This window comes from Polyodon spathula, chromosome 5, assembly GCF_017654505.1.
Source record: "Polyodon spathula isolate WHYD16114869_AA chromosome 5, ASM1765450v1, whole genome shotgun sequence".
Lineage (NCBI taxonomy): Eukaryota > Metazoa > Chordata > Actinopteri > Acipenseriformes > Polyodontidae > Polyodon > Polyodon spathula.
The window spans coordinates 60,075,684-60,335,683 of NC_054538.1; the positions used below are offsets into that span (position 1 = coordinate 60,075,684).

Genomic DNA, 260,000 nt, shown 5'->3' on the forward strand with positions numbered 1-260,000 from the left:
GACTTCCTAGAGGGAGGGCTAGAACTGGGTTATGTGATTGGACATCTTTAAGTGGCCCCATTTGAGGTCAAGTGCATGATTTCTATCTCGGTTTGAACGTGTTTGTTCTGAAACCATGCTTTTTTCTTCATACCATCACCTTCTCTTCAAAAGTAGAGAACTGTTCCTTGTACATACAAGGAATGTTTTTAATGTGTCAGTTCCATCTTTCTGTTATTTTCAACACTTTTGTCCGTTACTAAAATAGTCAAAATAATCCCTAATCGAACATTTTCTGCCTCTTGATGCTCTTCAAGGTTGTTTCTACCTGTTTTACATGAATTAATTGTTTTGCGTTACCACTAGCCTTTGAATAGGGAGTTACAGTTAAACTGTACACTGTGCCTGCCAGAAAGCTGATGAGTGTAATTTCCCTTAAAACAATAATCCAGACCAAATATTACAGTTTTTTGTGTTTTATTTTTCGTTTCAATTTTATTTTATGTTTTAAACATTGTTTCGTTTCTATTTCATTAACTGTGTGTTATTTTCTCTCTCGTTAATTTTAGCAATTTTATGCAATTTAATTGCATTAACTGAAAAAAAAAACTGCAGGGAAGTAAGGACTTTAAGTAAGCTGTACAATGGTATGTGGTGTATGAATACAGAACTGTGATTTTCCTGATTGGAATGAAATTAGATTTGAAACATTTCTTGTGCTCTTTTAGTCTCATGGGATTGGAATGATGGCAGCCAATCAGAATGCAAGCAGTTTTATTATTCACCAGATTAATTAATTGCTTAAATTGGCTTTGATTTGCTAATCCTGTAAACATATGTCCTGTTTAAATAGCAGTTATGTGAAGGTGCCAAATTAAATCCAAGGGCTGATATAATCAACTTGTATACAGGGATGGTGTGGCCCACTCCTGAATTCTATTAGAGCATTTGTCATCACTAGATTGCAACAACCACCCATTTATATAGGCTGCCGAAATCATCTAAACTTTTCCGTCTAAACAGCAGCGATTACACTGAAGTGAGCTGCAGTGCTTTCATTTGATTTGAACACTGATAAAACAGAAGTTGTGCTTGGTTGGCTAGATGATGGTGATGAACTTTTCTTCTCATGCACACACCATCGAATTATGAACAATTCTCTTGAACGAGAAATAATCACCCTCAAATAACCTTCAAATGGTGCTTTTAACAAAAGTGTCATAATCATCACATCTCATCAGAAAATGTAATTAATTAGTGAAAGCAAAGAATGAGATGAGACACAAAACGTCAATGTTAATAAAAGCTTTTGGTAATAACAGAGGTTGCTCTAATGGTTTGAATATTGCTTTTCAGTAATAACATTATTTACACTTTACACTATGTTATTGACATCACACAGGTTAAACTAGCCCAATAAAGAATGATCATTAGTGTAACCATAGATAACTTTTAAAAATATATACATATATTGCTTAAAATTAATAAATGAATTATACATTCCCTAAAAATAACTGAAAGGGATGGTAATTATGAAATGTTATGATGTACTAATGTAATTGAATACCGAGCATTCTGTACCATTCAAAAGACAAAAGAAATGACATCTCTCCACTGAGCTTTCGAAGTACTGTATACCACAGTCTACAATACATCAGGTACAAAACAGAGTGGCACTTTGCCTGTAATACATTTATAAAGATTAACGATTTCCCTTAATTTTGTGTTCTTGTTATAAATGCATACAGGCACGAGTAGAATTGTACTAGGCAGATATTCCTGATGGGGTTTAATATAAAAAGAGAAGCTCATTTAACAAAGTTATTCCAATATAGATCACTTGTAATACAATTGCAATGCAAGTGTGATACCATTTTGTTTATAGTGTATTAATATTCAATGTTTAATATATTTTGAAATATATTAACAATGTGATTACTGAAATTAAAATGCATTGACAGCCTAATAAAATTGTAATGCAAGTATGAAGCCAATTTGTTTATAATGTATTTTGAAATATAATAATAATGTGATGAGTAAATGGTCTAAGGATGTATTTTAATATAATATAAATTGCAATTAAAACATGTACATTTCTAGAAGGGTACTGTGGTTCTACAAACCATAACTAGATTCAACCCAGAACTGAGCATGCTGACTGTTTTATTTCTAATTAAGTCTGGAATTGTCTCTTGCTTCTTTGTGCCTATTTGTTAAAGGGAGACAGCACAAAGGAAGGCATGCATGGTGACCATAATTCTGCTGACTTTTCCTGATAGCTTGAGGCCTCGCAGACACAACAGATGCCAACAAGTTGCAACCAACTTGTAAGAAAAAACACATCACTAAGGTGTAGTAAAAAACGTGTATTTTATTGTAGTAATGGAACACAAACAGAGCAGCGAGCTCTGGTCTCAGTAGAATGGACACCAGAGCACAGAACGCTGGGTTACGTCATCCTTTATACATTTCCATATTATTGTTAATAAGTAGTTTAATTAATTTCTACATGTGTAGCTCTCAGAAATATATTATTATTAAACAGATAATATGCAGAAAAGAAGCAGATATGTCATGAGAATGGAAGACAGGGCGGCAAGGTTCCAGTTGTTTTCATCCTTGCATGATATGTTTTTGCTGGTGTAATCAGTTTCTGTGAGATTCTGTGGAATTCTGTCTCTGCTTATCTCATGCCCGACAGTAAGCTTGGAATAGACATTAACTGGAATAAACACTAGAATAAAAAAAGACAAAAATTGATACAAAAATCCTACACTCTTAAGGGTTTTTATATAAACCCTTTATTCTGCAGTATATGATTTAATAAAGATTATAAAATCATCTTACATTGTTAATAGCAATGTAATGTGACATACCAATCTTGTAAAGTTGGAGACCTGCAGTAAGAAACCACTGAAATTCAAAGATTCCTTTCTGTGCAGAAACCTACAGCGTATCCAGCCAGAAATTTCAGAAATGCATCAGTTGGTACATGTCTCTTAGGGTTGCTGCCCTTTGTACACCATGGGATTTACTTTTGTACATAGTCCACCACAGAGCTTACAGTGTGTGTCCTCGAACAGCTTGATAGGCTTTCCCTTTGTCTTTGTGTTTGCTGCATACACTCCAGAACCTGACCACAGGTCATCTAGCCCAGTGCTCGCCATGTGTTGGCCGATTGCGTTCAGAAAGTTGAAGCTTATATGTTATCTCCCCATTCGAAAGATTACATTCACATACTCTGGATGGGCCCATATTATCTCCATCCCTCTGCAAAAGCTGGTCAGCTGTGATGATTATATGTCTCTGTCCTACATGTTTGGAAATGCTGACAAATCGGTTGACGGCATTTGTCATGGTATCATAGTCATCAGCTGGTGCCTGGAGAATTGGCAACATACCGGCTGTTGTTACTGGTGGATCAGTGGTACTGGTTGCTTCGTTGGAAGCAGCCCATGCGGGCACCGCCCACTGTTTTTCAACATCAGGCATTCTGGATAGGATCCAAGGCAAATCTTTGGACTTCGCCTTTGATCTTTTATTATTCTGGCTAAACCACTCGTCAGCATCAATCTCAGTCTTACCAATAAAGGTAGGTGATGGCCATAGGCCAGATGGAAGTCTAGCATTGTCAATCATTTGAAATGTCTGTAGATTAAACTGTCAGGAATCACCCTTTCAACATGCTCTTGATCAATACCTCACCATGCAGCAGAATGACCTGGGGTGTTAGCTGGGAGAATATGGAATCATTATCAGTAGACTCTTCTGTGGCTTTTGTGAGGGTTTTGGAGACGATGAAATCTTACTTTTCCACTGGGTAAATAAGAAGAGATGCCTTGGAATCCAAAGGCCGGACATAGTTGCCCCTATGTCCAATGTGTTTATGAACAGCTTTATAGAATGTCTCTTCGATTGGTATCTCTGAGACAAATCAGCACAGCTGTCTTTACACCTCATATCTCTGCCAGACATTGCTGATGGCATACTCATGACCAAGAAACAAACCTGATGTTGATGCCATTGTCTTCTGATTATTTCATCTCTTTTTTTTTTTTTTTTTTTTTAGTCCTTGTCAATTTGGTGTTATTAAATTCAGGTTGACTGCTGCAACCCCCTGGCGACTCAGAAAATGGGAGGCTGAAACCAGATTTGAACCTGCGATCTCCAAGCTACAGGGTGCATCCTGTACTCCACTCAGAGCGCCTTTACTGGATGCGCCACTCGGGAGCCCCTTATTTCATCTTTCAAATGCTACCTAGCATAGCAGATGATAACAACCCTTGGCTGCTATCAGATAATGGACACCAGCCAGTCTTATTCTCATCACCAAATAATTCTTGGCAACCTCAATCACTTCTTCTGACTTCTGCATTGTAGTTACTCTGTAAACCTTCCTTTTGTCGGTCTTCTGGCAAAACATGCATGCCTTCCAATTGATCGGACAGGTGCCTAATGAAGTCCTATGGTGAGGATTGCTAACAGAGCTGGCACGTGATTCAAGTCGCTTCCTAAGTCTAGATAAATGTACTGTAGTATGCCATGTGCCATTTTATTACCTGTGCTTGAAAATCTGCTAGTTTCCTTCTCTGTGCTCCAACAATCAGAATTCTGTTTTTCTCCCGTCATTGCTGTTCGCAGTTCACTAGAAGTTGCTGCATTTTCTTGGCAGAAAAAACAACGTGTATAGTCAGTTTGTCTACAGTGACTTTTACACTTGATGATGGCTATTGGATCCATGGTCATAGGGAACAACTTTGTGGTGAAACTGAAGTTCCCCTTGTAAATGCTTTGCCTAAAGGAACAGGAACTTCGCGTAAAAGAACACCTTTTTGGCACTTTTAGCGATTCATTGCCAACTGATTAAAAACTGATACAATACTGTTTTGTAACTTCATAATTCATCATCATCATCAAACTCAAATTCAAATGGTTTATGCAATCTTTTCAAAACATCGCGAGAGTAATCTAGAGCTGCTAAATTTTTTAACGTGTGTAGGGCGGTTAATATCCACTGTGTTAAAATAAATTTTCATATTAATTCATAATTACTGTTAGTGCCTGTGGCAAAGAGGTTTGCAATACTTAGGTGTAGTGGTGATGCAGGTGCTCCAGATAACAACAAACACAGAGTTTAACAGTAGTGGTATTAAGTACAGGTCCAGTGCAATCCGGAATGGCAGCTCCCAGGATCGTATTAGCCATCTGGCAAAGCCAAATATACAGACAGTTACAAACAAACAAAACACTTCACTCACGAGTACTAATAGGTTGTTTCTTTTTTCGGTCCTAGTGGTAACCACATCAAAAGGAACAGATTGCTGGGCCCACTTCCCCTAAATACCTTCCGTCATGCCCTCTTTCGGTGGCGCGGCCAATCACGTCTCCACCAAACTGTGACCTACACATCGCCTACCGCATTAAGGCAATGACTTCTGGTATCGTGGCCCTGCCCCCTTCCTGGATGGCCAGCTTCCGACTGACCCTGGAATGAACTGCCTAACCATCCATTACGGAGCACTCTGCTCCCGTTATACAATGCCCTCACAGATTGGGAGGGAGATTGTTGACTAGGATTCATTTGCTCTCTGTCACAGTGCAGCAACTGCATTTTTACTGTATGTAGGGGTGTTTTGTAAATTTTGTTTGCCAGTTAGTTTATTAACATTAGTTTGTCAGTTTGTTTATTATTTATTAGCATATGCTTGCCTATTGCTTTTCTTACTTATTCTGATAATTTCATATGTTAAAGCACGTACGTCATGGCATAAGTAATAAATACATTTGTATTTATTGATTCATATCATGACTGGCCTTGGCATATAGACCCATTTTTAAGATACTATTCCAAACTGTAGAGGGGACATTTAGCTTTCTGTGATCTGTGATTCAAATATAATATTACCAGGGTTAGAAACTCACGCTCACCATGTCGTCCAAGGCGAATAAAAATTTGATGTCTGTGTCTCAGTAGTCCTCTGGGCAAGTACTTAAAAGAAATGTACAGATATACTCTCACGTTCAGCCTTGCATTAAAATATTGCAGGAAAAGTACATTTTCTAACGGGGTGTAGCAGTGGTGAATAAGCATTCATAATGTTTACAAAACAGTCTCTAGGAAGTGAAACCTTCTTTCATCTGCCCTGCAATGTCAGCCACTATATAACGTTTAATGTTTGTGTTCTCCCTCTGCACGGGATGCAAAGTTTATTGGGCGTTTGATTTTACTGAAACACATTGCATCTTTGAAGCCAGTGTAAAGTCATTTTACAAAAATGTGGAGATACCGGGTTGAGACCCCCCCACCACAAAAGAAAAAAAAAAAGACTGAAGATGTGATTAGAAAAGGGGCCTTTACTGATGTTTTTCATTGGCGTTTTAAAAATAAAAAGATGATCTTTTATTAATAACTTAAAAGTTTCTAAATAAAACAAAGCATTCATATATATATATATATATATGCTGGTTATATGTAGGGCTGTGTTCAAAGGGTTGAAGGTTTGTTCGCTAGCCAGGAATTCAAAGGTAGTTTCATACACAAAGGTGTATGGTTTTCTTTGGTTGCTGTTTTTTTTTCTTCTGTGTTAACAAAACCATTTGACAATGTGTGAATACTATAAATCAAACATTAAATGCCACTCACATGCAAAATTCAATCTTTTTATTTGTAGAATGCATATTACTAAAACAATAGTTGTTGTATTAAAATCCACTACCAAATTATTATACATAGGAACTCTATATGGCACCACTGCTGTGCATTGAGCAGGGTATATTATGCCAAAGCACTGGGGGTATACTATACCAAAGTACTGAATACTTAGTGTACAAGACATTGTAAGAGAAGGGCTATGGTAGCATAAGTATGAAACACTAATAATTTTAACTTAGAAAACCGAGCACTGTCCTCATCCACCCACCCGTCACTCGCCTTCTCGACAGCAAATCGTTGTATAGCGTAATCTGTATTTAAAGAAATGTCTCGAATGTCCATACGACCAAAAAAAAGTTGAATGTAAACTGTGCAAGCGAATCTTTATGGTCATGGAGGCACAATCAATCTCCGGAGTCATCTGACAAGTGTAAGTTCATATTATTATTATTATTTATTATTATTATTATTATTATTATTATTAGTAGTATTATTAGTAGTAGTAGTAGTAGTAGTTGTAGTCATAGCAGTATTAAAGTAGTAAAATGTGGCAGTGACTGATAACCTGCTTGAAACGGTGACTGTTAAATAAAGCTTGGTTTTGCCTAAGTCAGCTGCAGTTCTTTTAATTGGCAGCAGTAAGGTGCTGCTGCAATGCAAGCTAACTGTATATATCGCAAGCAGCATCAATTACGTGTACACAAACAACATGCATTTTTATTTAAATTATAAAAACATGATTACTATTCTATATAACATATTGTAGCGATGTCAAGGAGACAAAACAAAGCTTCTCAAAGTACAACACTTGGCTTTATTTTGCACACAAAACATTGACCAAAATAACAAGTTTAAACAATTTCCAGGTCTCAGCCGCTTTTCTCCAGATTAACCCCGTTGTCCAGCTCCCAGCCCCTTTTATATGGGAGTCGGAGAGAGGCAGTGCCCGCTTCAGACAATCTAGAGTGGACACTTCACCAGCCAGGAAACTCCCCAGCCCAGGGATCCAGGAAAGTCCCAGCCCGGCAGCTGTGGGAAAACTCCCCAGCCCAGGGATCCGGGAAAGTCCCTGTCTGGCAGCTGTTGGCGGAATTCCCCTAGCCCAGGGATCTGGGGAAAGTCCCTGCCTGGCAGCTGTGGCACCCACCGTTACAATATTTTTAAACTACATGTGAATGTTTTATTCAATTTATTTGTAAGATAATAGGATTTTCATTCAAATATAAACTAGTAGCTAGGGTGACATCACCAGTAAATTATGCAAATTAGTACCATCGAAGGTTTGAACTTTCATTCAGTAATGTGTTCAGAACCTTCGAAAGTCAAAATGTACCCTTTGTTACAGCCCTAGTTATATTATCATACTTAGCTTAATTCATGGACTTGCAGCGATCCTGGATTTCTAAAAGTGTACTCTGTTGAAACTGGTGGGTTTCATTTGTTGTTGTGTTGTTGTTAGTGTAGCAGAGTTGAAACTCAGGAGGAGAAAAAATGATTGAAGTTCAACAAAATGTATCAGTTTGGTTCCATTATATGCTAATGGAGTTGTTATTTAAGAGGGAGACCTCTTGTGGCTGAAGCAGGCAATTACCTATTTACGGCACGAAGTGCATGACTAGCAGTGTTGCCAGGTCCGCGGTTTTCCCGTCACTGGTTGCTACTTTTTGGGCTACTTTCAAGAGGCCTCGTGTTTTTTTGGGCTAGTTTTATATATATATAAAATATATAAAATAATAACTTTATTGAAATTAATAAAGTAAAAATTTATAACTTTTGCAGCCTACCCGCTGCAGTGCACACAACCATGGTAAAACTGTAAAATAACAAGTTGCGCATGACCACAACCACCACTGCGCATGGCCATGCACGTGGACAGGAGAGACGAATGATTGTGTTAATCGACAGTTAAAAAGCAGCCATTTTAAGAAATGGTAGAAATATCCAAACCGCTAAAAAGCAGGAAAAGTAAAGATGTTTAAGAAAAGTAAAGAACCAGTGATGCCACTGGGTAAGTGTGCTAAATACGGACAAAAATACTGCAAAGACTGGGAGAAAGAAAAAGGGTTAAAAGAGTGGATTAGCAGTGTACCTGGCGATGACTCAAAAACAGCATGTAGGTACTGTTAATGTGAAGTCCGAGCACATCGCATCGTTCTGTTAGCTCACTGTAAGACAGAGAAACTAGAAACGCGGCTCCATTTTCAAATGCAAGACACGGGATTTAAGAAAAAAGTTGACAATTCCGTTAAAATATGAGTTGAAGCTGGCAGCCCATATTGCTTGCCATTCCAGCATCCTCACAGTAGATCATTTGGGATGCAGAGTCAGGGAAGTTGCACAGAAGGATATTAGTCTTAATAGAACAAAATGTTCAGCACTTACAAAATCTGTCATCGGGCCCGTTGTTCATCAGGAGATGCTTGAAGACATCAACAAAGAGCCATACTCTCTAATTGTAGACGAAAGCGCAGACATCAGTGCAAACAAGCAACTCTGTGTGGTGTTAAGATACTTCAGCAGAAAACTTGAACGTCTCGTGACATCGTTTGCCGGGATTGTTAGCTTGCCAGCCGGTGATTCTCACAGCACTGAAACAGCCTTATTCAAATTGGAAGTGGAAAGATGCATTGGTCTGGCAACAGACAGTTGCAGTACAATGTGTGGGAAAAATAATTCGGTACTAACAAAGTTAAGGGAGGTGAATCCAAAAATTGTGTACATTAAGTGTGTTTGTCATTCACTGCAGCTCTGTGCATCTAAAACAATGGATGTACTTCCTCAAAACATTGAGTACATTGTATCACAAACGTACTCGTGGTTTTCCCACAGCACTCAGCATCAAAATAAGTACCGCGATCTCTATTCCACCATTAATGTTAGAGAAGCCCCGCTGAAGATTTTGCAGCTTTCTGACATGATAGCTCGCAATTAGCCAGTGTGTTGATTAAGTGCTTTCTCAGCACTTCCAGCTTTCAAAGGACACTGAAAGGCACTACAATGCTGAACTACTGTACCAGATGTATTCAGACAGCATAAACAGAATGTATCTGTTTTTTCTTCAGCCCGTTGTCAGTGAGGTCAACAGAATAAACAAGCTGTTTCAGCTTGACAGCGCCAATAGCAAAACTTCTTGCTGATTTAATGACATTTTACCGCAACTTGATCCAACGAATCATGAAACCTCATGATTTTCCAACATGGTCATCTGTAATGGATTTTGACATAACGTCCGACAGAAACAGCTTGCCACTTTCAGCAGTGGACTTCGGGATCAAGTTCCAGTTAGAACTGTCAGAATCAAAGATCGAACCTCAGAAAGCAGAGGATGTCAAACGCAGATGCAGAGATGACATGTTCGAGTTTCTAAAAGAGATAAAACAAAGATTGCCTTCCAATATACAGCAACTTGAGTCACTTACCGTTCTCAGCCCAACTGTTGTACTCATTTCCAAAAGGCCACAGCTGGCAAATTTATAATTTTTGCCACTATACAATGGAGAGTTTGGCAAACTCGAACAGCAATGGCGAGCTTTAAACAGTGTACACTGGGTGCACACTGAAGAAGACAGCCAAATTGAATAGATCTGGGTTGAAGTGGCGAAACACACTGACTCAGCTGGTGATAAAGATTTCACTAAACTTGGTCTTTTTGCCTTATCTCTTTTAGTCCTACCATTTAGCAATGCATCAGTGGAACGAGCTAATTTTCACAAATGGCCCTAATCAAAACCAAACTACGAAACCAAACACAAGAGAAATCGTTGGAAAACATTCTTAGGGTCAGAGCATATATGCAGTGTAATAAGATGTGCAGCCATCCAAAGCAATGCTGTCACTGTTTACAGGCGACATCTGTGAAGCAAATTACGCAGAAGATGGTGCCGACTCAGAGGAGCTTTTTTGAAACTAAAACAAATATAAGAAAAAAAACAAAAACAAAGTAAAAATGCTTTATTTTGTACATACTTTTTTTCTTTGTACATATTTAAAATGGACTTGAGATACACCTGTATGGTGATAACAGCTGGCCCTTGCACGAGGAGATTGAAGGTAAGAAGTTAAACATGTTTTTATGTGTTATATTTCAATGCATGGAGCATACTTTCAATTAACTGTTAACTTTTTTCTGTTTATTTAAAAAAAAGGCAAGCTGTTGGCTCTATTTTTGCAATTTGTTAAGGTCATATTAATTAGATTGGTGGTATAACTTTAAAAGATTGAAGTGTTTCTTCTTTGGGAAACAGTAGCAGCAATAAAGGAATCACACTGTAATCCAGTTGCTGGTATGAATGTTGATTGTGCCTTCAGAGTTTTGTATGATTTTTTTTTTTTTTTTAATAACCTGTGGATGAGCTGTGCTGGGGCCTGTCATTTTTATCATATCTATACTAGGTATCTTTTGTTACAAAAACTTTTGATTTTTTATGCATAGGGCTACATGTTAATAGCAATAAACTTGGTTTCCGTAAGAAAATAAATGGGCTAGTTTTAAAGTGACTTTGCGCTATAAACACTGTAGAAATCTGGCAACCCTGTGATTAGCTTTAGGGCTTTAGTTGGAAATCTGCTGTTGCCTAACACAGTGCCTTGTTTTTCTCTCTGCTTCTATAATTATTTTTATTTCTGGAAATATTGTTCATAATGCCTCAAAAACCATCTGTAAACATCAATAGGAATGATGTTAACATGAGTTGAGTCATTGTTGTGAATTTGAAACATTTAATAATTATTATTATAAAATACATGCACGTGTACGTGGCCTGTGACTAGCAATACGTTCGGGTCTTGACACAGGGGTGGTACCGACAGACTGGAAAATTGCAAACGTAATACCGATCCACAAAAAGGGAAACAAAACTGAACCAGGTAACTACAGACCAGTAAGCCTGACTTCTATTATATGCAAACTTATGGAAACTATAATAAGAGCCAAAATGGAAAATTACCTATATGGTAACAGGGTACTGGGAGACAGTCAACATGGTTTTAGGAAAGGGAGATCGTGCCTAACTAACTTGCTTGATTTTTTTGAGGATGCAACATCGATAATGGATAATTGCAAAGCATATGATATGGTTTATTTAGATTTCCAGAAAGCTTTTGACAAAGTCCCGCACAAAAGATTAATTCTCAAACTGAACGCAGTTGGGATTCAAGGAAACACATGTACATGGATTAGGGAGTGGTTAACATGTAGAAAACAGAAAGTACTGATTAGAGGAAAAACCTCAGAATGGAGTGTGGTAACCAGCGGTGTACCACAGGGATCAGTATTAGGTCCTCTGCTATTCCTAATCTACATTAATGATTTAGATTCTGGTATAGTAAGCAAACTTGTTAAATTTGCAGACGACACAAAAGTAGGAGGAGTGGCAAACACTGTTGCAGCAGCAAAGGTCATTCAAAATGATCTAGACAAGATTCAGAACTGGGCAGATACATGGCAAATGACATTTAATAGAGAAAAGTGTAAGGTACTGCACGCAGGAAATAAAAATGTACATTATAAATATCATATGGGAGATATTGAAATTGGAGAAGGAATCTATGAAAAAGACCTAGGAGTTTTTGTTGACTCAGAAATGTCTTCATCTAGACAATGTGGGGAAGCTATAAAAAAGGCTAACAAGATACTCGGATACATTGTGAAAAGTGTTGAATTTAAATCAAGGGAAGTAATGTTAAAACTGTACAATGCACTTGTAAGACCTCATCTTGAATATTGTGTGCAGTTCTGGTCACCTCGCTATAAAAAAGATATTGCTGCTCTAGAAAGAGTGCAAAGAAGAGCGACCAGAATTATTCCGGGCTTAAAAGGCATGTCATATGCAGACAGGCTAAAAGAATTGAATCTGTTCAGTCTTGAACAAAGAAGACTACGTGGCGACCTAATTCAAGCATTCAAAATTCTAAAAGGTATTGACAGTGTGGACGCAAGGGACTTTTTCAGCCTGAAAAAAGAAACAAGGACCAGGGGTCACAAATGGAGTTTAGAAAAAGGGGCATTCAGAACAGAAAATAGGAGACACTTTTTTACACAGAGAATTGTGAGGGTCTGGAATCAACTCCCCAGTAATGTTGTTGAAGCTGACACCCTGGGATCCTTCAAGAAGCTGCTTGATGAGATTTTGGGATCAATAAGCTACTAACAACCAAACGAGCAAGATGGGCCGAATGGCCTCCTCTCGTTTGTAAACTTTCTTATAGACAAAAACTAATATGATCCCAAGACACTTCAAAATTAATAACATAAAAGGCCACGAAGAAAATAGATAAAAGCTAAAAATAAAAAGGAGTTTTATTTAAATCTTTTTTTTTTTTTTTTCCCCGGGGCTTTCGTTTTTTATATACTGTTTGAAATTAGTGTTTTCGGTTACTTTCCAAAATGCTTGAGCGTTTTTTTTTCTTGTCAAAATTTGTACAGTAGTAACTCGACAGTACTTGCACACTTGTACCTTCTTCCTTTGCTGTCTTCCACAGCGAAATCCCTCTGGTCACGGGCACATTCTTCTGGGGGTTTTGCATGGAGGCATTTTTGTACATTTCACCACAATTCTGTTTTAAGTCCTCCATATTTTAACTGTAATACCGCTTTAAATCCCGCTACAAGCCTCCATCTGATTGTAATCTCGCAAGCATAGTCTCCAATAGAAATGTAGGAATGCGCTGTCATTCACTAGTTAGGTTTAAAGTATTCAGAAAGAATCAATCAGTGCGTTTACATGAGCATAAGAATTCGGATATCAAATCACGTAAACACATTGTTCAGAAAATGTATCGGAATATTCCAAAAGTCAGTTTTCAGAAAAAAGCACCTAGAAATTCCCGAATAAATTCAGAAAACTAACATCATAAACACACTTTTCGGAACACTTACTGAAATAGCATACTGCGCATATGCAGACTTTGATCTTTTTCTCCTGCACGTGGTTTTAGAAAACAGAAAATAATTATAATCTGCAATCAGTCTGCATGCATCTATTTGTCTAGTCAGGGATGAAGTAAGTCTGTATGTATTTGTTAATAGCCCATAGTGAAGTAGCAAGTATTTTCCAGCTTTAAAATTACGTGATCATTTAAAATAATGTCTGAAAGAAACTGGTAATATAGAACATGATGAGCTGTTGGAAAGGCTGATTGCACATTGTGCGGAATCTGAAAAGAGGTATATAATCTTTGAATTTAAGACCTGACACTTCGATAAAGCGCTTGAGTTATTGGATTGGTCTCCGTTCTATTGCAGAAATGTCCGCTCTGGAAATTGTACTTCGGCTACTACAGTACTTTGCGTGGAAAAAATATCCTGTTTGCGAAAACTTCAAATCCATTTATACAGTTGAATTCTAAAGAGATTTTCTGTCGTTAATCATGTAAACACAGAAAAGTGAACCCCGATTTAAGTTGATATTGGATATTTGGGTGGATATTTGATAGTCACACAAAACATCAATATTTCACCGCATTAAAGATGTCATGCTAAGGAGTAATTTTAGCCATGTCTCGTTGATTTGCGAGTTAACAATCTCTAGTCTGAACACAGAAAATAAGCGTACACATTTACTTTACATTGTACAGTCGGTTACGTGATAAAATGGTTCATAGCTCCTACATAAAAACGCGCAATACAATGTCATTTCACCTCATGAAAGATGGCATGTTAAGGAGTAATCTTTCATTGGGTGAAATATCAGTGTTTTACGTGAATATCGAAAATCCACCCGTATATCCAATATCAACCTAACTTCACCGGGGTGAAAAGTGACGTTTTAAGAAAATCAGTTTTCTGATTCAGTTTTCAGAAAACATTAGTTTTCGAGAAACGCTTTGTCATGTAAATGTACTGAATGATAGATGTAAGTCATGGAGGTGGAACATTGCCCAGCAGCACTGGGAAATGTATTTATTATTTTGGTAGTAGGTTTGTATTTTTTAATGGGAAAAAAATAAAGTCAACGTGAATTGATTAACCATTTCCACTGTTTTTCCGGTGTTTATTGGCTGTCCACTGATTTTTTTTTTTTTTTTTTTTTTTTGGTGTGTCGGGGGTGTTTGATCGGTTAAAACTGAAACTCAGAAGCCCTGATTATATTGATTGTATTGAAATTGGAGAAGGAATCTATGAAAAAGACCTAGGAGTTTTTGTTGACTCAGAAATGTCTTCATCTAGACAATGTGGGGAAGCTATAAAAAAGGCTAACAAGATGCTCGGATACATTGTGAAAAGTGTTGAATTTAAATCAAGGGAAGTAATGTTAAAACTGTACAATGCACTAGTAAGACCTCATCTTGAATATTGTGTTCAGTTCTGGTCACCTCGCTATAAAAAAGATATTGCTGCTCTAGAAAGAGTGCAAAGAAGAGCGACCAGAATTATTCCGGGCTTAAAAGGCATGTCATATGCAGACAGGCTAAAAGAATTGAATCTGTTCAGTCTTGAACAAAGAAGACTACGTGGTGACCTAATTCAAGCATTCAAAATTCTAAAAGGTATTGACAGTGTCGACCCAAGGGACTTTTTCAGCCTGAAAAAAGAAACAAGGACCAGGGGTCACAAATGGAGTTTAGAAAAAGGGGCATTCAGAACAGAAAATAGGAGACACTTTTTTACACAGAGAATTGTGAGGGTCTGGAATCAACTCCCCAGTAATGTTGTTGAAGCTGACACCCTGGGATCCTTCAAGAAGCTGCTTGATGAGATTTTGGGATCAATAAGCTACTAACAACCAAACGAGCAAGATGGGCCGAATGGCCTCCTCTCGTTTGTAAACTTTCTTATGTTCTTATGTTCTTATAACACACATGGCAAAAGTACACTGAACTACAGTATGATAAGTACTTATGAGACAGTATACTATGCTAATCGCCTTACTTTCGATAAAAAGGAGAGGGAAATAACTGTATGGTGTGCCTGTCCCAACCACAGTTTTTTGTTTATTAGGCGTTTTATTTATATGTATTTTGTATTTTATGTTAATGATGAACGGGTCTCCCTAACAATGTTTGTAATTTATGTTGGAAATGTGGGTCTCAGTTACGTTTATTGTATCCCAGTGTTCTGTATGGGTAATCATGATACTGAATGATTTTGTTTGTAAAAAAAAATATAGGAGAAAAAGAAAGGGTTTGTGTAATGTTATCTTCTAATGTAAAATTATACGATCACACTGTATTTTACTGAAGTATGATCAGTGTAATGTACTGTATTTCGAGTTGGAAATCTGCTATTGCCTAAGATGGAAAGAAAATGGTGCAATGTATATTATAAAATGCTGATGCAGAGTTACGTTATGCTAAGAGGGTCAAAACAGAAGACTGCAATTAACGCACGTTACAAAAAATAATCTCCAAAGAAATTAACACGTTAAATCGCAGAAGTTTACTGTGATTAATTGACAGCTCTAATTGCAATCAAACATACCAAATTAAGCCTTGGGACATGCAGTATTTTGAATCAACTTTGATCGACAATTAATCAAGTGAAATCAAGTAACACCCTCTCCTTGGATTGTGGTTGGTGTATTGAGTTAACTCTAACCTAGTCTACTAATACAGACTATGATCTTACTTCCTCAAAACAATCATCATTTTATAGTAGGTTTAGTAAATGTAATCTACCATAATTTTTACTACAGTACTTATGTATATTTTACAATGTAATATTAATACTATTATTATTATTACAGGTAATGTATTTTAAATGTCAAACATAAATCATAGTGGAGCTTTCATTTTATTTGTTTTATTTAAACTCTATGACTAAGATATTGCTCTCATGCCTAGGTCTCATTTTCACTGAGGTCCATCTATCTATAGACTCCATAAAAGTGTGTAGTTGTAGTTCATATAAAACCTTGCAGGTTGAGGCACTGAGAAAGTCTAAAGTGGTCCCTAAATTAAATTTCAGATACAGTAGATCTTGGCAGGTTATGAGGGTATTGGATATATGGAGAGAGGTAAAAATAAAGTCAGATATCTGCAGCTAATTTCAAACTGGCAGACACTTAAATCTCCTGAAGCTTTTTAATACTAAAGACATAGAGCTTCAATATTTATAGGCTACTGCAGGACTTTATAGCCCTGAACATAATTCCATATACAGTGCCTATAGGAAGTATTCACCCCCCACCCCCCTGTTGGACGTTTTCACAGTTTGTTGTTTGTTACATTACAACCTGAATTTTTTTTTTCTATCCTCCCAGCACCAACTGAAAATGTCCCGATTTTTTACTCTTGCTATCTGGGCACCATAAATGCATCAAGATTTCAGGTTGTAAGATTTCGGGGGGGGGGGGGGATACTTACTATAGGCACTGTAGTTGTTCTGCACTCCAGCTAAATGACTGAAAATTGAGGGTTAAAATGACACACGTGATCAAATAAATCAAGATAATGAATCTTAAAAAAAAGGTTTATGACCCATTAATGTCTGACACAGAGGTTATTATTACCTGCAAGAAAACTGACTGGGGTGACAGTTAAGGGTTCCCAAGCTGAAGGCAAGGACACTTAACAAAAGACAAGGTCAATTATTTAGGTAAAGACTTTGGACGTTAGCGCTGTTATTAACCAAAGGATCACTTAGGTTGCTTGGAAATTACTTTGCTAAAATCGAGTTTCAGGATTCTAAAGTCTTGTTCACTTTTAGAAGGCATTTCCTGTGGGAGAATAACAGTTTTACTATGAAGCTGGTTAACTGAGACGATCCGTGAGGTTTATAATTCAGTACTGAATGACCCTCACCTGATTCCCAGCACCTGATTTCTATGGAGAGCTCAGTACAAATAATTGGTTTGTGCAGCACTTCCATAGTATCTGAGCAACGGCCATAACAACACCATCTTGCTCTTAGGAAAAAAAAAAAAAAAACGCTATTCCTACATATATTCTTTACACACAACTTCCTTCATAATTCTTATTTATAAATAATATATATTATTGAAATGACTTGCACTGCTGACATGGAGAACCTTTGGCACGAAGCACAATATATAAGAATTGTTTTTGAAATACCTAGGGTCTGAAGGTTGCAAAGTAATTACTTCCAGGACCTGACATACCCTCTAAACTGTAATCTCAAAGACTAACACAGTCATGTGCAATGCTTATTAAAATTATTAATATAAACACACCCCTGTATTAATATAAACATATATGAAATAAGATTTTTTTGCAAAAGGGCTTCTTTTTCTCTGTTTTCATATGCCTACTATATTTTTAAATAATGTATTACATTAATGAAAATGTGCCTGTAAGAAACATGTAATTTTGAAAAGGTGCATGTTTGTATTCGTTCTCATCTACACATTAAACGTTCAAATAATTGTATTATTGTAATAACTGTTTTCTTCAGTCATCTAAAACTAAAAACACAGATAGACAATTTGAAACAGTTGTGTTTATTATGTGTCATAATCTTCACTTGTATCAAAAGAGGGTGGGAGAAGAAAGGCATTTTGATATTTTTTCAGAAATTAGCAGTCTTTGGAGAAAAATAATAATAATAGTCAAAAAAGAAAACATTGAAAGGTTCAGGAAGGTGAACATTTTTCTAACTATATCCCACTGCACTCCTGAAGATGAGTTTTCTATTACAGTGGAATGGTTATTTATCTAGACATACGGTGTTATACATTTCAGTAAGTGCTTTGTAAGTACAGAGCTTCATCTATTATGTCAGATTGATGTTTTCTACAATTAAGCCTCACATTTCGCAATATCTTCCGCAGAGTTCTAAGGGTGATGATGATTCCAGCTATGTGTGCCATTGTGGCAAAGTGGTGAGTGAATACAGGTGAGTGCAGTGCAGAGCAGATTAATCACGCAGACAATTGCTTTCAGGTGCAAGGGTGTTTTATTTAATGAATGGTAATGTCCAGAACCTGAAGGCAAACATCAGTAAATAATAAATGTTGGAGAGATACAGCGAAGTGTATCACTCGTAACTTTAATCTTTAAATCTTTAAAACTTTAAAGTGTCCAGTTTTTACACAAAACCACCACTAAACACAAAACCCCAAACAGTGAAGTGATATTGCATGCTAGTAGTGCAATTTACAGTTCTCCGTGAAATGCTGGGGTGAAAGTGATGTCCGGGTTGATGCTGGCTTGCGCTGTAGCTCCGGATCGTGTTACTGGGAGTCTAATGAGACAAACAACAGTTACAGCTGACACCAACAAATAGTCATGGTTTTTAGCATATGCGGTATTTCTTTCAAGGTCAAATCCAACCATTTGCAAATAAACAGATTACTTTACTACGCTCCTGTTTTATACTCTCCCTCAAGACCGCTTGGTTAACGAGTGCACCCACTTCTCCAATCTGCAGATGCCACGCGGTTTCCATTCCGGGTCATTGAGTTCGGGTACCGTAGCGCCATCACTTTTCTAGCCGGCCCACTTCCAGCTACCCACGGGAATAAAGTTTTATGCCTTTTAGTCCAGTGTACTCTGTTCCCTTTACCTAGTGCCCCTTATGGCTCAAAATAGAACTGCATAGCTCACAACCTCTATATTTACTCCACGCTGTTTGTGTTACTCACTTTGTTTCCTATGCAGACTAAACATGGCAGATATTGTCTACATCAGTGTTCCTCAAGGGGCGTTCTGAAGACAAAGGGGGTGTTTACATCCAAGAGGGTGGGACAGGGCGGGGAGCATTTTAGCGAAAAAAGGGGGTGTTGTGCTTCCTTCTGATTTAAAATGTTATGGGAACTTTTATTTCAAAAACTACTTGCACACAATGTGCCAGTGAAGTACTCGCTGGCTTGTGCACCATAAGATTGAATAAAGATCAAATCACAATCTTTTTTTGCTACGCAGCAAAGTCACTGCCAGTTGTGCTATCTGGTTTGTTATACAAATTTAATATGGTCCAATCAGAACAAAGCAGCCATTCTATTTGTTCCTGTTGCCGTGTTACACTACACGTATTTTTTCAGTTTATTCTTATTGTTATCCACACAATGGCGCAATATTCCGTTGAATATTTGAAATATGTTTGGTGTTTGTTATGCGAGCAAGTTTTCTCAAACAAAGCAATGAAACCGTCGTGTTTGAAGGAACACATCTTGAAGATTCATCCAGATAAAGCAAGCAATGGATTACCATTTTTTTAAAGTTCTGCAAGGAAAGTTTAACAAGCTGGGTTCCTTCAATGATATTTTAAAAAGGAAACAAAACCAAAATGCCAGTGGACTTACTGCATCGTAGAAAATGTCCTTGCTGATCGCAGCCATTTACTGTTGGGGAAAAAAAAGCTCATCATTCCGGCAATAAAAGAAGTCGTATCCACAATAGTGGAGCTCGATACAACCGGAATTGTTTAATCAATTCCTCTAAGCAATGATTTGTTGTTTTCATTGCAACTAAACGAGAGCACAGTAAGTGACAACAATGCCCTTCTCACGGTCTATGTCCGTTTTAACCATTGTGGTCAAACGAGAATTTCTTCTATGTGACATTTTTGGAAACAGACAGGGGAATTCTATTTTCAAAACATTGAAAGAATACTCTGAGAAAAATATTCCTCTCACAAAGAGAGTTGCTTGCACCACAGATGGTTCGATGGTTGGTTGATATCGTGGGTTCACTGCATTGTTGAAGGCAGACGAACCTCAGATGCTTACTGTTCACTGTGTTGCACCGACACAATTTGGTAGCCAAACAGCTGGGTCCTCAACTAAACCAGTCCTTACACTTTGCAACAAAGGCCATTAGCAAGGTCAAAGCGCACAACTTTGTTATGACAACGACGAAGAATTTGAGCGTCTGCTGCTTCACACAGAAGTACATTGGCTATCAAAGGGAAATTGTCTTGCACATTTTTGTGAACTGTATGACGATGTTAGAGTTTCTCGACAAGGTTGAGCCATCTTTGAAAATGGATGTGCAATCATGTGTCGCAGCCCAACACAGTGAGCCTCAAACTTCAAGGAAATGGCATCACACTCATCTACACACGGAGTGTAAATCTAAGCTTTATTGACACACTGGAGCTCTACAAGCAAAATATTGTCCGCTGACAACTTTTGCAGTTTCCTTCCTTGTTCAAGGTGAGTCAAACTCTTACTTACTTTTTTGATTATCAAATTACGTTTGAACATAGCAATAATGTTTTGAATTCACACATAATGTATGTGTTCAAGGATTTTTTTCTCCAAAATAATGTATTTTAAGATTTTTTTTATAGGAGTAAAAACATAGCGCAAAATATGATGAGCATGTTACACATTTTCAGTAATGTTGTAGCCTCAGGCATAAACAAAAGTAAAATAATAATAATTAAAAAAAAAAAAAAATTCTATGAATGATCAACGTTGCCAGTGCCAATCTAAGTTTTACACATAACATGGTTGAAAAACATAATTGTAGAAATAAACTAAATTTTGTTGAAATAGTATCGAATCAAGATATCAAAGCAAAAATTAATTACAAAATTAAATGAAAAAATAAGTCAGAGCTTTTTGAAAGAGGAAGATGACCTGTGCAATATATTACTATTTATTACTTTCTATCAGTTATTAAAACTTGTGAGCTAATATTGTTACTTTTTTAGGTCTCCAATTCACTTAGTGATGATTGACTTCTCACATACATCAGTCACATCATTCAAATGAAAGAAGTTCTTAGCCTGCTCAATATTCCTGAATGGATATTGCAGCCGTTTTCCCTAACAGCCTAGGACTGTGATCCTGATTGGCAGGAAGATATAGTGGACCTACAAAATGATGTTGAAGCTAGAGCCACATTCAATCGGTTCTGCTTCAGTGTTTTGTAGTCTGAATATGGTCATCGAGGATCAGGCATTATGGAAAAAGACAAAGCTTCCATGATTGCTTTTCCTACCTCATACTTAGTGGAAGAAGGCTTCAGTCAAGTGACGCACATTTTGTCAAAGAAAATAAATCGTCTCAACATTATCAGATGTGATGCGCTTCAGTTTAAACTCACCAACTTCACTCCTGATATTGATAAATTTGCAGCTAGGCACCAAGGTCAAGGTTCACATTAGATCAATGCAGACATTTTATTGGTTGATTATAGCAGTGACTGGGGTTTAATTTTTTTTCGGTTTATAAATTATTTCAATGTGATTCTTGCAACTAGTGGAATTAAATATAATTAATAATTTATGTTAATTAAACGGCATTGTTAATCGGCAATAATTCTCTTTTTTTATTTTCTCTGGCAAGAGGGTAATGACTAAGCTGAGCTGATCCTTAGGGTGCTTTGTTACCATAAAAGGTTGAGAAACACTGGTGTACATTGTACACTGGTTTCTGGCTGATATCTGCTACACATGTAATATTGTTTGCAGACACTGCCTTGAATATTGAAGAAGTAAAGTGAAAATTAACGACTTGAGATTTTGCTTGTTGCAGCTCTCACCTTGGTCTGGTACTCTGTGGTAGTAGCAATCAAATCATACTTTCTGTCCTGAGGTAACCTATAGTTGCTGTATAACATTTGTTTCTGCTCGTTCTCTGTGATATTTTTCATGCAACTGTACTTGCATGAATTCTCACAATATTTTGTGAGAAGCTGTGTGTTTTTTGAAGCTGTATGCTTTCCTACATATGTATGCCTTTCCTTCCTGGAAGAGTTTATAATTTTTAACTGCATTCCATTCTTGTGGGTTTGCTATGGTCTTTTTTTTTACCTTTTCTTATTAATCCTTGCATCTAAACTGCTCTGTGGCTGCATAGACCCTGCGCTGGGTACTGGCTGTGGGGACCCTTGCTGTGAGATATTGTCTAACTGTGTCTGCTCTCTGATTTGACTGAAATATAAATTGCATGTATCACAATGTTTTAACAATTCAAATTATAACAATATCTTCAATAATCTATGAACTACATATACCTTGTCATTTAAAACTTACGTGACATCCAAAAACTGAGACGAAAGCACATTTTAGTTAAAAAAATCTAGTTATACTGTTTTCATAATTAGAGGCTACTGTATGTGAATGTGTAATACCGTTATTCCAGAATTAACGACTTTGTATAATAAGTTAGTTTTGTTAAACACACTTGGGAATAGTTAAAATAGTATTCACAGGCTATCTTACTCATGCTGCCACTTTCTGCCTTGACAAAATTAAAACTCTGCCCAACCATCTCTATATGTATTAACTTATTTTTTAGAATATACCTTTAATCTATTAAACTGTTTTTCTATTAAGAGCACCTGACATATCTAAAGAGAGGCTCAATGAAAATAACATTGCATTCACTGAAAGGATCAAAGACACCATTTTTAAAGTGAGCACTGGGAACTGTCACCACAAAATGCATTTCATTTGGTTAAATAATGTTATATAATTAGTATTACGTCTATTAATTCTTAATTTTGGTTTAATGAAGCTATTTGCAGGGCATAGTCAAAGATTGCCTCTGGTGTCTAGTGGCCATTTTATGTACAAGTCCTGTATGTTTTTTTTTTTTTCAATTATTTTGTACAAGCTAATCTTTGTAAATACAGTATTGATCATCATCTACTCAGCACCCCCAAGGGCGTGCTTTTTCTTCTGAATCAATTTCAATGTAGAAGTGTTCCATAAAGCCCATGATTACAGAGATCATTCAATTCCTTCATGACTCAGAAGAATTTAACTGCTTACTGTGGTTAGCTCTTATATACGGTTTGATTAAAGTTGTACTGATTACAGTATTTTGCTGTAATTGCTATTATTTTATTCACAGCATTGCTGCCAAAGGAATCTCACAATCCCATCACTCATATTGTCTCCAGTCTCCCTTCAAAACTACAACGGAATAGAATTGTCTTTCTACCCGTGTTATATTATTCATGTAGTCGTCTAAAACTATATGAATGAGTAGTGATTCGCCTAGTTATTGGAGGTCTTATGCTGCCATCTAGTGTAGAAATAATGTAATGTGTTGTGTGGTAAGCGGAAGCTGGGTGTTGAGTTGCGCCGAGAAGAATGTTTTCACCATTGTTAATTTCACCTCGCAAGCCTGTCTGTCTTTTTTTTCGTTTTATTCTGTCAGGAAGTTACTTGTCTGTTCGAACGCTACACTCATAAGGGTTATTTTGCAAACAAAATTCTACTATACTGATATCTATTTTTATTATCTGAGGGAGATAAATAGACAAATTAGCTTGTCATGCAATCAAAAGTAAGACAAAGTAATGGTTGTTTTATAGAGACAGTCTAATGAAAGGACTATGTTGTAGTAATATAACTGTAGTGAAGGATTTACGGTTCTATACAACAAGTTAACATGCCAGTACTCATATATTAAAATTATTTTGAATCAAGTAAAACATGCAAGCTTAAATATACATGTTGATTAATGCAGTGGTTAAAAAAACCACAAAGAAGCATATAAATTTGAAGATTTTTTTAATAGATTTTTTTTTTTTTTTAATATTCTGAGAATATTTTATACAGTACACTCCGTTTATAAGAATTACTGATCAACTGCATATGCTGATCAAAAACATTGGGACCAGATCATTCCTATACTAACCATACTAAAATACTCCACTTGTAAGAATCAAGTAATCTGCTTAGAAGAATCATTTTGGGGCAAATTGATTGCATAGAATACGATACTGCATTAAGTGCAATGACTTTGAATTTGATTGCGTGATTAGGCATCTACACAGCGTGCGCAGTATAATCCCTGGTCTGCATCGACTTCCCTCCCAGTAGAAAAAAAGCAAGTTGTGCAGTTCATGTGTGTCGGCATAGCAGGAAAAAGAAAGACGCGCGACTGCATTGTACAGATGTTTTTGGTGTTCTCTGGTGTCCACTTAATTCTCCCAAACGTGCACGTGCATCGCCATTTCACGTGTAAATTGACCCACATGGAAACCCCGTGATTGACTGTATTTAAACCGCTGATGCGTGGAGGTAAGCTTTTGCTAATTGTAGTCATGCCGGTCCGCTTTTAAGAATCGACCGCTTATAAAAATCGAATCATCTGGGACAGATGTGATCCTTATAAATAGAGCGCACTGTAAGATATCTTCCACTCCCGCTTAGGAATGTCTACATAAGGTTTCATGACACTTGAACGAGCAGTTATCAAGACACCTTGAGTATGTATATTCTTTCAGCAAGAATATGCTTTTTGCACACTGGGTTCATTAGCATATGAAGTGTAATGTCTTACTGCACCCTATGTGTACCAATTCAACTGTATGTAAATAAGAGAAGACGGAAAACAAACCACCAGTCTGCAGTTTTTGTTCATCTTATCCTCCCCCAAATCTAATCAGCACACCATTAAAAACAGGGTTATCCCTTAAGTGATTGATCCAGAAGCAGCTATGAAGAGGGATCCATGGGTATGAAGATTAATTCAAATCTTGTCATGCTCACGTCTACATAGTGCTTTTTATTTTTGTTTTAATATATACACATAGACCAACAAAAAAAAAAAAAAGACAAATATAACAGCTATAATACCACATGCACAAGGAATGTGTACCTTTTGAGTGTTAATGTTTTTGCTGTCAGTTGAGATGACCCTGAATATGTATTTGTCTGGTAGCAAAGAAAAAAGGTTTGCTCTGTATAGAGATTGTCACTTATTTGTCTCTGGGCTGAGGGGTGTCTTCACATGAGGATTGATAGAAGCATGGCTTTAAATGGGTCTACATTGAAAGTAAAAAAGGGAAATTGCATTAATACATCTTCTCCAGTTTAACATACCCATTGACTCAAGATACAACAAAGCAATTCTGCATTTTTTTTTTTTTTATAAAAGAAGGATTATAGAGTAGTTGTCTGTTTTCTTTGGATGAATCAATGGCAACTTTCACATGAGTCATTACAGTCATTGGTAACTTGATTAGCGAGCAAATAGTTGCTTCCAGCAACTTTGCTTCAAGCTGCCTATTTAATAATAGCTAGAAGCACATCAATTATTTGAAAAATCACACACAGAGCAAACTGCAATCATAAAAAGAGAAAAAAGGACAGTTAAAATAATATTTTAAGTTATTTGCTCTTTAAGATGATGTGCTGTGCATTGTAATGCAAGCCAGCAACATTGTTCATATCTTGTTTGTGACCGGTTGGTCATTATCATATACAGGTAAAAACAATGTACTTATGTCTTAAATAATTACTCACGATACCAAAACACATACATGTATTGACCTCTATAATCTTGATCACTGTATACCCACTACTTTAATTGAATGTCACAAACCTCAATCTCACAAAGTAATATGAAATTTAGCTGAAATCTCTTGCATATTCATAGAGGTAATTTTCTCAGCATTTTGTGAGGCAATTCGTTAAGGAGCTATAAAGATACAGCTTGACTTTTTTGTCTAACGGACAAGGATTGTGTATTATGATTTGTTCTGTGGTCACAGGACTAAATTATAATGTTATTGTTAGATTAAATTCTGACTTGCAATCATTCTTTTGATCAGAACTGTTAATAATGATTGAATGATTATTACATGCACGTTGTCATTTTTCTTTTTCAAATATGATACATATTCTTTCTTTTTTTTTCATGACAACATCTAGAATATCTGACCATATTGGGAGAATCTGCTTTTTGATAAGTGCATAGGGACTTCAATGTATGCTTTTAGTTTCAAGCAATGAGCTGACTTCCTGTAATACTGGGGCAAATTAACAGAATTGACTACCTACATCAAAGGAAAATTAAGAATAAGAGAAAAGAGCACACAAACAGAAAACAGGACAATATTATATTATCCCTATGAGAAATTTGAGTAAGGATCTTGAGAAATTAATGTTAGAATGCTCACTTTGAGCATAACATTTCAAGATCATCTCAATTGCTGCTGTGTGATTAAGTTTAATTTGAAAATAATGTATTTTTTAAACAATTGGCTATTCTTAACCAAAGGGCCAAAGTTTTGTTTTGTTTTTTTCCCCAGAAGTATATTCAAATATTAGTAATAATATTATGACTCCCCATCTGATCCCCAAGATGGAATTACGGTGGTAAACTATACATTTTATAAAAAATAAAATATTATTTTAACAAACTATACTGAATATCCAAATTCTATTTATTGGCTTAAACCTAAAATCATAAACCATCTGTGGCAGGCAATGGCAGAGCGGTGACGCCAGGCCAGAATGAGGAACTGGAAACACAGAGCACAGCAAGTACGGTGCAATGGCCCTTGCAACGTTTTATTTTCAAATTTAAAAAAAAAATAAAATAATTTAAACAAAAACAGGGCAAAAATAAATATTTAAACAAAATCATGAACACAAAAACACAGGTCAGGTTGGGCAATCACCTTCACTGATCCTATACTTCTGTTTTAGTTTCGTTTCGTTTAGTTTCTCTTCGTTTCTCTCCTCTCCTCTCCTGTTCCTCCTCTGAACACCCAACCAGAGAGCTGCAGGTATTTATACAGATGACCGTCTCCCAATTAGCAACAAATTTATCACTTATTAATTCGGGAGATGGCCACCGTTTGCACAGGTTTTAAATAACGTGGATGGGCTTCCCATCCATGCTGCAAAAACAAAAACAAAGCATACAGTCCTGCCGTCATTTACAATAAATACATTTCCAAAACAATAAAAAAACAAAACACAGGGCTACGCCATCATATATACAAATACACATAAATACAATAAATAAATCATAATGCACAAACACAAAACAACACAGAGGCGGAGGGGAGACCCCATTCCAAAAATAACTGTACAGGGCTGCTCGCCCTGTTACACCATCATAATCATGAAAGTAATGCATAAACTTGTGCATCTTTTATAGCTTTAGTCCTAAGCGTCAGTATGATGATATAGATTGCAATGTCTATAGTCATGCAAATAATTTTGGGAGAGTATTTGTGAATACCCTGAAAGAACAAGTGTGTTGTTTCAAAAGTGCAGATCTGAAGTTAAGACTTAAGTGTGTTAATCTCTCTGTCTTTTAGTCATGTGACTGTTAGATCAAAGCCTTTCAAACATACTTTGATTTTTCTTTCAGAAATCTAAAACAATTTTAAATGTGCAATGATCTAAAATAATGCGTTTTAATATGGCGCTGTTATTGCTGGCAGCTGGAGCACCCTTGAGCTAATGGGTTCTGACCCATGCATTGTTGGGTAATGACCACCTGCTGCCCTCTGACATCAACAGAAGAACAATCTCTGCATGTTATTATTAAAGATACTTCAAGGTGCCCTTCGCAGCAACAAAAAAGCTACTAAAGGGGTTTCTGCAGCATATTTTTTTCACACGTTTTAGGATAAATATGAGGTTCGGTCACCTGAGGTGTTACAATAGTGGTAATAATTTGTACAGTTTTTGTATAATTAATGAAACCTGCAGAGAAAAATAAGATTGTCAAAAATTTAGAGAAAAAAATGGCTGAAAAATATTAAACAAGTTCAATTTAAAAAATTGTGATAGTCATAGAGTAGAGTATAATGGCACTCTCGTGAAAATCCTGCAGTAGTGTTCGCGAAAAAAAAAAAGCTAAAATAACTAAAAAATGGCTGTGTGTTTAAACACCATACCTGACAGGTGGACAGTACTCATTGATAAGAGTGCCCTTTTTTGGAACTGAAAAAATGGATAAAGTATTTAGTGACTTATTTAAATTTTTCTAGTGCATGCACGGTTTATTTTTGCTAACTCATAAGTAGGGCTCCACCACCAAGAATAAGTTAGTGCTTTAATTATCTGTGGGTAATTTAATTTGAATTCCTTAGGTCACTTATGTCTTGTGGATCCTGACTTTATCCATTTCATTTTTTATGACTTATTTTAATTTGTTTTGTCTTGTGAAGCTAAACCCTGGATGCAGTACCATGATTGACAGTGCTATCTTCAATGGAGACTCTACAGATTGATGCAACAAATTATATTGTACCTCTTTTATATATTTACAGTCAAGATATTAGTCAGTATATATTTTGTTTATATGCATTATATACACTTTAAAACTTAATTGTTCTTAAGATAAGGTAAATCATGATAAAACTGCAAAATGTACCACAGTAAACTAACTTTTATGCTGAACATGGGATGGTATAGATCTGCACTGGGAATTCAGTTTGAATAGTGAATGATTGAAGGTGAATGTTTTTTATAAACTTTTGTAGTTGGCGAAACTGAAATTATCACCTTCTCTGAAAACCCAAAATGACTCCTAGCATAAATTTGGGAATATTTAGGGATTTATACTTTTCTGTTTTTATTTTCCCATCTCTCTACCTCCCTTAGTTAATTGTGCTTTTGTTATTTTCCCCACCAGTTATAGGTACCCTGAGAAATGTTATTTTCAGCATAAATAGTCAATATTAGGGGTGTGCCAATTCATCAAGTCACATGGTGAACTGCGATATTTTTCTTGATGATAGTGTTTTTTTTGTTTTTTTTATTTAAGTAAAATTTGATCTGTTAAGGCAAACATGAGCATGCACTTATTCATGTCTGCACTGATAATAAGAGAATATTATTCATTATGTAATCTAGGTGCCTTAGCTGCCAATCACTGTGTTCAGGGTGTTTCTGTCAAGTCCGTCAGCAGCTGAGCAATACGGAAGCTGAGCGAAGGCGGGTTATTAATGTTGACAATCTCATCAGGGTGACAGTGAAATTCGACCTGTTCCAGCCACTTTTTGTGAACCAGAACATGTAGATCACTTTGTCTTCCTCAAGAAAAAACTCAAAATATAAATTAAATTGTTTATAAAAGAATCTGCATTTAGAGAACTGTTTTTTTTTTTTTTTTTTTTGTCAGTATTTAATATTTAATATCATAAATAGTAGAACCAGCTTACTGCAATTTAAACTTGTTTTTACTGAAAAATAAATGATAACATGTGTTACCAGTGACAAATTCTATCAGTAGGGATTTAAATAATTTGCCCTTGTCAAATTAATTGAATTATTGCACTTTAGTGTAAAATGTGTTGTATGTTCACTTATTATTTGTATTTTAGATTTGTTTTGGTTCTCTGGAATGTGTTATTTTTTAGATAGCTGATCATGCTGCACGGAAGTATAATTGTCTGGGTGAATTGTGTTTACATGCGACTTTGGGAAGTGATAGAATAGCTCTCCTGGACATCCAAGGAGCCGAGTTACATCATTAGCCACCGGGTTATATACATCATTAGCCTTAAGCAATCTCATTTACGTCCAGCCTATAAATAGAGCAGACAAGAAGCAGGAACGTGAAAGAAACAATGGGGAGGATGGGATCAGAGACAAAGAAACGCTGGGGACGACAGGATCAGAAGAGAGAAACGCAGGAAGGACAGGATCAGAGACAGAAACGCTGGGGAGGACGGGATCAAAGAAAGAGAAACACTGCGGAGGACAGAATCAGAAGAGAGAAACACAGAAAGGACATGATCAGAGACAGAGAAACACTTGGGAGGACGGGATCAAAGATTGGGTGTTAATGTATGTTATTTTAGGAGGGGGGCTGGTAGTAAAGATATTGCTGTAAAAGAGTAGTACATTGGGTCATCGAGATATTGCTTGCTAATTGGGATGGCTAGGTTTAGAGGGTGTCTGGTTGTATTGTTGTATTTTAAGCAGTTGAATATGATTGCAACCAACTAGCTCCTGAAGTTGCACCTAGCAATTGGATTTGGCGACCATTTATCTTGTTTTTTGGCCTATGATCAATTTGCTCCTAAGGCTGAATGCAGTCAAGATTCAAGAAAATACATGCACGTGGATCAGGCAGTAGTTAACATGTAGAAAACAGAAAGTACTGATTAGAGGAGAAACCTCAAAATGGAGCAAGGTAACCAGTGGAGTACCACAGGGATCAGTATTAGGTCCTCTGCTGGTCCTTCTTAATCTACATTAATGACTTAGATTGTAGTATAGTAAGCAAACTTGTTAAATTTGCAGACACAAAAATAGGAGGAGTGGCAAACACTAGTGCATCAGCAAAGGTCATCCAAAATGATCTAGACAGCATTCAGAATTGGGCAGACACATTGCAAATGGCATTTAATAGAGAAAAGTGTAAGGTACTGCATGCAGGCAATACAAATATGCATACTGGGAGATACTGAAATTGAAGAAGGAATCTATGAAAAAGACCTAAGAGTTTATGTTGACTCAGAATGTCTTCATCTGCACAATGTGGGGAAGCTATAAATAAAAAGGCCAACAAGATTCTCAGATATATAGGGAAAATTGTTGAATTTAAATCAAGGGAAGTAATGTTAAAACTTTACAATGCATTAGTAAGACCTCATCTAGAATACTGTGTTCAGTTCTGGTCACCTCGCTACAAAAAGAATATTGCTGCTCTAGAAAGATTGCAAAGAAGAGCGACCAGAATTATTCTGGGTTTAAAAGGCTTGTCCTTTGCAGACAGGTTAAAAGAATTGAATCTATTCAGTCTTGAACAAAGAAGACTACACAGCGATCTGATTCAATCATTCAAATTTCTAAAAGGTATTGACAGTGTCGACCCAAGGTCTCAAAAGGCAAATAAGACGGACGGCTTTGTCCGCCTGCATAAAAATACAAAATAATAATAATAATAATAATAATAAATAATAATAATAATAATAATAATGACAAATGACCACATACAGAAATGATAACACACAAAGGGGTGGGCACCCCATCACACTGCTATTTGGCAAAATTATTTTACCTATTCCTTGTAGACAGGAGTGAAAGCAGACAAAAATCCAATTTTTTATCAGCAAAAGTCCTCTGCTCGCCCCATAAGTGACAAATACATGGATAATTAATTGAATGTTCCAGGGGCATCTTACTCGCTTCAGAGGTCAAGCTTCATCTGCAAAAATGACACACATTCTATTTAGTTTAGTTCACGTCATTACACCATGTCTCATCTGCAAATAAACCATTCTGGCAGCAAAGAGATCAAAGAGAATTCGGACAGAGGAGAGAGAGGCAGCACGGGCAGAGTTTAGCAAGTTAGTGACAGACAGGAGAGCAGTTTCACTGGAGTGAGCAGAGCGGAAACCAGATTGGAGAGGGTCGAGCAGAGAGTGGTTAGACAGGAAAGCAGAGAGCTGGCAGTGTACTGCCCACTCAAGGGTTTTAGAGAGGAAGGGTAAGAGGGAGACAGGATGGTAGTTCTGGAGGGAGGTGTGCTCGAGGGGAGGTTTAGGAGTTAGGAGATGAAGGAGAGTAGAGCAGGAGCAGCAGCTTGATAGAGGTGATGGGGGGGGGTTCAGGGCGCACGTGGTTGGTTTGTGGTCCTGGAGGAGGAAGGAGAGGTCAGTCTGAGAGGGGAGAAAGGAGGAGAAGGAGGGTGAGTAAGTAGTGGAGACAGGGTGTTGGGGTTGGAGGGGGAGGTCAGTGAAGGACAGGAGACTAAATTGAAAACTAACAATTGCCACACATGCTAGTTTAAACTAGCACAATACTTGTTTGTTTTGTCCACCGTTTGCCTATTTATTTTGGTCAACGCACCATTTGTTTTGTTCAGTGTTTTAAATGTTTTATTTGTTCATTTAATAAAAAATCATTTATTTTCAGGGTTTCTAAAATGGTTAGGTGATGAGGGGCTGGTGTTTGTAATAACCTTTGTTTATCCAGTTTATTTAAATTTTTTTTAATCAATATAATTTTATTGACTGTGCATGTACTGAAAGTAGCTTTGTTTGTCCGATTACGTTGTTGCTGTGCTATATCAGTACTGTACATCGGTACTGCACTGCCATCATCAGGTAAGATGTAGAACATGCAACTCTTTACAGATGACACAAAAGACATCCATCATCATGGTCCACCAGTGCTGAGGCAATGGATATACATGTGCACTTCAACACATACTAACCCATGTCAGGCTGCAGAACCTTATCAGCTTTACAAAAATAGAACTATATTTTCAGACCGCGCCTGATATGAAGAGATGGCTGCCAAGTGCACTTTTAGGGTCAATATCCTACTGGGAGGGACCAGAGGTAACCCAGGATGTTTGCCATGGGGCACCACAGAGGGTCTAGCTCCGTTCCCTGACACCAAACTGCATTACGCTGCATTAAGTTTGGCATTATTGGCTGTCCATAAAGTGTTGCTGGTGTCATGTTGAATTTTGCATTATTTTGAGATATGCGCATGTGTCAGCATTTCATTGGATTTTGTCCGTGTGATTACTATGTAATTATTAACTTATTCATCGTTGTGTTTTAAATGGGAACTTTCGGAATTATAAACGAGATGTACTTTTTAGACATCAAAACCGTATAAAAAAAACTTCAAAATACATTCAAAATAATGCAAAATTCTGCATGACATCATACTTACTACTTTTAGAGGTGTCGTAAGCCAGCGTTTATACGCAGAGCAGTTTCAGATTCAATTACTTCCAGAATGGCTAGAAAATGAACAAGCCTGAAGTCTGTTCACAGTGAAGTACAGTAATCCAGCATATGAAATCGAGAATTAGTTTGTTTTTTGGGGGTCTGTACAAGCTTTCATTTTATGCTGACATAAATCTTGGTGATGTTTTAGGCTAGAAGTGCTTCCTTTCTCCTTGCTTACATTTATTTAATCAGAAACTATTTTAAAATGGTGTAAACTATCTGTTCTGTGTCGCTTTGAAGCTGACATATTGTTTTAAATAACTTCAATTTAGAAAACTATGAGCTTCAGTTCTATTCAGACGTGAGTCTCAGGAGCTGATCAACAGTTATGGTTGTCTGCTATAGATATATGTAATGTAGGCAAGATCACTGTATTTAAAAAGCTGTAGCGTCTAATAATGCATTTACAAAAGGGCTTCTGCCGCCACCTCCATCTGTTCTTCACATGACTGATTAATTGGTTATAAAATGTCAAAATAGGAAGAATCACAGAAAATAATCTGATAGAAGAATAAAAGAAGGTGCTTCCGTATTCAAGACTGCATCAATTACTGAAGTTTTATGAGTAACTTAAAATGGCAAAACTCACAATAAGGGTTCTCAAATATTAAAACTTCCTGTAAAGCAATTCTACTTGACAGCCATCACAGAAGAATGGTCACTTATCCCTCTCCAAAATTGCTAAATGAATGTGAAATTAATTCCAACTGTGGAAATGGGCACAAAAAAAACCATCAGTGATGTGCTGTGTAATTTACAGGATACAAATAACAGAAACAAAAAGTATAATCAATTAGTGTGGGAAAGGGTATAATTTTGTAAGATAGGTAAATTAACATGATAGTAATTAACAATCATCAAGTTTTAATAGGGCATGAGCCCAGCACTTACAATCCATTTATCATCTTGTACGCTTCCAATTTAACACGTAATAAAATTACTGCAGTAGACAATGGTAATTCTTGAGGTCCTTACATTGTCTTTTCTAACATATTCTTTTTGTACTGCATAGAGTTACAGCAGCTAATATATTAACTGATGGAACTGGTTTTAAATGAATTCTATCCGCTGGTAAAGTCTTGGTATCCCTCTCCTGTTTTCAGTTTGAGTAAACATGTACAGTACCTAATGAGATGTAGTTTCTGTTGCCCCTACTGGAAAATAATAGTGTAGCTGACCTATTAATAATGTATATGCATAAAAACATAATTCCATTCTGCAGGCAACATGAGAGCTCAAGGTCCCATGATGTAAGATACCTTCGGTATAGTAGTCAGAGTATGTGGATTGCTTTAACAAGTCAGGTAAGCAGATTTCACATTTTGTGTGCAGCTACAAACAGATTTGTTGTACATGTATATTAAATAACAGTTGTACTGTACTACAATTATTTTCATCAATGTCTTTTAGTCAACAATATAGTGTAGGAGATGATGTTCTGCATAAAGTATTAATTATGTACTTGATTATACGTTTCTTTACTTCTATGTTAAAGTTTTCATATTTGTATGAATTTTTGTATTTTGATACAGCTTAAAGCACATGTAACTAGCTAAGCAAGACGGTTTTTCTGTCTCTCTCTAAAAAAACTAGACCTGTTCAGCTTCTCATACCTTGGCGTCTGGGCAGAGAGCCAAAGTTAGCAGGTGTCTAACCAAGATGCGTAGAGAAGTTATATATGTATCACAGTGTGAAAAAAGATCACTGCAAACAAGTAACTAGTTTGAACCTGTTTCTAACAGCAATAAAAATTGGGTATTAGGTTAAGGTAGTCTGTAACGTGCTTAAATGAGACGCACTATAGAGTGTTCTATAGATTTGGGTGAGTCCCCCGTCACCCCCTTACCAGAAGGTGTGTTGAAAGTGTGTGATAGCACGGTGGATCCATACTGATTGGAAGAGAGTATAAGAAATGGGGATGGAAAGGCTAATATATTCATAGTATTTAATGTAATGTTTCTGTTCTAATTGTCAGTCAATTCTGTGATTTGTGTCTCTTTCTTTGGTTGTATCCAATGATTGTACGATTGTTTTAACAATATTTTGTCCATATAAAGTATTTATGATCAAAAAATCATTAGTTATTGTACTAGTGTTGTTGGAAAACATGGATTGAGAATTGATTAGGGGTTTGCTACGCATGTGGACTAGCAGAGCTATACTGGTGTTCTTTTCTGAAAAGAGACTAATATTGCAGATAGCAGACTGTTTGGTTCAAATTGCATGTACTGCTAACCACTGATAGAGACGATGCGTCTACAAACTGCCCAACAATGACTGCAAGCTAATGAGATAACAATGCTGTGGACTAGAAGGGAACAGGCTCTAGACTTCAGAGAGATCAAAAGAGATAATCCCACTGGCATCAATGGGGGTCGCAAGGAGATAACAAAAGGCAGATGTATGGACCTTTTGTCTCCAGGAGTGTGAAGAATGCACTGAGTTCAGAGGTTGTCACACTAGACTACACACACAGACACACACACATTAACACTCACACAATAAATTAAATTACCTTGACCATTGGTTAATGTCAGAGAAAGGGGAGGTGGACCATCTATACAAAAGGGTATTTAATGTCATGCAAGCATTGCAATTTTGAGTGTTGTTTGTCCTGTACCTGGGACCAGACTCCCTGCATATTTCAATAAACCTGGCAACTGATTGAAGAAAAGGACTCTGTGCATTTTCTTGAATCTACTTACTCACCATCTATTTTTTGTAAGTTACTTCAAGTGTCTTTTAGAGTTTCCACTGGATTCCAGTTAACACAAAATGTTTTACTGAACCAATTAACCCTCCATCCAGAAACTGCAGTGTTTCTACTCACGAGTAGAAACCAATTTATTCTACACTTGACAGATAATAATGCATATAACAGCGATACACACCCATACCTGAAACTTTATGAAGATATATGACATGCTTTATATGTACCTGATTTATATGTACCAGATAAAGACATTAGCATTGAGTTTGATGACATACAAAGGGCGTCTGGGAATGGAAACAGTATATCGGTCTAGAAAGAGCCAGATTTGGAGTGAAATTCTTTGTTATCTGAGGCAAAATCTGGGTACATCTGTAATTTCATTACTGACACTGAACAAGTACTGCTTACAATGAGAAATACAGTGAACATCCAATCCCCACAAAAGTGGTTTTGCATCTGACGGAAAGTGATATGACTGCACAATGGCTTTTTGTCGCACTGTTGTTGTTATTATAATGCTGCAATTGTAAACAAATGTTATGTATACTTCTATAAAGCTGCCTTTGCATACAAAATATATATATATATATATATATATATATATATATATATATATATATATATGATATAGATATATATATATATATGCTGTTATTTATTGTTATAATGCTATTTTGTTATTTAGTTTTCTATTGAAATAATATAGCTATTTATATTGTTATAATGCTATTTTGTTATTTAAGTTATATTGAAATAATATAGCTCCGTTTTTTTTTTTATAACAATAAAATGTATTTTAGAAAATAAAGTCTGCACAAAAAAAGCCAATTTTTGACATGGAAAAGGCCAAAATGAATGGGCTTGAAAGCAGATCAAGAAACTGAAGATTTAGATGTTGCTATATTCCTGTGAAGTGTGGTCATGGCCTTTGAGGAGATTTATTGAAAAAATCAATAGTTTTTTTTCAATTAAATCTTGATGGTTGCCATGATTTATAAATTTACAGCCTACATCTTGATTAGCTACAAGCACTTCCTTCAAAAAGATTTCTTTAAACACTTGCTGATGAGCTCTAAACAGCAGTAAGACACAAGAGAACATTAAAAGGCAAAGACAGCTTGTGACTTTAAAAATGAGATTCTAAAGTAAGCAAACATCAAGTATAATTTGTCTATGCAACAGTACTTATGATTAAGCCTATATTACTCAGTACATATAGCCTAAACACCCTAGGCATATCAATATAATATTCACTTGTAGGTGTGCAGTGTTGTCATTTAAGGTAGGGCTAAGAAAAGGTCACGTGTGTGTGACGATCCATTACCGTTTTGCTAATTTGCATACGTTTTGCGTCGTATCATTTACGGCTGTTCTGACAGCGTGCGTGAAGATGTCAGCACCCAGGGTGAAAGGAAAGTTTGTTAAATGTTAAAAAAACGTCTTCGATCACACGTGTGCCAGCGGAGGACGACGAAGTGATCATAACGAGCGATCATACACCTTATATGCAGAAATCTGCACAATCTGCTCTACAAATGTGCTGCATGTAAATTTAGAAAGTGGTCAAAAATAATGGACTGAATGGCTAACACTGCTTCTAAAACACAGAGTAACTATGAGGCACAAAGTTATAGAGAACATTTTTTGATTCCTAAAAACGGATTTCTTGTAGGACATCTGTATGCAGACTGACCCTTACTCATGAGTGCTTTTTACTGCATATAATTCATTATATCTTCAAACAAGCTGTGTCTTTGGTTTTGTTTCAAAGAACAGATGTATAAAAATGTTTTAAATTCGAAATGTCACCATATTCGTTTTTTGTCTGCATGCCATACAAGACTAAAAAAGCAGGCATTTATGTATTTATTTTTTTAATTATTTGTGTTTTTCTTGGATGTGTATGAAAAAACAAATGAGGTACGTCTTTCCAAAAATCCACAAAGTCATATTTTTCAGACCGCAAATCCTGGTTAAGAACACGTATTATAATATACATTGGTTTTCTTAAAATGCATTGTCCTGAATCTTAAAATGCATTGACCTCTGACCTTTTTTGGTTCCAGAATGCATATAAAATGACCCAAACTTAAATGAATTGTTGGTAATTTACTTTAAACATTTTAAATAAGGATTGGTGAGATCTATCTGTTAATTATTTGTAAAGCCTTTCCTTATCCCTACATTAGACAAAATCCAGAAGGGAAAGATTAAGGAGATTACATACAGGGTTGATTCGGAGTTGAGCTTTAATAACTTCTAGTAGGCTGTGATTTGTAGATAGCTGTTTATCATTTAATATTATAATAATAATAATAATAATAATATCTGTTAATCATATCATTTTATAGATAATCCGCCAGTTAATTTTACAAAAGTGGAACGAAACAACTAAGTAATATAATGAATGTTCTCTTCAGCACTCTCCTGTGTTTATTTCTCATTTTGTAACACTAAGATTTTTTTATCCCGAAGAAAAAGAAAATAGGAGTTAATTAGAGACTGGAGGAAATGCTTTAAAATATGGCCCTTGGTATTTTGTTTGAATCTTAATCTTTTTGCTTCTCACAGTAGCAGCATTTTTAGAGCGAGAGAAATACAATTGCTCCTGCTGGGACAGAGGGAAGGGCAACAAAAATATCTTTAGCTTGTGCTCATTGTGTAGGCCAGAAATCAAAATGATGCCGGTGCCCAAACTTTTTCTGGTTTTAAAAATATCCTGAAACAAAAGATTAAGTGACAGTCCCAAAGAAACGTCTGCATAAAGAAAAAGTGCAAGTATCTCAAAATATAAGAGATACAGTATGACTAAGTTCATAGTCTGTACTTTCAACAGATAGGGGAATGTTTACAGTAGTCCCTATAAAAATGTAAGACAGCAGAACAGATATATCTACTGCCTTTTAGTGTGAAATTGCCAGAGGTTACCAGAATTGTAGTGGTAGTTTTGTGTTGCACTGGTTTGCTCAACTCCAACAAGAGGGGTGTTTGAGTAGTGTAGCATGTTTATGTATCTTACTATGGTTTAGGTACTACTTATTAACCAGGACAATAACCTCTTCATGTTTACTTGGAGGACCACAGCAGCATACATCCTCACAGCAGGCCTTAATCTTTACAGCACGTGTAAATCAATACAACACGCACACATCCTCCAAGCATAAATAAATGTTCTAAAAGCTAACCAGTAACAGTACATGTGGCTACTAGGTACCTGTGTTTATATATGGTAGTTCTGGGCAACATCATCAGCTTTTTACCACAAATCGTCATTAGCATGTTTTTTTCAGACAGTAAAATGCACCAAATAAAGTTACCAAACCACAAATAAACAACTAAATTAAATTTAGGGGCTAGTAAGCAGTCTAAAGTGGAGTCTCTCATTCATTTTAGTAAGTGGTGTTTTGTTTGTGCTTGTTATGATTTGGAGTAAATTTGAAAATAAAGCCAACTATGTTTTAGACTTAAACTGTACAGTACACATACTGCACTGACATCAATATTTATGGCATTATTTTAAAAAAAATCTTTCAATAATGGTTAATCTTTTAAAAAAAAAATGTAATATGTTTATGTGGTAGGGCAAGAGCCCTGCCTGTGTGTTTACTGGGTATTCATTGTGTGTGTGTGTTCTAATTTTGTAGTCAACAGAAGGGGTGTCATGGCCAAAGGCCTAAAAAACACATATCCCATAAGCCTCTAGGGCTGAACGGGAAACACCTGGGTGCATGTGAGGGGATTGTTTAACTTAATTATTGTAATTAGTGTCTTGTGTAGGTCGGTTGTTGAGAGAGGGTTGGAAAAAGACAGAGATCGAGTGAGCTAAGGAGGTAAAGGATTTAAAACAATTGCTATGCGTGCTGGGTTAAGACCAGCACGATATTTGTTTTTGTTTTTGTTTGAACCAGTGGGTCTGTTTATTTTGGCCACGTGCCGTTTTCTTTGTGTTTGTGACTTGTTTTGTTTAAACATTTTATTTTAAATAAAAGAAAGAGCGCATTGATGACTCACCCACAGTGCTTGTGTCAACTTCCTTGTCTGTGACATCACCCACTTAGTCATCCTGTCACAGTTTAGCATATGATTAACATTTGATTAACATTTAAACAGTGAAGATTATGAAACTACAGAATTTATAAAGAAATGGCAAACATAGATGTAACAGTTAAATTTTCACAGTGCAAACACAATTAAAAGGGCATCATAACACAGCAAGTATTGGATTCAGGTGGAATTTAAAACCCATTTTTAAGCACCCCAACTCTTTCCCATTACATTATACAACATAAACAAATACAATAGTTCAGATTAATTATTTTAAAAGAAACCTCAGAGGCAGCATACAGTCCTGTTTACAAGAAGGGTGTTAAGCTCATTAAATAGCACTTTCTGGTGGCAGACTCAGTAAAAAGGAAATTATATGCTAAAATGAGGCAGTCTTAATACTACGGGTCCAGGAATAAGTCATAATACTTTAGCTTGGAAGTTCATAAGAACATAAGAACATAAGAACATAAGAAAGTTTACAAACGAGAGGAGGCCATTCGGCCCATCTTGCTCGTTTGGTTGTTAGTAGCTTATTGATCCCAAAATCTCATCAAGCAGCTTCTTGAAGGATCCCAGGGTGTCAGCTTCAACAACATTACTGGGGAGTTGATTCCAGAAGTTCAGAGAATTCAAAAGGGATTCAGAGTGTTACAGGTAAATGTTACATTAGCCACCTTAGCTGTGTAACTGCAACCTTGCACTGGATTGTGAGAGGGTTCATCCATAGTATATAGCCCACCTGACATTACATTATTTTTATTTTCCATTTTAAACATAACCCAGATCTTTCAAACCCCAGTTCCCATCTAGAATACATACATAATACATTAGAAGCAATGATCTGTGGCTTCCATGACAAGGTTACCACTGAATTAATTATAAATAATTCTCACTACAATATGCATGCAGCAAGCTTTCCTGCTAAAATTATTACTTTAAAAATTAAACTTGCTACAAATAGGAAGATTTTTTTAATAATGTTTTAGGCTCCTGTGTGTTAGGAAAACAACATGTGACGCTACCAATGTGAGGACCCTGTCGCTATTTCTTGCATGGATGTGTGCAGCTGGGATGCGTAATAGGAGACACGTTGCTGGGCAACCAATTGAGCAGGAGCTGATCGGGAGGTCCTGAGCCTGGGGAGCATGCTCGCAGCTCAAAAAACAAGGAGGAGATCATCCACTCCACAGGAAAATGACTACTGCACAAAACCTTTCCACTCCAAGACGATGCTCATGAAGACATTGCCCAGCCAGGGCCATCGGAAGAAGCTGGAGTCGCCACAATGACGCTGGGACGTAGTGGGTCAGTTTAGAGGATTTTATCCCAAACCAGTATAATGAGGGTTAGTTCATGCAGAAGGTTCCTGGAGCAGGACATCCCTTTTAGTGGGACTAGTGCTCACTTTGTGTGGCAAACTTTTATTTTTAGCGTTTTTGTTTTTTTTTCTTTGTTAGAATTTTTGGTACCCAGGCATCGGCACTTGTGTTAATTAAATCTGCGCTCCTGTGCGACTTGTCAACCACCACTGCTCTATGTCTGACTCCTTATTATTCAACGATGACCCATGCAGGTATCATCCGCCTGTTACAGGGACATACAACAAATGTACAAAAAACTAAATAAACCACTGTGAAAACAAAACTACAAACAAAAGTTGCCGTCAATATGGTGAGCGCTACTTCACGGTAGAGGAGGTCCCGCTTATACATCTTGTTTCTATACTTTCACGTGGGACCTAAAATCTCTAAACTGATCCCTATTCCTTGTAACAATCCATACCCTGACCCAGGTCGCTCACACAGCAGTTGGCAGTTTTGGCTTCCTTACTTTTCGAGCTCCAATCCTGTTTAAACACTATAAAAAAATATTAACAAATGTTGTTAATACATGTTTTTGCTGTGTTTCTGTAAGAGACAACATTGTTTGGTTTGGTTTTTCAATACAACATTACACATAATAACACAGCTATGCGTACATATGTAAAGCATAATATAAATATACACACACGCATATCTATGGTTAAATTACAATAATTACACAATAGAACCTGAAGAAGAGTCCATATCAGCACATTAAAAACTGGAAATGGCACAGTTGAAGTCATGAACAGGGTTTCTCAGTGAGAGGTAGCGGAATACAGAAAGTAAAACGTGTGCTTTGACTGGCTGAAAGATCCTGATCCTTATTGTTTTACAGCCTGGATGGGATTAACATGCCCCTTCCAGATAAAATCATGAGAATGCGTGGTCAACAGCAAGTGATTATTGACAAACTGACTGTTTACCACGCGTATGAAAAATCCTGTGCCGAATGTGGTCGAGGGATACACCAGGTAATTAAAAGCCAGTTAATCCCTCGGCCACAATATAAAAACGTGCAGCTTTGGTTGAATGGGGTGGTTGGATGAGAGATGAGAGAGAAACGGAGACGGTGTTTGAGAGATCTATTAATGAAATACAGAAAGCAACTGCTACTTATCTAATTGCTGTATTTGTTTTGTGTTCTGTTTATAGTGTTTGTTTATTTTGGCCCTCATGCCGTTTTGTTTGTTTCGTTATTGAAAGTGTGTATGATTTAATTACTAAAACCAGTATCAGCACAATAGCATCTCATTCCCCCCAGTACTTGTGTTGATATCCATTGATTTCCTGGCTTTACATCATCCGCAAGCCATCCGGGTCACAGTTGGTCATGGTGGTCGACCTTTCAAAGTACTGAAACCTTATTGCGTCCAACTTAATGAAGGTTATAATTCTGGAACCTGTTTTATGTTTTTCATGAAACTATTTGTTTGAGTTTGGTCAATTGTGGAAAACACTGCACCATCAAAACTTCAGGGAACACAAGGCCATCAAACTGAAAAATGTGGTCAACCATAAATCAAGAGAAGAATGCCGTTTCACTAAATAAGCATACTGTACAAAATAATGCAATTATAAAATGGCCATGCTTTCTTAAAAGCAATGCTATTTGGAGCCTAGCAAAACAGAATTCTGGTTTAATTTGCTGCAATGATTTTTAAATGTCAGTTCAACTTAAAATGTCAGCAAAGACAGCTAGAGCACTTGTTGGGAAAGGTTCTGTGGCATTTTTAATTGAACAAGGATGCACAATGTATTATGGAATTGTCTGATAATAGGCATAATCACTGCTCAATGTAGTAGCTATTAGGACACTTTGTTCAGAACCAGCAGTAGACAAACCATGAAGATGAATCAGTGCCCTTTCATAATAAAATCGGTATAGGAAATAACAGACTTTTTAAAAAATGTACTGCATTTTTTATATCTACACTGTAACAGTCAAAGTTTTCTCTAGCAATTTCTACCTGTGCAAACCAATCTTATTTGTTACATCGTGCATACCAATATAGGTGTTCTGTTTATACTTACAGAACAGTAAGCTACTGTGTTTTATACAGTATTGTACAGGTGGAATTTCTGCAATTCACTTTCATTTGGATTCTTCAAATCCTAAATGAACATATTAGAGGCTCCCATTCCTAGCAAACCTCTGATAAAACCTCCCTGGATACTTCAGGCATCCTCTAATTTTGTCTTTTGCTTACTTTTAAAAGATTCTGTTGAAGGCACCATTTCTTTTACTCGCACACTTTCTTCAATTTCTGTGAATATTCCCCAAAGTAAAAGAGCCTAATTAAAATCCTTATTGGCTTTTCTTTACCTTTCATTCTTGATATGGGTCATTCCATGTGAATCAACCCTCCAGAGTGCAATTTTTTAAGTCAACACATTTCAGATTTAGACGAAACTGTGGAGTAGGTCTATAGAGAAAACAAAACTCCCCAAATAATGCTCTTTATTGCTCAACAATAAAACAATACCTGTTGATATTCAGACTTATGTATATTTAGATGCACCATCATGGAATACATTTTAATGTTTTCTTTGCTTATGTTGTTGCAATCATGAGAATCTGACCTTTAATACTCTTGGTTCTGTCTGCTCTGTGTAGTTGAAAGGTAATGGCCTCACATTGCTTTCTGGAATTAAGAAATCCAAAATGTTTAGTTAGGATTCACACCAGCTGTTATTTAGTTGAAAGACAGTTTCATGCAGCTATTAAATATTCAATCTCAGTTTTGGAGTCAAATATCACAGCAAAAAAAAAAAGAAGAAAAAAAAAGCAATTTACGCATTTTGTTTTGCAATTAAATTACTATATTGCTGGATATTTTAGATGAATCAATGAGTTTATTGGTTGGTATATCACATGAGATTTGTTTAAAAGTATTTAAAAAAAAACTGTACAACCTTCAAGAGATGATTCTAGGAATCTTTGAACTTTCACTGGTACTGGCTTGGGTCAATTTCTAAACACCATCAACATGTAATTCAACTGTTTTGTTTGAAATCTCAAAATTTTCTTTGGTTCTATTTTGCTAAAATGTTTGCTACATGGCAAATATCGCTTTATTCTGTCTTCCCATAAGAAAGTGGTTACTTATTGGTTGACCTACTGTATCTCTACTAATATTCAAAAATTGAGAAGTGGTTGTAAAGTGGAAAAATACGAAGGGTGTATTGTCAGCAGTTCTTGAGGTTAAAACTAGTGACCACAAAACAATCCTATTAACTCTCATAAGGACACGTCGGAAAACTGACTTTCCTGGTAACCTGGGGTCCAACCGGACCCCAGCAATAAAACAACATATACAGTGGCTTGCGAAAGTATTGACCCCCTTTGGCATTTTTCCTATTTTGTTGCCTTACAACCTGGAATTAAAATGGATTTTTATTTGGATTTCATGTAATGGACATACACAAAATAGTCCAAATTGGTGAAGTGAAATGAAAAAAATTACTTGTTTCAAAAAATTCTAAAAAATAAATAACGGAAAAGTGGTTTGCTATTAAGCCTCTAAATAAGATTTGGTGCAACCAATTACCTTCAGAAGTCACCTAATTAGTTAAACAAAGTCCACCTGTGTGCAATCTAAGTGTCACATGATCTCAGTATATATACACCTGTTCTGAAAGGCCCCAGAGTCTGCAACACCACTAAGGGGCACCACCAAGCAAGCGGCACCATGAAGACCAAGGAGCTCTCCAAACAGGTCAGAGACAAAGTTGTGGAGAAGTACAGATCAGGGTTGGGTTATAAAAAAAAATCCGAAACTTTGAACATCCCATGGAGCACCATTAAAGCCATTATTAAAAAATGGAAAGAATATGGCACCACAACAAACCTGGCAAGAGAGGGCCGCCCACCAAAACTCACGGACCAGGCAAGGAGGGCATTAATCAGAGAGGCAACAAAGAGACCAAAGATAACCCTGAAGGAGCTGCAAAGCTCCACAGCGGAGATTGGAGTATCTGTCCATAGGACCGCTTTAAGCCATACATTCCACAGAGCTGGGCTTTACGGAAGAGTGGCCAGAAAAAAGCCATTGCTTAAAGAAAAAAATAAGCAAACACGTTTGGTGTTCACCAAAAGTAATGTGGGAGACTCCCAAAACATATGGAAGAAGGTACTCTGGTCAGATGAGACTAAAATTGAGCTTTTTGGCCATCAAGGAAAACTCTGTCTGTCGCAAACCCAACACCTCTCATCACCCCGAGAACACCATCCCCACAGTGAAGCATGGTGGTGGCAGCATCATGCTGTGGGGATGTTTTTCATTGGCAGGGACTGGGAAACTGGTCAGAATTGAAGGAATGATGGATGGTGCTAAATACAGGGAAATTCTTGAGGGAAACCTGTTTCAGTCTTCCAGAGATTTGAGACTGGGATGGAGGTTCACCTTCCAGCAGGACAATGACCCTAAGCATACTGCTAAAGCAACACTCGAGTGGTTTAAGGGGAAACATTTAAATGTCTTGGAATGGCCTAGTCAAAGCCCAGACCTCAATCCAATTGAGAATCTGTGGTATGACTTAAAGATTGCTGTACACCAGTGGAACCCATCCAACTTGAAGGAGCTGGAGCAGTTTTGCCTTGAAGAATGGCCAAAAATCCCAGTGGCTAGATGTGCCAAGCTTATAGATACATACCCCAAGAGACTTGCAGCTGTAATTGCTGCAAAAGGTGGCTCTACAAAGTATTGACTTTGGGGGGGTGAATATTTGTGCACGCTCAAGTTTTCTGTTTTTTTGTCTTATTTCTTGTTTGTTTCACAATAAAAAATATTTTGCATCTTCAAAGTGGTAGGCATGTTGTGTAAATCAAATGATACAAACCCCCAAAAAATCCATTTTAATTCCAGGTTGTAAGGCAACAAAACAGGAAAAATGCCAAGGGGGGGGTCAATACTTTCGCAAGCCACTGTAACTAACAACTGGAGTAAATGAATGAATGAAAATGTGTATGAAGACTTTATTTTACTGTTCCTTTACTTCTAGCCATCGTTTGGTATAATGTGTTGTTTATGCTATGCAAAATGGATAAGAGGCCCAGTGCACACAACTGTCTCCTAGTAAGTGAAGACACCACTGTATTCCGGACACTGTAGTTTATTCTAGGAAAATGTCGCAGGCATGTGAGATATCATTGGAAAGCCCTATGTCTCCTCTTTCGTTTGGTGTATTGACTGGATTCCTTTCCATTTTCAAGTTGCAGGCACTTGAACACACCTGTCAATTTGCTGTGTATCACAGCACTGGAGCACTGAATGAAGGCTTGGTAGAAAGTATGCATACAGGCATGCCTGACATCAACGGAAAGCGCAAAATTGAAACTGTTGAAGCAACCAAGTAATAGACAATAAACTAAACTTAACTTAGGAACTAAACTTAGGAGCTAACTCATGTCATGACTCAAGCTTTAGTTTCAGTTTGCTGTAGTTTCACTTAGGAACGTCTGTTCAGGACATATGATAAATCATTGTAAAGCTCTACTTATGTAACACAGGAAGCTAGCGATTACGGTGCATGAGATTGTCAGGCCCGCCGACGCATTTTAGTGGGTTAGATGTATCAACTTTGGAAGCTGCTGTGGTGTTCATTTTCTAAAAGATAACACGATTCTTTAAATTTATCTTCCGTTAAAGTTGACCCAGAAATATTAATTTAAAAAAATCACTCTAGGGTTGCTCGAAAGTTTGCAGATTTGTGTCAACGCCCAGCCATTTGCAGGCTGCTGATACATTAATTAACCTGCTGATTAAGCTGTTGGCACTACTCTGGCAGGAATGCAATTTATGTGTCTGCTTATGTTATAGATCAGCTAGTGTTTGCTACATCATTAAAACAATTTGTGACTTCAATCAATAAAATAGTACATCATCAATTGTCAAACTACATTTGAAGGCAAAAGCCAACCTAGTTCTCATAAGCAGTTTACGTTTGACCAAGGTTGATTGATTAGCTCTGCACCCTAGTAATATGCTTCAATAATTATTTTATCTATCTTGTTACACCAGGCTTGTTGCCTACAAGGGGAAGTGATGGTACTGTATATATTTTTCTAGGAAAACGTATGCTATTGTACATGTTTATAAACTGAATAGAAATGTCAGATTTTCTGAACAAGAACTGTTGAGCAATTCCCAGTAGAAAAATCTATGGGGCTTGTCATCTGTTATTTTTTGTTAACCATTTATTTGATTGGGACCATGTGCAATAAAAACATTCATGATTAAAACATGCGATGCATCACACCCACGTTAGCTACAGCTAATTTACATTGGCAGTCCCACAAACTAACAACATAGTTTCAAATCGAATGGTTTGTGAACATGAAGTAAAATGGAATGTGAAAAGAACATATTGATACAGTAGTTCCTCGCTAATAGACATTGTACATATGCCCCAATAACATTCAATTAAGTGTGATGCTAGACACACTGAAAACAAAACTATTATATTATATAGCAGTTATATTGACACCAAAGAAAATAAATGGAAGAACAAATAAATGTAGCCTACTAATCCCTAAAATTAAACAGTATACAGTATATGATTAAAGCAGAGCATATAAACGCATATGCTACAGAGTTTAAACCAGTGTTGCCAGATCTGAAAAATGAAAATATCATATTGGAGCCTCAAAATTATTGTATTTCACAAAAAAATGATGGTACGTCCCAAAAATGAAAGAACACATGAATGTAAACATTTTTTCGTCCTTAATATACAATCATATTGCTGTAAATAGATGTTAACCTTGAGTTTATGTATGATAAACTAATATTGTGCAAAGTAATGCATGTAATACACATATAGGCTAAAAAAAAAAAACATGTTTGTTTTTTTTGTATATTTAGTCATTGCCAATTATTATTTTTATTATTTTCTCCCAAATTTAGTCATGTCCAATTATTTTTAGGCTCAGCTCACCGCTACCACCCCAGCGCTGACTTGGGAGGGGTGAAGATGAACACACGCTTGTCCTCTGAAGTGTGTGTCATTAGCCACCCACAACTTTACACATTAGAGACTCACCTTGCAGCCACCGAGAGCTACAGCATCGGAGGACAATGCAGCTCTGGGCAGCTTACAGGCAAGCCCGCAGGCGCCTAGGCCAGACCAGGCCGAGGACATCATGGCTGACTAGCCCTCCCTCCCCCCGGGCGGCGGGAACTCCCTGTCACAGTCAGCAGTAACATAGCCTGGACTCGAACTTGCGATCTCCAGGCTATAGGACACATCCACACAGAGCGCCTTTACTGGATGCACCACTCGGGAGCCCTCGGTGTCAACATGTTTGCATCAATAGTATACGTGTTTGCAGCAACAGTATACTTTGGGAGAAGATACAAGAAAGATTTGACCCAAAGAGAATGATGCTGCCCCTCTTTCTAGCTCCCAAACATAATATCTCTCTGTAAACTTTATTTATGTTGCATCCACCAGTCAATCTGGGTGTCAATACTGTATCCTAATATAACTATCTCCTAAATACAACCTGGATAATCCACCTCACTCTCAGAGTTCTCCTCACTGACCATGATTCCACCCTTTAAACTTTAATTGTCTTAAAATAATGGAGACAATACTGTCCAATTGTCACACGCATCTATTAGAAGCACAGTCATGCTCAGGTATAAATATGTTTCCATCAACAAGTGACGACAACCAACGAATCACTGACACCCTGCTGTTGTCTCCTCCCAGTGACAGAACATGAAAAAAATGATCGAATATGAATTTATTTTTTCAAATGCGAGTACTCTACAGACCTTCCTGAATTATTGTACATTTTGGCAACTATGTAATACCATAATTATCATAGGTCTGGCAACACTGGTTTAAACTAACTGCAATTGATCGGATCGAAAAGGACGAGGAGTTTTCAGAAATCGCCTCCAGCAGTTCAAAACTCTCAATATGGCAACCAGATTTAATGTAGCATGAAGGGTTTATGTTGTACAGTATAACGCTGCCAATGTGAAGCCACTACCACAAGTGGTTTCTGAGATACAATGTTTTGAGGCTGTGGTGAGGTCAGCTTTAGGAAGAAACTGGCAGAAAAGTGTTTTCAAACAAAATTTGAAAAAGCTTTTATTATTAATTTTATTATTTTATTTTAAAGTGCAACAGAAACCAATTTGCTATACTTTTTCAGACAGGTTATTATTCACCATGTAGAGTGTCAGGCATTATTTAACATTATGAACAAGGACCCCTAAATTGGTTTCAAGAATATTCTTTCATAAGATGTTATCAGTGTGCTAACATTTGTAACCATACCTTGCATGACAGTGCCACCTACAGTCGCAGACAAAACTATTGGCACCCTACACTTTATTATACCACAATTCAAGGTAGATTAACAAGAATTTTGTAAACTTTAACCACTTTTTAAGAAAACAAAAAGCAAAATGCACAATGAATAATTGCATTCAAAATTCAAAATTTAAATTTTTAAATGAAAATGTAGATCTTGTCAATTTCAATGAAATAGTCACCCAAAGCAATTGGATTTCAGTCTGAAGCCCAAGTCAGTTAAAAGTCTGAAAGGTGTATAAAGCGGTGTTAGAACACTGGCCTAAGTATAAAAGTGTCTTTGTTGGATGTTCTCTGAGTTAACTAGCATGTTACCTAATTAACTTTGTCACCAATTATTGTGAACAGGTGAGGGACCATGATTACTAGAAATATAGGTAGCATAGGCACAAGTTTGTCATTCCTGAATGTAAGGGAGCAGACAATGGCAAAATATGCTCTTAAGCAAAGAAAAAAAAGACAGTCTGCAATTACTTTAAGAAATGAAGGTCAATCTTTAAGACAAATCGCAAGAACTTTGCAAGTGTCTGTAACTGCTGTGGCCAAGACCATCAAACGATTTGAAGAAACTGGCACTCATGAGGGCTGAACAAAGTCAAGCAGGCCAAGGGTGACCTCAGAATCAGAGAACAAGTTTATTCGAGTTACAAGTCTGCGAAACTGGCGATTAACTGCCCCTGAAGTACAAACTCAGCTAAATGCTACTAGAAGTACAGATGTTTCAACATCAGCTGTTCAGAGGAGATTGTGTGAAGCTGGTCTAACTAGAAAAATTGCTACAAAGAAACCACTGTTAAGAGTGCAGAATAAGAGAAAGAGACATGCCTCTGCCAAAAAACACAGAAGCTGGACATTTGAGGAGTGGAAGTCAATCTTATGGTCCGATGAGTCAAAATTTGAAATATTTGGGTCCAACCGCCGAGTATTTGTAAGACGCAGAGAGGGTGAGCGCATGAGTTCTGCATGTGTGGTTCCCACTGTCAAGCATGGAGGAGGCAGTGTCATGGTCTGGGGTTGCTTTGCTGGTGACAGAGTTGGTGATCTTTACCAAGTCCATGGCAAGCTCAACCAGCATGGCTATCATAGCATACTTCAGAGGCAGTCCATTCTTCAGCAAGATAATGACCCGAAACACACCTCAAAGTTGTGCAAGAACTATCTGGCGAAGAAGGAAAGTGAAGGACAACTCAATCTAATGACCTGGCCTGTCCAGTCTCCAGATCTCAATCCCATAGAACCTGTATGGGACGAACTGGACAGAAGAGTCAAAGGAAAGCTACCCACAAGTGCCCTGCATCTCTGGGAATTGCTGCAGAAGAGCTGGGAAGACATGTCGGGTGATTTCCTGCTGAAACTTGTTAACCGAGTGCCTCGTGTTTGTGAAACTGTTATTAAGGCAAAGGGTGGCTATTTTGAGGAATCCAAGCTTTAGAGACAATTTTCAATTTACTTGAACATTGCTTTGATACTCTTCATGTTTTGTTTTGTATATTGTAACATGTGTTTTCATTTTCCAGTATTTACAGAAACATATACGACGTAAAACATTGTTAATTATGAAAAAAACCTAGTTTCCAGCAAGTGTACTCAAAACTTTTGACTGGTACTGTGTGTGTGTGTGTGTGTGTGTGTGTGTGTGTGTGTGTGTGTGTGTATATATATATATATATATATATATATATATATATATATATATATATACACACACACATATATATGTATGTTACATGTTTACAGACCTTTAATGTAAAGGTGCCAATAATTTTGTCATGAACAAATATGGTCTTTGTCAAATTAATTCGTGGCTAATGTTCACTAAATACTTGTATTTAAGATGTTTGCTTGAATTATCTTACATTGTGTGTAGGATGCTATTTTTGTTTGCGACTATTGAAGTATAAAAATGGGGCTACACCCAAGAGTCTAAAAACAGACACTCAGGTTAGTACAACAATTTTAACCTTGTGCCATTATAACGCTCATACATGTGGATTATGAAAAGCCAAATCATTCAAGGTTTTTTTTGGTATACATTATGTAGAACAGATTTTTTAATTCAAAGCATTCAAAATTATTAAGTTTATATTTAATTTTGAAATACTGTTATTAAATATAAGACCCTTTTGTTCTTGTTGTAAATTAGGTACCAACTAGACACCAGTAAACCACCCGGCGGTTACAACAGATACTCTTTCTCTACAAACAAATCTTATAAACTAAGAGAGATTTTGTTTAGGATAAACCTGTTACAGCTTCAACACTTGATATAACACAGCAGCGCACACCTTTGTTTATTTTTTCTTTCTTTCTTTCTTTTTTAAGCAGCACACATCTGTTTCTTCTTCCTAACAGTGTCGCTAACGTTGCTGTCAAGATACCACGTGTGTAGCATTCAGTAACTTGTTTTTGCCCGAACTTAATGGTCTAGGGAAATGTAGTCTGTAGCTTTCTCCATTCTCAGTTGTAGTAATGGGCTTTTTCGTTTCAATGAACTACACCTCCCAAGCTTCCAGTGAGCAACACAATTCTAGGCATGCGCCCTGTTCGAGTGGGGGTAATGACATCACAGTAAACAAACAAGAATTTGAACTCGGCATTTAAACTGTAAACTTGCATAGTGGAAGGTAAGGTGACTTTCTAAATGTTCAACTGCAAGGTTTATTTATAAATAGGTGTCATTTGTTTAACACGTAAATATGTTTGCATTGCTAAAAGTATACCTGTGTATGGATGGATTTCAGTTTAAATCGTCTATTTTCATTCAGTACAAATTATAAAAATAGCGTTATATTATTCCTGTCCATGCAGCTTAGTGGAATCTAGTTCCAGTTTGTGTGTTGGTTTTATTTTGATTACATTACGTTTGCCAATCGGCATTATTTGACAACAAAGATTTGCCCTGTAAACGCAAATCATTGGGCGTGGTTAACTTTTTAATATACAAGTTATAGGTATATGTGTAGTATGGTTGGCAAATTCAAAACTGCAAGCAATTTCATAATACTAGATATCGCAGTGTTGTAAAACGTTAATTGTATTTTAAAATCTTTGGCCGTGACAGACTGTACAGCCAGCGCCGTATTGTACATTTAACAATTCAGATAGGGTAAACAACCTAAGCGGAAACTCCCATTTTAGCAGGAAGTTATTTTTTAAACGATTCTGCTGAATACTATTCATTTCCCTTGCTCAATCTGATCACACTTGTATGCTGTGCTAGCAGAATCGTGACCAACAATATATGGAAATTGGTACTTGAAGCAGTTCCGCCAGTCCTATTCAGAATTAGCTTAGTATGATTTCTGCTTGAAAGTACTACATTCTTCAATATATTTTTGACCGAGCCTGTGGTTAGTACGGAGCTACGTATTAAACTAGTACGCAAGTTAATACCAATTGCAACGAACTTGACAGCTCAAGATAGTCCCCAGCTGGGTATTTAAATGATCTCAACTGCAACGAGCCCAAAATAACTACTGCTGACCTCTGGGATATTAAGTACGAGACTAAATTAATATAAACCTTTCTGTATTGTAGACTAACAATTTATAGTACCGTACTAAGTGAAAGAAAAAATGTGGAAAACGTGAAAAAATGGGGGAAAACCCAAAATGTATTGACAACTTTTGTAACTGCATAATTCATAATCACAAATCCATACCGTGTACCTGTATTTTACATATAAAAGACATATTTACTTGCATATTTTAAGGTATATATATATATATATAAGGGATAGCATTGCTGGCATTGCAATATATTCGTGTAGCGTTGGAATGAGTTTCGTGACATTATAACAATACGGAAAACGATACTCCTGAATTACGTCCACAGCAGAAAAATGAGCAATTCTACCATCTACTTAAATGGAGATTATAAAATGGCTTGGATAAATTAAACGCGGTGATTGGCTGAACAAGATCACATGACCTTTTAGGACGGGTGACTCATCTCTCAAGATCAAAGCACGTCTGGGTCAACAATTTTCAAAAAACCTTCTCGCCGCCGCGGACTTCAGTTCACGCAGCAAGAAAATAAACGGCAATCTTAACATAGTACACTTACACAGTAGTTCACCAAATTATTTGCCACTGATTATCCATAAAATAAGTGTTATGTTGCTGTCCACCGCTACTGTGCGTTAGCAAATCTTCTCGTGATCTACAGCACTGGTATCAAAAAACAAGAAACAGTAAAACATTGATGAAATGGTTATAAATAACACGTATTTTCTGTGTACCCATATAGAACTCTTTCTTCTGGAACTACCTGGACTAATGTTTACAATATTGTTTTTTGTTCTTATACCTTAACTGATTGATGTAAACATGAAATGAATTACAGGATCTTGATTACATTTACCTAATTTTATCAAGTTAATATGGTATTATTTGGTACAGCATAAAAGTAGTTATATCGTGCTGAAGTTGTTTTAAATAAACTGACTAAACCGATTCTCAAAAATGAGTAACACCCTTGAGGACTTAAGTTGTGCATCACTATAATGACTACAGAATTTATTCTGTGAATAAAGTTGGTAGAAAGGATTAGTCACTAGTGACTACAAAATTATTAGATCTGGAAAGAAAAAAAAAGATATCGCCCAGAAAGAAACTAGACTATAGTAACAAGTTATGTAGCCTGCTTTATAATCACAAATACATTATCTGTACTATTTACTATATACACATTGTATATTTAAAGTGTGTTGTTTATAATACATGTTTACCATTTTGAATAGTGATGCTTCGGAACTTGAAATTATGAAGAAGATTTATAAAAGGAACAAAAACACCTGGAATTTTTTTGAAGAGAGTACCAACTTTTCAGACGTCAAAAACAGGAGATACGACTTTGTTGAGATTTTACCTCCAGAAATAAGCCTTCAGATTTTTTGTCAACTGGACCTTAAAAGTTTGTGTAATGCTGCAGTAACTTGTCAAGCTTGGAACCATATTATTGAGAACTGCGACCAACTGTGGATGAATCACTGTATGACAGTGAGAGCCATCTGTCAAAAAGAGATTGATGGTGACAGAGGAGTTGGATATTCATGGAAGGTAATTAATTAATGTAATGGACATTGTCTTCCCATAATTTGCTTCAGTCCCATGTTCATTATCCCCACAGGGCTCAAAAATAACGGCAACCACGCGCCAAATAGTGGTGGGCGATATACCCAAAGATATATAACAATATTTTCAATGTTTAAGGCGATATACGATATATAGCATGGTGTATTTAACATTCTGATCATTCTTTTTTTGTGTGTGTGCAATTGTACGTTAAAATGTAGCACTAGAAGTACTATTAAAGGCTGCTTTTATAATACTACAGGCCCAAAATGCTTCTGATACTGTACATGTAAGTCATTTTCAAAACAGAACATACTTTTTCCTTTCTAAGGCTTTTCACATATTAAGATCATGAGTGAAGGTGGAAAAAAAACATACATCTGTTTTATCACAGTAAGTTACTTACTCTTGTGCCATGGACTGTATGTAAATACACAAAGTACGTTTATTAACATACAACAATAGAAACGTCAGGCAAGTAAATATAGTTTAAAAAGTAAAATCAGTTTTAATATAGCTAGTGTAATGCAGCTCAAAAACATTGGAGTCTATATCAGGTACATCAAACATCATTTAAATGACCATTTTTAAAAGTGAGTGACTTGACATTCCATAAAACAGGAGTTCTGTATATATATATATATATATATATATATATATATATTATATATATATATATATATAATATATATATATATATATATATATATATATATATATATATATATATATGACACACACACCAGCGTTCCCTCTAAGCTTATTAGACACTGATAAACTTGCCATTTTGACTGAGAAATAGTAAATCTATCAGAGAGAAACCTTTGGCCAAGCATTAGCCATTTTAATATGTTTTGTTGCAAATACAATTTTGAAACAATTCCAACACAAGTATCTCAACAATCTTACAATTTACTTTAAATTTAAATAAGACATTTATTGTGTCTCTGCCTCTGATTTTGAAGCATCCTCTGATCCTATGCAGCCCTGTCAGTTGTTATCATAGATATAGACTGCATGCTTTACTGGTGTTCTGCATAAAGTTGCTATATACTGCTGCATAAAACACTGGAGTATGAACTGCCTTCAATTGTAACTATCTTTAGGACTGCTCATTGTTCCATTCTTGGGAATACCAAAGTCTGTTTTTCAAAAATGGCCAATTCTATTTGTTCTCACTTTTTATCAATGCATTAATAATTAAATATAGCATTTGAACATAAATATAATGTTGCTAATTAAAATAAATAAATTTTATAAATATTACCACAATTCTTTTTTTTTTTTCAATCAGACCCTTGTTGCTGTAATAGTAAGTAAGCACCTGAAACAGTTCAGTATAGTCCAGCAATGTCATGTAAGAGTAATCCTATATACAGTATTCCACAAATTAAGTTTAGGGTTTACTGGCATTGTAATAATAACCAGGATAAAATATGAAACACTGATAAAGGCGTGTTGACTGACTCGTTGTTCTAAAACAGGTTATGTATTACCCGTTTGTAATTTAAGTAGCACCCCTTTTAATGTAAATGTATAATTAATCCTCTCAATTGTTTCTTTCTTAATTCGGCAGTGTTATTTGCAAGATTTAAAAAGAGGCGTGTCTCCAGACAGAATGTCTTTATGAAACCAACAGTGTGAAGTGTAGTGACTACATCCTTTACACAGTAAAGCGATCCATTTCCTTTAAGAATTTATAGCTAAAAAAATAAAGAATTATAGCAAAACTTTAAGAATACTATCGCACCATCCTTGTGTAGATAATCAGATTTCTTTTAGCTCTGTCTTACTGAAATACTGCTTTTTTTTTCTTCATTGGTGCAGCCGCCATGTTGAGTTTCAGCAGAGATATGGAGTAAAGTCACAAGATGAATAAACTCGCAATTTTTTTTTTTTTAAATAATGGATATGGTATGTCTAATTCAATTATTATACACTTAAATGTGTATTTTCGACTAATGTGCTGATTTACATTTTTACCAGTTTCAAAACACTTTGAGTTCTGAAATGGTCGCTTTTTAAAAGGGAAATAAAACAAAAACATCAAAGTGTGAGTGTTGTGATTTTTTATTTATGTTTACCGGGGTATTTATACTGTAGCGTTCTCGGTTAACGCAGGCAGGCGCATCACACAGGGCGAGGCAGTCCACACAGGCGGAGGGCGGGCATGAACCCAGGATCTCTCGCACTAAAGCATAGCGCCGATACTGCTGACAAAAGACCCGGCTCCTTTGCAAGGATGACAGAGGGCTGAGGCTCAGAGACAATGTATAGTCAAAAATAAAGTTCTTTATTAAACAAAAATAATCAAATAAACAGGCATAAGGGCCAACAGAAAGAGGTTCAAACACAAATAATCAAAGTGAACTTACAAAATAAACAGTCAGGATCCAAGTCTTTTAAAACAAGACACTCCTTTCTTCTAAGCACAAAACTCTCCAACACAAAGCAAACTCCCAAACAGAAAAAACCACACTTCCCAACCAGGCCCTCTCCCCTGGCTTTTATCCCCTGTGGCTGGAGCCCAATTAATCAATAATTACTAATCATTCAATTAGAGCTCCAGCTGCATTCTCACATTTTTTCCTGGCAGGGAGAAATTTAACCCCCTCCCTGCCAGTTCGAAACACATTCATATAGACGGGGCAGTTCCCCGTCACAAGCATATATTGAGCTTATAATGCTATTAAAATGTAACAATTTTATTTGACCCCAGTTTGAAATAGCCAATTATTTTAGGCTCAGCTCACTGCTTTTTTTCACTCTGCAGGCCCACCATGCAGCAACCTCAGAGCTACAGCGTCGGAGGACAACGCAGCTCTGAGCAGCCTTGCTTGGAAGCCTAATAAATAAACAATATGGGGGCAAGAGGATATCAGCTCATCTGGATGAAAATGCCAGGCTATAGAAATGGGTTTTTAGTCTATACTAAAGATGCAGCTCTCCTTTCTTGTAAAGGTAAATAAAGTAAACGGTTCTGTATTTTGATGTTTCTGTTGAACTGAAATCTTATTCAGGGGTATATTTCAATTCAGTAATAAAATACTATTATCTAAAAGGCTCACAACTATAGATTGTGCCCATCCCTTGTTAGTAGCTGCCAGTCTGGTTTTTATTCAGCAGTTTCCTTCAGTTTTTTTGACAGTGTTTAGAGTCAGTGTTTGGTTCACTATTCGGCTGAATCTTTTGAGATGGATTCAGTATTCGGCTGAATCCCAAAAACTTGGATTCGGTGCTTCCCTAGTTTAGACATACAGTACTTCTGAGTATTTAAAATAACACTGAGTTAATTTCTTTTTTTAACATTAAAACATTTTATAACTGCAGACCTTCATTAACATGTACAGTGGAGACCCCCATAAGTACGAATGTATCACACTAGAATTTTACATAGGTCTATTATATAGCTAAAGTAACAATTATCCAATTTGTAGCTATTGAGATTGTAAGAATCTGGGGATGCATGGAGTTGCCTGTTTATCTTCAAGTGTAAGGCATGACACATTTTTTTTGTTTTGTTTTGAAACTCAAGTCCGTTTCAGATTTTGTCTAGGCAGGCGGCTATTATCTCCTCATAAACTCTGTCCTCCCTGTCGTTAACAGCTTTACAGAGCAATGTGTTTATATGTATGACGAGTTTTAATTAATCAACCGCATATAGTGATCAAAGCCGCTGGGACAAGATCATTCCTGTACTAACCATGCTAAAATACTCCGCTTGTAAGAATCAAGCAATCCGCTTAGAAAGATAATTTCAGGGCAAACTAACTACATGTAATACCGTACTGTATCAAGTGCAATAACCATCAAGCCACAATGTTGGCAAGTCACATGTTGTGTGATAAGGCACGTATGCAATGTGGATCATGCAACGATGCAGAAAACACTGGACAAGTTTGTAATCAGACAGTGACTGCACGCTACTGCATTGTGCAGGAATGTTTATTTGTGTTCTCTGTTGGTGAAAACGTGTTTCAATAAAGTGAATAGCATTTATTGAATACATATTGAGTACAGCAGTATTATTGTGTGGCGGGGGGGGGGGGCAGGGTTGCTGCACGGTAAGGAGGAGGATTTTAGAGCTTTGCATCTCCGCTTAATGAAAAACTGTGAGATTTGCATCACAACTGAAAATAAGTAAGCCACAGGTGCTTAAATGCAGTGGTAGTCCTGACAGTAAAATGCTGTACTGTAATATCATTTTAATTCAAAAGCCATTACACGTAACACCACACAGCAGTTAAACTAGGCACCCACACGTATACTGTAGTAAAATAGGATTCTGCAGCCTTGAGTAAAAAATAAAAATAAATAATCGTGATCATATAACAAGCTGCTACCCACAAGGACTTGTTTTAATTTATCTGTATCCTATATTTATATCTTTATACTATACTTAAACTGCTGATGTCATGCTTGTGCTAATTGTAATGTGACAGAGTGGCTGAGGTCAATGTAAATGATCAGTCTGGAGTCTTGATTTACAATTTAAAACCGATGTTTTATTTTTTTTACAGTGCAATGGAAAAACAACCACTAATAAAACAAACAAACAAAATACACCTAGCTCTCGGCTGGAACACTAACTAAACAATACTTTGTGTAGTCCCTATCTGACGTCAGGACGGATAAGCTGTTTACCCAACCAAACAAATACAAATGAAAACATTTTGTACGTTGATATACTGTGACTAATTTACTTTGCACAATACTGAAACAAACACTAGATCTCTTACTCGCTCTTTGGTTTGGTTTGCTTTTGGTTTATTTCTTTTTCTTTATTTTTGTTTTTGTTTCTTTTCCTTACTCCTCTATACCCCCAACACAAAGCTATTGGCTAAGCCCTTTTTTTATTGAGGTGTTATTAACTTTAACAAGCAGTTATTGCCCATTATCCATAATGGATTTTTGTGGCCGTGCATACATGCAGTAGAGACTTGCGAGGGTCTGAATTTTACGACCTGCTTCCGACCTGGACCCTGTACTACAAGACCCGACCCAAATCCGCAACCCACTGCAACACCATCTTCTTACCCGCGACCCAACCAGACCTGCTTTAATAAGACCTGCAACCCGACCCAAACCTAAAGTGTTTATCCTTTACCTACTGCCTGCATCAACTGACTCTCTCACATTCACACACAGATATCGCTCCACAGATTTAGTTTATACAATAGGCTATACAGTGTGGTAACTTTCTCTAGTGACCTGGATATATTTTAACATTGTAGTATAATAATTATCTCTACTTACTTTACTATAAAATACCTGTCTATGCCTTTCATGTCACCAATTGAAAGGGAGCTACACCTGTGCTTTCGCAGAGATGATGTACCACTTTTGTGGCTGTTGTTCACAAAAACATAATGACTGGTTTTACAAGCAACGGATCCAGTCACATGTTTATTATTTTTATTCGCTATGATTCCAAAATAATTCCACACTTTTGATTTACCTCTTGAACTACATGATTTAAGCCCTGCGTTATCTTTTATTTCATGCTGTTCACAAACATTTTTAATATCACCAAGCAGATGTGATAAAAAGATCTTCCAACATATCAAACAAGCGAGAACAACACTGCTTAGTCAGCTGACTCATCCTTAATCGCCTCTTGCTTTTCGTGCAGGAAATACTGGTACATTCAAATTCTAATACGTTATTTGGGATAGGGTTACATAGTGTGCTGAAAGGACAGAAAACGTTTTTGGTGGTTCAAAGTCAAATTTAATTTTTTGACCTGAACCGCAAACCACGAAAAAGTTCACATTCTGACCCGAACCCAACCCGCTTTAGCGGGTCACCTGTGCATACCCAACCCAATGCAGGACTCTAACATGCGGTAACTTATGACATCTAGTGGTCAAGCCATTACACTGCAGGGAACGAGCTCTTATTATTCTCAAACTAACATACTGATTCTGCACCACTTCACCACAGTAATCATATCGTTCCGCTTTTAAGAATCAACCACTTGTAAGAATCAAAACATCCGGGACAGATGTGATTCTTATAAACGGAATGCACTGTACTGCAACAAAGTCATCTAAGCTTCAACCAGTAGGTAGCAGAAGCATAACACACGATTAGATGGCTGATTTCTGGGGTTTTGTAAATGCTTTTACAAAAAAACATTCCTACAATACAGCATTATTTTGTTTTTTTGTTTCCTTAAAGGTCACCTTAGAGAGAAACTATCGCAAAGGGTATGTGAAAAAACAATGGCTGAGTGGGCGCTACAGCAACATTCTTTCTTCTACTGAACTACCAGACAAGAGCATGTATCCTTTGGATGCTGAAACCTGGGGAGAAATTTTAGAGGCAGAGCTGGAAAGATAACAAACCAGGCTAAAAGTACAGTGCTTTCTTTTAACATATCATGTACATTTAAACAAATACTAAGAGTGTAGTTACCATGGCATCAAAAGCACCACTGTTTGTTTTTCAAACAGAATTACCCTTGACAAAGGTATGTTAATGTTTGGAAGTTGGCTCTTTTGATCAAAAATGTTTTTTTAAGTAACATAATTTGATATTTTGTGTTACTGTTTTTGTACATCTTTATGTTTTTGTAAGTCAAATATTGTATTTTCTTAAATTTAAACTTTTGGTGGCTGTATTAGAAGAAAAAGAAAAATGTATGTTTTATTTATTATTACAAACTATATTATAATGAAATTCTTTCCTAGAATAACTGCTTTAAATAAACAGTTATGATTAGAAATGTATTTTTTATTATGGCTGCACTATTTATATAGGATACACTGGTTTTTTTTTTTTTTTTTTTTTTACATTCAACTTAGTAATCTAAAACTAAAATACTACATACAAAATTTATGTCACTAAAACCCCCAGTTTGGCACAACTGCAGACACCTTAACCAGCCTACAAATCTAGTATTTTTGACAGGTAACTAGTCAAGCCTTTTTTAATAGCAAAGTATGAAAAATACATGTTTAAGGCATATAGGAAATTTATTGTGGTCCTCTACAATTTTACAGTGAAGTCCAGTGGTATAGCTCCAGCAGGGGGTGATAGCACATAACAGCCTGATACAGTTATTTTATTTGATACAGTATAAGAAAACAGATAAAAAGTAGCCAGATTGTGGCCAAAAACCAGCACGTATTTCAAGTATAATAGAAAAATAACGCAGGTAAGTGATGTTATAAACAATTTTTAGTTTATGTATCACAATAAAAGTAGCCAAATTGACAAAGACAATATTTTCCCACTAAATGCTGTCAAAACAAGCCAACATTGTCTGGAAAACTGACAATCTTGCAGCACTGCAAATGACCGTCACTGCTGACAATGACTGAGTAGCTTTGAAGTGTTCTTAATTCTTACTCTGATTGGCTGTAAAGGTAAGCCAGAGATTGGGTAATGTTTTGTTGGGTGGATTTTTCCTAGTAACTGAAGATGTGGTATTCTGGGGGATGTAGTTTTTAGTGAAAATTTTAGGGGTGACCCTGTCTCCCCATGGTATCGCCACTGCTTTCTCTTCAAACTGCAGAAGTACAATACCCACTTTTTAAAGGTGAGATAACGAACTTTAATTGTTATAGACTTTGCCCCAAAATTAGGACGAGGCTGGTTAATACTCAACTTATTCACCATTTGAATATAAATGATATTTTCTTGAACAGTCAGTTTTGGGGCTGTCATGGCACAGTCACAGCTACTTTAAATTTAATGAATTACATAATTAATGCTTTTGATAAAAAAAAAAAAAAAAATGCAGTTATTTTTTACAGATTTATCTAAAGCCTCAAGTTACTGTAAATAGATTGGGGTCAGTTCAAATTCATTGGCTTGGTTTCAGAGTTATCTTCATAACTGTATATAGTGTATCAAATCTGGTGGCTTGATACAGTTTTGTACTCTGTAGGTACTTGTATGTCTTCGGTCATCAAGAAACTGCAAAAGAGCTTTGTTGGCATACAGCAAAAAAAAAATTAGACTGACAATTGTTGCTGAATGGTAATAAAACAAAATGTATTGATCTTTAATAAAAACATTACCTCTACAGTTGATTCAAGCTTATTTAATATAACAAATATAAACCAAGTGACACTGGAACATATGATATAGAGTACAAATACATGGGCATTTGCCTGGATAGTGCTTTAACTTACAAAACACATTCATTCTGTTCAACAAAGTCTAATTTGGGTTTGTTGTATCATAAGTTACTACTAGGAATTTACTAATTCAAATTGCTTTACTACCAATTTTGGACTTCGGTGATGTGTTTTATAGATTGTCCCCGAAGATTGTGTTGAAGAAATTGGATACTTTATATCCAGGGTTCTCAACCAGGGATACGCATATTATATTATGCTGTTACATCAGTCTTTGCTGCAGTTTCAGCTTTCTTGGTCAAGTCACCATTGTAAAGGAGAACTTGTTCTCAACCGCGTTTTGATTTTATTTATTTATTTATTTATTTATTTATTTATTTTTAACCTGGTTAGATAATGGAATTAATTAATTGATAGAGCAACACATTTTATGTTTTTATCTGTCTCAGTATGGGTTTCCACTCATTCCAGCATCGGTATGTTTTTGTAATGTTATTTGAAAACTGTTTTTTAACCAATTATTTGTTATGAATGTATGTGTCAGTTTTTGTGTGGACTCATTATTTTGTTTCAACTAGAAGGTAGCTCTGACAGCTTTTCTTTATGTATGGCAGCTGTGGTAGAACACTCCTAGTGATAGGTAGTGGACAGTGCTCTACTTGGACCATGTCATGCTTTTTATAGAGATTGGTAAAAAGGATGGTGAAAACTTGGTGGTGGTGGTGAAGCACTGTGTGGTGCACATTTGTTAAACTAGGGCTCTGGCTCTATGTCACGGATAGGCTTGTGGGTGATTTCAGAACAGCAAATGAGTGGCAGAACAGGCAGTACTGAGAGGTATGTTGCACGTTTTAATAATAAATAAAAAGGTTGAAAAAAACAAACCACTTCTGAAAGTAAACGGCACATTGGCCAAAATCGACAGATACAAAAACTGAATACACAACAAACAGTGGAGAAACCCCAAACAAGTATTGTACTGGTCCTTCCAGCACAATTAGCAATTATTTTATATTTTCAACTTTCCTCGCCTCTCCTCTCCTTCGTCTCTTCCCCATTCTCCACTGTGAACACACCAACCTCGAGTGAGTGATCTGTGCTTCTAATAAGGGGAGCTAATCTCATTTCCTCAGGGAAAAACAAAAAAGCCTGTACCAAAAATACAAGTTAAGCACCTTAGCTTCTGCAATAATAATCACAGCCTCTTGTGGTCTCTCAACTCAAGGCATTATAGAGACCCACCTTTTAAGCAGGGTTATTTCAGGGAGTTTGATCGGTAGACAACGGCCCATAGGTGTAAACCCTTCATTGAACAATTAAGGTCCGTCTAACTTTACCAAGATGGCATCCAAGCTCTGACAACCTCTCTTATATTAGTTAAGGTCAGCCAACCCTCTTGCCAGCTCTCACTGTGCGGTTGTTCACATACACCGTCTTCCAACTTATTTTCTTTATGCTGTGCTCTAAGGCTCTCTTCTTGTTACAGGCCCTTCCTAAATTCTGACCAAAATATGGCTCAAGAGAGCTGACAAGAGCTCCAGTACATCAGCATTCTGACCACACTGTGTAGAAATACCACCACTGACAAGCTGATTAATCTTCTGCTAATTTGAGATAAAGCGCTTTTAAAATACAAATGTCACCCTAAGTTGCTATAAATAGTGTTGTGAAAGGTCGTCTAATCTAAAGGAAGGTTCTTAGCAAGGCATATTTGTTTGTCAGCAACAGGAACTTGTTGCAGCAAATAGATTTTATGAAGTAAATTAAGCTGTAGTGATTAAGTTATTTTTGGTGAGCCTTGTCACTGTGAATTCATACACCCATATATTTTTTTCAGTCAGGCTGCTTCCTAATGATATATGTTTACACTTGCTTTTACCATGACATCAAAGTGGTTTCTGAGCCCTGTGCCATTAACTGTATTGCATTAAAACTGTATTTTAAAGAAAGCTATATTGTTGTCAATATTAACTTTTACCATAAGTGGTTGTGGTTAAAACAGATCCGGTGTTTCAATTCCTGTTAAAACTGAAGCTTTTTTTATAGCTATTTGAAATAGCAAAACAAAGTTAGTCAGAAACCACAAAATACCCCGGTTTTAACACTGTTCTGTGTTATAGGCAGCCCTTCTTAAGCTGCGTACTGGGTGCTTTACACATTGAAAAAATATGAATTACGTATGATAGTCAAGTGTAATACATAAAGAATACACAGCCATTTTGCTGAATTTGCATGTTATCAAACTTCATATACTTCATGCACCTCTCAATGGTCAATTGTGAATACCCTGCATGCGGTAGCTAGAGGATGGATCACAGAAATGCCGGGACTGGGACAGCACATTGAAGCTTGCCTGGGAATTTCTAGAAACATTTGACCAATAAGTTGGGTTTTCATAAAAAATAATAAGGTTGAATCCACTCACTTGTAATGCGTGTTTGTGACTGGTGAATAAACAACAAGACTGTTCATCCTTAGTCCCCCTCAACCTAACATACCAATTTACCTCTCTGTCAACCAAATTTTTGGAAGGTAAATCTATATAATCAATGCAATATTCTGTGTTTGGAGAGAGTCAGGATGCTTTATATTGCTATGTAGGAAAATGTTATTGTTTCTTTTTTTTTTGCGTTAATGCATTACGATTATTTAACTTAAATAAAAATATGTTGTATGAACAGTGTTTGTTGACTATTTCACAAACATGGGTAATTCATCTTCTCTGTTTCTAAAACTTGAAAAATAAATATATACATTAGTAAATGTCTTTTTTGTTTATATACTATATATATATATATATATATATATATATATATATATATATATATATACACACACATACACACACACACACACACACACACAGTGAGTGTACAAAACATTAGGAATTAGGAACACCTGCTCATTCCAGGAAATAGACTGACGGGTTGAATCCAGGTGAAAGCTATGATCCCTTATTGATGTAACCTGTTAAATCCACTTCAATCAGTGTAAATGAAGGGGAGGCAGGTTAAAGAAGGATTTTTAAGCCTTGACACAATTGAGACATGGATTGTGTTTGTGTGCCATTTAGAGGGTGAATGAGCAAGACAAAAGATTTAAGTGCCTTTGAACGGGGTATGGTAGTAGGTGCCAGGCGGGCCCGGGTTTGAATGTGTCAAGAATATATATAAGATAATGCCCCATGCCACAAGGCTAGGATTCTCCAGGAATGGTTCCACAAACTTGACAGTGGATTCAGCTTACTGCAGTGGCCTGCTCAGTCACGAGATCTCAATCCAATTGAGTATCTGTGGGATGAGATGGAACAAGCTATTCGGAGTAGAGATCCACTACCAGCCAACTTGACACAACAACGAGAAGCATTGGAGTCAACATGGGCCAGCATCCCTGTGGAACGCTTTCGACACCTTGTAAAGTCCATGACCCGACGAATTGAGGCTGTTCTGAGGACAAAAGGGGGTGCAACTCAATATTAGAAAGGTGTTCCTAATGTTTTGTACAAAACATTAGGAACGTATTCCTAATGTTTTGTGAGTGTGTGTGTATATATACACACACACACACACACACACACACACACACACACACACACACACACACACACACACACACACACACAGTGCCTTGTAAAAGTATTCAGACCCCTGACCAATTCTCTAATATTACTGAATTACAAATGGTACATTGAAATTTCATTCTGTTTGATATTTTATTTTTAAACACTGAAACTCAGAATCAATTATTGTATGGTGACATTGGTTTTATGTTGGGAAATATTTTTAACGAAAAAAAAAAAACTGAAATATCTTGCTTGCATAAGTATTCAACCCCTGTGCTGTGGAAGTTTCCAGTTTGCACCGATGAAAGAAATTGTGCTAACGAGGACAAAATTACCTTACCATTGGCCTTCACCTGTGAACCATTAAAGTTGCTGTCACATTTTCTGGATAAAAACCCCACTGTTGAAGGGTCGTTGGTAAGGCTGTGAATCTGAAGGAAAATGAAGACCAAAGAGCATTCTACAGAAGCTAGAGATAAAGTAATACAAATGCATAGATTAGGGAAAGGGTACAAAATAATATCCAAGTGTTTGGATATCCCAGTGAGCACAGTTGGATCAATAATCAGGAAGTGGAAGCTGCATCACACCACCCAGGCACTGCCAAGAAAAGGCTGTCCCTCAAAACTCAACGCTCAGACAAGAAGGAGACTTATGAGAGAAGCCACAGAGAGGCCAACAATCACTTTGAAGGAGCTACAGAGTTCAGTGGCTGGGAGTGGAGTAATGGTGCACCAGTCAACCATATCACGAGCTCTGCATAACACTGGCCTGTATGGGAGGGTGGCAAGAAAGAAGCCGTTACTCAAAAAGTACCATCTGAAAGCACATCTGGAGTTTGCCAGAAAGCATGAGAGTGACCCAGCTGCGATGTGGGAAAAGGTTTTGTGGTGAGATGAGACCAAGATAGAGCTTTTTGGCCAAAACTCAAAGCGCTATGTGTGGCACAAACCTAACACTGCCCATGCCTCAAGACATCCCTACAGTGAAGTATGGTGGTGGCAGCATTATGCTGTGGGGATGCTTCTCATCAGCAGGGACTGTGCATCTTGTTACAATTGCAGGAAGAATGGATGGAGCAAAATACAGGAAAATACTGCAAGAGAATCTGCCTCAGTCTGCTAAAAAACTGAAGCTTGGGAGGAAATTCACCTTTCAGCAGGACAATGATCCCAAGCACATGACCAAAGCAACATTGGAGTGGCTCAAGAACAAAAAGGTGAATGTCCTACAGTGGCCCAGTCAAAGTCCTGATCTCAATCCCACTGGGAATCTGTGGCAGTATTTGAAAATTGCGGTCCAACCTGGAGCAAATCTGCCAAGAAGAATGGGCCAAAATCTGTCCGACACTGTGTGCAAAGCTGGTACATACTTACCCCAAAAGACTTAAAGCTGTTATTGCAGCGAAAGGTGGCTCTACCAAATATTAATGTGTGGGGGTTGAATACTTATGCAAGCATGATATTTCATTTTTTTTTATTTTTCTTAAAAATATTTCCCAACAGAAAACCAATGTCACCTTACAATAATTGATTTTGAGTTTCAGTGTTTAAAAATAAAATATCAGAAAAATGTCAATGTACCATTTGTAATTCAGTAATATGAAAGAATTGGTCAGGGGTCTGAAAACTTTTGCAAGGCACTGTATATATATATATAAAAGCCATATATATAGATATTATATATATATATATATATATATATATATATATATATATATATATATATATATATATATATATGTATGTATGTGTATATGTGTATGTGTATATAATATATATATATATATATATATATATATATATATATATATTATATAATATATATAGATCCAAAGATCGATTGGCTACTGTGTGTGAATAAATATATATGTTTTCCAAAACCTACATCGTTGTCACAAAAACAAAAGGATAATTGTATGCAATTGTGGGGATTCAACATGTTTTCCTGACCTCTTTTTTTGCATGGTCATGGGATCTGTTGATCCTTTGCCTTGCGGGAAGATGTTATATAAAACAAGAACTGTATTTCCACTTCCTCAGCCGGAACTGGAGACAGACTCTCCAGTGGTATTGGGGTTTGCATGTTTTTTTTTTTCAGAAACCCAAGTGACCTTTACAAACACCTAACAACTAAATTTAGCCGATTCTGAGCCCCGTCTGCTCATTCCCATCCTAATTGATATTCTGCCTAGTCAATGAGCACGTTAGTGACTACAGGTTTCGAACGTCATACCTACATTGACACATTACCTGTAGGAGATCATTTAGTCATCTAAACTAGCATAAGTGATTTAGATGCTTAAACCTCTAATTAAACACTTAGTCATTTACAAAATGGGGGCTATACCAGCCCTGACTACACCTATGTAAAAAAAAAAAAAAAAATAATAATAACTTTAGTCAATTAAGTCATGTATGAAAATCGGGCCCATAGGCAGGATTTTCAAAAGTTTGCAAATGATAAATCCAGTGTTAATCAACAAATCGTTATGTAGCATTAATTTGGGCCTTTTCAAGAGGTCGTTCTGCCTATCTCGTTATTAAATAATCATGCAACATGATTTCCAAAATAATGTTAATATGCTTAACAAGCTTCTTGTGACTATTTCTTTTGTTTGCATGGGAATTTAAAAGCAAATTTGTGTTAATTGTCATAATTTATCATGAGTTAATTTGCACTGGTAAAAGGAGGGTTTTAATTAACAAAAGACTATAACTCACTTTGAAACAAATTTAGCAGACTGTGGCTGTGGTGCCGACGATACAGAGACTTCCTAGGTAATTCAATATTTGTGACTTTTATATACTTGTGGTTATGAATAAGATTTGTTTACTTGTTTTAACAATTTGTAACCTTAAGCTCGGAACACACTGCCCGATGACATCACAGGAAGGAATGCATGGATGCATAAAGTACAGTGGCAATGGGGCGAATCAATAGGCGAAAAGATAAGGCTACAGCAGCATTAAATATCTACCATTTTGGCTAGACCTTAATGCGACGTAATTGTGAAAACTACCAAGTGGGGACTATGATTCTCCACTAGCCAAAACCTTATCTGGAGTGCTGGTTATAGATTAAAATGTATATGTCATTATAATAATTTAGAGAATTTGTACAGATAGCCTGAAAAAAGGGAGCTTAAAAAAGTGAAATTGTTGTTGAAATGCAGGAACATTTAATGTCCTTTTTAAATACACAAAGTGTTAAACAAAAATAAGTCTTGTTGTAGCAGGCTAGTATCTTTCTTTTTATTATGGGGTCTGGCAGGACTCCTTGTGGTACAGAAAGACAACTCAATGAATCCGTGAATGTTCATCCTACAAAAAGCGGGCAGGGTTGTTTAAAGTGCTGCTTCATATGCTGGCTTTTACAATTTGCAGAAGTAGACTAAATTGCTCTCTTTCTTATTACTGGGCACCGCCTCACTGACATGTCGTGCTCAAGCTGCTATTTATATTTATTTATAACACCACCTCCTACAACTGACAGACAGGGTTTGTATTTGTGGTAAAGGCTGTTCCCCATAGTGACAATAACACAAACACACCTACTACTTCCCAAAACTACTTCCCCATCGGCTCCCGAGTGGCGCAGCCAGTAAAGGCACTCCGTGTGGAGTGCAGGATGCGCCTTATAGCCTGGAGAGTGCCAGTTTGAGTCCAGGCTGTTCCACTGCTGACCATGGACTGGAGTTCCCAGGGGGCAGCGCACAAATACCCACACACCACCCAGGGTGAGGAGGTCTTAGGTCGGCCAGAGTGTCCTCGGCTTACCACGCATCAGCGACCCCTGTAGATTGGCCGGGCACCTGCAGGCCTGCCTGTAAGTTGCTCTGAGCTGCATGGTCCTCCGACGCTGTAGCTCTGAGGTAGCTGCACGGTGGGTCTGCAAAGTGAAAAGAAGCAGGCGGCTGACGGCACACGTTTCAGAGTGTGTCCATCTTCGTCTCTCGAGTCAGCGCGGGGGTGGCAATGGTGAGCGGAGTTGAAATAAAAATAATTGGGCTTTCCAAATTGGGGAGAAAATGAGAAAAGGTAATTGCCCATTCCAAATTTAAAAAAAATATAAATCTTCCTCTTAATAGAAATGGTGAATACTCTTGTTGTATTTAATATAAATATATTGGGGACACAATACAAGGCTGAAAACAGAACATAAAATTCAAAACCTGTTAACTAATACAGAGATATACATATACCATAAAATAAAGGAATGCATGTACAGTCGCAGACACAAATATTGGCACCCTACACTTAATATCAGATCATTCAAGAAAATATGTTTAATGCAAGCATTTAGAGAGCATTATTCACTAATTCATATGACCAAAATGTACAATTTCTGGTAGTTTAACAAACAATCTTTATAAAAATAAATCACTTAAGCAATTTCAAATATTTGTTCTCAACAAAAGCATTGGCACCTTTACATAAAAAGTTTGTAAAAAAATAATGGAATAGAACTAATTAAATATATATATATTATTTGATTGAATACCATCACACAGTAAGTAACTAAGCTGCATTATAAGGTCAAAAGCCGAAAGAAAATTATGGGTACAGCAGGTAGAATTATCCGAACAAGTAAAAAAAGCCAAGGACAAGGAAATATTAGGAAGCATCAGGCATAATGGTGCATGAAAGGACTAGACTAGACAGATAACACAGAAGAGTTGTATGCACATAGACCTTACTGCAAGCCACTTTTAAAGAAAATTCATAAAACAAACTGTCATAAATAATCCATGAAATATGAACAGGAATCTGAAGCATTCTTTGACAAAATTCTCTGGTCCAGTAGGTCTAATAGAACTTTACCCCACAGATGGACCATAGTCTGTTTGGCAGAAAAAAAGAGAAAACCTTCAATGAAGTTCAGAAACTAGAGACATTGATGTGATTGAAGATAGAATTAATGCAGCCATGTATCAAAACATTCTACAAAGTACAATGATACCATCTGCCCATAGGGTGATTGGCAGACAGTTTATCTTCTAACATGACAATGACCTAAAGCATGCGACTAAGTCAACCGGAATTCTTGAAGAAAACAAAGATAAAATATCAATCCACTAGAAATACTTTGGACTGATCTGAAAAAGCTGTAGCCAAGCACTGTATATCCAATCTGTCTGAGCTGAAGGGAATATGCAAGATGGAATGAGCCCAGATTCCACCAATAAGATGAACCATACTGGGTAAGAATGATCTTAAACATGAAATACTGAGGCAGGGGTGCCCATACTTTTGTCATGAACACATATTTCAAATTGCTTAAGTGCTTTTATTTGTTTTATAAAGATTGTTTCTTAAACTACCAGAAATATGTATTTTGGTCTTTGTATTTAACAGGTTTTCTTGAATTATCTTATATTAAGTGTAGGGTGCCAATACTTTCACCTGCAGCTCTATACTTTCACATTCATATGTTAAGCTTTTTTTTTTTAAGTAACAGTGAATACAGATTGGGGTTAGGAAGCACTGAAACAGTAGTTCTTGTTTCTATTAAACCTGCCCATCTCTTATCATTCACCACTATACATATTCCCCAGGTACAAGACTATCCAAGGTTGGATTATTTTTTGCTTTGTTGGATAGTTTTTTTTTAGTTTCTGAAGATTTTTGAGTGCTCTGTACATGTACTTGTATCTGAGATTGGTAAGGGAACAATAGGTTTTTGTAACTTTTCTGTAGATTATATGAAAAGAAAAAAAAGTTCCAATAAATTAAGAGCTAAATAGAGTTTTTATACAATATTATAAATGCTACTCACACAAATATACCTTTAGAACTTAGGGATAGATAGATATGTATGTGTGCTTTTTGGGTGAAAATGACAGAAATAATAAATGCAATTTTCAAGAAAAGTATTTCAATCCAAAGTATGAATATGAATTGGACACATAACTTAATTTTGTGGCAATAAATGTTAAGTATTATTCAGTAGCAAAAAAAAAAAAAATAAGAAATTGCTTTAGAACATTAATAGATTAGAAAATATTTCCCCAGTATTTCCACCATTTGTCACTATTTTCCAGTCTTGGCCACAGTTTGAATGGCCTGGATCCACTCTTTCCGCTCAGTAGATGTAGCTGCTTGTAGAAAGTAGTGAGTTTCATCTGATGTGATAATTTCAAAGAGATTGCCTTCTATGTCATATTTCTTAGCTAAAAAAGAACATAACATTGTTAATCTTAGATAAACAGATAGACAGGTAGGCAAAGCAGGTCTGATTTATTTAAATATGGCCCTCTGAGTATACACTTATGACCTTATGCTAGATGAGTATTTCGGATTTTTGGGCTGCAGTTAAAGCCATGAGCCCAGTGTAAAACACATACAGTAAACAGGACCCTGGTTTTACACGCTATCCAAAGGGTGGCACATTTAATAAGAAACAGCTCATATATGATCTAAATCAGTGTTCTTCACTAATTTTCAGAGGGCGGCCACTTTTGCCGATAAGACATCAGTGTGAGGGCCGCCACACTGCCTTTTTCACATTTGTGTATTGTCGGTGGCAGCACGTCATGGGTGCACTAAAGTCCACCAGGGGCCACCAGTGGCCCCCGGGCCTTGAAATGAAGAACACTGATCTATATACTCTTGAATGCTTACCATCTGGTACCTGTTCTACAGCAGACACCACAGAAGCACGCAAATGGATAGCACCAAGAGCATCATCCTCACCCTGTAGACAAATTAAAAGCAATATATTTAAAATTAAAAGCTTCTCAAAGATGGTACAGGAAGCATTACTGTGTATACAGGGTAATCTGTCATTTCAAGTTTTTTTATTCTGGTGTGCTGGAAAACTCAGCTTAGTATAATTCATTTGTTGCTTAATAAAACCCTTTCTTCTTCCAGCACAGTTGTTTTTAGGGTGTTGTATCTATAGAAGACTATGTGGTCCAGTGGTAAAGAAACAGGCTTGTAACCAGGAGGTCCCCCGTTCAAATCCTGGCTCGCTCGCTCACTGACTTGCTGTATGTCCCTGAGCAAGTCACTTAACCTCCTTGTGTTGCGTCTTACAGGTGAAATGTTCTTGTAAGTGACTGTAGCTGATACATAGTTCACCTAGTCTCTGTAAGTCGCGTTGGATAAAGGTGTCTTTTAAATAATAATCTAGGATAAAACTAGTTACCATTCCAATGGCATTGTGGGGAAAAAAAGGGTTACATTCTATTGTAAAAGCATGTACTACAAAGAAGTACTAGTGTTTTTGGCAGTTTCTTTTTTGTGATATTTACGTTGCTCAAAATGTGTTTTTTTTGTTTTGTTTTTACATATCATTTCTTTATAGACCAAAATAAAGTTCACCTCTTAATTTCCTTTGAAGAATACATTTTTATGGGGTTATCTTCCTGTAGCCAGTTATTTATTTATGTATATCTTTTTGTAAACATGATGAATATCCTGATTCCATTATTGCAGTGTTCATAAGAAAATCACGTGTTTAGTTACCACGACAATGCTTGGTGCTGCATTTTCCTGAGTAAATATAGAGAAATAAAGCAGCCTCAAAATAAATAAGAATGATTGCAAACAAATCATTCAAATAAAATATGAACATTGTTTAAATCCATCAAAGTGTGATATTTATGATTTTTGCTCTTCTGGAACAATTAACTAAATATTAAATCATGTGCATACATGTGCTAATAAAGTTACAGTACTGGTCTGCAACATGAACTAAATAAGACAGTAATATGAGAGTATAATATTACCTTGGTAGGATCATAATAATGCATGTAGGCAGGATCATCTCTTAGAATAAATTTTCTCACTTTCCAGTTTTTCCTTCGGTGTCCCTATAAAGACAAATGTTGTATTTATCAATTGCTTACATCTTTCTTAAAAGTCAAATAGCTTTCACAGACATTACAAGTGGCCAACAGTTGTAAGTGTGGCACACTTGCAATAGGGTTCTGGACTTTGGCTATATCTGACTTTCAGCCATGTTTGAGGTGTTTTGTTTAAATGTACTCAAGGTATTGCAGTATCGTTTTGTCAGTTAAGAATTTGGAAACAAACCAACTGGTTTTCAGTAGGGTTCTGGGCCTAATCTGCCTTTCTACCAAGTTTCAGGCTTTTTAAGAGCTACACAGTGATGACTACTGTATATTGACTGGTCCAGCTGTTTTTGTTTTACCTTTACTAGGCAGTAGAGTCCCAGTATATCAATGTCCTATGGCTGGGATACTGGTCGTGGAGATTATCCTAACCACATTCATGCAAACCATAATACACACATAGCTGTCGGGTCAATGATACACTCAAATTGTTATTTTTGGGTGTCTATAGTTATGTATGAAGGATGTAGAATGGATATTCACTAGAGGTTTATGAACATGACCCTGTATTTTAAAGAATGTAATTGTTTTCTTGTTTTTTTTTCATTGTGTAGTTAGTATACAAAGGATGCCCATTGCACAATAAGCCAAAGATATACAAAAGATATAACCCAAAGCAACTCAATCACATGTGTTATATTCTGGGTTATGGCCTAAAAGGAAGGAACATAGATGCATTGAGGGTTTTCATTTTTTACTAGCATCCCAGTTTTAAGTCTTGTCAAGCTTCAATAGTTTACTTCTCATATTAGGTGGGCTTTAAGGATGCTATCTGAGAAAGAACAATACATCTCCCCGGTCTTCTTAATATTTAATTTATATGTCCATTCTTCATGTAAAGCAAATAAAAAAAATTAAAAATTGAGGAAGGCGTTAAGCCACAGGAGGAAACGATTTGAACACAATAAACTGATAATAATCAAAACAATATGAGTCATTTATTATTCCTCCAGGATAACATCTATAAAAACGTTTAAAAAAAAATAAAAAATCATAGTGAGGCATTCTTAAGTATTTATTTATTCTCACATAACAGTAAAGGTGGAACAAACAGAGCATAGGTCTACAAATGTAAAGGTTCATGGGAAGATGCACTAAAGACCATTACAGTGCTTCTATTCAGTCCCCCACAAGTTTTTTTTTTTTTTTTTTTTGGTATCATCAGTGTAAGACTTAAAGTAAGAGTGAGGCTAATTTAATTATTAGTCTGATTACACCGTGTAAACATTTTTTTTTTTTTTTTTTTGTTCCTGGGTAGTAAGTGTTATTTCCTAATTGCTTATGCCTCAAAAGTATAGAAAATGGCTATTATTCCCCACAAACTTTGCTTTTCTGACCAGGACAGTGATATTTTGAAATTTACCTATTTTCCAGAACATTCCAGATAGATTCAGTGCTGAATAAACTTGGAGTAACTTCTAGAACTTTCTAGAACTTTCCAGTAATATAAATAGTAGTATAAATACAGGGGCCTTAAGCCCACCAGTTCAGTTTAGTTCCAGCTGCCTAAGTGGATACATATCTGCATTTTTCTGAGATGGCATCAAGAGGCTGCAATGGTGGCATTCTTGATGGGTCTCCAAGGCAGTTTTACCAAGTTTCCCTGCTATCTTTGCCTTTGGGACAGCAGGGACACCAAGGCGCACTACCACAGGCGGGACTGGCCACAGTGGACCGAGTTCTCTGTGGGGAGGAACAACGTCAAGTGGGAGCCACTGGTGGACCCCCGAAAGGTGCTGATGCCACCACTGCACATCAAATTGGGCCTTATGAAACAATTTATCAGAGCTCTAGATAAGGAGTCGGCAGCCTTCAAGTACCTTCAAGACTTCTTCCCTAAGTTGTCTGAGGCAAAGGTCAAAGCCGGTGTCTTCGTCGGACCACAGATAAAGAAGATCCTGGAGTGCACTGAATTTCCCAAGAAGCTCACTCGTAAGGAGAAAGCGGCTTGGAACAGCTTTGTCGCAGTGGTTCGGGGCTTCCTGGGCAATCACAAGGCCGAAAACTATGTGGAGCTGGTTGAGACGCTGGTGAAGAATTACGGCACAATGGGCTGTAGGATGTCCCTCAAAGTCCATATCCTTGATGCTCATCTTTATAAATTCAAGGAGAACATGGGAGCGTACTCGGAGGAGCAAGGCGAGTGCTTCCACCAGGATATACTGGACTTTGAACGTCGCTACCAAGGACAGTATAACGAGAACATGATGGGAGACTACATTTGGGGGCTGATTCGTGAAAGTGATTTACAGTATAATCGTAAATCCCGAAAAACTACTCACTTATAAATCTTTTGTAGTCATTTTTGTATTACTTTCGTATAAATACATGTTAATTTGGATTCATATGTTGTTTTTTTCTGACTTTATGTGAACGAAAAGACCGTTTTCTCATTAGAAATAGGTAAATTTCAAAATATCACTGTCCTGGTCACAAAAGCAAAGTTTGTGGGGAATAATAGCCATTTTCTATACTTTTGAGGCATAAGCAATTAGGAAATAACACTTACTACCCAGGAACAAAAATTGTGTTACATAGTGTTATTAGTCTTTGCTTCTACACATGTGTGAGATTACCTGCTGACAATTGCATTGTGATGGGCTGAGTTATTGGCTGCTGGTAACTTTTAAAAAATGTGTTTCAAGAATGTAATAACAAATTTATTCCAAATAATGTTTATGGTGTCTAAAAAGAATGGGAAACCAAAAAACATGAATGATACATAATTGTAAGTATTTAATATTTATTCTACCTTTACTGGTGTATTTATCCTCAGAAAAACACTTGAGTAAAACGCCATTGTTGTCTCGGATTGGGATGTAAATATTTGAATTGAAAAGGAAAAAAAAAAGAAATTAAAAAGCTGTTTCTAACCTGTTTCAATAGGCACCCCTGTTTCACAACTGCCCCTCTGAACTCCTCTTTCAAAACAACATCTTCGTCGCTCGAGTATCCCTCACAGTAAAAGCCACTGTCTGCCTGCAAAAATCAACACGAGCTTTACAAAAAGGAAGGCATTCGGAAGTTTATTTGTAATCTGCTGTAAAAGGCACCCTCTGAAAAGCAGCTTTAGCTCTGAAATTATTTTTAGAATATGTATTTTCAATATGTATTTATTGGTTGACATAGCATGAGATTTGTGACTGTGTGCCAGTTAACAGTATTTGCTTCCAAAGTGACAGTTAAAGAACAGTAAACCCAGGCCCTGTCATTGAGGTGGTGGAAATCATTTCACAATAACAATACTTACAAAGTAATAAAGAGCATCATGCTGATCAAGGAGTGTGACATCTGATACTGTTTCCACTGCGTTTTTGGAAATGTCTCCAGCAGGCTGCAGATAACCTTCACTGAGAAGAGCTGTCGCAAGCATTAGACCCTCCTGCCGATTTCTTATCTTGTTGTTTGCCATCAGCCAGTCAATGACAGTGTTTCCTTGTAGCCAGAAAGCAAGTTAAAATGAGTTGGGGGTGTTTCAAAGCAACTAAAACAAATAATCCAGATTAATCACGTACAACTATCCATTCTAATAGTAACACACAATATACCCTATTCATGCCCAATTTCATACAAAAATGCAGATTCTTGGGATTACTGTATTTTTCAGTGATTTATTTTTCTGTGTACCATACTTCATTAGAAACCAGAAGTTGTAGGCGACTTTATGGCTTCCAAGCATTTACAGCACAACAAAGTATGGTTTCAAATTCATGAAAATGGAAATCATATGAGCATTGTGTTAATTGGTAAGCATCATTTTAGAATATGCTTACTATCAGTAGTTTACAGCTATTCAAACAGAGTAAATGTGTTAAGAACATTTCTTATTTGCTTAAATGGCACGTTATACACCAAGTTTCACATCTATGCAGTAAGTGGTTTCAGAGAAGTGAATAGCATCAAAAACGCATGAAAAATTCAATATGGTGGCCATACCATGTGACATGTCCGCAACCATTTTCACTCTGGTTCATGTCCTCATAGGCTTTTACCCATGTATGAAGTGTCGTGAAATTTTGAGCAACATTTTTTATGCCAGATTTTGTTTGGGCCATGTCGGCCATCTTGGATTGACAAAATTAGAAACATAAATACTCTATAATCTAATCACATATATGGCACAAGTTTCACATTATATACTTGAAAAAAAGCATATTGAATACAGCTGAAATTTGACTGGCTTGTGGCAGCCATGTTGTTTATGCAGCAACATGCCAAAAGCCACAGTGAAAAGGGTGTTACTAATTTTATGATTCCAAAGTTTCACAACAATTGGTCAAACTGTGTCCGAGAACGAGACATTGCCGCATTTTTGAAAAATGCACCTTGGCCACTAAATTATGTGACTTATCACCCTCATTTCACAGACACAACATTTCAAAAGCCTCTAACATCCTGAAATATAAGAATATAACACTACCACAGAAAAATAGCAAAAAAGGCCAATGTATGCACATTTAGAAAAGCTGCAATTTGATTGGCTCATGATGGCCATGCTTTTTTATGTAGCAATTTTTGCCTAATAGCACTAATAGAGGATAGTACAAAGTTAAAGTATACCAAGATTCATGTCAATCGGCCAAAGGGTTTCTGAGGAATTGTCATTTAAGCTTTTTAAACAAAATCCAACATGGCCACTACATCATGTGACCTATCGATTTTTCATTAAAGAGAATCAATCATGAACACGAAAGGACTATGTAGACAAAGTTTCACAGCTATACTATTTTCCATTCATGAGAAGAGTTTTGAAAATCTTCCAAAAATAATTCACAATCCAAAACGGCGGCCATACCATGTGACCCAGTAGCACCATTTTCACTCAGGTACAAGTACGCATAGGTCTTTACCAATACCAGAAGTTTTGTGACATTTCCGAGCAATTTTTTTGATGTTGGATTTTGATTGGTCCATGTCGGCCATCTTGGATTGACAAAAACTCATCAAATTAATAACTTTTGATGCTTTTATGTTTAATAAGCTACCTGCAAAGTTTCCGTTTAATCGGTCAAGCGGTGGTAGAGGAGTTGCATTTTAAGGCGAAAACGTCGAACCCAAAATGGCGGCTACACATGGCGTATGGTCACCCCCGAAAAGTGTTTTGTGTAATTGCATACCGTCCTCAACATATATGTGAAATTTGAGGGCAATAGCTACAATGGTTCTCGTAGTTTTAGTGGCTTTGATGCCATTGATTTTGGTCAATTTTGGTGGCGGCAGAAAATAATAATAATAATAATAATAATAATAATAATAATAATAATAATAATAAATAATAATCTTTACAAGAACAATAGTCTTCCAGCCATTCTATCTTGGAGTCCTAGAAATAAACACTTACACAATTTTTTTTTTTTTTTCTGATCTTTGTTTTCATTGTATTCAAATAAGAGTGTGCAGTTTTAAAAATGCTCATTTTATAGAGAAGTTTGTAGGCAATGTCAGTACAATGGCAGACTATATTTTGTAGAACATTCATTTTAGAGTGCATTAAAAAAAAGAAAAAACTAAACAAATACAGCTAAATAAAAACGATAATTAAGTGTGCTGTAATACTGAAGAACAAAAGCAATAAGACCCAACACACAGGGCATTACCGGGCATTATGGACCGTTTGGATGTAATAGCGCACTCAACTATCTTCGGCCCCATACCCAAATGGTCCATAATGCCATAATGACTTAAATAAACTCCCACAAAATGATGCTTGTTTAAAACTGATATCTTATATGTATATATTTTTTGACAAAACTTAGGATGCCAAGAATATGTTATGTATGAATGACAGAAAAAAAAACACCAAGGCTAATTTAAACTATTAAGTAATACTGCATTAAGATTAATCAAAACTTCAGCAGTTACATAATGTATTTGCTTAAATGGCACTTATATACCAGTATTGTGGTATCACAAGCCCTTTGCTAAGATTAGAAAGTTTGGCTAACATATTTTCTGTGTGGTAATTTCTTGTTGTTTATTTAATTATCCAATGTCTTATAGTTTGTTCAGTATAAACTGAGACACACACAAGATTGTAAAACATGTACAACCTGTGAAACAGTGATTGAAAACTCGTTTGTCTTTCTCAAGTTTCAGTTCTTTCACCCCAGAGTCTTGGTCCTTCATGGAAAGATAAAGAACGCTAAAAGAAAGAAAACAATTCTGACATAACATTTTATAAATATTACAGTAGTATAATAATCATAAAATCAATTTACTCAATGGCTTCCGTTGGTAAAGCTCAGAGATGTTTAAGATGGTTGTACGTAAAAATTAAAAACCTATTCCTAATATATTGTCTCATTGATTTGAACTAAGTCTAATGTGATCACACATCAAAAAGTGAATGCATTATATTTGTACAGTAAAAGTAACAACTGTAATAATTTGGGAAAATGTGTTACAGTTAATTCAGTGTTCATAGATAGATAATAGAAAATCAGTACCATATTATGTTTTTTGAATGCAATTCCCTTGGACAAATTAAGAATTACCCTAAATCGACAGTTTCTGGCAATCTTATTGATTTCCGAGTTGATTTTCTTGCAAATTTGTTTCCCGCTTCAAGGCAGGTGATTGCTCTCTTGATGTCTTTTACCCAGGCATCCCTCTCTTCTAGAAAAGCAGCTTGAAAAAAGTGATCTTGTTGCTTTCCTGTGCTGAGTTTAAAGACAAACTGAAAGAAAGGGTACATGTATGCTTAGTGTTCATCAATGGCCATATGAAAATGTACATGCAACTGAGGATGCATTACCCTGTCTTAGTACACTACTTTCTTTTTCTTATACTTCTCATTTCAAAAGGATTTAGCCTTTGTAAAGAATTACAAAATATTAGTGCGTACAGTACACTCACTCCATATAAAGACTACCTCAATGTAATCATTCCACTGTACAACAGTAAAGCCATTCATTTCTGTTACATCCTCCTGTTTTGTAGTTAATAAATAATATATGTTGGATTTGTTGGTTGGTGATTTCTTCAATCAAAGCCACCTTGTAAAATGTACAGAATTTGACACCAGGGCAAGCTTGAAAAAGTGGCCTGGTATATAAACAGAATATAAAAGAGGTCTCAGTGAATGATCAGACTTTCCTCACTCATGTTTAAAAGACTTATCAGGTCTACCATCACTTGTGGTAAAAATGTGATAGTGACACCCATTATAATATATCCTCTATGTAGATTTTGTGCAGAACAATAGATAAAAAAAAATTTAAAAAACTGAAATGGTTCCTTAGTGGCATACCTTGTGTAATCAGATTTTTGCTGTCACAGTCATCACACTACACAGTCTTTATTGATTATTGTTGGAAAACATGGATCGAGAATTGATTAGGAGTTTGCTACGCATGTGGACTGGCAGAGCTATACTGGTGTTCTTTTCTGAAAAGAGACTAATATTGCAGATAGCAGACTGTTTGGTTCAAATTGCATGTACTGCTAACCATTGATAGAGACGTTGCGTCTACAAACTGCCCAACAATGACTGCAAGCTAACGAGATAACAATGCTGTGGACTAGAAGGGGACAGGCTCTAAAGACTTCAGAGAGATCGAAAGAGATAAAGCCACTGGGATCAAAGGGTCGCAAGAAGATAACAAAAGGCAGATGTATGGACCTTTTGTCTCCAGGAGTGTGAAGAATGCACTGAGTTCAGAGGTTGTCATACTAGACACACACACACACACACACACTCACACAATAAATTAAATTACCTTTGCAATTGGTTAAGTGTCAGAGAAAGGGGAGGTGGACCATCTATACAGAAGGGTATTTAATGTCATGCAAACATTGTAATGATGAGTATTCTGTTTGTCCTGTACCTGGGACCAGACTCCCTGCATATTTCAATAAACCTGGCAACTGATTGAAGAAAAGGACTCTGTGTGCATTTTCTTGAATCTACTTACTCACCATAATTTTTTTGTAAGTTACTTCAATTATACACGGTAAGCTTCTGAACTATGCTTCTGATAAATCAACATAACCTTTTTATTTTATCATTATTCTGTATAAGAAACTGGAGATCACAGCAATTTATACCAAAGGATGAGTGGGAATATCATCTGGAAAGCCAGTCAGTATATTTAGATCTAGATATTTTGGCAAATTCTGGAACAGCTGCCATTATCTAAAGCGGGAAACTTGTGACCAAGACCTACAGAGATCATGTACCATTTAAGTTTAATAACAAAACCATTTTGCACAATTATCTGTCCAGAACCAAACATTAAAAATAGCAACTCGTAATAAACATAACAAGATATCATACACACCATTCTTTTTCCAAAGTCTTGACATGGACTAGAGATGGAACCACCTTTCAGCGGTATCATTCCTTTGGGATTGTTGTCGGTTTTCTTCTTGTAGAATTCAATCCCGTCATCAGACAGCACAACCCACACTGCCTTCCAAGAGTTAAACACTGTTCCCTATTTTGGAAGAGGAAACAACACATCAAATTGAAAGGACCAAGAGTTTAAAGCAATCAGAAACCCATAAAAGTTTACAGTGGTAAAAGTGTGTGGTACAACTGCAGTTATGAGGTATAATTGACAGACAAACACCAATGAAAGCAATATCTTTATCCATGTTAGACGATTAGATAGATAGATAAAAAATGGAAAGCCCTTGGCAGTCAGTTGTTGCCATTAGCTTGTGTTGGATAATGGTTGGAGACCGTCAACACAACAGCACCATTAAAAGAACAACACTATAAAAAAAAAATGTTGATCTACTTTTTTTATTACCCAATGCAAACCTACCTATCGATCAGGAAGAGTGACGACAAATAGCTGTTGACCAGTGTTGCTTTGTAAGAAGCATATTAAAAATACTTATTTAGTTGCCCATATGAGACTCATGACTTAATTTTACCATGCACATGTCATTTGTATGCAATATCTAAGTGTTCAGTTAGACACCAAACACAAAAGCCAAAAAGTCTATACAAATGATAATACAGTATTAAATTAATAATACAAAAGAATGGTTGCAGTTTGAAATAATGACTGCAAATTCCTATGAATTTTAGTGCATTCTGCTGTTCCCATGTTGTGTCACTTATGTTGATTATAAATTTGTGGCCATCTTCAGATCTAGAAAAATCATTGCAATAAAAAAAAGCACACACAACATTCAGATGTTTCTCCTTGCTGTCCTACAGTATGAACCCTAAATACCTAAACCGGAAATAACATTACTTCCTCCAGCTTACTTCTTTAAAAAAAAGAAGAAAACAAAGATTTAATTACAATACTTCCCAAAACTATGCCCTATCAGTGCACAATTCATGCTTCAATTGCAGTATATGCTGTTGTTCTCCAGGGCACTGCTTTAGGATGCAGAATATTACATTTTTTATTTATATGAACAATAAACAATTTTAGCCTATCCAAGGTTGGTATTATTACATTGGCCCAGCACGTTTGTGTCCCTGAATTTCCCAGCCCCGTTATAGAGGAATGAACTGCCATAATACCACAATGAATACTAGCAATCACCGCACCCAACAGGAGAGAAGTCTATAACCCAACGTGCAGGGACTATGATAAGCACAGGATATAGGCATTTTATTAGGAACAGTTTGGTCTATACAAAGTCGGAAGCAACTGGTGACAGATGGGAAAACCTTTGAGTTCTGAAAGGCAAGTATCAAAATGCACATTGAGCTAATTATGAGCAAATAGAAAAATGTGCTTAGGATTGATTGAGGGTGTGGCCCCTTTTATCACACAATGACCTGGTTTGTCCTATGTCTTGTTACATAAGGCTATAACACAGACTACAACCTCACAGAAGTAATGTATGTAGATTGGTCAGCTTATTATAAGCTCAAAATTCCTTACAAAAAACGTGTAAGACACTTCCTTTAAGTATAACTCAAGACTGCGAGAACGTCTTGAAAAGAGATGATACTGCCTTTATCAGTGGGAAGCATTCGAGCAGCTGGTCTTTACTATTATTGGTTTATTTAGCAGATGCCTTTATCCAAAGCAACTTACAGAAACTAGGATGTGTGAACTATGCATCAGCTGCTTATCACAAGGGGGTTAAGGGTGGATGGAGGGGGGGTAAATATCTTATCAGAAAAGAACATTTAATTTTACTAGTCACAATTTTTATGTATTTATAGATAGTCATTATTGGAAATGTATTTCTACAGAACTGTGGACCACTGTTCACACTTTATTACTCACCCACGTAGCAACCAACCACCTTTCCAGCTCAGGGGAACACCACAACACACATGAGAAGTGCCCCGCTATTTCTGTTAAAACACACTTGTTCACTTGATGTTCTTGATGTCTGTGGATGCCGGTCATTTTTGTTATTTCTTTCTTTTATTTGAGTATAAATCTTTTAATTTTTATCATTGTTTTTATTTTTTATGGTTCAGTTGTGAAGTTTCTAGGTATTATTTATGAAGGAAGATGTTTTTAAAAGTGTATGTTTTAATATTGTTGTAATAATAATAATAATAATAATAATAATAATAATAATAATAATAATAGCATTGATGAATCTTAAAAATGTATAAAATCACCAAAAACGATTTGTAAAAACAATATTACTACTCTTGCTTTTGTAGTTAATGCAACACAATGCACACTCTTTCACATGTTATCCCTTACAAACCCTTTTGCATTGTGGTTAAGAACCTTGTGCGCTGTGCATGCATGTGTCACCAGTTCACACCCAGCCTCAGCCCTCTTACATGTGTATGTTTATTTTTAAACTATTGAGTGCATACTGAATAATAAATGTATGTAACTGAAAATAGCTTCAGTGTATGAATTTTATTTTGACACACTGGTTTCTAAAGATGAAGGAAAGTTAACAGTGACATGAAAAGCTTGCATTGCATATTAAGCAGTTCTTCAAATAAATGGTTTTGGTTTTCCTTTCTCAAATGTAAAACCCTTACACTGTGGACATCTTTGACAAACTATTTTCAAATAAGAGAAGTTTTGTTTGGAAAATGTTGGCTTTTGTCAATTTTCTTTGCCAGCTGAACTGTTGGGGCTTATTTTTGGAAACAAAAGCAGAACAAAAACAAAAAAAACAGACCTTTGTGTTTTGTGTGCTTTCATTTTTTTGATGAGAATATGGTGTATATTTGGACACACTGAGTATTAAAACAAATTACCACCCAATTAAACTGTTCCATAAACATATATGGTTATTTAGATTTTTGTAAATAATAATAATAATAATAATAATAATAATATGGCTTTGTAATTCATTTTATACCACGATTGACAAATTTCACTTAAAAAACAAGTTGCATAAATATTGGTTTCTGTGAAAACATGTTGCATAATTAAGACTAATTATGAATTTGTTGCATAATAAACATTCCTATTGCCATGAAGTGCTAGGATATGAGACATTGTCTGATTTTGAAACTGACTGAATTATAGCAGCTGATGGAGAAAAAGAAAGATTAACATAGCAGCATTATGGGCCCACATGGGTTCTACAGGAGGTTCCAGACTATTCTGGTGCCTTTTCTCTTGTAAAGCAACACACCTAAAGAGTTTTCTTTCACTGTGGTGATACACAAGCCTTTTCACAGGAATTAGTTTTAAAAACATCATAACCATCAGGGCAGAAGCTTGAGTGTTTATAGTTACTGGTTTTTGAAACCACACAGTTTTAACTGCTGGGAATTTAGGTCATCAGGTGTTATTTATATTATATACTGTGTTTTTTTTAAGAAGCCAGTACTTGAGAAAGATTGTTACGTCTTGTTCAATATCTGAAAAATGTTGCGTTAATGAGAGTTGTGATGCTATTTACTCAGTATGATACCATCAGCTTATTCTGTGGTCTCGATGGAGCAAATTGTCTTGAGGTATTTCAGAATAAACACTTAAGTTAAAATGATATACCAATGATTCTGCACACCAGTATAAAATATTCATTACAATTGTTATTACATTTTAAAGCTGTTAAAGGTACCTTCAACACTATAAAAACCTGTTGTCCTCTTACTATATTTATGATATTCTCATGCCTATGCTATGCATTTGCTGTGCCTTTAATGTTTTTTGCAGTTTTGTCCCATACCTCTCTGTGATTTACCATGTTTGGCTGTGCTTTGCCACAGTATGCTGTTATAAGGGTACCCAAGCTTGTCACTGTGCTAGCCATGCTCTGTTCCTACTTAAGGCATAAAAAGGTATTGATATGCTGTAATCTCCAAGCTCTAATGTAGCTCAAGAAGCAAAAAGTAAACTAAATTAATAGATAGCTTGTTTTTTTCAAGTGACATTTTCTATATACTGGTAATATTGTATAGGAAACACATGCATAACTGATGTTTTTAATATTGATTTATGATTTAGAATCCTTCTTGAAACTACACAATATTTAAACATTAAAGAAATGTACTGTGCTTAATCTTACCTTTTTAACCAGATATCCCTCCCTGACCTTTTTAGGTTCCATCTCCGTGATTGTTCACTTCTAGCCTTAGTGGCAGTTTGAGTTATCTGACCTTCTATTGTGTAGTTCAGTTTTGTCACATACTATGACTGACTCACTGCTTCCACTGAGCTCTGTGGACACCAGTTCCTCATTCTGTCAAGCACGTGGGAGTGTATAATTTCCTCTGTTTCTTAGCCGCTCAAACAAAAAATGGTGATGTGGTCAATCGCCACTCATACAACCACATACACATATTTTCCTTTTACTGAGATAAGATTACTTTAGTTGTGTTCCACACTACCTGTCATTCAGGCATCATAAAAAAAAACTGTTTAGTCATAAATATATATAGAAAAACATGCTGCACAATATTTGTTGTAGTTATAGGCATAGTATACTTTAAAATAAAGCTGTTGGACAAATATTTGCTATGCAACCTCTCTCTAAAGGCATTGGTCTGGTAACCATAGATAAACTATCTGTATCTGTAAATATTTTACTGCTCTTGTAATAGCCATTTGGCTAAAAATAAATAAATAAATAAATAAATAAAATGCGTTTTTCAGATAGAGAAAGCATACACCACAGCTTTCTTATGCAAAAGAAAGCTGTGGTGTATTTCCACCATTTTCTTATTCAATTAAAGGGGAAGTCAATTTTGCATACCCTCATTTTCTGCAATTATACTTCCATTTTTTTAGCTGTGTTTCAATACACACAGGATACACAAAAATACTTATTTAGGGTCCCCTGTGGCTCACCTAGTAAAGGCACAATGAGAATATGAGTGGTGTGCGAAAAATAGAAGTTCCAAATGGTAGTATATTTACAAGTGTTCTCTTCTTTATTTACAATTGGTTCCTGTGATGAGTCAAAGGGTTTTCGGTCTGTGATTCAGCCTCCCGACAGTAGGTGGCATCAAACCAACTCGGGACTTCCCTTACCAAGATCTCGTGACCATGGCAAAAGTCATCTTTTGAGGGGCGGCACCTTGGTGAGGGGCGGAAGTACGAGTATGTAAATTCCAGCCACTGGAGTCAAGTGAAGGATAAGGACACGTGTCGGTTGGGGATTGGTGTTCCACTGACTACAGAGGCGGGACATTACATACTAAAGGGAACGTACTACTGTGTTCGGGGTTGGTCCGAAAGTAAAGTAGGAGGAGTAACGGGTGAAGGGAGAGACTGGTTTTGTGCAGCGGGTTTTTTTTGAAATACTAACATTTCTTTTGTCTTTTTTTTTTTGTTTATGGTCACCACGAAGACAAATTAAAGACGTGTCATCAGTTTGTTTTGGATTTCACCCCTGCACTCCTTCCCTCACACCATTTTGTTTTTTTTGTTTGTTATTTAATCCTTTTTGTTGTGTATAGAAAATAAAAATAAATTATTTTATTTCTGTACACATAAATTACTGTCTGGACATTCCATTTAATACACTCTCGCCTCACACGTGGTGTCAGAAGTGAAAATGGATCCAGCTACAGTTTTGACAATGTTTAGGGAGCAGGAGGAGAAGCGAGAGGAGAGAGAGACACGGCACCTGGAACAGCTCGCCCAGTTCTTGGGACAGCTGGTAGAAAAACTATCAATATCAACATCAGAGAGAGCGGTTGCCCGGATGTTTGCAGCTCAGCCTAATCTTCAGAAGATGACCTCGGAAGATGATCCCGAGGCTTTCTTGATTACGTTTGAGAGAGTGGCAGAGGCTGCAGAGTGGCCTAGGGAACACTGGGCCATGAAATTGGCACCCTGCCTGACAGGGGAAGCTCAGGCAGCGTATCGAGCCCTGACGGCCACGAATGCAGGGGACTATGTTAAAGTTAAAGAAGCCATTCTCTCACGCCTCGGGATCACGGAGGAAACATACCGGCGCCGTTTTCGGGAATACCAGCTGTCCAAGGGGATGCGGCCCCGGGTTGCGGGACAATATCTTTTAGATCAGTGCACCCGGTGGCTGCGGCCAGAAGAACATACACCCCAAGAACTGGTGCAGAAAATAGTTATAGAACAGTTTGCGTCTATACTACCGCCAGGGAATCGAGAGTGGATTAAGAGGAATAGACCTACCACTCTCGAGGATGCCCTCCTCCTGGCGGAGGCCTACGAAGACGCAAACGAAGGTGCCGGGTCAGACCCCACTCCTGCCCCTAAACTAACTCGGACCAACCAACCAATGAAGCCCAGAGGGGGTAACCGGACCTTCAGACCATGGAGGTCGAGGTTAGCCCCATCCTGGGCGAGAGAGAATCCCCCTAACCTGCCGGTCGCGGACTCGCAGGACAGATTAACTCCGTTGATGCCTCCTAACCAAGTGTGCTACCAATGTAATGAGCCTGGACACATTGCCAGGAATTGTCCAGTAATAAAGGTGGACCTGGCGACAAGATCCTGGTCAGCAGTAACAGGTAGGAACACTGGGGAATGTCGGGAGGGCCCTTATCAGTTAAGAGTACAGGTCGGGGGAAAGAGTACTTACGCATTTGCGGACTCTGGGTGTGCACAAACATTGATTCGGCAAGCTCTCTTGGATGGGGTAGCCTGGGAGCCACAGGGTAAAGTGGCTATCTCCTGTATTCATGGAGAAACTCGGGTTTATCCCACCACTAAAGTTAGACTTATTGTAGGTGATTATTCAGCTTGCGTTAAAGTGGCTGTAGCGCAATGTTTACCATACCCTGTTCTCCTGGGAAGAGACTGGCCGTTTTTTGATCGTATTTTAGGTCGGGAAATGGTCTTAGTTTCTACCAGGGGACAATTAAAGCAACAGGAGAAAACAATTGGCGAGATTTTTCCGTTGCAATCCGACCTGTTTAACCCTAAAATCCGCCCAAGAAAAACAAAAAGAGAGCGTCGGGTGGAAAAATATGAGGGAACTCTGAGACGACAAGGGGAGGGGTCTGACACAAAAGTAAACCAATCGTTGAAACGGCAAGGAAAGGGAGTAGGTATTCAGTGTAACCGGGGCTGCGAGGTTACTGAGGTGGAAGGTCATGTAATAAAAGACACTCCTCTCTGTGTACCTAACCATTGGGACCGAGATATTGACTTGGGATATGAACAACAAAATGATCCCACGTTACAGTATGCTTGGAAACGGGTTAGATATATCGAGGGGAAGGATATGCAGGAAGGACAACCGGTGGTATTTCCGCATTTTTCTGTATCTGGGCACTTATTATATAGAATAACCCGGGCTCCCGGGACGGGACAGCTCGTAAAACAGTTATTGGTTCCTAGGCCTTTTCAGTCAGAAATCATGAGATTGGCGCATGACATTCCATTTTCAGGACATTTGGGAACTGAAAAGACTCAGGAACGAATTCTGGCCCGGTTTTTTTGGCCTGGGGTTTATGGTCTTGTGCGGAAGTATGTATCGGAGTGTCCTGAATGTCAATTAGCTGCCCCTAAGTCAGTTCGCCCCGCACCTCTGGTTCCACTTCCAATTATTGGGGTACCGTTTGAAAGGATTGGTGTAGATTTAGTAGGCCCTCTGGAGGGAACAGAGTCAGGATATCGGTATATTTTAGTAGTAGTGGACTACGCAACGAGATATCCAGAAGCTGTTCCCTTACGCTCTATGAATGCAATAGCTGTAGCGAATGAATTGGTAAAAATATTCTCTAGGGTGGGAATCCCGAAAGAAATTCTCACTGATCAGGGCACTAATTTTATGTCAGACTGTATTCAGCAACTATATAAATTATTGAAAATTCGTTCAATTAGAACCTCAGTTTTTCATCCACAAACGGATGGGCTTGTTGAACGATTTAATCAGACTTTGAAAAATATGTTGCGCCGCTTTGTAGATCAAGAAAAACGCAATTGGGCTAAACTGCTTCCCTACTTGCTCTTTGCAGTTCGCGAGGTACCACAATCCTCAACGGGGTTTTCCCCGTTTGAGCTCTTGTACGGTCGGCAGCCGCGGGGTATCTTGGATCTCATAAGAGAAGGCTGGGAAGAACAGTCAAAGGAGTCTAAAAATGTAGTAAAATACGTGTTGCAGTTACGCGATCGCTTAGAATTAGTCGGTCGATTGGCACATGACAATCTCAAAGCGGCACAGCAGAAGCAGCAACAAAGCTACAATAAAAATGCAAGAATTCGGAACTTTCGACCTGGAGATAAAGTGTTGTTATTGTTGCCCTCATCGGAATCTAAGTTGTTTGCTAAATGGCAGGGTCCCTTTCAGGTTATTCGAGCAATTGGTAAAGTCAATTATGAGATCCGACAGCCTGGGCGTCGGAAAGAAAGTCAAATTTATCATGTTAATCTCCTGAAACCGTGGAAAGAACGGGAAGTCCATTTTATATCTCCTGTACAGGAGGGAGAGGATTTTGGACCCTCAATTGAGTCAGAGTCAGCAATTGAGGTCCCGATGGGGGAACAATTAACTCCTGATCAGCGTGAAGAGGTAAGCAATCTAATTAAAATGTTCAGTGATGTGTTTTCTAACGTGCCTGGAAGAACGCATTTGATCGAACATGCTATTATCACTCCGCCAGGTCTAAGAGTTAGACAGAGACCGTATCGCATTCCAGAGAGTCGGAGAGATTCTGTTCGAAGGGAGGTGGAGTGTATGTTGAAACTTGGGGTAATTGAACCTTCCCGAAGTGAGTGGTGTAGCCCAATAGTACCAATAGACAAGCCAGATGGGTCACTACGATTATGTATCGATTTTAGGAGGGTGAATGCTATCTCCAAGTTTGATGCATATCCCATGCCTCGAGTAGATGAACTCTTAGACAAACTGGGGCAAGCTCGGTTTATTTCAACTCTGGATCTGACGAAAGGATATTGGCAAATTCCATTAACGAAAGCCTCTCGTGAGAAAACGGCATTTTCAACCCCAGAGGGTCTTTTTCAATTTTGTACTATGCCGTTCGGACTTCATGGAGCGCCTGCTACTTTTCAGAGACTAATGGACAGGGTTTTACAACCTCATCGAGAGTATGCAGCTGCGTATATCGATGATGTAGTCATTTATAGTTCTTCCTGGAGAGAACATTTGACTAGATTAGAAGCCGTCTTACAGTCTCTGAGGAGGGCGGGGCTCACAGCGAACATGGCAAAGTGCGCTATTGGAAAAGAAGAAACTAAATATTTAGGTTTCATAATGGGTAAGGGTAGAGTGAAACCGTTGGTTTCAAAAGTCCAGGCTTTGTTGGATTCACCGGTACCTACCACGAAAACCCAGGTGAGATCACTGTTAGGGTTGGCTGGTTATTACCGCCGCTTTATTCCACACTTTTCCACTATAGCCGCCCCTCTCACTGATCTCACTAAAAAGAACGCTCCAAATAAAGTTAAGTGGAGTGCAGAGTGTCAGACAGCCTTTGAATCTATTAAAACTAATTTGAGTCAGGCCCCAGCATTAATAAGCCCGGATTTCAGCCGAGAGTTCGTCCTGCAGACAGATGCATCGCAGACTGGTCTGGGGGCGGTTCTGTCCCAGGAGAGAGATGGTATAGAACACCCGATACTATACATCAGTCGGAAGTTACTGCCCAGAGAACAGAGGTATTCGGTAGTGGAGAAAGAATGCCTGGCAGTGAAATGGGCAGTGGAATCTTTAAAATACTATCTTCTGGGACGACCCTTTGTACTCATCACAGATCACGCTTCTTTAAAGTGGTTAGACACGATGAAGGATTCAAACGCTAGGATTACGCGGTGGTACCTGGCGCTCCAACCCTTCGCCTTTCAAATAAGGTATCGTGCGGGTAAGTTACATCAAAATGCTGATTTTTTTTCCCGGGAGGGAGGTAAAAGGGAAGGGTTAGAGGTTTCCGAGTGTTCCTTCGGCTCCACTCTGAGGGGTGGGATATGTGATGAGTCAAAGGGGTTTCGGTCTGTGATTCAGCCTCCCGACAGTAGGTGGCATCAAACCAACTCGGGACTTCCCTTACCAAGATCTCGTGACCATGGCAAAAGTCATCTTTTTGAGGGGCGGCACCTTGGTGAGGGGCGGAAGTACGAGTATGTAAATTCCAGCCACTGGAGTCAAGTGAAGGATAAGGACACGTGTCGGTTGGGGATTGGTGTTCCACTGACTACAGAGGCGGGACATTACATACTAAAGGGAACGTACTACTGTGTTCGGGGTTGGTCCGAAAGTAAAGTAGGAGGAGTAACGGGTGAAGGGAGAGACTGGTTTTGTGCAGCGGGTTTTTTTTGAAATACTAACATTTCTTTTGTCTTTTTTTTTTGGTTTATGGTCACGACGAAGACAAATTAAAGACGTGTCATCAGTTTGTGTTGGATTTCACCCCTGCACTCCTTCCCTCACACCATTTTGTTTTTTTGTTTGTTATTTAATCCTTTTTGTGGTGTATAGAAAATAAAAATAAATTATTTTATTTCTGTACACATAAATTACTGTCTGGACATTCCATTTAATACACTCTCGCCTTACCATCAATGGTATTGGGGAACTATACTCTGGGCTTGCAGTGTCCAGGGTGCTGTACTCCTTTGTAGTGTTAGTGCAGGTGCTCCAGGTGGTTACGCTGGCTCCTGTTGTCTCCATTTTCAAAATATTCAAAACAAAACAAACAAACAGCTCTCCGTCTTGTCAGTGTTAGCATAAGGGGCTTTACTCAGCTGCTTCCCCTTTATACTGCTAAACTCCTCCCTGTGACAAGTGTGGCACCACACTCTATCCAATTACCACACGCAACACAGCTGATCAAAATAGAGTCATTCAGCAGTTTACAGCTACGCCCTTTCCCCAAGATGGCCGACTTCCGGTTCAGTCCTACCATTGAGTCTGCCCATCCCTGTGAATGCGTACCACCAACCTTACTTAGCGCCATTCCTGGTCAGGAGGTAGATTTGCAGATCAGATTCCTTCTCTCCCGTTCACAGTGTGTCGTGAAATCAAGTAATTGGTGGATCGAATCCCACTGGCTGCAGTGGCTGTGGGCCCACTGGGGGCTGCATTAGCCTGGGGATAGGTCATCTAATCATGCATTTGTAGCCCCGACTATCATAGCTGGATTCAACTATTTTGGGACCCTAAGCATTTCCATAACTGCAGCCACCCCATAATAATAATAATAATAATAATAATAATAATAATAATAACAATAATAATACTTGTGTAAGATGCTTCTCAGTAGAAAACACTCTAGCACCAAAGACTGTGAAGGACCGATTAATCAACTAAAGAGTTGATCGCAGAATATATTTTTTTTTACAATTTCATCATGCTGAATTATTATTTTTTTATATCAAATAAAATCTACCAAGAGAAAATCTGCATTTTCTCCTCTTCACTCCAATCATAAGTGGGGTCAAAAAAACAGAAATTAAAAAAGGGAGGTATACACCACAAATTCCTGAAAAGACACAGGAAGGAAAGGGATATACTCGCCACTTCCAACATTCAACTTGTGAAAGGTAATTATGTAAAATTATACTGCTGGAACTGTCTTTTGTTCAGTACAGAAAAAGCAATATGGAACAGCAATGGCTACTGCAATCTAGTCTATCAAAGTCAACACAAAGACATGAGCATTATATATTTCCAACCTGACATTTTTAAATAAAACAAATCAGTAAATTTAACTAATGTAGTTGAGTGCCATACTTTTTTTTTTGCTCTACTTACAGGCATCAGATGATGCCAGCCTTACCATTCTGGGCCTCAAGGATTCATGTCTTCTGTTGATCTTCAGCTCCAGATCAGAAAGTGTGTTGCATCAGTGAGGCAATGTATGAATTGGGCATTTCAAATTGGGAAGAACAGCAGGAATTAAATAGTTAGACTTACACATTTTAGTGGAATATTATACTCAGAGGAATTAATGAAAATTCTAACTTCACAATAAAGATGTTTATTTAACAAAAGTTAAGTGATGATACTAAAATCATTTTAGTAATAGTTATTTGAATACGGTGAGAAAGAACAAAAAAAGGAGGTAAGTACTTACTTGTTTTTCAAGTGTATCACATGCATACACCCATTCACATATGGCAGGGCTATTAGAATAAGAAAGCATTTAATCAAACAAATACAATACAAACAGGCCACATAGCCCTACCCATAAGACATTCTTTGAAGACATTGAGAAACAAATATATATTTGTCAAATAAGGTATAAGAAGTTACTGGAATCCTATGAGTTCAGTTTCTAAAACAAGGTTGCAATATATAAAATGAATGACTCAACCCCACAATGACATTAACATTAGTATGATGAACAATAAACCAAATCCATCCAATGACTCGAGCCATGCTGGACAAATCTTAACTTGTATTTTGACTCCCACCAGTTGTATGTAATGTAACAATTTCTCAATCAGGTCCAGCCCATTGCATCAGTATTTTCATGTTTCTTTGTTGTTTTTTTATTATTATTTTATTGTGAATAAAATAAGGTGTTTTTTTTTGATAAAAACACAAATCTTATATCTAACTCAAAATCTTTCCTATAGAGATCATACATATATATTTTAATGCCACTTGTGTATTAGCATGTATTATTTTACCTTCAAATTATTATAATTTTACCTGCTAACTAAATGTATCCCTGCCTAACTACATGCACCACAAATTATATATACTGTATAGTCAGACATAACAATGCATCAGACCTGAACCCGAGCCTCTGTAGCATCAGTAGTCTTTGAAATGTCCAGAACTAAGTTCAGTTAATCCAGTTGGGTTCAGAAAATGACCACAATCCAAACCTTGCATCCCATGCTGCAATTTGTAATCCTATTTTATTTGTACACTGGCGGTCCCAGTGACCCTGGAAATAGAGCCACTAATCCTCGTCGGTCCTCCTCTGCCCTTAGGGGGGGCTGAGCAAGGACCCTATCCAAAGGAAAATTTCAAAAGCAGGTATCAGAATTGCACACAAAACCAGTGTCCAATGATTGTAATCCTTCTTGTGATATCTTTGCTGTTTCCCCAGATATTTTGCACTTTCTAATTACTTCCACAGCACTCAAAATGTATTCATTAGATGTTATAAGCAATGTTTTAATTTACTGCAGCAGTGATACGTTTCTGATTCCATGAAACAAGAACAATCCTTTTCCTTCTTTTACTAAAGTTTGCCAAAAGTTTAGTATTCATTGTCTAACAGTGACAAAAATGGTACTTCCCCTGTTTCTCAAGCGATTCTTTATCCACTTCTGAATAGTTTTCATGTTTCTTTTCTGCTCAGTGTCTGCGTTGTTTACTCCTGCAATCCCCTTGCTGGAGTCCAAAAAACATGATCGGCTTTCTGCACGTTCTGTTCTCGTTCTCATTCTTGTTCTTGTTCTTGTTCTTGTTCTTTTCATTCCTGCCCAACTCAACGACTCTGTATTTTTGGTTCTGGTTTTATAGCAGTCTGTCAATTGATGCAGAATGGCACGCACCTGTAGCAATTAAAGTCTGAATCCTGGGAAAGGTACATGACTGATTATGCTCAATTATTAATTTGCAAAACAAACAAAAAGATAACCAATATGCACACATATACATTAATCAATATCTTAAATAATTATAACAATTTACCCAAAGGTACACACACCTGCACAACAATTATAATTTATTTACCACCCCACATTATAAATTAGTCACTTGTGGTCATAATAATAATAATAATAATAATAATAATAATAATAATAATAATAATAATAATAATAATTATTTTTAATATAGTGCCTTTCACAATAAAAATGGCAGCAAAGCGCTTCACATGAATAAAATATTGACAAATATGAATAAAAGAATGGAAGAAAAGCAATTAAAAAAATGTAAATCAAGGCAGAGAATAAAAGGAACATCATTTTAGCATAAAAATGCTACATTATAAAAGTGTGTTTTTAATCTTGGTTTAAAAGTAATGACACTTGATGCTTCCTTTACAGAGCTAGGCAGATCATTCCAGAGTTTTGAATGCTCTACCACCTGTATTTTTTATCATGATCTGAGTGGGTATCTAGGAATACATGGTATTAAAAGATCATTTCAATACAATTGTGCAAGGCCATTTAATGCCTTAAAAGTTAAAAGCAACACCTTAAAATCTATCCTGAATTGAACTGGAAGCCAATGCAGAGATGCTAGCACGGGACTAATGTGATCTCGTCTCTTAGTCCTGGTTAAAATTCTAATGCACATGTAGTGGATTTCATCTTCTTAACTATATTAGCCAGATCCATATGACTAATCAAAGACAAAGGCTCAAAAATTTGGATCTGTGTAATGCGACTGAAGTTAACAGCAGCATAGTTTGATGACACATCTAAATTTGGTACGCTGTTGAATATTTGATTCCTAATGTCAGTAACTTGTTTGTTAAAATGATTCATGAAGTCATTACAACTTACCGATGATAGAGTGTTTGATTGGACAGACTGGAGGATTGTTTGACTTATTATTCTTGTTTATTTCAATGAGATTTGAATACTACGCCCATCTTGCTGAGGATAGTGCATCCCTATGTTTCAAAATATTATCTTTACAAATTAAATAATGGGCCTGAAGTCTAGTACCTCTCCATCTACGTTCTAGTTATGCATTTGTTCATACGTTAAACCTTGGGGAGAATCTTTTTATACCCACTTTCTTCATTTTGTAAGGTGCAATAGTATGCAAGGTGCTTGTTAGAATATCGTTCTAATTTTACACCAGCTCTTCAACCGATCCTGACTGAATTAAAGATGATGCGGACAATGCTTCCAAGAACTTGTCAGTAGTTGATGAATTGAGAGATTGAGATTTAATGCATGGAGCTAGGAGTTTTATAGAACTGCATATTAATACTTCAAAAATAATGGCAGAGTGATCTGAAACCGTAAGATCAATGATGGCAAAATTCTGAAATTTTAGACCACGAGAGATAACTAAATCTAGAGTATGTCTAACATGAGTAGGGTTAGTAACGTGTCGAGTGAAACCAAGGGACAAGCAATATAATTAAATCTCTTCCAAGGAGATCTCGTTCTACATTAATATATACATTAAAAGCACCTGACACCACATACATATATAGTTTAACCTGTAGAAGCCTGTGTGTTTACACATGATCAGTATTCAGTTGTATGGCTCAGAGACACATTAGACATCAATATGAGGACATGAAAAAGGGCGGAACTCGGGGAACTCAACACCATGTCCCTCAATTACTGAATGTATTCCAAAGTGACCCAGGAAGTGCAAGATAAACCCCATTCACACTTGTGATTTGAGGTCCTTTTTGTCATATGTGAACGCTCCAAAAAAGAAGAGGCAGCCCAGGGCCGGCCCAGATTTAGGCCACCGTTTCAATGTGGCCCAGGACTTGCAATACGAGACCAGGGCAGGCCTTTAGGGCCAGCTTTTCGTATCACATTACCAGTGTGGTTACGTAGCTCAAGTCTAAAAGCACGGATTGCAATCTAAGATGTCTTTAATGTAGTGGACTACCAGATGCCATATTGTCAAATTAAAATACATCTTTGCTAAAACAGGAGTTCCAAGTCTGTCCTGACTACCACTTTGGAAATGCTGCTCTACAGTATCCAATTATTTTACATTTTGTAATGGAAAATACAACAGCTCATATATATATATATATATATATATATATATATATATATATATATATATATATATATATATATATATATAGTTGCATTTTTTTTGATCATGTGTATAATGCTCAGTAATATCTGGTGTGAAAGGCCCTTGCGGGTATATGAAGGGATGTGGCAAAGCAATCGATTCCTTTGTATGGTTATGAAAGGACCGATGAAGGGGTACTGTGTTATAAGAAAACCGTGAGTTTTTGTGTGTTGTTTTGTTCAAGGAGAATGGAAATCTGCATTTCTGTATAGATGAGCTAGGGTATTTGGTGTGGTTTAACCTAAATATATTATTCTATTTCCAAACAGGTTTAGATAATCAAAGTGAAACAATTCAATATTATTAAACAAAGCTCAATGTCATGCCAATGGTAGCTCATAAAAGGTTTCTGACCATAAGATTTTAGGTGCTAACTAGTTTCTGGTATCATCTCTTAAGTTCACCCCCCTGGTTTTTGTATTTAGTTACCTGAACATTGTTAAGTAGTTTTGATGTAGGATGAGGGAAATGATGGGAGGGGGACTCTGGTTTTAGATTTACCAATACTACCTTTATTAAGCGTTACAGATTGTTGTTATTCACTATGACAAACAGTTAAGAACATTGTTAGTGGAAGTGCTGAAACCTAGCTGTCAAAACATGTCGTGCATCATCTGATTTGAAATACACATTGTATTGGTTTGTAAATTAATAACAAATTTATTGTATTTTTTTGTATAAGAGCCCGAAACACTTTCTACAATTCAGTTTCTAGAATGCAAAAATCTAAATCCACTAGAAGCAGAAAAAGTTGCAGTAAAAATGGATGGCCTAACAATTGTGATGGATTCTGCAGATATTGATGCAACTGGCTGTGGGCTGCTTATTTTGTATTGTATTTTATTTTTGGCATTGAATATCCCAAAGGTACTGCACACACACACTGTCATTTATGGAGAAACACTGGCTGAACATAAATGAAAAACAAAACGGCAATACCGGTTTTACAAATGTTATATATGGAAGCGCAACACCAAAACAGCAAGCTGCAGATCAGATTTTAACCCGCATTCTTTATCAGAAAAAACTAAGTAAAAAAACAAAGTGCAACGTTTCGTCCAGACGGCCTTCATGATGTAGTTTGCTGTTCCATCTGTACAATTTTGATCAGTGCTGGGATATTTGGGAGACTGATCCCAAGAACAAATTAAAACTACAAAAATATTGTTGAAGAGTTCAACAAGCTTTTTAAATTGATGACTAATTTTAATTGAAGCCTATTTTATTTTGTTTTACTGGACTCAGACAGACAAATGCTACGGCAGCAGCAACACTCTGACCCCTATGGCTTTACAGGAGCCTTGATCTGTAATATCAGGAGGTTTTTATTCCTGATGCTCCACTGCCCCACACCCACCTGTCTATTTGGAGCTTATTTACATAAATACATTATTTACATGGGTGGGAGGGAACGTTTGGGCTCAGCTGGCTTCTGTTACTCACCAGACGGCCCGCTCCACCTAGCTGGCCCCAACATTGACCCTTACTCCTCTGCTTCTGTGCGTGGGCACTCGGCATGAGTTGAGCATAACATACAGTTCATCTCAGCTGCATAAGTCAATAAAATTAAATGTAGGTACTTACATTACTGGCAAATTTGTTGATTCGTCAGTTCGTTTTCTTTTTACTAAATTTGTCGGGACATAACTAATGCGTAAGACACAAATATAGCTACGGTTTACTGCAAAGTTGGCTAAACATTCTGTATTATTATATTTTTTAGCAGACGCTCTTATCGAGGGCGACTTACAATTGTTACAAGATATCACGTTATATTTACATACAATTACCCATTTATACAGTTGGGTTTTTACTGGAGCAATCTCGGTAAAGTATCTTGCTTGTTCATGGGCACAACAGCAGTGTCCCTCGACCCTCCAGCTAGGAGTCCAGAGTCTTAACCACTTTCAATTTTGCCTAATTGAGATTTGCTATTGTAGTGTGCTACTCTAACTCCACCAGCAAAATAGGAACTTGGTAGCAAAATTATTAAGATGATTGAATAACAAGTCAATTTTATGAAGGGGCACAAAAAATGAAAAACTACATTTTAGATTTCAATTCTGTTAAATTGTAATATAAAGATTATTAGAAAAAAATATATAAATATTCAGTACCTGCTACATATGTTACAGCAAAAAAAAAAAAAAAAAAAAACCCTTTATGGATAATGGTTACTCCAAACTATTGTTTATTATTTAACAGTATAGCAAATGTTCAAATGATTTTATGATTCTTTAAGAGTGCAGTAGATCTTTTTTTTATATTTAGTTTCTGTTGGTCTATTTCTTTACCTGTATATATCCAGTGGAAATAAACTAACTAATGAGTTTAAATGGTCTTAGAACGCACCAATAAAAATGTTGTATCGGGGGGCGGACAATCAATTAATGTACGTCGGATGGTACATGACTTATTCTTCAACCTCAATGGCAGACGTGTGGGTGCCTTGCAACCCAACTACCAGTGACATTTATTGGCAAGGGGATAATTCAATAATAAATTGATACCTGTTCGCATAATCCTTTGTAGCAGTGGAACTGCATCGTCAAAATTGTTTTGAAAAAACTTAATGACACCTAAGGAGGAATTCATTATAACATGTTTACTATACTGTCAATGATATGGGGTTTACAATTAAATCAAAATGTTGAACATCTATTTATATTCTAAGAAAAAGAATTATGTACTCCTATTCAGTCTTCATCCATTGATATACGAATAATATATATAACATATATTTATATATACCTATCAATCTGTTATGTTGGGTAGTATACCAATACTATAAGTATAACCATATGATCAATGGTTGATTAAGGCTGTCCCATTATTAATTACAGTGTTAAAGACATCTTGACATTGTAATGCAATATTCAGTCTTGCGACCTAGGATCTCTAGAGACCCAATATAATATATATATATATATATATATATATATATATCTATATATATATAGATATATGTATATATATGTATAAATATATATACATGTATATAATATGTAAAGTATTTGCACATTAACACTCATACATTTCAGTAAACTGTGATATAATCTCATGTATAAAAACAATATATAATAACTATATACTGTAAACCATACAATTGGAGGCTAATTACAGAAGCGTTGATTTAAATTTCAGAAGGTCATTGTGAAACAAGTTTAAAATGCAAGTTGTAAGAAGCTGGGTGGAGCAAGTTACTTCATAACACATTGTTCTCTGCTTAATGTTATAGTTTTATGACAGGGAACGTAGAGCAGTCGTGAGCTGCTAAAGTCGAGTATGTCTGCAACTGGTGAAGGATTATGTGTCAATCTGGTTAAAATTTGACTTGGATTTATATGTGTTTCTACGTTTTTGTCCCATGGGGACCACGTCACAGTATCTCTTTAAGCAAGGGAGCCAGATCAAACCCATCCAATAGGCCTACCTTAAATAACAATGGGGGACATTACTCAATTAATAAAAATTGCAGTTTCTCTGAAAATACAACCCAATAACGGCCCGGTGTTTTTCAAAGTAGACGGGCAGAGATTCGGTCAGAACAGGACGATAAAATTGCTAACGGGATCTGTGGCAGGCTGGCGAGTGGATAGAGGCCCAGAGACAGACTGCAGTTCAAAAAAATAACTATTTTATTATAAATAAACAAAAATAAAGTGTACAAGGGCAAAATAACAGATACTCAAACACAAATAAAGCAAAAACAAAACTCACAAAAATAAAGTTTCCAGGCTGGGCAATGCCTTCACTGGATTTAGAAAATTCAAAAACCACAAAACAAACACCAACCTGCTTCCTCAGCTCCCTCTCTCCAAATGAGAAGCAGAGGCCTCCTTTTATATCAGGTGGCTGGGCGCTGATTGATCGTTAATCAACCTAATCAACTAATCAACCCCAGCCACCTGAACATAATAAACCCAGGCAGGTAGGGGAAGTTAACCCCATCCCTGCCAATTTAAAGGGCAGAGCTTTGCTCTGCCACACACCTCCCCCCATGTACAACGTACACTGGCCGCAATCGGCCAACTCCCCCCTTCCCCCCACCCTCCCCACCCCCCTCCCCCCAAGAGTCCAATTATGTCCCTTGGGTGGGCTGTTATGGTGGGTGGTGGTGGGCGGGGTTGATGTCGGAGCCCCCAAGCCTTCTTTGGTTGAGGGGGCCCCGAATCTCCAAGGTAGCACGGCGACGGCGGCCCGGGTCCCTCTGGTGGGGAGAGGCGGCGACGGCGGCCCGGCTCCCTCTGGTGGCGGAGGCGGCGACGGCGGCCCGGCTCCCTCTGGTGGCGGAGGCGGCGACGGCGGCCCGGCTCCCTCTGGTGGCGGAGGCGGCGACGGCGGCCCGGCTCCCTCTGGTGGCGGAGGCGGCGACGGCGGCCCGGCTCCCTCTGGTGGCGGAGGCGGCGACGGCGGCCCGGCTCCCTCTGGTGGCGGAGGCGGCGACGGCGGCCCGGCTCCCTCTGGTGGCGGAGGCGGCGACGGCGGCCCGGCTCCCTCTGGTGGCGGAGGCGGCGACGGCGGCCCGGCTCCCTCTGGTGGCGGAGGCGGCGAGGCCCGGCTCCCTCTGGTGGCGGAGGCGGCGGCCCGGCTCCCTCTGGTGGCGGAGGCGGCGGCCCGGCTCCCTCTGGTGGCGGAGGCGGCGGCCCGGCTCCCTGGTGGCTGGTGGCGGAGGCGGCGGCCCGGCTCCCTCTGCTCTGAGAGCGGCGGCGGTGGCTCCTCCCTCTCGGGCTCTGAGAGCGGCGGCGGCGGCTCCTCCCTCTCGGGCTCTGAGAGCGGCGGCGGTGGCTCCTCCCTCTCGGGCTCTGAGAGCGGCGACGGTGGCTCCTCCCTCTCGGGCTCTGAGAGCGGCGGCGGTGGCTCCTCCCTCTCGGGCTCTGAGAGCGGCGACGGTGGCTCCTCCCTCTCGGGCTCTGAGAGCGGCGGCGGCTCCTCCCTCTCGGGCTCTGAGAGCGGCGGCGGCTCCTCCTCCCTCTCTGGCTCTGGGAGCGACGGCAGATCCTCCTCCCTCTCTGGCTCTGGGAGCGACGGCAGATCCTCCTCCCTCTCTGGCTCTGGGAGCGACGGCAGCTCCTCACCCCTCTCTGGCTCTGGGAGCGACGGCAGCTCCTCCTCCCTCTCTGGCTCTGGGAGCGACGGCAGATCCTCCTCCCTCTCTGGCTCTGGGAGCGACGGCAGCTCCTCACCCCTCTCTGGCTCTGGGAGCGACGGCAGATCCTCTCCTCCCTCTCTGGCTCTGGGAGCGACGGCAGCTCCTCCTCCCTCTCTGGCTCTGGGAGCGACAGCAGATCCTCCTCCCTCTCTGGCTCTGGGAGCGACGGCAGCTCCTCACCCCTCTCTGGCTCTGGGAGCGACGGCAGATCCTCCTCCCTCTCTGGCTCTGGGAGCGACGGCAGATCCTCCTCCCTCTCTGGCTCTGGGAGCTGGGACGGCGGCAGATCCTCCTCCCTCTCTGGCTCTGGGAGCGACGGCAGATCCTCCTCCCTCTCTGGCTCTGGGAGCGACGGCAGATCCTCCTCCCTCTCTGGCTCTGGGAGCGACGGCGGCTCCTCCTCCCTCTCTGGCTCTGGGAGCGACAGCAGATCCTCCTCCCTCTCTGGCTCTGGGAGCGACGGAGGCTCCTCCTCCCTCTCTGGCTCTGGGAGCGACGGCAGATCCTCCTCCCTCTCTGGCTCTGGGAGCGACGGCAGATCCTCCTCCCTCTCTGGCTCTGGGAGCGACGGCAGCTCCTCCTCCCTCTCTGGCTCTGGGAGCGACAGCAGATCCTCCTCCCTCTCTGGCTCTGGGAGCGACGGCAGCTCCTCACTCCCTCTCTGGCTCTGGGAGCGACGGCAGCTCCTCCTCCCTCTCTGGCTCTGGGAGCGACAGCAGATCCTCCTCCCTCTCTGGCTCTGGGAGCGACGGCGGCTCCTCACCCCTCTCTGGCTCTGGGGACGACGGCGGCTCCTCACCCCTCTCTGGCTCTGGGGGACGACGGCGGCTCCTCACCCCTCTCTGGCTCTGGGAGCGACGGCGGCTCCTCACCCCTCTCTGGCTCTGGGAGCGACGGCAGCTCCTCGCCCCTCTCTGGCTCTGGGAGCGACGGCAGCTCCTCGCCCCTCTCTGGCTCCCGGGAAGGCGGCTCACCCCTCTCTGGCTCTCGGGAAGGCGGCTCACCTCTCTTTATTGGAGTGACCGGTGGATCTCCCATGTCTACCGCCAGGTAATTAACCACCATGAGGGCAACCTCTGGGAAGGAGGCCGGGTGGTGTTGTTCCTCCCACTGTTCCCACCTCTCCCCATCTCGACGCCACAGCGTGTTGATAACTATGGGGAGATCGTGGACGAGGTCTGCCTCAGGGTGCATCAACCAGTCCCAGATCTCCTGGGACGGTGGTGAAGGTGGTGGTGCTGGAGGTAGTGGGGTGGCCCCTGATGCCCGGGGTGAACACGGCACCTCTTCCTGGGCCTGGTTGTAGGGGCATCCTGCCCAGTTGTGGCCGTCCTCCTCACACCGGCCACACCAGTTTGCCGGTGGCACGTCTGGGCAGGACCGCCAACGATGGTCCTCCTTCCCACACCAGGAACACCAGGGGAAGAGGCTGGCCGGGTCCTCCAGCGGTGGCTGCAGCAGCTTACATTTCTTCAGCTGCTGCTTTTCCTGCCTTTTCCACTGTCTGCTCTTCTTTCCCATTTTTTTTTTTTTCAAAAAAAAAAATAAATAAATAAATACTGCTCTGAGCCTCTAGGTGGCGCTATCCCACTTCTGACACCAAATGTGGCAGGCTGGCGAGTGGATAGAGGCCCAGAGACAGACTGCAGTTCAAAAAAATAACTATTTTATTATAAATAACACAAAAATAAAGTGCACAAGGGCAAAATAACAGATACTCAAACACAAATAAAGCAAAAACAAAACTCACAAAAATAAAGTTTCCAGGCTGGGCAATGCCTTCACTGGATTTAGAAAATTCAAAAACCACAAAACAAACACCAACCTGCTTCCTCAGCTCCCTCTCTCCAAATGAGAAGCAGAGGCCTCCTTTTATATCAGGTGGCTGGGCGCTGATTGATCGTTAATCAACCTAATCAACTAATCAACCCCAGCCACCTGAACATAATAAACCCAGGCAGGTAGGGGAAGTTAACCCCATCTCTGCCAATTTAAAGGGCAGAGCTTTGCTCTGCCACAGGATCTCACAAGTACAAATCGAAGTGGTTGTGAGCCAGGCCAATTACAGCACACTGTAATACAAAGGTTAACCTTAAAAAAAAAAAAAAAAAAAAAAAAAAAAAAAACAGAAACAGAAATAAATAGGATACTGTGTGTTACACTATGTGTTATTGTTGCTTTTCTTTTACCTTTTCATTATTTATTAATGAGTAACATCTAGGTTAAATCCTACTGTATTATTTTGATGTGCTACTTGGTGGGCTATATGTTTTACCGTTTATTTTTTAACAAATTGTTTCTGAACAAAGTACAATAGTCGCCATTTGCGGTTGATTAATTACTGGCTTTTTTATTTTTAAAGTCGCAACTTCAGTAGAAATAAGCCGATCAATAGCAAAATACAGTATGTATGACTGTATGTACAATATGTAGAACAGCCCTATAAATCATGCCTTTTTACCTAATATGTATTTAAAATAAAATGCACTACTGATGGTTTCTCTAACAAGGGCAGAAAATGACAGAAGGTGCAGACGGATTACGAGTGATCATTGCTTGCAATGCCAAATCCTCCGTCTAGACAGTGCAGTACACCCGCCACCATTCATTTCAAAGAAGCTGTGCTTTATATACAATATTGTCATCAGAAATTGCCTATTTTTTTTAGTCTTAGCTGACAAATGTTAACCTTTAAATAAATAAATAAATAAATAAATAAATAAATAAATAAAAAAAGCGTTTGAAAAAGAATACATGCCCTTACATAGGAATAAATTATCATTTGTTTTAGTTTAACTGTGTCTACTGACAAAGTGATTTTGTACTGCACAATAATATTAACTGAATGATTCTATGTGTCTTGCAGATCAATGGGTATAGGTGGAGTGAACTTCCCCTTGGAGCAGACATCTAAAGACCCTCAAGTTGTCACTTACACTGGAATCTATGACGCTGAAGGAATGACCCATACCAAAAGTGGGGATAGGCAGCCTGTGCAAGTGAATATACAGGTAATGGAATTCCATGGCCAGCAGGGAACAGATTTAGTAGGGTCCAAGAGCCCCTAAAAAAAAGCCAATGCAGCAAATATGGATTTAAGAGATAGGGTTTAAGGGTTATGTGTTTGATGTTGTGATTATTAAACAGTTGCTGTGGTGGTTACACATGTGCATTTGCACAGTATACTTGGGGATCTATTTTTGTATGAAACTGATAACTCTAAACAATGTATGTCAGAGATATTAGTTAAAGAAAAAGTCTTGTTTCATTGTAAACAGGACAGGGGTTGTACAGTGTATACCTGTATAGTTATAGCCCCCTTTAACAGTCTGTAATCATGCACAGCATTGAAGAATATTAGTCTACTACCTGAAGGGAGTCAAGTGTTAGAGGTTATGGTGTCTTTACAAATTAATATTTAGTTCCTTTTAATGTAATGATTGAGAAGGGTCAGTCTTGAAAACATGCCAGTATATCAAAATCATTATTTAAATGAATGGGTGTTAATAAGGAGAATACATGGAAAAAATGTTTTTAATTTATGGTGCATAGGATTTGATTAATGTGCTATGCAAATACATTCACTGGCATTTGTTTTGAAATACCTTATATACAAACTGCATCTCACTGTAGCAAGTGGCTCTGTATATAACACAATACAAAGATGAAGAGAGCAGGACCCTTTGTGTCAAATCAGTGCCCATGATGACCCACACCTCATTGAGAGCGTTTTCAGTTTAAGCAAAGCATTTGTGGCAGCACATAATCCAATTAAGAGTATAGTTAGACAGCTATACAGTGTAGATAAAACAGTACACACACACACACATATATATATATATAATATATATATATATATATATATATATATATATATATATATATATATATATATATTATATATCCCACATTCAAAAAACTCAACTAAACTCTTAATGTTGTTTAATTAAGGTGAGTATTACATCCTCCTCCTGCGGATCGTACATCAATAAACTGGAGGACCGTCATTTTTCTTCATATTTGCTGACTTCAGCAATAAAAAAGTACCAAAACTGAGTTACTTACGCAGAGTACAGTATATTACTGTCGTCAACAGTATAGGGTTATCTGTTAGCATATGCCAATCATTTTTATCGACGCACATTTTTTCCGTCAGTATATATATATATATATATATATATATATATATATATATATATATATATATATATATAGATATATATATATGATATATATAATTAGAACAGATGACTGTAAATTGCTAAACCTTCCAGTCTAACGATATATGAGCATGTGTACATTTTACTAGCTTGTAATTGCCTTCAAGCCATCCATCATCTTATAAATGTAATTTAAAATTATATTCATGTAATCTTTGAATATTATTATGAAAGAAACCAGAATAGCCCTTAAAGCATCTCAGCGCAAACAAAACAAAGTTTGTGCGCCGTGAAGACGCTAAAATAATTCTACTTACAGGAAAATTATTTGGTAGCTATAAATAAAAAATAAAAAAACATGGGCCCAATGCAGAGCAGCAGTGAAAGCAAAGAAGTTACTGGGTTATAGTGAAAGAGATATACAGGGCCCTATTCACAAAGCTTTAACTCATTTCTGGTATAATTCTGATACTGACACATACCAAGCTATGGAAAACACAATAACACATAAACTATATCACTAACTAGACATAGATTCTTAGAGTTATTTACACCAAACTATCATTAGCATGCCTGGGTTAATAAGGGCAACAAACCACAAATAAAACACTCATAGGGGCTTTAAAGTAGTCATAAGTTGTTCCTTATTCATGTTAGAATTGTACTTGTTTTTTTGTTTTTGTTTTTTCAGAACAAAATTGCGATAATTAAATTTTGGAGTAAATAACTTTGTGAGTCTGTCCCTGTGAGTGTAAACAGCACTAAGTGACACAATGCTTATGAATGAGTGAATTTACTGTTGTCTGTGCACATAGAGCTTCACCACAGCCCACTTTTTATTAGTGTGCCCCATAGCTTGTTCTAGGCCAGTACCAAACACTACATCAGGCCTCAAGCCGAAATACTTTGCCAGTCCTGTACCTGAAAGTGTTCTAGGCTGTTGGCTTCTTTAGCAAAATTCTAGAAAGCACTGGGGATGCAGTATCCACCAAACCTCTTTCTATAGAAACCCTTATCCAGTTGTGATGATATATATTATAATATATTTATATGCACATATTTTATTGGGAGTATCAGAAGCTGGGAATATAATGGGATGTCTATACATATGTCTTTACATATGTACGTATCTCATACATTTTTACTTATATGTATAGAACCACATCCAATTGGCAAGGGGATTCTATACCATGAGGCCACAGGGGTGCTTTAGGCTTCTGCATTTTCAAAAGACACCAGGATGTGATGACTGAAAAAGAAACAAGTAGAATACATCAGTTAAGCTATCCATACCAAGCATCTCTTTAAGGCTGTTGTTGGAGTTACTCATAATTGAGTCATTAATTGTTTTTTGGTCTCAAATTAAAATGCATTATTCATTATCAAACATAGAAAACAATACTGTATACAAAAAATACTATGGTGTACAAAAAAACTATTGACAGGGTCATCGAAATCCTCCTAAGACGTGCTGCAGACCCACTGCAGTTACAAAGCAGTATTGGAACAATACGTTTCTGTTTGTTTTATTTTATGACTGATCTGAATATAATGTTTATTCATAGAAATCATGCTGGACTTATGTACTTACTTTCGACCAAAAGGCATATCTATACAATTCTCATTATGCCATTCAAATCACCATTGATTATCATACATCAGGCTCAGTGGATTTCGTTTATATAATAAAAGTTGCTTTAGGCACACTGTTCAAAACCCAGTCTGTCATTAACTGCTGATTTAATTCACCTAGCTATCTTGCATGTAACCACAAAAGCATCAAACTAAAATGACATTCAATTACATAAGTGTATGTAATAACTCCTACACAAATCAAAAAATGAAAAAATGTTAGCATTGTCACTTAATAACTTTACAAAAACAATGTATTATATTATGCTCTCTACTGTGTAATTTACATGAATTCTAGTACCTCTATGGCTATGGAATAAGGTTTTTTTTTTTTTTAAATAACACTATCAGTTCCCTCAGATGGAGTTGTACAGCATTATATTCTGTATAAATTAAAGGACAGGGTGGCTATAAAACCAGTGCTGAGATATGACACCTGGCTTGTGTGGAACAAATTACATTTGTTTTCATTATACTGTCATTTTGGATCATGCTGGTCTGTGTATATTTATGTGGTAAGTAAGTGATTGTTTGACATGCTGTTTCCATATTATATTAATGAAGAATGACCAAATAAAAGATGCTCAGTGTCAATGAATGTTATAAAAGGTCCTTTCTCATAAGCAGCATAAATCTGAAATAAATCTGAGATTCCAGACATAACCTATTTAAACTTGGTTTTAATTCTGTTTTCTGAACTATATAAGTATGACTGAAATCCAGTCCCTTCAAATTGAGAATTTAGTTGTTTTAAAATAGAGCCATAGATCTGGCTTGATTATGGTGATAAACGTTCTCACTATAAATGTTAACAGTAGCTTGGTTGAAACTCTCACTGTCCCTACATCCAGTCCTGGGTTTTACAACACCTTTCAAGCAGACAGGAGTCTTGTCATTGTGTTACAAGATAATGGTTTATTTCTTTTCACAGTTCAATGAGGTTGGCAATTTTGAGTCCGTTTAGCAAGTTAAATACTACAACTACCACAAGAGGGATCACTGTCAGTGGGGGAACAGCTCCAGCAGCATTGAGTACGAATGTAAACCCAGCGAGACACGCAGTCTCATGTGGATCAACAAGGAGATGTTTCATTGAGGTTCAACAAAAAAAAGTTGGACAATATCTGAGGACTCTTGAATATCAACCAGTAATGAAATTTGCAACAGGCATGCATATCAAACAACATCTTCTTAGTAGAACAGTCACTTGTTGCTCTATGTCAGTTTCCCTAAACCTGGTTATGTGGATCTGAGGTATGTCTGTTGAAAATACTGTGGTGAAAGTACAGTTTTTGTACTTAATAACTGTATTATTGATTTTTTTTTTTTTTTTACAACAGTTACATTGATAATAGCAGTAATCTTTTTACATATTTACTTTAATTGCAATTGTGTCCATATCCTAACTTCTTTAGCATATCTGTTTAATTTTCAATTACTTATGGGAATTCAGCATCATGTGGTGAAGCTGCATTGTACTATGCTTGATATCATTTTGTAAAAAGAAAATTGTATTATGTGTTATTTTGTAACATTTAACTGTTTTGAATAATACATGAATTACATGTAATACAAAATGTGCTCAAATTCTTCAGATAATGATATGCAATAAACTCAATAAAACAGCCTTTCTAGTCAATGATTTGTGCTCAAGCAGAATGGTAATAGTGAATACCACATGGATAAGTTACTCATATACACTGTGTGGCACATTATTATAATTTCCCGTTTGATCTCTATATTATATTTATTATGTGCTTACCCAATAAAAGCACTACTATGTTTGAGTCCAGGGTAAGTCATACAAACATGGTTCAATCCTGTTTATGCCAAGTTGCTGAAGTTAGCTGGGGGTCCCACAGAGAGTGGCATTTGCTCTCCTATGGATTAAAGAAGGGAATTGACTAGGCATGGTTAACTTTTTCGAGCTTCAGTACCCCCAGCTGTTTAATGGCCCTTGCCTCTAGGGTTCAGGAGCTTGGCAGTGTTTTTCGCTTTGGTTCAGCACATCAAATAAAGGGTCTGTTGTGTCCTCCTGACTGGTAAGTGAGTTGTAGCGAGGCAGGAGATGACATTCAAGTTGGCCATTCCAAACTGGTAAGAAAAAAGGGGTACATTTCATAAACAGTTGACTAAAAAAGAAAGAAAATAAGTTCAGTCACTTCCTCCCTACTTATGACTAGTAGATCTAACAATTAATAAACACTGTTACAGAAAAGTATATCAGTGTGTTTTGGTTTGTGATAACGGTAAAAAATCTAATCTTGGCCCTGGTGGTCGGAGAGTGTCCATCATATTAGATGCACAAACACCATTTTTGAAAAAGTCAATTATATTGACACAGGGATGATGCTTGTCTACTTTGGAGTTAACCAACTAAACTGTGTTCAACTGATTTGGTTTTAAATTTAAGAACGAAATGTAGGTCACCACACCATCTTGTTTTACAAAAGAAGACAATTTTTCCATATTTGAATTCCATTGTCCCCAGGATGACGCCTACCAAGTTAGGAGTTAGTTGGTTAAATGGTTTGCAAACAGAAGCAGCTTGATGTTTGGGCCACATTTTGGTGTATTTTGTGGCAGCCATTTTGATAGTAAAGTTTGTCGCAGCAACTGCTGCTTCGCAAACTTGAAGCAGGTTTGGTTGCTGATGACATATGCAAAGTTTCAGATCAATCAGTTCACTGCTTCCCAAGAAGATTTTGAAAGGTTTTCCAAAAAAATGCATCAGGCCGCCATCTTGGTTGACACAGGAGTGCAATTTTATAATAATAATAATAATAATAATAGTAACTGATTAGGAATTTACCAGCTTTATCTTGTTCCAGTTGTTCACCATCCTGTGCAACACATTTCTCCCAGTGATTCTTCAGTTATGCAACGAGACCTTGCAGTCAAGATGGCATTTTTTGCATTTTGCTCTATACCCCTTTCCAGTTTTAGATTTTATTTTCTTAAAATAACACCAAACTGGGTCACTTGTTCTGCCTGACTTGTTGTCTTTTCACTGACTACATGTAGATTAACACTTACTTAGTTTGACCTGATAAACTCTGTGATTTTGAGTTGTTTTAGAAATTATTTTGTAAACAAACAATGCCAGGCAAATATGACCCCAGATATTTATTAATGTTACTTTGTATACATTAAGACAATGCTTTCAATTGGTCTTTCCATTATATTTGTATTGCTATTATTATTATGTCTGGAAATTGGTTGTACCTAAAAAGGACAGATAAAAACCTGTGCTAGGCTTAGGTTAGAAGAGATTAATTTTCTTGGCAAGTAACAGCCTTTTTCTGATAATGTACCATAGTTAACCCTTTGCGGTCCATTTATTCAGCGCTTGTCAGGCGCGTCAGGTCCAATTTATTTTCACACGCTCTGGTTATTTTACACACGCAGTTTAATTATTTTTTTTCAGAGTAAAACAGGTTTAAAAGGCACTGAATCACAAAACCATACTCAGTACTATATCTCCAGCCAAGCCCCACCCCTTGTTCGTTGTATTTTTCACATACATCTTTATAGACGTGCATACTGATAAATCCTCTCCTGATCACCAAACTCCTCAATAATGCGATCCAAGTCATTATTTTATTACTAGAACATCTCAAAAAGCTCTGCAAATGTCTATGATATTCTTTGAGCGCTGGATGCAGAAGCAGCTATCTCCTTTGTTTATGTCCATGTTATCTCTGTGGTGTATGGGGCTATCAGATACACCTTTTTTTTCGGCTTCATTCGGCTCCTATCGGTCTCACTCAGCCATTGAAAGGTTTTCTCTGCTTTTTTTGGCGAAAAAACGACCTGTGCTTTATGTCTTTTTGATGATGTCGGACAAGGTCTGACATTGGACCGGAAAGGGAAAATTGGAATGTTGGACCTGGTCCGACATAGGACCGCAAAGGGTTAATTATTATACTGAATTCTGCACTATCCACCAACTTAGTTTTGTGTTATAAAATTGAAAAATAACTTTATGATCTAATTAAATACTGTATACCTCACTCTATTACTGTGATTTGTAATATTTTGCATATAAACATACATACTGCATTGCATAATAATGGAGATTAAATTGATCACGTAGCTTGTTTCACATACAGCAATAATTTGCTTTATTCATGTATTCATTTAAGATTTATTTGGCTTGGTATGTAATTATTCACAAAAAGCCATTTGCAACATCCTAAGAATGTTAAAGTACCACTAAAATTGTCCATAATTTGAAAAAAAAATCTAAAAAATCGGATTTAAATAAAAAAAGCAGATTTATTTATTTATTTATTTATTTATTTATTTTAATCAAAATATCACCAACCCTGCATAACATACATTAAGAACTACTGTTGTTACATTATTCAAAACTGTTCAGTTATGAATTGAAACCGTAGTGTGGGACGCGGAGATCACATGATGTGGGTGGGTTGGGATGAGTGCGAGTGTGACGAGATAGTGAGATGGCGTCGACTGAGCTAAGACACAGTCCTGGCTACCGGTAGTTACCCACTTACAGTAAGGTGGGAAAACGTAATTTCTGATTTTAACTATCAAAAAATCAAATCAACTTTTGTAAACAGTTTTCATCAAACTTAAACATATCTGAAAAAAAAAACATGACAAATATTTTAAACTTGTAAGAAATACTTTTTTATGCACAAAACTTTGCTTTAATTTTCATGCAGCGGCCACCTTGGATTTTATTTTTAAGCTTTGCCGACTTTGAGCTTTTGTAATTAAAATTAGAAACATATTTAGAGATAAATTATTGATGGAACCAACAGGGCCTCTGCCTACTCCTGGGATGTCAAAAAATTCACAGCTGCCTGGCATTGGGTTATTAAAATAAGTACTAGTTACAGAATGTTTGTTTGAATCATTTAAGTCTTTATTAAAATGTGTTATTACCACATGCCTTTTTTATTTATTTTTTTTATTTTTATAGAGTGCAACAGACCTCAAGTGGTTTCAAAGCGCTGTACAGGACATGAATATACATTGAAAAAAATTATTAAAAAAAAAAAACAGCACACATACATATACAAAAAATAGTACACAGCATAAAGTACCAGTGTCAAAACATTTGACAATACATTCTTCCAATTGAATCAGCACAACTTGTGAAAACAAAATGTTTTTCTTTTCAGCGGTAAGGCGGAGTTCTACAGGCAGAGCATTTCAGAAAAAGCACGCGTGCCAAAACGTTTTTATTTAAAACGTGGCTAGCACAGGGACATGGTGGAGGACCTCAGAATCCTAATAGGATTATAGACCTGCAATTACTCAGTCAGATAGTAAAGAAGTTGCTGATAAAGTGCTTTGTAAATTAAGCACAGTCATTTGAATTGTGCATGCAGCTCAACTGGGAGCCAATGTAAATCCAGTAAAATTTGGGAAGTTGGATCCTGACGGGATCGACCAATCAAGAGTTGAGCTGAGGCATTTTGAATGCTCTGGAGCAGTCTGGTTCGACACTGAGCCAGACCCACGTACAGGGTGTTGCCATAGTCGAGACAAGATGTTACATGGGCATGTAGAACAGTAGCATAGTCTCTGTCAGAGAGAAATGGTTTAATCTTTTTAATTGTCTGTAGATGGAACATGCAAGTTTTTACTACTTGTTTTATCTGAGGCAGAAATGAAGAGAATTGTCCAACACGAGACCAGACTTTATTCATTAATAGGGGGAATGTTCCACCGACAGTTAACGACAATACCTTATGCCTCAGATTGCCAAGTTTAGCCTCTGACCCATCCAGCAAGTATTCTGTTTTGTCAGGGTTAAGTTTCAACCAATTGCCAGACATCCAGCTATTAATATCAGAAGACAAGCGGACAGAGCATTAAAGTCCTGCTCATCCCTCATCGGCATACTGGTGTAAAGAAAGGCCACGTGTCTTGATCAGTTCCCCCAGTGGCTTAACATAGATGTTAAACAGTAGGGGAGATAATACGGACCCCTTTGGGACTCCACACATGACTGGCCTGACTGAAGAGGAATAGGGACCCATTGTTATTTTATGGGAGCGATCAGTCAGAAACGACCCGCAGATGTCCATATCCTGCACCACCCTCTGCAATAAAAGATCATGGTCTATTGTGTCAAAGGCCACTGAGAGGTCTGAGAGGATGAAAATGGCTGAACCCCCTTTATCTAGCATGCTAAGTAACTCATCAACAAAACACAAGGTAGCTGTCTCAGTACTATGGAAGGGTCGGAATCCAGACTGATTAGTGTCAAGGAGTCCACAGGAGGACAAATGTTCTTGCAGCTGCTGAGCAACATGTTTTTTCAATGAGTTTGCCTAAAAACTGATCATTATTAAATGCATTATGGTCCAGATTAGCTTTCTTTAACAATGGGGAAACTGATGCAAGTTTCAAGTTCTGCAGGAAGGAGCTCTGAGAAAATGATTGATTAATGATTTTTTGCAAAATAGGCCCAGGAATTGAACAGCTCTGTTTGACCAGTACTGAAAGGCATGGATCTCTGTCACAGAAAGTAGACTTCATCTTAGTAAGGTTTGCTGTGAGCTCAGACAAAGTAACTTGTCTGAACTCGTGCAAAGAGAGACTGTGGAGCTCTTTCCTGGAAGCCAATGGGGGCTTGAACGAGGTGTTGGAAATGGACATTCTAAGATCTTATATTTTATTGTCAAAAAATGAATGAAAGGCATGACAAGTTACCGCTGTATTAGTGAGAACCTGCTTGATGGATTGAGAGATAAATAATAAACATGCCATTTTCACGCTTGTGTATGTATACATTGGTATCATCATCAGATGATGCTTCAATGTAAGATCTGTAGCCATAGTGTGCACACAGCATTCTTCTAATATGTACAGCAGCCTTACGCATGTTATTGTTCCAGCTGTTGTAGCCCTATTAATAAAATACCCCCTATCCTTCCTTCCTTCCAAGAGAATAATGACGTCATTTCGAGTCATGTGACACATGGACAAAAAAAAAAAATAGAATTCATCTAGTAAGTACAGCAGCCGTACGCAATAGCAACTGCCTATTTGAAAAGCATATAATTTGATAGAATGGATTTCATTTTTTTTCTTTTCGTTTTCCCGGTTTCTTTTTGTGAGTCGTCCCTGAGTAATACATATAATTTTACAATATCTATAAATATCAAGTACAGATATAGGAATAAAGTTCTATGAATAAAACGTGTCATCTATCACCTGTTTTGTATTATTACAAAGGAGGATAATCGTATGAAGTACTCTTGGCGTTATACCGCTGTTTTAAAATTTTACCTCAGACAACTTGCGTCACACTAACACAGTAATTGTTACATATCAATAAAACCATGACTGTATAATAATAAACATATTATTTGTGTATTTATAAAATGATCATTATTTGCAGTTTAATCAGATTCATTTCAATATTTTACCTCAGACAATTTGGTTAGCACTACAGTCTGTCACCTTCTCGTTTTGGACTATGTAAATATAATGTTCAGTTAGTTACATATAATACAGTTATAAACTACACAATGTTACAATAATTATTATGAAACAAACACAAAATGTTTAAACAGAAATTAACCATTCATAAAACTGGTCACTTTTTATTGTTTCCTTTATTCAATACATATTCATAACAATAAACATATTAATTATACATACATATATACTTTATAGATACAATGAGTAAAACACAAAATTTACCATAGTATTAAGAACGTCTCAAGTCTGCCTCTCAATAAAAGATGTTTCTCTAAGCTGCAATGTGCACGTGACATCCCAGGCATCCCAAAGGCCCTAAACACAAAACGTGCTTCCATTCAGACTCATGGAAGGTAAAACAAACAAACGGTGTGGAACAAGGACACACACACACACACACACACACACACACACACACACACACACACACACACACACACACACAATACACATGCTAACCCCCCGCCCCACCCCCCAGCGTCCAGTCTCCATCAGCATAAAGTGATTGGACCTGGAAAGTGAAAGTAGTTTTTGTTTTATTTAACATAAAATACATTAGTAATGTACTTTAACTTAAGTATTGTATTCATTTCTATCAATATGATTGATTAGCTAGGTTTGACATGTTGTCAGAACAATAATAACAATAACAAAATCGAGCAAAACGCCTGATTTTGACTCCAGTTTATTATTAGAAGTAATAAGTAAAAAATTAAAATAGCAGGGATAATCGAATCAATGTAGCAAGGCCAAGTCCTGTAGGTGAGTAGGCAGGGTGTGGAAAGTATTGGGGTTGATTTCAGAGAATACTATGGAGATTAAAATGGTCAAGTCAAGCGCGCGTGTTGTGTTGTGTGGTGTGTGTGTGTATATATAATATATATATATATATATATATATATATATATATATATATATATATATATATTATATATATGTTTGCGAATTGTTAACAAAACATAACATATACAGTAAGAGGATTACCAGAATTATTTTTACACAAGGGAAGTACAGATACGGTTGTGGTCGTCTAATTAGTATGCACTTTTAGATCAGAAATTTAGACCAGGTGTTCAATGTTTGATATTAACAATTCTGTTTTTGATATACAGTATCAGCAATTGTGTTTTTGATATAAATATATGATGCAATAAATTACTAATATAAAAAATTGATAGAAAAAAGAATTGTTGATAATAAAAGAAACGTTTTACATTTTTAATAAATACATACATAATCAGTGTAAGGAAACTAATATAACTATTTTTTAACTGAGTGTGCACAATACCAATTGATCTGTTAGTAAGTGTCCTTTGTTGATGTCGATAATCAAAAGTCACACTTTTAAAGCTTAATCATTATCAATAGACACAATAATGAGGCCACTAGTTATTAGTAGAAATCAGATATTGATATTGATATTGATCTGGGAGGGCACTGGACACGGCACTGGTGTGTGTTCAAGAGGATCTTGAATGCTTCTCAAATGCCTGTCTTGTATATCTTGCCTAAGCATGTGTGGAGTTAAACCTTGCCTTTGCAAGCTTAGTTTCTCTTTGTGTCAGCAGTGTAACAGCCAAGGTCAGGCATGTTCCCACACCCCACTCAGTTCCCTGTCTTGCAGCTGTGCTGAGCACAGTGTACTCACAGTATTTGTTTAACCCTTCATTATCCTTACACCAACATCATACTTGCTTCTTATAACTATCTATATACATTACAGAATTTGTTATTGCAATATAGTTGCAAATGTTCCTTAAAATATAATTGTACCTGCTTGTGCGTGAATATTAAAGACTGGATAGTTATTTGGATAGCACACATCCTGAAAAGCACATTATTTTGAATTGTACTCCTGTCAGCCTACCACCAGGAGGTGCATTCTCTGCAAAGACACTGCCGCCACACACTTGAAATTTACAAATGCAATTTGCTCCATAGTAATACATTTTGCTTACACAGTTACTAACAGACAATAAGGAATTAATCCTGCAAAACTTAACATTTAATTTATATCAGTGATTAACTTTAATTGAATGCAGTCTGCATAATGATTTCTTCCTGCCATTCTTATCTGATCTATGTTGTTTCATCTCAGCACATTCCTCTAGATGTAGGGTTGCCTGAAGCCTGGGAACTATCATGTTACCTGAGGCTTCCTACTCCATCCTCTTTCAATTAAAATGTACAAGGAGAAAAAAAAAAATACAAAGGAAAAGTACACTATTTTGCCAGCAGGTGGTGCTCAAATGAAGGTTGAATAACTGGAGCCGGTATGGCCTTTTCAACTTGTACTGAATAGAATGTAAATCAATTTTAAAAGGTGCAGTCTCCCTTATCTCACACCTTTGACCAAATGCCAATGCATCCCCTAAACTACTTAGCTCCAGGAATGGTAATTATCCTGCTCTTCAGTAAGCCTTGGCTTGGTTCAATCTCCAGATTTTGTGGATCTGCTTCCTGATTCCTCTTATCTTAATGTGTATTTCATAGCCTGACCAATTTTTTTCGTAATTCTTAAATATTGTACAAATATGCTATACTTCTGTCCTTTATTTCATTTAAAAGAAAGTTATTGTTTTTTCTGATTTCAAATTTATTGCATTCTAATCAGATCACAAAAAAGTGTATTTTTGGACATGCCAGAAATTGTTGCTGTGGTTTCATTAGCCCATATACAGAAGCAAGAGTCAAGTACTAGCTAGGGATAGCTATTAATCTTGCTGCAATGCTCAATTACTACAAAGTACATACAGAACACTGTAGATGTCTACTGACATTTATTTAACCCTTACATCCCTGTGAGAACGTGTAACAGGATTTTAAACGTACATTTTACATTTCAGTGTAAACACATTATCTATAGGTTTTAGTTTAGTTTAAGTCATTCCTTATGTATCTATTATTTATTTGTTTGTTTGGTATTCCCGGCCTGTCATTCCATGGAAACCAGCTGTCATTCCATATCATTCCACATTTAGTTTGTATAATCATGTCTATGTAATGACATAAGGGGTTTTAAGATTTGTCTTGGAAATTTTAAGTTATAAGTTGTCATTATTTTTCCTCTTATATTCAGTGGGCATTACTTTCACCATTGTAGTCAATGGGCATTCCTTTTGTCATTCATTTTAGTCCGTCCCCACTTTTACTCAATTCATTTTGTAAAAAAAGAAATTTAATTTTCTTTATATCTCGATCTGACCAGACTCAAATATATATTTTGTCAACAGGAGAGATGATAGTGTTTTTTTTTTTTGTAATAAATTTCCTGTTTCTGGCATTGATCCCTGTACAGTATAGATATGATTACAATTTATTTGAATCTGGGCATTTGATAGATTTTATAACATATGTAAGCTGTGTTTATTTATATTTTCTTTGTTTTGTTTCCAGTGGTTTTGTTTTGTTCTTTGAATATAATAAACAAAAAAAGTTGCTCATAAGAAGCCCATGTTTCTTATGTTTGAATGAAATACAAAAAAATCCATTCTCAGTTCTTGTGCATTATATTTTGCTATTAAACTTAAGCATCAGTCGGTTGGTTAACCCAGTCTGCTTTCACGGATTGACGTTGCTCTGTGAAATGATGTCCATCTGAAGAAACATTTCTTTTAGCATCCACAGAATTTGTAGCCACTGACAAATATATTTTAGCCTTTCTTGCTAAATTGGGAAATAGTTCTTCTGCATTTCTTCAAATCTCGGTCAAAGAAATTCCACTACTGTCTCCTTTTGCATATAGTTGATATCCCTCCATTTCTGATTTACATGAAACACTGGAATAGAATCTAATGGGAGGGGTTCTTTATCCAAACTACAAACATGTTGTGGGTCTAAAATCCTTACTGCCTTCAGAAACTTGTGAACTGGTTAACTAAAACAAGTTTTAATCTGCATTAATCAGGGTTGTGGTTACTAGTCAATTTTGGGAACGTTGTAATAACACAATTTTAATGTTTGTTTATTCTGACATCTCTGCTGTGCAAGTCTTATGAGAGTGATTTGTATGTATTTTTAAAATTCTGCAACTCTATCGTTTGTTGAATTCTAACATTACGGCTTTCAAGATAAGTTATACCCATCAGTGTGCAGCACACCAGGTGGATATTTCTGCGTGCAATCTCTCAAGTAATACTTTTTGACTTTGTTGGTGCATCCATTTGTTCTAAAACAGACTTTAAGTCTTTAAGGTAAGCTTTTTCTTGAAACAAATCAATTTCTAGAATGGCAAAAATTGTCCCCTGTAATTAGGGGATGGTTTCTAATTAGCCAGCATTTTATGGGTTGATTACTTAATTAATCTTTTGATCAGTTTAGCTGGAGTGGTTACACAGACATTTTGAGGTTTAAGACTGATTTGCAAGTCATTGCCTTAGCTATAAACTGTTGCTAATCACCAGGGATCCTAGGAATTTGTTTGCTGCGAAATAATACTGAAAAACATGGATTTTCTATGCTGTCAGAGAAGTTTTAGTTTTACTTTTCCAAAAAAAACATACAAAAACGTGTCTTTTTTTTTTTTTTGGTTGTTTATAACCAAATCAACACATTTACCATATACATAATCATCAGCACAGGCAATTTTGCTTTCAACTTAGCAAACACACTAAGTCCATCTATCCATCCATCCATCCACTCTCATTCCACTTCTTCCAGTGAGGGTTCCGGCTGTTTAAAGATGTCGAAAACAACAAAAAAAAATTCACCCCTAAAGATTGTGTCAGTGAGTTTGGTAATAGCTATCCAGGTGACAAAGACTAACTCGAAATAAACTAATATAAATACTGTTTTTTGTTTTTTATTATTAGTACACAGACGTATTTGTAATGTTTAAGTAAAATGGTACGTTTGTTTAATAGCATGCATGGGGAAAGGCTGCAACAGGGCTGATAGGTGACGTAATCACACACAGACATGAGCCCGAGCTCCTTGCAGCCGGCTCCTTTGTAAAGCAGTATCGACGCTATGCTTCAGTGCGAGAGGTCTCAGGTTCGTACCTGCCCTCCGCCTGTGTGTAGATTGCCTCACCCTGTGTGAGTCGCCTGTCTGCGTTTACTGAGATCGCTACATTGGTGTCAGTAGTGGGATGCAGGTACCATGGCATGCACTTGTCGGACTGTAGCCTGGTGAACAAGTGTGGAGAGGACTTGAGACTGGCAGGGGAGAGTGTAGCGTGAACGTGGCTACCTGTAAAGTTCAGGATTATTTTCAAAACTGTTCTGCTCACCTACAATGCCCTTCATCACATAGGTCCTGAGTACCTCCTCCACCTGCTGACCCACTATGTCCCTGCCTGCAAGCTGAGGTCCTTTGTATTTAATGAACTATTTCATGTATTATGCTACTATCATGTATTTTACACTTTCCATTGTATTTAATGTATTATGTTTTTTTATTTATTTATTTTTTTACTATATAGCATTTATTATGCATTTCTCTGTATTTAAAATATTATGGATTTTCTTGTTGTTACTGCATCTTGTAGAGCACTTTGTGATGGTAAAACAATATAACAAGACCTTGTTTTTCTGCAAGGATATTGTGAAGCAAAGCACCACTAAGTTAAAACAAGTTATTGCTTTGCTTATGTAAATACCTGTTAACGTCAATATTTGTATATGTTTGATATTGCAATTGTGTTATTATATTATTCTGTGTTTTGGAAGACGAAATAAGTGTGCGATATCAATATACAATTTTCATATCGTTGCCTACCCCTATATATATATATATATATATATATATATATATATATATATATATATATATATATATATATATACTGCTGTGCAGAAGTCTTAGACATGTTGCATATCCTTAAGGAATAGAAAGAAGACAAGTGTTTAATTGAAAACAGAACTGGTAGAAGGCACAGGTGTCGTTTTCAATTAAATCAACAGTACGAAGGTCACTCTTGAAATCAGGACTTAAAGGATGTGTTGCACTAAGAATACCTCTGTTAAAAAAGGGGAACAAGACTAAAAGGCTAAAATATGCACAAGAACACAGAAATTGGACTATGTTAAAATGGTCAAAGGTGCTTTGGATTGTTGATGGATGGACAACGACACCTGTGCCTTCTGTCATGCTTGTCTTCTTTCTATTCCTTAAGGATACTATTTTCAAGTATTGCTCATCCTTGTTAGACAGCTTTTTGGGTCTTCCAGTCCTGGGTTTGTCAGCTACACATGATATTTCTCTGTATTTATTGATTATGCTTCGGATACCACACCTTGAAAATCAAGTGATGGGAGCTATTTCATTCAATGTTTTTCCTTCTTTATGCAAGACAAGGTTGTTATAATAGTAGAATACACTTGTGGAGGCTTTGAGCAAATTGTTGATGCGCATAATGCATCAGAGTAGAAAAATGCAACATGTCTAAGACTTTTGCTCAGCACTGTGTGTGTGTGTGTGTGTGTGTGTGTGTGTGTGTGTGTGTCTCTTCCTGGTGACTTTATTCAGTCTGCCAAATATCCATCATCACAAAAGAGTAATAAAATATTTAAATCAAGGTACAATAAAGAGATGAAAAATGTATTATGTGAAGACAGGGGTTATAAACTAGTATATTTATGTAAAGATGTCTTGCAAGCACATACACACAGACTTGTTTATGGTAAATTTTAAGGTGTAGTGTCCTACAGTCCCAGAACCTAGGTGAAAATACCAGTTATAAGGCCATTGGCTGTAGAACACCACATGGAAGAAAGAGGTTTCCTCAATTTAATTTTTGTCTTGACTTATAACAGACATTGTAGATAACATTCATACCTTCCCACAACTGCAGGTAGCCTGTAAATATGGCTGTTGCATTCACAGGTGAACAATGTCAAGTAGGTTTAAGTGCAGCTGAAACAACCACTGCCAATCAGCCAGGCCTCATATTCAAGGGCAATATAAGCAATCTTAAATGGATTTAATTAGTTTCTCTCCACATGGCATTTATTATCCACATGGCATTTATACCAGCAAAGAATGTAAACAAACTGGGCTTTCAACAGTGTCTGATTTTATGCAGTTATTGATGTGCAAAATTACAGCAATAACCAACACTAACATGCTATTTTCCAAGTAGGTTATAGTTGGTAATGATGATCTATGAGCCCACTTTACCTGGCTATGTAAATAAAAGTCAATTAAGTATGTGTACAAGCAAGGGCCTGCAAGACAAAAACCACAGGGACTGCTTAAATGAAACTAACAAACAGCAAATACAAATGCTTCAGCCACCAATAAGCCTCTTCTCCGTTTTCATATTGAATCTTTAAAATGATTACGAAGATACCACCGTCAAAACATAAGAAATAAGGTTACTTCGACTTCTTTTAAAATTTAAACAAAGTAACTCCAAAAGCACCCGATACACAGCAATAGCGAGGTCAGTAAACGTATGCAAATAAGCCCCTCCTGTATGTCAGTGTTGTGGTTCCCGGATGTTCTGTATTATTGCCCTTCCCCCTCTGTTTTTTCTCCCCTCCCTGCGGGTCAGCCTGAGCCACTGCAGTGAAGCCGTCATCTGTAGAAACAGAGAGAGAGAGAGAGCTAGTGTGTCTTCAAACACACAGTTGCCTGCAAGAGAGAGAGAGAGAGAGAGAGAGAGAGAACGGCACTGAGCTGTGTAAATTTCCCTGTGATTTTGAGCTCCATTACTATTACTGTATTGCCGACCGAGACGAAAAGACATTTCCACACGCAGCCGTCAAAATGGTAAGGGTGGTGTCATTTTTTAAAATTATGTTCGTTTAATGTTACACGCTTATGCACATACACACGAACACGAATCATGCATAAATAAATCATTTACTTTTTTGAAAATGTGTAGAATTTGTAGAACTAAGACCGTCTGGGGCATAACGAAAAGAAAAGAGGGCAAGCGAGTTTTTTTTTTTTTTTTTAAATACTCTGGTGGAGTAATACAAACATGTCACCCTGGCCCAGAGTTACCTATCCTGCTCCCAATGCAAGTTAACGTAACATGCATGTCTTTTAATGTAACGGAGTGGGAAGCAATTTTTACAAGTAAAATCTATATAAACTGTGCGTATTTTAGTATTATTATTATTATTATTATTGTTATTATTGATTTTATGACTAGCAACTGTACTGATTACTGCGTCTTTAACACTGAACTAACATTTGTCAAAGCTGTACGACAATATTTAAAAATATATACTGGCAGAAAGTACACAACATTTAAAATATTAAAAGCAATGTTATTGTTTACGTGGCTTTGTAAATTAACATGGTGTGTAGGAGCAGTGGCGTGTGCAATGCCCTGCTTGATATGTTGCTTCCGTTCAGTGAGTAAGAGAAGAGGTGTGATTTCGATTATTATTTTTTTTTTTTTGGCCATATTTTCTTTGTGTGCCGCAATTTTATTATACAGACTACACCCTACAATAACGGTAAATCGGTTTGACACGAGACCAGGTACACTGTGTTTAGTATCCCGTAAAAATAAACGTTTTATCTGCTGTTTTTACCATGTACCGTATTATTTTTGTAGTGAGAACCCGGCTGCGTCCATCATTATTTTCAGTCTGCCATAGTCGAGTTTTTCAAACGCCTAACATTGTCTTTTGGTTTTAGTCATCCATTTAGAATTGAATGCGCCTTTCTAACATTTCTTAGATAATCTGATCTGCTAGTGATTGAACTGTAACCCGTAATGTAACAATGTCTTTTTGAAATTCACTCAGGCCTAAATGTGCCATGCTGTATACAATAGGATATATAAATTACATGCTAGTGTCAATACTGCACAGGCGCGCAGCTACATACTTTCACTATGCGCTACCATTAGTGAACTGAATGTATAGTATGCTATATACCGGTGTTGAGTATTTTTTTGTTTGTTTGTTTGTTTTTAAATTATGTTTTTATTTGTTTTTATTCTGCTTGTCCTAAATTACTAGTAGTGTATGTGCCCGTTTATTTCAACTACATGCATTTCCCTTTGCTACCACTTGCATAATTGCCGTTTTACTTGGTTCCACAAATAAAACGTCAGATGCCATTTTCATTCATTCGTTTGTTTTTTGCCCTTATTGCATTATCATACTCCTTGGCCTTCTCCAAGCTTTAATATGTTCGCGATTCCTTAAACTCCAGTTCAACATTTTGTCTTTCTATCCTTCCCTGTCACTCCCAGCATAGACATCACCCACATACCAAGCAGTATTTTCTTTTCCTGTGTTTTTCCTTGGCAACTGGCCAATTCCAGTTTCATTATTGCTGTTGTGAAAATCAAAGGTTTTGTGGGGGGTGAGTAAGTTATTATTTTTTTCTTTATATCAACTTTGTGGCAATTCTGACTTGCTAAAATAGAAAAAAAACGACTCATGTTAGAGGTGAGGAATCCACGTACAGTTAGCACAGCGTAATTTTTTTTAATTAAATCATTTGCAAGGATACATGCTAATCCCTAGTTTTGAGTTGTCTTGTGTTTGGTGCTGTTTGCCAACAGTACAGGATTGGATCGCTTCTGTCCAGGTCTTTCAACCCCACATTCAGACATTTCGATCTATAAAGTGGGCCTCTATTATTTTTCATCTGCTTTAAATGACTTCTTATCAAAGCCAAACACGCCAATTTTAGTTAAACAAATTTTTAAATTCTCGATGTAATCACAGGTTTATGTGGCTTCTCCTCTGTGCAGGTTTGGCTGAATTTTTAAATCGTTGATTTGAAGTCATTTTCTTTTACTACCTATTTGATCTAGTTTCTCAGACATGAAAAGTATGTTTTAAAAACCTTTAACACACAAACAACATATTAAACTCTTACTGTCAATAAACTAAAATGTGCACTGAAGTTTATATTAAGGCCTAATTTTAAATTAAGCACTTGTAGATCTCTTATCAAGTAATTAAAATGAATACACACTGTTCAGTTTTGTAGGTTACCTCTGTCTGCTGAGGATCTTGCTAGAACCTATTTGTTTATGAACAAAAAAATAAACTATTTGATGTTTAGTTATTTTGTAAGGAAAAAAAAAAAAGCCTCAGGCCAATATGACCCCAGATATTTATCCATGTAGCTTTGCATCATTAAAACAATGCTTTCAATTGGTCTTCTATCATTATATTTGTATTATTATTATTATGTCTGCAATGTTTGTAAAAAAGGGCTTATAAAAATCTATAGTAGGCTTAGGTTAGCAGAGACTCATTTTCTCTGCAAGTAACTTTCTCTGATAATGTACCATAGTTATATAGTAATCCGGCACATATCCGACTGTGCTGGGACCAGAGTAAGGGCGGATATGTAAAAAGGCAGATGAATGAATCCTGTTTTAAATACCATTATACAAAGCTATAACAATTACCATATTCACCAACTATTGTTTTGAGATTTAGCTTTTATTAGGGAGTTCCCCTAAATCCCTTGTTCAGAAAGATACAGGGTATTAATGCTTGTAACAGGGTAGCCGTCTGCCGTGCGGATGCGTGCATTCGCTGCTGAGTGACAGGTAGGAGATGGAGACGGAGGGTGAAGTTGATATGCCCCCAGGCGAACAGGATTTATTTAGTTAAACACACTGAACATCTCACATGACACTACCAGCAATGGCAGCACACAAATCACATACAGCACAGTGTAGGAAAACTTTGGTAGGGTCTACAATATCTGAACTAATATTCTCTGTTCAATAGTAAACTGATGTTGCCGAAGAGGTTGATCAAGGCAGATAAATGGCTAGGGCAGGGTTGGCTGATTTAAATCAAGTCTATTTAAATCACTTGATTTAAAATAAATAAATAAATAAATAAATTGCTGGTTTTGAATCATTTTTTCATTTACTACCTATTTTATATATTATATATAAGTAAAAATACATGAAAAGTATGTTTTAAATACATTTTATTAACACAAACATCTTACACCCTTACTGTCTATAAACTAAAACTCTTAGGGCTATATTCTGATCACAGCCCAAATGCGGACCCTGATTCTGTGGCACATAAATGGAGCGAAGACGTAAAAAAATAAATAAAAATTTCCTGCACTGAAATGGTATTCTGGAGACATGTCTTGCCCCATCATAGAGCGGCTGCCTCATCATTAACATATTCACTGAAATGATTCTGATGACCATGCAGTGGGGTCCCAAATAGACAATTGAGCACTGTGTTAAGACCCGCTGAAACCATGTTTGTTTAGTGGTGCAGTCAGGAACTTTAACAATTGAACACACTATAAAAAGCAAAGTAGTCCTGAGTAACAACTGTGTGTGTTTGGACTGACACCAGAGGAAATCAAAGAAAGAAATGTAAAGGAATGGCTGGGATGAGTGAGGGGGATTCTTCTCTGGCGTTAAATTCTTCGCTAAATTCTTGTAGTTCACATTAGAGGATGCCACAATGATAAATAATTTGCTTTATTTATGTGTCCATTTAAGATTGAGTAATTTATTTTGTTATGTAACTATTCACAAACCACCATTTCCAACATCCTTAAATTTACAGTTTGGAGGTACTGTAGTGCTACAACTGGTACTACAAAAAAAAAAAAAATCCATAATCTAAAATTGTGTTTAAAATTGACAACTTTATGATCTAATTAAATACTGTATAGATTAGTTTATTACTTTTATAATATTTCACATATAACATTACATAATAATCACACAGTTTGTTTCATACACGACTAACTAACTGCAACCCTGGCCAGCAATTGGCATCCTTAAAGCGCAGGGAGAAATTAAATATTTCAGATTATCGGAAGACACTTTTCCTGTAGTCAGTGTTTGGTACTGAAAACAACATAGATTGATGATGAATGTAAGAGCAGGGAATCTCATCTTGTAATTACACATTTTCAATCTGCACCTCCCTGTTTTAAGTGGTACCTGACTGTCTAAAATGTGTTTAAAGGGGAATATTTGAAAATGTTATATATATATATATATATATATATATATATATATATAGAGAGAGAGAGAGAGAGAGAGAGAGAGAGAGAGAGAGAGAGAGAGCTCTATATATATCTATCGCTCACTGAAAATTTGATACTGAAAGATGATAAAGGATGTATCATTCTGAGTGTAAGACAAGACTGTGCTGATGCAATACATAGTGAAGTGTGAAAGGGGATTTTCATTCTTATGCACATTAAAATGTAGTTAACATGACCATGCATGTTGCAGTAATGATGTAGTAATACAAGGCAAATGATATTATAGGTTCCATTTAGAGGATGCCACAGTGATGAATTTGCTTTTATATATTCATTTAAGATTGAGTAATTTGATTTTGTATGTAACTGTTCCCAAACCACGATTTACAACATCCGAAGAATGTTAAAATTACAATATTTGGCTCCCGAGTGGCGGTTTTAAATGAAACTAATTTTTTTTTTCATTTTAAAAATAAATACAATTTTTAAATCGCCAAGACTGCTTATCATAATACTAATTTTCTAGTACTGTTGCAACATATTTCTTGATAATTTCAGATCTTTCACTAGATCAAGAAACATCAGACAATCTGAAGGAATGAAACATGTTACATGTGAAACATTATAAAATAAGAGGTGACGTTACATGCAGCAAAACTGAAGATTTTTAGGTTTAAATGCATATAAGAACATAAGAACATAAGAAAGTTTACAAACGAGAGGAGGCCATTCGGCCCATCTTGCTCGTTTGGTTGTTAGTAGCTTATTGATCCCAAAATCTCATCAAGCAGCTTCTTGAAGGATCCCAGGGTGTCAGCTTCAACAACATTACTGGGGAGTTGATTCCAGACCCTCACAATTCTCTGTGTAAAAAAGTGTCTCCTATTTTCTGTTCTGAATGCCCCTTTTTCTAAACTCCATTTGTGACCCCTGGTCCTTGTTTCTTTTTTCAGGCTGAAAAAGTCCCTTGCGTCGACACTGTCAATACCTTTTAGAATTTTGAATGCTTGAATTAGGTCGCCACGTAGTCTTCTTTGTTCAAGACTGAACAGATTCAATTCTTTTAGCCTGTCTGCATATGACATGCCTTTTAAGCCCGGAATAATTCTGGTCGCTCTTCTTTGCACTCTTTCTAGAGCAGCAATATCTTTTTTATAGCGAGGTGACCAGAACTGAACACAATATTCAAGATGAGGTCTTACAAGTGCATTGTACAGTTTTAACATTACTTCCCTTGATTTAAATTCAACACTTTTCACAATGTATCCGAGCATCTTGTTAGCCTTTTTTATAGCTTCCCCACATTGCCTAGATGAAGACATTTCTGAGTCAACAAAAACTCCTAGGTCTTTTTCATAGATTCCTTCTCCAATTTCAATATCTCCCATATGATATTTATAATGTACATTTTTATTTCCTGCGTGCAGTACCTTACACTTTTCTCTATTAAATGTCATTTGCCATGTGTCTGCCCAGTTCTGAATCTTGTCTAGATCATTTTGAATGACCTTTGCTGCTGCAACAGTGTTTGCCACTCCTCCTACTTTTGTGTCGTCTGCAAATTTAACAAGTTTGCTTACTATACCAGAATCTAAATCATTAATGTAGATTAGGAATAGCAGAGGACCTAATACTGATCCCTGTGGTACACCGCTGGTTACCACACTCCATTCTGAGGTTTTTCCTCTAATCAGTACTTTCTGTTTTCTACATGTTAACCACTCCCTAATCCATGTACATGTGTTTCCTTGAATCCCAACTGCGTTCAGTTTGAGAATTAATCTTTTGTGCGGGACTTTGTCAAAAGCTTTCTGGAAATCTAAATAAACCATGTCATATGCTTTGCAATTATCCATTATCGATGTTGCATCCTCAAAAAAATCAAGCAAGTTAGTTAGGCACGATCTCCCTTTCCTAAAACCATGTTGACTGTCTCCCAGTACCCTGTTACCATATAGGTAATTTTCCATTTTGGATCTTATTATAGTTTCCATAAGTTTGCATATAATAGAAGTCAGGCTTACTGGTCTGTAGTTACCTGGTTCAGTTTTGTTTCCCTTTTTGTGGATCGGTATTACGTTTGCAATTTTCCAGTCTGTCGGTACCACCCCTGTGTCAAGAGACTGCTGCATGATCTTGGTTAGCGGTTTGTAAATTACTTCTTTCATTTCTTTGAGTACTACTGGGAGGATCTCATCCGGCCCAGGGGATTTGTTTATTTTAAGAGCTCCTAGTCCCTTTAACACTTCTGCCTCAGTTATGCTAAAGTTATTTAAAACTGGATAGGAACTGGATGACATGTGGGGCATGTTGTCAGTATCTTCCTTTGTAAAAACTTGTGAAAAGTAATCATTTAACATATTTGCTATTTTTTTTTCTTCCTCTACGATTTTGCCATTTGTATCTCTTAAACATTTAATCTCCTCTTTGAATGTTCTCTTGCTGTTGTAATATTGGAAAAACATTTTGGAATTGGTTTTAGCTCCCTTAGCAATGTTCATTTCTATTTCTCTCTTCTTCACAACTGATGATATGCATTTAATCCAAAAAAAAAATCTCAATATTTAATAGAAAATTGTCTAGGGGAGGAAAAAAGCTATTCATGTGAGCTGGTATTCCAGTAACCCTGGAGAGATGGCACATATAGCAGTTGCAGCATTGGCATTTCTTGTTCCAGTCATAGATATCCCATGAAGCACTAGCTTGGATATTGCATTACTTTTATATGCAAATATATATGCCATCTTGTTTGGGGCAGTACTTTTGCAGTCTCTGTATGAGTGAAAGCCATTTTCTGTTAACTGTTGTACTTTATGTTTAACCTGTCTAATACAATTGTTTTCCCTTGCAAAATGACGAATTCTGATATCCAAATTTTTTACCAGTGTATCATTTTTAAAATCAGATTTTTCTAAATCTCAGTTGGTTTAGGTTTTATCTAAAAATGTGATTTGATTGCATTTTATGACAAACTCACACTAGTAAGATGGCTGACTGAATACCATGTCAGTTAAGTTTATCATCCCCGGTCATTTTAGTTGGTGCTTATCTTTATTTATTTTTTTTATTATAATCACACACAGGTATTTTAGTAGTAAACATTGTTGTTTTCCAGCAACCAAAAACAGCAGTTAAGCCATCTGACTTTTTGGTGCTTTCTCCGGTTCTTCCACTTATAATGTTTATTATGTATTTTTGGAAGTACCACCAGCAATATGTTTGAATATGTATGCAACTATACACCTGTTTATGTATTTAAAATTAATGTGCACCTATATTATAGCTGTAGTACCTTGAAATTTTAATCCATGTTATTTGATACGTGTATGCACAGATCATAATCTGTTACTCTACATTTGTGCATTAACTGATTCTTTTACTGCACAATGTGTACAAGAATTATTAAACTGAGTATGTACGCTGACTGATTTTTCAGATTCTCTTTTCATTTAGATAGCTGTTTATTCCAGCATTGGATCTAAATATCTAAATTGAAATTGTATCCCCCCCCCCCACCAATCGCTTGGCATTTCTTAGAAGTCCCTTGGTATTTGTTTTAAGTGTATATTTTCTGTCATTGATAAATCTAGTTAAATTGATTTGTTTTAGCCAGTCCTGCAAGATGACAATTGCCCAGTTTTTCATTTCTTTTGTTATTTGTTCTGTTTTGCTGTCTTCCAGTTTATTTAATTGCTCCGCATGTCTGCTTAATACTTTTGGGATTTTTTTTTTTGGTGGTTCAGTATCTTCAGATTGAAAGACATTCATATTTGCGGGTACTGCAGTTGGTCACTTGATTTGAAGTTGCTGTAACGGTAAACAAGATGGCTACTGAACATTCTGTGAAGGTCTGTGAGGCAGTGCAGTGATTTCTAGTATGTTATAAAGTCCCAACTGTCTGTAGACTTCAAGATTACTGACAGCTCAAACCTTGCTCAACCAATCACATTGCTTGTTTTAGGTTCCATAGCCACAGCTGACTTCTCATTAAATTACTGGAGACCAATGTTATTGCGCTGCCAGAATCGGCCAGGGCCATCGTATTTTTCCCCAATTACTTTAAGTAATATCATAAAGGAATGGGTTCCCTTGACAAAATGTAACAGAACTAACCAACCAGCAATGATAATCTTCAAAACCCATGTTTTGCTTCCCTCACACTGCACTGCATAGGTTCAATTTCATTTCAACGTTACTGCTATGTGACCCATCTTGTTACACTGATAAACCTTGAATTTTTCTCAGACACTTTGTAACCCCCTGCATATTTGTCATCGCCTCTATTAGTCACTTTCCCCTTTAATCCCTTCACGGTTGGTGACTGCTCTTCAGCGCCTCCTTTACATAAACAGTGTTACCTGGATCCCTGGAAAACCAGTTCTTCGAGCTGGGCGGTCGTCAATTCCTCTGTGGAAGCTAACTGTTGTTCCACAAGTGCAACAAACTCCTCGATGTTGCTGGGGTCACCTTGCCCAACCCATTTTCTCAGTATTTCTGGTATGCTACATAAGAAGGGATCCATGACCATCATTTCCATGATTCTGGTGTATCCGGTCAAATATTTGTGATCTCGGTGCCTGACCCTCATGATACTTGAACTGCTGGGGCTCACTGTCTGTTACGCCTGCCCTTGCCAGGATCTCTCGTAGTCTCCAGCAGCCTTGAAGATAAAAGTAGGTTTTCTGAACTTCGCCAACTAGAAAAGGGGCCACAATGCTAGCCCTTTTTACCTTAGGCCAATAATCCCATTCGACTGTTCTCTCAATCAACAACAGGTACGCCTTCACGTCGTCCTCTACTGCAGGATGTACTGGGTCCGATTGACTGCGTTGTCTCTCCTAGACTCGGATGCAGTTATCAGCTGTATCAAGTCCTGTATTTCTGCATGCCCTTGAGCAGCTTGGGCTAACAGAACTTGATTTGTTTCCTGCTGCGTGGTTTGTGTTTTTTGCTGCACATCCAGGAACCTTGCTGTCTGTTCCTGCTGAAAGTAGTTAGTTTTTTTGCTGCACCACTGTGGCCTGTATCAGTTCTTTCAGTACTTCCTCCATTTTCTTTAGCAACTTCCAAGTGTTTTGGAGTCATATCTCTGTTGTGAATATAGGTTGTCAGAAAGCACTTTTTTGACTTGTTCAGCAACCATGCGGCTAATTAAATTTGATTAAAGAAAAAAAAAAACAATAAGAACTTGAGGGTCTGATTTAACTTCATGTCAGGTTGATTTGGATTAAAAGATCAACGTGGGATTCTTGCATGTTGGATTAAGGTTTGTGGTACTTTGAAACGATTCATGGCAGATTTGATTTTAAAGAAAATCTATTTGGGATTTTTGCTTTTTGTATTGCGTTTTAAATTCTTCTAATGAACAGGATAAAGCAAAGCCAGAACACTGCATCGGGGGTCAAAATTAACACCTGCCAAACGTGGGTTTATTTGGTCTGTAGCTGGTAAATTTCACATAATTACACGACATTTGCGTCGTATGTTTTTTGTACACTTAATACTTTGAATGCTGGCGGCTGTGTGCAAGTGGTGCAAAATTGCGACAAACCGATGCACCTTTAAACAGAAGCTGTTGGCTAAAACAACAAAAAACTTGAAAAAATATCCCCCAATAAGTACGACAACTTCTTACTTTCAAATGGTCTATTTAATATATGCTGTCATTTGAGTTTGTTTATTTTTAGCAAATCACATATGAAAGTGATGTTGCTGACAACCAAACAAAATAGAGAAGGAGGCAGTGCTTGCGCTGTGAAGTCATAGGACTAGTTTTCCATACAGTCTGTCAGCACCTCCCTCTCGTTTAAGAATTGAGGTTAGTTTCTGATATTAAATAGAAAAGGATTTTTATAAACCGCTTCTGTTAATAAGGTAGTATAAATATTATCGTCTGTCATTCTTTTTAGATGTTAATGAGAACTTGTAAATGCTTACTGCTAAATTAGTTGAAGTAATGTTTACATGTTTTTTTCTGATTTGATTTACAATAGTCAAATATTATTTAAGTGTGTGTAAAAAATCAACTAATGTTTACAATATTTTTTTTTTTTTTTTATATATATATATATATATATATATATATATATATATATATATATATATATATATATAATACCGTACACTTAATTATCCCAGGTAACCTGTCCTCGGTTTAGCGAGGGATTGTATAACCAGGGGAATCTAAATGAGCAAACACATCCATTGCAATGATCATTTCAGAGATTTTCAATATTGTCCCAACCCTACTTTGTAGCTTCTTAACATGCCCACACCTGTGGATAAAGGAATCCTGACAGTGCTGCTGCTAAACAGTAGTTTTGAATGTAAAAGATATCCGTTATGCCCAGAACGTTTTGGCAGTCCTGTACTGTTTCATGGCCTTCATGTTTATGGATAATTGTCAAGTTTACATGAATAATGTTAAAACTTAAAAGAAACTTGTGGTTAGTGCCTGAATCAGTGTAACTTTCACTAGGTCATATCCAGAGAATGACCACTACAGAACAGCACACAGATAGCACGTGCATCGTGGGGGGGTCTGTACTGTACGTGCAGTCGCATCTCTTACCCCCTTCATGTCTATAAAGTGTGTGTTTTTTTTTTTTTTTATATAATGGTCAATCAATTTAAAATCTCCAATTGTTAGGATCGTATTTTTTTAGTAATGTGTATTTTTATACCAAAATATTTTATCTCTTTGTGACTGCTTACCACTTTCTTCCAACGTTCAGTCTCTGTGGAATATACTAAAGACTACTTTCAGAGTAGTGTGTTTTGAATTCTACAAAAGCTGTTTCAGCTGCTGGGAGACCAGCCCCCCTCCCCATGAGGTCAGTCAGCAAGACAAACAGATGTACTGTACAACTGCCGCTTTCTAGGCGGTAGGAGGTAATGAATGTTGATCTGCAGGCTCCCATATAGCTCAGGGAAATTGTTTGAACTTTAAATTATGAAGGAAGAAAGCTGTGGGCATTTCTATATGGTTCAACATGGTGCACATTCCAGAGTTTTGTTTCTTCTATTAAAGGCTATTTATACAGGAAAATAGGGCGCTCGTTTTACATATTCTTCCATTCCCTTTTACACCCTCTACTTTACAGAAACCAACCTTGTTGGCTAACCAGTTTATCATTCTATCTCAAGCAGACCCCCCCCCCCCACCGTGTCACATTGTGATCTGACAGGTAGTTGAATACAGAGCTTTGTTAAAAGTTATTGCTATTTAAATTTGTACTTACTGCAAAGCTAAATACCCAAGCTGTAAATATTGTTTAACCCTTTGCAGTACAGACGGGTCAGGTCCAATTTATTTTCCCATGCGCTGTTTAAAATATTTTTTCAGAGAAACATTGAATCGCAAAAGGATACTCGGTACTGTATCTACAGTCAAGCCTCACCCCTTGTTCGCTGTATTTTTCACATGCCTCTTTATAGACGTGCATACTGATAAATCCTCTCCTGATCTCTCGTTTTATCACCAAACTCCTCAATAATGCGATCCAAGTCATTATTTTATTACTGTAACATCTCAAAAAGCTCTGCAAATGTCATATTCTTTGAGCGCTGTATGCAGAAGCAGCTATCTCCTTTGTTATGACCGTGTTATCTCTGTAATGCATGGGGCTATGAGATTTGCCCCCTCCCTAAATTTCTGTTATTCAGCTCCTGTCAGTCTCACTCGGCCATTGAAAGGTTTTCTCTGCTTTTTCCAGAAAAAGAACTACTATAGACCTGTGCTTGACGTCTTTTTGATGATGTCAGAAGGGGAAATGGAAAATGAATAATGTAGGACCTGGTCCGACGTAGGACTGCAAAGGGTTAATATTCATTCTTTGTTGTGCAGATTTATTGTTTGTGGTTTACTTAAGTGAATGTTTTGTAATTTAGCAGACACTTTTGTCCAAAGCAAATTGGAGACTACAGGGGTGAATTATGCATCACAACTGCTACTGCAGAGTTACTTAAAGTATAACCTTGGTTTTACATCTCATCCAAGTAACTTGCTCAGGGTCACACACAGTGAGTCCGGGATTTGAACCATGAACCTCCTGGTATGAAGTCCTTTTATTTAACTACTGGACCACCAAGCATGTTATCTGGTGTATGGAGTAAGACTGTGTGCGTTGGGGAAGCACATTTGCAATGAGCAGGCACCCCCTTCACCATCACTTTCACTTGCTGGACCATTGATTGGTCATGGGTTGATTTGCTATCTAGTCAGGTGCAGTTTCCTTTAACAAACAAAACATTGTCACTTGCAGGCAAAAAAACCCCAAAACCTTGAAGGCAATATTGATCTTTAACCCTTGAGCATGCGTTTTGGCCTGTCCACCGCATTCAATTCTTAGAGTAAGTAGCGGTGTTCTGAAAAAATATAGCGTTATACTTCCCCATGTGTTGCTACAACTGTTTTTAAATAATGTACCTGTGATATATATTTTTCATTTAACATCTTGTGACAAGTTTTTACACTTATAAATTTTAAACACCTCTCTCAACGGTGTTTTCAAGATGGCTGCTTAGTGCACTTGGGTTTGAGATCAGAGGTGTGTTCCCACTGATCAGAGAAAACAAAGCAAGACAAGCCTCAATGAAGTCGGGATAGTGATGATGGTGTTCTTTCTCTTTCTCGCTCGCTGGCTGAAGTACTAACCCATCAGGACTCAGAAAGACATTACCCGAATGCCAATCTGAAGATGATCAGCTTTTGAAATGTAAATAAATAAATTGGAAGGTTTGATAATTTTATTTAAACGCATAGGTTGGCAATGTATTTATTAGGCTACCACAGTCCTGTTCCTCCCCCCCCCCCCCAAAAAAAACCAAAAAACTTTAACACTGGGGTGTTAATCGTTTAGCGTTTAAACGTTACTAAAGTCTCAAACATTTAATTTTTGCTTTTTTGATTTAATCTTTTAAACTTTGTGCAAAATATTAAGAATAAGAGGGTGTCTGCAAATAACTGCAACTCTGAGATTTTTTCCGTTGTGTGCTTCCTACCTTTGTCACTGGATGTTCACCTCCCATTGTCCGATTTCCTTTTGCTCATGTGACTAGTAATGTTCTCTTCGGGAGCTTGAAATAAGCAAAGCCCTGTCGGACCATACTGCAATAAAATGGGAGAACAGAAAGTAAAATGTAGACTGTGCTCTGCAGAGCTTAGCTATAGCGGCATACGGGAACAATGTTAAAGCATAGGAAAACAAAGCTTCTGACCTAGTCAGATGAACACACACACAGAGTGAACTTTCAGTCTCCATGTTGCTTTGGTCAGGAGAACAAAGCGATCTCTTTCCCAGAGCTCCTTAAATAATCCTTGTTGGCACCAGAATTTTGTCCCTCCTCCATAAAAACCTGCCCCTATTTAGTAACATTGTCTAATTTTCTCCTGCGTAGCTTGGGTACGGACTCATTGTATAGTGTTGCTGTTTTTCGTGTTTATTTGCACACATGGCCTCTGTCTGTTCTCTGTGTGGTTCTCCCCTCTCACGTTTTGTGGTAGAGATTTGTGTTTTTATGTGTGTCGACATGTCCGGCGCATGGACACATGGTTTATCTAAAAGGCAGAACAGTTCTAGACTCTGCAACACCAGCATGCCTTCCCTGAAAAAAGGGTCTAGCAAATCCTCTCTCATGGCTGTAGAAAGAAAGAGGCACCAACCAAAACAACGGCAACCATTGCTGAATCTTCCACAGTGACCACTCAGCTGACTCCTGCACGGGATGATACCCTCTGTCACCATGGTTATTTTTTTTCAATGGATGCAGGAATTTGAAACGTCTAGACAGGCTGTGAATCAACAACGGGCCCCGGTGGAGGCTTCTGGTACTAAAATACAAGAGTTTATATCCTCCAGAAACAGAGTTTTGAAGATGATGACATTGTGGACTCCGCCCCTGATGATGATGCTCCAGTGGTTGGTGAAGGTATTGCACCAGTTTATACTAATGCAGAATCTTAAAGATTTCATCCTCTCGTAATGTAATTTTTTCTTGAGCATCATCGGTGCCAAGGATAATAAAGCCTTTGAGGGGTTCCCCTTCCATGAGGCAGTTTGGAGGCCCATTGGCAGAAAGCTGCTAGTACTGCACCACATCTCCGAAGGGCAGATACATTTTACAGAGTTCCTTGAAACTACAGTCTAAGACTGTCTTGAGCAGCCTAAATTGGCTAGCATTATGGCTGTTCCAGCTGCTGGTATGTCCAAGTTTCTGTTCCTGATCAGGCAAACAAAGATCGATACCTTTTTTAAGAAGGACTATTCTGCCTCTACTTGCAGCATACACATTAATAATTACCAATTGTATGCTGCAAAATAATGTGGAGCCAGGTGTCTGATTCCCTGCAGTCCCTTACACCTGAAAATGTACAACTTGCCATGCGGATTGCAGAAGGCGGCAAGAATGTGACAACGATCCAGCTACATGCAGTGTGTGACTAATGCCAGGGCTGTGGCTAATGCCATTTTGGAAAGAAGGTGCCTACAATTAAGGTCATTATCCTTTAACTCCTGATAAACCGACAAAAATAACGGTGTTAACCTTCCAGGGTGACTAGCTAGTTGGCTCTGAACTTAGATTCCCTTTCACACATGAAAGAGGCAAAACAGGTGATTGCATCTTGCTCTACAGGAAGAAGAGGTGCATTCCCTGGTAGAGGTTACTTTGATAGACAGATGTCAGCCTTTTCAGTCATCCTATGGAGGGCAGGGCTGTTTCCAACAAGTTGAAAGCTCCAGATCACATGGATTTTCCCGGGGTTACAGTAGAGGTAGAGGTAAACCTCTCGACTGTGTCTTCTCACCTTTGCCAGTGGGGGAAAGAGTCTTCCACATTTTAGAAAACTGGCAGCGGATAACATCTAATCCCTGGGTCCTGGGGATAATGCAACAGGGCTACAAAATACCTTTCTGACATCTACTACCATCAACAGGTGTCGTTTGGACTTCACTAGACTGGTCAGGCCCACAGAGGTTCTTTTTGCAGGAGGAGATATAATTGGTGCTCTTTTCCCTTGCTATAGAACTGGTCCCCTCATCTTCTCAAAACCAGGGCCACTACTCCAGATATAATACTACGTTATTCTTTTGTATTCATTTTCTGAAGTAAATGCAACAAATAAACAATACCTGTTTGTTTTGTCATAAATATAAGAAGTAAATATTTTTAACATTTTATTATTAGAAAACAGTTTAAATATTAGGCCCTATGCCTCAGCCTTCTCATTTCCAGCCGAAAGAGTTGTCTCAAAGTTTTTACAGTGCTCGTGTGTTCCTGTGAATAACATTAAAAATGTTTGTTTTCTTCCGGTAAAGTCAGGCAATTGCCAAAATTCACTACGTATGTAAAGCGAGTAACACATTACTTCTCCTGAGGGCGTTTCGCTTCCCTGAGTTATGTTTCCATGGACACTGTGAAACACGATGGACCAATCAGTTTCGAGCTTACAAGCAGTGTTGGTGATGAAGGCCGAACTGTACAGTTGTAGATCTGAGTCAGTAACGGTACAGCAGAGTTATAAAATTGTATGTATGTATGTATGTGTGTGTGTGTGTGTATATATATATATATATATATATATATATATATATATATATATATATATTTTTTTTTTTTTAAAACTAACAACCTACGTTTTCTATGCAAGAGCGTCTTCTTTTCTTGGTTTGTAAAACACAGCAAGTGTATGTTTTATAGCATTGTAAAATGTCTTATGCAGTGACTTAGAAGATTGATCTGAAACCTACCATATACACTTAATTCAGGAAACGGTATTTTCATTGCACAACTAATTAATATGACTATTTGATTTATGTATTTATTTTTGTTTTGCTGATTTCAGTCTTTCATTAAATAAAAATATCATGATGAGCTACAAGATGTATCGGTCAGATCTTTTGCTGCATAATCAGTAAAACTGTGGTCTGGTAATATTGACTGTTTACACACAACATATATACACAGATAAATACACACACATACAAATATACATAAACACTTACTGTGATTGTACGGTACTAAAGGTGATTGAGGACAAAGGTTCTTTATTTTAGACTATCTAAAATTCTCTTTTTAAGAAGTTCAAATGGAAATCTGTTCAAACTTATGTACAGTACGAATCTCTTCCTCATCCTCCTCTTCTGTTGTTGTCACTCTTTCCATGTCTTCCCAGAACACATGCCAATTACAGTAGTAGTCACAAAGTAAAAAAAACAGCATTTAACATTATTGCATTATTACAATTGAATTTTGATGCATATCTAACTTTAAAAGCAGACAGACAAGCTGCAGTGATTATCGGGTGAATTTGTCTATTGCATCTGTGCGGAACACAAAGTCCGATATTTTTTGGCAAGTAACAGATGTGTGGAGGTGGTTAGTTGCTGTCACCCAATTTGTAAATTGTAGCAATTTGTATGTGGTTACTGTGGGTTTACTGAAACAGCTGATTTGGCATTGGAGGAGGTGGTTTGAAATACAAGTAGTGTAGGATTTTATGGGGATTTCTGTAGCAATGCACAGTACCAGCAGTCATTTTTGGTCTGTGATTGTGATTGATATCTGTTTGCTTATGTTTACTCAAGCAATTTGCATATTGATAATCAGCTTTTAAAGACTTAAATATTTGAACAGTAGTTACATTTTTTTTTTCAATGCCCCTAAAGACATGCTTTAAATCATCTGACACATGGAGCATATATATATATATATATATATATATATATATATATATATATATATATATATATATATATATGATATATCATATATATATTATATAGATATCAAGAAGTGAAGCAATACTAGTTTACTAGACAACTACATCTACAACATTGTACTTTATTCCAAACTGTTCATGCCACCATATCAAAAACACTGAAGTATACTTTAAAATACCGTTAGCAGAGTAAACTGAGCACCTATATATAGCCTGCTGTTCTTTTTATAAAGAAATAAAAAGGAAGGTATACAGCTTGAGGAACATATATCCAATATTTACCACTTGCTGCAATTCAAGTATATATTTTTATGTAACAGAACCACATGTCAGGTGTTCTGTTAACTGCCTGTCTGGTGAGCTGTTTAATGCTGTAACGCGCTAACTTATGTGATAATGTCATGCTTTTGACTGAGCCAGGTGGTGTAATTGGGCCTACTTGGCTTAATTTTTTTCTTAAGTAGATTAATCCTCCTGCACAGTCATTTTATCAGGTAGAAAAAATAAGGGTAAGAAAGTTGACCATTTGTGGTAGTACAGTATAGACACGTAGGGTTATACATTAAACATCATGCTACTGTAGATGTTTTGGAGACCATGGCACTGGTATTTGGTACACAGATGTTCTATGATTTATTTTTTCTGTTGGTATGGTTTTTCTTCTGTTTCGCTGCCAAATTATTCATACCACCTTTTATTTGCATAGATCTATCTTTTGTTTGGTGAAAATGCAAGTTATTTTATATTTAATTAAGGGATTTATTATTTCATTGAAAGGACTTGTGTTAATCCTGGCTCTTTCTGCAGCCGCTGCTGCTATAGAAATATTACTTGACCATTGGAAAAACTAATTCTTAATCTGCCTTCACAATCCGTCCAGTTTTGCTCATCTTTAATTTTGTTAATTCTTACTCTTCAGCATATTTTATATGTTAATACTATACGTTGTATGTGGGCTGTCCGTTGTATAGGATAACAACATGCAGTCTGAACAGTTCTGGATGCTCAAACTGTACAAAATGAGTGGGACATCTTTCATGTGCACATGCCACCTACCCTGAAGTAGGGCTTGAAATTTACACCGGCAATGCGGCAATTGCTGTGGGTGCCCTTCTCAATTTCATAGCCATTCTGACCGCAGTGCCCTTTCAGCTACACAGCTGGATTTCTACTGTGCTTAATACCATCTCAGAAAAGCCAAGAAAAAAAAAATAGTAGAAAGTTCTGCACGTTCTGCAAAAAAAAATGTGCAAAACATTGCAGTCTTGCTTTGCAGTAGTGTACTAGCGTTTGACACCGAATAGTTTGTATAAAGTTATTTTAGGGTCTTGTATTGAGTGAACGTTATTGACAAACCAGAAAGTGGTTTGAGTTGAGAAAGGTGTACAAACATGTGAGCTGCAGTAATTAAATGGTAAGCTTGTAATCTGTCTACATCTAGCTGAATTATTGATTTAGTTCCTCGCCACATCCTAACACCAACATTTACACTATTAAAATTGAACAAAAATGGTTCCTTGGTTTTGTGATAAAAGCCAATGCCTCACTCCAACGCAGGGAGCCATGTCCTTGCAGGCTGAAATCTAGGCTGCTGGTTGGCGACGAACAAAAAAAAAATCTGAATAAATAAATAGTTAAGTTAAACTGTGTTTTCTTTCTGTGACCAATAATTAGCTATATATGAATCATATTTACACAACATCCTACACTTTGGCCTTGACTTAAATTTAGTGTCCTTGGTGCCCTCTTCAAATTTATTGAACCGAAGACCATTTTGACCTTGCTAATCTGTAGCCCTGATGAAGCCCCTTCTCAATCACATGTTTTTTTGGGAGAAAATTCTGCCCCAAAATGTGGTCCTCTTGAGCTGGAATGACCCAATAATAGCCTAGAAAATTAAAATTGAGTAGATTCCAGAAGAATGGGGATGTGATATGTGGTTTCTTTTTTTGTTGTTAATGTTTGTAAGAGATGAGTCCTTGCTGTTACATGACTTTCTTTCTTCCTTCCTTTTTAGGGAAATGAAGCAAGTTATCCCTTGGAAATGTGCACGCACTGTAAGTATTTGAATCCAGTGGGATTTGTACTGTTGGTTTCAATTCGCCCATGCTTGCTTATAATTTGGAGGAGCAAGGATGCTTATCGACTTTGTCCAAGTTGTGATTTTTCTATACCTATATTTACACCAATTGCTTGATACTTTGTAACCTATTTTGTTGGCTTTTTTTGTCCTTTATGTATTTATTACTTTTATATATCTGTATTACCAGTGCTAATTTAGTATAAGCTACATGTTTTTAAAAAAATATAAAGTTGAATTCATGACATACATTATACTCCTATTATTTACAGGATATCTAGGTAAACAAGTAAATACATTGTCTAGTGGAAATGTTGATAGAATTTGATCAGTTCTTTTAGTATTACTTATCTAGATAAGTTGCCAAGTGTATCAATCTGGGAATGTAAGTAGGAGTCTAGCTGTACATCCTCATGCCTACAGGTATACATGTATAAACTAGTGCTGGGATAAACAAAAGATTTTCATATTTGGGTGTTAGCTCATAATTCAAATATTCTTTTGGATATTAGTTTGCTTTCAAAAAGTAATAAGCCATTATATTGCTCCGTACGCAGGCAGAGACAGCATTACAGCAGGGGCAGGGGGGCGTAGCCCCTGTATGTGTGCCTTTTATTTTAGAGCAATATTTAGAAAAATATTGCAGGAGTAAAGAATAATACACTGTGTAGGTCTTACTTTACCCCAGTGAATTAACTACAAAACAAAGGATGCCAAATAGCTGTTCAAGTTAAACGTTTTGTTTATTCCTGAAATAAACAGTACATAAAGTTGACACCAGATTTTATTATATTTTTTTAACTTCTTTTCATTCCTTGCCATTGCTGTTTCTTCACAGTAAACAGTGGCCATAGACATATTTCATAAAGTAATAACATGAGGTTTACTTGTGCCTTTTTGTAGCTGAATAAGCAAACGTAAACTGAAATTTAACTTTTAAACACTTAAAATAAAATGTGAATAAAATGAAGGGGGGAAAAAAACACTGCTTTGGTTCTTGTTTATTACATTCCACATAACAAAGTCGCAGCAAAAAAATATATAATATATAGAATCTATGTAAAAATCACTACACAACATGTCCAGCAAGTTGGGCACTGTTTCAGCGATGCATTTCAGAATGACGTGCTTGCTTTTTTTTTCTTTTTTTGTCCCATGAGATACTGGCTCGCTGTAAACTAGCACAACACATTTTTGACCCAGATGGCATTCCATAGAGATCACTATGCGTGCGTGCGCATGATCTGGTTTGTTTACTTTTTGCTGTCTAAATCTTTTAAATAGATAGAGGCTCAAGAGCTGCTGTGTTGATCCTGTTTATATATATATATATTATTATTAAAAACACAGGATCAAATATTTTGCTCAGAGAGCCAGCTGCCCAACGTTTCAATATGTTGTACATATTTTTCTCAAGGTAGCATAATATATTCCTCACGTATCGCACAGAGCTCTTACTCATTTTCCATTTTTTAAACTTGTGCAACTTCTATTGAGGTGGTCAGTAAGTACACAGTGGCACTGGAACAATTTTTAAAGTGAAAGCCATTGAACAAAACCGGAAGCCATGCAAAGTCAGCACCCCTAGTTCCAGCACCCCTGTAAGTGCAAGGTATTTTTGTCATTTCTAGCGAATACGAACATCTGATTTTTTGTATCTGAGTAAATGTCAAATATTTGTTTGACTACTCGGGAATCTGTCCCAGCACTAATATAAACTGATGCCAGCTACAGTAGATCCGATTTAATAGTTATATTGTTAAGTCACTGTATTGACCTTTTCAACAGTTATTTTAACAAAGAAAAGTAATTTACTGCCTTCTGTTCATGAGAACCCTCTTCAACAGCTTAATGATGTGCACTAGAAAAAACAATCCAGGGTGTGACTACTGTGGGATAATGTATGTATTTATTTTTAGTTTATTAATTTGTGGCCTTGCATCATCTGTTTATTGTTATAGCCTTCATACTACTTCAGTAAAATGCAGCTTGCTCGATTTTTGTTTCAAGGTCTGTCGAGGCAAGACTTTAGAAAATATACCCCAATTTTACTTCAGAGTTCTCTGAACTTGTTTATATTTTATAGTTCTTGTTTCAAATACCCCAAAGTCACAGTATTTCTTAATCGGTTAAGAGTTGAGAATTGCACTTTGGACATATGTAGAGTAATGAGTGATGAAAACATTCCCTGCCATTTTCTAAAAATGAGCACTGCATTGTTCCTGATGCATAAAGTAAACAACATTTTTTTCATAACGCTTTCTAGAGTATGTTTTTATAAAGTAGAGTAGCGTGTTTGAACACATGCTGGGCTACTTTTTAAATACTACAGTATATAGCTGCATTGTCATCTTTTGGCACTGTAGCACTACTATGGCTGTATGTTTGACATATTGCTATTGCTTGTCAGTATGGATATTGTTGATGGTAATGCAGTATTTCATTACTGTATGAGATGGCTTAAAACCCCTTTCCTAGTTGTGCATCTGCAGTTTATGGAAGATTGAAGAGGAGCAGCTGTGGGGACACCCCCAGTGCTTTTTCTGGGTTCAGCAATTTGCTTTGGCTTAAGCAGCACAGGATATTTAAAGTTCCTGTCTCCTCCCTCTTGGGGACAGCTGCTCTCCCGATCACAGAGGAAGGCAACCCATGCTCGGGAAAGTCTCCCCTGGGACAGGCATTGGCAGCTCTACATAGTGTAAACTGTTGACTTGCCTCACTACAACATACTGTATTGCTTTAGTTCCCTGCGTTAACAAGCCATGGTTCATCCAATTTTAAGTTCAATATTTAGTTTACACTTTAGTTTACCACATCACAGACCCAGTCTTCATTTTCATTTAAAATAGGAGCTCCTCCCTCAGCGTGGGTGTGTTTCCACCAAAAATGAATTTCAGGGTTTTGCAGGGGTCTAAATCCTGCATATTTTGTGTCTAAATGTGTGTCTTTTAATAGGGCCCCAAAATTAAAAAAATAAGCACATAACTCTGTGGGGTGTTTTTTTTGTGATTTTAGGTGTCCAGATTTAAGGAAGTAAAAGTTACTTGTATGTGTGTATGAAAAGTAATTACTAAATAATAATATATTTATATTAGAATTTAAAAGTAAAGTCCATATGTGTTTTGCAATGATCTGTTACACACACAAAAAAGGGAACAAGACAAAACCAGACCCCAATGAAACACAAGTTATATTTCAGGCATAAAAACGCACGTCACATTATGTAGTTACCATAATACCAAGTGAGACAGAAGAGAAATCTGAAACAATTTCTAAATTAGACATAAGATAAGAAGCACTAAGAAGCAGTATTAATTGTTAGTAACTTTGATTGCACAAAAGGTAAGCCATAAGCTGTGTTTTGTTTCCTAGTTTTCCATGTATTCCATTTATTTTGTATTTTATCCAAAAAAAAAAAAAAAAACATACAAAGCAAGGTCAATTTTAAGTTTCAAAAAATATTCATGGAACCACCAGTTACATTTATTTTTAGTCTTTCAAGATTCTGAGTATACATACTTTCCAATGACCCTTTCGGGGCCAGGACACTCTACTTTGCATGGTCGTAATAGCCTGAGTTACCGCCTCCTAATGTAAAGGACTCCTCCAGCATGGTTTTAGGTTGGATGTCAATGTTGGGAATGTCAAGATTTTGAAAAAAAGTCTATTAATAGTGGTGTCAGAGCGGGGTTCAGATATATAAAGGGAGGAGTAGAAATTTTTAAATTGGTTATTTATTTCCTTCTGGTCTACAGTTGGGCCTACTGGTGTTTGGATCTGTGTAATTAAATTTGAAGATGCAGACTGTCGGAGTTGGTGGGCTAGAATTTTACTAGCTTTGTCTTCATGCTCATATAAAGCATGCCATGATTTGTGCAACATATCTTCTGCCAGATTGGTAGATAATAAATTAAATTCTGTCTGCAATGTAAGTCTCTCTTTGTATAAAGCAGGAGAGGGTGAGTTTGCATAAAGGTTGTCCATTTGTAAAATAAGGGTCATTAATTCTGACAATTTTTTTGTTCATTTTTTCTTTTCCTGGGCAGCATAGGATATAATCTGTCCTCGCAGGTAGGCTTTCAAATCTTCCCACAGGACAGAGGAGGAGATGTCAGGTGTAGCGTTTGTGCTAATGAAAAAATCGATGTGAAGAAATGAACTGTACAAAATTTTGGTCAGAAAGTAGCAGTTAATTAAAACGCCAAGGAGGACGAGTGTCTGCCTGATCTTGAAACGCTAGTTCCATAACAGAAGTGCATGGTCAGAGAGCACAATGCTATCATAAGAACAGAAGTGAACAGAAGGGAGAAGTTTGTGATCTAAAAAAAAATCAATGTGGGAGAATGTGTGGTGGAAAAGAATACTCTCAGGCTGTAGGGTTAGAGAAACGCCAGGGGTCAGAAATTGTACAATTATTAAGGTAGCACTGAATAGCAAAGGTGGATTTTGAGGGAGCAATAGATTTTGTGGAGGAGCGATCAAGAGTGGGGTTTAAACAACAATTGAAGTCCCCACCCAGGATCAAAATGTGGGAATTCAGATCAGGCAAAGATGACAAGAAGCTAGAAATAAATTGCTCCTCATCCCAATTAGGGGCGTACACATTCGCTAGGATCAATGGAGTGTTATAGACTTTGCCTGTGACAATGATAGAATGGCCATTTGAGTATACCATTACTTTTACTTGCAACAAAAGGTACAGACTTGTGTATTAAGATAGCAGCTCCCCTGGTTTTGGTATGCAACGCAGAGTGAAAAAGCTGCCCCACCCACCCTTTACGCATTCTGAAGTGATCTGATACATGGAGATGGGTTTCCTGAAGAAAAGCAATATTTACACCTAGCTGCATAAAGTGAGAAAACACCTTACTACAGGGTGGTTAAGGCCCTTCACATTCCAGCTGGTAAATTTAACTAATTGCTGTCCAGGTCTCCCGCTTAAGTTGGCCTGAGCCATGGTGGTTTAGGAGGTTGAGAGATGATATTCAGGCTGGCAGTTGGCTAGAATAAAATTTGAAGACAACATGGAGGCATCTCACATCTAGCAAGCCCTCATAGTGCAACAGGAAGACCAAAGAAAGTAAAAAGAGAGATAAGGAAAATAGTAGGAAAGAGACAAAGAAAGACAAACCCCCCACAGCACCTCCCCATACGAGATGCATGCAAACCCATTTGCACAGAACATAGTCTCCATTGTCTAGGTAAATGGTAATAAAGTAAACTAACATTGTGGCAGTTAATCAGTAAATGTTTCACATCTCCAAAGGCAGCTCTTCTCTTTGTGACAGCAGCAGCAAAGTCAGGGTAAATAAACACTCTTTTCTTGGAACGACAGAGCCACTCCCACTCTTGCCTGCCAGAGAATCTTATCTCGGACCTGGTAAAGGTGGACCCTGACAATAAACCGGCATAGTCTCTGTACCTCCTTTGGCTTCGGCTATAGTGATCTATGAGCCCTGTCTAGGACTGATTTATCCTTTAACTTGAATATATGTTGCAGAAGTTGGGCAATGTATTCCGTGGGGCGAGGGCCCTCCATCCCTTCTTTAATCCCAATCAACCTAATGTTATTTCTCCTCGACCTGCCTTCCAGATCTTCACATTTCGAATGTAATTCCCAAACCTCTGCTGACAGCTTTCCGACTTTAAATCCCACAGCCGGTAGGGCATCGGTAGATTGCACTGCAGAATCTTCAAGCACTTTTAGCCGATTTTAATGCGATTTAGATGCAGTTTGTAAAAATACGTAATTACTTTAAGAAATGAAGGTCAATCTTTAAGACAAATCGCAAGAACTTTGCAAGTGTCTGTAACTGCTGTGGCCAAGACCATCAAACAATTTGAAGAAATTGGCACTCATGAGGACCGAACAAAGTCAGGCAGGCCAAGGGTGACCTCAGGATCGGAAAACAAGTTCTTTTGAGTCACAAGTCTGGAAAACCAGCGATTAACTGCCCCTGAAATACAAGCTCAGCTAAATGCTACTAGTAGTACAGGTGTTTCAACATCAACTGTTCAGAGGAGATTGCGTGAAGCTGGCCTAACTGCAAAGAAACCGTTGTTAAGAGTGCAGAATAAGAGAAAGAGACTTGCCTGGGCCAAAAAACACAGAAGCTGGACGTTTGAGAAGTGGAAGTCGGTCTTATGGACCGATGAGTCAAAACTTGAAATATTTGGGTCCAACCGCCGAGTATTTGTAAGACGCAGAGAGGGTGAGCGCATGAGTTCTGCATGTGTGGTTCCCACTGTCAATCATGGAGGAGGCAGTGTCATGGTCTGGGGTTGCTTTGCAGGTGACAGAGTTGGTGATCTTTACCAAGTCCATGGCAAGCTCAACCAGCATGGCTATCATAGCATACTTCAGAGGCTTGCCATTTCTGGTTGCATTTTTCTCCCACCCACCTGGTGAATCTGCTCCTGGCTCTTGGTAGACTGGCCATCTACAAGACCAGGAAGCAGAGATTACTGGGGAGAGACTCTCTGCGGAGCCCTGTTCAGGGCCCTTGTCAGATCCCGGATTTCTTTAGAGCACGCCAAGGCCGAGTCTGCTGGCAACATGACGGCCTTTGGTTGACCAAGTGGCTTGCTCTGTACCGTTTTTTTTGGTTTCCTTCTTTCCTTTCCTTCCGTCTTTTTGTGAACTTTGTTAATTGCTCCGTATTTGTTAGCACCCTGTATTGAAGCCGCTAAATAGAATTTTTTTTCTCCAGCTTTCACGCCACAGCTGGAGCAGTCCCCCAGTGGGTAATTAAATACCACTAGATTCTTAAAAACTGCATTAAGCTGGTGGAGTTTTCCCTTAGGAATGACTTGCTGAAACACTTATTTAAAATTACTACAAAATAAAAACACAACAATTTTAAATATGCAATGCTCAGAATGTCCGCTCAGCTGAGCTGTTTACTGGCTGAAACAAAAACACATTTTTAATTTTTTTTTTTTTTTTTTTTTTTTTTTTATTTATTTTTTTTTTTTTTTTATATAAAGTTGAACACAAAAAGGCTTTCACACAGTACCTTTTCATAATGGTTGAAAACACCGTCAACCGGGCCCTCTACACAGCAGCCCTGAGCAGACTGACTGCTCTCCTTAAATACCTTGCACCTGGCTCTAATTTACAATGCTAGCCAGGTGCAGGTGATAATTAACACTTAAACAATAATTAACAAAAACAATTAACACATGTTTTTAGGCAGGGAGGAATCTAACCCTCTCCCTGCTCACTATATATATATATATATATATATATATATATATATATATATATATATATATATATATATATATATATATAGTCCACTTATTATAGATTTTATCAAAATGGTACTTGTCTTTAACCCCTGATTCTAGACTGAAACTTTTGACTTCCCACAATGAAACTGTCTTTAAACAGAAATATACTTTAGACTGAATTACTTTTTATCTTTTAATTTGTCTTTATCACCAAGGCAGTTCTTGAGGGCAAAAAGTCTAAAAAATCCAATTAAATAAAAATAAAAAAAGTTTATAATGAAAAAATACAAAGGGTAATTTGGCAAAAAAATTATATAAAGGGTATTTTTTCTAAACTTGGTTACACGTCACTGATTACTTAGATTAGAGCAGACTTAGATAAGACAAACTTAATATAACGCCACGTGTAAAATGAAAACAGACAACTAAAATTGATTTTTTATTATTATTACTACTATTACTTTTTTATTACTGTCAGAGACGAAGTGTTCTGCACCCGTTGCTTACCTAAACATTAGGTAAATCCTAGAACACTTTGCTGCTGCTTTAGACAGCGATTCTTCCTCCTTTCTTTTTAAATGGTTTTGAGTTGGCAAGGGGCTCACAGATGGAAAAATCTGGCAGTGTTGAACATGATTAAAAATTGCTGGAAGCGTGGTCATATTGAGCTCAATTTAACAGTTCTTCCCTCTCTTTGCCCTTCATTAACCAGTGGTACAGTACGTATTTCTTAGTGCTGGGAGGTGCACAGTAAAAAGAATGGCAACAATAATATATTATGATGTTGTCATTTTTCTTGCAGGATGAGATTAGACAGAATGAAATTGAATTGTGACAGAACGGGCCAGCTGATGCTGAGCTAGTTTGCGAATGGGCTGTAGATCAGATGTGCTGAGGGACACTAGCGGCAATGACTGATGGGCTTTCAGGCAACTTTTGCAGTAATTAATTTATTTTTCTTTGTTTTGTTTTATTTGGCATTGCCGTTTGGTTATTTCGCGCCCTGCAATTTTGTATGTATTTATAAAAGAGCAGGTGGCAAAAATAAGCAAATAACAACCATCAACAGATCAACAAAATATAAAGGCAAGACGCAGTTGATTAAATGCAAAACATGCCTAAAGTTGCACTGCAGCATCCTGAAAGCTGCTTGCGCTGGTCACTGGCTGTTCATCAGGAATCCCACTAATAACTTACTTGCTGCTAGTCTTGGATATGAATTTCCAACATGCTTTTATTTATCAGTTTTCTAATAGCCATCATTGTAGCTTTTACGATATATAGTTATATATTTTAAAAATGCTTACTTCTTTCAGCTGCTCAATTCGCACAGCACAAGCCTCGGCCCAATTTACTGAATGTACAGCCGTTATCTACGTGGTAAGGGAACATCGAAGGGGGGTTACTCAGGAGCGGACATTCTGGGCATTGCATATTTAAAATTGTTATGTTTTTATTTTGTAGTAATTTTAAATAAGTGTTTCAGCAAGTCACTCCTAAGGGAAAACTCCACCAGCTTAATGCAGTTTTTAAGAATCTAGTGGTATTTAATTACCCGCTGGGGGACTGCTCCAGCTGTGGCTTGAAAGCTGGAGAAAAAAATTCTATTTAGCGGCTTCAATACAGGGTGCTAACAAATACGGAGCAATTAACAAAGTTCACAAAAAGACGGAAGGAAAGGAAAGAAGGAAACCAAAAAAAACGGTACAGAGCAAGCCACTTGGTCAACCAAAGGCCGTCATGTTGCCAGCAGACTCGGCCTTGGCGTGCTCTAAAGAAATCCGGGATCTGACAAGGGCCCTGAACAGGGCTCCGCAGAGAGTCCCTCCCCGGTGATCTCTGCTTCCTGGTCTTGTAGATGGCCAGTCTACCAAGAGCCAGGAGCAGATTCACCAGGTAGTCTCTCGCCTTGATGGAGCCACAAACAGGGTGCTAGGAATTAGGAGGGTGGAAGAAAAATGCAACCAGAATTGCAGCAGGAGGTTCAAGAGGAGGAAGAATGGCTGCAGTCTGGTGGAGAGAAAATAAATATGAAACACCGACTTGGACTGACCGTAGAAAGGGCACGCGGCGTCCGAATCGGTAAAGTGCCGCAGGAGCTCCCCTGAGGCGACAGCTCTGTGTAACACTAGTAGTAGCAGAAGAAAAAACTGAACAGTGGAATTTACGGAGTTCATTTACTTTTTGTTACAGAAGTCGTTTAACAGGAAAAAAGCCAATGAATCTACTCAGAAATGCAAGTGTCTGTTTCTCATATATATATATATATATATATATATATATTAACATATATAGATTCATATGAGCTTAACATGCAGTCTACAACACTCGGTATTCCCAGGTGGTCTCCCATCCAAGTACTAACCAAGCCCAACATTGCTTTGCTTAAGCATTGCATGGCAAGTTCGATTTGAAGAGCTTTTTGCCGTCAGAGACGTTGCCAAGGGGCACTACAAGGAAGTAGCTCTTCTTGACCCCCTTCTCAGTGGATGACTGTATGATTAAATAGTAATTATTTTAGTCGGTAATTGAGGTTTCGTTTTTGACGTTTGCAAAGTTGTGTGTGTGTTTTTTGTATTTCCCAGAATGAGGATGACCCTGTTCATTAAATATATTCAGCTCAAACTACTATGGATTTTGAAGCCAGAAAATCCATTGTAAATGTGAAATATTAAACCTGAAATGTGAATCTGGATTTAGTTGAAAATACTCAACAGTAGTGTACCTTGCACTGACTTTTACTGCAAACTAATATGTTTCCGAAAGTACTGGCTATTTGTTAGGATATACTAATGTACAATTTGGTGGATAACAGTCATGTTGGTGTTTTTTCAGTTGCATCAATTTCTGATTTGCAGTGTAAAGTAATGGCTAAATCCTTAACCTTATACAGTATGCAACAATAATGCATTTGAATGGCGTTTGAGTTATTTGTACCAGCTCAAATGTACTCTAACCAGTACATTTTAAAATATACTGTAGGGCTTCCAAAAAAAAAAAAAGTTATGTAATCCAAACATTTCTGTAACTATATTGATAGAAATCTGTATTCAGGGCCCCCAGCAATAACTCTGTTATTTGCCCATTCAAGCTGCTTTTTGGATTAGTCATCTAGCAAAAGCATTATACACCGTTTATTAGCACAGTAGAAAGATGAATTAACCATAAGGCCATTTATCTCTTGAGCTAAATATTCAGCATTCCACCACCCTGTGCTTGTTGAGATCTCTAAATTGGTCTGTGTAACAATTAATAGACATATCATCCTTTCAGGTAGAGAGAGGACTGATTTAGTGTTGCAGGGAGTCATGTGACAATTTGAATGCGCTTAGTGTTACTAACCCAGTGTGTTGAAAGGCTTTCTATTAGTATTGAGAACACAGCAGATTGAGATCATCATGGCTAGCAGAAGCAAGAAACTGGGTAAGCTTCCACCTGTGTGTAAAATCATCTTTGCTAAATACAGTCAGCAACTATCTGTTTGCAGGTGTACCATATATTTGCTTAAGTCAATCATTCATAATTGGAACTACTGCTCGTAGAATACAAATTGCAGTCTGTAAGCCTGCTGTATTGACATGCTATTGAACCTTTACAATGTCAATGTTTTTTTGTCCCCCCCCCCCTTCTCTGTTACAGTTGATGCTGATGAGATTAAAAGGCTTGGCAAGAGATTTAAGAAACTCGACCTAGATAACTCTGGGTCTTTGAGCGTAGAAGAGTTCATGTCCCTGCCTGAATTGCAACAGAACCCTCTGGTGCAACGAGTTATTGATATATTCGACACTGATGGTAACGGTGAAGTTGACTTCAAAGGTAAGATTGCCTTTTTTTATTTTGAGTAATAACTTGGTTATAAAAATGTATGAACTAGAATACTGTATGTTCTACTGCTGTATACATTGATATTTATGTGTTGTCTGCTTACTGCATGACATTTTTATGTACTTCTATTAGTTGGGTCAGGAGGTCCTTGATTTAATACTACTTTTGCGTCAGTTATTGTTGTCCTCTATAAAGTCCCCCTTCTCTGTCGTATGCATGTGTAAGGACTCTGTATAGTATAGGCGTTTTACGTACTTTAAATTATTTTTTGTTTTGTTTTATATATATATATATAAAATAATATAAAATTTACAAAATAAATTTGAAAAAAAATAGGGGTTATATAGTATAGTGCTTCTGCTAGTTTTCTCAACATGTAGGGTTCTCCCCAGGCTTTTTCAGTCTGGCTGCCTGCCCAGCAAAGTGGCTGTCACTGCCTGGCTGAAAAAACCTGATTCGTCCATCTTGCAGATGCTACTGTGCCTTTAACAATAAGAAATGCATACGCTTCTAGCTGCCTAGTTCACTTGCATGTTGCAGGATGAAAAAAAAATCTTGGAACCACATGACAGCTGTGTTACGTCTTGTCACAACATTAACCAATCAGAGAATTGAAGGGGTGGGTTTTCTGTGTTAAGCACTTCGAGAGGCTAAAAGTTAGACTGCTAAACAAAATTGCCAATTTTATTTTCAAAGCAAAAATAGTGACAATGAATGCAGGATTTTCAAAATAAGCCGGCGATTGGTGTAGTTCACCGCAGGCTACTTTTATAAAAAATATTACGGTTTTCGTGCATTATCATTGTCAATTTTATCGTATTATTGTACTGTAAGGTGATATATAGTACATAATAGCGCCAAATATGCACCAAAAAACAACCCCAAAAAAAAGCTATTTCTTTTGTTGCGATATTATAAAAAATATGTAGCCAGGTGCTTGAGATATTGGGGGTTCATGTATTGAGGCTGTACGCCATTAATAGGAACGGCGTGATGGGATATCAGCGGAACACTTGTCAGCTGATATATACAATTACAAATGCTTAAGTGCAGAGGTGCTGGATTATTACACTCCGGTATCATGCAGCAGTTATGATGGTGACCAAACATGTGCGAGTGATGTTGTGCATAAAAAAAATGTAGAACAGTGAAAAACAAAGACATGCATTAAGTGAAGGTTACCTTGTTTTTGTTTTGTTTTTTTGTGTGACTCCAGTAAATCTACATTGTCTTTTAACAGTCAAATCGCAGAGTGCCTAAATAAGCACAGTAATTTACCATAATAAACAGTAATGAAAAATAATTTGATATGCCTTTGGTGTGTTTTTCCATCTTGTGGTAGAGAGGTTTGTCTAATATGTGTTGACATGTCAGATGCACCAACACTTAGGGGAAAGACTCCTTCACCCCCAGTTTCATGTGCTGATAGATCTCATACTTCATCTTCAGCTAAAACATCAACTAAAAGACTAAGTAGTTCCACACAGTGCCGAAGCTCCGCCTTGTCTTCCCTAGGAGGAGACCGAGTAAATCCAGTCATTCCCACGCAAGCAGGGAGAACAGCGGGCCATTACCGAGATTTCAACCGAGGCTACCCAGCCTATGATTTCACAGGAGTTAATACCCCTGGTAACTAAGGATATCTCTACAACCAGTATCCACGGTGGCTGATACAGGGACCGCAGCAGCTTGGAGTACACAAGAGCAATACTAGTCTGCTGACACATGCAGCATGGGAGACGATGTCGTGGACTCCGCCCCAGATGACGTTTCAATAGTTAGGGAGAGTACTTCACTGGTGTATACTAATGCAGAGGCGGTTATGAGAAGGATGTCTTCCCCTTTCGCTGCTAATACCCAGACTTTTATTAGGGAGGATGATTTCCTGAGTATCTTGGATTCAACGGATAAACAAGGGTTTTCTGGAGGCCCGTTGAGCGAGATACCTTTTTTTTTGGATGTACACGACGTATTATACATCTCAGTATCTCATCTAGTTAAGATGTCACATTAAATACCGTAGTTTCTCGTAAGACATTCGTCGTATTTTATCTATGACAGTACTAATATGGTCGGTGGTCACGTAGGAGGTTTAGGAGATGTGGTCAATCACGTCTACACCTTTTAACTATGAAAGAATTTACTTTCTAAAGATGCGACGGTGGTGAACGTGGTACGTGTAGTTATTGATAGTCTATGTACGCCGCGGCTTATAGTTGTATTTGATACCTCGGTCCACAGCCGACGGGATGGCTGTGGAGGGGGTCTCGTGTAGCCCCCAGAGCACCGATACGTCGATCACCTAGTCTCCCCCTTTTTATGATGTTTCTAGGTCGACGTCGGCCGTACACTACCATAACTATTGTTACGATCTCGACATCGTTCACAACAGACGTTCTACTCAAGACGTCTACTCCTGTAGGAGAGGACTGTCAGTGGAAATACCTTAATGGTAAAGTTCCCGGAAAGATAACCCGTGACTAGAATCTAATAGACTGTGTCACTTCCTCTTTTCGTCTACACAGATGGAGGAGCAAAGTTGTCCGTCTGCCATACAACAGGCAGAGGTATCCCCCCTAATAAATTATATTTTTAATAGAAAGTCCTTTCAGACCACAGCCAACTCAGTAGGACAGAGCAGGTTCCAAAGGGGCCAAGGCTGCAGGCCATATGGATCTTTCTGTGGCATTGCCAGAGGTAGAGGCAGATCCTCTACATCTTCCAGACTTTCTCCAGTCAACACGTGGCTTTACTAGAGGCAGATCCTCTACTTCTTCCTTACATTCTCTGGTCACCAACAGGCATAGTTCCACCCCCTCACTTCTGCCAGTAGGAGGAAGAGTTTTGCATTTAAAAAAAAAAAAAAAAAAAAAAAAAAAAAAAAACTGAAAGTAACATCAAACCCCTGGGGCTCTTATAACACTGATACAAGGTACCATTCCAGTCTTAACCACCAGCAACAGGCATCATTTGGACACGTCCACAAGGGGTCTTTCTACAGGTGAAGTTCAGAGCAATTTTGGACCTTAGTCGTTTGATTCTGACAGAAGTTCAAAGTGGCATCTTTCGACATTTATCAAGGCAGTTCAAACCGGAGATTGCATGGTTTCTAGCCCTCAAGGATGCCGGTTTTACTTCCCATACAAAGGGATTCCAGAAAATACCTTCAGTTTTCCATTAAGGACAGCAGTTACCAATTCAAGGCGGTTCCCTTCGAGATCTCCACAGACCCCAGAGTGTTCACCAAGGTGATGGTAGAAGTAGCATCGCATCTACGAAGCAGGGGAATCCATGTTTACCCTTGCATCGAAGATTGTGTTCTAACACCCTTTCCTCGGATGGGGCTCATATCAACCAGAGACACAGTTCTTCAACTTTTTCAAGACCTGGGCCTGTTGGTAAACAGGGAAAATCCATGCTCTTCCCAGCACAGTCTATAGTTTTCCTGGAAGCCGAATTCAACACAAACTGGAATTGGTGCAGGACACAAGGTAGCTTACCTGCCCGGACCCGACAACAGCCTTGCAGACCATCTGAACAGAGAGGGGTTGCCTCGCGAAATGGCAAATCCAGCCACAGGTTTTACGCTGGATATTCCACAAACTAGGGAAACCACAGGTATACCTGTTTGCCACAACAGAGAATACCTAGTTGCCACTGTTCTGCTCCTGGTTCCAACAAGCAGCAGCCATGGCAGTAGATGGACTGTCCATCCCATGGTCGACCGGCTTAACGTACGCATATCCTCTCCTGCCATTTAATCCCAGCTGTGCTCAGAAAAGTAAAGAGACAGGGCCAGTCTCATTATAGTAGCCCCTTACTGGGCGAAGAGGTTCTGGTTCACCAGAAATGTTAGAGCTAGCAGAAGCTGGGCTAGTGCACTTACCATTGACACGCGACATGCTGTCTCAGAACAGAAAGATGCTTCACAACAACCCTGCATGGTTACGACTAACTGCTTAGAGATTGAACGGCAACAATTACTAGATCAGGGGCTATCTGAACAAGTAGTCAATACTTGGTTAAAAAAAAACATAAAAGTTTCAAGCCTATACAGGGAAATGGAAGGAATTTGTTCTTTTGGTGCATCTCAAAATCTTTGTACCACACAGATATAAATCTATCAACATTTTTATCTTACCTGGGCCACCTGTTCCACAAGGGTCTTTCACGATCCTCCATTAAGGTGCATATTACTGCAATATCTAGTGTTTACTGGTGTGGGAAGATCACCCAGTAGTTTTTTGCCCTGCGGTGTCCAGATTTCTCAGGGGGGTTAACCACTTAAGTACCCCAGAGAAACATCTTTGGGGAAAGATATGTTTGAACCTCAGTCTAGTACTGAATAGACTCATGGGACACTGTTTTGAACCCATGGCAACCAGAAATTTCTGACATGGAAGACCGCATTTTTGGTAGCAGTAACATCCGCAAGAGGGATAGGTGAGCTTACACTGTTGATTGATGCTTCCCTATTTCCAGATTTTCAGCGACATGATTGTCTGCAGACCTAATCTGCAATTTCTATCAAACGTGATAACACGGTTCTCTCTAGATCAAATCATAACATTTCCTGATTTTTTTTTTTTTTTTTTTTTTTTTTTTTTTTTTTATTCCCCCCCCCCAAAAACCACACAAATCAAAATCAGAGGCCACACAGCACTTAATTGATATCCGAAGAGCACTAAATTTGTATGTTGATAGGACTATAAATTTTTTTTTAAAAAAATAAATAAAAAAAGACCATCATCTTTTTGTAGCTTTTAACTCGCAAGCTCAACGCAAACCTGTCTGCTAAACAGACAATCTCTAGGTGGATTACAGTTATGATATAGCCTGGAAAAGAAACCGACTCCAGGACCTGTAAAAGCCCACTTGGCGAGATAGCTACTACATGGGCACAATTTTAAAATCTGTCCCAATTGAAGACATTTGGAATGCAACTACGTGGGCCTCCGAGACCTTCATAAAACATAACTTCAGTTTGTCTTCTCAGCCAACTTTTGCTCACTTTGTTCTATCTGTGGCTTCGGGCACTAATATCTAACCTAGCACCCTTTGTCATTTCCTATGGAGTTCATCATACGAGGTAAGAAGACGAAGATTACCTATAATATGGTTTTTTTCATGGAATGATGAACTCCACACAACTATATCCCACCCTCCTTCCCCCTCTTCACTTTTCTTTTTGGTGTCCCTCTGAGTTTGGTTTGGAAATTTGGACATCAGTATTCTAGGAACGGGGGGGGGGGGGGGGGGCTTTATAGAGGAGGGACAATAACTGGTGGCAAAAAAGGATATATCAAGGATCTCTGGGAAAGATTGTTTTTTCTTCTGACCCAAGCAACATGGAGACTGGGAGTTCACTCAGTGTGGAGTTAATAATTATTATTTATTCTTTACATTACAGGCCAAAACAATAGAAAATACATTGCACAGAGCAACTCCTCCTAGGCAGTTTTCATGTGAGCCATGATCTCTCCCTTCAGGCATTATTTGCGCATTGGTTATTAAAAACTTGAAATGAATGGTGAAAAATTTAATTCAAGCTAAGGTTTGGGGGGTGGGGGGTGGGGGGATTGTTCAAACCAGGGTCTATATAAAAGGGGGCTTTGACTTGACTTGCCTCCTAATAAGGTCTGACCTTTCTCTTCTAAAGTCAGTCTTAAGTGTGGATGATCTTGAGGAAATAAACACTGCCTGCAGAGCTGTAAAATTTGACAGGTGAAGGAACCAAATGTCAAGCAGCTAAATCCAAAATACAGGGTGCTGGAGGTGCAACTTTAATTTGCAGCTTTCAATATCCTGTATACTCTGAACACCACACCTATATTTCTGTACATTTTGTTTAAAAAAAACTAAACCTTTTTTTTATAATTTTCAGAATTTATTGAAGGTGTCTCACAGTTTAGCGTCAAGGGTGACAAGGAACAGAAGCTGCGGTGTAAGTACATTTTGTTTTTACTTTGTTAATCCAGAGTGATGTTTTGTTCCTAATACTTGACTTTGAAAGTGATGCAATACAATTCTTGCTAATTCTGTCTCTTTTTTTTTTTTAATACTGGGGTCCCTGATTGACCTTCGACTGCCAGTTATATACAGGGTTTTGTTAATGTCAAAGCCTTGTGTTTCCAAAACGTCACTTGATGCAGCTTTAGGATTTCACTTTTGTTAAAAACAAACAGAAGTCAAAATGAATCAAAAGAAACTTGACGTGTACTTGATGTTTCTGTTTATTAATTTCTAAATGTAGCAGACATTGTCAGTTATGCCACAAGTGAAAATTGCAGTGAAAGATATCATGATCCTATTAGTTTTATAATAATTAATATCTCTTTAGTGTGCTAAGTTTATTATTAGGCATGCGGGCAATTGGAAATGCTTTACTGTTTTGATTTTTGATTGGTTGTCTTTTTTTTCCCTTCTTTCTGAATGCAGTTGCCTTCCGTATCTACGACATGGACAAAGACGGATACATCTCCAATGGGGAACTCTTCCAAGTGCTAAAGATGATGGTGGGAAACAATCTCAAGGACACTCAGCTTCAACAAATAGTTGATAAAACCATTATTAACGCAGACAAAGATGGAGATGGAAGAATATCCTTTGAAGAATTTTGTGCAGTAAGTGCTCTTATATAAAATTAGTTAATATTTACATAACACCTGGTTTAGTTGTCATACATTAGTCCAGTAGTTGCAACTGTGAGAGTAATCAATGCTTTGGCATTCTTACATTTTACAATGGTTTGGAGTAACACCGGAAATGTTTTATTATTTTACCACAGTATACGGTTAAACCTGTTGCAAAACTAGACCTTTTATAACTAGTGAATATAATCTGGTTGTTTTTAAGTAATGTTATTTTGGAGTTTAATCTGGAAAGGCTGATGCCTAAATTATTGACTGACAGCCCAAACAATATTGAAGGTTACTAGACAAAGGTATACACCCCTTAAAGTGAATGATTGTGCTTGGTAAATGTGGCAGAGTTTGCAGCACCCACACTTTCTTAACCTTGCATACTGTTCATTTTTCTGTTCTGGTAGTGTTATACATAACTTAATCCTTTTTTAAAATAACTTATTTAATAGAAATCGTTGTGTTCATGTCTATGGCATGCAGTACATACTGGACATTTTAGTGTAGTTCCATCTCCATCCATGCAAATTAACACAATGTGTGTTGTGCTTGCAGGTTGTAGGTGGCTTAGACATACACAAAAAGATGGTGGTGGATGTGTGACCTATCTGAGCTCCACACAACACTTCTACTTTCTTCTCCATCTCTGAAGATCTGCTCAAGATGTCCAGCAATGCTCTCTGTGTATTTTAAATGGAAGTATTTTCTCTGTGAAGCCACTTTTTCCAACACGAGCCTCGTGAAGCCAGCTAAGTGTTATTGAACTTTTAATTCTGTCAATAACTTGGTGTAGCACTTTAAAGTCTGAAGGACAGCTTACTGTGGAAAGAGCATCTCAGTGTGGTGGAGAAAGGGAAGGGGGCTGGCTTGTATTTTTTTATTTTATTTATTTTGGTCTCGTCTTTTTTAACAAGGAAGTATATCTTAGCTTTCTAAATGTGGGGTGGGGAGGGGGTAGTTAGATTAATTATAACTTAATTTAAGCAACACAAAGGTAGAGTATGACGTGCCAAGCAGAACATAAACAAACTAGATGAATATATAAATATTAGGGCTGTCAATTAATCACAGTTAACTTTTTTGGGAGAGTAATTTTTTAACACACATTAATCACACTCTTGTCTTGTCCCTCTTAGCATACCGTAATTCATTTTCTGCTGCACCATTTTAGTGCATGCAAGGATTGAATGAGTGCAAGTCGTCGTTTGAATATAAAATTAGTCGCAGAACCGCATTATGTAGCAAAGCACTCAAACTGAAGGACTTGTGAATGGGACTTTTTTTTTTTTTTTAAACCTTTCTAACGGTTCATTGGATAATAAGAGGGTTACTTGTATCTACTGTCAAAGTGAGTTCCAGTATCACAGAAGGCATCTAGTCTGCTGTACTGAGTGCTAAACATGCTTTTACTTCTCAAAGTACACATGCTAGTAGTTTTTTGTGCTGCAGATATCAGCAGTACAACAACAAATGAAACTTGTCAGTTTTGACAGAATACTCCTTAGACATTCAGGATCGCTGCAAACCCATGAATCAAGCTAAGTATGATACTATAAGTATAACCAATGCTGTTGGATAGCTTCCTTTTGTTTTATTTCAATATCCACATTTATTTTTAAACTATTATTTACAGTTATGGAGGATATAACAGTTACTCAGTTTAGTTTTGTTTTATTTAGGCAATTTCAAGTTATTAGTAAAACACAGAATTATTATTTAAACAGCAATGAAAAACATCAGTTTATGACTAAAGGAAACTGGTAATTGTAAATGCAGTAAGGCGAGTAAAAACTGACACCATTATGATTTAGCAGTTGGTTTAAACAATTTATCAATAATGCTGGATTATAAATAAATGTAAAACTGAAGAGAACCCAGAAATAGGAAAACTGGGTTTTTATGCTGGGCTGGTTTTGGATGATGATTGATGATAATATGATCAGTAATAAAACACACTTAATTGAGATGGATGCCGTAATTGTATCAATTAAATGTGCAGTTTAAAACCAAGATCATTTAAGATTCATTTTTTTAAGCTCAAGATTAATCAAGATTATTTTTTTTTTTTTTTAATTGCTTGACAGCCCTAATAAATATACATGTTTTAATTTTTGGAACTGGTAGACATAAATCATAATGCATGATTAGTCAAATTTAATTATTTCATATAGTAGTATTCTGTTTAGTCTATATATGGACTGATTTGATTTAAACACTTTTAGCTTTCAATCTAATAAACAAATAAAATATCTTAGAAATTTTGTAACAAGGGGATTATGTTTTATTTACATGTGTTTATATGGTCAGGGTCTATTTACATATAGATTCCTTGTTCTGCTTCTAATATAAGTTAAAATAGATGTCAAGGAGTTGACACGTCGTTGCATAATTACCACTTGTATGGCAGGTTTTTTCTGTCTTGGCACAGTACCTTTTATAAAAGCATCCATCAAACTTTCCCCTAAAGTAAATATGATTTATTAGATTTAATGAAATTTCTATTAGTAAGTTCAGCTTTTTAATGTAATTTTGTATTTATTACCTTTTAAACAACAAGCAGCTAAGGTAATTTATTATTATTATTATTATTATTATTATTATTATTATTATTATTATTATGCTTTATTCTGGTTTTAGATCTTTTGTAAGTGCTAAAAATTCAATAAAACTAAAGTACAATGCATATAAAAAAACAGTAGTTTATAAAGTATGTGAAAATAAGCGAGAAGTGCACCTTGCTTTATATAGTGTGTTACATATACAAAACTTACTGCAGGCAGAGTAAAAAACAAATAAAACCTGGTAATTTTTACCAATATATGTATATTAGGTAATAGGTAATGAGGGATAAATGTGTAGGTTTTTTTTTTTTTTTTGGAAAACTTTTAGCTAAATGTGTACCTCCTAGTTACTTTCAGTGCCCTTTTTTGGAGTTTTTTTTTCTTTTTATTATTAATCTTAATTAACCTTAACTTGTATCCTTGTATTAGAAGTGTAATGACATGCATTGTTGAGGGTGTGCATTATAAATAGTGAGCTATAATCCCCATTTTCCATCATCTCTTCCCTTTTTTGAGAGGGTACAATTAGCTGAAAATTATTTTAGAAAAAATTAAAATGCTTTCAAAAATATTTACAGGAATATCCTTGTGTGCAATTTGGCATCTTCACACTGTATTTAAGTTTGACGAATTGCTCAAAGCGCAGGTTCGGCTTACGACTTTAGAACACAAGCGCCTCCCTGTTAAAGCTGATCCTTCGAGTGCTGCACTTCCATGGGCTCGGTCTGTGAGAGAGATATCCAGTTTCTTCGTGTCCTTGCATGACATGGAGTTTTTTTGCATGTAGATCAATTTTGAAATGTTCCTCTTGTTTACATAAATTGTAATGTTAATTTTAAAATAATGTTGCCAAACTTTTGGTAAATGTTAACAGAATAAAAGAAACTCCACTACTTGTAACTCTTCTTTTCTGGATCAGTGCGTTGCTCGAATTCCAGCAACTATCTGTCTGTTCCAGTGTAAACTGCCATGTGCTCTGCTTCAAGGTGAAATAGTGAGATTTTTTTTTTTTTGTACATAAGTATTGGTTATAAATTTAGTTCATGCTCTCCTCTGTGTTACAAGTGCATTATTTAGGCTGCCGTTCTAGACTTTAGTGCTTTACTCTTGGGGAATTCTTTATTTAGTTTGTGGGGAAAATGGGTAAAGTTGAATGTTTAGTTTTTGTGTGCATGCTGCATCATATGCTGTGGGAACTATTGAAACCTTCATACTGTATAACAAGACTTAAAAAAAAAAAATAATAATAAAATATTTGAAACTTGGAAGTTGTGCTCTTGTTTTTGAAATGCTTTGTACATGTACAGTTAGTTCATATTCCATGCTACACTCCTTTTCATTGAAATGGATGAAATGCTATTTTTACAATTAATCCACCAGGTCAGTTCTTTTTATAATTGTTTGATTTACCTCTGTATTTTGTCAAAATGCTCAAGATCACGTCACGATTTGTAAAAGGTATGTCTTGTTCTAGACTGACAAGTGCAACAAGGATTTTTTTCTTGATTTGGGGCCACGTTGTTTCATCTGGAATAGGTTATGGGTAGCGGTCTACCTAAAACACGATTTCACGGAAATCGTGAAATTGAGGGTTCACCACGAAATTCACTTCTTTTAGGGGCCAGTGCATATGGACAAGTACGGAGAGAAACCTTGTTTAAATGAACTACTGCACAATGCAAGAGACGCAAACTACGTATCTTCCTTCTGTAGATAGCCCTTATTATTCCTTCGCAGCCCTATGTGCATTGCACTTACGAAAAAAACTAACCGAAAACGTCCACAAATAATATTTACAAAAAGCGGTTAATGTTGTTTACTATAAGTGAGAACAAAGTTTTAATCAGCCAATCTATGCATCTTTACTGCTTTTCTGTGACCTGTACTGTTTTCATTTCTAGTTTTCAGCATTGGAGGTAAAATAGTAGAAATGGACGACAAAAAGCAAAGTATATTTCGGCTAATGTTTCAAGATATTTTCCAAATAAACTGTACATGCAGATTGAGGTAATTGTTTTGCATATATTAATGTGTCCTGAGAAAATACGATTGATCACAACAAAAGGCTACTAGAGGCTGCTGAACAGAACATAAAATAAACAGCTTTCAGTAACCAAATTGGAAAGTCAGTCCAGACAAAAAGTATTCTTGTCTGCAAGATAAATCAGTATTAAAACGATTTAGCACAGCCACCTCGCTTCAACCTGCTGCTTACTTTCTGAGTTGGAATTTTAGACCTGAATAGCCACGTTTTCTTTGTTTTGACTGTACTAATAAAATTAATTATTGGAATGGACAAGTAACACGACAACGAATGTGCTGCATACATTGCCTTTATTAAAGTATGCCAGATGCCCTTCGCTAACAGAGTTTTGTGGCTGTTTCTAATCAAATTCGACATCTGTATAACTAACTTGGCAAAGCTTTGGCTTACACTTCCAACTAATTAACTGGATGCAGAACGTGCAGTCTCAAAGTATGGGCAAGTCAACTGCAGGGGGATGCTACATGCTTGCCTTTAACAAATGACTGCACTCTGTTTTAGTAAGGAAGTACCACTATTTTTAGGCTTTATAGTGTTCTGAAATACTGTCTACTTAGGTTTATTTAAACTGGTCAGCGAAATCCTAATTTTATTCCACAACCTACCCATGAAAAATACGTACGTTTACTGCGATTTAAGTAGACCCCTAGTTATGGGTAGGCTATTTCTACTGAGTTGACAGCTGTTTTAAATCTCATCCTGTTAAATGTAGGCCAGATTCCGTTGTAATGCTATCTTTTAAAATTAGAAAAACTGTCAGAATCTAGTTAAACTAGCAAGAATACAAAGTATGTAGTTCATATTATCAGTAGGTGGTGGTCTAACTGAACTACAGGTTAATAAACACCCTGATTAAAAATGCTCTATGAGGAGAGTTTGAGTTTGCAAATCTGCCACCACCCCTACTACTTTTAATATCTCAAACCATTCCACGTCACATTTTCAGTGTTGAATACACATTTCTGATAGTATAACAATATGCTTTGACTTGGCATATGAGGTTATGCAACTTCTTGAATTCTGAATTATAAAGACCCATTTCAAAATGTGGCCTTTCTACTTAGTGCACAGCTGTATTCTGTGATGCTTTTGGTCAAGTTTGATCAGTACCTCAAGTTTAACAAAGTTTTGACATGATTTCGTTATTTGCAGGGTTGTATAAATGTGGGGTGAGGTTATTTGCTTCAGGTCCATTTGCCAGTGTTGTAAGTAACCCTTTTCACTGCCACATTATTTTAGCTTCAGGCCATATCAATAATATAGACCACATGCTTTGCCATAGGGTCTTATACAGTTGTATTCTATGATTCTCTCAAAGTCCCTTTACAGGTGGTGTCCAGTAAACATTAACTGCCACATTGTTTTACCCTGACACTAGTAATGATACAGACCACTCACGTTGTGTCTCTCAAAGTTAGTGGCCAGTAGAAATGAACAATTTCACTGCCTCATTGTTTTTAACCTTCAGACAAAAATAGATTGCCATCTTCTTCATACTTACAAAAACTAATTTCTAGGTTTTTTTTGTTTTAATGTCTGTCTATTTAAAATAGGTTAAAACAAAGAAATTGGTTAAAACAATGAAATTATGCAATTCAGATTATCAATAGTTGTGCTCATTAAACTAATGTCTAGTAAACAAAGCTGGTATTCCTGCTGAAACCCAGGAATGCAACACTGATACTTATGCAGTGGCATCTCTTGGGCAGTTAAGTTTTGGGCTAGTCAACGAAACACAGAGGATGGAAGGTGCCCACTTGCAGATCCCAGAGATGTACCCTACTTTGCTCAATCCAGACAGTTGTCATGCTGATGCACTGGGTTGATCCCCGGAGCCAGCATCGCAGCCGTTGTGTGTGCTGATGCGCTGGGGAGGCAAAATGAGCTGATCCCTGGAGCCAGCATTACACTTCAGCAATCAGCACCAGATAGAAGGATATCTACATCATCAGATGGAAAACAACGCAAATGGATGGAGATGCAGATGGATCACATTAGTTTAATGCAAAGCTACATCTTAGTTGGTGCTTATCTTGGCAAAAGCAGAGTTCAAATCAGCATGAAGTTTAACATCTACTCTCATATAATGGAAATCAGTTTGTATGTCAGTAATATCAATCACAAAAGGCATTAACTCAAGACAAAATACATGAAATAATATTCTTTACTGTATATTTTGTAAATTGTTGTGGATTGAGTAAAACCAGTTTCTTATCCAATGTATAGAAAGTTCTTCCAACATCTACCAAAGAATCTTTATACTTCTACTGAATCCTTTCAGATTTTGGAAGCTAAAGATCTTGTAAACTACAGTATAGATTTAAAAAAGGCGGTCTGTTGTAAGTCATACATTTTTCCCTGTTCAGATTCACCTACACATTTAAATACACTTAATTCACAAAATGTTATAATCTATTGAAATCTATTGAAGTTCTGCTATCTTGTTCACTAATTTGTAAATGTGGCACAGAGGATTTCTACCCACACAAACACATGGGTTGGGCTGATTTTCACTTTTAAATAAAGTGTTTAGAGAAAATCAGGAGAACAAAACAGAACCATCCATTGTTCAGAATGGAGCATTTTTAATTCAGTTGATAGAATTATCCATCGATCACTCAATATTTAAACTACTTTGCAACATATCCATCACTCCTGAGTTAAGTTGTCAGTAACAATTATGGGGAAATGTTATTATACTTTTGAAAGTATTGTCCATTTTACCACTTTGTTTCAGGCTAATACAGAAACACTGTGCAAAGTACGAACGTCGTCTGGTCCCACAGAGTCAATGCTGAAGTTCATTCAGTCCCAGTGACAACAAGGATGAGTTTAAGGTGACAGTCCTGAGATTTCAGAATCGTTCAGCTGCTCTGCTTGCCACTGCTCGAATGTTGCCATAAACTTTAGATGGAGGGCTTCCTATTGGGGAAGAAGTATAAATTAACGATTATAGTAACCCATGATGAGGGTTTTTTTTTTTTTTTATTAATGTAATACATACAACAAAAACTTTTTTCTAACAGTCATGGGCAAGGAAACAGACTAGGGAATAGAATTTATTCTATAGACACACACACATTGTGTAAAAGTTTGTTAAACAGTGAATTATACATTTTTGCAAGGTCTAACCTGAATGCACTTGCAACTAAGAGTTACTAACAACAAATAGAAGTATTGGTACATAATATTTAGCCCCTAGTACATTACATGCCATCTCAATGTATGAGCTATCAGCAGTGATTCAAATGCCTTTATTTTGATTAATTTAATTGGCGATAGCTGTTGCTTTTAAGTGATTTAACTTAGCCCTTAAAATCACTAGACATAAAGAGTAAGGAGCTTCAAATGCCATGTTATTTGCTTTTCATTTCCCTTACTATCTCATGGTGTTTGCAATTATTCTGAGTGGTTCTGTTGCTCTAATGCAGAGTGATCTTTTCTCTCCTATCCTGCCTTTATTAGGGTTTGTTGCTTTGAGCTTGTCTGGAGAGTGTTCAAATCATGCGACAATGGAACCTTTCAACCCTGCTAACTCTGTGTTGATCTGCAAAGTGATTTAAATGGCTTGTGGAATACTCTTCAGTCCTGGCACTTACAATACTCCAGACTAACTCCAAGGTAGGTAATAGGGGGATTTAGAACAATGCTAATAATATGGGTGAAACAGAGACCACTCAGTTATTACAAACACTAGATCAGTAATCTGTGACAAAAGTGGGGGGTGGGGGATTCAGATTACACCTGAAATTAGACTGTATACCAGAGAAGTTAACTATCTGCTGGTTTCACAAACCGAGATGTCAACACTTGACAGCGAACAAAACCACACCTGCCAATCAAAAAGTATTTCTGGATGGTAAAATAGTTTCTGTGAAACTTGATGCAAGTATCCAGTCAAATAAAGACTGAGGTAAAATATATATTTAGTTGCAAGGGAAATCTGTTTTTTCTTATCTGTGTAAAAGGGCTGAAATAAACATTGTACAGCATGTCATTTTAATGTTCACTCCCTTTAAATTGTTAACGGTCAAAAAAGACCTATGTACATTTTCCTGTTAACTTCTATTTTTGTGGCACCCAATTCCTCCTCCCCCACCAGGACACACAAGGCAAGAGCTCTTGAACTTGAGGTAATCATCCACTGGTTTAGGCCTATTTGCAGTGGTACGTATTTAATAGTGTATATGTTTATTTTAAGCACAAAGTTGACATTTTCTGCTTCATTTTATGTTACCATGGAAAATAATGTAAGAAAATCTACTGCTAATAAAAACAAACACAAATTGCTTACGTTTCAAGTTTAATAAAAATAAAAACAAACGTTTGCAAGTTTGTTTACCGTGCCACAACTTAATTTTTTTTTTTTTTAACGTTCTGTTAATAAAAAGGTTTAAAATGACCTCTTGGTTTTTCACTATCTTCTATGGAAATCAAATTTCTGGCAACTTCCTGTTTTTCAAAAGATGCTTGTTTAAACATGGGTGTATTTTATAATTCGCTGGCTCATCATCTTTGTCTCCAACAACATCAGGTCACAAAGAAAAGCAGACGACAGTCTGTAGATACTGCGATGAGTATTTATGTCTGTTTTCTGCAGAGAATATGGGTTTTAAACACCTTGTATCCTCTTGATCCATAATCAAGGGTTCACATAACTGGTACGCATGCAGACCAATACAAAAATGCAGACTAAGGTGTTGTATAAGATGCAAGTGTACTGTCAATATATCTAATAGGAAAGCATTTATAATAGAGAGACTGTGCTAACTGTTTGAAGGTGAGCTATACATGCCTACTGTGAACTGTAGAACTGCACCATAACTTTACAGTACTTGTTTGTGGACCACTGAAATAGCAACTGCGCAAGACAAGTCATCTGCAAGCACCAATGGGGTACATAATGTACAAACAGTCAATGAAATTATGCCTTATGTATTTTTTTTCTGTTTTAAGTAAAACAACAAATTTTAAAAGATACAAACCTCACTAACCGTCACAAATGTGTGAATAGCTTAAAAAAAGAAAGCTTTGAGAGAAGAAAAAAAAACAACAAGAAGCCAGGAACATTTTTTCCCCTCAGGACCTGCATTGATCACATTAATAGCCCCAGGGGACCAAGTAAAAGCAGAAAACTGCCAATCAGCTGAGATTTTTCATCTCCGAGTAATGTAAAAAAGCATTGAAATGACATTGGACTCTTTGAAATAACCCCTTTCTTCCGTTATGTATCTGTTTTTTGCTTGTATTTAAAACTTCTGTTTAGAATATGCAGTCAATTAGAAGACAGCACTAGAAAAGTAAATGTCACTTTGTTAGTGTCCTGGGACTGACGTTATGTCAGTATAGTACTTCCTGTGATGTAGCCAAGTTTCACTCCAATGACCTAGCAACGTGTCATGTTGCTAACACCCCTTTAATGTACATGGTGTATTCACTTAGTCTCTATCAAGATAAAATGGAAGTCATATGTAAGTCAGACGCAACCAATAAAGTGTGATTACTAAACAATTTCTCTTACCTAAAATAAGATTACAGATTGCTGTCCGTGCCATCTTAATGTTCTGAAAAGATCCCAGTATGTGTACTTTTCTGAAGAGAATTGAAAAAGAGTTGTGAACATTGAGATTACCACCAATGTATCCTCCATTCTAAACACTATTACAATTTAAAAAAAAAAAAAAAAAATCACTCCTCAATCTTGGTGACAATGGATTTTCAGTTGTCATGTTTTGAACCCAATTCAGGAAACCTAGCCTGCAAAACATTATCTTATTTTTATTTTAGTTTTTTACATTTTAAATTCACTGTAGTTCAATGGTTTATTTAGTTCAATATATGCAAATGTTATAGCAATCCAATTCCACTGGAATCAAATTTAGTTACAAAAAAATGGTGCAACCAGATAAAAATGTTTTACTTACGCATCAGCAAGGACTATTCTTGTCCTTGTCACGTTTTCAATTGTAAATTTAGTTTTTCCTCCTTTCCCCGCTATCCTTCCTATTGCTCTGGAAAGGTGATCTCCTTTCAGTGGTTTAACTTTAAAGCAAATGGTATAAACACCACATGAAAAAGTAGGTCTCTGACATTAGCTACACCTACCACATTTAGAACAGTATTCTATAACAAATGAAAACTGATTACATGCTAAAGAATGGCCATATCAGTTTTCATTGCAAATACATGACTGTTCTAAACAAAGAACATGCAAGTCACAAACATGTACAGTGCTGTTTACAGTAATAACCTGCAACATGATCAAGTTATAGGCTATACCAATTTTCAAATAAACCCCACCTGCTATTCACAAGTTAGTCAAATGCTTTCACAGAATTAAACATCTGTGCAAGAATATAAGTAGCATGTGCAAGCTCACCTAAAAGCTGAATCAAGCTTGTACTTACCATCTGTGACATCAAAACTTTCTAAAAAGAGGTCATCCAATCTGATGAGAGCAAGAGCATCCTGCACAATAAACAAAGTAATATTAAAGTGAATTCTACTTCGCAAAAGTGAGACTTTAGGGTTTGACTCATACATGTTTTTCAAGCATTTAGAAAAGAAATTGCATGGCTTACACAAAATGCAAACAATTCTCGTAAGGTTGAATCAATACAATTGCAATAAAAATAGTTTCTTCGTTGCCATGAAAAAAAAAAAAGTTGTTACACACTCACCTCAACCTGAAATCCTAATAGAAATGCTTTTACAAAGTCTGTAGCTTTAGTTAGTGAACTTATGTCTTGTGTTTCCTTACAAGTCTGGACAAGGAAAGAGAAAAATAAAGAATTAAAAAACAGTGATGCTGTAACTCAACTACCCATTGCACATTTACCTGCATTGACAAGGACAGCAATTTAAAATACAGTACACCAAGCTGCTGCTGGGTATTTTTTTTTTTTTTTTTTTTAATAATAAAATTATTACCAGCTCTGTGCTGTAAGACGTGCAATATACCAAACTTGGAGTTTTTCAAATTGTACAGATACCTGGTGGCAGGGAGGGTTATTTAACAAGACAGGATAGAATGTACATTAATAAGGACCAATGTGTCCTTCTTTTGGCAACTTAAGAGCTTGCTCAAGCAAGTGTATTTAGTATGCAAGATTGTTAAATCTCTAACTGCACAACTAACACCAACTGAAGTTGCAAATAGTTACTAGGTACATGTACCGTTGTCTATTAACCCACACCCCACAAAGTAAGGTTTTATTTGGCCGGTTTAAGTGAAAATGTAATCAAATAAAACAAAATACCTACTTTAATTTCAACGTTTCTTGTTTTCAGGTTAAATCTGATTTGTAGCTGCAAGTGTTCAACTATGGGAGTAAAAATCTTCATCCAGTTCTCTTTCAAAGGGGTATACCGATGTGAGGGCACTGCGATTTTACGCATATCATCCGAACCACCCTAAAAACACAAACATCGTGGAGGTGAAGGCCAGTAATTCAAACAAAACCAAAATATTTAGAGACCAATTTACAATTTATTGCCCTTGTCGCAGAATTGTAAACCGGGCACAGTTCAATCACCACATCATCTTAAACAGATTAGGACTGAGGTATTACAATTCAGGTTTCCCACAAGGAATGTGCAGTAGCCCACTCTGTCACATCAGCAAAGTTTACAGTTAACACGCAAAAAACCGAATTTATATATATATATAATATATATATATATATATATATCCATTCACCGGCATGACAGATCAATACATCGCCCACCAGCCCTGGCTACCTGATGTGAATAACTAACAAATGCCCGTTCCTTATTTAACTACATTCAACCCTGCTGTACTGCGAGTGACTGGGGCGTACTTCAGCAACAGTTCTGGTAACAGAATACTCATTTGTTCAAAATATCTTGTTGAACTTTGAATATTTAACATATATATTTGTAATCTCATTGATAACAAATAAATAATAAAATGTAAACACAAACAAACAAAAATTGACCTTTGGCATGAGACACCTTTTACAACATTCTGTAATAGTTTTGTACTCATCCATTTTGTTTTCCTTTAGCTCGGCATGGTCTTTACGCTATTCGTAGTTCATTACATTTGTTTACACAGAAATAGAAATACAGATATGAAAACCAGCTACTTACCATAAGCTTGTCACCAGAAATTGGTGGAAATTCGGGTCTCTTGGCTGCATTGTTGTGATCCTCAGTTTCCATCTGCCCAGCCTCCAGTTTTCGCTTACGCTTGTTGCTGGATTTCTTAGATTTCACACTTTTAAATTCTTCGTTTGCATTCTGGCTATCCATGCTTGGACTCGCTTCAGTTCCCTCCTTTACAGACTTGTCCACTTCCATTGTATTGTTTTTAAAACTAAAACCTCGTGTATTTTATGCTGCAAATTCTAAACCATGTGGTTGGACACCACGTTACAAAAGGACATGAACGTGCCAATCAGTTCCTAACTCAAACAGACAACTTTCACAAATACGTCATCACCAAAAAGACCCTTCGATTAAAGTCCAATCCAAACAACAGTGATTCTGGCAACTCTCTGCCTTATATGAACACAAACAATGAGATATAATGCATCTATAAAGTATGTAAAAGACAATTTAATTTACTCAACAAACACAGGTGTTCAACTACTGTTTGTGTTAGTGACTGGGATCACGGGGACCAAATCATTATGTGGCTACGGAGAATGCCTGACCTCCATAAATAAAGTTATGAGTAAATGAAAAAAATAATTATATATGCACACACGCACACACACACACACATATTACTGTATGAAATTACTACTTCTGTCCTTCATTCTTTTCTATTATCAGGCAGCTGATAATGATCCTGTAGGGTCCTCACAGCTTGTCTACTGAAACACTAAGTAAATATAACACCGGAGGGTTTTGAAGTCTTCTTAGTTATTGTAGCTAACTTGTCGCTTAGGTTTTAAACGATTTATTTATTCATTTTTACAAATATTTTTTAAACAGAGTACCATATCATAGAGAAGCCATGTCGACCCCACTAGAGAAGCCACAGATTATATCTCACATCCAGAAAGGTTTAAACTATACGGTTTTTGACAGCAAATGGATCCCCTGTAGCGCGAAGTTTGTATGCATGGGAAACTTTGCAAGAGGCACAGGAGTGATACAGATCTACGAGGTTCAACAAGGGGAGGTGCAGCTTATCAAAGAGGTTTGATACGTATTTTTGTATTTGTTTTGTCTGGTCCACGAACTTTGGGAAATTAATATGGGATACGGTACCTAATGGTAATGTTCTAGAAACGACTGGGTGGTTGCCATGGCAATATGTGCCGCTGTAAAAAGTCAGTTATTGAACCATGTTTGTGTTTATGTTTACCCATTGTTATTTATTATTCTACTTAACTTCTTTATCTGAAACATTATTATTATTATTATTATTATTATTATTATTATTATTATTATTATTATTATTATTATGTTGCTATTTATATTTATTTGTTAATTTAAGGCAGAAAGTGTCTGGCACTACTAGAGAACAATAACAGACTCATAGATGCAGACTTCATAAAAATAAAATGTCTGTCTCATTTTATTTACTATTATCTATGAGCTCATGCTGTACAGTCTACGGTATGTGTTGTTCGAAGTTCTGGGACGCAATGATGTTCATTTGAACTAGTATCACAAGAAATAAAATAGTTCTGACACAAACCCAAGAATAAAGATTACTTTTTTCTTAAGATAGACACAATTACTGGTTTTGTGTATTTAAAAGTTTTGTTTTTTTTTTGTCCGTCCTCAAATGTCCGTTGTTACTGTAATGTTAATATGTGCGTATATGTTTTACAGATTGAAAAAGCCAAGCCTTTTAAATGTGGCACCTTTGGAGCCACTTCACTGCAAAAGAGGCATCTGGCAACTGGGGATTTTGGGGGAAACCTTAATATTTGGTAAGTGTAAGAAATTCAGACTTTAGTAAATGTATTACTCAAACACAAAACAAATGAAGTATGTCTCAGCTTTGCTGTGAATGTACAGGATTATAGTTGGTTAGAAAATACCATCTAGCATGTTAGTTGACAATCTTAAGTGTTGTTTGATGTTTTTTGTTGTATTGGAAAATCACTTTCCCCAAAAATATAAATATTGATAGAACCCAGTTTACATTGTAACACAAAATACTTTTTTTGTTTGAATTCATTATTGGTGTTGTCAGTTCAGTGGGACGCTATCATATGAATTTATTATTCACTGGCTATCACACCTGGACAATAATTTGGTACTGGTAAGGTTTTATTATTATTTTTTTTAAGTAAATACTTTCCTTGTCTGAATAAATCAATTTTTAACTATGGGTAAAGTGCAGTACAGTACAAAGTTGATTATCGGGAAGTCTGTTAATCGGAATGTCAATTAACCTTTCCGCTACCAGGTTGTGCAGGCTACAGAGGATTGTAATGAACTTGTTGAAAACAATCTTAGTTATGTTAAGGTTATGTCAGTAATCCAGAAAATAAACTATCAAGACTGCTAACTCCTGTCATTTGTCTGTCCTTCTTGATGTCATCAAGAACAGGAAAGCTCTTTTTAATTTTATTAAATACAGTTGTTGTTGTTTTTGAAACAGGAACCTTGAAGCTCCAGAGATCCCAGTTTATTCAGTGAAAGCACATACAGAAATTGTAAACACTATTGATGGTGTAGGAGGTCTGGGTATTGGGGATGGAGCTCCTGAAATTGTAACTGGGAGCAGAGATGGTAAATAGACTGGTTTTCAGTATGATTGTCCAAATATTTGGAACTGTAATTCAACCAGCATCCCAAGTTTAACTTTCCTGTACTTTAAAAGTGTTCCAATTATACCTGATACAAGCTCTGGCAAAACAGTAATTATATTTATTTTATTTTCCAACACAGGTACAGTAAAGGTGTGGGACCCAAGGCAGAAAGACACTCCTGTTGCTAATATGGAACCAATAGAAGGAGAAACAAAGAGAGACTGTTGGACTGTAGCATTTGGTATGCAGTGTAGTATTTTACTCAAAGAAAATATGCTTGATTATATTATTACATTATAAAGATTATTGGAATTAAGTGATATCAGCGGAAAGGTTGATTAGGTGACTTATTTGCTAACTGTGCCTCTTGAAACCAGAACTTTATATTGGCTATATCCATTTAGCAGAATCTCCCTCTCCTGTAATACAGTAACAGACAAAAGTATTGGCACCCTCTGCTTATTATTAAGCAGATTAAGGACAAGCATTTAGCGAACATTAACCATTTTTAATAAAACAAAAGCAAAATACATAATTTGTAATAATAATATATCTTAATATCTTTATTTTTTTATAGTGCCTTTCATAGTGGACTACCATCACAAAGCGCTTTACAGATGTAGGCTGTGAACTGTGCATTATTTGTAGAGTCACTTACAATAGGACACTGATTTAACATCTCACCTGCTGGATGGAGCACAAGTGACTTGCTCAGGGTCACACAGTGAGGTGGGATTTGAACCAGTCGCCTTTTGGTTACAAGCCCTGGACTTCAACCACTGGGCCACACTGCCTCCTCTGTAATTCAACAAATATTATTATGGCTTTCAGACATTTATGACTATTCTTAAATAGTAAGTAGCGGGGTTCTGAAAAATATAGCGTTATACATCCCCACATGTTGCTACAACTGTTTAAATAGCGTACCTGTAATTTTTGTTTTCATTGTTAACATCCTGACAACTTTGTACACTTATAACTTTAAAGTCTGTTTCAAAGCTCTTTTCAAAATGGCCGCTCTAGTGCATTGGGTTTTGAAATCTGTCCTCTAAATCACTCCAGGAAGAGCGATTTAAAAAAACCAAACAAAACCCAAAACAAAACAACCCCCCCCCCCCCCCCAAAAAACAAAAAACAAAAAACAACATAACGAGTGCTCTAGCTGTTCTGTTTTGTACCACATCATGGATTGTTATTGCTGTGTAACCTGTTTGACAGTGTGGGCAATAATCCTTACTCTATCGGTGCACTAGAGCAAACATTTTAAAAAGACAAATTGGATACACAATGCCTGGCTACAGCTTTTTTCAGATCAGTGCAAAGCATTTCTATTGGATTGAGACCTTGGAATTGCAATGGCTATTCCAGAATTAGTATCTTTTGTTTTTTCAGGAATTCCAGTTGACTTAGCCATATGATTTGGTTCATTGTCATGTTGGAAAATAAACTGTAAACATAAGAAAGTTTACAAACGAGAGGAGGCCATTCGGCCCATCTTGCTTGTTTGGTTGTTAGTAGCTTATTGATCCCAGAATCTCATCAAGCAGCTTCTTGAAGGATCCCAGGGTGTCAGCTTCAACAACATTACTGGGGAGTTGGTTCCAGACCCTTACAATTCTCCATGCAAAAAAATTGCCCCCTATTTTCAGTTCTGAATGCCCCTTTATCTAATCTCCATTTGTGATCCCTGGTTCTTGTTTCTTTTTTCAGGTTGAAAAAGTCCTTTGGGTCGACATTATCAGTACCTTGTAGAATTTTGAATGCTTGAATCAGATTGCAGCGTAATTCTTTGTCCAAGACTGAATAGATTCAATTCTTTAAGCCTGTCTGCATTTTTTAAACCAGGGATAGTTCTGGTCTCTATTCTTTGCACTCTTTCCAGAGTAGCAATATCCTATTTGTAGCGAGGTGACCAGAACTGAACACAATATTGTAGATGAGGTCTTACTAATGCATTGTAAAGTTTTAACATTACTTCCCTTTATTTAAATTCAACACTTTTCACTATATATTCGAGCATCTTGTTGGCCTTTTTTGTAGCTTCCCCACATTGTCTCGATGAACACATTTCTGAATCAATATAAACTCCTAGGACTTTTTCATAGGTTCCTTGTTCAATTTCAGTATCTCCCATGTGATATCTATAATGCAAATTTTTATTGCCAGCGTGCATTACCTTACACTTTTCACTATTAAATGTCATTGCCATGTGTCTGCTCAGTTCTGAATGTTCTCTACAAAATTTTGAATGACCTTTGCTGCTGCAACAGTGTTTGCCACTCCTATTTTTGTGTTGTCTGGAAATTTAACAAGTTTGCTTACTATACCAGAATATAAGTTATTAATGTAGATTAGGAAGAGCCAATGACCTAGTACTGATCCCTGTGGTACTCCACTGGTTACCTCACTCCATTTTGAGGTTTTTCCTCTAATCAGTACTTTTTTACATTTTAACCACTCCCTAATCCATGTGCATGCATTTCCTTGAATCTCTTCAGTTTGAGAATTTATCTGTTATGCAGGTCAAAAGCTTTCTGGAAATCTAAATAAACCATGTCATATGCTTTGCAGTTATCCATTGTCTATATTGCATCCTCAAAAAAATCAAGCAGGTTAGTTAGACACAATCTCCCTTTCCTAAAACCATGCTGACTGTCTCCCAGGATACTGTTACCATATAGGTAATTTTCTATTTTGGATCTTATTATAGTTTCCATAAGTTTACATATAATAGAAGTCAGACTTATTGGTCTGTATTTATCTGGTTTGGTTTTGTCTCCCTTTTTGTGGGTCGGTATTACGTTTGCAATTCTCCAGTCTGTCGGTACAACCCATGTGTCAAGAGTGTTGCATGATCTTGGTTAGCGGTTTGTAAATAACTTCTTTCATTTCTTTTAGTACTGTTGGGAGGATCTCATCCGGCCCAGGGGATTTGTTTATTTTAAGAGCTCCTAGTCCTTTTAGTACTTCAGACTCTGTTATGTTAAAGATATTTAAAACTGGATAGCAACAGGTCGACATATGGGGCATGTTGCCCGTATCCTCCTTTGTAAAAACTTGTGAAAAGTAATCATTTAATATATTTGCTATTTTTTTTCTCTACGTCTATGGTTTTGACATTGGTATCTCTTAAACATTTTGCCTCCCCTTTGATTGTTCTCTTGCTGTTATAATATTGAAAAAACTTTTTGGAATTGGTTTGAGCCCCCTTAGCAATGCTCATTTCTATCTCTTTCTTGGTCTTTCACTTCCTTTTTGACTTGTGTTTGCACTTCCAAGTTATCTTTCTGTGTTCTTTGTTCTTGGTCCCTTTTAAATGCTCTGTAAAGTGCCTTTTTTCTCTGAATATTTTTTTAAATTGATCTATTAAACCATTTTGGCAATTTTGTTTTAGATTTAGATTTATCTACTTTGGTAATGTAATTGTTTTGCACATTTAGCACTAATTAAAAAAAAAAAAAATCTATCCTTTTTACATGGATGTTTTCTCTATTTTACTCCAATCTACTTATTTTAGTCTCTGTTTCATACCTTCATAGTTTGCCTTTCTAAAATTGTAAACCTTAGCTTTAGTCATTACTTTTGGGGTTTTAAAAAGCACTTCAAATGAGACCATGTTGTGGTCTGAGTTTGCCAGTGGTTCTCTGATCTCTGTTTTAGTTAGTCTTTTCAAATAACAAAGACAGAATAAATCAAGGCATGCCTCCCCTCTAGTCGGTGCTTTGACAAATTGAGTTAGGAAGCAGTCATTTGTTATTTCCACCATTTCAATTTCGTCTGTTGTACTCCCCACCGGGTTTCCCCCATTTTATAGAGGAAGTTGAAATCCCCTATTAATATGGCTTCTCCTTTGCTGCATGCATTTCTAATGTCATTGTAGAACAGATTATTTTGCTTGGTGCCTGAATTTGGCGGTTTATAGCATGCCCCTATTATTATGCCCTTTGAATTTTTGTCCATTACTCTGACCCATATTGATTCTGCATAGCTTTTTCCTTCCAGATTTAACACCTGGGCTTCAAGACTATTTTTGATGTTTAGCGCTACCACTCCACCTCTGTTATCCTGCCTCTTTCCTTATACAGTGTATACCCACTAATATTATATTCGTCTCCATCACTCTCTCATGAATGTCTCCAGTCCCTGAAATTTTAGATGGTTTGTTTAATTAATTTTCTTCTTGAGTGTTGCTGTGGTTATGGATTTTGGTATTCCATATTTCTTTGATACTGTTCTGTAGCCATTTCCTTTTTTGTAGTTTGCTAGGGGTGCATTATTCAAACGGGAATCTAACTCCTTTGTCTTTGCCACAATGTGCTGTGTTGCCAAAATGTTCTTTTTCAGCAGATGTTGGAAATAATTAATAATGTTTTTTTTATTTATTTATTTATTTTTTCTGACAATTGACTTTGTAGCTTAGTTACTGTGTAATGGTTTTAATCAGTGAATATATATTTTAAATTAGTTCTATATATTTTTATGGGCTTTTAATGTAAATGTGCTAATACTTTTGTCATGAACAAATATTTTACATTTTTTGAAGTTCTCTTTTGGTCTTTGTCGTATTAATTAATGGCTAATGTTCACTAAATGCTTGTGTTTAATATGTTTTCTTGAATTATCTTAAGCCAATACTTTTGTCTGTGACTGTAAATTTTTTAAAGACTGTGATAGTAAAATATCTCTGGTTATTCTTTAATGGTTTTCCAAATTTAGAATGATAGTCGTTTTACATACATCAATACCATTTTATTTTGTTTATCGTCATTTAATATGTTTTTGATTGAGGTACTTAAAAGGACTTAAAACTTGCCAGTCAGAACTTTCTAAATGTAAAGCTTTATTAAGTCCAGGCTCTGGAATTCCTAAAGAAAAAAATACTTTTGATACTTTCACTAGGTAACGCCTGCAATGACCAGGATCGATGCGTCTGTGCTGGGTATGATAATGGCGATATTAAACTTTTTGATCTGAGGAACATGTCGGTAAGATGGGAAACAAACATAAAAAATGGGGTAAGAAGCAATATAAGAGTTTAGTTGGTTTTCATAACTGTTATACACAAATGTCCAATATAAGTGAATCCTGTTTTTGAGTAAAAGTCAAATGGAAACATGGATAAAGGATATTTTTAATTTATTTTCATTCTGAAGAAAACGCCTTAATATTTTTTAGCGAGAGACACTTGTATAATTCTGTAAAGAGTGTTGATGCACTGTAGGCACAAGTGGGCCCTATTTTGCCAAGGGATGCTTCTGAGAAGAATAATATTAACGGTATAAAACTATCAACAACAATATAATTGTAGCTTCCTTAAGTTGTTTCTTGCTGGTTTTATGATATTACATTTTATTTCTGTCAGAAATTGTGCCTTTGCACTTGATTTTTTGAGCCCATAATGCTATGTCTCATCTCTTTTCCTGTGCTGTTGGTGTTTATGCCTCCAGTAGATCTGAATGTGCTCTCTATAATGTTATGTTTCCACAATTAACCCCTAACCTTTCTTTTAATCTAGCACTGATTGTATTTTGTATTATATTTTGTTTTTTCATTTTAAATTTCCAGGTATGTTGTGTTGAGTTTGACAGGAAAGACATCAATATGAACAAACTTGTTGCCACATCACTAGAAGGAAAATTTCATGTTTTTGACATGAGGACCCAACACCCAACCAAAGGCTTTGCTTCAGTCTCTGAAAAGGTAATTAACTTGAGGGAGATTTTGGATTTCCTACTGGAAAATGTGTCAAAGCTTATTTAATTTAAGACATAGAAATGTTTTCTTTTAAGATTTTCACAGCTGGAAATATTGCCATCATGTTGATGACCATGGGGAATGATGCCAAACAATACATTAAGCAGTAGAAATGACAGTGAAAGCATTTTCATAATTACTTTACTTAACTTTCAAAACTGAATAGAGTTATTTCTGTAGTAAATTCAAGGTGGCATAAGGGTACAACAATATAAAGAAATCTACTTTTCAATAACTTTTTTCAGAAAAGGTGGTAAAAAGCTGAGATTGTTAAGGAACTTTACTACATTTAATTATGGTATGCTTTTGCACATTTTAGAGCTATCATTTCATCCTCGCTGTGTACATAACCATTAATTAATAGATTGAAAAGCATGTCCTTTATAAAGTTATAACACTCTCAAGAGTACTCTAAAGAATGTCATAGCCAAGTTTCAACATAATTGGCTTGAGTGGCTTAATTTATAGTTTATAGATCAGGGGTGCCAAACTTGTTTCGTTTGGACGGCCTGATCCGATTCTCTGGTGCTTGTCGGGGGCCGAGTGGCAGTTATAAAAATACAAAGATGAACCCAAAACCACTAAATTATTGTATTTAACAAAAATGATCATACATATCATATTTACATTCCCCTAAATAGCACATATGATTATTTCACTCACCCTCATTAAAACACATGTGCAAACATGCCTCCAGCGAGTTCCCTCATATGAGCAACACAAAATTGTCATGTTTCTGTGATTGCTGTCAATCGAAGACCACGTGGGTGAAGCGGCAGTGTGTCAGCTAGTTCGAGTTAAGACACCAGTGATACCAGAAAAAAGGTTTTTAGTTCTGATTTTTAAGTTCTGTAGTGACAAGTGTCATCATGTCTTTATACCTGAAGAGAAAGGTGTACCAAGAATGCAGTGTGTTTCAAGAAAAATTGTGAATTTCTTATTTTTTTGTGGACATGAATGGAAACCCAACAATGTTAATTTTTAAGTAACGTGGTTGTTGTGAAAGAATACAACATTAAAAGAGACTGAAGCAAACCATGCCAAGAAATAAGTCATGAGTGATTAATCGAAAAGACGGTTAATTTCCGATTATTAAGTTAAACACTTGCTCACCTTCTTTCTATGAAGTATTTATAACAAAGAGTTCTGGTACTACGGTAGGCTCCCTGTATGTTTTTGTTTGTGACGCCGTTTTGTATGCATTATGGGAGATTTTAACAGGAGGATGGGTCTGGAGGTTCCCTTGGACTACAGATCCCACAGCGAGAGCAGCTTCAGTGGTTGCCTGACACAAACCGCAGGAATTTGAAAGTGGCTGGGATGTGGAAGTAACTTTTATGATGAGTGACCATAAAAAAAGATTTTTATAGTATAATAATTGATCAAAATTGTGCAGTGTATTAATCATTTGAAGTCAGTTGCGGTGTTTAAATACTGTAATTTTAATACAAACTATATTTTAATTTTCTTTAAACATTTATCAATAACCAAAAGCGGCGGAAAAATTCAATTCTGTAAATATAGGGTCAGTCCATGTCAGATCAATCGCCCTCGAAACCGAAGGTTCATGGATTTTGCTGTAACTGTATTTTACTATTCATTTTACTTTAGTCGGCGAGGCAGTTTAATTAATTAAAAAAATAAAATAATAAAAATGTTTCAAATTACTATTTCTTGTATTACATTTCCTTTAATAATTAGTAACTATTAAATGAAATGTAATAGAAGAATGGCAACCTTAAACAAAAGATTATAAAAATAATTGTAATTATTAATTACTAACAATTATTTATATAATATTTTGTTTCAGGTTGTCATTCTTTCGTGCATTACGTTATATTTAATGAGTTAATAAACTTCCAGCCATGTATTATTGTTTCTTCAAAACCATTTTCTGATGGAGTTTAGAGTTTAGATGGAGTCTAAAAGCTGTGGAAATAGTGTGTCCTGAGAAGCAGCAAGCTATCACTGTCATGAATATCAACAAATCTAAGTGTAGTTCTCAACTAACTGACACACACCATAACCTGATACTTAATTCATCCTCAGCCATTTGCTCCAGATGTTGATATTCTATGTCTTTATTTATTTACCTTTACCCTATTGAGTAAAAAAAAAAAAGAAAATAATTTTCAGCGATATTCCGTGGGCCGGGTGATATCGCTCCGGGGGCCATATGTTTGACACCCCTGCTGTAGACTGACCTCCTATGTTTTGTAAATCCTGATGAAGCTGCATGGCACTGAATCATTGATTTTGACCTTTTGATTTTTTAATCTTGATGTTGCACAAATAAAAGTAAAATATTTTGGTGAACAAATCCTGAGTTTGGATACTCTTTGTTGCACGTACTATAAAGTGTAACATACAAATGTACAGTACGAGTTTGGGTGCCACCACTATATCCCTTATTCCAGCAATATGCATCCGCGTTATGTTGTTTTTATTTAACGACTTTTGGGGTTTTTATTACAGCTTTGTTAAACAGCAGTTAAAGTTTGTGTTAGTAGAGTTCCTAAATCTGAGCTTATCAACTAGTAGTAATTCATGCAGTACCAGTTGACGTTTTCCAGAAAAATGTTACCTATCAGACATTACTTTTTACAAGACTGGCTCAGAGTTTATTAAATTACATTTTAAATGCCCTTTTTCTTGGATTTCTTTTTACTATTGTAATGTACTCACATTTGCATTAAGTAGGAGAGTTGATCTTGTTTTACTTTAAAATTAGGTATTTGAAGTAATTCGATTTTTCTACGTAGAAGATTTTCACTGTGTAATTTTATTATGTTCCCTCTTGCTTCCCTTAAGGCTCATAAATCTACTGTCTGGCAGGCAAGACACTTGCCACAGAACAGAGACATCTTTATGACGGCAGGAGGAGCAGGAAGCCTTCATCTTTGGAAATAGTAAGTATTTATTACGGGTTCCAAATTTAAACGTGCTTTCTGTTTGTTTATTTTAGTTAGTTTTTCAAATGATAATTTGTTTTTAAGTGTAGTGTAAGAGGAGATAAGCATTGCAAATTCACATAACAAACGAGGCCTGTGATGTTGTATAATTTCAGTTAACTACTAAACACATACCGGTTCCATAAATGTTTAAACTAAACTAGTCAGCCACTGAATTAATTATAATTACCGTTAACTGTTCTTTTCTTTTAGTGAGTACCCGGCTCAAAGAAGTAAGAAGGATGCAGATGGGATTGAAATGGGAGTCGCAGGGTCCGCCAGTCTTCTGCAGAATGTTACGTTGTCAACACAGCCTATTGCAAGTCTAGACTGGAGTCCTGATAAACAGGGCCTTTGTGTCTGCTCAGCGTTTGACCAAACTGTGAGGGTCCTTATTGTTACTAAACTCAACAGAGTTTAGACAGTGACAGTGCAAAGTGTATTTATGTAATCTTTATGTTTTCATTATCTTAAGTAAGCTCGTTAGAAGCACACATCTTAAATAATGATGAGAAGGCATGTTGTTAATTTTTTATTTGTTTTTTTCCACGCAAACAGTACATTTGTAAACCATACAGCCTGTACCTAATAGAAACCTATAGAATAGTTATATGATCACATGCTTTAACTTATGTAAAAAGATAATTAACATTTAATGTCTTTTTTTTTTTTCCTAGTACTTTTATAAAAGCATCAATTGCATAAAATGTGTATCATCCTGTAGTGGAAAACTGTATTAAAGTTTATTTTATGATTTAATTTTCTTTTTTTTGTTGTTTTTAATAATTGTCAGTAAATAAAGTATGTACTTATGATTTTGTATTGTTCAATTAAGGCAAAAGGTATGGACATAAGTTATGTTTATTGTTTTAGCAGAGGTACAACTATTCTTTTCAGGTTAAAAACAGAAATGATTGTGCTTACCACAGTTAGGGTTTTATATCAAAACAAACTGCATCATCGCTATCCAGATAAAAAAGAACAAGTACATTTATTTAGAGCCAACATTTGAAGCGAAAGAAATCCTGAAGATCTTTGTCATCAACAGATTTATTGTGGATGCCAGCATAAATTGTCTTCAAGAGGTTTGTTTTAAACTTCTCATCAAGATTATTAATGTATTTCTCTATGCATCCTATAAAACACAAACCAACATAGTGACTTAGTCATTGCCATTATAACATTTCCAAACAACCTACATTTACTAAGCTAGTGAATAAAGGCAATAGTAACACAACTCAAATTTTTTTTTTGGTAAATACATTTAATAGATATGTTAAAAATATTTTTTGTAAATCAAATTTGAATGAAAAATAATTCCTACCTGTTCCCATGACCTTTCCATAATCAATCATGTTGGAGGCTAACTTGGGATGATCATACATTTCCTGTTTCATCAAAATACGTACAATCTCTCCAGTGATAAAGGCATCCTCAAATGTCTGTTCCTCGACAGGCTTCAAAGGAAATTTGCAGTAAATATCTACTGCAGCAAGTGGATTAGTCTTCATTAGTAGATCAGCAAGTTCGATGTATGTATCACGAAACTAAAAACAAAATACAGTTTTTAGCGTTTGAATTAAGTTTCCTTTCAGGTTTGATATTTTGGTTCAAACATGGGATAAGAAGAAATGAATAACAGTACGCAAGAATGAGATAAAAAGTGATGAACCAGTATAAGTATAAGAAAGCACAAGACAATAGGCTGTCCCATCATTGTCAGTGCAGTTACATTCACTTGAGAAGTAGGGAACACGGGGGTTCTATAACGATTGCATATGTATTAACACACAATATGTGGTCTTATAAATCATAAGTTATTACTGTTTCTGCACTCATGAATATCTGGCATGGATGTTTTAGAAAGGCTGGTTTTATATATGCCTGAGGAAGGTACAGTATTGCACTAGGTTTCTGCACTGGTCATTTCTTTACCTTCTGAAACTGTTTGCAATGGAAATGGAAAAGCAGACTGTTTCAGGAGGAAAAAAAAAATTGGTACACTCCTGATTCTACCAAATAGTACCGAAGGTAAAATGTGCTGGTGACTATAAAACATGCCAAATACAGTAACTGAGGATTAGGATCACATAATATTGAATTTAAAACATGAACAAATATATATTATAAAAATTAAGTGGGTATAAGTATTGGTTAACAACATTTGAAGCCTAGTGATACAAAAATGGCAGGATTTTTTTTGACAAACGTACTACCGTGAACTATACAAGTGGTGTGGTGTACTATATTATAGCGGTTTGAAACTTCCCCTTAAATTACCATTAGAGTATGTAGAAAGAATGTGAGTTATATTCATAATAGCTTGGTTGTACATACATCTGGTGACATTGCAATAATTTCCTGATACAGTATGCAGGCCTCTTCTTGAGTTTCCTCATTGCGAGACAAGGCACGTGCCAGGCCAAGACGGTGGAAGTGTGATTTCCGGTTTATTGGAGGTGAACTTTCATCTTGTCTAGTTACAGTACTCTCTTGAACACTACTGGCTAAAACAAATATGTACAGATCTATAAATTATAATTTTCTTGATAAGTCTAGTGCTAAGAAATAACACTAGACTTATCAAGTGTAGTATATAATTCTCATACTTCTATAGCCACAAAATACAAAATGTATCAGATCAAGTACATGTATGCTCATGATTATTGAGCTATGTGCATAATACTTTATTTCTATGAATTATTTAATATATAAAGCAATATTTATTATTCGGACTGGGCGTTTTGTATATATTAACAACATACAATTATCACGTTCCCTTTGAAGTACAAAATGTAACCATTACCGAATGGGATAGATCTCTTATAGCCGGAATTACCTGAGCACTTATATCAAAGCTGCTCCTTTAAGAGCTCCGTATACGTCAGACATCTTCTCCTCCCCCAGGAGATAAATACGAGTGACGTATAAGGCTCAACGCTTTTTTTCTTTCAGCCTGCTTGAGATTGGGAAAGGAGCGAGCTCTGACTTTTTAGTCATAAATACAGAGGTCAGTTTAATATATTCACTTTTCAGACACAATTGATGTACTATATGGGCAACAATGCAAAAGCATCTGTAATGAAAAAAACTAAGTTTTACACTCTCCCTTGCTGCTCGGCACTTCTTGAGTCAATAATTCTTGCTAGCGTCTTTGTGACAGAGAATGAATCTTGGTTATAAATATCCCTCTCGACGTGTGAGGGCGCTGTGTAAAGTCAGCAGTGTGCCCTGGACTGGATGGTCTGGGAATCCCCCATGGGAGGGTCTCCACATACATATTTTGGAGCTGCAAGCAGTTCATCTGGCCCTGCAGCATTTCTTCTGAGAAATACAAGGGAGACATGTACTGCTCTGTACAGACAACACTACAGTGGTGGCTTACATCAACCACCAATGGGGTCTCCGGTCTCTCGGTCTCAATCGTATTGCAAGGGAGCTTTCTCTGTGGGCTCATGAGAACTTGCTTTCGGTAAAAACAGTTGCACTGCCAGAGGTGAGGAACTGGGAAGTGACTTCACCCGGAGGTTGTGAACTTCATCTGCAGCTTTGGGTCTGGCCCCTGAGCAGACACATTTGAGCCATCTCGGGTTATCTGACAAAGTCATTGAGACTCTTCAGAATGTCAGAGCAGCGTCTTCACCAGTGGTGGGCAACTGAAATGAATGGAAGAGTCGCATGTGACCCTAAACAGATCTAAGGGCCACCAGACTCAACAACACATCCAAATACCAGGATACCAATCATGACTTAAAATACATAAATAAAGAAATAATAATAAAAAAGATTCACTGACTAAAATATAAGCAATGCCACCAGTTTAATTAAATAACAAATATAATTAACAATAATAAATATGCAGTTCCTACCATTAATGTGACGAGGCAGTCTTCCCAGCGACAGCGAGTGGAAGCGACAGCGAGTGGGAGAAGTACAGGAGTGGAAAAGTACAGAGCTGTTTAGAAGCAGTAAGAAAGCAGGCTGACGGCTGCAGAAGAAACTAAACTTCAAAAAAACCCTCAATATGGTCTTCAAGCCAGTAATCTGTGACACCTGCTTGATGTGGGAAATCCGAGAAAACCCAGCAGGGCTAAACCAAGTGTGCGTAAAGTGCCGCGCGATCCAGGATTTGCATAAACTAGTAAGTATGCTAGAAATGGAGCTGGAAGAAGTGAGACAGCAACAGGATCTTGAGGAACTGGCACACCCACAATTCATTGAAGTCTGCATCACCCCTAACAGACTGAAAGCCACCAGGGAGATAGAAGGTCAGAACAGCTGGGTTCAGGTAGGCAGAAGCATGGAAAAAAAGAAACTTTGTCAAACACAACCACCAGAAATCAAAACAACCAACAGATTTGAGTCACTTCAGAATTTTGATGAGCAGAACCAACAACAAGAGAATGAAAGGAACAACATCCAGGATCCCATTGACAGTGGTGACCAGACAGCAAACAGAAGGGAGGTCATGATTGTTGGGGACTCCATATTGAGAAACACAGCAAGTTCAATTCACAGTTTGGACCCCCTTACTACAACAGTGTGCTGCCTTCCGGGAGCCTCGGTCAAGCACATCACTGAGAACGTGGACAGGCAACAAACAACATTGGAAGAGACAGACCAAAATCCCTGCAAAACAAATTCAGAGAGCTAGGAAGGAAATTAGAAGAGAAAACCAAAACTGTGGTATTTTCTGGTATACTACCGGCACCTTGCAAAGGACCATATGGACAGCATTGGACCACATTCTGCAACGAGGACTATCTGTATAGACGGGATGGACTGCATTTAAATAACAAGGGAACCAGTCTACTCAGAGAAAAGATCCTCGAGCAGGTTCAGAAGCATTTAAACTAGAAAGGAAGGGGGGATAAATCAACAAAAAAAACAGAAGGGAGACCGCATCAAAACAAGAACAACAACTCAGGTAAGACAACCATGACGAATATAATATTTGTGGGTATACACTGTATAGGAAAGACAGGCAGGACAGAAGAGGAGGAGGGGTAGCGCTATAAATAAAAAACAGTCTTGAAGCCCAGGTGTTAAACCTGGACAAAGAAAATAAAACTGAATCAATATGGGTCAGAATAACGGACAAAAAATTCAAAGGGCATAATAATAGGAGCATGCTATAGACCGCCAGATTCAGACGGTGAGCACAATAATCTGTTATACAATGACATTAGAAATGCGTGTAGCAAAGGAGAAGCCATACTAATGGGGGATTTCAACTTCCCCCACATAAAATGGGAAAACCCGGTGGGTAGCGCGAAGGATGAAATAGAAATGGTGGAAATGACAAATGAGTGCTTCCTAACACAATTTGTCAAGGCACCGACTAGAGGGGAGGCATGCCTTGATTTAGTCTTTTCAAATAACGAAGACAGAATAACTAAAACAGAGGTCAGAGAACCACTGGCAAACTCAGACCACAACATGGTCTCATTTGAAGTGTTTTTTAAATCACCAAAAGTAATGACTAAAGCTAAGGTTTACAATTTTAGAAAAGCAAACTATGAAGGTATGAAACAGAGACTAACAGAAGTAGATTGGAGTAAAATAGAGAAAACACCCACAGAAGAAGGATGGTTGTTCTTCAAAAATGTAGTACTAGAGGCGCAAAACAATTATATCCCTAAAGTAGACAAATCTAAATGTAAAACTAAATTGTCAAAATGGTTTAATAGATCAATTAAAAAAAATATTCAGCGAAAAAAGGCACTTTACAGAGCATTAAAAAAGGACCAAAAAGAAAGTATGCAGAAAGAGTACACAGAACTGCAAACGCAAGTCAAAAAGGAAGTTAGAAAGGCCAAGAGAGAAATAGAAATGAACATTGCTAAGGGAGCTAAAACCAATTCCAAATTTTTTTTCCAATATTACAACAGCAAGCCAACATTCAAAGAGGAGATTAAATGTTTAAGAGATACAAATGGCAAAATTGTAGATGAACAAAAAAAAATAGCAAATATATTAAATGATTACTTTTCACAAGTTTTTACAAAGGAAGATACTGACAACATGCCCCACATGTCATCCAGTTCCTATCCAGTTTTAAATAACTTTAGCATAACTGAGGCAGAAGTGTTAAAGGGACTAGGAGCTCTTAAAATAAACAAATCCCCTGGGCTGGATGAGATCCTCCCAGTAGTACTCAAAGAAATGAAAGAAGTAATTTACAAACCGCTAACCAAGATCATGCAGCAGTCTCTTGACACAGGGGTGGTACCGACAGACTGGAAAATTGCAAACGTAATACCGATCCACAAAAAGGGAAACAAAACTGAACCAGGTAACTACAGACCAGTAAGCCTGACTTCTATTATATGCAAACTTATGGAAACTATAATAAGATCCAAAATGGAAAATTACCTATATGGTAACAGGATCCTGGGAGACAGTCAACATGGTTTTAGGAAAGGGAGATCGTGCCTAACTAACTTGCTTGATTTTTTTGAGGATGCAACATCGATAATGGATAATTGCAAAGCATATGACATGGTTTATTTAGATTTCCAGAAAGCTTTTGACAACGTCCTGCACAAAAGATTAATTCTCAAACTGAACGCAGTTGGGATTCAAGGAAACACATGTACATGGATTAGGGAGTGGTTAACATGTAGAAAACAGAAAGTACCGATTAGAGGAAAAACCTCAGAATGGAGTGTGGTAACCAGCGGTGTACCACAGGGATCAGTATTAGGTCCTCTGCTATTCCTAATCTACATTAATGATTTAGATTCTGGTATAGTAAGCAAACTTGTTAAATTTGCAGACGACACAAAAGTAGGAGGAGTGGCAAACACTGTTGCAGCAGCAACGGTCATTCAAAATGATCTAGACAAGATTCAGAACTGGGCAGACACATGGCAAATGACATTTAATAGAGAAAAGTGTAAGGTACTGCATGCAGGAAATAAAAATGTACATTATAAATATCATATGGGAGATACTGAAATTGGAGAAGGAAGACCTAGGAGTTTTTGTTGACTCAGAAATGTCTTCATCTAGACAATGTGGGGAAGCTATAAAAAAGGCTAACAAGATGCTCGGATACATTGTGAAAAGTGTTGAATTTAAATCAAGGGAAGTAATGTTAAAACTGTACAATGCACTAGTAAGACCTCATCTTGAATACTGCGTTCAGTTCTGGTCGCCTCACTATAAAAAAGATATTGCTGCTCTAGAAAGAGTGCAAAGAAGAGAGACCAGAATTATTCCGGGCTTAAAAGGCATGTCATATGCAGACAGGCTAAAAGAATTGAATCTGTTCAGTCTTGAACAAAGAAGACTATGTGGCGACCTAATTCAAGCATTCAAAATTCTAAAAGGTATTGACAGTGTCGACCCAAGGGACTTTTTCAGCCTGAAAAAAGAAACAAGGACCAGGGGTCACAAATGGAGTTTAGATAAAGGGGCATTCAGAACAGAAAATAGGAGGCACTTTTTTACACAGAGAATTGTGAGGGTCTGGAATCAACTCCCCAGTAATGTTGTTGAAGCTGACACCCTGGGATCCTTCAAGAAGCTGCTTGATGATATTTTGGGATCAATAAGCTACTAACAACCAAAAGAGCAAGATGGGCCGAATGGCCTCCTCTCGTTTGTAAACTTTCTTATGTTCTTATGTTCTGGGAGACCATAATTTCCACCAAGCCCATGTAGCTCAGCAGACAGATTTCCATCAGCCAGTCTGTTGCATTTAGTGTTTTTTACATTTCCCATAGCAGAGAATATTTGTTCACACGTGTAATCTAAAAATGCACAAGAGCTTTGCAAATTTTGCAGTGCAAAAAATCTTCAGATAATTTGGTCTAATGCATTGAAAAAAGATTTGTTTTTTTTATAACAATTGGAATGCACTGAGAAATATACAGGTACTTGGGAAGTATATTCATTTTAACAGAGTTAATGCGACCCACAAGTGAGAGAGGGAGCCAAAGGTCTTGTTTAGTGTGCTGTAACAGTGGAGTAAAATTAGATTTGAAAAGATTACCGTAATCACGGGTAACTGAAATTCCTAAGAAAGCAAATTTGTTAGCCGAGTTGACATTAGTGGCAGTTGCAACTTCCAAATCCCAAATCCACCAACCACTGATCATCGTCAAGTGCAGGCTGTGCATGGGAACTTTGAATAAGAAACTGACGGATAACTGGGAGCAGCACAATAAAACATTCCAATACCTTTGCCCTACTTAAACAACGGACTTCAGTAAGTAACATAAAGTCCTCGTATTTGATCCAGGAGATCTACAAACTGGCTATGGTACAGCAGCCGTGCACGTATAAAGTTCACAATGTGTATCACAAAGTGTATGCAGAGTGTCTCCTGGTGAATTATGCAATGCATACCAAACAAATTTGGCACGTCAGACCTCAACAGTCACAAAATCCCTATGCACACCTACCATCGAAGAGCAGACCTGTAGTCACTGAAATGATTTTCTGCAGTGGGAAGTTGCAAGTTTTAAAAAAATGTCACAAATGCCTCCATTATGTCGGTTACTTGTGTACACCTGTGTAATCCTATGAGCTCAAGGAATTCATCTGTTATTTTCAAGTCCATGTCCATACATGAATCTAGAGGCAAAGTTGAGAAACATCACAGTTCCTGCTTACCATCAATAGCTTGTTTTTTCTGCACAGATCGGTTCCACAGCTCTACAGAGTATGTAGCTCTATATTACAATTCAAATGCTCTGTTTTGTATAGTATACGCTTCAAGTAGTTTAAAGTTTGGCAAATGGGAAAGGGCCATTATTGCACCCCCAGCAGGCCACGGGTTGCCCACCACTGATCTACCCGCTACCAGTATGGTATCAAACGGGGTGTATTCCAGACGTAGTGTCAGTTGCGTGGACTGGAACCCACGACTTGTCCCATGGTAGATATACTGCAATTTTTGCAGGACTTTTTTGATGAAGGAAAATCTCTCTGTGCTTAAGGTCTACCTGAATGCTATATCAGCTTGCCATTAAAATTGACAGTTTTTAAAGGGTGCTCGGAGGATAAGGCCCTCTAGATAGGACCTTGTCCCTCTCTGGTGGCTCAATATAGTGCTGAATGCATTTACAAAATCGCCATTTAAGGCCCTACATTCAACAGAGTTGAAATTCCTGCAGCTTTGCTACTTGCAGCTTTCCTACTTGATATTACCAAGTGGGTAGATGAAATGCAAGCATTTTCAATGATGAAAGCCTTTGTCTTTCGCAGAGGCCAGAACTAAGGTTACTCTCTGCACTAACCTTGCTTTTCTGCTAAAAGCATTTCTGCTTTCTATATCAACCAGTCAGTGGAATAAGAGGCCTTCCATCCACCTCCTTTCCAGTCTGACAGGGAGAGAAAGTTCTATGCGCTCTGTCCAGTTAAGTCACTTGTGTATTATGTTGACCGACAATCCAAGCAATTGTTTATTTGCTACGGATACAAGTTCCATGGACAAGTCCTGTCCAAACATCGGCTATAGAGGTGGAATGTAGGCACAGTCAGGATTACATACGATCTAGCCAACCTGCCCCCAGCAGAAAAGGTCACTGGTCACTCCGCAAGAGGCCTTGCAACATCTTGGGCATTATTCCAGGGTGAATCTGTTGCAGACATTTGCAATTCTGTAGTATGGGCCACGTCTCATACTTTTACCAGGTTCTATCGACTGAATGTCGTAGATCAGCAGAACCCTGGTTTTGGGACCTGTGTTAAGGGCAGCTCCTCATTCTGCACTTTAACACATTTTTATTATGTTCCACTTTAAGTCCTGGGGTAGTTAGCCATATACCCTTTTTGGACTTCTGGTGTTAAATGCTAAAGTTACTCAGTGTAACCTTGCAGTATATGCACAGCATGAGGGTTCTCCCTCACTATACTGTGGACTATATGCCACGGATCCTTATCGGTCCTCGGCCAGAATGCTAAAGGCAGTTTATCTTCCTTTTTAGCACATCTGACGACTTGGGTACTGTAGCCCATTCGGTAATGGTTACATTTCATACTTGAAAGGGAATGTTAGGCTATTATCATAACCCTAGTTCTCTGAAATAGAAATGAGACCACTACCCTTCAAGGTCGTTACATTCACTCCAACTCACAGGCCTGGAGAGAAACTGGCACTGAGCCTTCACTTGTATTTATCTCCATGGGCGGAAATGACATCTGACACATACAGGGCTCTTAAAGGAGCAGCTTTGATAGAAGGGCTCAGGTACTTCAGACTATGAGAGATCTATCATATTCTGTAATGGCTACATTTCTATTTCAGGGAACCAGAGTTATGATAACAACCTAACGTTTTCTGCCTTTGGTATGAGCTTCCTGGCATGAATGTTAAAAGTTTACAGTTTTTAACACAATAGAGTCCTTGTTTATTTTACAGTATTCAAAGCTAAAGTTTAGACATATTTTGCTTGATAATCCTTGCAGAAATAAGGAGACATTGCATTTCACTTTATTATAGGGTGCCTCACCTTCAATGGCTGCTGGTTTTACTTTGTCTTGACTGCTGTCTGGTTTCTCAGAACTTGTGCCAGGAAGCTTTGTTTTAGAATTTGTTTTAGAAGTAGATTTGCTTGTCCCACTTGACTTTGCTGGAGTCACAGCTCCACCTCTCCCTCTGGTGGAAAAGTCAAGGAAATGCAATATAGTCAAATGAGGGTATTAATAATTCACAGTTGGAAGCAGGGGCAACTATATTATACACTTTTTTATAATACAAGCCCAAAGAAAATATTAAATATACTTTTAAATAAGAATAAAAGGGAACTGAAAGTCAAGGGGTGGTGACCACAACTTCTTCATTTACAGATGTATGTATCTGCTGATTATGCACCTGTTTCATTACCACTGCTCCAGTGGTTTATCATTATGTGTCAACGTAATGTCCTGGGTGTTTCTGGAATGGCAGCATTTGCAGAAATTGTAAATGACAGCTGTAGCTCACAGCTACTCAAACCACAGAAACCTTTAACACCGGAAAAGACACACCTGTTTCCATTCAAACTATGCACCAACATTGTGGCTACTAATGACATTCCCTAAATGACATTCCCTAACTTTTAGACAGATTTGGGGATATTCACTGTACTCAGAAGTCAATACGGAGTCTGTATTCTGTTACTAATGAACTTTCTATACACATAGATTGTATTGTTTCAAATTATGTAAGGTGTTTGGGGAGTAATTACCTGCAATTTATTGGTTTCAGTTCTGTTTTCACATTTACTGTTTTCAACTTTTAATTTGGTGTTTTTTTTTTTTTTTAAATTGCATAGGTTAATAACACTGACAATGTGCAGGGTTATAAAAGAAGATAAAATAACCTCCCTTTGATCCAAGCTATGTACTCAGGAGAAGGCACGCAGAACAAGCTCTCTCACTACTGCAGATAAACTTGGTATGAAGATTTTAATAACCATAAATAAGCATTTATTTATTTATTTATTTAGTTTGCTTAAAAGTATATTCAATTTTGTTGTCATTTTGTTTAAAGAAATTGTTTAGAGATTTAATCAACATATTTTACCAAGCTTTGAAAATAACCCCCTTAGTGGGACTCACGGACTGAAATTAGAGACTTCTTGTAGTAGTGCAACCCCATTCATAGACCATATAAGGGCTATACCTTATGGTGTTATGTTACCTTGCAGTGGGAGTAGAAGTTTTTGCAGCAGCACCCCTTTGCGCTGCAGTGCCTCCCCTGGGAGCGACCCCTCCTCTGGCAGTTACATCCCTCCCTCGAGCCACTCCTTTTCCTGCAAGGCTTGTAGCTGGAGCCCCCTCTGTCTTGAAGGATTGCTGGGACTGCAGATAAGCTTTCTCTTCCTCTCTCGTAACCCAATCCTGCCACCATTTTTGACCTGATTTAGTAGAATAAAAAAATAAAACAATTGAACTAGTTTTTCCCTTGAACACATAACACACCAGCAAAAGCTCAAAATCAAAAACAAGCATTAATGCTGTAGACATAGAAAAAGGCTGATATTTCTAACATCATAAACATTGCTTAAATATAAAGTTGAATAATATTAGTTGTCTCCCTGTAAATAATAGGTTTTGTTTTGGGTTTGTAAAGAAAATATGGTTTTGTTTAATTTGTAAATAAACATTGTTTAATTTGTAAAAACAAAGTGTGTGCTGGATATGGCAGGGCTGGGAGGTTAGACTTCCCTCCCTGCCTAATTTAAATTTAATGTGCAGGTGGCCAGGTGTTAATTGACTAATTGATTATCAATTAACCCTGGCCACATTTAAAATGCGGCTGGAATGCCAGTCCTTTGTTCTGTGCGTCCATACCAGGGCTCTGTTTGTGTGTTTGGAGGTTATCACTGCGTGTATACCGGGATAACGCCAATGTTTATGGTAGGGATTCATTTAGGGTATTTTAATCCCATCAAAGTATATTTGTTTGTGTAGGAAGAAGAATCCTGGGCGGGACCTCCCTGTGTACTGGGAATAGCGCACGGTCCGAGCGTGGCCACCTTTTATTTACTAGCTTTGTTTAGAAAAGTGCTTTTGTTTTGCATTTTTGTAAGTATGTACACTGTATTTGTGTATTTTCTCCCACACTGGGGATATAATTGTTGGTACCCTAGTGGCGGCCACCTACTATTGCAACTGCTTGTGTGATCAACAATACAACTGGATGCATGAGAGGCGTTTCAACATCAAAAACTTTGTGTCTCTCTCGTCTCTCAGCGGATACCCAAACAGTAACTGAACACACAGATGCCAAATCAAGTTTTATATTGGTCTAAATTCTGGCTGTCTAAAACTGTAAGACCTCTCTCGAGAGAATAATAGATGGGATTCAGTGAGTTACAGGAAAATAATTCAATCTAGAGTTTCTGTGACATCATAAATTACGAGACCGATGGTAGAGTAATTTATAAACTGTCACAGAAACCTGAGATGGAATTGTTTTCCTGTAACTATACCCTTGTGATACTAATATTAATGAAGACAAGGTTCAGCAGTACAGATCGCTTTTTTAAACATAGTGTTTCAGTGCTTGTGACAGAGATCAAATGATCCTTAGTGTTAGATCTCCCCCCGGCCTGTGTGGGCGCTGTGTAACGGGAACAGAGTACCTTGGACTAGTTGGCCCGACAATTCAGGATTCGGCGGCCATCTAGAAAGGGGGCAAAGCTACAATACACTACACCATTGACCCGGAAGGTTAACGGCGTTGCATAAGCAGATTGGAGGAGCGGATGTGCTAGTTAACCAAGGGGTCATGGTTGTGATCTGTTCCTTTGCTATGGTTAATGTTGAACTAAAAGGACCAGCATATTGTGATACCACGAGTCTTTGTTTATTTCTGTCGTGTTTAACTACTGTGACTGTTTGTGATATATTAGACGGCTAAACATGATCCAGGAGTTGTTGCTTAAGGCCAGCATGAACGTGAACAACACTGCACCTTTGTTCACAATAAACTGTAATTACACCACAAGCACTAAATCATTCAGTGTGGACTTGTGTTTGTGTTTTGTGTTATGTGTGGGTGTTTATTAACAGGAATGTGTAATATTTCAGGACCAACCCATGGATTATAAACAGAGCAATACACGCTGCTGTATTGCCTGTTGGCATCATTATTATTTACTGTATTTGGGTCATCAGACCATTGGATTTACAAATAAACCACCATTACGCCTTTATTATCGTTGTCTGTCTGATTATTGATCACCTGCACCTGCACATGGCTAACCACTTTGCCACAGTGCTGTACAGGCATTCTATGTTGTTATCCATTTCTCCAAGATACGAATGTGCCCGCTACATCTTTTTTTTGTTTTAACGTATTCTCATTTTGTTGATCATTAATGAAGATTTCTGTACTGTGGGTGTTGTCGAGCGATTGAAAACTAGACATTTTGTATTTGAATTGAAAGTGATGGTTGAATGGGTCAAAGTTCAAGTATATTTGCCTCTAGAAGAATTATCACTTATTGACATCCCTACTGTGGTATTATGTCTTTTTTTTAGAATGGCTCAGGATGCAAATATAGCCTTCATCCATATATAGATATATATATATATATATATATATATATATATATATATATATATATATATATATATATTAGTGATGTATTCTGACCTTTTCAGCCGGAGTCCGTAGTGTTCTTTCAAACAGGTGTCTGTCTCTTTAATTATTACACGATACAATGGAAGTGCTCTTTAAACGCCGTGGCGTACGTTTATTAGCAAACTGATGTTTCAAACCTAGCCCTTCTTTAGGCGCTAACTAAACTGGTTAACAGTAGTATTATCTAATGCAGGGCAGGGTAAGCCTGTTCCCCTGTTTAAATTAATTCCATAAATCACCTAATCCAAATCACATTCAAGAACTTCTTTGTAAGAACCTGAACCTTTGTTTCGTTAACAGAAAACTCTTTCTTTGTCCAACACACCTTTCCACTGTTCAGTGTTTTTTTTTTTTTTTTTTTTCGCTCTCTCTCTCTCTCGCGCTCGCGCTCGCTCTCGCTCTCGCTCTTTTTAACCCCAACTTGATCACTCGCATCTGATCAGCATTTGCCCATTAACTATACAATTAAGCAATTGTTACATTTGTCATCATACAATGTGTGTGGCTATCCCCAGGGTCCAAAAGCCTCCAAATTGACGTTTGGTACATACACATCATCACTATATATATATATATATATATATATATATATATATATATATATATATATATATATATATATAGACCAAAAGAAAGATGCTCCAGACACTAAAATGGTGATTAAAATGTCACTGTCCCTGTTTTCTGACTTTCTGAAATTCAAACAAATTCAACTCAACGAAAACAAATATGATGGGTGGGACGTAGACTGGATAATGCAGAAGTCACAAACCAGACGGAGACCGTGAAAACCATTGCTAACTATACGGTATTAACTTCCAGAACGTTTTCTATTATTTATTTATGTTATTTCTTTATTTCTTTATTTATAAGCCATATTTACTATCCAACCTTGCTTCACTTATTTTCTTGACTGATTCATATATTAAATATGTACTGCAGACTCCAGGGTACAATGCCCTCAGCCTGCAGCTTTGGGCATTATAGTCTCCTGTCAATAACAATAGTCTTCCCTCAGGGCAATAATGTTATCCACTATAGCCCTCCATATATATATATATATATATATATATATATATATATATATATATATATATATATATATATATATATATATATATATATATAGTAAGGTGGCAGAGGGGAGGGTCAGATTCCTCCCTGCCTAAAAACATGTGAAAATGCATGTTTTGTTTAATTGCTTTTATTTAATTTGTTTGTTTAATTGTATAATTTGTTCATTGTTAATTATCCCCTGCACCTGGAGGTAATTGTAAATTAGAACCAGGTGCAGGGTATTTAAAGAGTGCAGCCAGCCTGTTCTAGGTGGTGGCTGTAGAGTGAAGAGCTTGATTGTTGGTGCAAATATAGAGGTAAAACAGACGTTTTGGTTTGAAAGTTTTGTTGACAAAAGTGTTATATTTTATTTGGCAGGTAAACGGTGTGGTTTCCTGCGTGCTAGTCAGGGACCTGCCCGTGCTTAGTTAGTGCTCCGAGGGAGCTAGGGGTTTGTTTGTTTGTTTTGGTCTTTGTTGTTGGGATTTTGAATTAGAGGCATGAACCCAAATTACGGCCATATATAATATATATATATATATATATATATATATATATATATATATATATATATATATATATATATGTGTGTGTGTGTTTTATTTTTAGGGCTGCTCTGCTTAAGACCAATTAATCAACTAAAGTTGACTTTTTTTTTTTACAATTTAAGTGTAGAATTATATTTTTGTGTATAAAATAAATCAACCAGCAGTAGCTCTGCATTTTCTTTGCGGCAGTCCAATCATAAGTGAGCAGAGGCGGGACACAAACATTTGAAATTGTTGAGTAGGTTTAATCAATGGAAGAGTCAAAGGTCCGTCCCTTATGCAGCTGTCCAATCATTAGTGAGCAGAAATGGGACATAAATATGCTAGGGTGTGCGGTGTAAGAATAGCTAAATTTTGTGCAATATTGATAATATTAGAGACAGTTATTGAGAATATTAAACTTAGAAGTAATATTTAGAATTTGCTTTTTACAAATTAAAAAAAAATTGTAGTTGATTTGGTTATGAATCTATTCAAGAAGAACTTTCTCAAATGTGGCTATTGTTCAAAAAGGGAGGTATACACCACAAATGCCAGAACTGACACAGGAAGGGTAAGTGTATACTCTCGCCACATCCAACATTCAAATTATGAAAGGTATCTCTGTGTCATGCCAAGCCAGATACAGCCCATACTGCCACCTGTTGGACAATAAGATTAACCAGTTACCTGAGATTTCTGGTGGGGGAGGCCCAAATGCTGACTTGTTCTCAAGGTTAATGCTGGCTTGGAAACTGAGGCGCGCATCTCTGATATAGTTTTGGGCATTCTCCGAATCTGAATCGTTATCGTACTGATTAAGCTGTGCTACGCCAAGCAGGTACAGAGCATGACTGTTGCAGGGAGTTGCTATAACGCCTAACTGGCAAACCTGCAGAACAAAAGACAAAGGTACAGAATGAGTGTGAAACATGTTTTCTGCAAATCAATTTTTACCCAACTAATTTACAAACAAGCAAAATGACTATTTAATCTTTACTCCTAGCAAGAGGAGTAAAATTAACTTTAGTCTGAGTTGTTGAGCGGTGCGAGAACTGAAAATATATATGAATAGATACTGTTGGGTGTGCTTGGAGCAGTGTCACAAATATGTTTACTGTACAAATATCTGAAAATGCTAAAATTTTCTGGGACATCTGTTGGAGCTGCAGACATTTTAGAGTGAATGTGTTAAATTTAGCAGACAGTGTGTATCCTAGCAACATGCTGACGTTGTTTATCTATCTTACTAGCACTAAAAAGTGCATTCACGTACACAAGTTTTTAATGCAAACTGGCAACAGGAGACTTCAAACTGGGTTCTAATTTGATGCATTGATTCACCAACATGTAATAGAAGCTCTGGAAATTTAAGGACAGATGATCAATAATCGATGCATCGATTAATTGTTGCACCTCTACTGACAATGGTGTCATTGTATGACAATACAATGGGTTTGTTACTATGGCTATGTCAGATGTACCTTTTCCTGCATATCTAAAAGTTCTTTGCAGGCAGGGATGGAGGTGAGCCTAAGTAATGCTGATAATGCCTGGCACCTCCTCCCTATCCAGGACTCTTTCCTCTTCGGCTGCAGGACCAGAGACTCCAGCAGGAAGAAATGAGCCTCAAGGAGCCCCCACTCCAGCTGCTGCATTACACCTCCCCGAAACAGACACTGGCACAAAGCCTTTGCAGTGAGGTCTGCCACACTAAAAAAATAAATAAATAAAAAATAAACATGTACGGTATTTAATTGCTCACTTTTCAATAAACACGTTTCTGACAAGAGGTTTCAAAATATTCAGTATATTGATAATTTACTTTACAAAACAAATAATACCAAGGAAAATACACTATTCCCTTTTAAGTAGTTTATAAACTCCTAAATCAGTACTATTAAAATTGCCATTTAAATTATAGTTTAATCACACAAATGTACACATGATTAATATTACCATTAAACATATACCTAATTATATTACAGTTACTGACAGTAAGTAGGTAAAATATAACTAGAATTTTCTTAAGGTGTTTTTTATCGTGTCACCTGGTGGTCTTATTTGCATTTTTTATTGTAAGCATTTTCTAACATGTATCTGAGGCAAGTATATTTAAATAAATATCTATTTATTATTACAATACCAGTGCATAGTATACCATTTAGTTTACTTACATATGAATAACGTCCTCAGCAGTCATTGTTTTTCCAGGAAAGTTCACTTTTTTAAGCAAGGCTCCCAGTTTGAGAAACCCTCTTATTAACTGTGTGTTCATTAGGGAGAATGGATTTACAGCCTGTAGGTCACCTTTCCTTAAATATAAACATAAAATCATAGAAATAAAAACAATAGTGATTTTTAAAAAAAAAAAAAAACTTTGGGTATTTTCAGACGCTAATGAGGTATTCTTCTTACTACCTCATTTTACTGCAAATCAGGTTTTTTGCAATCATTAACTGCTCTGAAAGGCTTTAATGTAAAGGAATATGTAGCTGTAAATCAGCACAATGAATTGGAAGAGGTGAAGAATGTTCACTCATTATATATACCCACAGCGTTTCACCTTCTTCAGTTTCTCACTTGCTGTGAAGATAAATCTGTCATTCCATGCTAATGGAGTACATTTTGCCCTAATGACACAATGGCTAAGATGTTTAAATATATAGATGTCCCTGTATAAACAAATGTATACATAATTGTTAAACCTAACAGATTTACTAAGCTTAGTATTATAGAACAATATATTGGCTCCAGGGGCCCCGACACCCCCCACACATACAGAAATAAAATTGCAAATATGAGTGAATGTACTATTTCTGTGCCAGATATCTTACCCAAGCAGCCTTTAGGGCTACAAACGTTTAGTTTTCACTAAAATGTATGTGTGCAGTGCAGTGATCCTTTTCAGATCTCCCCTTTTTTCTTTTATCTTTTCCTGCTTGTGTCCTGTTCTCTTATCCCGCCTATTCTCACTTCCTATTGGCTTCTGCCCGCCCCAGTTCTTTGTAAAGCTGAAAGCTATTGGCTGATCTCGACATACAATTATACAAATATGCCAATTAAAGACATTCTACAATTGGCACATTTACTTTCCAACAATCAAGACTTCATCTATTCCTGTTGTTACCTTCTCCTTAAGGGGATGGTGAGCAGTGCCCCTCCTCCTCTTTTTTCCCATCTCCTCATCTCTACTGATTTCCTAGCATTAATCCTCCGTCCAGGCAGTTTTTTGCCTTTCTATGATGGTCATAAAATCCATTTGTCTTTCTGCCTTCTTTGGTTTTCTCTGCTGTTCTAAATTCGCTGTCCACTCTCCTTTCAGTTTTCCATCCCTGGGCCTTCGTTCCTGCAACCACTCTGTAGTCCCTGATTCACACTATCTCCTCTTTCTTTGTATCGCCAAAACAAACAAGCTCCACCAGGATCAATTTGTGCTCCTCTGTAAACTCTTCTCTTTTTTGTCCTTATTCCTCCCTATCCCATAATCTTTCCTTCTGCAATCCCTCCAACCCTTCTGATCCTCTCGTCATCAATGCTGACCATGATCTCAACACAAAACTGGTTTTCTACTCATTTTTCCTCTCTTATTTCTAAAGCTGGTCTGCCCCCTCAATTATATTCCCATCATTCCTTTTGTATAGGTGCGGGAAAAAAAACTGTCATGGAATCTTACATTCGTTCTTCATTTTCTGATATTTATTCAGCCCAACACAATACTGCAAGTATCCACCTCTGGTGGAGAGATGGCCCGGTGGGGGCCATCTCTCCACCAGAGGCATCCTCCTAATCAGTGTTTTTTTTTCCTGTCCACTGAGCGGGTGTGATTAGTCCTTCATCCTTTGTGGTCCGATGTTGGACCCTGTCCGACATCATCAAATATATGTCAATTACAGGTATCTAGTTGTTTTTTCTCCTGAAAAAGCCGATGAAACCTTTCAATGGCCGAGTGAGACCGATAGGAGCCGAAAGAAGCCAGGCGGATCTGAGCAATACACATAGCGAGATAACACGGACATAAACAAAGAAGATAGCTGCTTCTGCATCCAGCGCTCAAAGCATATCACAGACATTTGCAGAGCTTTTTGAGATGTTATAGTAATAAAATAATGACTTGGATCACATTATTGAGGAGTTTGGTGATAAAACGAGTGATCAGGAGATGATTTATCAGTATGCACGGCTATGAAGACTAATGTGATGAATACAGCGAACGGGGGGGGCTTGGAGATGCAATACTGATGTCCTGTTGATATGCAGTGCCTTTTAAACCTGTTTTACTGTGAAAGAAAATATTTTTAAACAGCGTGTGAAAAGAAATTGGACCTGATGCGCCTGATAGGCGCTGAATAAATGGACCGCTAAAGGTTAATAACAATAATTTAAAAAAAATTGTAGTATTGATTGTCAATAATTAACCTAGATTTTCTTATTAACCTTTCTGCTTTGCATTGGTGGTGCAGATGCGGGGAGCCAAGGGTCTTTTGGAGGCAAGTGACGTTCATTTCCCAACCTTAGGCCCAACCGAGGTAGCCTCGATCACTGAGAGGAAAGTTCTCAGAGAGCCAGAGGGGACCTAAGGCCAAATCTATCTTAACAATCTCTTTCATTCCAGGTTCCCCCTAGGGTCAGCACACATGCTCCCCAGCCTTGGAGGCCGATCGGTTCGGTCTCACCTCTGAGAGGGCAGTTCTTCCTGAGCAAACCCTGCATTCTTTATTAACAACTTGCTTCCACCTATGCCGGTGTTCCTCTCTGGCCCCTTTGCATGTTCATTTTCTTCTCTCTTTCAGAATTCTTGTTTCCCCGCGTGGCTGTCTTGGAGGTCTGGTTGTGCCGATCTCCCTAAGTTTAGGTGCTCCTTGTTAGTCGGGGTGACTTTTAGTCTTCTCAAATGTATCCTCTATCCTTCTCTTAATTTTCCCTGTGGGAGAAGTAACTCTTGCTTCACAGCCTTGGAGTCTGAAAGCATGTCATCTTCCTAAAGTCACAAGCACATAACTCCTATTTCAAGTTCCGGGCTTACTCCTCACAGCCCTTGCTCCTGGTCCGTGAATTTACAAAATAAAATACTGGATAAATGCAGTTATTAATATTAGGATTAATAAAACATAACTTGGTTCATGTTACTTTATGAATGGTTTTATTTGTAACTGGGACAAACTTAACTGTTTACATAACTGTGTCTGTCTCCTGTTACACAAATTATAAGTAAGGCCCTGTGAAAATCGTGGAAATTTTCTTTCAAATTCACGGCAGTGTCACGGGTAAAGCACCGTGCAACACAGCACTTTTAAAACCTCTGCGTGCATATCAAACTGACCTTTCTGTGTGTTCACTTGCTGCATTAAACTGTTGAGTAATTAGTTCTTCTAAACCCTCCTGTAGGTACATCACAGCTTCCTGTGCTCTTTGCCCTGGTCCTTCCTTTTGCTCCAGTAGAGCTAAGCCTGTGTACAACCTGTTAAAGGAACATAAAATGTTAAAGGCTATCACTCTTAAGTATTTTTATTCTAATACAAGTCATTTAACTTGCTGGGCAGTAGTTTCACGGCTCGGTTCAGGATCAGCTTCACAAAACGCACAGTGGAAACAGCTCTTTCACGGCTCTTCACAGAGCTGGTACAACAGTGGAAACGGGGTATTAGAAACACTTAACATTTTCAACGGTGCTTTACTGTTTTAAACAGTATTCTCTAACAGAGGTAACATGCGATTTTACTATTTTTTTCACAGTTATTACCTTGTAGCAGGAGCTGCTGGTCGGAGGGCGAGAGATGTCTGCAGGTGTTGTTGTGCTACTTCACTTTTTCCTTGCAGCAGGAATAACCTGCCAACGTGGAAGTTGTACTCCCAGTTATCAGGGTTCAAGGACCAAGCATCCAGGTATTTTAGAAGGGCTTGGTGAAGTGGGCTTTCTTCATCTAAGACTCCTGCACGTCCATCCTAAACAACAGTACACATATTTAATATGTACGTATGCATGCATCCATTAGCAGTCATTAACAACAAAGTCCATATCTGATGCACTAGCCAATATTGTACAAAAAAGACCTTGAAAATCACACATCAAAAAATTGGTTTCAGTGTTACAAATGTAGGAAATAACAGATACATATGATTTTTTTTTTTATTATTATTATTTTTTATTAACTTTCTTCTTTATGCCTTGCCTGGTAATATATACTGTACAAGTTTTCATTTAAAAAAAAAAAAATACAAATTTTACAGCACTGCTTTGAAAATCAGCCTGTACATGTATTAGCAAATATGTTTTACAATAATAAAGAAATAAACAGTGGAGTTACCTTGCCAGCCATCTTTGATTTCCAGATGAAAAGAGTCTGTATGTAGTCTGCCCTTCCTGACTGACCCTGGTCCTTTAGCTGATGAAACTCAGCATCCAGGGCTTGCAGCTGATTTTCCAGTGTAGGCTTTCCCTGGAACCCATGAAGTTTGCAGATGGCCAAAATTTCATCTTCTCTACCAGCAGCTTTAGCACTGCTGAGTTCTTGGGTGTCTTCTTCAGTCTGATGAAAAAAGTAAATATCTTGCTTAGGGCAAAAAAACATAATTTGACTAAATCACTAGATTAGGGCTCATTTATATGCAATTTATGCAAAAATACATGACTCAGAATCTAAGGTAGTGATAAGTTCTTTCTGAAAGAAATCTTATGTTGCAGTGCACGTTTTCTCACATTGCCATGAGTGAATTGAATGACTATATCTTCCAAACACAAAGGAGAATGAAAGAAGATAGTCACAAGTCACACACTTACCCTTTTCTTAAGCCCGTAGATTTCAGCAGCATAGTATTGCTCTTCAATGGTCAGGCCAAGCAGGAAGTGAAGCTTAGGATCCCTTGGTTTAAGTTTGATAGCTGAAGCATATTCAACAGCTACCTGGTGCAAAGCATCCAGAGGAGATGATCCTTCATCATAATGTGGTATATCTCCTGCATATAGTAAAGTTAATGCATACAGGATTTTATTTTTTAATTGCTTTTCCAGGTTTTGTGTTTAAATAGCTTCACATGCCATTTAAATATTGGTACAAGTGCTTAAATATTTCTTCCCACCATATTGGCTTGTGAAGTACCACCATTGTTCTCAATGCAGCTATCCTGTTCAATTGGTTTATTACAATTATGTGGTTTGAGTTTACAGCCACACATGGTTAATAATATATTCTTCAGTTAGTTAAGGGCACTTGTAGGACATTTGTTCTATGAATTAATCCCCAAAATGTAATGCATCATGTTATATTTAGCATTGCAAAACCTTTACAGTAAGTCTACACTGAAAAGCGTTGGACTGCTCCCGAGTACCTGTGAATCCACAACTGTGTTTGGGAAACGCAACCCCAAAAATAGTTAAATTGGCAAATCCACTCCCATCTGATTTTTTTTTTTTTTTTAAGAAAATAGCAAAGCCACACAGACAAACAATTTGGGGGCCAGTTTGACTGAGTAATAGAGAACAATTCTAAAAAATCTAAAAAAACCTGTGTTGCCAAAACCCTTATAGATTAGGTAGCACTAAACCGGAATGCTGTCAACCCTCTTTTGAACCCCCATTTCCCCAAAACTGTCCTTGTGTACATAGAGTCATATGGTAACCCTACCAGTGAAGGACTGTTTTGGAGCTCTGACATCTTCACTATGTAGTCTCCCTTTTTTTGAAAGCTCAGTGTTGACAGGTATGTACTGGATACATGTGTACAGTGTCTTTTTGTACTATTACCAGCTTTTTTAACATTGGATTTTCTGCTATTTGAGACTGATCTTATCCCTGATCTTTTATGTTCTCCAGCTTTTTAGAAGCAACCTCTTGACAACAGAGGTAATGGTTGCCAAGGATGGAGGAAGTAAGATATCAGTTAAAACTGGTCTCAAATGTCACATTGACTATACAAATATAGGCTAAATTGCTCTGATGTGAAAAGCATAAAAAAGAAAGAAACAATGAAATTTCATCACAAGACAGCAGAAATACAAATGATTTTTTTTTGTTCTTTGAGACATAACTGTTTAAATGACTTGATGTAGTTCTTAGCAGTCTAATGTTGAAGGTTAAATTTATGTTGCTGTTTCCTGTTATAATGTTTAACATCTTGTACATCAGTTTGATTACCGGTATGTCAAAGCCACTTAATTTAAAGAAAAACAATTGCCTGATTTGGGAAGCCTTTGTTTATATATCTGAATTTGTTCTTCAGCATTGGAGCACAGCTTTTCAATGTCGTTGTCACCAATAGCTTGCTGAAGTCTTTTTTCCCAGTTCCGAATCTTGGAAAAAATCGAAACCAAATTATACACTTTATTAATTCAGCATTTCTAACTCAACATTGTTGCTGTAAATTGTTTCAGAAATCAAAGAAGGGAGTTAAAATCTTTATAAAAGACCATATTTTATGGAATACTAATCACGATGTCTCTTAACAGCCTCCATATCTCAAGATCATGACACATTTAATTACCAAAGAAGTTTCATCATAATTGGATGGTTCTTTATATATATTCATCCATCAACCAATGACAATTAGAGGTATCAGTAACATGAAATAAGATCACTATAACCTACTGAACAACCACTGTATGAACATATAAAAGTGTTTGTTTCACATACAGACAGATGGACAGATGTGTCCAAATAAATCCCAAATTCTGAATAACTTGTGCTACTGAATGTCCAAACCAAGATTCATCACAATTAGTATAAATTGAAGAGATATGTATAAAAATGTAAGTGCTTTATACAGACAGTACAACAGTCAAACAGCCTCTATTAACTCTGTATTCACATACTTAAGAAGGTCCTTAATAAGTTGCATCCTAAATTGGCAAGTGGTTCTCTAGATAAAATAAAATGTGTGCCATAACTACATATGGATGTATGGTAAGGACATCATTATATACGTACATACCTGTGGCAATTGGTTTTACCATAAATTAGTAATTTACCTGTAGAGTATGCTTTTTTTGAAATTCAAATTTATTTGAAGATGCAAAATTTGTTTTGTACCATTCAGTGTCTGTAACAATCTGGAAAGAAATAGGTGAGATTTAAGACCTACAATATAAAAAAGAGACCTTGTTCCAATAAAATACACATATTACAAGTTTTAGAGGACCACATTAAGGGAGTGCATTCGGGCATAACTACTATAACATTATTACAAAAAAAAAAACTTTGATTGAATTGCTCTTAAATAGCCCTATTACACAAATGCTGACAATCACATTCCTAACATTATTATGACAGATAAATTCTGTGATTGTAAATCAAGTAAAGGGCTCTGGGACATAACCTCAGAAGAAAAGACAATACATGTTATGCTGACCTTTACATCCAGTTCTGGTGGAGGCTTATTAGGACACTCCTTCAAATGCTGTCCAAGCTGTGTCAATTTCAAAACACTACCACAACCTTTAAAAAGACAAAATACAATACAGAACTATTTTTCCCATACTTCAAATGACTATTTAACATTACATTTCTGTGACTATAAAATTACAGTACATCTTAGAGACTGCATCTAGCAAAACAATTAACTAATGTATCTCTTGATCAGCACACTTGTGTTATATTTAAAATGAGCCCAGAGTGAATTCTACAGCATTTCTGATACTTCAGCAGTTCAGAGACATAATGAGATCTGGGAGCAACTGTGCTTTAGCATATACCAGTACGTTTTGCACATAAGTGCTGCAGTATAAAGTAGCATTACATGCCAAGTGGAATGTCTATGCCATTCATTATCACTGGGATTCCAAACCCTATTATACTAAGATAACAGGATACAGTATAGTTTGGAAAAGCACACATCAACGACTGACACATATATGACTTTTATATTAAAATCCAGGCCATTGTATAAAATGTATTTGCAGCTGTTTTTCATTTTTTGTGTAGATCACTGACTAATGCAAGAATACCTCGATAAGCATAGCAGCAGCACACAGAAGCAGCTGAAATCCTTCGATCCAGGTCATACTCTGGATTTCTCCAGTTCTTTCTCAAAGGCTGCTCATCAAGAGGATCGACTTTTGACCTTCGAGTTAGTAATTCAATGTATGGAGCTGAGAAAGTGTGCTTGGGATCACTGCAGACCAAAAATCATTATTAGAATTTCTTATTTTAAGCTTTGTGTGTGATTAGTTCATGAATACCTTAAAGGTATTATGAAACGGTTTTGCTGTAATATTTATCAGAAAACAGACCTTGTTAACTATACATACACCAAAAAAAACGGTTAGCTGCCGGAACACAAACTTCCTTGCCCCTTGAAATCTTCAAGCCATTTTCTTATTTTAGTAGCCAATTTCAGTGCACCACTACTACAGCATATATAGTTAGCTCATAATATAACAAAATTCACAGTGTAACAAATCACTGTTATTTCCTTACCTTCCATTAATAGAGATAGGTCTATATAATGCTGTTAGGGAGACAGGACACTCAAATTCAGCCTGATCCTTGATATCTTTAAAGCTGACTAAATGAGGAAGCTGCATGCGGGAGACCACGACAGCATAAACCTGAAAAACAAAAGTGTTAATTAAGGTTAAAAAATATATAACTTACATTTCATATAAATAGTTTTTTTTTCACCTGAAAGCATTTGTAAAAAGACAAAAATAGGCAATACATCCTAATCTAACCCTTTTGTAAACTGTGCTGTTAGTAACCAAACTAAGATATTAGGACCTGCTGTAGTGCTGACTTGGCCCTTAATGAAAGTCATGCTGTGTATTTCTTACCTGAGCTTTGGTGCCATCTGCTGAAGAAACCTTTACATCTAGCAGAGTGTCTCCAACATTCAATAAAACTGGCTCTGCAACATCTGATTCATTAACACAAACCTTCATGTTTTTGTCTGGAAGAGTTGGCTGCAGAATTACAGTGTTTAAAAAGAATGGGGCTGTACCTAAATTAAAGTAAAAAAAAAATAGAAAACAACAACCATATAAGAAATAACAGGATTTCAAATTATTTTATACAGTCTTTAACTGGCTGTCGTCATCAAATATATTCGGTCTTTCATGAGGGTCATTGGTTTCACTTTATTTTTCTAGAATAATCTGCATTACTTACAAATTACTTGATTTTAAATTTTAAAAAACAGCTTATAATTACAGTTAAAACAAATACATGCATATAGTGGATACCTTTTCACTGCTATTTTGTACATATATAGAGGTATAGAAATTGTAAGGATAATTTATTTTACCCACATGAATATTCATATACATTTGAGGCAAACGGTGGCACAAGCTTCAGATCGCCAGTTATTTTGAGATCAGTTAGTAGTGCACTGCTGGCAGAAAGCTTGGCTACCTCAATCATATATTTTTTTGCTGTCCCATCTTCAGCTGTTACTTCAATATTAATTAAGTTTGTGCCATCTTTAAGATCAACAACTTTTGAACCCTCCCCAGTAACCTGCAAAAGAAAAACGTGTATGTCATATGATTCACATACGCTTTATGCATTAACTCAGTACAGTGTGAAATTGAAATGCCAGAATGATTCCCCCCTAGAGATGTTTTGTAAAGGTAACAAGCTAACAACAACGTGAAGGTAATACATATTTGACAGCAAAACATTATTACACACAAGCCAATAACTTTTTAATATACAATAGATTACATATTAATAGTTTTTTTTTTTTACATTGACCAAATGAATACATTTCAACTTACAATCCGATAGGAGGCCCCGCTGTCACTAGTGAGTACATCGAGAGTTACTTTATTTATGTCACTTGCGACTGCCACTTTGTAACTAGTACAAGAGGCTTTGAACGGAGGCTCCAACTTTCCTGCAGAAACAGATAGTTTTTCCAAATCGCAGTTATCCATTTTGAGTAATAATTAATTATGACCCAATTGTTTTGGACTGCTGTCTAAATTGTTCTGTATAGTTTGCCTTCAAGACTGACTTTTAGCAGACAAGACGCTGTATCCATAGCAACATAAGTCTACAGTAGTATTCAAACAGGAAATTCGCTGAAGGTGAATTTTTGACTCGATTTATTTTTTTGAAGAAATTTAGACAGATAGTTGTACAGTAGTGTGGCTACTTTTAGGCTGTTTACATCGCAAAACACGCTTCAGATACATAAATACACTCGAGTCCCAAAACTACAGATATTTAAACTACATCTCCCACCGTACTATGCGCCGCAGACATTTACTTCCTTCATCTTTACCCAGGAAGTATACCACAGTTTCAAAACACGTGTGGAAAGAAGGTAAAATTGTATTTAGATGTTGTGGGTTTATATGTTTAAAAAAAAATCTTATTAACATACTGTTTTAATGATATAATTCGTGTTTGCTGGTTTGGGTTGTTTTTGTGATGGAAGTTGTGAAGATAGCAATAACAAAAATATATTAATAAAACGTTTTGACCTCCGCTGTTTACAATAATAATAAAAAACAAACAAACAAACAAACAAAAAAAAAAGCTAGCAACGTAATCCAGTTAAAATAAAGGCCTATTAGTACAGCGTTTGTTGCTTTGTTCTCGAATGTAAATGCCTAAACAAACGTGGTCATACATTTCTTACTTAATCCAATCATAGACTGCTTTAAATTATTTAGAAAGGTATATATCCGCATAGCTTTTGGTTATATTTATTTTGGACAAATCATATCAACAGAATGTGCAAATAAAGCCACTGTAACGGCGTGTTGAGTCTATATTCTTTTGTGTGCATCCATACACGATTACATTACAACTTCATCATCGAGTTGCAGGGTATACACACTCGCTCTAATACCAACAAGGAAGCAATACATTGCCTTTTCCCCGACTATTTATGTATTCATAATATTTTACAGGAAACATCTTAAGTGCATTTTCACTAATTATTATGAAAAGCAGTATGCAAAAAATAATAATAATCGAAGCAGTTTATATTTAGTATTTAGATGCAGTTAGTTTTCTATAGCGTCATCTTTGGAACGCAATGTCCTTATATGAGCAATCTTCTCATTGTCTACTGTTGAAGTATGTTATGGTTCAACAATAAATCAATCATTTATTTATTTTTTACCTGTATGCCTTTTCTGGTAGACTAGGCTATATGTGGCACATTTTGTATGTGGAGTTGAAGCTGCCTCTTATGTACTGAAAAGTAAGTCATTGGGGTGAAAGGATGAACCATCCATACACTTGATTTACTTTACCTGCACATTTGAGCAGTGACTTGCCTTACACATTTTTGTTTCATGATTTTGAAGAACATTGTATTTCAACAGAAAATGGCAGACCAAGAAGTGGCTGGGGAAGAGTACCCAACAGAAATCCTTGAGTACCTGACAGCCTTTGAATCCTCTCTTGATTCTGTGGATGAGATGCTGAAGACCATGATGTCTGTTTCCCGGGGGGAACTGCTTAATAAGGTAGATGATTTGCACACATTGTTTTGAACAACATACATTTGTTTTTGGCAGTTTAGAAAAGTCATCTCACAAAAGTTTTTTTTGGAGAATTACAGATACTGTAGGGCCCAATGTGTGTTTTGTATGTTTCGTTACAGAGATTACTTGCATCTGCAAGGAGAGAATCAGTGTTAAAGCTAGCAATATCAAAATGTTACATTGACTGCTGCTATTTGTGTAGTTGTCTTCTTTATACCTTATAAATTGTTATACTATGGGACAAATTCAGGGATGGAAATTAAACATCCATTACATGGCAATCTGCTCCAGGCTTTGTGCTTCACTGTCCTTTGGGTATGGTATCAAGCTCAAATATGTTTAACTGTTTTGTTTCTTATACAGTGGTGCCACCCTGTGGTTTCTGATACTCATTTATGAATTTATGTTTTTACTTTCAGTGATATATATTTCAGTGACTTTTTACCATTTAGTTCAAAACAAAAAAAAAAAAATGAACTGTGTGTTTAGTAAGTAAGCTTTGATTACAAGTTATGACAGCCCTTCAGTGTATGTAAATTTTAATTTTGTTTTTGCAAGACCATGTGTTATTTTTTGACAGTCCTTCCAGTAGATTCGTTTCAGCTGCTCAATACTTCAATTTTTATTCTTCCATTGTTCATCAGCCATGTAGCAGTGCTGCCTAGTTTTAACACGTTATCAATGGGAGGAATACTGATAAATACACAGAGGTTGCTACTATTTAAGGGACCTTTGTACATTTTAATGGTGACATTTTATTACTGTAAGAACATTAGGCTACATGACTACATGTCCTCTTAAAGTATCTGCCAGACATGTCTGCAAGCACAAATCTAGTGGTTCATTACCTAAGAACCAACATACACCAGCAGTTAATGGTTATCCATTGTTCAAGGCCAGCACAGAGACTCTGCTAGCATTTTCTTTATAGCTTAATGAGTAAGCATCACTTCAAAATAAAATAATATAATATGTATTGCAACAACCTGTTTATTTTGCAAGTTAATCATGTTTTTCCAAGATTTCTTGGAGCATGCCTGTGAGGGCGAGAAGCTCATTGTAATTTTGAATTGCCTGTTACAGTCAGCAATCGGATGTCCGTTACCCAGATACACGCCAGTTGCGTTTTACCACCCTTGTATTAAGAATAAAATCAATCCCCATTATATATATATATATATATATATATATATATATATATATATATATATATATATATATATGTGTGTGTGTGTGTGACAAGTTCCGTCACTTCTTACCTGTCATGCGCGATTTCAAACGCCGTCACCAGTTTTCTGATACAAAGCCCATCTCTTCAGTGTTACAGTTGAGTTGAATATCAGTTTTAGCTACTGTAATTTATTAAATTTTTTATTTGTGATCTTTAGTTGTTTTTGTGCATTTTCATTTTTACTGTGACATTAGAGCCTTATTGAGCACAATATTCTGCATTTTTGAATACTGACTTTGGATTTAATTCTTTGAGTTTGAAAGTTCTAGACAAAAAGCCAGTAAAATATCATCACTTTCACATTCTTAAGAAATATATAACATGTTAAGTTTTGATAATTTTATAAATCTCTCCAATGCATGTCTGATTTTTAAGTCTGTACATGAACTGGCCCCTCTACCCCTAAGGGAATTTGTTCAGCTCTGCTCGATAAAAGCTGTTAGATTCACTCGATCAGCCACAAGAGGAGACCTGTATAGTGTCTCAACGTCGCACTAAGTTTGCACAAACAGCTTTCTCAATTAAGGGTGCCATGTTCTAGAATACGCTGCCAGACTTTATGAAAAGTGTATTAGACTACATGAGCTTTTTATCAGAACTGAAAAACTGGTTAAAACAGAACCAGCTCTGTGACCACATCTAGTCCCCTTCCATTTGTTGATTTTCTTTTATGGTATTATATTATTGTTTTTAATTGTATTTCATTGTTTTAGTATTTTTAATTGTATTATTGTTGTTTTATTAGTCCCCCTCCCTGCTCATTTTTTATTGTATTTTACTGTTGTCGTTGTTTTGTATAGTTTGTTTTATTTTTGGGACTGTCGATGTAAATTAGCTTTGGCTAAACTGAATGTACAATGCATCACATGGTCAATCATGAATGTTTTTAATTGTACATGGTCCCAACCAAATTTAAAAAAAAAAAAAATCTTGTTAGGAGCAAGCAGACGCAAGAAAGACACAGCATTTTATAATCCCCAGCATTGCCTGCTCCTAACAGGATTGATTATTCAATAAATACGTGTACGTGGAATGATTTTATACACAAATAAACTCTTACTTAGCATTCGTTCTTTTACAATTCATATGTTACATTATTTGTTTAACCTGCATGAATACCGACCTTGTTTACCAAAAACGATTGTTAAACTTTTTTATATTGCTTACTCGTTATTATTATTGTCATTATTATTCTTTAGTCCTTAACTATTACCAGTAAAGACTAAATTAGCATTGCCCCTTCTCTTGGAAAATTACCTTGCAAATAGCTATAACAAAACCTTTGTTCCACATGTATAGCTACGTAAACTTCATTAAGGGAAGTGCCTTAATCTAAATACAGCAATACACTGTCACAGATCAAATACACTTGATCAACAAGGCTCTCTTGCCAGTAGAATAACAAACGCAATAGCAGGCAAGTCAATATTACAGTGAGGGTCTCTCCCTTACATTTCCCGACACCTCTCCTTTTTGTTTAGTCACCCACAGGACATGAAACAGTCTACAGGGTACGAAACAAAATCACCGGGAAACATAAGTTCAGTAAACCTTTTATTTTTTTTATATATAAAGCCCAGAACAGTGTCCATGCCCCATTGCTACAGCAAACACACCTTGTCTCTTCGACCTCATAATCTGACGCAAAAGTGAACTCTGTCGTCCTCCACTGAAATGCAAACATTTGGCACTGACCAGGCTTCCTTCACTTTATAATAGTCCATGGTTTCCTCAGTGTTCATAGCTACAAACACACTGCAGGCTTTGCTGGTAAGGAGGGGTACTAGCTGTATGGCCCGATATCTATGTCAGTGTCAGTCAGTGTATTTTACAACCTGCTACTCTGTGAGCATCATTTGTCATAATCTGTGCGCAGCATCCAGTGCCACAATAAATATTTATACCTGTGAACACGACTGTGTTTGTGTTTGATGATTCTAGTGCATTTGTCCAGCACTCCCAGCTTTCTCTTCCCGAGCTGTGCACCTCTCCGACATCAACCCAACCATAACCTTAACCAACCCTAAACCGAATCCCTGAACCAGAATCATCAGATGCCCTGAGGACAGTTTCTAGTGGTTTTTGATTTGTGCTGCATAACGTTCACTAATGCCATTTGGCTGCATGTTCACACACATTAGGGCATCCTGTTGTCTGCTAACAGATTAATGGCTTTAGCAGACAACTTGTATGCAGGCAATTAGCATAAATAAATAAAATATGAATTGCCTTATTTGTTTTTGTTGTTTAGCTGGACCCCCTTGAACAAGCTAAACTGGATCTAGTTTCTGCATATTCTCTAAATTCCTTGTTTTGGAGTAAGTATATTTTGTCAAGTTTGTTTAATTTTTGAAAAACAGATCTCTTCTTTTTTATTGAAATGTTCTGTTTCCCTTGCAGTTTACTTGGTTACACAAGGAATTAACCCTAAAGAACATGCAGTGAAACAAGAATTGGTAAGAATGATTACATTACATACAATATGCATATCATTGCTGTGAATCCAAAGTCACAAAAAATAGCATAGTTGTTTGTAGTGAAGCGATAAATAATTGAATATTCAAACAAACACTGCTTGAAGTGTAAAGGGAAAGAAAGTCAATTTGTGTTTATACAGAATTTATAAATGACCTACAATAAGATAACCTGCAAATTTATACATTAAATCTAAAATGTTTGTTGAGGTAATTTGATGGGGGAGAAAGTTTACTTTTACAACTGAGAAATGTCTTTATGGTACTAATGATATATTTTATATTGTAGCTAACTCAAAATTGAATCCTTGAATATTTAAGCAATAGTGACCGACAGGCAGGGAATTAATGGACTTCAACCCAGCCGGGGCATTAACGGCCAGCAATGTCCAGCCTGGAAGTTATTATTGCTATTTTAAACAGTATTTATGGTTTTAGCAGCCAGAACATTAAGCTGTATAACCTTTTATTTATTTTTTTCTATATGTCCTGCAGTGCTTGTCCTGTGCTGCTGCAACGGTTCTTCGACGGTATAATTCCGCCAGAGAACCAAACAATTTTTTCTTAACAAACCAAACATTAAAAAATCAAAATACAGTAATTTATTTAAGACGGTTGTGTTTTGTCTGTTTTTTTGGAACGTAGTTAATTTTAAATAGGTAAATATGACATATTGAAAAATTAACAGTATTATTAAACAAGTTAATTTATTCTTAAAAGAAATTATTTAATTATTTGAGTTATTTTGTAATGTTCATAGTTTTTTTTTTTTGTTTTGTGTTTTTTTTAAAGTTTATTTCAAGTTGAATTGCAGGTTTCCTGTGAAAGTGCGGTTTTGTTAGATAGCGGGTATGTTTGTTCATTGCTGAGATTTCTGAGGGGGAAGCAAAGCATTGTGCTTCGGTTTCAGGTTTAGTCTGTTGGAAGGTTTGCTGCTGCTTTTCAACTATTGGCTTCTGGTGGAAATCAATAATTGCAGGAGTTAAGACATTGGAAAGATGTGAAGACCATTTCTGCTTGTTGGGTAGAGATGGAGACAGTATTATTTTTTTTTTTATATATAGATGACTCGTTTTTGTGACCTGTTATAGCCATTATTTCATGGGTTTGTTGTGGTTCTGACAGTTATACTAGATGTTCTTTTTGGCGGATTGATACTTTGCTGTACTTTATCAGTGATGGTTGTGTGGACATTCTGAGAGCGTTTCCTGGCCATTAATGCCCTTACAGCAACCAATCCAGAAGACAGAATTCCCATTCTATTCAGGTTTATAATACCAAATATTTCCTGAATATAGACAAGAAAAAAATCTTAACTAATTAGTATATTCCTTTTGCTCAATATGATTTGTTGAGGAAAACTAAAAGCTTTTTTGGCATTACATATTTATAGTGTGGGGAAAAAAGTGACACTTTTATATGCTGTGCTGTGATGCCTTCTAGCTTATACCAACAGTAAATTATTTTTAACAATGCATCTAGAACAGGGGTGGCCAAACTTCCTGACCCTGCGAGCCACATACCAAAATTTCCATATGGGCAAGAAGAGCCGCGAGAAACATACTGTGAATGTGAAATGTTTGCGAGCACGACAATTTAAATACTAGTGTTGTTGTGCAGTACAGTAGTTTGTAGTATCTCTTGATGGCAGCAAAACACACACATTTATTAAACTTTAAATGTAACACTGGTGTTTTTCCATTATTTTTGTTTTGTGTGTATTACACACTTCAAACAAAATATATTCAGTTATTAATGAAGTACAATAACTGACCTAATTTAACCAAAAACACAGTTTTTTTTTTTTTTTTTTTTTTTTTGACACGCTCTTCCCGTGAAGATCTGAATGCTGGTTTTAAAAAAATACATTTTTTTTTTTTTTTTAACTGCTGTGTGTATTAATTGCTGTTGAGAGCTTTGTGGATGACAAATACATTGTATTTATTTTGAAAGGGATTACAGCAGAGCTCTACGTTTTAGATTTTTAACTACTGGCCCCTTGGGCAACTGAGCTAGTGTTTTTACTGGCCCGGATGCAATTTTATCTGGCCCAGAATATTTTCATGATGGTTTTTATTTTCAGTATGTTTCTAACTGTGTATGGAAACCAAAGAGAGCTGACGTCTCAAAGGAAAGTGGCTGAACAAAGCCTTTTAATATATGTTACTTCAGCCATTTAACATGCACACATTTGCTGTCAGAAAATGAAAATACTGTATTCAAGATTTGAAAATGTATGTGTACAAATGGTGCTCATTTTTTCACACGCAAACCCACAACCAAGCTGTTACCATATGCTCACAGCAACGCTAAAACTGAATTATAATAACCCTAATTAAGGATGGGTCAGTGTAGTCAAATACACGAAAATAAAAATATTCTAATAGCATATTACATATTCGAGTACACAAAAAAAAAACTTATGCAGTAGCTACTGGTAGAAGCAAAGGCATTTGCAATGCTGATTAACATATGTTATGTCAGTCTTAAACCAGTTGTTATTTGCATATTAAACGTAAGGACCATAATTAATTATGCAAACTTGGGTAACATTGAAATTAGAAGGGTAATTTTAACGTTATGATGAATATAAAGACATACTAAATGTTAAGCACAACAATGTAGTAACTATAAGAAAAGGCAAGATACTTGGAGTTGGAAAGGAGTTATTTTTTAACTCTGGACTGCAGTTCAGTGTAAAACTGCTACTGTTGACTTTCTGTGAATGGATGGAGTAACGTCAACATTTGCACTGACCATTAAAAGTACAACCAAGTATCCTTGTTTTGAATTATTTACAGGTTATTGAATAAACAAAGTAACTTGACTTAGATTCATCTGATGGCTTGATTGTACTTGATGGCTATTTGTAATTAATAATGTTAAACTGTTATAACTATTATAATATTGGAATGTATTTTGTATTGTTTTGGCCAGGTTACAATATTTACACTTTATAAATATTATTTGTTACAATTAAACAGATGTAGAATATTTAGGTTGCTATATGATAGGTGTTATTTTATTCTGAGTATACTACAGCAAAAATTATTTGGTGGTTTGCACAATATTATGCTACTGCTGCTTTAATTTGAAGAGATACGCGCTGTGACGTTGCTGGTCATTGAGCTATGTATTTTAATTCAGTAAACAAAAGGAAAAACTTGTGCCTAAGGAAATAAGGTATTAAACGAAGAAATCTTGTCTTGGACATTGTTTGTACACTTTGTGAACCCGGCTAAACTTTACCGGCTTACACTGTTATGCTGCCTGCTTGTGCACATGCATTTGCCTTTTATTCTTGGGAGCGTAAGGGACTAGAATTCGGGAAATCAAATACACAAAAATATTGCACCCTGTGTATTCAACTCGGAAACTATTTGTAATTCCCATCCCTAATCCTAATAATAAATACTATAAAAAAAACAATATTCATATTACAAAATAATAACAATACTTCTCAGAGCGTTGTCCGTTGTGTAGCCTCTCCCAAGTCAGCGCCAATCTTGCTGAGTGATGCCAGCGAGTCCTGGAAAGGTTGTGAATGGCATTTTTGACCTGAACACACTGGATCCCAAATCGAAAAATTAGACAATTCAACCGTGTATCTGGGTATCCATCAGGACATCTTACTGTGAGACTGTTTGTTTTATCTGCAAGTCTGGGAAACTGACGTCAAAAACGGTAGAACGTTACTTTTTTTCGCTGTCATAATGAAGCCAGATGAAGCCTCCGCTCTATATGTTTGTCTTCGTTTTTTTTTTTTCCATAATTACTTTTATGATTTATTGATTTCAGTGTTTTCCTTTTCACTTATTGGTTGATTAGTTGTAGAAAACCCGATTTGTAAAAGATTTTCCATGTCACAGGAACGAGTACCACCAACACAGCACTTCGATACGCAGTCTCAGATTCTGACTGTACAACAAATATGACGTGCAGCGGAAAAGTTAGGATTAGTTTGTAGTTAAAAAAAAAAAAAAAAAAGGTTGTAAATTTTCAGCTTTTTGGCACTCTGGCCCATTTTCCTAGATTCATGAAATAGAAGCCATGTGCACTATATATTACACTGGTTAAATGTAACCGGCCCAGTCGGGCCTGTGGTGCTTCATAACTAGCGGCCAAACTGCGATCTCTACTGGCCCCAGGCTGCCGGGCCCTGGTTAATGTCGAACACTGTACAGTCTCTCAGGGTTCTCTTGCAGAACAGATCAGTTGCACATTTTTGGCTTGAAAAAAAATCTTGGAACCACATTACAGCTGTGTTACGTCTTGACACACCACTTAATCAATCAGAGTGTTGAAGGGGCAGGTTTTCTATGTGAAGCACTTTGTTTTTGTTAATTTTGTTGACTAGGGTTACCATATTACAGATCCTCAAAAAGAGGACACTATCCAGGGGGTTGCTGATGGGCGACCAATTTTTATTTAAGATGAACCTTTCGTTGTGCAAAATGAAAACGGAAAAATTAAATTTATACTAAATACTTTAAACATCTGAAAATGATTTAAAAAAAAAAAAAAGTATAATGGCCTGCATCAAACATACACATAACTTTTTCCAGTCAGTACTTTGTTTGGCAGTCAAAAAAGTCTTTGCAAGGTAACTGTCAAATCTGTGCACCAAACATCCGTTTCATACTGTGCTTCTTTTTGTGCCCATGCATATTTCTCTGCAGAGTGTATGTTTCTCAGCAGTGGTTGAAGTAGCTCTAAAAGTCTTTGCAAGATGTGTGCCTGAAGTGCTGTGCGAGCAGGACCCTTTCAGAGACTCGCCAGTCAAGTTGTTCCTTTCCTTTGTCCACTGGCTTTGCTTCAGTGAAAAAACTTGCTCTACATTTGCATTGTGAGAGGGAACAGCAAAGAACTGTACAGTACAGTATGTAACAGTGCTGAATGACATTCATTGTTTTTGGACCTGTTGAAATATTTGACCTATTTTTGGAGTGCTAGCAAGTTCTTGAACTCTTCATCACTTTTACAACCTTCCACACATTTCTTCAGATTGCAAGATTGCAAAGCACTTACCTAAACAACAAGAAAACATGTTCAATTTGGAACTCGCTGTAGCTCTGTGTTTACATTATCGTCTGTGCCTTACTGCGGTTTGTGGTTCCATCTACGTATTTTAAGTGATGGAAACTGTATTTAAAAATACTTTGAAAGTTTCAGTTTTCTTCAATACCAATACAGTACTGGTAGCATTTTAATAGCAAACTGTATTTATCTTACATACCGGTATTTAAACCTCAGTGTTTCCAGAAATATATTTTAAGGGGAATTCTCATACCTCCCATTACAATCTACATTATGCCACACTTGCTTTAGCGTTCAGGGATAATAAAGAGCACATTCTAACGTGAAAATTGGAAGGTCTCATACCTCTGCTGGTAAAAGTGCAGTTTGTCAACACAATACGTACCGGTAGTGATTTTGTTATGTAAATCTCTTTGATTTATTTGTGCGGGGCAACTGAATGAACTAATTCTTGTTTATTTATTTATATAGCAGACAGCTTTATCCAAGGCGACTTAAAAGTGTTACAATGCTAATAGTAGGTTAAATCTATGTATATAATATATCAACCTTTATAATGTGTATTTATTTATTTATTCTAGTGATGGCCAAAAAACAGGAAAAAAAAAAAAAAATCTAAGTGTTTATTTTTTTATTTTAATCTAATGTTTTGACAAATTCATATTTGGCTCATTTAACAACGTGTGTTATATTATAGTTGTACCAAACATGTGTTTGGTACGTTATTTGGTGGCTGTGATGCAAATGTATTTATTCAGTGCATACAAAAAAAGAAGGGCTGTTTTGTTTTAGTATATTTTGTATTGCACAGTGCATTTATTTGAAGCAAAACTAAAGTATTGCAGAGCGCGCTATAACGCAATAAACACGAAGAGGCTTTTTTTGCAGATCACGAAATACTCACTTCTGTCAGTCTATGAATGAGCTGCTGTAGTTCCTCCATTTAAATATGTTCAATCAAGCTATGATCCGAATATGATTCTGCTCTGAAGCAAGACTGAGTTAGGACCGGATTTTGGGCTCAAACTGAGCTCGGGATTAACCCTAATTCTTTGAGTACAACCCAGTACGTCACAGGAGCAAGATCAAATCTGGGATCCAGTACAGTCGGCCCCAGTGAACAATACAGTTGTCTGCGCAGGCACGGTGCTATCAGGACACGCCAGGAATTGCAGCTCTGCAAGCAGCAGCAAAGGGGCGAGCAGGCGAAATCACAGACATTCGTTCATTTTTCGAAAATCTGCCTGGACAGAGATTGGAAGGCCATAAAAAGAGGACATGTCCGGGGAAAAAAAGACGTATGGTAACCCTATGTTCACTCCAATAACCCTATGTTATCTTTCCCCAGTCAAATCGTAGAGTGCCTAAATTTAAGCACGGTAATTTACCATAATAAAAAACAGTAATGAAAAAGAAAATGTAGACCATAAAAAAGAGCAACCAGATACAGTCAACGAAAGACAACACGTTATTCAAATTCTTTGTCGTATTATATATTTAAGGTAAGGCAAGTTTATTTTTCTGTTAAAAGTGCTCCTGACTATAATATTCTGCCGTCTGGTTGTTTAGAATTCCTGGGGAGAACCCTGTACCTGCTCATGACGAGACGCAAGATGTACAATACTCATTTTAGACCTGCAAAATAAAATTTAAATATGCATTCTCTAGTCTAGCGCCAACACTCCAATTATATAAAAAGATTAATTCATCTGAATAAGGACGTTTGCCATGACCAATATTCCATGCTTGCCATACAAAACTTGCTTGAGTCGTTAAATAGGCTTCTTTCTGAACTCCAAAAGCAGTATCTGTCTTAAGCCTAGGGTTGCCGTATATATTTAATAAAATAAATATTGGTGATGTACTTATTTATTTCATTTGTTAAAAGCTATTGTTGTATTGTCATGCTGCCTCAAGATAATTAATCACCACAATCAATTTAGCAAAAGTTTAGGGCTCAGTTCACATGGTGATTTCCTTCAGTTTAATGGCAACTTCAAAATCCTGTTGTGTCTCAGTGTTCCGGAATTATGGGGCCAGGTGGTAACCCTACTTAAGCCTGATCCAGGAGGATATTCAGATAAAAATGTGTTTTCGTCACATTTGAGGTTGCTTGCCTTGTACAGGCTATAGTGTGTACCATTTGTTGCAGATGAGACACAGGTTTACCACTGTTTTCAGTGAAAGCAAACTCTTTCTCACAGTCTGGTTTAAAAACTCATGCTTTCATTATGAAATTTACTTTCAACTGCACATCCGGCTTCAAAATACGCATGCGCCAGCAAGCGGTGTCGAAAGTCAACAAGTGACGAAATATCCTTATCCTGGACATGCAGGCTCAAAGAAACAGGCGAGAGAACAAGAGAGAAGAAAGAGTAATTAACACGAATGAATACAGAGAACACAAATAATAAAAGTTGTTTATTTTTACTTTGTGTTGCATAAAGAAGCTGCAACCGTTTCTTTAGGATTGCTTTTGCTATTGACTAGATTCAATGTGCTTTTCATTTCTGCAAAATAAGATAATTCCGTGCAAAGTGAGTGATTGATACAACATCTCACCACAGTACGTAAATAGCATCCTCTACAGAAGTTGTGTGCAAAAACTTTTAGGGTGTATATGTTGCCTATTATCTGTAGTGTGCCTACAAACAGCAATATTGGTGTTAACCATGCTGTAAAAAACACAAGCAGCCAGGATATAAAGATGGCAACGGTGGCCATAGAGATTGCTCTACCTTTTAATTACATGCATGAATGTATAATTTCTGCACTACTTGTACTACTATTTCACTTATTTCTGTAAACGTCCTAGTCAAACTTCTATACACCAACTGCATATTAAACTCCAAGAGTTTGTTCGGTCAATCAGTCACCATCACCCACATACAGGCAGTGATGTAATTGATATCGTGCCGCTTTCAAAACAAAAATACGGAGGTAATATCCTGGGAAATGGAATGCTGTTATTTCCCTGAGCATCGTATTAAGATCAATTTAAACCCTCTTAAAATTATATTTTAAAAAAAAAAAAAAAAAAAAAAAAAAACTTCTAAACCGTGTCAGTTTGAAGCACTGGAAAGATTGACAGAGGGACTTTATGGTACCTTGGACTATAAGTACACACGAGACTCCACTGTGTGCTCTGCCCATTCCTGCCAGTGTGTTGGCAGTACTATTGGTCTTCGCTCAATAGACCCTACGTAGGAGGGGACAATTTAATGCTGTTCTTCACAGCACTGGAACTAGACAGGCAGGTTTTATACAGGTGCTTAAAAATCAGCAAAGTTCTGGAAAATTACTTCAATAAAATAGGCCTGGAAAACCTTGGGCAATTGTCTTTAATTGGTTGATTTAAAAGAAGAAAATAAAGGAAATTGGTCTATTTCAGAATGCCAAATGCCACCCTGATATTTTGCTTAAGTGCAGTAATTTAATATTATCTTTTGATGTTGTCGATTAATTTTTATTTATTGACCTTGTAAGCTTAACCTTCCCATTGAGAAATGGTCCTAGAAATGATCCTGTGAGTCATGGAAAGTACTGACACCATTAACCCTGCACAGCGGGTTTCAAGGGAGCTTCTTTGCAGCATTACATTACTGTAATGTTTTGGTACAGTTTGAGCCTTGGTACAATATGAATGTGAATGAAATGCTCTCAGTCCAGCAAAAAGTAGCATTAAACCTGTTTTCAGACATTATTAACTTTTGTGTATGTTGTAACAAGAATTTTTGGATGTGTGAGTGCAGTTGCTTGCTTGCTAAGTCCCACCTTTTTGAAAATTAAGAAAACCCCTTTTGGAGTTTGTTGGACTACAGTTATAATGGGAATTAGAAGGCTAGATACCGTAGGTTCTTCTCAGATGAATATCTTTACAGATCATTCTCAGACATGCTGTTAGTAGTGTATATGGGTTATAATGTCAAATGATACATGGGTGATTTTATTTAAATGAAACGAGACACAAGATTTCTTCAATACATGCTTATGAAATCTGTTTTATTATTTTGAATTTGTGTTTTATTTTTTGCTGATTTCTGATTTTTCTGTTTTAAAAAATATGTAATTTGTTACTTTGTTATAACCACAAGTGTGATACATTGACAGCATTGATGAAGCTAGAAATGCAGGAAAAATGACAAATCAAAGTGCTTTCAGAAAAAAAGGGTACAGATTGGCACAATGTAATAGAAACAAACTTGGAACATTATAAATTAAAAAATCAAAATGCAGGCTTTAGTAATTTCTTTTTAACACAAGCTGAACTGTAACATTTCAGAATAGATAATAGTAATGTTTTCATTAATAATTAATGACATAAAAATGTAAATAAAAGTAAATTGTAAATTTCTTGAAGCCTCTTGTCATACAAACGCTGTTCTATTTCAATTTATTTTTAAAAATATGTACATATATTTTGTTTGTTTAAATTGATTGTGTGGTAATGTCCTCGGGTGCCTAATTCAGTTTTTTTTTTTTTTTTCTCTGAATTCCAGGATTCCGTCCGTGTTCTCCGCAATGCGGATTTCATAGGGCTTTATTAAAGCCACATACCGTAGATGTGTGTGTATATATACGCTGTATAATTTATAGCTGGTAGTTGAAGTGCTCTTGGCTGAACTGTAGTGGTAGCTTTGATAACTTGTTGTTCTGGTACTGAAGCAATACCAGTGCCAAATGGGGAAAGAAAAAAAGTTGTCTGGCAATTAAGTGCAATGGCTTCTTGTGTCTTTTAAAGATCCACAAATGTATTTCCTTTTCCTCTGGGGAACCAATTTTATCTCTCTGGCTAAAAGCTTTTTTGGCAGGCATTATAAGTAGGGATTTGCATTTTGGTGAATTTTTTATGAATGTGTCGGCGTTTTAAACCATATCTACATCCGCGCACACACTCTTTATATTATATTACATCACATACTCAAAGTATTAACATTTCAATATATATATATATATATATATATATATATATATATATATGTCCTCTTCAATCAAACAATGGTTGTAATTAAAGTTGTCAGCGGAGATAGAACTACACCCACCCCTTGTTATGTCGGCCCTTGCTATACTGCATATTCTGATATAGTGCGGTCCTGGAATTCACGCCCCATTTTTACAGTCTAACTGTGCATCCTTAGCTGCAATATACAGGCAATTGCGCTTAGTGTTAATATCATACTGCTGACATGTACGCACGCATTGCACAATAACACAAAGCAAATTAAATATCTACTTGCTGAAGTGGTTCTTATTTTAGTCAACAAGGTGTTCACTTGTGGCAGCAATACACAACAAAAGTCACAGGGCAGTAAAGTCAGCTCCCAAGCAACAAGCCTCCTATGTTTGGAATGGGATTCTTTCAATGTAGAGGGTTTGTGCATTTGATTAAGGAGAGAAAGACTCATGAAGTTAATTGGAGATTTAAGTTGATGAGAAGCAGGGGTTTCAGAGTGGCACATCCAGCAAAGGCACTCCACGCGGATGTGTCCTATAGCCTGGAGATCACAGGTTTGAGTCCAGGCTATGTCACAGCTGACCTTGACAGGGAGGGTGGCGCACAATTGTCAGAGCGCGGACTGGGTAGGGAGGGCTTAGGTCGGCAGGGGAATCCTCTGCTCACCGAACGTCAGTGACCCCTGTGGCCTAAAGGGCGCCTGCAGTTCTGCAGTGGAGTCGCCAGATCTGTTTTCTATAGTTCTGGTAACCTCGCTGTAGATCCGCAGTATGAAAAATTATGGATTGGGAGGAGCACGTTTCGGAGGACGCATGCTTCAGCCTCCGTTCCCCGAGTCGGCGGGGGGGTTGCGAGCAGTGGCATAAACATGTATACAGAATATAAACATGACCATGGCTTTCTGCTGACAGTAAAAACAATAATAACGTCAGGGTGTACATTTCAAATAGTACAAATGCATTGCACACTTTATTAAGACATTACCATGTGAGGGGGGTCCGTCACAATACTGCTAGCTGATTGTTCAGTTGGAAAATAAATAACGCACCTTTATTAACTTTCTACTGTGCTTGAGCTGTGATAGCCACTGAGGGTACGGTGCTCGCTCCTATTTATTAATTTGTTTTATATGTGTATTATCCAACCATAACTCTGGTAAAATATAGTAGCCTACCTTATACTTGCAATCACTAAATACCGCCAGCGCCATTCTAGTAAAGTATAAAGCAAATTCCCCGCTCTGATTTGTTTTATCTGTCATTGATCTTGCACGCAACTAATGGTGATTTAAAAATAAATAAATAAATTTAAAAAAAAGGAATGGCATGAACCAATCATGATTGGATTAGCTGGTTACTATAGCTACTGCTTCAACTGAGTAGGCATGTACTAAACAGGAAGTAAACTGAGCTGTTTTATCAGTCTGTACAAAGTAACCAAAGATCTTCTGTATAGAATATCTTTGAAGTAACTGCTTAAAAAATCTTTAGAAGCCGCCGGTAGTCCCGCGGGCTTTGAAACATTACAGTTCGATAGTCCAGACCCAATTTTTGGCAGTACCGATTTGTCCACCCCTGCCGTGCCACTCCTCTACATACTGGTGTACATAAACCTTCCAAACGTTGCTACAAGTCCTATTTTTAAACAGTCAATATATTAAGTAACAAATATAATGTTTGCTGCCTTGCGCAGTTAATTATATATGGTCAAGTACTACTAAATAACACAACATATTCATATTCACACAAGCTTTAAAGCATTAAATTGTTAAAGAGATGCCTGGCCTACCTGTCCCAGAGGTCCATTACTTTAGTGCAGTAGTTCCAATATACAAACAAAAATTGTACTAAACATAAATGGTCGTTCGGTCCAGAATCATAAAGAACAATTTCAATGAAAAAAGCCTTCCGCCTGTGGGAATATTGGGGAATGGGGTCCACGAGTTTGGTAATCGCAACTTTTTCTCCTTTTGAAAGTTTTGTTTGAACAGCTGCAGCATACAAATGCAACGCTGTTATTGTTTTACACATCGGCACAGTATGGCTCAACAAATGTCATCACATCTCGAAATCCATCGCCTTCTACAAAGCTAAGTCTGGAAATTCAGTGGCCACTTGTCTTAAAAACAAACTGTTATACATTAAAATCAACTGCAGCATTTTTTATTTTTGTGCCAAAATGTAATCTAGGTAAACTGTCAAATTGAAAGAATTATATTTTGTAAGTTTTATATAATATTGATAAATTGTTATTACGATTTAATGCGACAGGTTGCATTGCCTTTTGCGATATGTAGTGACTGTAGAGCTCTGTAAACAAACATGAAACTACTCTAACATACTTAAATATTGTAAGACAGACGTGCAGTGGGTCCAAAATTGTAGTAAAAAATATATTTATTTAGCAATTGATGATTACTGGGCAAATCTTACATCGATTTCAAAACTGCTGCATTCACTATTCGCATACACTGTCCTTCTCATAGGGGATAACATGATCATGCCCTGTTCGGCCCACTCTATAGCAAATGTTGTTTTGGATGTTTGCTTTTACTGCCATCAGTAGCTCTATCCACAATAATTTCTGATTTTTTTAAATTTCAAATAGTGAAGCATTTAACTTGAATTTTTGTTTGGCGTACATGGTTTTGTTGTCCTTGAAATACTTCCAGACATTGCTTTGCCTTGTTCCTTTGTTTAGAGATGGCATTTTATTAAAAAAAATACAACAAATGTCACAAAAAACACTTGTCATTAACTCTCTCTTACCATGTGGACTGAATACAATGCCACGCCTATTACAGCATGAACATTGAGTGCGCCAATGAAGCGCCAGATCGACCGAGGACAACACCCGCCCCAGTGTCAATCTTTCTGTTGCACCAATTACAAAAACTTTTTTTATAATATCCGCCTTACTGCGGTGGCAGACTACCGTGTATGATAAATTACAAAGTTTAATTAATTTTAAAAAATGTGTTTGGTGAAGTTTGTCACGCGACCGGTTAGACGTCTAGAATATTATTGAACGTTTGACTATTTCGTTAAGGTTTAAAATTCAATTCCCATCCCTAATTATAAGATGTGGTCTCTGGTAAATTTCCTGTTTATTTATTTATGTATTTATTTTTTATTAAAATAGCCTTTACAGTTGAGTATCCAGTTAGCCAGTTAATATCAGACCATTAACTGGTCTAAAATAAAACAGTTTTACTTTGGGCTTTGCAGGCTACAAAGGTTTATAATGACAGTATTTTGCTGCTTACTGTAGTTTTTATCATAATACATCTTTGTTACTTTCAGGGTTAGGGTAAGTTATACAGAAAACCAGTAAACCAGACTGCTTTTACACACACACACACACACACACACACAAACCCTCCATTATTCCTGTTACTTTTTACATTGTGCCATAATGGGTGTTTCTTTGAAAAGGCCAGAATGTGTGGTCTAAATACAAAAAATTGCAATACGCAGAACATTTAGTGATACTTTGTCTAAATCAGATTTAACTGAACATTTATTTGTAATTTAAAATATTGTTTGTTTTTACCTTTTTGTTTGCAGCAAAGCGGTATTGCTGTATAGATTAATGGTTTTAGTAGCGAAGGCCTTATATTACTAGAGATATAAGAAGACAGTAGTCATTCAGAGCTGTCCTGCTGTTTTTGATCATAATAAACCAACAAAACAATGGACTTTTAATTACCAATAATGTGTTTCATTATGCAGGAGAGAATAAGAACTTACATGAACAAAGTGAAAGAAATCACTGACAGGAAGAAAGCTGCAAGGCTGGACAAAGGAGCTGCTGCCAGGTTTGTTAGAAACGCTTTGTGGGAGGCAGAGTCTGAAGAATCAAAAGCTGCACGTGGAGATTCACATCAATCAAAACGGAGAAAACAACAGAATTGAAAACAAAACACAACACAAATGGGATACACTTTAATGTTTGGGGGGAAAAAGAATTAAACACATAAAAACGAAAAAACAAAGTGCTGCATGAATTATGAAAGATAGTACTTGGAATTCAATGTATAATGAACTCTCTTCTGTACTTGTCACTTAAATTGTCAAAATATAGCGTTACAAGTCCCCACGTGTTGCTACAACTGTTTAAATAATGTTCCTGTATTTTTTTTTCCATTGTTAATATCCTGACAACTTTTTAAACTTATGACTTTAAAGTGTGTTTCAAATCTCTTTTCAAAATAGCTGCTCTAGTGCACTAATTGCAAGGATTATTGCACACATTGTCAAACAGGTATTCGATGTATGCCACTATTTTCAGAACCCAACTACTTACTCTTTAAGAATTGTCATAAACGGCTGAAAGCTGTAATAATATTTGCAATTCACTTTGGGATGTGTTGTTTAGTTACAGTGGCTAATATCTATGAAACTAGGATTTTAAATTTTCTTTTTAAATGTCTGTTGTGTTTTTCAGTGCATGTTTTATGTAAATCTAAAAAGTACAGTTATTGGGGTTAATGGAGGGGGGAGAGATGCATTGATCTTGCTTGAAGTACAACATCTAAACGGTGTTGCATTAGAGAAATTGTGTATACAAAATTAAATGGCATTTGTGTTTTTTGTCTATTGTCATGTGTGTTAATACTATTTTTATAGGTTTTTGAACTTTTGATAGTCAACACTGCTTATTGCCAGCGTGCCCTTTGATTTGAATGGTGGGTGTGGGTGGTGCCGTCAGACCAGGAAATGAAACAATATAGCAATGGTTGTACGGGCAAAATGGCGCTGCTGCGCTCGTATTTACTAATTAACAAAATAAACAGTTTAATCGGAGAAACACACAACACAAAGCAAAGGGCACTGGCCAAAATAAAACTAACAATTCTAATCAACTATATTTTAGATACAGCAATTATTTTTCTATTAACTTTGACTCGCGTCTTGCCTCTGACACTCTCTCCTGGAGCGCAGAAAGCTGTAGGTTTTTATACAGGTGACCATCTCCCGATTAGCAACAATTGTCAATGAATTAACTCGGGAGATGGTCACCTTCTGCACAAGGTTTTTAAATAAAAAAACAAAACACAAACGCACTGCTTTTCACTGTCATGTTAAATAATAAATAATCATGTTGGCCAGCTTTTGTCTTTTTGCACATAAACATGATATAATAACTTTGATACTTTATTTAAGCCTAATGTTAAAACCAATATTGTAGTGTGTAGTGTGTTCAGCCAAAACTATAATTTAATCTTTGACTCCAGTTTAATTATTCCATGCCCAATCCATCAGCCCATGCTGTAATCAAACAGGAAATGACCTGATTAAATTGTTCCAGACTAAAATTAGTTTCCTATGCTATCTAGTTCTATGCTGTTTATTAATATGTTTTATGTTGTATGTATAGTATTTATTTTCCTGTGGTTTATAATTGTACCATTTACAAATGCCTCCTGTTGCCAGAGCCATCACACGTCTGAAGGGTGCTAGACAGATTTTGCTATATTGTACAATCTTGGATAAAGGAGCACCTGCACTATGTGCCCTTTCAGTTTTTCTTATTGTGACTAAAACCTACTTGCAACAGGGAGATGCACCTTTTTATACTCCATGTTCCAGAACACACGCCAGGGATATTCATAACAAGTCAGTTTACAGATAAATATGTGCTATTGAGACTGTACTCGGCCTCCTCTGCTGGGCATGCTTTAGGGTGGGACTTTTTTTTTTTTTTTTTTTTTTACCCACTCTTCAGATAGTTGACTAAATATCTTAATTGTCGAAATACATGGTGGTGTTATTGAGGATGGTGTCCCACAAGAGTAGTGGGTCCTCAACATCTGTTCTATTAGTGTTTTGAATCCTCTATTATGCTTTAGAAAGCAGCATTGTCTTTTTATATCTATGGAAGGACAGTTTGTTCCATAATTATAATGCTGATTAACCCAAATTTAGACCCCCGATTTACTTAATATCTGAGTGTTCCTGAATAGATTATTGTCCTCTGTTAAAAAATAGAGAAAAGATTTCACACAACTGCACTGGCACCCCAAATTATACCCATTTACTACTAATGTAGACTCTGTGGAATATTTGTCTTTTATTTTAACCCCCACAATGGATTTACAGCCAAGACATTCAAGAACTACAAACCTGCGGGTGCGGTTGAGTACTTTTGAGTCACTGTATTACAGGTGTTTTCTATTTTTTTTGTCCAACCCATGCACTTTGTTATCTCAAGCCAAACACAAACCTCTAATTGTATGTCAATCAGACCTGCCACTAAGGGTAATGGAAACAAGAAACAATTTCAGTGTTTTGGGTTCTTTAAGCTGATGGAAAAACAGGGCAGTAAATCCTTGAACTTGAAAGTGTATGCTGATCAAAGAAACAGTAATTAGATCATGGAGCAGGAATTTAATACAGGCTAAAAAAAGAAAAAAACAAACTTTGATTAAATGACAGAAAATAATATACAATTGCTATCTTGATTTTTTTTAAATTGTATTTGAGAAGTTAAATTAATAGATAATGACAGCTTGTTTCAAGAAGGGCAAACAAAGTTTGGCTGTCAAATCTCATTTAGTTATGATTTATTTTAAAACATGACTCTTATTGCAGGAAAAAAAAAAAAACTGATTTCATTGAAACAACAAATAGCTCTTTCCTATATTAAAATTTGCTGGAACAGTCATTTGCGCAACATAATGACAAGTAACAACTGGAATACCAAAGGAAAACATTCATTGTATTAAAAATAAACAAAAATGACACAGACATTATTCCTAGTCATTGGAAGATATTTCTTATCAAGTGTGTTCCCAGCTATATGCTTTGGTTTTTTAAAAATCATTTTTAGTTTTAATTAAAACTCAACATATTACCTACTCAATAAGCATTATGTTAACAAAATACAAAAATATGCTTTGTTACATCTGTGTTAAACTCAGAAATTGAACAGAAAACATGATCATAGTTTCGTGGATTTTGAGAAAGGCAGCCACGATGAACCATTACTATGTTATCTGGAGAAAAAAAAAATGAAGGTCAGTGGGGCTTTTCCAGATTTAATAGATTTGTTTCAATTGGCCTTCCTTGTGCCAGATACTAATTACAATAAAGAAGTAATTTTCCAAGGTTAAACAACTAAAATAAGAAAAAAAAAAAAAAAAACTGATGGGATGGTTGGCCACCTCAAACCTTTCTACGGCTAGTATATTCAAAACTGGACACATAGAGGAACTAAAAATAATCAGTATTAACAATTTCTGATCAGCACCAAACAACACATGTCTATATTCTAGTGGCCTTAGATTAAACTACTCTGTCTGGTTTTAGCTGTGTAAAAAGTAACAGGTATTTTATTAATTAAAAGCATAGGAATTGCAATCTGTACTAAAACAAAAATAATTTTGTAAATGTGAAGTGCAAATCACCAAACACAGTTAGTTACTCTTTTTACATTTTAATTGTTTTTTGTAACTTGCCATCAACCATATACCTACCTACTAAAAATGCAGTGAAAAATGTTTTGTTAGACATTTATGAAGTCTAATATGAATATGTAAGGTGATACATTTTTTTTTTACAATAACAATAATTGTAAGAATATTTGGTTTTTCAAGAGAAGACTTGACGCAACTTCATCCCTCATATTAATTTGATTAAAGTCCAAACAACATTTTAAAGAAGTCTGGGAAACTGAGAAAAAAATTGGTATGTATAGGATGAATGATTCCAGGCTAGTAGGTGTGATAATTATATAATAAGTGACGTAAGCACAAATACCCTACGACATGCAAAGCAGTGCATAGGGGTATTCTAGCAATGACAGACCAATTGGATAAATATCACACCTACTAGCCTGGAATCAGCTGTTCTATTTATACCATGAATATTTTATATATGTAAACTAATTTAAGCTTTATTTTGTACAGTGCCGCTATGATTAACTGTAACCTAGCAACTGGAAAAGGTTTTGGGGAATAGTTTGAAATTAGATACTATTTTTAGCAAATAAGTCATCAGACAACACAAGTGGTTTAAGATGTTCTACACATGCATGAAAGGGAGTTGTCATTGCTATATCTGTGATCTGTTGGTCAGTGGAGTTTAGCATGGATAAGAAGCCAGCTCCTTAATCACAAACTTGGCCAATTGTGTGCCCCTGTCCCCTAAGAACTCCTGTCCATGAAAGCAAATGGGTTAGCCTGGACTTGAACGGGCGACGTCCAGGCTATAAGGCGCATCCTTCACTCCATGCGGAGTGCCTTTACTGGATGTGCCACGGGAGTGGCGGTCCCTTTTAAAATATAGCTGACACCGACCTCGGAATTGATGGTTAATTATCATGTTGAATGGGCTAATCCCGACAGGTCCACAAGAGTGTACTAATGAAATAAATACATATATATATATATATATATATATATATATATATATATATATATATATATAAGATATATGTTTTATTATATTATTTGATTAATTTTATAATTTTGTTGTTAAATGTATACAACACTGTAAAATATCCCCCGCCTCGGGGGACAACTTTCACACTTCCATGTCCCATGTGGTATTTATAATGGACATTTTTATTGCCTGCCTTACCTTACACTTTTCTGTATTAAATGTTATTTGCCATGTCTCTGGCCAGTTCTGAATGTTCTCTACAAAATTTTGAATGACCTTTGCTGCTGCAACAGTGTTTGCCACTCCTATTTTTGTGTTGTCTGGAAATTTAACAAGTTTGCTTACTATACCAGAATCTAAGTTATTAATGTAGATTAGGAAGAGCAGATGACCTGGTACTGATTCCTGTGGTACTCCACTGGTTACATCACTCCATTTTGAGGTTTCTCCTCTAATCAGTACTTTCTGTTTTCTACCTGTTAACCACTCTCTAATCCATGTGCATGCATTTCCTTGAATCCCTACTGTGTTCAGTTTGAGAATGTATCTTTTATGCAGGACTTTGTCAAAAGCTTTCTGGAAATATAAATACACCATGTCATATGCTCTGCAATTATCCATTGTAGATGTTGCATCCTCAAAAAAAAAATCAAGCAGGTTAGTTAGACACGATCTCCCTTTCCTAATAAAATTTCCATGCTGACTGTCTCCCAGGATACTGTTACCATATAGGTAATTTTCCATTTTGGATCTTATTATAGTTTCCATAAGTTTCCATATAATAGATGTCAGGCTTATTGGTCTGTAGTTACCTGGTTTGGTTATGTCTCCCTTTTTGTGGATCAGTATTATGTTTGCAATTCTCCAGTCTGTCGATACAACCCCTGTATCAAGAGACTGTTGCATAATTTTAATTAGCGGTTTGTAAATAACTTCTTTGAGTACTATTGGGAGGATCTCATCCATCCCAGTGGATTTGTTTATTTTAAGACCTCTGTGGCGGAGTGCCCCGCCCCTTTATGTTTATAAGTGTTTTCTGTTGTATGTAGTGTGTTTATGTATAAAATACACAGGATATAAATATAGGTTGTAAGCACAAGTGTTTAAAATATTTATTTTGTATTTAGGCACGAGGATTGCACACCATTTCATGTGCAAGTAAAATAATATGTGAGTACGGGGAATTGCACTTTTATTAATTCACGTGCAGTTGTACCGAGACTCCAATTGAATGATTGATTAGTAATCGAGTCTCGGTACAGCTGCATAAAAGCTGCATGTTTTCACTCACTCAGGGTTGTGTGTTCAGTGAGTGGAGAACGGGTGTGGAGAAGAGAAATTAAATAAGTAAATAATTGGTTTTAACTCACCGTGTTTTTCTATTCGTCCACTAGTGTCTGTTTCGTGTAGTGTTAATCCGTTTTGTTTCTCTGTTTGTTTGGCCAACGCGCCCTTTGTTTTGTGTGTTTTGTTTAAAACCTTTTGTTTGTGATTATTATTATTTAATAAAACTCTGGACGCTGTAGCGTCACAGATTCACCGCCATTCCTAATTGTTTGGAGTTTTCATTTCTGGTCTGACGTCACTCCTGCAAAGCCATCCTGTTCACACCTCCTAGTCCCTTTAACACGTCTACCTTTGTTACGATAAAGTCATTTAAAACTGGATAGGAACAAGTCAACATGTGGGGCATGTTGTCTGTAACCTCCTTTGTAAAAACTTGTGAAAAGTGATCATTTAATATATTTTCTATTTTTTTCTCTTCATCTATGGTGTTGCTATTTGTATCATAGACATTTTACTGCCTCCTTGAATGTTCTTTTCTGTTATAATTTGGAACACTTTTTGGAATTGACAATGTTCATTTATATCTCTGTCTTTCTAACTTCCTTTTTGACTTGTACTTGCAGTTTCAAGTCCTCTTTCTGTGTTCTCTGTTCTTGGTCCTTTTTAAACGCTCTGTAAAGTGCCTTTTTTCTCTGAATATTTTTTTAATTGATCTATTAAACCATTTTGGCCATTTTGTTTTTTAAAATAGCCATCCTTTCTCTGTGGGTGTTTTCTTTATTTTAATCTACTTTTGTTAGTCTCTGTTTCATTCCTTCATAGTTTGCCATTTTTTAAATTGTAAACCTTAGCTTTAGTCGTTACTTTTTGGGTTTTAAAAAGCACTTCAAATGAGACCATGTTGTCTCAGTTTGCCAACGGTTCTCTGACCTCTTTTGGTTATTTTGTATTTGTTATTAGTAGGTTTTCTAAATTGGCAGGTAACTCAAATGGCACAATATTCCAAAAAAGCTATAGTGGTAATATTTTTATTTTATTTAAAGTACTGTATTGCTGATAATTTTAAACAATATGTTTATTTTTAAACTAGTAAGACTACATACAGTATATATCTTATATATGATATACTCTTTCCATTATGTATGGGGGAAATCATATAAACTGTAGAAGTCCCGGGCCCCCTCTAATCAGCACCTATGACTTCATTGACATTTCCAGGCTGTCTAAATAAAATGTGATGTCAATGGTGGTTTGGTGAATGCCCTGGAGTTGCTTACATAAGCACTTACGACATTCTTTTAAGTAATTTGTGCCACCTTTCAATCACTTTGTATCATGCAGATGGATAGAATAATCAAGATAAGAGCTTTAATTACTTAAACTGGTTTTACAGACAAAAATAAATAAATCAAAGTAGGTTTGGGTGAATGAAACAGCTGAAGGATGTAACTTTCAGTTCACGGCCTATAGAGATGCTGATGAGAAAGGCCTGGCCAAGTTAATGCATTAGAGTGCAATCCAGGACAGTGGTTTGAGACGTAAATAAAACCCTAAAACGGACTGAAAACCAGGCAATTCGATCCCAGTGCTCTACGATCATATACTAGCAGATTACAACATTCTGAAGCTGTATTAAATCCTGAGTAAAAATGAAATGGTGTTTAAATTATATTGTTACTATGCTGGCATCAAGCAATTACTAACACACCCCACACATCAATGTTAAGCTGAATAAACAAGACTTTCAATCAATCAGTTTTATTTTTGTGCTTTTCCTGTAGAACATTTCAAAGTGCTGCACATAGCATGAAATACATAGCAATTGTTAAACACATCAGTTACATAAAAAAAAAAAAAAACCTGCCTCAACCATATGAAACATTGTTTCAGGTTCCAGATTTATAAATACTTAACACTAGTTAAAAAAAAATGTCTTGAAAGCTAATTTAACAAATACAAAACAAGTAACGTGCAAAAAAGTGTTTTTAAAAAGCCAGTGCTGAATTATTGGGTATGGTGTGCATTTCCTGATTCTAATATCTAGGTGGTCTCCACAGCATTACTTATATATTGCCACTCTACATAAAATAAAGATAGCTGAACTTTTTGAAAATATAAGAGTTAATTAAAGATTGTAGAACACTGAAATGAGTGGTGTTGTATTCATAGTTTGGGCTGTTAGAATAAGACGGCATACAAGATGCCACAATTGAATGTTGTATTTGAGATATGTCTTAAAAAAACAAGTGAGGAAATAAAAGCTTCTTTGCACAATAGAGGGACAAGTATCGTAATAGTTAAAAAAAGTAACAAAATCCCTTTAAAAACTCTTAAGTACTGTTTGTGTTTTAATGGGTTTAAAATAAAGTGTTGTGTAAATATGTATGTCACAGCTGTATAAACCCAACCAAGTACCATGGTAATCCACCCTAGAAATATACATGCTGCATTTCACTTGAGATGAAAAAAATGGTTATAGAAAGTCAATGCTATCATTCATCTTTTTTTTATGCAATCCTAATTCGTAACGAGTGTGGGCACATTCACTGCAGGATTTCAAGCTTGTTGTTAAACAGTAGCTAAGAGTAAAATATGGGTCCCTTAATGCGATTTGAATAATGTGAAAAGAAAATATAGGCATGAGGGACAATATCTCTTCATATCATACATATAGAGCATTACATTGTTTAAATGGAGCCTTTAGGACTGCTTAGGCAGCTTAAAGATGAGGGACAAATTAAAGCAGTCATGGATGTTTGAAGTATGTCCAGTGATAGAGTTTTCCATCTACTCCCAAAGATAAGTGGCTGAAGTCATCCCACACCTTTTTGATCTATGAGGCATTCTCATAGTAAAGTGCCACCAGTTTCTGTGTCTGTTTTACAGCATGACTTCACTATGAATCTGCCTTTGTTTCCTTTCCTTAAGGCTACATATGATTAACCTGTGTTTAATAAATGCACTTCCATTATCCAAAGCAAAGCTGAGGCACTGCATCTTTTTAAAACACAGAAGACAGTCAGGCACAGCTCTACATACATGCACGGTTATTAACCAGACACTAGCCAAAACGTTTGTTTACTTAGTTTTACCTTAGAATTCTAATTGAGCGTTTCGAAGTTCTGGATCACAGCTCACATCAAACGACCAAGATATGCACTTTAAAAGTAATCATCAGTGTATGGGTTTCTAGTTATTATTTATAAACTAATACACCTGTATTAGTTGTACCTGTACTAGTTGTTTCATATGGCAGTCACAAAACTCTTCTGAAAAGACTTGTTAAGGCTGACTGTGGGGAAGTTAGTGTTGCACAGGCTTTGACGTAACACTAATATGCTTCCCCTTCAATCAGCCTTGAAGAATTTCCAAAAGATACTAGTTTGTAGCAAACGATGATCAATACAGAACACACATAATATCACCCAGGTAAGAGCTTAAATATTAGGCACAATTAGATGACATAAAGTAACCCCTTAACCAAGATGAGATAACATGGCTTAGCTTTTTTTTTTTTTTTTTTTTTTTTAAAGATCCAGTTACTTTTTTTTTGTGACACCTACGCTATGTTATTATTCTTAAACTACACCATATCATATAAATGATAACCAGTGGCAGCTGGTGGTAAAAAACAAAAACAGAACAAAACTGTGCGGCAGACAAAAGCAAAGGTCTTAGGGTCCCTATAAGCGACCAGCAGCAGATGATTCATATTCTATTGTGACTGACATATCCTCTTAACGTTCAAAGCTGTTAAACGCATTTTCTCTGCCAGCCAGCTTGAAAAAAGAAAACAGTATCCCACCGTAATTTATTCGAATAAATTTAACTGTTACACACAGCCAACGTGTGTTTAAAATGCAACATTAATATAGCATTTGGACTCCAAAACCACCTCACTTTAGCACTGCATCAAATATTTTATAAACAAAGTTGATAAAGCAACAGAATGGCAAACAAAAATGAAGCACACCCCATCGACTTAATATGTTAAACTTAATAAATGTCCAACAAAATAATTAGATACCGTTCCGTACACACGAAACTTAGCTATTTAATATAAAAGCAATTCAGACAAACTTTAGTTCTGGAGCAAGTTACATTACACAGCTGTATCTCTTGAAGCAAAGGTGGCTGGTGGAAATGCTCCCAAAACTAATTAAAAAAAAAACAAACAGTAATTTAAAAAAATTACTGAAATTACTGTATTTGTATTCGTTAGTACTGCGTCCTTCGTTATAACCCGCGCCTCTTTCCTTTCATTCTCGTCAGAGGTCATCACTGTGGGAAGGCACACATTTCCCACATCGGGTGATTGGCTAAATGATGCAAAAGGAAATGCAAATCACCCTGGTGTCACGGGAAATAAGTTAGCGTGAAATAAGTTAACATTTCTGCCCACGCCAGAATTTTAGAAGTTAAAGGCAAGGTTCTGTGGAGATTTAACCAAGATTTTACAGATGCCATTTGTATTTTTTTAAGAAACGAAAACAGGTATTGCATACCGATTTTTTTTGTTTGTTTAAAAATGTGTCGTTTGACATCATTCATGGAAGTGTATTGCCGACATTATTTTTCCGTTTAAAAAAGTAACATTTGTCCACTTATTTATCAAAGTGTAAATATACGTTAAAGTTTTTATAAATACATTTTATTTAAAGTAACGTGCCTGCTGTGTTTGGATTTGCATTGTGTTTTTTTTTTTTGTTTTTTTTAGCAAAAATACATATTTCAAAAACATTATTTTGTCAGTATAATTTATGTTTATGCAGAGTTAAAATCACTACTTGCCAAATGTGTATTTCCTTTCAAAAATGTTGTGTCATAAGTGGCGTAAGCAAATATAAGCGTTTATTCTATGTAGGCTCAGGTTTAACTAAGTTATTATTTTCATGGTAAAATGCTCGTTGTTTTTTTTTTTTTTTTTTTTTAATTAATGTTACAGGGAAGTGGGTACAAACACTTTTATTGATGATAATTTTATATATATATATATATATATATATATATATATATATATATATATATATATATATATATATATAAAAAAATTATTAAATATATTAGATAGATCGATCATTTGAGAAACGCATCGATTGGCTTCCTATACATACTTTCATACAATCATACGAAGAAACACACGCAGACTTCATATATATGCACGTGTATATACACACACCTGTATTATGAATGATCAATCACAGTGCAGTACTTACAGATCGATGCTTGTGGTGCGGTCTGGTTTTGTTTTTGGTATATTTTTATTTAAAAAAAAAAAAAAATGTTTTAGATTTTGTACCTTTTTTGGGGTGGGCATGGGCAGTATACATTATAGAGGGGAGGGGTTTGTGACCTCATAGCTGTAATATTCTAATTGCACATAAAAATAAATCTTAATGCGTAATTGTTTCCGATATGTCCAAACGAATATACAGAATATCGTATTTATTTCTCTTTCGGTAACATTTGTACAAAGAAAACCTATAATGTAAATATCCAGCGATTAAAAACTTAAAATGACAACTCTGATGCTGGTTTAAACTAGGAATGTTAAATAATAGATATTGTCATATTATTTAAAAAGTGTTACTATAACGATTTAACACAAATATAATTGCACAAAAAAATAAATCGCACGACCAAGTCTTTGTAGCTTAAAGTTAACCGCTATTATTAAATAAAATACAACATGATACAATAAAAAAGTGTTATCAATATTATAACAATGTGTTTTCGATTTTAACCACATATAACGTAGCTTTAATAAAGATCCTGACAATAATTTTAAAAGTAAAATAATTTTCTGAACTAAAGTTTACTGACAGAAAATGGATAATTCTAAAATTCGCGCGTGCGCAGAAAGGCTAAAAAAGGCAAACGCAAACTTCACGGCTAACCTATTTCCTGTGACAACGCCTTTGGGTATTATTTTAGACGGCTAAAGAAATGAAAATATCATACATTGATATTAGGGTACGCTGATGGTAGGACATACCCAGCATAGTGAGATGTGAAAGGTGGGAGAGAAAGGAAGGAATTTACCAAGTAAGACATATTAGTGTGTGTGTGTGTGTGTGTGTGTATATATATATATATATATATAATATAGATTATATAATATATATATAATCTAGATCCGTTATATATATTATATATTCCAAAACAACATATTTTCTTGACTCTAAAAACCTAATTGGAAAACCCATTTAAGTGCTGAATATTGATTATCATTATTTATTAAGGCATGAAATTCCTCTTACAGGATATCATCTTAATGAAGGCTAGTTGTATGGATAACTAAATATAACTGATAAACTGGTGCCAGGGGGCTGCAGTATGTTGTCCACACAAATACAATATTTGACTGAGTATTTACTCTTACAGCCATAATTATATTGAAGGAAACAGAAACAAAAAAACAAACAAAAAAACAGTGCATTAACTTTCCTCATGTCTCTTCAAACTAAATTGATTATCCAAGTCTGCGGTAATGGTGGTCTTTATAAGGCCTCTCATTGTTATGAAAAATGTAACACATAATCATATTTTTGGTCCATTAAATGAATATTTATCTGAGCTTTTCGCAAAATAGCCATTGGCTGTTTATGATATACCTTATAGAAACAAAATACAAATGTTGGCAGCACTCAGATGAGTAACTTTAGAAATACACCACTGGCATTATAATGTTACTTTTGAAGGTCGAGAAATAGGTTTCAAAATGAAATATCAACTCTATGTTTAGGTCAAATTGGAAGGTATTTCAAGGTTTTAGGTGCAGTTTTTTATTATTATTATGGTTAAATGTTTTAGTCATGACAATATGTTATGGACTGAAGCTTCATTCTCTACAGAGAATCTAATTATGAGTTTAAGGGCTCATCCCTGGGGATTGCTATTCAGTTGAGGTAAACAGCTGTGCTGTCAATAATTAAAACAGGAACGCTGATATTTTACATTTTTCTATACACAAATGCACTAAACAGACTTGCTTGCACTGATAGCAAACAAGAATCTGTGTCTTCCTTCAAATGTTCATTTGCAGTGGTGAGCTTACAGTGCTATATGTGTTAATCTTAGAAGGCTAAACACAACATGATAGACCTCCATCTTTAAAACTTGGTGATTGTCTGCTTATTCAGCAGTATGCTTGAGTTTCAGTGGCATCTCGCCTGAAAGTGCATGGTGCAGCTAATGAGAACTTATGCACGGAGAGTACAGAATGCTCAAACACTAACTGCTGTATGCAGCCCTCTTGAGCTTTTCTTGCTTTTCCTTCTAATATACAGAACATATCTAAAACAGCTGACAAATGCCTTGTTATGTCTTAATATACCCAACATACGTATGAAATATGGCCATGTAAATCTAAAGGTGATTAGCCTACATAGAATGTTTAGTCGTTGTGAGTAAGTAACTGAACTTAAATAAATGGGTAGTTGCATATTAGTTAATTTGCATGTCAATATTTATGCCACCGAAAATAAAGCATTACCCAAATACCTGTATCAATAGCCTCCAAACCTTTTTGGATTGAACCAAGCAACTATATTAACACATAGGTCTTGTATGTGTTTTTATAGCGCTAGTGTACATTATTTGATCCTGCATATCCAGTTCCAGAAGTAGATGGGTTGAAAACATGCTTACAAGTCATCTGATGTTTAAAAAATGCTGTGTAAACTAGAATAAATAGAAATTCTACCAACCTAGAAGGACTGAGGGGTTATTTAGACCCCTACTGTGTTTTTCTATGTTATAGTTGCCAATGGCGTGATTAAAACACCATTATAGATTCTGACACAGTAGTCTTTGCAAATTGGAGCATCTCCTAAGCAAACACTTCGCCTAACTAAGGGAACACCCTTGTGCTGAAACTGATTTTTCTCATTGTAAATGCTCCAGCTAAAGGAACAGAAACTTCACTTAAAAAAAAACACCTTGGCACGATACGTTCACAACGAATACTGTACTGTTTTGTAACCTGATGACTCATCATCATCAAACTTAAATTTAAATGGTTTTATTCAGTCTTTTCTAAAGGGACTTGTCATCACGAGAATGTCTTGAGACACACTGATTGGTTTGTTCAATCTTTCCAGGACCGTCTACGTATCATTGCTTCGTTTTGAATTTTGATTTCCACGAGTGCACCTCATCGCTACAAATGGCATGTAAACAAAAGACGAAGTTTGCCGCTGTTTCTCTTGGTACAAAAAGTTGGAAATGGTCTGAGCTCTCGATAAAAACCTGAATCAGACACAAGTTGTCGAGCAATTCGGTGTTTCCCATTCTGGCGAGTTGCTTCGCCATTCTGTTAAATAACTTGCATGTCTTGTATATTGCTGCTGCATTTTTTAACGCAGGTAGGGGTAGGGGTAAACAAATAACAGACTAAGAAACCCAATAATTATTTATTACTGAACAGGTAATATGGCTCTTTATTCAAAAGTTGCACTTTTGGCATATGAACCGTTTAAAAAACTTTTCAAAAACCATTCAAAGACAATAATACTATGAAGTTGTCGAAATGACCCTTTGGTCCTTCTAGTTATGTGTGTGTGTTACTTTCAAAAATAGATAGAGTGTAATGTCATATATGACTATTAACTAAAGAAAGATGTACCAGAGTTGGAGGATTTCATGAATAAAAATGTTTTCAAATGGGGTAAAATGGGGTCAAAATGTACTAGTGTTAAAATTAAAAAAGTAAACCCTCCCAAAACAAGTGAACAAAATGAACAAGTCAAATACAATATGATTGGTTACTAAGGGAATGACAAAATATGTTTTATTCAGTTAGATCTGATAAAGTTTAAAATTGTTGATAGCAAATGTAATAATAATAATAATAATAATAATAATAATAATAATAATAATAATAATAATAATAACCATTGTTGCTTATTCTTGGCTATAAATTGGAATGGCTTCTAAGACACACAGGCAAAGCTAATTATTTAGGTCCACTTTTTTCTGTGTATTTCCATACAATCTGAAAACAGTGCAAAGATGTTTACAATGTAACCTATCAGAAAACATACACTGGTCCTGTTCTGCGCTCCAGTTGTTGTGAGAGGCTTATTCTTACAGCACAATGATCGAGGAGGGAATGCTCCGAAAGGCATTTTCCAATTGACTGGATCAGAGGGTCGTTTCCTTCCCCTTGAGAATGACTACTAGCCCACGAAGTAGCAAGAACATTTGCAATTGAAAAACTCTGCTACACATCTTTTTATAATGTCTTTTTACTACCTTGAAAAAAACAAGCACTAATTAAGTAGGTGTCGAATATTATATCAGCAGATCATGAGACTGATATATACAGTAATGGGGAGCACTGTATATATATATACCAGCTCATCACTATTTTATACTCTGAAACTTCTATATCTATAACTACAGTGTGCATTTACTTTACTTGGAGACAACAGTCCCCCTTGCTAGCACAGATTCACTTTCAAAGAAAAATAGTTACCATAACACCTGACAAATATAAAGTACCTGAACTGTTTGTTCACAAATAAATGTTAACCCTAAACCAAGATGATTTTTTTTCCAGAACAAACTAATATTAAGTATAACATATTTAAATAAAATAAGAGAGTGAAAATGAGCCATGCATGATCTGTCTTTAGGAGTTTGTCTGTGTTATATATTATTGCCACCAGATGGCAGCAAAGGACAGTTAATTTTCCCCTGTTGTTTTTGCACAGCGTTCTGTGTTAGTAGGTTAATAAAAGTAAACCCTGGTAAGACTGAAGACATACTGTGTTTGAAATACCTACTGTTTCTGCTTTGAATTATCACCTAGTAAGGCATACATCATCAGCAATGTAGTACATATACTTAAATATCACATCCATATAGTGAGAAATAGAAATACATTTGGGTGCAATATCATTGTTAGGAAATAGATTTATATATTTAAGGTTATCTTCCTCTCTCTCACTTTGATTAAAACTTAAAAGGACAGCGTGATATTTTGAAAAATACAATATGTGTGGTCCAGTGGTTAAAGACAAGACCTTGTAACCATGAGGTCCCTGGTTCAAATCCCAGCTCACTCATTGACTCACCATATGACCCAGAGCAAGTCACTTAACCTCCTTGTGCTCTGTCTTTCAGGAGACGTTGTAAGTGACTTTGCAGCTGATGATTAGTTCACATACCCTAGTCTGTCAGTCGCCCTGGACAAAGGCATCTGCTCAATAAACTAATAATAATGCATAGAGAAATAAATTTGTAACCTCTATTTCACAACACAGTTAGTTGTTCTATGCATTATTTAATGTTATAAGTTACATTTACAGGTAAATCTTTCATATTTTGAGTCTTTACTTTTTACACTTTGTTTTGGGGCTTATATTTTTGCATACTGACAGTATCTTACCCAAGACTGTACAATGATGTGCATTGGAGTTTGAGTATTCAGTTCAGTCCCCTGATTGGAAGCTTCCAGGTAAGTACAATAGAGTGCATCAGTCACGTGCACCCACCTACCAGCAATCACATGTGTCCGTATTTCCCTGTAACAACACAATAAGTTTGTGCAGGTTGATGGACAGTGAATTTCATACATTTAAAAAAAAGGAATACTCAATAACCATTTTTGGAATACAATGGCTGTTATAATGTCTTTTGGCACCCACAATGTTCTTTTTCTAGAACACTGATGTCATTATACCGACCTCTTACTATACTTTTCTAGATTTTGGAAGTGCACATTCCAAACGTTGAACACCTGGAGGGGGCAGAAGGGGGTAGTGCCACTTTGGTTTAGTTAATATCATGGGTCAAAATGCGTCCAATCCTGTCATGTATACTTCCTTCTGGTTGCAAATCTTGTGATAACAAAAATGCTTATTGCACAATTTAAAACAAATAACGCAAAGATTTATTTATACAAATTACAAATACACTTTGGAGTTGGTATACACACTTCTAGACGGTCGCTCATAAAACCGCTGAAATGCCGGCACCAGCCTAAACTCTCCGTATAGCCCAATCAATAAAGCCTTAGCTTGTGGTCCTTACGATCATTGCATGGCATCCTGCCGTCGGAAAGTATTTTAATACAAAAGTAATAATAAAAATAATAGCCTTTTTTTATTGAATTGGTTTGGAGTTAAGAACTGTATATCTTTTAGCAGACACATTTTGCTTTCAAGGAATTAGCAGTAGCATTAGCCTAGTGGAACAGCGCATTACCAAATATAGGGAATCTTAACAAATAATTACATTTACCCGCACTCAGAGATTAAAATAAAAAAAGCAAGGATGACAAGCAGAACACTTCTGTTACATCTGCTGTAAACCCGGATTGCCGCAATTACGCAAATACAACTGGAACAGTTCTGTAATTTTAAAATCTTACAAAGATGTTGTAAACTCCATTTCTAATTTAATGCATGCTTAATTCATAGTACAGTTCTTATGATGCGTGGCATCCGAAATCTTAGCCTCCTTAATTACATAAGAAATAACCCATGAAAGGGTGTGCGGCAAGACAATTCTCTCCCGCACATCCTTGGTGTGTTGTGAGGTACAAGGCCACAGGCGGTAAGAATTGACTTGCAGCACACCCTGGAGCGGGTTATTTTGCTTATAAAATTGGCTACATTTTTTTTTTTTTTTTTTTAAATAATTACACAAACTGGCGTTTTTAAGGAAAACAATAAGAAATATATTATGTGTCCTTCCACTGAGAAAAAATAATCCCTGAAGACTGTTTGATTGTAACATATATTTTGTATTTTTTTTATATCCCATAAACATTAGATTGAATATTGTCATTGACAGTAACATTTTTCGAGATGAAATGACATTCGGGAATTGAAAGCAGACTGATTTCCCACATCTGAGGGAGGATTCATGGAACAGCCAAACACTGCACTGCATTGGCACTCTTGAGAGGGGCTTCCGAGTTTTTTTAATTTTTTTTTATATGATCCTATTCAGGCTTTGTGGTCTTCAAGAGAAGCTGACCAATAATTTTCACACCGATGCTGGTAACCGGTATAATTTCCCTAGATTGTAAACCAGCATTAGATGATATGTGGACTAAACGACTTCCGTGTCAGTTTGCACAGTGCTGCAGTCCTTCCCGTGCGCGGCGAGGACAATAGAATTCTATGCCGAACCTGACCTTGTTTTAAAGCCCAACGGTTGTGTCAGCAGAGAGCAGGAGAGATTTTAATTTTGTTTTAAATATGTTTCTGAAATCGGAGGGTAATGAGATGTATTCGTTTTGCCGAGTTTAAATATTGCACACTCGCTAGTCAGTTTTATAAGGCACTATTTTGTTTAATAAGCAAATGCAGCTGCTGCGTATACAGCATATTACATGCTGAGTGAGACTTGCGTGTGATTTCTCAGATGGCTTTTGTAGTGTTACTGCTACTGGAATTCTTGCCTCAGAGTTTTCTTTGTTCTGTTCTCTGACTAAATAAAGACCACATTTTTCTGTAATTCTTAGTAACAGAGATTGTTGAGTGATTTAACTGATGTTTCTGTTGTATGTTGACATTTTTACCTACAGAAACACTGTTCAGATAATTGTTACTATTAAGGTGTAGTAATATTAATAGATCGGGTAAGTAAGTTGGTCTGTGATGTCATAGCCGTGCGGGAAGACAATTATTACCGCTCGGTCATGTGATGTTGTTTAGCCAATCACAGCACTTAATTTATCCAAACCAATTTATAATATAAAATGTCACCAATTGACAAATCACTTAAAAGTTTGTTGTAAATCCTTGTCAAAATAAAAAGATATGGTTAAGAGCGTTTTTTTTAGGAATAATAGCTCTGTTATTTTTGTTGTGATCTTTATTTTTGCTTTTTTGGAAACCTATACCTATATGGATTATATTAGTTCTATGAACTTCCTAAACATATACACACTGATAAAGACTTGAAAAAGGCTTCATGTTAAAACGTTTGTCAAAATGTATGACTAAGATAATACCACATTTGATCATTTATGAGTGTTTAACAACTTTGTGATCAAAGCCTATCTTCTTTGTGATTTGTTAATAATTATCCAATTATTTGTATAGTTGGATTTTTCATCTCTATTATAAAATGTTTATGTAAAGTAAATTGTATTCCTTGCTGTGCTTCTAATTTGGCTGCTGCCTCAAGGTTTACAGTAGATGCCAAAAAATGCTTCACAGCGAGTGCAAAGCTTGAATGGTTTAGCAATGTCACCAGATCCCCAAGATGGATTTAGAGCCTTATATGCCCAGTTTGGGTTATTTTATAAACTTTACTGACCGAGACCTGTGTAGGTGCTTTACTGAGATAAATAAATATGCTAACATGGTGTCAAGAGGGTCTTTTGAGTTTTGGTTTCACCGACTTTTCTGAAATTTTATATATATATATATATATGTAATTTTTTTTATATGAGGTTATAGATCCTTTTAAACAATCAATAATCTATCCAGTATTGTGTTATACAATGTTCCGCGTTTTTACCGAATTTTACCGAAAAATTACAGGAGATTTTTGCTTATTTATACACGATTTTTGTCTATTATTCAATATTTTCCAAGTACTATTTTCTAGGAAATGCACAATATTTTGATTAAAATGCTTTTTTTTATTTTGACTCTGACATTGTAGAAAGCAGATCTACACTGTATCCGAAGATACAACAGACGTTTAGACGTCAGGGGATCAAATAATGTTCAAACATGGTTCTCTGTCACTTCACAAACACAGTATCACCTGACTATGTTGGCAATTGCTGGGTGTAGTAACAACTAGCTTGATCAAAAACTAAATTGAAATACTTGCATAAATGAGGCAGAGGATGCAGAGCGCTGCAAATACTGCTGTATTGACCTCATGTTAACATTGACAATAAAAGAATATACTGAAAAATAAGCTACACATTAAACTGAAACAAGAAAGTGAACTGAGAGACAAGCAATCCATTTATGTGACTTTTACACATGCTTTAATGTTAAAGATGTGTTAAAGAGTTTGCGGATATCAGAGATGGTAGAGGAGAAGAAAGGCAAAGTCGTCAAAGGAGATAGAGGAGAGAGGAGGAGAAGGTAGAGAATAGTTTCTGTCGGTTGTTAGTGGAGGATTGGATAGGATAATAGATTGGAAATAGGCGCCATTCAGCAGAGGAGAGAGTAGAGAGGTCTAGGGCAGCAGGGAGTTTGGTTCTCTTCTATTTCTTTTCAGCAGAGTGCAGTTTGGTTCTTGCCGAACGGAGCACAGAGGAGAGCCAGGGTTGGGGAGGGGAGGGGACACAGGGAGTCGAGGAGGACGTGAGGGAGAAGACGTTGGAGGTAGGAAAGTCTACCGAGAGTTGAGAGAAGGAGTCGATAGGAGGGAGGTGATAGAGAGTGGTGCAGGGGGGGGGGGGGGGGGGGGGGAGCGGAGGTTACGGTGGGAGGTGACAGTGGGGGTATGTGGAGTAGGGAGAGAGGGGAGAGACAGAGAAAAAGAGATAGAGTGATCAGAGAGGTCCAGAGGGGTGGCAGAGAGGGTGGAGGGACAGCAAGCCCTGGAGAAGGTGAGGTCCAGTTGACGGCCAGCTTTGTGGGTAGGAGGGGATGGAGAGAGAGAGAGAAGTTGAAGTAGTGAAGGAGAGAAAGGAATCCGGCAGAGTGGGTGGGGTTGGAGAGATGGATATTGAAATCACCTTAAAGGGCAGTTGGGGTAGACAGAGAGGGGAGGGAGGAGAGGAGATAGTCGAGTTCATTGAGAAAGTGAGTGAGAGCTCCAGGGGGATGGTAGAGTACAATTAGCAGGAGTTGACAGGGAGAGGTTAGTTGGACAGCATAAAATTCAAAGGTGTTAACAGCGAGTGAGGAGAGTTCGGAGGGGACAGAAAAAAGTAAGAAAGGACAGAGTAGAAGACCAGTCCCACCTCCCCGTCCAGTGAGACATGGAGTATGGGACAGGACGTAGAGAGGGGTCAGGGCAGCAGTGTTATCAGGAGAGAGCCGGGTTTTAGTGAGATCAAGGGGATCGAGAGAGAGGTGGGAGGCAAAGGCAGAGATCAAACCAGCTTTGTTAGCAGAAGAGTGATAGTTCCAGAGAGCACCAGAGAGAGTGTGGGAGGGGAGAGAGTGGGAGGGGGGAGAGGCAGAGGGATGAGTTTTGAAGGGTTAGGGGAGCAGTGGCAGAGAGAGGACAGAGGACGGGAGTGAGAGGACAGAATAACAGGGATTTGAGAGACAGTCATAGCAGGACAGGTGAGACAGATACGTACAGTAGTAGTGGGGGGGGAGGGTACAGACCTGTCTAGTAGTTGGCATTTTCCAGAGTGCTGCTAGGTTCAAAATCTCTCCAAACAGCCTCTCATCGTAGCTATCTCCACACTGGACTCCCACAGCTAGACTCCCGGCCCTTTGGTAGAGAGGCTCTTCAGTTGGCTGGCGCACAAATAGGCTAGCTGTCTATTATACTGACTAGATGGATAAAAGTTATCTGCCTCTGACTCTGGTTACCTGTAGACTGACCACTAGTAGATTCACTCAGCTTAAGTAAGCTCCAGCCTCACTTTGCAAGGGAACTGGTTAACAGCTGCTAAACTGCGCTAAAGACAATACTTACATGAAATATGAAATACAATAGTTTGCACTTCAGTAGGGTCACACAACTACAAAAGCTGTGTGGAAACCAATCAAATTCCAAATCAACCTCTATTCAATTTAACCACACTCACCTGGTATTAATCACAAACACTGAATCACCTAATTAAATATAGCTAATATTAATTACTTGAAGCAGGATCACTTGCCTGTCTGCCTCTGCCTCTGGTTACCTGTAGACAGTAATTATACAATGCTCAAGGTCATTCCAGCTAATCAGAGCATAGATATTAATTTAATACACAGCAGCAGCAGCACAAATCCAACCCAAACCATGTAAATATACCGTCACCAATGCAGTTCTATTGCTGAACATGTAATTCTAGCCATGTAGCTATATTAAAGCCCTAGACGTTGAAATGACATTAGACACAATTTATGTGCCATCCTTCAGTTCAAACATAGCACATCTTGGACCAGTGTTAATAACAGAACAGCAGCACATAGTAACCTGGAGAATGAATACACTTGAACTTGTGTTTTCTAATGCTGGTCTCAGTAACCAGGTGCTGTAACCTCATAATTACTTTATAATATAACATTACAGCTTTACACTAATAATACCATTAAAATGTCATTGTAATAATCTGTTCCATGTTAATAATTTTCCAAACCTTTATTAACATGGCTTTAGGTGTTTTATAAATGGATCATTAGACAATTATTTTTTAATAATATTCTATATTTAATTGCATAATTAATAACCTGTTTATAATTTGTTTATATTTATTTGTAACCAATCCCTAAACTAAAGTGTTACTGACAAGTGTAAAGGAGTTTTTTAATGTAATTATCTGAAACTTCAGTGGATGACGGTATTAGTCAAAACATTTGTCTTTTATTTTAGTGCTAGCTTCAAACCCAGGACCAAGAATGGACTTTCCACACACTATATGGTAGGTTATTGCTGACGAAGCTGCATGCATAAATATTTTTCTTTAGTTTTTGTACAGAAAAGCAAGACACATGGACTAAAGAGAAACTGCAGAGTACTGTCCCATGTGTGCTAGAAGTAGGACATACCAGAGTTATCTTCAGGTACATACCCTGGGAACTTCCATTCAAGCCCAACTCCTGCACACAGCCCCCCCTGGGTTTGGAAAGAAGCCAGTCACAGGGACAAACAGAGCAAAAATGAACTCTTTCACTCCACACATTCTCGAAGTCAAAGAAAATAACAACCCTTATCTGGATTTATATTCCAGACATTAAAGAGGTAAAGCTCTTCTCTTTATTGGCAGCAGCTGCTGTGTTAGGAGGAGGAGGGAATTACATGAACATTCATATACCTTGAAGATTCTCCATTTGGGAAACCATTTTTTTCTCACTGTATTGGCACTAAATATTGTAATCATAATCTATGGTTATATGCCTCATACAAGTTTTTGTAATGGCCAGTGTTGTGTGATGCACTACTGCTATGGATTCTTACACTCAACAGAGGAAACAATGTTAAAAGGTCTTTTGTATAGTGGGCAAGAGGCTTGCTAATGAAATGTGCGTTCATTAATTCATTATAAAACAGATTGTAAAAGTAAGAATAGGTTTATTGCCTTTTTAGCTAGTAGACATTGAATTTTTGCACTAATCTGAAACCCGCATTGTCAAAAGATCTCCAACATCTTTCACACTCTACAGCTATGGCCAAAAGGTTTGCATCACCCTATAAAATCGAATGAAACCTGCTGAATTGAATACCGGTATGTAGTTTTCCACATGCTTATCAAAAACTGACAAAAAATTGAAAAATGTGACATTTCGAACTCCAACAAGAAAACACGATTTCCAAAAAGATGTAACAAATCTTTACACGTGTTCTCGATTGTTTTGTTATTTACCGAGTATGGTCTACTTAGGTCCCTCTTTGTATTAGTGCTTGCGCTATTGAGATGTGCTGGCCCTGTGGGCATGAAGTGAATAAACCAAACTGAAAGTTGACAATTAGAAGTGGTAAAGAGTTGATTTAAGTTTATATAAGCATAATTTTGACATAGATTTTGTAACTTCAGAGCAAGCCATGGGGAAGAGCCATCACTTCTCGGAAACACGCTCAGCCATCATGTCAAAAGGAGGGTTTTAGAAGTCATGAAATACTGTATGACTATTATGGTTCCCGGTAGATTTTACGATATCATTTTGTAGTTTCTTTGATTACATTATGTTAAATAAAAGATCTAAAATATGTTCATGTAATGTTTTTCAATCCTAAAATTCTAGGTGATGCAAAACCTTTGGCCATAGCTGTACATTCTACTTTCCATGAATCACTATCTAATCTAAGTAGCTATCTGCTATGTGTATGTATCTATGGACACTGTTAATGTTTTGTTTAAGTGCTTTTATTGTAATAGATAACACATGCATATTACAAATGGAACAAATTAGGATTGTCAGTATGATCCTAAACCATCTCAGCTGGAGCTGGATAGGCCTATTACAGGCCTGGAACAGCTGCAGTCTAGACGGGCCTGTGCTCACACTGTCCCCAGGATTCAGTCAAAAAAACGATGGAAAGCAGAGCCGAGGTATGGATCAAAAAGTCCATTTATAAGGTAACTGTTTTACATTTCACATAGATTTGTCAGTTTTCTGGAAAAGTGTGAACTCTTTTAAATGCACAAAGGGCAAACATCCCCAGGATAGATTTCAGATAAGCAACCTCACCCAGCTTGTTATATCAGCAAACTCTTCTCTCACAGTAATTCCCACCATTGGACTGTGTGTGACTTTAAATAGGTGTGTTATAGGCTTAGAAGGGTTCAGGGTAACCTTTGGGCTTTCAGGTCAGAGGTGTGAATCCTGCCTCAGGAGGCTGACATGCTTTATTTACAGATGAATTAATATGGTATGTAGAGTTCTGTACTGTTTTTTTCTGTTTAATTAATTTTAAAATGATAACACTATGTAACACAATTTTTGTTCCTGGGTAGTAAGTGTTATTTCGTAATTGCTTATGCCTCAAAAGTATAGAAAATGGCTATTATTCCCCACAAACATTGCTTTTGTGACTAGGACAGTGATATTTTGAAATTTACCTATTTTCAATGAGAACACGGGCGAATTTGTGCCTTTTTGTTCACATAAAGTCAGAAAAAAACAACATATGAATCCAATGTATTTATACTAAAGTAATACAAAAATGACTACAAAAGATTTAGAAGTGAGTAGTTTTTCAAGATTTACAATTATACTGTAAATCACTTTCACGAATCAGCCCCCAAATGTAGTCTCCCATCATGTTCTCGTTATACTGTCCTTGGTAGCGGTGTTCAAAGTCCAGCATATCCTGGTGGAAGCGCTCACCTTGCTCTTCCGAGTACGCTCCCATGTTCTCCTTGAATTTGTCAAGATGAGCATTAAGGATATGGACTTTGAGGGACATCCTACAGCCCATTGTGCCGTAGTTCTTCACTAGAGTCTCAACCAGCTCCACATAGTTTTCAGCCTTGTGATTGCCCAGGAAGCCCCAAACCACTGCGACAAAGCTGTTCCAAGCCGCTTTCTCCTTACTAGTGAGCTTCTTGGGGAATTCATTGCACTCTAGGATCTTCTTTATCTGTGGTCCGACGAAGACACCGGCTTTGACCTTTGCCTCAGACAGCTTAGGGAAGAAGTCTTGAAGGTACTTGAAGGCTGCTGACTCCTTATCTAGAGCTCTGACAAATTGTTTCATAAGGCCCAATTTGATGTGCAGTGGTGGCATCAGCACCTTCTGAGGGTCTACCATTGGCTCCCACTTGACGTTGTTCCTCCCCACAGAGAACTCGGTCCGCTGTGGCCAGTCCTGCCTGTGGTAGTGCGCCTTGGTGTCCCTGCTGTCCCAAAGGCAAAGATATCAGGGAAACTTGGTAAAACCGCCTTGGAGACCCATCAGGAATGCCACCATTTTGAAGTCTCCTATGACCTCCCAGAAAAATGCAGATATGTATCCACTTAGGCAGCTGGAACTAAACTGAACTGGTGGGCTTAAGGCCCCTGTATTTATACTACTATTTATATTACTGGAAAGTTCTAGAAAGTTCTAGAAGTTACTCCAAGTTTACTCAGCACTGAATCTATCTGGAATGTTCTGGAAAATAGGTAAATTTCAAAATATCACTGTCCTGGTCACAAAAGCAAAGTTTGTGGGGAATAATAGCCATTTTCTATACTTTTGAGGCATAAGCAATTAGGAAATAACACTTACTACCCAGGAACCAAAAAAAAAAAAATTGTTACACTGTGTTTTCAACCAGTAAGATGCTTGACTCTAAAGAAAATGCTGGTGAAATGACCTAGGGCATTGGTTACCAATCTGTGGTCTGTGGACCACTTGTGGTCTGTGAGTAAACTCAAGGTGGTCTGCAAACAACTCCCAAAATTTGGTTATGCAGTTCTTGCAAAAACCCATTTCTACATAATCACATGTTGTGCTACTGCTCTATGTATTACAAAGCAGCACAGCAAACAGCTTTAACCACATGATATATAATTATAAAATATGAATATAGGCTGCATTTTTCCCCTTTATCTGTTTTCTTTTATTACAGATGTGTTTATAAATTAATAGGTACAGTATTACAGCACCCTTTGATGCAATACCAAGCACTGCCTTCAAAGCTGCCATTAACTGAAACAGCTTCCTAATGTGAAATAAATACTGACTAAATAACTGTTATACATTATGAAGGCACATTTGTCTTGTCAAAATTATAGACTTTTGTATCCAGCATTATTATTGTTATAAAAAAACAAAAAAAAATCTAGCATTCACATAAATACACATCTTTCTAATCTGTGCTCATTCTACAGCTTGTTTTCACTGTTCAAGGAACAAAATCTGTAATCTGGCATAAAAGTTGCGCAGTGCATTGAATATTCCTAACTCAGTTGGAATGAATAAATTAAAACAAACAAGCAAAAAAATACAAAAACAAAAAAAAACATTAAAAACAGTTTTTGTACTTTGCATTTTCAACAATTTAAAATATGTGCTACAGTGCTGACAGAGATATAAGAATATCCCTATTATTTCCATATTGTACTTTTTTAGAGAGGTTAGCTGCATATAGTAACAGAAGTTAATGTGAAACAAAAAGAGGCTATATTTGCTGCTTGACATGTGAACTGTTTAAGCAAAAGAAACGGGAACTTCGCCATCAGAAACTTTCAATGTGCAAAATGACAACATTCCTTGATGAACTGGCAGTGAAGATTCAAGCCCAGAAATCTCATCTCATTAGGTACGTTACATAAACAGTTTACTTTCTACATGTACTTATACATATACACGTACAGATTTGTTTCACAATACGTGGCAAATGGTCTGTGGGAAAAATCCAAACACCAAGGTGGTCCCTGCAATGAAAAAGTTAGGGTGTGGAGGACCTAAGGAATACAAGTGGAACAGATTTCCTGGAAGACAAGACAAGCAAATTGAAAACTTTCTTTTACCTAGTGTAGTACCAGATGTATTGTTTTAAATTGAAAATATTTAACTGTGATATCATATTTTCTTGTAAAACTGCACATTTCAGACCCTATGGAAGTGCACGATAGGTTAGATTTATGAAAGTATTTTGTTAGCTACAACCACTTTAATATGGCATGTGTAGTCTCCTTATTGTAAACCAAATGTCTGTTTTTATAATAAGAGACACCTTAGTCAGGGCATATTCATTTATTATAGATGACAAAACTTAAATAATGGTGCCGTATACCCTATGCACATAATGACACTGGTGTGGTTTGTAAACAGTATTCAGTTACAGTATATATAAGCCATCAGTTAATGGCTACTTATTTTGATATAGCTGTCTCACTAGCAGTGCAATTCAACAGCAGTCTTCTGCTTTTCTGCCTTGGAAAGATGATCTTTCGAAAACACATTGCCACATTCATCCATGCAGTTCACACAGTATTACTTGCAAGACATACAACGCTAATGAAAGCAGCAAAGTGAGGGTTAGGAAATACCATTCTAAATTTGCATGGCCTGAGGTCCCTAATGATAGGCTGTTACATCCTATTATATTTAATTGACATAGAACATATCATTAACTAATTGAGAGGCATTTGCTCTTTGAAACAATTTGGAAGAGTATATTGGATTTTTCTGGCTGGTTGTTGAAAGGGCTTCATTACGGTTCAAGTACATATAAACAGTGAAAGAGAAATTGGACATTTCTAAAGTTAAAACAACATCGTTTATCAGCTAGCCAGGCATTTGCAGGTGTGACCCAATTCCCACAGTATAACTGGTATGGAAGGAGAAAGAGGCTGCTTTTTTGGTCTTGGTACCAGTCTCCATGCATGATCTGTAAATGTCATTTGTGCACTCTTCCATAAATACTCATGAAATCCTAAAACTGCATGCTCTTTTTTTTGTGGCAGGTCATGTGAGTCTGTTGCAGCCAAGCCTTATATTAGCCTTGTTTCTACTGCCTGCACTTATGTTTGCAGGGTTAAAAATCCAACAGAATACCACACAAATCTATAGTTTGCTTCATGTTTACTTTAGGATGCCTCAAGTAAAGTTTGCTGCTGTCCTTGCATGTCAGCTATGTATCTACAAGTTAATGCTTTAAATATTTGTTTTTTGTTAACTTAGGAGAACAGTTGAGTAAACATTGCTGAGGACCAACAGAAGTAGAGTACTGGGACCAGTGCCAAGGTGCTGTGATGGGTGGCACAGAAAATGGGTAAAGTTGCTCTACACACACAGAACCTGTTTGCCAGAGTTTTGTATTGCAGCCCTTTCAGTGACAGGGTTACATTCCTTTCAGGGTGCAGGTGTTAAATTGACAGTGAGGCCGTCAACCCCCATTCACATTTATAAATGTTTGTCTTTCTAATCTTTTCCTGGCAAAAAAACAAACAAGAAACCCAAAAAAACTAAATAAAGGTTTCACAAGACTGGAGCCATTGTTAAAATAACTGGCACTATTTCAGGGTAACTTATTTATATCCATTTAAGGTTTGCAGGCTCCGCATTTTAAAACCCATGGTGGTGAGTGGTTTGTGTTGAAATGAGCTCCTTCACCTCCAAAGGTTTCAGGTCAAAAC

The 260,000-nt window shown here is 36.9% G+C and overlaps 8 protein-coding genes across 8 annotated transcripts; 5 read left to right on the plus strand and 3 right to left on the minus strand.

The window, feature by feature from the left end:
* The first annotated feature begins 51,922 nt into the window (after positions 1–51,922).
* Positions 51,923–60,918, plus strand: LOC121316111 (F-box only protein 48). The gene is made up of 3 exons (XM_041250887.1): positions 51,923–52,008; positions 54,126–54,444; positions 60,640–60,918. The coding sequence occupies exons 2-3, from the start codon at positions 54,148–54,150 to the stop codon at positions 60,799–60,801; spliced, it is 459 nt and encodes a 152-aa protein (XP_041106821.1). The 5' UTR covers positions 51,923–52,008; positions 54,126–54,147; the 3' UTR covers positions 60,802–60,918.
* Positions 60,919–71,438: 10,520 nt separating this feature from the next.
* plek (pleckstrin) lies at positions 71,439–86,531 on the minus strand. The gene is made up of 9 exons (XM_041250889.1): positions 86,381–86,531; positions 82,246–82,401; positions 80,461–80,642; positions 80,017–80,108; positions 77,217–77,401; positions 76,841–76,945; positions 73,841–73,924; positions 72,732–72,804; positions 71,439–72,280 (listed from the first exon to the last, which is right to left on the minus strand). The coding sequence occupies exons 1-9, from the start codon at positions 86,420–86,422 to the stop codon at positions 72,141–72,143; spliced, it is 1,059 nt and encodes a 352-aa protein (XP_041106823.1). The 5' UTR covers positions 86,423–86,531; the 3' UTR covers positions 71,439–72,140.
* Positions 86,532–101,130: 14,599 nt separating this feature from the next.
* On the plus strand, positions 101,131–110,567 carry LOC121316425 (CB1 cannabinoid receptor-interacting protein 1-like). The gene is made up of 3 exons (XM_041251496.1): positions 101,131–101,626; positions 106,007–106,168; positions 109,881–110,567. The coding sequence occupies exons 1-3, from the start codon at positions 101,450–101,452 to the stop codon at positions 109,911–109,913; spliced, it is 372 nt and encodes a 123-aa protein (XP_041107430.1). The 5' UTR covers positions 101,131–101,449; the 3' UTR covers positions 109,914–110,567.
* A 13,344-nt stretch (positions 110,568–123,911) lies between these two features.
* On the plus strand, positions 123,912–162,473 carry LOC121316113 (calcineurin subunit B type 1). The gene is made up of 6 exons (XM_041250890.1): positions 123,912–124,129; positions 143,059–143,098; positions 153,994–154,170; positions 160,064–160,123; positions 160,618–160,802; positions 161,376–162,473. Exons 1-6 carry the CDS (start codon positions 124,127–124,129, stop codon positions 161,421–161,423), a joined length of 513 nt encoding a protein of 170 aa, XP_041106824.1. The 5' UTR covers positions 123,912–124,126; the 3' UTR covers positions 161,424–162,473.
* A 5,100-nt stretch (positions 162,474–167,573) lies between these two features.
* On the minus strand, positions 167,574–174,035 carry LOC121316114 (RNA-binding protein PNO1-like). The gene is made up of 7 exons (XM_041250891.1): positions 173,538–174,035; positions 172,689–172,838; positions 172,106–172,189; positions 171,833–171,893; positions 171,350–171,467; positions 170,947–171,017; positions 167,574–168,347 (listed from the first exon to the last, which is right to left on the minus strand). Exons 1-7 carry the CDS (start codon positions 173,745–173,747, stop codon positions 168,280–168,282), a joined length of 762 nt encoding a protein of 253 aa, XP_041106825.1. The 5' UTR covers positions 173,748–174,035; the 3' UTR covers positions 167,574–168,279.
* A 223-nt stretch (positions 174,036–174,258) lies between these two features.
* On the plus strand, positions 174,259–185,472 carry LOC121316115 (WD repeat-containing protein 92-like). The gene is made up of 8 exons (XM_041250892.1): positions 174,259–174,594; positions 175,236–175,336; positions 176,014–176,144; positions 176,304–176,405; positions 181,064–181,179; positions 181,730–181,864; positions 184,730–184,827; positions 185,083–185,472. Exons 1-8 carry the CDS (start codon positions 174,409–174,411, stop codon positions 185,288–185,290), a joined length of 1,077 nt encoding a protein of 358 aa, XP_041106826.1. The 5' UTR covers positions 174,259–174,408; the 3' UTR covers positions 185,291–185,472.
* A 193-nt stretch (positions 185,473–185,665) lies between these two features.
* On the minus strand, positions 185,666–212,483 carry LOC121316426. The gene is made up of 20 exons (XM_041251497.1): positions 212,245–212,483; positions 211,777–211,984; positions 211,303–211,469; positions 210,950–211,080; positions 210,478–210,644; positions 209,883–209,968; positions 209,503–209,583; positions 208,713–208,827; positions 207,320–207,495; positions 206,847–207,068; positions 206,282–206,484; positions 205,862–205,999; positions 202,716–202,853; positions 202,023–202,251; positions 201,229–201,430; positions 196,505–196,721; positions 195,333–195,478; positions 187,207–187,376; positions 186,194–186,416; positions 185,666–186,004 (listed from the first exon to the last, which is right to left on the minus strand). Exons 1-20 carry the CDS (start codon positions 212,401–212,403, stop codon positions 185,865–185,867), a joined length of 3,318 nt encoding a protein of 1,105 aa, XP_041107431.1. The 5' UTR covers positions 212,404–212,483; the 3' UTR covers positions 185,666–185,864.
* A 270-nt stretch (positions 212,484–212,753) lies between these two features.
* On the plus strand, positions 212,754–231,816 carry c1d (C1D nuclear receptor corepressor). Its single transcript, XM_041250893.1, has 5 exons — positions 212,754–212,795; positions 213,808–213,951; positions 217,452–217,518; positions 217,601–217,656; positions 231,397–231,816. Exons 2-5 carry the CDS (start codon positions 213,811–213,813, stop codon positions 231,577–231,579), a joined length of 447 nt encoding a protein of 148 aa, XP_041106827.1. The 5' UTR covers positions 212,754–212,795; positions 213,808–213,810; the 3' UTR covers positions 231,580–231,816.
* Positions 231,817–260,000: the final 28,184 nt, after the last annotated feature.

Bases quoted from the DNA above. Each gene is read 5' to 3' on its own strand.
- LOC121316111 (XM_041250887.1), top strand. From the start codon at position 54,148: ATGAAGAAGATTTATAAAAGGAACAAAAACACCTGGAATTTTTTTGAA. The intron at 54,445-60,639 runs GTAATTAATTAA...GTTTCCTTAAAG, and splicing joins GAGTTGGATATTCATGGAAG to GTCACCTTAGAGAGAAACTA.
- plek (XM_041250889.1), bottom strand. From the start codon at position 86,422: ATGGAACCTAAAAAGGTCAGGGAGGGATATCTGGTTAAAAAG. The intron at 80,109-80,460 runs GTAATTCTTAAT...TCTTTCTTTTAG, and splicing joins CCAGAAACTGTCGATTTAGG to CGTTCTTTATCTTTCCATGA. The intron at 77,402-80,016 runs GTTGTACATGTT...TCTGGCTACAAG, and splicing joins TTTCAATCACTGTTTCACAG to GAAACACTGTCATTGACTGG.
- LOC121316425 (XM_041251496.1), top strand. From the start codon at position 101,450: ATGGGGGACATTACTCAATTAATAAAAATTGCAGTTTCTCTGAAAATA. The intron at 101,627-106,006 runs TCAAAAAAATAA...TTAACTGAATGA, and splicing joins GCCCAGAGACAGACTGCAGT to TTCTATGTGTCTTGCAGATC. The intron at 106,169-109,880 runs GTAATGGAATTC...TTCTTTTCACAG, and splicing joins CTGTGCAAGTGAATATACAG to TTCAATGAGGTTGGCAATTT.
- LOC121316113 (XM_041250890.1), top strand. The intron at 143,099-153,993 runs GTAAGTATTTGA...TCTCTGTTACAG, and splicing joins CTTGGAAATGTGCACGCACT to TTGATGCTGATGAGATTAAA. The intron at 160,124-160,617 runs GTAAGTACATTT...TTCTGAATGCAG, and splicing joins CAAGGAACAGAAGCTGCGGT to TTGCCTTCCGTATCTACGAC.
- LOC121316114 (XM_041250891.1), bottom strand. From the start codon at position 173,747: ATGGAAGTGGACAAGTCTGTAAAGGAGGGAACTGAAGCGAGTCCAAGC. The intron at 171,018-171,349 runs GTAAGTAAAACA...AATTCTCTTCAG, and splicing joins AGAATAGTCCTTGCTGATGC to AAAAGTACACATACTGGGAT. The intron at 168,348-170,946 runs GTAAGAGAAATT...CTTCCCCAATAG, and splicing joins AATCTGTAATCTTATTTTAG to GAAGCCCTCCATCTAAAGTT.
- LOC121316115 (XM_041250892.1), top strand. From the start codon at position 174,409: ATGTCGACCCCACTAGAGAAGCCACAGATTATATCTCACATCCAGAAA. The intron at 174,595-175,235 runs GTTTGATACGTA...TATGTTTTACAG, and splicing joins AGGTGCAGCTTATCAAAGAG to ATTGAAAAAGCCAAGCCTTT. The intron at 176,406-181,063 runs GTATGCAGTGTA...TACTTTCACTAG, and splicing joins CTGTTGGACTGTAGCATTTG to GTAACGCCTGCAATGACCAG.
- LOC121316426 (XM_041251497.1), bottom strand. From the start codon at position 212,403: ATGGATAACTGCGATTTGGAAAAACTATCTGTTTCTGCAGGAAAGTTG. The intron at 206,485-206,846 runs GTAACTCCACTG...ACTGTTGTTTAG, and splicing joins AATCAAAGATGGCTGGCAAG to GATGGACGTGCAGGAGTCTT. The intron at 206,000-206,281 runs GTAATAACTGTG...TTCCTTTAACAG, and splicing joins CCAGCAGCTCCTGCTACAAG to GTTGTACACAGGCTTAGCTC.
- c1d (XM_041250893.1), top strand. From the start codon at position 213,811: ATGGCAGACCAAGAAGTGGCTGGGGAAGAGTACCCAACAGAAATCCTT. The intron at 213,952-217,451 runs GTAGATGATTTG...TTTGTTGTTTAG, and splicing joins GGGGGGAACTGCTTAATAAG to CTGGACCCCCTTGAACAAGC. The intron at 217,519-217,600 runs GTAAGTATATTT...TTTCCCTTGCAG, and splicing joins TCTAAATTCCTTGTTTTGGA to TTTACTTGGTTACACAAGGA.